The following is a 236,151-nucleotide window of genomic DNA, read 5'->3' as shown; positions in this document are numbered from 1 at the left end:
AATATTATTTGGGGCATGGGCAAGGTTGCCAACTCTGGGTACCTGGCTGGATTGAGATTTCGATATCATGGGTTTAATTACACACATGCGCACGAAATGACTGCTATCGTGTCAGTAGCGGGACCTTAGCATATATGTAGGATATGTATATAATATATATATAAATGCACAATATTGGACACAGACTATAAAAGGGCACCCAGTTTCATTCACTAATGAAAGTCAAACACATGTTTGTTTCCACTGTTTTATTGTGTGCCTGTCATGATAAGCAATTAATTGACTTATCAGCTCCTGAGTATTTTTTTTTTTTTGGGTAATCTATGGTAGGGCTAACTCATACAGTGGTGGGGCTCAAATCAGTATTTGAAATGTAATTACATATTGATTGATTGATTGAAAAGTTTATTAACAGCTTGTATATTGGGTACAGTACAGCTCAAAAAATACAATTGTCAAGGGGATGCAGACCAGAGAAAGACTTTCGTCTTGTTTACATCAGGGTCCCCCATTTCCAATTCATCATGTCATTTAAGACATATAAGACATATTTGACATACAGATGGCTATATCGCCCCCTTGACGGTGAAACGCCACGCATGAGGTTTGGATTATTTCCCTGTCTCAATCCAAATGGAACTGTATGAAATAAAAAGGCACATTTGTGTGACAAAAGTGACATGCTGAAAACCCAACCCCGCAGCGGCGCTGTCTGGGGGGATTTTTTTGAAATATTAACATAAAATACACATTCTCTCTTGAGATGAAAAATAAATCCATCTACAGTATTACTACACGACATATTTAAATGAAGCTGAACCTGCTGCTCCTCACAGAGGAAAAAGGCTGTGTGAACTACTTTACATTTGTGGATAAGGGTGGATATCCCCCACTGTCCTGTGTGTGAAAAATGGAAGACAGCCCACACCTATCAATCATCAAACCGTGGGGTCCTATTTCATTTTCAGCATGAAGCGAACTGAAAAACCTTTCCGGCTAACGTTAGCTTTAGTACTCTTGTTCTTGAGTAGAAGTACCAGAGTGTAGGAATACTACGTTACAGCAAGAGTACTGCATTAAAATGTTACTCAAGTAAAAGTAGAAAAGTATTCTCATCAAAATATAGTGGAAATAGCGACAGTAAAGGTAGTCGTTGTGCAGATTGGTCCATTTCAGAATAATATATGACGTGTTTTATAATGATTGATCTGGTAGACCTGCAGCTAGTCTGAAGTACTTTGGAGACTGCAGGGTAGCTTGTGGATTTACTCCAGGTGGAACTAAAGTCTGATTTAACACTTGATTATATTTCACATAATTCATCCAGATCCGCAAAGTAACTGAAGGTATGAAATACATGTAGCGGAGTAGAAATACACCATGTACCTCTGAACTGTAGAAGTAGAAGAATAAAGTGGCAAAACATTTAAATCAAATAAAGTACAAGTATCTCAAAATAGTGCTCAAGTATAGTCCCTGTTGAGTTTATGAACTTAGTTACACCAGTGGCTATACAGATAGAAAGACTAAGCCTTACACAGAGGCATGAAAACACATCTATGAAAAATGCTCAACAATGCTGCCAGAACCACAAACTGACTGCTACAATTAAAATGAATGCCTCTATCCATCTCCATCAGATGTATATAGCACCTTTCAACGCAAGGCAATTGAAAGTGCCTTACAAAAAATGAAAGACATTAAGCATTAAAAGAAAAGTTAATAAAATAAGCATTAAAAGGACAAATACATGGATAAAAGTTACAGTGCAATTTAAAATATGAATAGTTCAATTTAACATTAAAAAGGAGAAGTTACATGGATAAAAGTTACAGTGCGGTCTAAAATATGACTAGTTCAATTAAAAGCATAATAACTGAACGCTGCTTCTCCATGTTTGGTTCTGACTCTGGGGACAGAAAGCTGACCAGTCCCTGAAGACCTGAGAGATCTGGATGGATCATCATTTAGCAGGAGGTCAGAAATGTACTTTGGGCCTAAACCATTCAGTGCTTTATAAACCAGCAGCAGTATTTTGAAATCTATTCTTTGACACACAGGAAGCCAGTGTAAAGACTTCAGAACAGGAGTGATGTGATCCACTTTCTTAGTGTTAGTGAGGACTCGAGCAGCGGCGTTCTGAATCAGCTGCAGCTTTCTAATAGATGTTTTAGTGAGACCTGTGAAAACACCATTGCAGTAGTCCAGTCTACTGAAGATAAAAGCATGGACAAGTTTTTTCCAGATCCTGCTGTGACATTAGTCTTTTAATCCTAGATATGTTCTTTAGGTGATAGTAGGCTGATTTAGTAACTGTAAATCACTTACACGTGTGTGTGTGTGTGTGTGTGTGTGTGTGTGTGTGTGTGTGTGTGTGTGTGTGTGTGTGTGTGTGTGTGTGTGTGTGTGTGTGTGTGTGTGTGTGTGTGTGTGTGTGTGTGTGTGTGTGTTTGTTTGGTTGGGGGTAGCCAGATGTTCCTCTTTGTGCCTTTAGGCCATAAAACCCCCAATGGTCGCTCTGTGGTCTTGCTCAGATTCTCTGCCCCTCCAAAGGTCACGCCTGTGATTGACCTCGGGTGCAGGATTTTAAGAGCAGAGGAAAGGGGAGATTCCGTCCAAAATGCAAACCTCTCCATGACTTGTCTTTAAAACGTTCTTTAAGTCCTGTATTAAGTCTTCTGTTATGTAGCGGAAAATCCCATTTAAAAATGAAGAGCAAAATAGTTTAGTTTACTTCTCTGTCTGTTCGGATTTGGAAATGTTTATGATTTATTTTGTGTGCTCGTGAACGAGAGAAGGAGAAAAAAAAAACATCTACCTTTGAACTGCAATTACTTATCTTAAAAATTGCAACATTATACTCCTTTAAAAAATTGCTCAATTCATCTAAACACATTTATTATGTGCACAATAAAACCTCAACAAGTATATTGATCCTGGCTTAACCAGCGACCTTTACTCTATTGTTCATAAGCTCAGTATTTGACAACTATTAGGATTGTAGTAATGTCTGTATAGACCAATTGTACTAGAAATAATTTGAAACAGTTTAATAAAGAATGTTAAACTATATTTAAACTGTAATTGAACTTCAACGTATATCAATTATCTGATTCCAGTGGCCAGTTGGAAACAGACAATCAACAAGGTTTTCATTTTGCAGCAACAGCGCAAAAGTTTCAATTACTGTCTGACTACATTGCAGTTAGCTGACGCTTTTATCCAAAGCGACTTACATTAAGTACATTCGACTAGGAAGACACAACCTTGAAGAAAACAGAACCCTATAAGTACATCAGGCCTCACAGAGCCAAGCACCTCAAGTGCTTCTCAACTGGCTATAGATAAGCCAGTCCTCATGTCTGAGTCTGGTTCTGTCTTATCTTCTTTGTTTTGGAATGTGTTCAATACATTACGTTTTTTTATTATTCATTATTACCATATAATACATAGATTTAAGAATAAATGAAACAAATAATACAACATTGAGCTGTTTGAGCTTTTCATCTTTACATTATTGTTTCATTTCTCTCAAGTCATTTAATTTTGGTGAAATAACTGAAGTTTTAGTTCATTTTACCCTGGCTGTGGACTGATTCATTATGAGTTGTTACAACGCATGCACAAGACGGCGGGTAGACAAACAAACACGAAACAATTATACAAACAAACACTGCAGTTAGACAAACAAACATAAAAACTCTCAACAACTCAGCCTGACAAAAACTCTTCCAGCCTATTTTAATCCGAATTAGGGAGACTTTCAGAGGGGCCATTAATTATGAGAGCCCTCAATACTCATAATTCTCGTGTATCAGCAAACACAGCCAAATTCAGCAATTCATACAACATTCTCAAACCACACATTGAGCACTTTCTTTAGTTCAAAAGTGTCAATAATCGCGGATAATGCTGTATGCTCCTTTTTTCTACGTGCAGCTCTCCCCAGGGGGCGGAGAATCGGCACCTCAGCAGAAATGCTATTTATCCTCTGAAAACTCCTACATTCGGCGATTTGTTTAAATACAAATCTTGCGACATTGCTTCTAATTCAGAAAATCCACTTTGCTGGTGCATCTCTCAAAAGTTTCTCTGAATATTTGTTGTGTGTAATTGCCTGGTGAGTTAATTCCAAGAAGCACACACAGAGGAGATCGATGAAATTCGATATTCCTAGGTTATCATTAGCCCCAAATATTCTCATAGTTTTCACATAGGCCGTGTTTGCTCGTAGACACCTGTCCCAGCAACAAACACGGGGAAATCGGCCAGGACAATATCCCCTTGACACCGATTCCTGAGGTTATAGATTAGCCTCCAGATGTAAATGAGTAGAGAAACCCAAAAAAAATGCAGCAGCTCAGTTCTCTCAGGTAATTTTAATACACCGTTGATCTCAAACGCTGGCGAGTCAATCTCAAAATAGAAATGTACTCACCAATGTTTCAAAGATCTGAAGGTGCCTGTTCGTGACGCCAATCTGTGAGAGAAACTTCCTGCTCAGCAATGTTGATGGAAGAAATGGAGGCTGGAGTCCGCTTTATATCAAACACTGAGTTTAATGAGAGCCAACGGCCGTGAGTGAGCTCAAAGCGTTTACACAACATGCTATGCGAAAACCCTCCAACTCACTGAAGCATTACACAGAAAACACAGACGATCTACCGGAGAATCCGGGAGGGGCCTCTATTTCGCGCGTCTTCTGATCGATAATCACAAAAACACATGGATTCAGAGACAAAGACAGTCTGTTAAAGTCCTCTGGCAGTTAGTCACAGTCCCCCAACAGGAAAGCGGAACCTTTAACCCTTTAACCTTTAAACCTTTAAACCCCTGCTCTAAGTTATGGCAGACCTATGTGAAACACAAAATGCTTTTTGGTACAAACACTTAAACAAAATATTTCCCTCACACTGAGTAAATGTTAAATACATCTCTGTTGGATTTTGGTGGGCTACCTAGAGCACACCTGAGCAGATTTGTTCTAGAGTATTTGACTAATTAAGATGTTGATCTGATGACTAACTGAAGGATCACCAGAGATATAACGGTTCATCTTGGAACATGACCATGCATGTCTTATACAACTCCCTGGAAATACAGCTAACAGCTGTGGTGGAAATGCCACTCTTAATCACCTTCTGGTAAGAAAACAACAAATATACAAGCTTAAACCAAAGTTGTGTTTTTTAATAAAGAGTTATAGCATTTAACAGAATCAATCTTATGTCCAGCTGGAAAGGACAGAGTCCTGCTCTAGTACAGTAAATAGTACCAAGATCTGAACAAGTTACACAGAAAAGCAATGACTGTATACAGGAAAGAGACGCAGGAAGAGGATTGATTCAGCTAGGTAATTTACATTACAGTCTTAAGGTCCCCTATTATACTGTTTTTCATCAATATATAGGTCTCAGATATATACAGAACATGTCTCTGATTGGCTGAAACACCAAACAGATCATTGCAGCATCCCACAATCCCCTCTGTTTCAGCCCTGTTTCAAAAGGGCTGATTCTCTGTCTGTTTAGATTAATAATAATAATAATAATAATAATAATAATAATAATAATAGCTTGGATTTATATAGCGCCTTTCATGAGACCCAAGTTCGCTTAACAAAGAAGAACAGGGCAAAACAAACATAACAAAACAAATGGCAGTCAGACAACAAGTCTGACAGACAAAACACCAAATAGATTAGGGGCCAAAGGCCTTAGTAAACAGATGGGTCTTAAGGGCCCATTTGAAGGTGTCAAGCGTGGGGATGTTGCGGATCTACGCAGGGAGAGCCTTCCACAGGGTGGGGGCTGCCACACTGAAGGCTCTGTCCCCGAAGGTTCGCAGTGTGGTGCTAGGGGTGGTAAGCAGGCCAGAGTCTGAAGACCGCAGGTTTCGGGGTGGGGCATGTTGGCGAAGGATGTCCGATAGGTACTGGGGGGCATGGGCATGGAGGGACTTGTAGGTAAGGAGGAGGATTTTGTATGATATGCGGGACTTGACCGGCAACCAGTGGAGGTGGATGAGGGTGGGAGTGATGTGCTGCCACGGCTTTGTATGTGTGAGTACCCTAGCAGCACAGTTTTGGACATACTGGAGCCTGTCCAGGGTTTTGATGGGAACCCCAAACAGGACACCATTGCAGTAGTCCAAGCGGGAGGTGACAAAAGCATGGACTAGGGTTTCTGCAACCGACTCCGAGAGTGACGGTCGGAGTCTGGCAATGTTCCTTAGATGGAAAAAGGCTGATTTGGTCACAGACTTGACGAGGGAGTGGAAGGAAAGGGTGGAGTCGAGGATGACGCCCAGGTTGCGGGCTTCAGGAGATGGGGAGATGGAGCAGCCGTCAACCTCGAGGATGAAGTCACCAACCTTCTGGAGCAGCGCATTGGGTGCCACAACCATGAGCTCTGTTTTCCTGCTTTAGTTTAGTTTGAGATAGTTGGAAGACATCCATGCTTTGATGTCATGCAGGCAGTTGATGAGAGACTGAGGGGGGAGCTGGGAGGATGGAGTGGTGCTGAGATACAGTTGGGTGATGATATCCAACTGTATCAGCATAACAGTGGAAATTGAGTCCATGATGTAAATGTAATGGTGTAAATGGTGAACAGGAGGGGGCCAAGCACAGAGCCCTGGGGTACACCGTGGTGGACTGGGGCCGGGGGTGAATTTGAGCCATTGATGGAGACAAACTGTTTCCTGTTATGGAGGTAGGATGTGAACCAAGACAACGCTGTGCCAGTGACACCTAGGAGGTCTGAGAGGCGGGTGAGGAGGATGTTGTGAGAGATGGTGTCAAACGCTGCAGAGAGGTCCAGGAGGATGAGGATGCTGAGGCGGCCAGAGTCAGCAGCAATGAGGAGATCATTGGTGATCTTGATGAGAGCGGTCTCAGTGCTGTGTTGCTGTCTGAAGCCGGATTGGAAGGGCTCATAGAGCTCATGTACAGATGGAGTTGGCCGGCGACCACTCTTTCCAGAGTTTTGCTTAGGAAGGGAAGGTTGGAGATCGGCCGGTGGTTCTGGAGGTCGTCGGGGTCCAGGCCAGGTTTTTTGAGTATGGGGGTGACTGAGGCCATTTTGAAGCTGGTGGGGACTATACCAGGAGCCAGAGAAGCATTGATGATGACCACCATGTAGGGACAGAGGGTGGGTAGGCAGTCCTTGACCAGGGCTGTGGGCATGGGGTCCAGAGAGCAGGTGGAGGTCTTGGTCGAGCTGACCAGTTTGGCCACTTGGAGAGCATCCACAAGGGAGAAGGAGGAGAGGTTGGAGTGGGAGAGGCGCGGCGCTGGGGGTGCGTTACCAGGTGGCTGAGGTGCAGGTAGGGGGGAGGGCCAGGCACCAGGAGCTGCTGACGGATGGCCTCGACTTTCGCCTCGAAGAAGTCGAGGAATTTGGAGCACAGATCAGGAGCCCCTGAGGGCTGGGGGGCGTCGGGGGGGCGGAGTAGGCGGTTAATGGTGGAGAACAGTGTTCTGGAGTTGCTTTGCTGGGCACCGATGAGACGGGAGTAGTAGTGAGTCTTGGCGTGGGAGAGAGCTTCCTTATAAGTTTTGACATGGTCACGAAAGGCCAGGAGGTGGACCGTGAGGCCAGTTTTTTTGGAGAGCCTCTCCAGCTGGCGACCAGAGGCCTTCAAGCGGTGGAGTTCGGTGGTGAACCAGGGGGAAGGGCGAGTGAAGGAAACAGTCCGGGTTTTGATGGGGGCGAGATAATTGAGACTGAGGGATAGGGCAGTGTTGTAGTGGGCTACCAGGCCGTCCACGGTGGAGTCGGAGGGACCCGAGGCCATGTGGGTAGCTATCAGGTCGGATAGGGCCGGTGCACTCACAGTCTTGATGTTCCTAAACATGATGGTGTGTTTAGGATGCTGCCTGGGAACGGAACAGTGCAGAGGATGGCGTGATGGTCAGATACAGCCAGGACGAAAATACGGAGCCCCTCCCCACGCCCCTCTGAGAGATATTTGGTTAAAAAGAACACAATGGTGCTCTCGGAGGAGATTCAGGTGATAAGGGGGGGTACCTTGGTTGGTGATTGGCTAATGGTTACACAAGCCAAGACATCGTTAATCATAAAGCGGCCAAAATCTGATCAGCTCATTTTCAGACATGCTTACTAGTGAACCCTGCTTTTGCAGCGCACTAGGTCACTTGTAAGACTTTTAGGGTCACTAGTACGGTCAGAGGGTCACTAGTTCATCAAAAAGCTTACAAGTTGGGACTTTGGTGATACTAGTGCTGCTCCTGGCGTAACTAGTAAGGCTTATGTGCTAACTAGTCAGACAAAAGTGCCACTAGTTGCTGAAAAAGAGTGACTAGTATAATGTTTTATTTAACTAGTAAAGCAGAGTGCCAAACTAGTTTGACCATATATCTAACAAGTTAAAGAGCCAACTAGTGTAGGCAGCTGCCGTCTGATATCAAGGATATGGAATAAATACTCAAATGGCTTGCCATCATTGCATGGTAATTACAAGCCTAACATCCATGTGATAATTGCCTGACAATGGTCAAGGCGAAACCCTTTTGTCGGAGAACATTTAGGAAACCTATATGTATTGACTTATTATAAATTCCCATGATAACAGCTGTTGAACTATTTTCTGCATAAAAGTGGTGGACTGCCTGACTGACTGACTGACTGACTGACTGACTGCCTGACTGACTGACTGACTGCCTGACTGACTGACTGACTGACCGACCTTGCCATCCCTAGAGCATGGAAGGACTGAAAACGAATTTCTTAATAAAATGCAGAAGCACGGCAACACACAAACAAGCACCATCATTTACCTTCATTTGCAAATGAAGTTATCAATTGGAACAAAAAGGGTCCAATTCGTTACATAATAGTACTATAATGGGAAAGGTGTCGCATGTTTGCCAGGTATATTGAAACCTCCTTCCTTTAAGAAGTCACCTGGGTCACTACAAGTATGCAAGCGTTTATATGTAATAATGTGATTGGTAATAGTTGTTTGGTTCCGGGATCTTAGCACAGCACACTGCATGCTGTGGAGCGCATATCCAAAACATGGAGAGAAGCTGCGGTTTGTTTGCTTTTCTGTGTTGCTTCTTTATTGTGACTCCTGAGACACATCCTGTTGAGCCAGGCGTTGGCAATTGGGAGACAGTAAACCATGAGCGGCTCTTCCAGTGACTCGTTTTGCTTCCTGCGTTCAGCCGAGCTGCCACTGTGTGTTGGTGTTTGTGAGAAAGAGGGGTGGGCTGTCATGCTTACAGGTGCTTCCCATGCAGCGCTCCATATGAGAGCCGGCGTGCCGCGGAAATCAGGCTCATTAATGTTTCACAGTGGCAGCTGGCTGTCCACACTCTGCCGGTGAACACACAGGCTGTGGGAGCACCAGAGAGGCTCCCACAGCCTCACATTCTGAGGAGGAGATAATGTACAAAGGGTTAGTGTGGGGGTGTGATTTACTGTTAATTAGCTTGTTATATCAATCTTGGACCGAGTCATAGTAACTAGGTATGTTATTGAATTACAGTTTCCATAGAATCGTCTCTGTTAATTATTACGTTAAGTGAGCTGACACCAAGCTCAGAGGAAATGCAAAGAGGCTGCATTTAGATATAATACAGTTAAGTGTTAGTTCATGTAAAGAAATGTATGTGCGTTCATGTGCAGACGTATATAGTTTGTTATTTGGATAATTCATATCCTGCAAGACTCCTAAAGACGTCATAAGATGATGACCTTTCGACACCTGGAACATGTCCACGTTTAGGAGAACTGACTATGTGTGTGCGTTAAACATGTTCAGGAACATGTTCGTGTGTCATTTAGAAAACGTATATCTGCCCCTGTGTTTCTTGTATTCGTGGAAGCATTGCTGTATGATTGCTTGAGCGCAGGTAGTGTTGCCCCATTGCTGTTTGGAGGTGCGCAACTAAATAATAATGATTCATCTCAGCTATTTCTGTGTTTCATTGATTCCTCTCTGTTTCATTCTTTCCTGGTGTGAGTGCTGCGTTGCCACGACAAGCTGCTGTCATGTTGTACAGTATATCTCTATATACTATTCAGGGTTTCACTGAAATGCATATTCCTCCTGACAACGTGCTCAATTAAATGGTGTCTCTTGGACAATCCATGAGATGATATACGTACGTGCTTTAAGCTAAATCACATGAATACATGAAGCAAACTGTGTTTAAAACGTTAAAATATTAAAATAAAGACACAAAGGCATTAAGACAAGATATAAAAGTGCAACAAGTTGAAGTTATAAGCAAGATGAACATCTGGACAAAACATAAGTTGTCACGTTTCGGTGGGTTAACATACGGTAGCTTCTTTGTGTCATAACAAATATGAGACTAAATGAGACGACTAAACGTTGTCATGTCAACACGAGTCAGCAGTTAGCTTAGCCATAGGGACATGTAGTCATGTGACCATGCTGTAGTTCCTTTATAGACAAACATTAGCTTTACTAAAGAAAGAATAAAGTGGTTTTAATATGTGGAGATTATCCTGCTGAACTAAACATGTAAGTATCATAAAAGTGTGTTTGCCACAGAGATTATTTTCTGCAATATACCAAAGGTCATCACTGTATTGTCAGGTGAAAACTTCTGATGAAACTCTGAATCATGTACATGTGTGAGCATGTCTGACGCACCATCCTTAGAGCCCCCACAGCATAAACCAGCGCTGCCTCCAAATAGAGTTGTAGAAACACGAGAATCCAGGGCTTAAAGAACAAACGAAGAGGCCAAGTTCGAGAGAGTCAGCGAGATTAGAGCCGTCAATCCGGGCATCGAGGCCTCCTTATGGGATCAACCATAAAGTTGTAATCGAGGCGAAATAACTTTTTCTAGTCCACTGCCGCACTCCGCCGCCCTACACTCTCCCCCCCACCAGCAGCACCAGGCCTGGGTTGAGATGTAGGCGGGGTGAGCGGGTGGGTAAGTGCGGCGTTGGAGAACTTTCCCTGAACTCTTCCCAGCTTTGTTTCTTCTCCTTTCATCTGGGGTCACTGTCAGTGGAGGTTTATCTTGTTAAAAGCCCTGAGATGAAACGGGACTATTGCTGCTGAACACTAAAGCCTGGCACACACCTCACAGTTTCTCTTTGTGCTAAATATGACTCACTTAGTCTGGAGGGGAGTAAGCTGACCACATATACCTGATTGATTAACTTGTGGCTGGGAAAATCCACAACGCGTGAAATGGCAAGGAATAAAATGGATTGTGCAAAGAGTTAAATAAGAAACGCTGCCACAAGGCAATACAAAGGGAAACTATTATGATTGTGCAGCTTGCGATATACTGTAGAGCAGCAAGTCACACTGGGAGGAAAAGTGTCCGCCGTGCCTTCCTGAGCACAGAGGCCTCCAGACATGTTGTATCAGGCAGATAAAGACACTGTCAGGAAACAAAGACGCTGACAAAACAGACAAAAGACACATTTGTTGGCTTCTGATTGCCACCAAACGTCTGACAGTTATTAAAATGACTTGCTTTCATGAAAAGCTTGTGACTTCTCCCTGCAGTGTTATTTGGTTAATGCCAATCTCCTTGCACCATTGTTGTGCAGCTGGTTTTATGAGAGCCAATCCATCCCGGCTGCACAGATAGAGCAGCTGAGCAGTGGTAGACACAATGTGAGAGCAGAGAACTGGAACCAGGCTGTATCTGCTGCTCCAACCCAGTCTCACGGCATTTCGTGTTCACCAACACGATTTTTAATCTATTGATTCGTGTTCACCATCACGATTTGCCCATTTTTTTCGTGTTGCACAGCACGATTTTAAAAGCAATGTATTTCTACTGGTAACGTGTTTCGTGCCTGCAGGCTGCAGCACGTCTTTTTCTCCGGTCGGGTCGTGGGAGACCGGAAGCTGTGTGGTTCATAAAAACATGTTTTTACTCAATATCAAGCCACAATAATTGCTTTTATTTTAAATCGTATAATTTCGGACTTTTGTTTCCGTCTGTGAGGAAAATAAATGGGGCTCAGAGCCTCAGGATACTGAAATCTGTATTTTTAAATATTTGTTTCCTTCTAATTTGTTATTCTTTTCAAAATAACACTGTTATTTACTCACCAATAACACTCAATTATCCTTGCTTTTATTTATTGGTTTAATTCCATAATCTCTGGCTTTTTTGGCGTCCGTCAGGAACTGAATTTCAAAATAAAAATAACCGGAAACAGACGTAGGCCTATAAGGGACATTTCGAGCATCATTGCGATTGTCAACAATTCTGAGTTTAGGATGGCCGAAGACACTACACTACCCATAATCCCCAGCTATCGTTTAGGACTACAGTCCCGTAAGGTTACGCAGAGCGTCAAACAGCTGTTTGAAATGGAACGAAACCACGCCAGACTATCCAAACTGGAATCGAACGCCCCCCCAGAACTACACATGCTGGCTATTGTGTTTCGCAAAATGTTCTATGGGACGTCTCTACTGAACGTTTTCGTTTTTCCCACAATTAGAAGTTGCCAGTATTAAACACATTGGTGTTATAAAATGTAAAACATATAATTAATAAATGGGTGAAAATCGCTTGTGTCCATAATGCGCAGCATTAATATATACCCACATGACAGCTCATTGCTACTTTGTAATTCTACTCCACTACAATTCAGAGGTTAACCTGGTATTTTTACTCCACTGCATTTATTTGAGTTACTTTGCAGATTCTGATTAATGATGTGAAATATAAACAACCCTTAAATCAGACTTTAGTTACACCTGAGTAAAATTCAGGGAAGGTGATTGTCAAGTGCCAACAATCAGGAGAGATATTTGATAGTTGGTGCTTGAGAAGACTAAACATGTATCTGCAATTGACATGAATGGAAACGAGTAATAAAGTATATTCATTACTCGTTATTCTCTACTAATAGTTAATTAAAGACTGTATATTATGGCTATTTTGCACATCCCTTTCAAGATTTTCAAAGGTTTATTGACATATCATACACAACTACGGTGTAGTTATGCAATGAATGAAACACTTGGGTCACAGGTTCCTCAACAGTGCATTACAAGACATCTATCAATATGTGTGTACCTCCACCATTAAACTGTCATATTCTGCACATTTCTTATTCTATCTACATACATAATATCAGTTAAAATAAGTGCTTCAACATAGTTAACATTGCAGGAAAGCAATATATTAGACGTTAAGTACTTTGTCAGGCTTAATATTTATCTGTAGATAGATACCCCCAAAGTTTTTTTCTTATTTAAAAGAAGACCTTAATCTGTTATTTAATGTTTAAATAAAGGTTAATTGGTTTTTCTATTTTGCACCTCCTCCTATTAATATATTTGTACATCCTGCACTAAACTGTTTTATTGTAGAGATCACTTATAGTATCTTCTTGATATTCTATATTTCTATATTTATACTTTCCCCCTATGAAATTATGTACTCTTAATATTTTTTTGATCAAATATAACACATAAAAACAATAATTCAATAACTTGCTTTAACCACTAGGCGGTGCACACAAGGCCATAATAACTTTGTATTATTAGTGTGTATGTAGTATGTACAACATCTGAAGATGTATAGTTTTATGCATGCTTTCACATCATTTTACAGCATATTGCTATACTATTTCAGACTCAGTATTTACATTCTTACATTCAAAGAAAATCAGTAATATCTTTAAAAACTACAGTCCTTTTCTATCAGCTGTGCACCGTTATGGTGTAAATATAACCTATCTATGAATTAGATCAAATGTAAAAGTCAGCCGAATTAGTGTTGATACTGCAAGGTGAAATTGAAGCCTGCTGGCACGAAACACATTACCAGTAGAAATACATTGCTTTTAAAATCGTGCTGTGCAACACGAAAAAAAGGGGCAAATCGTGATGGTGAACACGAATCAATAGATTAAAAATCGTGTTGGTGAACACGAAATGCCGTGAGACTGGGTTGGCTGCTCAGGTAGGACTCTGATGGCTCTCTCAGCCTTCATTGCTCTGCTCTGTTGTAGTTGTCATTATCTTCTGCTTTTACACTTTTCAACCAATTATTAGCTTCCCAATAGAATGAGAAATGTGTGTCAGCGGGCAGACAATGAAGAGGCAGCTGTGAAGAAAACCGATTCCTACAGACATTATGCAGATACGTCCTCTTTAATCTGGCTGGAGCACAATGCTAAACTGCTCGATCCCCACAGCTTTCCTCACCGAAACGTGTGCTGATATAAATCAGTGGTAAAAAATGACCATTAATATTGTGACATCTTCAGCTCTTTGCTTAACAAAGGATTGGTTAGCAATTTCCTACAACATGTTCAGTAAATGTTTATTGGCCAAACTTTGAAACTCCATGCTTCACAGACTTTTTTTCTATTTCTTTCACACCAGTAATAGGGTCAAACAATTCTGTTTCTTCAAATAGAAGTATCACTGGCTGTTCCTTTGCTCTCTGTGTGAGTTGCTGTTGTCAGGAAATGGAGAAGTGGAAAGCTCTCTCACGAGCGGGCGGGCGGCCGACCTCGGCTGACCCTGTTTCTGTTATCTTTTTACACAAGACAAGATAAGACTTGTGCCAGAGTTACAAAAGATACAATAAACACTGCAGCATAATAATAATAATAATAGTAACAATTATAATAATACAACTTTACACTAACAGTGCAGTTAAAAAATAACTCCAAGAAACATAGAAGGTAAAATAATGAATGTAAACTGTACAGTGAGGAGTACACGAGTGCTTTAGACAACAATGTGTCCTGATGTCAGTAATGCACTGCGGAACATTAGTTTAGATCTTACACTATTCACCGTTGTCTTGCACACTTTAAAGACTGTTTACTCAAAATGAGTTTTTTTCATAACCATATTAAGACTGAGTGGATCTGTTCTTTTATCACGTATAGCCTAATTTATAAAATGTTATTTTTCTAAAAGCATGGAATAACTTTAGTCCTTTTTCTCTTTAGGTTTGTTCATTTATTTTTGTCAATTCAAGTTATTTATCCTGAATAATGAAATGATACAAAGAAATATCAAAAATTCCCTTCGTCATCCAAATAAAACCTGGCTTTATCCAATGGAATATTCATGTTGTATGCAATTTAGCACATATTATTAAAATTTTGCATTTCTTGTATTACACATTTAAGAAAATGTATAATACGTAAGAAAATGGTCGATAAACTGGGGTTCCATAAGGATCCACTGTGTACCATGACTGCACATCTCAGACAGTAATACAATGGTATTACAACCAAGAGGAATGATATACCTGTTACCCAGGCGCTCGTGTTTTCAGCGTGGACAGGATGACTCCTGCTTCCTTTACCTCCTCCATAAGTAATCTAACCTGCTGCCGGGGGGGGGGGGGGACAGGAGCGATCCATCTTAGTGCTAATTAGATAGGCGTGAGTTAATTGGCGTGAGATGAGCGGACGTGACGTCAGCTGGTCTGTGTACGTGCTCAGAGATCTATTCTCATCAAATATCCCACACCTGAATATAACGATAGCCCCCTGAGGCCCGTCTAAACAACACTAATGGCCACAACTGTGATGCATTACTGCAGCGACCTACTGTATGATGACACTAATGTATATCCTCAGGGGGTGGGGGGTGTTCATTACGTATCAAGCACGTATGGTCATAGGGTCTGAATACAATGTCTTCTTTGTGCTTGGCAATCATCAGTCCACCAAACATGCCAATTACATGCTAAGAGTAATAGAGTGAGGCCTCATATGTATTACCATATGTTTACTGGCCACCTCCACACCAGGGATTACAGATCCTTTAAAGCAGGGGTGCCCACACTTGTTCAGCTTGGGAGCTACTTTTAAAATGACCAAGCCCAAAAGATCTACCTACAGGGCCGCCCCTGCCCAATCTGTGTCGCGCGCGGGGGGGGGGGGGTAAACAGTAAACAGTCTATCTGCTAAACGGCAGATAGACTGTAAACGCATTTGCGCTTCAGATGAGGAGGTGAGGCTCTCTCATAATTGCATGAACCCGTATGGCACAATACAACTCAGACTGGCTTACCTGTACGTCAATCAAGTGGCAAATGCCATAGTAAGGATGGATGATAGGCCAACTTTGAAAAAAAAAATAAAATAAAAAAATGTCCCCTATTTTTTATTCAATGCCATGCAATCTACCCACACTACCTTTGCGATCGACGTATTGGGCACCCCTGATTTAAAGGATGGAGTTGTTTCTACTTCCTGTTCTGAATATTGTGGTCCTTATTGTGGACAAATGTAAAGACATTCTAACTTCCCCAGAATGTTATTAAAGTCTTCATCGTGGTCTCATATCCCCACATACACAGTTGGCTTCACTGATGTATTCTGGGAAATCCAATGGTAAAAAGTGCCCGACACCCACACATTGGAACAGACTCAAATCAGAAGGCTACACTTTAAATAATAAATGACAGCAAACACTCACACAGTTATGCCTCTGATTTAGAAAGCCCTATAGAAGAATAGTTCCATTTGTGTTGGACCCACATGAACCCACTGCACAATAAGAGGGCCTTTCTTTGTGCTAATTTGCCAGATGGATGATGTATTATATTAAAAATACATTACCAAACCTGTCATATAATATAATCATTATTTGTATTTTCAAATACATAATAAAGCAGACATTTATATCACATTTATTTATACTACTGAAATCCAAAGTGTTAGGACGAGGCCTTTTAAGATATCAGGGAATCGTCTGAGAGATGTCTTAAAGGCAGATTGTTGTAAAGTGTGTAAGGTATGAGCTTAAAACAACCATTGGGTAAAGCGGTGAAAATATTCAAAACATAATGTTCTTTAGACTGATAGATGTAAGATCTAAATGGCAGCTAGGACACTTGAATACACAATTCCATAGATGCACAAAACAATACAATTATGTTTAAATAACATCAAATGATCACAACAGTGCAGGTCCCCTCTGCTCTTCTTCTTTTCTCATTTCTTTTCTTTTTTAAGGACCACCACTTTAGTGCTTTGGTCATTTGGTTAGGGTCTCCCATCACATGGCCTTCAGACTGGTATTATGTAGCGAGAAGAGAGACTTGTGTTCCATTCTTAAGGCTCTACTCCACCATGTTCACATACAGTAACTACTTTAACGTATCACACACTTTGATCCGTTATGATGCAACAGATGTTTATAAAAATGCTGACATGTCATTCCCTCACTGTGAGACGGATGGAATAAAGACGAGTGTTCTCCATTCTGGTCACGCCTGGATGGGATGGAGTTCTTCAGCTGAGACGTAGCAACGTTTCAGACCGGCGTTCCCAGGCTGGGCTTAAAGGATTCCAACACAGCGAAGTGAGAAGGCTACTGTGAGTCAACACTTCTCACAGCGGCACCCGTTATCACACACAGAACGACAGCTATCTCTTTATCTGAGGGCTCGATGAGAGCAATCGCATCGAAACGTCATGCAGCGGGAAAACAAAGAACATGATGACATTAGATACGTCCTTAGTGTTTGAACATGTGCTACATAATCTGCTGTGGCCTGGGAAGCTGTGGAAGACTATATAACCTGATTTACATTCACATCTTTAGTCCTTCCCCCAACACGTCACTCTGACCTTTTGTGATGGAAAACCAATTCAACCAAATCAATTAAAGGAGAATTATGTTCCCAGAGAATCAATGAGCTCCATTCCCCTGGTGGACGGTGTAATTACAAAACCCTCATTAGGTTATGAAACTATGCAACATATGGTGAGAGGAGGAGAGGCCTTTGAAGTGCTCTTGTCATGACTGCAGTAAAAGAAGAAGAGTGAGGATTGCCTGCCTTTACTTCCTTTGATTCTGTTGAGAGAAATCAAAGCGAGGGTTTCTGTATTTCCAGCCCCCCAGACCCTCCCCTGACTCCTCTGAAGTGACTCAGATACCGGCTGGGAGTCTGGCACCGACCCTGCACACGTCAAAGTGTTTTGCCACGCAGAGGCCAGCGGTGCCAATGCCTTTTGAGAATGTGTGTCGTGTTTTCAAAGGACGCCTTCAGCAGAGAAGAAGGAGGCGGGATGTTTGAAGGAAGCGCTCGCTCCTCCTGAAACATGCACCGCTTCAGGCAGCGCTCGTCTTCTGTTCTCTCTGCATCGCATTTCACACGCTTTGGAAAAGCAAACGGAGCCCTTCAGCGGGGCCGTGTTTGACAGACAGGCAGCGGGGTTCAGAGCAGGGTACTGAAGAAGACAGACCCAGAGCAGAGAGTCTGGAGCGTCTGATTACACTGATGTCTTTGTTCTGGAGACATTCCTTCTCCTGTAATTTCCCTGAAGAAAAGCATTTAGAAAAGTGCAATGCAACAGAACGCATGGAGAATCCTCCCCAGTGATCCTGCGCTGTGGGCTGAGATGCAGACTGACTCTCAGGCTGTCTGCTGGTTGGTCCCTTTATGGCACCAATATGAATGTTTTTAATAAGCCTGTTTCCCAGAGCAAGGGAGGCTAATATCTCACCGGGGTCCTCGTCGGCTGAAACATTTAAGAAGCTCTCATCGACAGCACAATTATATGTAATGAACAATGTATTCATTTATGGGAGGTTTGTTTGTATATGCACAGGATGTGTTAGCCGGCTGTGAGGACATGTATAACGTGGTAAACCAAACGGTATTAGGCCGGTTCTGAATTCAAGAGGAGAATCTTTTTCTGTGACTTCTGAGCAGATCTCTGGGCAATGCTGTCTTTGGAAGTGAACTCATTAAAGCTACATCGTGTCTGTGTGTTCAGATATGAGTTATGATTCTGAGTAGGAAACATGTTGACGCTCAATTTGGCTCAACGGGATGGTGCTGTTGTCTCATATCCAGCCAGGGATTGTTGCCAAATGCAACAATGTGTTTCTGTGATGAAGCATCCTTGTAGTTGCGGAACACTTCCAGAAGAACCAAGAACTGCTCTCAAAGGACACAACACAGCGATTATTCACAGGGTTGATTCGTTTGTTAGCGGCAGAATGATTGGACAGGTCAACAGATGGTGCTCTTGTTGCGTAGAGCAGGCTGCGATATAATTTGAAATCATTTAACAAGAAATAACAAAGCAGGGATACATCTGTGAGTTTCAGAATAATGAGACTGTTTCACCGGCTGATTGACAACAACATGCTTCCCTCCTCTGCATGACTCCAGGAGTCATCCCAGGGTGTATACAGAACCACTGAAAAGCAACTGGCTGGTGATTTAATAACTTCATCACCACTTCTGACGGGACGAGTACCCTTGATGCTACTGGGGGATGGAAGTCACTTCAAATACAGCTGATAGATTTGAACTGAACTCACAATTATCCACCAGGCATCCAACATGTTTTCAGCAACATCTAGGGTCTGAAACTGTAGTTTGGTTAAACACACCGACATCGGCATTCACAAGCAGGCTTACACATCTTTATAAATGGGTGAATGCTGACGTTTCTTAAAAGTGTTTGAGGTGTTCAAAAATGAAGTCAATGTACATTTACATTTTACAGATGTTGGAAGATTGGATGGGATCAGTTGATCGAACGCAAGAGACACAATCAGCAAAACATCTCTATTTACATTCATTTTTTCTCTCAATAGTTTTTCCTCTACTTGTTGATTTAGCTTACTAACTAATCAACTAATCAAATATCATGGTTTGGGTAAGAACAAATACAGTAGGTTTCCGTATTACGCGTCATCCTCACCTAACTTTAAATGATTCCTTTATGAGTTTTAGTTTCACACTGGACGTACACACTAGCCTCCTTGGTGAAAGTCCCATTGTTGCATGTATCTATCCCTCCCACTTATTACATACACACACTTTTCCCCCTTACTTACATAGTACATGTCCCGATTTCCAGAGCACTTGTGTATGGTCGAATATTGGCGTGGATTGGTTTCCATTGTCGATAATTAAAACTTGATGTATGTCATACAGATCCTAAAGGGTGCCCTGTGCGCCCTTATCAGACGCCAAGGGGATATTTTACTCTGGACCACAAAGTGTACCTTAAGTGTACAGGACCATGTCTCCAGATGTAGATGTTATCCTATTTGGACCAACAGTGCTCCATTTTCTGACAATAAATCCAAAAGTTGTTGGTCCGAAGTGATGGACAGGCCGACAGACCGGCATTGCTTTACCACGAGATACAAACTATAGTCATTGTTTTTATACACAAGCGTTAGTTACACAACCATACTTTATTACTGATGTCATCACTTACACAGACAGAGGAAGTGTCAGCGGTACCTACTGGAAAATCATCCTTGAGTAACTAGTGGAAAACAGTTTGTTGTCATCACACACTCTGGACCAGATGCGTTGTGTTTCATTGGAGATGCTGTCAGCGAACCGTTCACCTGCAGAGCTGATACAGAACCGAACCTGGCAGAAGCGAGGGAAACAGCAACGGAACCATTTTCCAAACAGAAGTTAACCAGGACTGGATCCAACTTCCTGTCTGTTAAGAGCTGCTGGGTTTGATCAGGTTATACCTTCTTACAGCACTGGTTCCATTAGGCTGTGCTCATCATGTGTAGTAGCTTCAGATTCCATGCCAGGATGTCCCCCTCTGTGCCATGGAAACAGTATGAAACCATGATACATGTGTTGGTGTATTTCTTTGGAAATCCCCCTGAATATCTGCTGCCAAGCCACATATTTTCCTCTGTATGTGAAACTTTGAAACTACACGTTGTTATACAAGGAAGCCATTATTTGACTGATAAAACATAATGATATTTTATATTGAATATTTGCGATGCTTACTACAAACTGACCTGCTGTTCATCCTGGTCAACTTGTGATACAGCTCCAACATTGGACTCTAGAAATCCCATATTGGGAGAGTTCCCGTTGTATCCTCTAAAAGCAGTCAAATGTCAGAGGATGAATCCTGTTGTCCATTAGTCCTTCAAAAAGAAGTGTTGAAGGATCAGTCCTCGACGTCCATAGAGAAGAAGCATCCAGAGTTTTCCAAAGATGATTTGCAGTCCAGAAGAGAGGAAGTCTCTATTTACAGAACGGTGACTTCTCTGTTGATCTTCCGACTGGGAGCAGAGCTGTCGGCTCACCTGTCAAACAAAGAAACAGTGTCAAAAATAAGACATCAACAAAACTCCATCTAAAAAAGTTTGTGGGGGGTTTTGTAGTGTGTTTGAATGGTACTTGTACATAAATGCCAGCTTGTCTACACGTATTATAACACAATGGAAGACAGTGAGGCTGACGCCATGGCTGAGGGTGAAAGAAAAGCACCTACGGTAAAAATAACTTTATTAACAGAAAATCCAACAAAGAAGAGTTGTGACTCCAGCCCACATTGATTGACATGTCAAACATGTTGGTAAAGCTGTTGCAAAAATCAAATGCATTATTCATCGCTGAAGCCTTTCTTTCATTCTTGCAATTTATTTTTTATATTTTCCACTGTGAGAGAACTTCATAAAAGTCAGGGAGGAAATGATAAAACGTTTTAAACCCTGCTGGTGGGAGGATGAATCAGACTTCATGCTCACAGATTTCCTTTGAGGCTTAGTAATACGTTATCATGGGGCGGTTCTACAGGTATAGGCCATGGGCTCACTAAAACCAGAGTGGTGTATCCCATTGGGAGCATGAATATAACCTGATGCTCCAAATGGTTTGTTAACACAGAATAATCCCAGAAGCTTTCGTTGCAGGTGATTGGATGGACATCTGTCAATCAAATGTCCAGTGAGAAAAGCCTTCAGTGCTCTGTTTGCTCTTTACTCTCTCAGGGATATAACTGAGATATTTCAACATCTACTCTAACTTCCTCAGGAGCAGACATTGTTCTTTTGAACAAGCAATCATCTCTTTGAGTCGTAACACACATAAACCACAGCCATACGTTGTAATTGCCAACAGATCTGACGTGACGAGGATCGGTCCAGTTCGGACACAAACACAAAACGTGGCCTGATAAAAGGATTCGGCTGCAATGCAAGGTCAACTAATGAATGTGCCTCGACAATCTTCCTATAACATCTGGTGTGTGAGGTTATTCTGAAAGATATCGCCATTCCTTCATGGGCTCAAGGGAAAAGCATCATCTTAACTGGCGGTTTGGTTACAAATAAATCAAGACTGACAACACCAGCGCCTTCAGCTCTCCCACACCAACCACCTGGTCACAGAGCGTCCTCCTGACAGGATGAAGGACATGTTCAAGGTCAGGTTGTGGAAATGCCCCAGTATCTAATACAAGACTTCTATTGTCTTCACGATGAGCACATCGATCCATCTGTTCGAGTCAGGATCCACAATGAAGGAAGCTGGTGATTACATTACTTTATTGTCATTATAAAAATGCAAGCACAGCGTAACGAAATGTAAGGATGGTCTAACCAGATCGCAAAACAGTCAGTTACATACACAATTATCAGAAGTATGTACCAAAATAAATGATACAAAAATAAAGGTAAATAGATGGGAAATGTATAAATAGGAATAAATACACAGATAATAATAAATACAGTGAATACAGAATTGCGCTTCAGCACAGCACACGACAACAACCAGGCAGTATGGGACAGCGTGGGGTTCTGTCAGCAGTCTGACTGCTGAAGGGAAGAAGCTGTGCATAGTCCTGTTGGTTCTACCCGGGAGGCTGCGGTAGCGTGTCCCAGAGCGGGTGCCACGTAGGGGGACAAACAGTGTATGGTTGGGGTGGGAAGAGTCTCTCATGATGCTTCGTGCCCTTCGCAGGCACCGCTTTTCATAGACTGAGGCTATGGAGGGGAGTGGCATCTTGATGATGCGTTGTGCGATCTTCACCACCCTCTGCAGTGCTCCAAACTAGGGGTTTTCTCTCTTGGTTTGAAGCTGTCAGATACTCTGAAGACCTCCACTCTCCTTGAGATTAAATTGCCTGTCATGAAGACCAGCGGTGAGTGGCAGCTCCTCTGCTCCTCCAAAAGCACATTCAGGAGAAGACTCCGAGGAACATAACATCACAGCCTTTATAACAACGTCCGATCGATGCCCGGCGTCCGTCAGCTGCCACCTCTGTTTGACGGACGCTGGGAAGCCTTCCCCGAACGTGTACGGCTCCATTATGGAAGCTGAACTTTTGATAGGAAACAGACAGTTCTGACAGCCTGGTTGGATTGATTCACCAATGGATCGTTTGACACAGAACAGGCCGCATCAGCAGCGCCACTCTGCACTGTCACGCATCACCCCCCATTATGCAGGAAAGCAAAACAATCCAAAAGCCACCAGGCCATCACTCGACAGAATAGCCTGCATAACCATATTAAAGCCTGGGCAAAGAGTTTCCATGCATCTAAGATGTCGCAGCGCTCTCTGCCCAGCCTGCCATACATTCTTCCCTTAACAGTCATTTACATGCTCAGCTGTCGCCATGATTAATGTGCTACTAATTTGAGAATAACTCCTCGCTGAAAGACAAAGAGCGGAGACGCTTCCTGTCAGAAGAGAACATGTCTTCAGAGATGGATCTCCACTGTGTCTCACTTCGGGATGGGGGGGCTTCATTAACAGTATTTGAGTGACTGTGTGACACAATGCTAAAAATACCGAGGAAAACCAAATCTTCTGTGGGTGTTGCGTTTGTTTAATTGGTGGCTGACAAGTGCTAATTTAACTGGCAAAGGATGTATTTCCATTTAGTGCCTGGAGTACGGCTCTCTGACAGACTTCACACAGCAGGTGCACAGCTCGCGCTTGTGCATTTCAGCGTGTAATTGGCACACCGCAGACTCCTTCTCGGCAATATGTTTGTGTTGTAACAACGGAAGTGTTACGAATGGGTGAAGCAGGTAGGACTCAAATGCAGAATAACGAAAAGCGAGCTTTATTAAATAATAAAGCTGTGGCAAAAACAAGGCAGAATCCAAAATATCCAATAAAGCTGCACAAGGAACACAGACCGTGAAATAACATGGAGGGGAAACAGACATAAAGCAGACAGGCAGGAAACGGGGGTGAACACTTTACACAATAAAACCCAAGGACAAGAAAAACACCAACACAGACAAAACTACAAACGTGACAAAACATGAGAATCGTGACAGGAAGCTGGGGTTTTCATGGTATGGCAAGTCTAAAGCTGCGATATCCAATATGTGTTGTTGAGAAACTGCTTGGGTTACCCGTAAAACAGAAAGGAAGGCTTGAGCTGCAGATGTAACTTTCTCAGCATCACTGAAACTGACTGCTTGTGAAGGAAATGTGAAGTTGTCACTGCGTTCATTTGAATGGGAGCACGGGAATTTGCCTCAGGGTGAACACAGGATGGTAGGAGGAGACGTCGTTCAATAACAATATGACACACTCACCTGATACTACGGTGTGTATCTGTTAGAAACTCACAGGGCAGAGAGTGTTTCACTCATCGAGTAGTCACAGTGACGCTGCACTGATCCAGGTGGCAATAAGGGTTAACACTTTTTAAATGTTTGGCAAAAGTGACAAAGATCTTCGACTCCTGAAAACAAGCCAGATGAATATTGTAAATCGCCGCCGTATGTTCTGGTTCCGCCCTGTCGTGATCTTTTCTGGGGGACTCTTGTTTTTCATTTCCCTCTCCCAGTTTCCTCCTGGGGTCACAATTCTCCCAATCTATGAATATTTGTCACACCTTCTTCTGTAACACAACCTGTTTCTGGCGCTGTGCAGTGAGTGCTCCCATCAGCACTCGTGCTTCCTCCTCAGTGGGAGGCAGAGAGGGAAATGGAAAGTACTTCATGGATGGAAATACTCATATACTCAATACACACGTTCAGACACCATGGAAAGAAGAATTCCCATTTTAGGCATGCTATTGTCCATTGAGAGGCCAAGAGTGCACAGAGTCTAAGATATAGAATACATGGAAACTGATGAATATAAGTTTATGCCACTGAAATTCGTGCCAGAGGGAAGAATTATTCTGTCTTTTAGAAATATTCAGAGTGTTTTAGGTCCCATTGTCTACATTGATCTCTTATTGGAAAAGGTCCCACCACTTTAGAAGAGGCAATCAGAAACTCATTATCCTGTTTTAATTGACTTTCCATACCTAGTCAATATCTCACAAGTGATGAAGATGAAACGCTTATGGCAAATCTGCTGTCAGACATTACTCAAAATGTGTAAAACCTGAGGCTCCCTTTACCATTGATAGAGGTCATCAAATACATCTATATTGAAGAAATTGACATGCTGCCTCTCCAAGAAAAATGAACACATTCAGTCCACCTTCAAAATGTATGTACGTATGTACAAGACTGTATTTGAAACATGCCAGCCACACGTTTTTTGTCAAGGCAACATAGTTCTGTTGCATAAAAACAAAGGCTGCTGTTATATTACAGCCGATGGATAAGGATCATGATTGTGGTTCCTCTTGATGGTTCGTTTTTTTGTTTGTCTTCCTCGACACTTCCTTTACAATTTAATTATGTCTCACTTATTATTTTATTTCCATCCATTTAAGTGATCAAATTGGGTCTTTCATTTGTGCATGAAAGTAATTTATTAAAGATTCAGAGATTGTTGTCTTAATGATATCGTTTTTTTTAAAGTCCAAAAGATGGTAACCTCTCACTACCATGTACAAGTAGAGCTGCTTGTGCTAGCGGCTAGCCTAGAGCCTAGAGACAAATGGAGTTGTGAGTTGAGCTTAGGAACGTTACTAACGGAGTGAAATGACCCGGAAGAACATCAGTGGCAGCCATGATAAGAGCTGTTCAGGCTCTCTAGATCAGGGGTGTCAAACTCAATTTAGTTGTGGGCCAAATCAGTGTTATGGTTGCCCTCCAAGGGCCGGTTGAAACTTTAACACTAAATAAATATCCATATATCAAATGTAATATATTACATACATTCAGTGGTGAACCGTCAGGGCCTTCAAGGTATTCAGAGAATACCCTGGAACACTCAGATAAAACAAACAAAAAATCGATTTAATTATGTATATAAAATGAATAAATGAGAATCGTATCTGTGTTGATCTGTAATAATACAGTGTTACGTTGATTTGTTTGTCCTTCTCGGCAGGGGCAGTTCTAGGGGGGGTGGGCAGTGCCCCCCTAACACTGACCTCTGACCCCCTGTGGCCCCCCTAAAAATGAAAAGTGAAAAAAATGAAAAATGTATGATTTATTACACGATTTATTGAATGACGGAATAGGCGGAACTAACGTTATTCGTCATTCTAGTCGGATCCATTAGAGTGGTGCACTCAGGACCCATTAGAGTGGTGCACTCACTTTCACTGTCCGGCTGAAGCGCGCGAAAAACACTTTTCATCTCGGATCATCAGCGGCTGTTGCATCCAAGAAAGACTGATTGAAACCTACGTTTCGAGAGACTACCACGATAATTGAAGGTGAGTTAAACTATTGTATCCGTGTAATTGTAGATGTAAAGTAGAGATGTAACTGTTCATTGCCTTTATTTTTATATAAATATGATATGGTGTTAGTGCAAAAATTGTACTATAACTTAAGCTGAAGCTAACAGTAATAACTAAAAGATATATCTGAAATAAATAAGTGTACTGAAACAAATACCAATAACTGTATTGCATTGTTTTCTTATGCGCAATTACTTCATACTGTCTAGTTCTCTTTTTCGTCCTGCATTTATTGTGCCCCCCTCAGAAAATAACTGGCCCCCCAGTGGCCCCCCCAGTCAAATTGGTCTAGAACCGCCACTGCTTCTCGGTCCATGCACTACGCATTTCAGTGGTTTTGTGTTAGAAAAAAAATGCAACTAATCAGATATTTTTCTGGGTCTCTGGGAAGAATATCCTTTAACAAGGTATTCTATATCCTTGATCGAATGCCCTGGCCCTTACACTGAATGAGAGCGTACGTTTGGATTGACAGTTTGATCTACCAATCATATATTGATTTGTAGCCAATGGGCGTATTCTTTCAGAGTTTCCCTCGGTTCCAGGGTACTCTAGAAGGCCCGGTAGGCTCGAGACAGAGGATCTAGATAATGCGACGTAGCAATTAATTTGCCGGTTTATTGTTTTTAACGTTGCAATTACCGTAACGCCAGTACTTTAAACATAAATCCATGTATATCTCGAAATTTGCCATAGCGATACCTGGTTTTGACAGAGCGGGAGATATTCTGTTGAGGAAGCGACTGCCTTTTAGTTCTTTGTCTTTTGGTGGCTGAGGTCAGCGTACTTTGCTCCATGTTTGGTGTCGCTGTGCCGCTGTTTCTTGGGCTCTGTCACTGACCGAGTTTCTTTTCCAACCTAATCAAGAATATATCGCTGTTGTTCACGTTCATAAAGCATAGAACAACACCATCAGAGCACGGTGCAGAGTCTCTATATGTCTTCCAGTAGTCCTCTGTACAGAGAACTGTAGTTTCCTCCCAGCAGACGCACATTAAGAACATCCTCTGGTGTGTCATTAATATGTCTGATAGTGTCAGTGCAGTCATATTCTCTTGAAGCCCGGTCGTCTTTTTCTAAGTCCTTTTGAATTCTCCTATCCACTATTCTTTAACCCTGTGACGTTTCACTCAGAGGTCAAGCAATAGTGGATAGGGAAAGACGATAGGAGCCGATTATTGGACAATTCGACCTCAACCTCTCTCTCCCTGCTGCTGTGTCCTGTCCAGTGAGAGCTTTGTTTACTCTGTGAACCCTCACTGTTTTTCCTGTGTGTGTAAATGAATGTATGATACGCAGCAGAGGTCAGTGTAGCTAAAGGTTCCATCTTTATGTTGGGCTGTTATTCCTAAATCTCTGCAGAGGTGAAGAAGAAAGCCCGACCCCCTGCAGAAAGCTTTCTAGAAATGTGTTCCTCCAGCTGAGTTCAAAGGTGTGAGAGGAATCTGAGGGTGAAGCTGAGGCTTCGAACATGTTGTTGTTGTCTTAGTGGATCACCTGTCTATCTCCTCACTATCTGTGGTGTAGTCTCACTACCGGGACACGGGTTAATAATACCATGCGCCTGTTCTGTTTTAATGAAAATCTGACACTACACAGTAATTGATATGCATCCATTCTTTTTGTACGATGAAGAAATAATGAGACATTAATGAATCTCTCTGAGTTTTTCATTTGGAAGATACGACCACAGCAAATGAAGATATCAATATATATTTAAAAGGTTTATTACCTGGACTCCGCTGTGAAGCATCTGACGTTACCACAGCTGCTCGTTGTCTCCAGAAATCTTCCACGGCGTTAAAGAAGACAACAAAAGAAAATATTTTTAATTTTCATACTTTCACCGAAATTCCAATTGCAGATATTAGACGGACCTTTCTCAGAAACGTGGCCACTAAAAAAAACAAGAAAACATTTATATATATAAATATATGGTATCCAATGTTGAGGTCCCGACCAGTCCCTGGATCAATAGCTCCCGGCTCCAGGCTCCCGGCTCCAGGCAGGTGTGGTGCGGCAGTTTAAATAATTAAGTACATGGAGTGAGGCAGAAGTCTACGGGTCGTCATAACACACTGAAGGATACGGCATCACGTTACAACGTTAAAAGCAGGTAATTGGAGTGAGTAATTGGCCAGGTTGGGTGCCCAAAGTGGCCTGAAAGTGCTAAGGAGACATGGCAGCCCATTGATTACAGGCCCCCGGGGGTCCCAACACCGACTGCGAACATTAGCTGTTTTTAGGTGAAGGCAGTGCCAGACGACAACCGGTTGACTTTGAAGAGTCGATGTGTGAGCAGCCTCCAGATCTGAGAGGAGCCACGAGAAATACCTCCATCCTGTCCGGCAGGCCAGCAGCTAACAGGTGGTGTAGAAGCCTACGCCAACTTTCTATATTACCTCAGTACAGGTCGCTATCACGACCAGTAGTGGGGTTGTTACTTAAAAAAAGTAATGCATTACACATCCTAGTTACTTTTGAAATAAAGAAATGCCTTATTTTACTAATAAATAAGTCACTTCTGAAAGTAATAAGTTACAATCATTTTGGATAACTCTTAAACATCACCTGAGATGCACCATAAATCAATGAAAAATAACAATATAAAGTGAAACGATAGTTATATCTGTAACTACGGTTCTATGAGTCCCGGATGACCACCAGAGGTGGTGTTTTAGCACTGGATATGTCCATTGCGCGCATGTACCAATAACAACAAAGTCACCTGTGACCCACGTGACACCGGCTATATCAGCCAGTGTCATCAGAGGATCTGTTCCCAGAATCTTCTCGCGAGCACACGAGAATTCTGAGTGACAGGAAACTCTGGCGGTCATCCGGGACTCATAACCGTAGTTACAGACGTAACTATTGTTCTATTTCGTCCCTACTGACCGCCAGAGGCAGTGCTTTAGCACTGGATGACTTATACCAACCATGTCATGAAGAAACCAAATACTCACCTAGCTGGAAGCAGCGGAGCTTGGCAACAGGACCACGCCCCAAAGGATGGGGGGTGGCGACATTGACCCGGTAGAACCTGGAGAATGTGCCAGAAGACGCCCAAGACGCCCAAGACGCCGTGGCGCAGATGGTCTCCAGGGGCACTCCTCTCAGGGCGGCCCAAGACGTTGAGACGCTCCTTAGAGTGGCATCCCTGATGGCAGGGGGCGGCCACTGGCCCCATAGGCATGTGCGATTGTATCAACAACCCAGTGGGACAGCCGCTGCTTGGAGAGAGCACAACCCTTCCTAGTGCCGCCATGGCAACGAAGAGCTGCTCTGACTGCCATATACAGGCCATAGCATCGACATACGCTCTTAGGGCACTGTGAAGGACCTTTTAAACGGACATAAAGTTATTTCGGGCTCTCCTGTGGTTCAACCTCATTACTGCGAAACCTTTGTCTGTAGGTTTCTGGATTTATGTCATATTTTCTAAGAATAGCTCTTTTTACTTCCTCATAGTCTAGAGCAGAGGTGCCCAGTACGTCGAGGGGGCAATGCTGTTAGATCGGGAGTCATTCATTAAAAAAAAAAAAAATCCAGCTGCCCGTCTGTGTGCGAGGGGGCGGGGCAGTTTACACATGCGGCTGCTACATGCAGCAACACCAAGCCGCCAGGAAGTGCGCCGGACTCAGATGAAAATATTCGTGCTGGCCAAACGGCAGTACTACACTTCTGTTTGGTTGCCAGGCCCGGAAACACTTTTTCCCATTGACTTACATGGGGAAAGAGTGGTCTGTAAATCGTTGGATAATTTTTTTTAAACTAAATAAACTACCCAGTATGAACACTTGTATAGCCCTTATTAAAAACATTCGTTCCTCAAGTTGTAATAATGTGCTAATAACGTTATTCTGAGAGTTATTTCCCTCTGCATTATGAACGCGCATCTAACCCACGGGACTGCGCCGCCTGGCACGTTCATGTTACGTGTCCCGACCAATCAGAGCACACTGTGCTCACAGGAAGGGTGGGGGCTGGAGCTATTGGAGCTACAACGAGCCGTTAAAGGCAGAGAGTGAAATTCAGTGAATACAATACACGTAGTTTACAGAGATGCTGTTTGAGAAACCAATGTGAGTTGCGTTTATCTTTACCCATGGATGCACAATAAGAACGGACCCATATCGTCTTACTGCCACCCCACGGAGCTGTAATAATGGATATATTGCACATGTTTGCTATAATTCATTATCATACTACATGGGCTGTATGATTAAATCTTGTACCGTAAATGTTGTATTAAATAAAGTTAATATTACTTATTATTATAAATATATATACAGTGCAATCATTATTTCATGCTAGATGAAGCTCTGTTGCTTGGATATCACTAGATCCTGTTACAGCGTAATATAAGTACATAACGATTGATGTGTACATTAGCATAATTACTAGCTATGCACTTCTGGCTTTAACCGTTAATAATGGAATAAGTCTGAAAGCCCAATCGTCAGTTGGCCATATGCATGCTGCTGCAATTCTCTCAAAAGTAACATTTTCAATATAATCAGAATCGGTTAACTGTTGGAGCCTTGGCTCTTGAGTTTTTAAATGTACTGCTGAAAAGATGTCACGTTGAGGAACTCCAAATAATGTCTGGTGAGGACGGTTAAATCCCTCTAAGCCCATCACACTAGCCCCAAGTATATATGCCTTACCAGAAAGTTGCTTTAAGGTTGCAGACCTTAAGGTTCCAGTGTGGGCCTGCACCTCTGACTGAAGCAGATTAAATTGCTGGCACAACGCTCTAAACTGCTGCTCTTGCTGTGCAGTCTCCACAGCTATTCGGGCGTCTCGTGCCTGCTGCTGATCCATATGTGCTCGTAGAATATTGGCCAGGTCAGTGATGGTGGACTCCATAGGCTCACCCATTTTTGCGGACCCAGCCCCGGCTTCAGCTACTTCCTCTTCTGAATCAGACTGTTCCTCCGGCTCCGCCTGCTGCCCTCGTGTGGCCATGTGCAACAATCCTGGTCTGTTTTTATGTATACTGTAATATTTATCATATATATATATTTTATCATAATTCTATTTTATTCATCTATTTATTTATTTATTAATCCTGGTCATCTACTTGACGATCCGAAGCTGTGTGCACTACTTGCTGGTCGTAACTGTCAGACCTTTTATTTGTGTTTTAATATGTCTGTTTTTAAAGCACTCGCTGGAGCAGCAACCATGAATCTCGTTGTATATATGTACAATGACAATAAAAGCTTTTGAATTTGAATTTTGAATTTGAATTTTGAATGGTTCCTCCTTTTCCTCTCGTTCTCCCCGTCATGTTTGGGGAAAACAGAGAGAATCAAGTACAAAAAAAAAATTATTCCAAAAATATCTCTTCTGCTCCTACTGCTGATCCCACCACCCATATATGAAGGACCAGGGTACGCAAAAATCAGGAATGCAGGTTGAGGTGCAAAAATAAGGATTTTATTTACCCAATATATGTACAATCTTTAGATGGGTAATAAAATCAATTTGGTTTAAACAAAAAAGGTGTAGATATAAACATACACAATCTAGCATTTAATGCTTAAACAAAACATCACAAAAATGGGTGACATCCTGTGTGCTCTTCTGTCCAAGAGCAACTCACATACCCCCTCATCTCCACACTGCAGGAATTGATAGCACTACTGGCCAGTCCATTGTTGCGTGCAGGGGGAAGAGGCTCTAAAAAGGGGTGGCCTCTTTAAACACCCCTCAGGGTTTGAGAGGAATGGCGTAGTCCAATTAGCTGACACATCTATAAAGGCAGGTGTTTTCCATCAGCTCAGCCTTTTGCAAGGTGAGCTGTAAGACACTTTATGATGTGTGTTCGTTTGTGAGGCTTGTAGCCCTCACAGGCACGCACAGGGCACAGCAACTCGGGCGTGCGGCTCTCCTGTGGGACGTTAAAGCGTGCCAGCTGGATGGGCCGATTGGAGTGGGCAAGTGGCAGCGGCAGCGCGTACAGGAGACTGTCTGGCCAGTCGTGTGCCAGAGCGTCCTGCCCCATTGGGCTGGTCACCTCTGTCCAGGAGAACCAGAGGGGGCAGTGCCTCGACTCTTCCGAGGCAAATGGGCACGCCCATCAGAAGATAGGCCCTGTTTCTCCAGCGTGACAGAGAGTGAAGGCACTGGTGCGACACCCTGACCTTCCTGTGCCTGTGCCACTTGGCGTCCAAGTGAAGGCTGTTCAGCCACATCTGCATGAGGCGCAGTGACAGCAGGCCTAAGGGCACAACGGCTGAGGCAGCCGTCAGTCTGTCCAAGAGCCGGAGGAACTGAATGTAAGGCACACTCTTGCCCAGCCTGAAGATGGGGAGAAAAGGTGGGAAATGTCGTCCACACGACGAGGTGTCAGGTAGGCCCTCATGGCGACCGAAGCTAGGACCAACCCCAGGTAAATGACCCGTTGGGAGGGGACCAGGCAGCTCTTCCCGGTGTTTACTGACAGGCCCAACCGGGCTACGTGCCATAAGAGACGCGCCGTATCCTGGGCCACTTGGGACTGGGACGGCGCACAAACCAGCCAGGGCCTAGCGGAACTTCAGGGCCTAGCACCCCGGCCCCTTGGTGGGCGGCGGTAAGGCTCTGGGGCACGGGGCTGCTTCGAGGGCCGGCAACCGGGGGCACGAAAGTCATTGGGAGGCAGTTGAGTGGACCGCTGGGACCTCCGCAGACCACCACTGTAAGCCAGTGGCGGAGTGTGGCTGCTAGAGGGGCCCCTGGGCCTGCTGGGTGTAGGCACAGCAAAAAATTATTTTGCTTTTAATCTGTAAAGCACTTTGAATCGCCACGTGCTGAAAAGTGCTATATAAATAAAATTGCCTTGCCTTGCCTTACGTAGACCCGAGAGCTGCTGCCTGGTCTGCTTAGCTTGGGCAGCACGCTCTAGTGTCGCCAGGGCAGCTGCTCCAAACAGCTCCCCTGGTTCGACTGGCATGCCACGGAGGACACTCCTACATGTCTCCGTTAGTGGTGACTGAGCCAGCAAAACCTGGCGTCGAGTCTGCACCAGTAGGGACATAACTCGTCCCAATTCCCGAGTCATTAGAACAAAGGCCTGCAGTGATGCATTACTGAGGCCCAGCAAAGAAGGCTCAGCCGGAGCCTGCTGCAGAGAGGCGGAGGCGGCCAGCATTAGATGGGAGAAAGAGTTCCCGCTGCATCATAGGCCTTACAGAGCAGTTCGTCAGTGACCCTGCACTGAGGCCGAGGGCACCTGGCATCAGGCCTTACGGCCCGCCCACACAGCGGCGCGCGTTGACGCTTGCCGGCGGGCGTGTCTGACACTCGACCAACAACCAATCACATGAATCTCCCGCCCCTGACACACAAACAGCGGTTTGATTGGCCAGAGCTTGTACTGGCATATGATTCGATTGGCTGACGCTTCTGCCGAGGAGTCAAAAGTTGAACATTGCTCAACTTTTGCAGCGAGCCACGCCAGCAACGCGCTTCTCACGATGCAGTTCGGCTAAAAGTGACGTCACCCCATTCAAAGTGAATGGGCAGAAGCGTTGGAAGCTTCAACGCACGCCGCTGTGTGGACGGGCCGTTAGCCTCTTAAGCCCTGAGCCTGTTTTTCAGGTTTCAGGCTTGAAAATGCTATGCCCAAAACAAATGACTATAACTTAACTTCTAAAAAGGGTTATATGAATAATTTATTTTATCAAAGCAAGGTTACATCTGTGAGTTGGATGTAGAAGTGTCAGAATCAATATAGATATTTCTCAGTCAGAGTAAATTCAGATGGAACATAGTAAAAAAAGGTAAATTCTTACCTCCGCCTAAAAAAAAAAAACCATTACTTATAGTGAAAACCACCCTTGGATGATGGTATGGTAGACTCAAAGCTTTAGAAATCCAAAGTATAACATATAATAAGTACCCTGTATCAAGATTGAGGCAAAACAAGTTAAATGTGACCTTTTTAGACACATTTGGCACATTTGGATACCATCAGTGCCATTTGACCTTTTTCCGGTACCATACTGTAAAAATAATTTTATTATCACTATAGGTAATCATTCCATCCAAATACAAGTGTTTTTATAAAAAGAAAAAATATTTTTAAATTACATTTTTTTTTAATGTAAATGGTGTGTGTGTGTCTGTGTGTGGACTTTGCCACAATCCTTACATGTTTATCACCCGACTAACACTTCTAGGAAGGTTTACTTACACAATAACAATTAGGAAACATAGGATGCATTTGTCTCCAACAGGAGCAGATTTATTTAAAAAATAACTACACTAAAACCGAAATAACACCACAAGCATTTTTTTTGTAAACACTGGCAAAAAAGAAAAATGTACACAACCTGAATGTGTTTAGTGTTTTTGAATTGAGGCACCAGGCACTTAGTGCAGTATATATGTCTTCACCGTTGTGTTGCCAGCATCAGAGCACCTCCTGAGCGCGGTGGCATCTTCCCCATAATACTTGGGAATGCATACGAGTGATGATGGGGGGAGTGGTGGTGGTGCTGCAGAGACTTCACCCCTCATGTCTGCAGCAAGCTGCTCCCTGAAGGACTTCTGGGTGTGTGGCTTCGTCCTGCCGGGGTCACCCCTCATCTTGTGCAGCTCCTTGTGGAGAAGGAAGCTGTTCACCACTGCAATGTCCAGAAAATGGTAAAAACAAGTCTTGTACCATTTCATGGTTTTGTGGTGAACACTGTAGTACCCAATCAAAGTATCGGACACATCCACGCAGCCCATGCTTCTGTTGTAGTCCACCACAGCGTCAGGAACGGTAACAATCTTAGTCTGCCACACACCAGCCCGTTTCACTTCTGTCCACTGAATCAGAAGATGCAGAGGGAGGCTGAGTTATTACTGGTGCAGACGTCCGGCGGCGTAGCTTGGATGTTGATGGCTCTGGGGCAACTGTATGCTGATCTGATGCACGTTGTAGCTCGGATGAGGCAGATGTTGATGGCTGTGATCCAGAAGCCATTTGATACTCGTCTTGATCACTGTGAAAACAAATGTGGAAAAAACAATTACTTTGATTACTTCACTGGCTTATTCTTTCAAAAATGTAACTCAAATCAGAAATAATTCCTCCATTTAGCGTGTGTGAAATAACAGTATACATATATATATATATATATATATACACTATAGCATGTGTGAAATAACAGTATACACATATATATATATATATATGTGTACCGTTATTTCACACACGCTATAGTGTATATATGTATACTGTTATTTCACACACGCTATAGTATATATATATATATATAGATATATATATATAGATATATATATATATATATATATATAGACTGATATACAATACAGCTTTATTTATAAACTGCTAATAGTCAATGTCTGTAGAACTACAAAACAGCATCCATTTGGCGTGTGTGGAATAACAATATATATATATACTGGGTTGATATATAATACAGCTTTATTTATATACTGCCGTGTTATAGTCACGAAATACAATTAATCTATTTATACGTTCACCAACATGATGTTGTTAACACGCTACAACAACAAAGCGGCGTCCATTTTGTATTTTGCGAGTGTGGAATTACTATAGATTACACCAAATAGACAGCTAATAGATACAAACAGAGAGAGTACATACCTTTCCTGAAGTTCATAATCAGGGTTGCCTGCTGTTGTCTCTGTGTTCTCTGTTCGCTGTGTTCGTTGCTGCTGTGCTGTGCTGGTTGTGCGGCTGGCAGTGCTGCGTCATGTGCACAAAGCAGCCGCTGCTGGCATTATTCATACTACGCAGGATCCTATCTCTGGAACCCATTGGTCGATTTGGGTGATTGACACATTTTTGGAAACTTTAGAGCCAATAGAATCGAGGGGGCGTTAGTAAACGCCGGTAAACACTTACGTCAAGGAGAGAGGCTTGCGTAAACAGCACGTGAGACAGCCGGAGCCCCGGACTGCAAAACTTTATACCTACTCTGCGGCCATTAATGTAATGATGGAATATCAGCAACAATTCTAAAGTGACTAAGAGACATTGGATTAACCTTGAGCAGCGTTTGTATTCCCTTGAACACGACTTTTGATCACAACACAGCAACGGTAAGACATAATTATTGTTATGATTTAGAACACTGTTGTTGTTTTCTTGCTCTGTTCTGGCTGCTAGCTCAGTGAGTTTGTGTCCTACAGTGATGATACATATATCAACATAATCTGTGGAGTATCAGCTTTCAGATGATATGTAGTGCAGAACATATTTAGTTTTAAAGATCGTTTTTGCTAGTTAGCACCGGAAGTTGCCTCAGCCAGTTTTCACTAACGGCCCGTCTACACTACAGCGTCGACAGCGTCGAAAGCTCCAATCTGCCCATTCACTTTCAATGGGGTGACGTCACGTAGCCGCGCTTTTTCGCCGAACTGAATTGTGGGTAGCAGAGCGGTCCGTCTCAGGCGTCTCAGGCGACAGAAGTTGAATGTTCAACTTCTGTCGCCTGAGACGCCGGAGTAGCCAGCGCCAGCCAATCAAATCCCGTTTCCCAAAATCTGACAGCTGAAGCCGTAGCCAATCAAACCGCGTCCAAGCTGGGAGAGATATCCCGCCGTTCATTTCTATATTTCAAAAAAAGTCGGAGGAGAAACTAACTATCGCCGTAGCAAATCACCCCGGTTTTGTATGACCAGACCCTCTTCACCTACCGGGATACAAACCGGAGGAACCAGGCATGGAGGGAGGTGGCAGAGACAGTGGGTGAAACTGGTAGGTTTTCGCCTGTTTGGGGAGTTTATATATATATTGCTCCCATACAATCCCCAGGGTTTTTTGCTCTGTATGTCGGGGGCGGGAGATTCATGTGATTGGTTGTTGGCCGTGTTGCTTGAATAAAATCCCCAAGCTCCAGACACGCCCAGCTCCAAGCTATTTTTGAAGCTGTAGTGTGGACGCTCCGTAAGGGCTAATGCTAACGCTTCTTGTGAGACTTGTGTTTTGTTTCGGTAAAAATGGCTCATATCGTCAGGTTGCTGAGTTTTTTCCCGTTATGTGAGTATAAGACATTTATAGGTTTTTAAATATTAAGAAGCCCCAAGATGCTATCTCCTGCAGTGACGCGTTTTTCCCCCCTGGTATCGGGGGGGGGGGGCCGGGCTTAAGAGGTTAGAGCCTCATCAGGAGCCAGAATCAGGGAGGCGATGAAGGCGACTTCATCGTGTCGATGTCGGCAGCTAACCGATCCACCTTAGAGGACAGCCTGTTTCTAGTCCTCCTGTTGGGGGGCGAACCTGTAGCCATCGCTCCCTCGGGTCGCCGGGAACGGCCAAACTGAGCTGGGGGAAGATGCGACAAGGAGAGGTGTCTGTTGGTTGCTGCCAGACGCTCCACCTCTGCGACTCTGAGTGCCCAAGGCATGCAGCTAAAGTTCATGCAGGCGTCCTGTGTGAGACCCTCCCTCAAATGCTCGAGACCAAGGGAAGAGGGGCAGCAGTCGTGGCCATCCTCGGGCTCGAGAGAGCGCTACATGGATGAGCCATCATGTAGGTAGCCAGATGCAGCGTAACCGGGAGCGGGGTGCGAGAACACAGCCTTCACCAGTTACCTGCTGAACGGAAGGAGTAGAGCCCTGCTCCTACTCGCCAAACACGAGAGGGGTGTAATGTCCTACACCCGCGTTACTAGCAGAGGGAGCGGGGAGCGAGAGCACTGCCTTCACCTAGCTGAGTAAACGAAGCACAGAGCTACCAGCAGATGGAGCGGGGAGCGAGAGCACTGCCTTCACCTAACTGAGTAAACGAAGCACGGAGCTACCAGCAGATGGAGCGGGGAGCGAGAGCACTGCCTTCACCTAGCTGAGTAAACGAAGCACGGAGCTACCAGCAGAGGGAGCGGTGAGCGAGAGCACTGCCTTCACCTAGCTGAGTAAACGAAGCACAGAGCTACCAGCAGATGGAGCGGGGAGCGAGAGCACTGCCTTCACCTAGCTGAGTAAACGAAGCACGGAGCTACCAGCAGAGGGAGCGGTGAGCGAGAGCACTGCCTTCACCTAGCTGAGTAAACAAAGCACAGAGCTACCAAATAAGGAAGTTTGACAGGGCAGCTAGCCAGCCGGCTGCTAATTACAGTCAAGAAACACTCTTACCAGGAGCGGGGGTGAAAACACTGCCTTCACTGGTTGAGTAAAATAGCGAAACACAAGCTAAAGAAACTGGCTTCTAAAGAAAAAACAGCACGAGTAATCCGGTGCTTACCTCAAGCGTCAGCCAAAGTGGCTGACCGGGCAGGACACGGTTAGGCCAAGCCGCGCTACTGCTAACTAGCTAAACAAGAGGACACAACAAAAGCTGGAACTCAAGATGCTAATGATAGCTTGGCGCAACGCCGCGCTATCAGAAAAGTACAGAGAGCGCAACAAGGGCAACTCCTGGGAGAGGGGGCAGAAACGCTGCCGTCACCGACCAAGCCGACACCAACCTGTCCGTTGAAGTTTTCTGCGCAGCTGGCCACATAACAGCTCCTGGAGGACGGGTAACCCCGCGGCTCCGACTGGATCAGTCGCGAAGTTACACGCAGCCAGCTGGATGCAGGGAAATCCTTAAATCAAACGTTCCAACTGAACGCTGTAGGCTACAATATTGTAGCCACGGTACTCTCGCGAAGATGAAAAGGAACAGATCCTCTGATGACACTGGCTGATATAGCCGGTGTCACGTGGGTCACAGGTGACTTTGTTGTTATTGGTACTCGTACGGTGCATGCGCGCGATGGACGTATCCAGTGCTAAAGCACTGCCTCTGGTGGTCAGTAGGGACAAAATAGAACCAATCCTTAATCTAATCAGGACAGTACTGAACACAGACCAGCTCCGATTCCATCAGAACTGTGGTCCAGGTAGCTTCAAAGGTGTTCCTGTTGGATGGAGGCTGCCCCTGCGTTACCTGTATCTTGCTCAATATGTTTCTGAAAGATGGAGATTCCACCGTGGAAACGGCAGCATTACCCCGATACTGATCATGACATATCTAGTATGGCGTTTTTCAGCATTTGTATCAGTGGCGGCCGGCCCATAGGGGCGCTAGGGGCGCCGCCCCACCTCTTGCCAGATACAAAATAAAAATAAAAATATTAAATAAAAAAATATATATTTAAAAAAAAAATATTTAAAAAAAATATATATTTAAATTTTTAATGAACAAGGTAAATATCATACAATTAGTATCACAAAAATGTATAATCTACAATACAATCTCGTTTAAAATTGTGTTACGATGTCTAAAGTTACTGATAAGTCACCTGTTTCCTGCCTGGCCTTGCCCATGGCATTAGTTTATCATTACGGGGCAGAGCCCCCGAGCGAAACAGCAGCAACCAGCAGGTTGCAAAAGTCTCAATAGTAAACTGTGCCGCCGAAACATAATTTCAGCCAAGCTCAGGTTGGCGCCCGTGTTGCTTACGTGCGTTGACGTGAGGAGTTGTTTTTTAGACTCGTGAGTGACCAAGGTGACGCAGTATTTGGATGAGAATGGTGTGCAGGTGGAGTCGCCGGATCCGCCCAAGAGCTACTCTCCAATCCTTTTGAAAGGAGAAGTTTGGGAGATAAATTGATACTTAAAGACCTTGGACCGGACCAACCCGATTTGTATATACAGCAAGCTCGTGAAAAAGACAACACTTATCAACAAGGCTTCTCACATGGCTAGCTGGATGCAAACAGGTAAATGCTGTCTTTTGTTTCACATGCTTGCAAACAGCCGGGGGACAGATACGATCTGTTCAGAAACTAGACAAAAGTTAAACAAGTACAAACCACAGACTGTCTGTGTCATGGAGAATACAGTCGCTGGTTTATTTATGTCTGGAGGCCGTTGTTGTGAGTGTGTACGGTCGGAGCATATATAGCGTTAGCTTAGCCAAGCTCCATTCAGGGAACAAGCATTCTAAAAGGTTTTTCGCCTGCCGTCTGTCTGCAGACTTGTCAAAGCATTAATTCATGGTTTTTACTAACCGGTATCAGTATGTTGTTACGTCGGCATCATTTAGAAACGTGTATTAAAATGTAATCACGGTAAAATATGTTCATGTTGCTGTAGCTCCCGAGCCAGCGCGTCTTGTTTGAATGATGCGAGTAAACACAGCTGACAGCTGCGGTGAAACTCCAGCGACTAGAGCGATGCGATAGGAGCGTTTAGAGCGAAGCGAATATTCGCATCGCGTCCGGTCTGAACGCAGCATTAAAGCGAGCTCCGCGCTGCACTGGAAACGCGCCATTACATCACCAGAAGTCCTAATTTAAGGGGTCATTTCTCCCAAAAAAAAATGTTTTACTCACTCTATCAATAGCCCCACCAAAAATATGTTCCACCAGCCGCCACTGATTTGTATACTAAAGATACTCTTACACTTTTACGGTAAGTACATCTTGATTTGAGCTTGTTTTTAGATTAACATCCCAGTTTGCAAACCAAGCCTGCGTTAGCTAGTGACTTAGCATTTACTATGCTAATAGTCCCTGGCCCCATCTGGCCAAAATACACATACGATGGCAACTCCAAACTGAATGCTAAGTTTATAACAGTATTCTATAAAAGTCACAGTGGCTATATCTACTTTTTTTCTGCAACAGATTTTTTCTGCAACAGATTGTTAGATGAAAGTGTTTGTTAATTAAACTTACCTTGGTGGTTTTGATCTTGTTCCCTGTAGCACAGCTCCAGCCCTTCAGATCAGGAAGGACTTTGCATTCCTCCCCGTCAAGGCATGGATGCATCTGACACCACCACTTCTGCTCCACTATCGAGGCTGGGGGGTATACGCCAAAGGGAACATATTCAGAACCTCTTTATTCAGGTGGCTTGCCCGCTCCCTTTCAAAGACCCTGATCAACTTTATGGGAATCTATTCATAGGGCAAGTCAACCCCAACATTTACAAATGAGCAAAACCAAAATGATGTTTCATCTGGATCAACAAGTGTTATATAAAAGTGCTGACGGCTGTAACAAATAATATGTTAATTATGTAATAATAAATAATATAAAACATGTCCTATAGTTCTAAATTACACAAACATGCAGACCAGACACCTTTATGAAAGAGTAAGCTAGCGTGACATCACGGAGGTGGTTGCAGTTATTGCAGAATTACTGTGCAAACTATAGAGTTCTACCCCTAGATGTTTGCTACAGGAATACAGGTGTTATTGTTATTCTATTTATTTTTTTAATGAAGATGACTTTTTTCCCTAACTGATTTGCTGCAACTTTATTGAAACCCAGAGTCTGAATGAAGCATGCTCCATGCATCAACCGCCTGAGATAAAGCAACCCTCAAATAGCTGTTTCTCAACACGTCACATTCTGACAGCTGTCAGGTAAATGATGTAAGGTTTGCTTTGTGACTGGCAACACTTGGTAAATCTATTTTGAGTATTCGAACACTTCAGTGAGATCCTTGTCAAACATATCTACGTGTTCACCGGGTGAAAAAGAACCGAGGGGAAGCTGCCTCCATAACGAGTGCATTAGGCTTCTGCTACTCCATTGTACCAGGCACCATTTCAATTTGCCATAGTACAGAGGTCATTATCTCCACTGCACATGCCACTCTAGCAGCATTAGTGTTCTCTGCTAATGAAGAGGACTGCTATCATAATCCACACAGAGCACCTGAGCCTCGCACAGTGATCGCCTCAGAATGGATACTTTATGACATGAGGTTATAGCAGCAGTGAGCATCAGGTCAACTGCAAGCAGGTGGTGGTTTTATAACAACAGCTATTTAAAAGCCACAAAGGTTTCTCATAACATTGTACGGGAGTATTGATAAGCAAACATACATTAACTGCATGGGATACGTTTCATTTAACAGTTAATGATGCTGTAAAAACACGAGGGCCGTTGTCAAACTGACAACATCTGGGAGCAGAAAATAGATCTGTTTTCATTTTCTTTATTGTCGCTGTTAGAAACAACGGGTTGCTTTTAACCTTGAGCTATGCTTGTTTACGATCAGTAGTGTGTTTGCATCTTATATCAAAGCTAGCATTGCTTAATTGCAATCATTTGAAAGCATTAGTATCACATCGGAGCACTGAAAAACAGTACAGAAGATAGAGTTCTCTTGCCTGTTATGCTGTGTGTGGTGTTCCCCCTCCTGTCGTGTGTTCTATAGGTGTTAGTGCATGTACATGGTCTGCAAAGATCACATCCCTGTGTTCCCTCCAGAGGGAGTTTCTCTCCCACACACATCTTTCAATTTATGTGCATCTTTATTAGTTAATCGAATCACAATCTCTTCATAGTTTCCGCCACATGACCGTTGGGTAAGTCAGGCCGCCAGGGGCAGTTAGGCAGCCAGGGGGCAGTTATTAGTGACAGACCATAATTACTGTGGCATATCACATTTAAACTGAATAATAAATATCACATTAACCTTTTTACACTTACATTGTTGTTCAAACTAAACATTTTGTTAAATATGGATTTGGATGGATTTTCTTCTCTCTATACAATATACATTTACAGTCTTTAAAAAAGCCAACCAGGCCTACTAAGTAAGTGCATGGTAATACCACACACATCTAAGGAAATTGGTATTTACTATTTTATAATCTTCAGGATCTTTTCTTTTCTTCACACTGTTAAATCTACATTTATATTTAATTCAATATGCCATTCCTTGCACACTTGTAAATAAATAATATCCTTCTCTTCATAGTGTTTATTTGTCAGATACTACATCACAAATCCATCCACTACCTGTAAACTACTTCAACTACAAACACGTATGGACATTTGTAGTTTAGTCATACAATAATCTTTTAAAGATTTCTTTACTTTTATCGCTTTTTCCAAAGTCACCATAAACAACTAAATGTGTTTAAGTCAAAAGGTATTATCTTCTGCTGTACCTTTCTAAATTACACATTCAAATCCATTGAAGTGCAGCTGTCTGGAGGTCCATTTGTCTTCCTTTAAGAGGACTTTGTCTCACACAGCGTGCGGCTAAAGGTAATCCCTGGTTGTAGAAGAAAGAATAATTAAAAGGTTAAGTGCTGAACATTTTCTTCTGAGATCATCCATCGAGCTTTAAACCGAGGCCAGTGGCTCACAGCGCTAATTTGCAGAAAATGTCAATACTAAAATGTCAAGGAATAGGTCAAACACGATTGGGTCCGGAGTTTAGCCTGAAATCAGGCTTCTCAGACGAAAGAGAAGCAGGAACTTGAGCAGAGTCCGGGCTCCCTCATTAGCATGCTCAGAATCTCTGGGGGCCATTAACAGGCAGCGGGCGCTACATACCGTTCAAAGGTGATTATAGGATGGTGAGGCCCTGCAGCAGGCACTATTCACTGGGAGCGTTCATTCTGATATAACAGCATTACGCTGGTCTAATTTCATTGGATTAGACAGGATAATAATGACCAATGGAAGGCCAGCTCTGTCCTGGGAGTCCTCTGGACACTGTGGAGGTGGTGGGAGACAGGAGAATGGCAGCCAAGCTGTCCTCCCTGCTGGACAATGTGTCCCACCCCCTCCAGGACACCCTGTTCTCACTGCAGCTCCTTCAGCGATAGGCTGCTGCACCCCACCTGTCACACGGAGAGATACCGCAGGTCCTTCCTTCCTGCAGCGGTCAGACTATACAACCAGCACAGCCCCTAGTTGACCCCCCACACACCACAACACAGACTATAACACCCCTTGCTGCTAAATACCAACAAACTATGTGCAATATGTGCAATATACAAACGCCGTTAATAACTGTGTAATTTATACATGGCTGCTAAATCCTTAGAACTGTTACAAGGTGTGTATTTTATAAATTGTGTAACTTGTGTAACCAACCACCTATGTGCAATATGTGCTAGATGTGTAATATATATATAGATGCCATTAATAACTGTAATATATACCATGGCTGCTAAATCCTAAGAACTGTTACAGGATGTGTCCAACTGTGAAGTCCACTGAGACAAATGTAACATTTGTGATATTGGGCTATATAAATAAACATTGATTGATTTATGTGTATTTTTTTAAATGATGTAACTTTTAATTTTTTTATTATATTTTGTATTATATCATAACTTAGTACTTTTTTTTAATGCATGTCACATATTTAACATATGTAACATTAAGCTGTCTGTGGCTCTTGTTCCTGCTGTAACTACGCACATCTCCCCTCCGTGGGACTAATAAAGGTATTCTGATCGGATCTGAATCAAATGGAAGCACTGCTGCTACCAACAACTAAAGATACACTTAAGAAACCCCTTTATTTTCAAATTCCCCATTTACGTGTCCACCATTTCCACCACCTTCCTAAACATTCAAACAGATATTAAACAAATGTGGCAATTTATAATGAACTGCAGGGGGTATATTTGTTTTAGTTGTTTTTATTTTCTTATTTATTGTTATATGGAAAAACCCACGTAATCAGATTGACCCAATCATATTTGAGTTGCTCTTTGCGAGTTGATGTGAATGTAACTGACTGTTGAATGGGAAAATTATAATATGGTTGTTTTAAAGACCCTGCATTTAATTGAATAAAAATCATTGCAGACTTGTCATATCAGAAAATGTTGTTTTGTTGTCCAAAGAATCAATAAAATGTTGTCACATGATGAAACGTCAAATTAAGACCCCTAACCATTTCACAGAATAAAAAAGATAGACCACCCCACTACTGTTATTACTATGACATTATTGCAGCAGCTCATACTATCTACCAACAACTGTCCTGTACAGTCTTCAAAGTTATATATAAGGAACCTTAAAGAGAAGACTGATCAACTACAAGCTTGACTTTGAAAAAATGTACTAAAGAATTACTGCCATTATGTGGGAGACAGCCCCCCCCCCCGAAACACATACTTGAGACTGATGTCATTTCCCCAGCTATCCGCATTTCTTCTCTTCGCTCATATTTCACGGTGTGCACATAAACACGTGCATGTTTCGGCACTGTTGGTAGCCAATTGTATAAAACAGAAAATTGGAAAAACATTTATCAAATCTGAAAAAGTGTGTACATTTGTACCTTCAAAAGTAACAGCGGTAATTAAAGTTTAAAAGTCTCAAAAAAGCTACAACTACTGTCACAAACTGGATGAATGTGAAGTATTTTGTTAAAGGAGGATGAAAGCGTAATTAACGAGCACTATTGGAGCGACTTTGATGGTTATTGGACTCAGGATTAATTCATCTGGATTCCCGCTGTATGAAGAAATTAAAGGACGGCGCAAGTGGAAACAATTCACAAAGGGATTAAACTGTTTAAAACACACGCTCAAAGTAAGCTGGATTTTGCCGATGTGTTTATGTGGATTCAAAAGTCGTAAATAATCTACAAAATGGAGGAGACCGATCTGATCGGAGCAACTGTGATGACGAATAATCCAACTGAAACCGGCATGGACAATGACTATGTTTTAAAAATGTGCTTATCCAGAAAAGCCCGGTTTGGAAACTTTACGGGCAGAAGAAACATTTTTATTAAATAAATAATTATACATTTCTGTCTTTTTATGCCTCTAATAGATACTAACTTGAATTTTTATTCAAATTAATTAATCAATTATTTGTTATACGTTATTGTAATGTAGAGCACAGAGAATAATAAAAAAGTCTTAATATGATATTCGGCCTCAAATCATCTGAGGCCTGGCGCACCCCCTGCGATCTTTGGCGCGCCCCCAGGTTGGGAACCACTGCCCGGGGGCATGCACAGCTGTATCACCTATTTTACTCTAAATTGGATAGTCATTTACAAAATAGACCTTTCGCCTCTGTGGGACAAATAAAGGATTTCTGATTCTGATCCATATTAAAGAAGACCATTAACTCATCTTTACAAGGTTGAGAAGTATGGTTGTTTCTTCATAGATGTCTATATTGGACAGAGGAGCTACAAGAAATAATTTAAGCATAGGAACTTCTGCATTGCCACTTTTCAGTACTGGAGTTTGTCATGTGGGTAGGCTGGCAGTTTATTCAAATTGGACTGTTCCACTTGGATTAAAACCTCTGAAGCTATTTTGTTCATCTAGGAGCAATACATTGGTGGCCTTCCTCGCTCTTTGTCTGTCCTGTGGCCGCTCACTTTGTGGTTGAACCAACATCCCCTGTGATTGACTGTATCAGAATACTGAAGATGGCCCCGCCCTAGCTGAAGTTCTAACAGACCTTGCTCATCTCAAAATGTGTCGTGTTTGTTGTATTATTGTTTATAAGAGCGGAAATCCATTTAGTGTATCAGCTTAACATGGTTGACTGCTTTTATCCAATTCAAGCAAAGAACATTAGAAATCTGGACTGAAAGTTTAACACTTGTTTGGGATAATTGCTCACCTTAATGCTGGGCTTGAATTATGAAATGTGATTCATATGAATATTTGCTTGGTGACTATTGTTTTTGAAAAAACTATCCCATGAAATGTGACGACAGTGTCCTGGAGCATGACCTTTTGTCTGGGACACACACATGCTCTGCACTGGAGATAATAACTGAAATGTGTCTACAGAACATTCTGCTTCATGACTGAAGGCATGTAAATGTCCTTTAATACACTGTAATGATAATCTACTTATTGCTAAAACACCTATGGATGATCCCAGTAAAGGTGTCCAGTCTGTCTATTCCCCCCCCCGTGTTATGTCTGTTGTTACTTCCTGTCTCTGTGTTTCCCTCCTGTGGATTACTGATTCTGTTCACCATGTGTTGTCCCCCCTCCCCAGCTGTGTCTTGTCCTTGTGATTAGTCCTGCATGTGTTTGAGTTCTGGTTCTCTGTTAGCTGTTGTCAGACCCTGTTTGAGGAATTGTTCTGGATGATCCTGTGGAGGGTTTTGTTACTTTAGTTTGGCCTTGCCTTGTCCTGCTCTACTGATTAAAGGTATTTCCGGTTGAACTTTAGTCAGTCTGCATTAGGGTCCACCCTGCTCTGCTCTAAACCCTGACAGAAGTGTATCCTGATGACTGGTTAGAACCTGATCACGGCCCATGATGCATTGCTCTGCAGCGTACCGTCGACACAGGAGGGGGCTGCTCGGGTGGTCCCGGCCACCTGCCCGGGGAAGCAGGAGCACTTCACAGTTTGGGAGCGCTCCTCGATCTTGTTCTTGTTGCAGCAGCGATGCAGCGCCACCACCTCGCAGGTGCCGGTCCGGACCTGGTGCGCTGCTGGAGGAACACAGAGGAGAAGTCAGGGAGCATTCAGTGGTTATTATCTTCATTTACACAGACACACTGGTGGTTCTGGACTGAGTCCCAGAAGACCCTCACTGGGGTCTCCATTGTCTGCCCTGCATCTGCTCCTCTGTCTCAATAATGCACAGATGACCAGGGAGACACACTACACTTCCCTTTAAAAGGAACTCTTTATCACAGCACTCAGCTTTCTGTGTCTTCTGAAAGGTGTTTCAAATGAGGACAATTTGGCATTATCTTAATTTGAATATATTTCTGAACAGAACAGTTTGTTAAAATGTGACAGTAAAATATTTCTCTAGAAGGAATATTCTAGAAGGAATATTGGATATGTCTAGTATGAACATGCCATAAATGAGAACAAATATATAAGTTATCTTTTAGGAATAACATGTTCCATAAATCAGGCTATGAAGGATATATGGAGAAACTTCTCAGTAAACAAACGTTAGAATATAGATAGAAATACATTTGCATGTTTGACATTAGTGCTACTGAAGTTGAGATTTGACTACAGGTGAACAGTGTCAAACTAATATTGGATAACACAGTGAAACTCCTCAAGTTGAGTACTTTCAGTCTAGTTTTTTGAATAATTATGTTTCAATAGGCAAATCATGCATTATTTAATGCTTACTTTTAAGAGAATATACATACAAAAATATACAAATGTAGCTATTTTCTGTACACTATTTAAAAGCACATGTTATGGAAGCAAAATGGCTCAAACTCCATGAAAAAACAATGTTTATTTTATTTTTGAGGTTGAATGCTAGTTGCATTCATACGCCTGTGTATCCCATCTATACTATGACTGATGACATCAGTTCATCACGGCTGTTTTTTTTAATGGACACACTTTCTCACAGAAGACATAATAAAACAGTTTTCAAAGGGGGAGTAGTGTCTGTTGGGAGCCCCTCAGAAATCTCCTCTCTAAAAGTATAAGTCAAAATTCAAGAACTGATATGGCTTTACCCACATCATTAAGAACTGTATTTTCACCATGCTCAGTTTTGCTCACATTTGATGAATGCAAAGATACCTTTGAATAAATAATAAAGTATGACGTATGATATGGTAATGATTGGAACTGATACCGTTCTAGTTTCCCACAACAGCCTTTAAAATATCAAGGTATGTGAAGGGGAAAGTGCAGCGCTGCAGTATTTGGAGCCCATTTCCAGATCACGCTCCATTGTCTGAATTATTTACAGCCTGAGCTACTCCTTTCACTTTTAATTGCATGTGACATTTTTCTTGAAGTGTCCTTCTGCTGAGAGGCTCACTGCTGCAGCAAACAGTAAATGTGAAATTATTGTGTGAAACTGGTCCAGACTGTGTACTTTTGCGGACCGCCGCTCAGCTAAACCAGTTAATTATGTTCTTACTTCAGCGTGTTACATTGGTGGACAGCAGTGCTTTCCAGCTGCTGAAACATCAATACTGAGACAACAGTCAGCCGCTCTGCTGAGGCTGAGAAAACCTCACAAAGATGTTCTGCAACCGGTGAGCTTCACTATATCCCTGAGAATCACCTACTGCAACCTTTTCAATTAAGAAATCAGGCAACACGGCACTTTCAATAAATTAAAGGGGCCCTATTCTGCTGATGTTCAGGTGTATATCAGTATGTAGTGTCTCTACTTTAAAGAGTCCTCTCCTGCTGATGTTCTGGTGTATATCAGTATGTAGTGTCTGTACTTTAAAGAGTCCTCTCCTGCTGGTGTTCAGGTGTATATCAGTATGTCGTGTCTCTACTTTAAAGAGTCCTCTCTGCTGATGTTCAGGTGTATATCAGTATGTAGTGTCTCTACTTTAAAGAGTCCTCTCCTGCTGATGTTCTGGTGTATATCAGTATGTAGTGTCTGTACTTTAAAGAGTCCTCTCCTGCTGGTGTTCAGGTGTATATCAGTATGTAGTGTCTCTACTTTAAAGAGTCCTCTCTGCTGATGTTCAGGTGTATATCAGTATGTAGTGTCTCTACTTTAAAGAGTCCTCTCCTGCTGATGTTCTGGTGTATATCAGTATGTAGTGTCTGTACTTTAAAGAGTCCTCTCCTGCTGGTGTTCAGGTGTATATCAGTATGTAGTGTCTCTACTTTAAAGAGTCCTCTCTGCTGATGTTCAGGTGTATATCAGTATGTAGTGTCTCTACTTTAAAGAGTCCTCTCCTGCTGATGTTCTGGTGTATATCAGTATGTAGTGTCTCTACTTTAAAGAGTCCTCTCCTGCTGATGTTCAGGTGTATATCAGTATGTAGTGTCTCTACTTTAAAGAGTCCTCTCCTGCAGATGTTCAGGTGTATATCAGTATGTAGTGTCTCTACTTTAAAGAGTCCTCTCCTGCTGATGTTCTGGTGTATATCAGTATGTCGTGTCTCTACTTTAAAGAGTCCTCTCCTGCTGATGTTCAGGTGTATGTCAGTATGTCGTGTCTCTACTTTAAAGAGTCCTCCCCTGCTGATGTTCAGGTGTATATCAGTATGTAGCGTCTCTACTTTAAAGATGTATGGGAGAGAAACTCCCTCTGGAAGGATCACAGGGATTGTATTTTATATAACACACTAAGGGACAGGGAATACCCCAAAAAGCAGAATCGGGCCTCCTTAACAGCCCCTACACACGGCGGCGTGCGTTGCCGCTTCAACGCTTCTGCCCATTCACTTTGAATGGGGTGACGTCACGATTCGCCGAACTGCATTGTGGGAGCAAAGCGTAGCTTCTCTCGAGGTGCTCGCTGCAAAAGTAGAGCAATGTTCTACTTTTGCCGCCTCGACGGAGGCGTCAGCCAATCAAATCCCTCGTATGTAAATCTGACAGTACAAGCAGTAGCCAATCAAACCGGGTGTATGTCGGGAGAGCCAGACCGCAGTCATTTCCCATATGTCAACAAAAGGAGGAGAAAATGATCGTGGCGGTAGGGAACATACAGGGATACAAACCGGAGGAGCCAGGCATGGGAGGAGGTGGCAGAGACAGTGGGGGAAACTGGTAGGTTTTCGCTTGTTTGGGGAGTTTATATCCAGTGTATTTCGTTTGAATGGACAGCTAGCAAGCATAGACAGTATATTTAGCCAGCTTGGATGTAGCATGAATGCTTGTATGTCCGGGGCGGGACATTCATGTGGTTGGTTGTTGGTCGGGCTGCTCGCGTTGACTCCCCAAGCTCAAGACACGCCCACCGCCAAGCGGCAATGCACGCCGCCGTGTGTAGGGGCCGTAAGTGTGTTAGATACTTGCACCATATGCTCCTTCCCTCCAATTGCATTGCATTGACCCAATAGCTGCCCTTACACATTTAGATTACAGCAGGCGCAAAAGGACTAATGCGACAATTCACATCGCTCTAATCGCTCGAGTTTGACCGCAAACAAGACACACTGGTGAGGAGGCGGGGTTTATCTCCATGTAGATACTATGGTAGATACCGCAACAACAAAATGAACATATTTTACAATGATTTAATTGTAATACATGTTTTCAAATATTGCCGAAGTAACTACTGATACCAGTTTGTAAAAACCATGAATTCATGATCTGGAAAATGTACAGATGGCAGGGAAACACTTTTAAAATGCGTGTTTTCTGAATGGAGATCTGATCGATCAGGCTAACATGTAGCTGCTCCGTCCACAGGCACAACGCGAGACAAAAATAAAGCAGTGAGTCTGTGGTTTGTACATTTATAACTTTTCTCCAGTCTCTGAACAGATATGAGGAGATGTTAGCTCTGTGTGCTAACTGCTGCTGTTTTGGTTTTCTGATTCAACGTCAGGCTGAGATCCTCACCGCTGATTGGCTACGGGGAGCGAGCATAGCGCAAATTTGAAGCTCTCCCCAACACGCAAGTCGCGTCTTTGCATTTCCTTTACATGTAATCGCGACGCGTAAAATAGTTGCATCGCGTCCGGTGTAAACGCACCATACAGTAAGACTCATGAATTTAAAAGGCAAATAGAGCAATACAGAACAGAATAATTTTGTGTGCACTCAATGTTGATACCTGTGTGCTCTATCTATCCCTCTGACGGGCATCCTCATATATACAAAATATAGCAGGTAGTTTCCCAAAAGCAGCTGATTTCTTACTCATGGCCAAAACAAGAAACCATAGAGACAACAGGCTGAGCTGCTTCAGATGTAACCCATGTTACTGGTCTCTCTCTGAAGGAGAGCTTCACACTGAGAGGTTGGGGTTTTTCTGACTGGATTTGGAGTACTACATGCATTCCCACCCAGCGGCCCCTGCCCGCAGATACAGAGGAAAGCATTTCACTCAGGAATCAGTCTGTCCTGCACACCGGCTTTAAACCTGCTGCGCTGTGACAGAGAGGATGTCATTTAATAAAAAACATATAAGGACATTAGTAAATGATGCATCAGTTGAGAGCATCCCATGTGAACCATATTCCCTGGATCCCCTCCACACAGACTTGCTGTAGATCAACTCATTGTTTTGTAAAGGTGGACATGTCCCATCTTCCTGTTTTGATGACTCATCATCAGATTGTTTCCTTGAGGTGTGTGAGTTTCAGAAACCCACATCCAGTGTGTCACAGCACTAAGAAAAGTAACCAAAACACCCGGTTCTCCATCCACAGCCCAGCCACACACTGAACAATAATCACATGACCCTGTAACTAAGCATACATTGCTCTCATGTAAAGTGGACACATGGGCTTTATGCAGGACGTGATAAAAGAACAATCTTGGATGTTATTCAGCTCCTCTCTTAATTAAAAAAAATGTATACCAGCTGTTGTATGATATTGGCATGTTCAGCTTGTGAAAGGCCGTCCACCAGGCGCCTTACCGTCCACCAGGCGCCTTGGGGGACTTCTTGGAGGAATTAGATAATCTCCTCTCACACATCCCTGAAACTGGCCCTCCCGCTGTACTTCTCGGAGACTTCAACTTCCAGACAGGGAAGATAGACAAACTAACATCTCTGTTAACCTGTTAAACCCCGAGCCTGTTTTTCAGGTTTCAGGCTCGAAAATGATATTCCCAGAACAAATGACTATAACTTCACTTCTAAAAGGTGTATATGAATAATTGTTGTTATCAAAGCAAGGTTACTTCTGTGAGTTGGATGTAGAAGTGTCAGAATCAAAATAGATTTTTCTGTCTCAGAGTAAATTCAGATGGAACATAGCAAAAAAATGTAAATTCCTGTCTCCGCCTAAAGAAAACCCATTACTTATAGTGAAGACCAACCTTGAATGATGGGTTGGTAGCCTAAACGCTTTAGGAATCCAAAGTATAACATATAATAAGTACCCTGTATCAAGATTGAGGCAAAACAAGTGACATTTGATCTTTTTAGAGAGGTTTATGAAAATAAAGTCCAGACGGAATAAGCTTTGGGCACATTTGGGCACATTTGGTTCCATCAGTGCCATTTGACCTTTTTCAGGTACCAGACTATAAAAATCATTGTATTACATTGAATCATCACTATAGGTATTCATTCCACCCAAAACAAAAACAAAAAAAATATTAAAAATAATTTATTTTTATTTTATATTTGTGTGTGAGTGTGTGTATGTGTGTGTATGTGTAAGTGTAGCTGTGTGGGTATGTGTAGGTGTGTAAGTGTAGCTGTGTGGGTATGTGTGTATGTGTAAGTGTAGCTGTATGTGTATGTAACTGTACCAACGCACTATACAATAAAACTACACTGGAGGTCATTGTGTGTAGGTGTACTTGCACAATAAAAAAAACCGAAAACATAGGTAACATTTGACTCCAACTGGGGCAGATTTATTTCAAACATTTTACCAACACACTATAGGCATGTAACAACAAACATTTTACCAACGTACTATACAATACAACCACACTGTAGGTTTGTAAAAACAACAAATAGTTTACCAACACACTATACAATAAAATCACACTAGGTATATAAAAACAAGTTTTTTTTAAATAAACACTCACAAAATGTTATACCTACCTGAACTTTATACCTACCTGAATGTTCCAGTATTTAGGTTGTGCCACTCCCTGAAACAGTTATTTTTGACAGTGAAGCACAGAGGGACCTGGCACTTCCTTCAGTACACAGGTGTCTTCTCTTCACCCTTTTGAGTCCAGCATCTAGGCACCTCCTGCAGTTCTTCCTGACCTTGGTGGCATCTTCCCAATATTACTCGGGCATGCATGTGAGTGGTGGAGGAGGGGGTGGTGGAGGTGCAGGGCCTTCAGCAGGGCCTTCAGCAAACTCCAACAATTCTGCAGCAAGCTGCTCACTGAAACTCTTCTGGGTGTGTGGCTTTGTCCTGCTGGGGTCACTCCTCATCTAACAAATGTGGAAAAACAAAGAGATTAGATTAATTCACTGGCTTATACTTATAGGATAATATTGGACGATAAATGAATAATATTACACCAAATAAATAAGTAAACACATGTATATTCATTCACTGGCCATTCATTTAGAAAATGTAACTCCAAAAAGACAAGTAACACTATTTAGCATTTTGCCTAATCATTCCTGTAGCTTCTTGGCTAAGCTAATACTGTGATGCAGTTCCACCAAACACAAAAGTGATATATAAAAAGGATAATATTGGACTATAAATGAATAATATTACACCAAATAAATAAGTAAACACATATATATATTCATTCACTGGCCATTCATTTAGAACATGTAACTCCAAAAAGATAAGTAACACTATTTAGCATTTTGCCTAATCATTCCTGTAGCTTATTGGCTAAGCTAGCACTGTTACGCAGTTCCACCAAACACATAAGTAATATATAAAAACAGAGAGATTACATACCTTTCCCGTGGTGGAAGTTCAACATCCGAGTCACTACTGTCCGGAACCAGGTCTGGCTGGAGGAGATCTTCATCATCCGACGAAGAGTCATCTGGTATGATCATAGCTATCGTCAGCTAGCATCTCTAGCACCTGCTCGGTGGTGAAGCTCTCCCTTCTGGCTGCGTAATGCGTTATGGAGCCGGAGCGGGCGTAGTTTATACTACGCAGGATCATATATTTGGAACCCATTGGTCGATTTGGGTGATTGACACCTTTTCTGAACCGTTAGAGCCAATATAATAGAGTGACAGTTAGTAAGTCCCGCTAAACACTTACGTCAAGTAGAGAGAGGTTTGCGTAAACAGCACGTGAGACAGGATTAGCTCGGGACTGCGAAACTTTGTACCTACTCTGCTGCCATGAATGTAATGATAGATTATCAGGAACAATTCTAAAGTGACTAAGAGACATTGGATTAACCTTAAGCAACGTTTGTATTCCCTTGAACAAGAGCTTTGATCACAAAACAGCAACGGTAAGACATAATTATTGTTATGGTTTTGAAAACTGTTGTTTTTTTTCTTCTCTGTTCTGGGTGCTAGCTCAGTGAGTTTGTGTCCTACAGTGATGATACTTATAACAAAATAATCTGTGGAGTATCAGCTTTCAGATGATGTGTAGTTTGTGCGGGGAATAATAAGTTTTAAAGATTGTTTTTGCTAGTTAGTACCGGAAGTAGCATCTGCCCGTTTTAGCTAAGGGCTAATGCTAACGCTTCTTGTGAGACTTGTGTTTTGTTTCGGTAAAAATGGTTCGTATCGTCAGTTAGCTGAGATTCTTCTCGTTAATCTGGTATAACACATTGATAGGTTTTTAAATAATAAGATGCCCTGAGACACAGTGTCGTGAATAAAAACCAGGGCTTAACAGGTTAACCACCTTTGCTTTCTCACTGTCTCCGTCCCCACCAACTCATAAAGCTGGCAATGTCCTTGATCTCATATTATCAAGGAACTGCACTACTTCTAACCTCTCTGTAAACCCGCTCCACACCTCCGATCACTTCTTCATGTCATTCTCTCTACCCCTTTCCAAACATAACAAACTAATCTCTTCTCATCCTGCACCTGTCCGCCGTAATCTCCGTTCCCTCTCCCCCTCTACCTTTGCCTCATCGGTGCTCTCAGCCCTCCCTTCCTCTGACTCGTTCCAATTGCTGCCTCCAAACTCTGCTGCAGAAACTCTCCTCTCTACTCTCTCATCCTCTCTGGACTCTCTCTGTCCTCTCACATCTCGGCAGGCTCGTCAGTCCCCTCCTGCTCCCTGGCTAAATGACGCACTGCGTGTTAATAGAACCGTCCTTAGGGCAGCAGAGCGGAAACGGTGGAAATCCAAACACCGCGACAACCTCCTAACCTATCAGGCTCTCCTCTCCTCTTTCTCTGCTTCGATCTTTCAGGCAAAAAGCACTTTCTTTCAAGATAAGATCCAATCTTCCTATTCCAATCCTAAAAACTATTTTCCATCTTATCCACCCTCTTGGACCCTCCCAAAGCCCCTCCCCCCTCCTCACTTCTGTCAAGCGACTTTGTTAACCACTTTGAAAAAAAGGTTGATGATATTCGCTCTTCTTTTTCTGACTCACCTTTACTCACTGATGGGTCACCAGACCCTCCTTCCACCCGCACAATAACCTCCTTTTCCCCTCTCTCGCCAAGTGAGGTTCTTACCCTCATTACCTCTGCCCGCCCTACCACCTGTCCTCTGGACCCTATCCCTTCAAACCTCCTTCAGACTATCGCTCCTGATATTCTACTGTTTCTCACCCATTTCATCAACACTTCTCTAACTTCTGGTCACTTTCCAAACAGTCTCAAGGAGGCAAGACTAAACCCTCTCCTAAATAAACCCACTCTCAACCCATCTGATGTTATAAACTACAGGCCTGTCTCTCTCCTCCCGTTCCTGCCTAAAACACTTGAACGCGCTGTCTTTAAACAACTCTCCTGTTATCTCCATCAGAACAACCTTCTGGATCCGCACCAGTCTGGTTTCAAGGCAGGTCACTCCACAGAAACTGCCCTCCTTGCTGTCACTGAGGAACTGCACACTGCCAAAGCAGCCTCCCTCTCCTCTGTCATCATCCTTTTGGACCTGTCTGCTGCATTCAACACGGTGAACCATCAGATCCTCCTTCGCACTCTCCAAGAACTTGGAGTTTCAGGCTCTGCACTTTCCCTCCTCACCTCATACCTCAAAGACCGTACCTACAGGGTAACTTGGAGAGGGTCTGAGTCCGACCCTTGTCAATTAACTACAGGGGTCCCTCAGGGCTCTGTTCTTGGTCCCCTCCTCTTCTCCCTGTACGCAAACTCGCTCGGATCTGTCATTAGCCCGCATGGTTTTTCATACCACTGCTACGCTGACGACACCCAATTAATTCTGTCCTTTCCCCACTCAGAGACCCAGGTCGTTGCACGCATCTCTGCTTGTTTAGCTGACATCTCTCAGTGGATGTCCGCTCATCACCTCAAGCTCAACCTTGACAAGACTGAACTGCTTTTCCTTCCGGGAAAAGATTGTCCCACTCTTGACCTGACCTTGACTTGATCAACATCGGCACCTCTGTTGTTTCCCCGACCCAGACTGCAAGGAATCTGGGTGTGATCCTAGATAACAAACTAGGGCTGTGCGATTATGGCAAAAATCATAATCACGATTATTTGGGTCAATAATTGATATCACGATTATTTTGACGATTATTCATTGACCATTTATTGAACTTTAAAACAAATAATATTTTACCAATAAACAAGATCAACAAATATGTTGGACCGCACTTCCAAAACCATACTAAACATATATTATTAATATGATAAATAAAAATAAATTAGACCAAAATAAATTAAATCAAATATGTTGCAGTGCACTGTCACAACCTACTGAAAACTCCTTAACATATAGCCAACATTTTGGTAAAACATATTCAACATATTCCACTCAGTTGAAGGCTGGCCAACCTTCATGGTCCAGAAGTAACAGGAAATAAATGTTGAACTACAATTTAAGACCAAATAAAAATGTTTTGGCCACCATGGCAAATGCTGGTAGGGCTGCTCATGTCATCTCTTAAAGATTGTTTGCAAGAAACAACAGCCTGTTTACATGGTCTGGTTTCAGAGATGAGCGCAGGCAGGTGACAATATTGCCACCTGTACTGAAGACCCTCAGCCACGCCCCGACACATGGGGTGACGCCGGCCCATCACAAAGCTTTGATGCGTTCAAGTGCATTATTCTGGCACAGGAAGATTATGTTATGGACATTAACGATTAAACAGAATATTGTTGTTCTATTTTAGACACATCTCGCGATCGACTGGTTGGGCACCCCTGGGCTAGACCATAGGTCTGTTGTGGTGGCAAAGTAGTCAGCTGAAGCCACATCTCTCTCAACTTCCCCACGGCATTTGTCATATAGTGCAGGCAGCGCAGACCTGCTTAAATAATACCGAGACGGCATCGCGTAACGCTTGTCCAACGTGTTGACAAGTTGCTTAAAGCCCTGGTTGCTAACAGTGCTAACTGGGCACATATCTTTAGCGATGTGAAATGTAATGGCAAAGTACTTGCAAATAGTGGAAATAGTTTTACCCTTCTTTTTAACGAGTTGCTGCTCTTGTTTTGACATCTTCGCTCACGCTGAACACTCACAACACATGTCACTCCCACGTGGCCGAGTGGGCTTTTAGGGAGGGGCGAAAGCGCACCCAGCAAAAATAATCATATTTTGTCAATTATGCTGTTTTCATAATCGTCGCAAGCCATAATCGTAATCGCGATTAAAATACGATTAATTGCACAGCCCTATAACAAACTGTCCTTCACTGCAAACATCGCTGCTACAACCCGTTGCTGCAGATACACGCTTTACAACATCAGGAAGATACATCCCCAGCTGACCCAGAAAGCCACGCAGCTTCTGGTCCAGGCTTTCGCCACCTCACGCCTAGACTACTGCAACAACCTCCTGGCTGGTCTACCTGCATGTGCCATCCGACCTCTGCAGCTCATCCAGAATGCAGCGGCTCGTCTGGTCTTCAACCTTCCTAAATTTTCCCACACCACTCCGCTCCTCCGCTCCCTTCACTGGCTTCCGGTAACTGCTAGAATTCACTTCAAGACACTGGTACTTACGTACCATGCTGCGAATGGATCTGGCCCCTCCTACATCCAGGATATGGTTAAACTGTACACCCCAGTGTGTGCACTACGCTCTGCATCAGCCAAACGACTCGCTGCACCATCGCTGCGAGGGTGACCCAAGTTCCCATCAGCAAAAACACGTGGGTTTGCTATCCTGGCTCCAAAATGGTGGAATGAGCTCCCCATTGACATCAGGACGGCAGAAAGCTTACACACCTTCCGGCGCAGACTGAAAACTCATCTCTTTCGACTCCACCTCGAGCGATTTACTAACAAAGAACTGCTAACAGAGCACTTATATACTAATAAAGGACTGGCTTATCTATAGCCAGTTGAGTAGCACTTGAAATGCTTGGCTCTATGAAACCTGATGTACTTATATGATTCTGTTTTCTTCAAGGTTGTGTCTTCCTGGTCGAATGTACTTATTGTAAGTCGCTTTGGATAAAAGCGTCAGCTAAATGTAATGTAATGTAATGTAATTTTGATTCCTGAAATGTGTTCAAATATGTGCATATTTAATGAGATAATGGATAATTTGCATATTTAAACATGCTATTTCAGAAAACTTTTAATACAAAAGACAATTGCCTTATTGTAAGTAATTAACTGGAGAAATGTCTAGCTGATACCCTTAAGTTAAAAAAATTACCCTATTCACCTGGGGTGTCTCGCCTTAAAGAATGTGCTGCTGCACTCATTCTCAGTTTTATGACCGTTCAACTCTCGGTCACAGAGCCTAAGAGTCAGGTAAGTGATTCAGTGTCTCCAGATGTTGGGGATATCTCCAGTGTTCCCAGTTGTTGATTAACTCTCTGTAAACTAGTTAAAAGGTCTATCAAGAGAGAGGCTGGTCAGAATTGATGTGGCAGCGCACCCGTGCAGTCAGAACCTCTGGCTGCTGTGACTTGTGATATGAATTCTCCGGCCGATACTTGTAATAAACTACCAGTGTTTGACATCAAAGCTCCAACTCTCCTCGTGTCTCTCTGAGTCATGACTCTCCATTGCTACAGAAGTTTCCCTTACAAAGACTATATATTATTGAATTACAATTAAGATAATAAGATTAGATATACTTTATTTGATCTAAAATATTGATGTTTTTTCGTTATAGTAGCCTGTGAAAACCATAACAAATAAGTGATTAAATGCTACAGTATTCAGCAAACACAACTGCAGAGCTGCAAACATTGCAAACAAACTAAGGCCTATAACACCCAGTTGTCTTTGTGTATTTGTGAATGAAGCGCCATCTCATGGTTAAATCCTGAAATTGAACAAATGGGGAAATCTGGCAACGCCCTCTCAGGAAATAGTGGGAGGGCTTTAAAATCCCAGCCACTGGGATCCGCTGGGTTTTTGGTTGGAATCCGCTGGGTGGAGTCCATTCTAGAGTGCTACATCTGTAGATGTGACTGGAAAATACTATACTATCACTGATGATCACCTCTCAGCTGTCCTTCGCATATCCACCTCAGACACTAGAGGCTTCTCAATTCTTAAATGTCCCCTCCTCGACTCCCCTCCTCGACTCCTAACCTCGAGACTTAGTCCCGCCCACAGGAGATGCGAGCGGAGGACTGAGGAGGGGTACAGAGGAGAGAGGAGGGGAAGCAGCATGCGGTTAGAGAAATGAGAACTCCTCTCCTCTGAGCGGTCATTTTAAAGAGATGTCCATTAATGATGACAGGAGGGACAGCAGCCCTCTGTCTGATGGACAGATGTGTTCATGACCACTTATATATTTACTTTTAATTCATTCACAGTGCGGTATAATGAGACAATAACAGGCTACAGATGCGGACACACACACACGTATATATATTTATATAAATATATACAATTTCAGAATCAAACAAGTATGAGAGCACTCTCATAATAACGTAACACAATCAGAGACTGGATATATTCCCCCCCCCTCTCTCTGGTCGCTGAAATGGGGAATTGAAATTACGGCCAAAAGTTGTATTTACAAGTATTAAAAGTAAGCAGAGGACACCAAACCAACTGAGACCCGTCTGTCCGCCGCTTCTACACACTGTACAACACACACACCTACACACTGTACAACACACACCTACACACTGTACAACACACACACCTACACACTGTACCACACACACCTACAGCTCCTAAAGCATAATCAGGCTACAGCCGTTGTGTATTTTATTATGTGAAGCACTAAATGGTCTTAGAAAAATATCGACTCTTTGTTTGTAGTTATCTACTAAACTAAAGCAAATAAAGAGAGTAGGCCTGTTATACTGAGTGATATATATTTTACACACTGCTCTGCTTTCTGCACGGACCTCACAGCTGTTCTCTCTGGAAACATCGCGTAGCGATGAGAGCAGTTTCTAAAATAATATCCAGGGGATGCATGCAGAGTTGTCATTGGCTGAGATGAGTCCGGCCGCCTCCACTGTTCCTGGAAATGCATCCGCGGAGGACCCATCAGTGTATCCTTGGTTAGAGCTCCTCCAGAGAGCCTCCTCGACGCTCGATCCTCGATGTGCATTTAGAGAAGTTAGATGTCCTTCAACATGGCGCGCTGAAATTCATTTCCAGGTCACTACCGGAGGACCGAGGAGTCGAGGAGGGGAAATTTAATAATTGAGAAGCCTCTATTGAACCAGATTTCCGTGCACTTGTTCAAGCCCAAGACAGACTGGATTTTTCTCACTGAACAAGTAAAATGAACTGAAAAACATCAAAAGCACTCATTTCTTTTTGTATGAAGTTGATTAATTTCTTATCTTTAACATACTGTAAAACACCTTTTCAGTATTGGTTTGTGAAGATTAACGTGTTAAAAATGTAATTAAATACTGATTCAATTATTGTTTTTACTGTTTATTACTTCTATAGGAGTATTTTCCTATTTCACCCACTCCACAATTTCATATATTTATTGTAAGGGAACATTATTTTTCTTTTTATTGCCAGTAACAGCTCATACAAATATGTAATGTACTGCATTCTACAATGGGAGAAAATGTAAATTGAGCAGAATTAAGTTCAACTTATTTTGATTCGGTCCCCCAACACAGCTCGCGTTTCTGATGTGGCCCCTTGTAAAAATTAATTGCCCGCCCCTGCTATAGACTCAAATTATATTGTCTTTTAAATGGCCAATCACCATAATAATGTTGTGCTAATTTCTTCCCTGTTATACCTCTGTTAAAGCTGACATAATTAAGGTTGACTAAGATATATCTGCTGCTGTTTTCAGTGTGTACATCAATATAAAGGATTTCTTGAAGAGGTGCTAAATAAAAGGGAATCAGTATTTCTCTACCAGGACTCTATTTTCCTCTTTGTTTGTGTTGAAGTGACTAATGGGGACAACAACTTTTAAAATAGATCCAGTTGGTCTCTAAATGACTCCGTCCAAAACACTGTTATTTAACAAAACCCAATTTTCTAAAAACATACAATTTTTAACCTGCTCTAAAGCTAAATGCTCTTTTGATTGTAATAAAGTTGCCAAATATATACATATTAGGGCAGTCAAAGTTAATGCGTTCTGTCATGATTAATCAATTGACCAACTTTCAACCAAAGTTGCTCTCGAATACCAGCACAGATATTCACCATGCATGGCGGTGAAAAGGCAAGGTGGAGGAATACCAGCTCCATGACTGCACTGACTGGAGATCAGTAAGAACCATCCCTACTTTACCTCTCTGTAACAGAACACCTGATCCATAACCAGTGGCGTTTCTATATGTACAAAAGTGGTGGGGCACAACAAACTTAGATGTCTATGCAGTGAGGTTCATGGCTGGTGAGGCACTGACTCTTCAGGTTTACAAATATTATATTTTGACCTAAATCAAAATATAATATTATTTTCAAAAGCCTCTTTAGTCTGATGCTTCAATTAATTTTAAACAGACAGTTCAACAGAAGGATACCCAAAAAATGTAATTTTATCATTTAAATATTGAATTGTTCTCTCTTAGTAAGATCCCATTTTCAATACAATTGTGGTCTTACCTTGACTTGAAGATGAAGTCCATTTGCCTATCCTTCTGGACAAAAATCTCTATTACTTTTTTGTAAAAGTCCTCCTTATCTTCTTGTAGTTTCAAAATTCTATCATAAATCTAAATGATGGATTTATGATTCGAAAATTATAAAAGTATGGTAGACATGTGGATATTATCCGGCTGAACAAAACGTACATTTATCTAACAGCTACGTTTCCCACAGATCTTATTTTGAGCTATTTTCTAAAATCCTATGGAGAAAGCTCATTGCGCAGCTTACTTCCTGGTTTTAGGACGCGTCTCTCTCCTCCTCTTCACCTGCTCTTCACACACCACACTTTTAGCGGCACACGTACTTACAGCCAATCAGCCCTGAATGATGTGAGATGGCGTATGGTGGGGATGGCAGCACATGCCCCTATGGTTATTATTTTTTGCCACACACATTAAATAGGAAAATACTCTGAGCATGTGCAGTGTAGTTTTTACAGTCACCGTTCACTTAGACAGTGAGAGGGAGGGGCAGGATCGGGTTTTGTCCCACATGGCTAAACCAACAGCTCAATAGGCACACACTGTAGACACTAATTAGAAGAACACATACTAAAACAGCAATGTACAGACTAATCAGATGATTAAACATGATCTTATAATATATTTTATATATATTTTAATTTATTTTTTGCATTTTGTTGTAATCATTATTTTAATACTTTCTGCTGACACTAGGTGGGGCTGTGCCACCTGCCCCTAATGACCAGTCGCCACTGTCCATAACTAATGTTATAAACTCATTATTTGTGTGTGCTGAGAACAGAGAAAAGGCGAACCACAGCTCTCTCTGTATAATATATGAATAAATATATATGCATGTCAAGTTCAGACGAACCTCAAGCGTGGTTTTGAAGTTTTCTATTTTCAGTTCAGTAGGGAAAATTAACTAATGGCGCATTTCCACTGCAGCGCGTAGCACGGTTTAAGCGTGCCGTGCCAAACCCGGCCCGCTTTTTTTTGCTTTTCCACTAGAGCTAGTTCCGGCTCAGGGCTACTTTTTCACCTTTTTTCTGGCCCTCCAAAATCGAGGTTCTTACCGGGCCAACAACCGGGCTGAATATGCTAAACTAGTGACGGCAAGGGGGCTACAACTACAACAAAATGAACATATTTTACCGTGATTTAATTTTAATACACGTTTCAAAATGATGCCGAAGTAACAACATACTGATACCGGTTAGTAAAAACCATGAATTAATGCTTTGACAAGTCTGCAGAGAGACGGCAGGCGAAAAACCTTTTAAAATGTGTGTTTTCTGAATGGAGATCGGCAAAGCTAACGTTGTATATGCTCCGACCGTCCACACTCACAACAACGGCCTATACAGACATAAATAAACCAGCGACTGTAAGATAAGATAAGATAAGATTCCCAAGTTGGGAAATGTTTGTGTTACAGCAGCATAAGAAGACAAGGCAATGTACAATACAATACAAATTCAAAGACTAGAAATAATCAAGAAAGTACAATTCGCCATGACACAGACAGTCTGTGGTTTGCACTTGTTTAACTTAAGTTTAACATTAAGACTGGAAACAGCGCTACACAGCTAGCCTGTCTCTGTCCAAAGGTCCAAAAATCCCTGTTCTATAACAAGTATTTTTTCAATCTGTACCATAACCAAAATGTAAAAACACCACATCCCTGTGAGGTTGCCAGGCAACTAGCAGATATTTTACAAAGTTACTGGTCCAGGCCAAAGATTATTCCAGAGACAATTATTAATCCACCACATGCTGTGAAAGGGTGAACTCCAAATACAGCTTGGCCTCAAATGTCATTCTATCCTGAGACCCTCCCCTGATGCTCACCATCTCACAGCACTGTTCCACCAGGCTGCCTCTCAGAGGGTCCTCTGAACCAGAGCTGTTTCACTGAGAGTGCATGTAGAAAAAAACGTTGCTTCAGAAGCTTGTTGTCTCTGGAGACAGAGAAGAAACTGCAAATAATTCTTTGTATCATTCAGGAAGTTATGAATGTCTCTTTATAGAAGAGCTGACTGTACTGGAGAATGGTTATATTATAAGTGGCACATATTCTGTTAAACTTTGTACGCAGCAGAGTGACACATCTTTCAGCCAATAACAGATCAGAGTCAGGATCAATGTAAAACACTGAGGCTGTGGAGTCATTGTATTTTTTAACTTCCTGCAGAGTCTCTGACTATTCTCTCAAGGGAGAAAGCAGTGTTTTCCTTTCTTGGCAAGATGCAGCTTTTGCATCATATAAGTCTTTTTTATTACAAAGTGCGGAAAGTGTCAGGTGCAGAGCAAGCAACAATCTGTGATTCATGTACACAAGACGAGTCAGACATGGAGGTCATACGTAAACGCAGCATTTATACCTCCTGCGTGTTTAAAAGAACGGACCACAAGGTATATTTCATTCTACTCAGGTCCAGCTTCCCCTGAGCAGCCTGTGCTGTGATTCTTGCTAAGTGCTTTCCCATTGTGGACTCTGAAACCCAAGGCTGAGTGTGTGTGCAGGGATTATGCTAGCACAATGTGAAGGTCACAGTTTCAACTTTTAACACCCATTTGGGTAACCATAAAATCTGAAGGACATGCTGCGTTATTAAAGCCAGGAGGATAGCTGCTGCTATTTCTGTTCATGTGAGCTAATGTCACATACCTCACTTCACTCTTGTATATCAAACATACATTTGATCTGCACATGTCGACATTGTTGCATTTTAACTCGGCCATGAAGCTTATTGGTGTTTCGTCACCCAATGAAGCATCCTTAAAGTGCTGAATTTCCCGTGGGTTCGCTGGCTTGAGTCCTTCGAATTTAATGTAATTGATTGATCACTCAGTTATTTTACCTGAGCAGTCTGCCAACATCTGTTTTAGAACAAATGTGGCAAGACATATGCAACATAGTGGCTGAATCTTTACTCGTTTGAGTTCTACAAGACTTAATACTAGGCTCATCAACAGACTGAAGAGACTAAATTATTAAAAGCATTTTAAGCATTTTGTATGTTAATAAATAATGCTTGAAATCCCTGTTGATTGTATTACATTTCTTGCTATTAATATACCCTTGCTGTTTTGAATATATATTTTGAGATATGCAACATACATTTTCCTTCTAGAAACCATAATCTATCACATTCAAAATGTAATGAAGAAAACACGTCCATTTCTTCCACACAGCGGAACCCCTTCTAGTCTTCAATGTTCTCCATACAGTATGCTAGTTAGTCCTGCCTGGCCTGTGTACCCATTGTAGTAAACAAAGGAGTCAAATAGAGGTATTTCAGGCAGGGGGGGGGGGAAGAAACTCCCAGGGATGTTAGCCTTTGTAGACCATTTATATGCACAAAAACGTAACAAACGACATGAAAGGGAACACTACAAAAAGCATGAAAGGTCCTCTTTCATTTGAGCTAAATGCAGTCTCAAACATAATATTTTTGCAAGGTTTACTTCGATTCATCAGCACATCCTGTATGCAGGCCATTCAAGTTGCCTTAAAGGTACAACGTCAAGACTGGAACTTGGGACAGTGATTTAGGCATCGCCTTAAAACCACCTTTGAAAGAGTAAGCAGGCTTAAAAAACAAGCAAATAAAAAACAAGGAAAGGCAGAATGAGTTAAAGTTGTGAGGAGGCATGTGCAATCACAGGAAGGCAGGTAACAATCGATCAACCCATTATAATAGATGCTAATGAAAATAAATCAGACCTCTCCACAACTTAGCCAAGCTGGGACTGAGGCTGCGGCCCCACGAGGATGAAAACGGCTAAACGCATAGGATTAACGCAAACGCAATCGCAAACAAGCTTCCGTCCACACGCAATAGTTATCCGGATAGTGTCTGTCCACAGGAGACCGCTCCGTTTAGCTCCAACCGCTGGAGAAGCTGCAGTACATATGCCGAGCCTGTACGTGGCGCTGTAACTTCCTCCGCAAAAGCAGCGAAGAAACATGGTTGTCATGGTTGCCCTTCTGTTTATTCTCCGCGGTGGGGGCCGAGGGAACCGGGCAGAGTTTTTCGCCAGTCAACGTGTATTAAAGTTTAAATCTTCCGGACAAAATGATAAAAGTGCCGCTCAAAGGTCTTCTTTGTTATTTATTGAGCTTTAAAACAAATGAATAAAGACTCTATATAATATAATAATAAAATACACGGAGCCTCTCTTTTTCCTCCCTCTCTTCGGACAGCGTCAGTGTCTGTCTCATGCAGCAGCTGATCCAGTAATGAGTGACCCGGCCGACAGTAAAAATAAACATATTTATAACTAGTTTAGGTAGTTTGAGAGGTAATTAAAATAGCTAAGGGTGATGATCTGATTGAAGTGTGTGTTTTGCTGCAGCGGGAGGAGCTGCAGGTGAGCAGAGCTGCATGTCTCCGTCCTGTCAGATTAGACTTCACTCGCGTTTAGGTCCATATCCAGAGAAAGATAAATAATCTGAATTCAGTGTGAAGTTTACTTTGACGCGGGGGTGAGCAGCAGAGTGGGGAGAGGCGGGGCTATTGCCTCATCATTATCAGAAAATGATCGTATAGGGTGTACACACAGAGCCGTTGGACCCCCCAGAGCGTTGCGTATGCCGTTCTATCCACCTTGGGACCCGTTATCGTTTCCTCAGTCGTTTAGTGCCGTATTCGGTCGTCCTCGTGTGGCCGAACGGTCTATATGACACTAAACAATAACGCAAACGACCGTTTTCGTCCTCGTGTGGCCGCAACCTAAACCTGTGAGGCCCTCTGGGTGGTCCCGGCTCAACACAGGACCACACAGAGGCAAACAGAAGGACCACTGATAGCTTTGGTTGTTGTCAACATCCACAGCAGTGACTGACCTTCTGATTACAAAGCAAACCTTGTTTTTTCCACATACTAGAGGAAAATAAACTGGATTTACATAACTGTCAGGAAGTGGGAAAGCATGCTGTATATTTGCAATTATAATCACGTCTATTCTGACACAACCCGGCTATTTAAAGAAGTGAAAGCTCATGTGTGCATTTGAACATCAACTTGTCTCCTTACAGAAATAAATGAAATCTGTCAGAGAGAAGCCTAGCTCTTCTTGTCCTCTCTGGGCAGAAATACATTTTCTTCTCTTGCGACGTGTTCTGTTTCACATCATCCCTTGAATGATAACCGGTTTACAGCAGCAGAAATAACACCCATGGGAAATTAGGGGGCTGCGGTGGCTATTGAATGAATGAAATTGAATGTGTGTGAGATTATTCTGATCCACTTCCTGCTGAAAATAATGAGCGCCTCGAGTTGGAATCGCTGCCAATCAAAGCCCGGCACATCAAAGCGCCACACTCCCATCCCATCTAATTGGTGCAGAGAGGTGTGAGCTCACAAATACACATCCTGTCCACAACCAGCACCCCCAATTACCTGCGGCTGAGGCCTGGGACTCCCAGGGATGAAACATGTGGGCCGGCTCTCCTGTAATCGTGCTGAGTCGCCATTATTGATCTCCCCGGGTTTACCTCTGATGACTGGACAACACTTTTAATGAGGCAGGGGGAGACGGCTTTGACTCATACGGCCAAAATATCCATTTCAATATAATTCCTCCCCCATTTACTACTGTGACATTTTACCAGTGAGGCTGCATGTTGAGAAATGACTTTCCAAACACCTTATTGTGGCAGCGGGGTGTGGTTAGGGCGCCGGCTGCTGGAGTGAAGGGAGTGGCTCGGCCACTTCAACCGGATGGTCCTGGCCGATTTCCTCTCTCGCTCAGCGGAGGGGAGGGGGGGGGGGGGAAGAGTCAGCTTGCGGCCGGCGGGATCCCGGCCTGAGTCGGGCGGTGGGGGTATGTGTAGTGCTGCGTACCGGTACGCCGAACCGGTACTGGACTTGTAAAAAGTTTCGGTACAAGTCCGGTTAAAACCGGAACGTCGGGAACCGGTACTTGGACTCGCACAAAAACTAGCACTTACGTATATTCTGGTGTCTGTGGTTATTTAAACATTCCCTGATAAACGTTATTCAGCGTCAATAAATTAGTGCTAATCCCAGTGTGCTCAGTGTACAACATCACATGTCATTTCACCTTCGATTCACGGTTTGAAGATGTAGAATTTCGGCACATGCTAATGCTAACCGGAAGTGAAGAATTTTCAGAATAAAAGTATTAAGTTAATAGTGTGAACTTCCGGTTTTTTCAGAATAAAACTGATTTAAATTAGTGTATTTAATTCAAAATTACGCCATATCAACATTGATTTTAATTTCTAACAGTATGTATGTACATCACTATGTATGTAGTATGTACTGTATAATGTACACATGTAGATTGTAGAAAATACATGGTGCACAGACAGTACAGACACAGGACAGTACAGACACTCTGACTGTACAGTCACTACAGTGTAGGCTATACTGTATAGTAGGTGTGTAACAGTGTAATGCGTATAGTCTACTCTACACTCTACCTTTCAGCAACGTTTTAGGGATTTAGGCTTAGTCAGCTCAGGGACTGTTTGGTTACTTTAGTTTGGTAAATGAAATACATGTTTGAACTTTGTAGTAGTTCACTGTAGTTGCTGTCATAAGTCATTTGTAGACTAAGTGGCACATTTGTACTTTGTAGAGAAATGTAGACACAAGTTGGAAGGGAGCACAATAAACCTGACGAATTTGAATTTGAGTTGATTATGAGTTAATTTTCAATTGATAATTAGCTCACAATAAGTTCACTTTAGTTACTCACACAACTTGACACAAGCCATGGGTTCAGGTCCGGACTTATAAGTCCGGACCTGAACCTGAACCTCTGGACTTGAGTCCGGACCTGAACCTGAATGTGAGTCCAGGTACGCAGCACTAGGTATGTGGCAGCGGGGTGTGGTTAGGGCGCCGGCTGCTGGAGTGAAGGGAGTGGCTCGGCCGGAGGCCAGACAGCTGATCGGAATCAGGTAATCAGTGCCGGCATAAAAGCATGTCGTAACCTGGTTCTGGGCTGTTTTTGCAGTAGGCGGGATCCTGGAAGGTGGCAAAAGGACCTGTGAAGGTTGCCACACGGGCAACGTTGGAGATCCATGGATACTTTTGTTTGGAGCTAATAAACGCCTGTGTTACACGAACCTGCTCTTTCCGTCCATATTTGAACCCTGTGTGAGCGGAGAGGCTTCCTTCCTGCAGCAGTCCGACTCTACACCCCCCCCCACACACACACACACACACATAACAGACTGCAATAAACCTGCAATGTGTAATATAAATACTTATTTGAAATTGTATAGCGCTATAATCACTTTAATGTATAACATCCATATTTTTATAATTATCCCAAAACATATATATTTTTAATTCATAATACTTTGATATGCTATTTAAGTCACTTAGTTTTACTTAAATTGCTAATACTCCATTGTTTAGCCACGGGTGTGTACTTGTTGGTCTTTATTTATATTTGTATTAATAATGTGTGCTAGGGCTGCTCTATTATGGCAAAAATCATAATCTCGATTATTTGGGTCAATAATTGATATCACAATTATTAAAAACGATTATCCATTTACTTTGAAAACATCAATTTATTGGAGAAAAACATTTTAAGCAGTATGTTTTTAACAGTTGATTACCCTGAACTTTAAGTATAATTCAACTGAAAAACCAATAAAAAAAAATGTATTTGAAAAAAAAAAAAGTAATAATAATAATAAAAAATAATCGTTTTATTTCGATTACGTTGTTTTCGTAATCGTTGCAAGCCATAATCGTACTTGCGATTAAAATACGATTAATTCAGCAGCTCTAATGTGTGCTTCTCTTTTTCATTCATACCTTCTTTTATATGCCACTGTAACACTGAAAATGTCCTCGCTAATAAAGGAATCTGATTCTCATTCTGAAGTGGGCTGTGAGCGCCTGTGTCGGCAAAAGCGTCTGGGGCTGTAGCATCGTTACGTGCAGTAGAAAGGGAAAATGTCATTGTGGCTGTGCGGAAACACACTCAGTCCTCCTTATCTGAATCGGTAATTCAGGCTCTTGTCAGTGAACATGAGGAGATAGACCCTGGTTATAAAGCTTTTGTGTCTGATGGTTTTGTTTCACTGGTCGGGAGTAAAGAGAAAGTACCGGTAAAGATATTAAGGGACTCAGGGGCGTTGGACTCGTTTATTGTTGGTTCTGTGTTACCTTTCTCTCCTAAAACAGACACCGGTTCCAGTGTTGAGGTCCGGGGGATGGGATTAACCGTCTTCTCTGCTCCACAGCATAAACTAACATTAGTCTCCAGTCTGCTGCAAGGGGAAGTGGTCATGGGAGTGCGTCCTTCTCTGCCTATGGGGGGCATACAGATCATCTTGGGAAATGACCTGGCTGGTGATCGGGTATGGCCTGAGTCTCCAATCTCCCAGGTAGAAGGTGCCAAGTTCCCCAAAACCACTTCTGTGATGCCTGCCAGCGGCGCAGTAACACGTGCTGCCAGCCGTATTGTTTGTGACCTTACAAAAGATAAGAAAAAACAATCTGTATTTCCTGTGCCTACCTTTCCTTTGCCTTTGTCTTGTAGTGACCTTGGGAAAGAGCAAAATAACGATCCCACCCTGCAGGCTCTGTACAGCCAAGTTCTACCGGATGAGGAGTTCAGAAGTGCAGCCCGTGGTTATTTTCTCCAGGACGGTTTGTTGGTGAGAAAGTGGGTTCCCCAGGGAGATTGTTTTATGGGTGAGGAAGTTGTGCAAGTTGTGTTACCCAGTAAGTTAAGACTCACTGTGCTTCAGACTGCTCATGACGGCATTGCAGGTCATCTCGGTGTGAAGAAAACATATAATCGGGTTGGCCGTTATTTTTACTGGCCACTTCTGAAGAAAGACATTGCTGCTTTCATTAAAACTTGCAACACTTGTCAGTTGCTGGCAATTGACCGGTTCCCTGTTCCCACAACCAGAAAAGAACTCTCTCGTTTTCTGGTCATGGTGGGGTACTATCGTGGGTTCTGTCAGAATTTCTCTACGGTGGTTGCGCCACTCACCTCTCTTCTCAGTCCTAAGGTCAAGTTTGAATGGTCTCCTCGATGTCAACAGGCTTTTGAGGCTGCGAAAACCGTGTTGTGCTCGGCTCCTGTCCTAGCAGCACCCCAGATGGACCAGCCCTTCATTCTTCATGTGGATGCTAGTAAGGTTGGAGCTGGGGCTGTACTCGCGCAGGTTGATGAGAGCGGCTCCGAATGCCCGGTAAGTTTCTTCTCTAAGAAATGTAACTCTCATCAATTAAACTATTCTATCATTGAAAAGGAGGCACTGGCACTCATCTGGGCGTTAAAGCATTTTGAGGTGTATGTTGGGAGTGGAGTTGGGCCCTTGGTGGTCTATACAGATCATAACCCCCTAACCTTTCTGCACTCGCTCCAGAATCCAAATCAACGCCTTATGCGTTGGTGTCTCTTCCTCCAGCCTTTTCATCTGGACATTAGGCATGTCAAAGGTGTGGATAATACAGTGGCTGATGCCATGTCCAGGGCTATAACCTCCTAGGTTAACTAGTGTTTTTCTCCCTGCAGGGGTGTCTGTTTTTTCTGTTTTGCCCTCTCTTAAAATGCTTCTTAGGTACCAACGTTGCTGAGGGGTTGAGCAAGAGGCTACAGATGTGCTTGCAGGTTGTACGAACATTTGAAGGTTAACTTTTGTTGTGTCTATTGTGTTTGGTGGTTGTGTTTTTGTGCCTCAGGTTGGAGGATCCTAGTGGGTCCTCCATTTTAAGGGATGGGGTGTGACGACCCCTCCCCCCTTCTGCCTGGCTGTGCTCCCTGCCTTGCTGTCTTCTGGCAGGTACTGGGAGTGTCGTCCTGTTTGTGCCCGCCCATCTAGAGGCGGAGCCACCAGAAGGCATAAAGGTTTACCAGCTGCAAGGATCAATCTCTCTGATTCAGATCCTGGCATGCTGCACCAACCTCAGCCTACAGCCTGTGTTAGGTTTGATGCACCCTCCAACATGCTACAACACCCTTCCACACACTCACACACTGCACACACTACTGACAGTCTGATTCTTACCACATTATACATCAGAGGTGTTCTTCAACAATCTGTTAAATAAATATATATTTGGCATTAAACTCTGTGTGGCCTCCCTGTTTGTTCCAGCCTTTGGAAGGTTGTAACATGGAGTACTGTAGATATTGCTTGAGCATTATTCTCTTTATACGTTAAATCTAAACTGGGTTGGAGAAACGACTGACGCTGCCAGGTCAAATTAGGGTTCCCCGAGAACTAGCAGCATGTGTTATGTATGTGTCACATCAGGTGTGACTGTGCCTTTAAGATGGCACCGGGAGTTTTGGGATGTGTGAACCGGATACAGTTGTGTTGTTGTGGTGTTGTCATGGGAGCGTATGCAACAACATGTTCAATAAACGGTCAACCTAAATGTCGTAGTCCATAGTCTTATAGATGCAACATTGGCGACGAGGATTATGGATTCTCTACTCTCACCTCTCTCCCCATTCCTCGCACTGCCGGGCGAACCACCGATCCCGTGGGTTCGCTGGCTTGAGTCCTTCGAAACGTTCATAGTAGCCGCGGGGCTAGCTGAAGCTAACGACGACAGGAAGAAAGCCCTGCTGATACACTCACTAGGCAGCGAGGGACAGCGGATTTTTCGGACTCTCGGACTCGCTCCGAAATATGCGGACTGTGTTACACTGCTCACTGGACACTTTGCTGCCCCACAAAATGTTATGCTCCGGTGGACTGTTTTTCGGCAACGCCGGCAACAGGCGGGTGAGTCCGTCCACTATTACGTGGCTGATCTGAGGGGACTAGCCAGCCTCTGTAAATTCGGGGCGCTGGAGGATGAACTAATACGGGATCAGCTGGCGGAACACACTAACAGCTCGACGCTCAGAGAAAAGCTGCTAATGATGAAAGACAAGCTCACTTTAACAAGAGCAGTGGAGGTAGCTTTCCAGCTTGAGTCAGCAGCAGCCTTAGCATCCCAGCTAGCTCCCTCCTCCGGTTCTTTTTCCCACAGACCCATGCTACTAACTCAAACGGTGGCGCTAACCATGGAGCCTCCCGGGGATGTTTTCCCTGAGGACAACTTTGATGTGAAGTTTGCAGCACGCCAGGGTACGGCAGCACGCCGGCCCTGTGGTAATTGTGGCTCATCATCGCACCAGAGTCGAGCTCCGAACTGCCCTGCCAAGGGACAGAGGTGTCAACGCTGTGGCAGACAGAACCATTTTGCACGGGTCTGTCGCTCTGTTCCTGCAGCCGACAGCCCACCTCCACGTACGCCTGGGCCACACGCACCGACGACCATCCACTCAGTGGGCGCCATCTCCCGACTGCTAAAGTGCTGCACGGTGGAGCTGGATGGGGTCTGCCTCCCGCTGCTGCTGGATATGGGGGCCTCCAAGTCGCTCCTGAATGTTTCCACGGTTCGGCGTCTCTTTCCGCTCCGAACAATCACCGCCGACGCCGAGGATCTGTACGGGGATGGACACTCTAAAATCCATGGAATGGCGGGCACAATCACCTTGGCTGTGCGTTACGGGACTAAGGCTCTCCCCGCATTCACCTTTCAAGTGTCTCACCAGGGGGCCAACCTCATGGGTTTTGATTTGTTTTGTGAGTTGGGTTTCACCCTTGTGGACAATTCTGGGGCCGCTATCTTGTCTGTTGGCTCGCCGTGGCATCAGCGCTGGCCTGCCCTGTTCAGTGGTTTGGGCTGCCTCACCGCCTTTGACCACCAGCCCCTCCTCAAGCCTGAGGTACACCCCGTGATTCAGCCCATACGCCGCCTGTCTCTCACCCTGCGCGACGACGTCACCGCCGAGCTGCAAAAACTCTTGGATGCGGGCATCATCGAACGCATTGATGCTTCCCTGTGGATTTCAAACCTGGTGGTGGTGAAGAAGAAGTCAGGGGGCCTGCGCCCGTGCATCGACCTCAGGCCGGTGAACAAGGCTGTGATACCTGACAGGTATCCGCTGCCCACAGTGGAGGAGCTAGCTGCACAATTCTACGGCTCTTCCATGTTCACGAAACTAGACCTTCGTCAAGGCTACTTGCAGGTTCCGCTGCACCCTGACAGCCGCAGCCTTACAGCTTTCGTGACTCATGTCGGAGTGTTTCGCTACACCCGCATGCCTTTTGGCCTCAGCTCGGCCCCCAGCTGTTTTTAAAAAATCATGTCCACCATCTTCGCCGGCATCCCGGGCGTGGTCGTCTTCCTGGACGACATACTGGTTCATGGTGCTACACCAGCTGTTCATGACGAACGCCTGGCGAGGGTGCTGGACATGCTCGCCAGTCACAACCTCACAAAAAAAAAAACGTTATAGTAAAGCCGCGGCCGGAAAATCAGGAAGCAACGTTACTACGCTATAACCGATTATCTTCCGTCACTGCATCGATACCGAATCGTCCGCATCGCAATGCATCGTAGAAACGATTATTTTCAACACCCCTACTGGTCAGTGGCAAAACTGGCCCGCCACTCCCACCGCCCCTGCAGCCCTTGCAGTGGCCGCGCGCGCCTTGGGAGCACATGCAGCTGGACATCTGTGGGGAGCTGCATGGCGTCCCGCACCACCAACGCTTCCTCCTGGTGGCCTACGACCTCCATTCAAAATGGCCAGAGGTGGTCGCCACAGGGTCCGTAATGGCTCGGGTGGTCACAGACTTCCTCTCCTCTCTGTTTGCTCGGTGGGGCAGTCCTAACGCCATCACTACGGATAACGGCCCACAGTTTGTCTCCTCTGAGTTCGCCACCTTTGTGGAAGGGAGGGGGATTAAACACATCCGTACAGCTTTCTACCACCCGCAAGCAAATGGGGGGGTGGAAAGGTTCAACCAAACCCTAAAGAACGGGATCAGAGCACACCTGGCAGATGGTCTTCCATTCTCAGCCGCGCTGCTTCGCACCTTGCTTCACTACCGGGCGACGCCGCATTCAACTACCGGCAGCTCCCCAGCCCTCTTGATGATGGGCCGTGAGCTGCAGCTCCCTTTGGATCGGCTACGGGCCCCGGCGGCCGTCACTCCAACAGCCACACCCTGCCAGAGCGCCAGGGTTGCAGAGGCTCAGCGTCGCATGAAGCAGCGGTTCGACAAGAGACGGAGGGTGAGAGCGCCTCCCTTCACAGTGGGGGACTGGGTCAGGATTCACCGTCCTAACCGGGACCACAAGCTGCTATCCTTCTGGACGGCGCCGATGAAGGTCGCCGCTAGCCACCTTTCGTCTGGCCGACGGATCACGGTGGCATGCAAGCCGGCTTCGGAAGGTGGCACCGCCCCCCATCGTGGACCCAGGGCCCAGGGTGGACGGGGACTTTGTTTTTCCTGATGAGCAGTTGCAGGGTCCAGTCGGGTTCCCACCTGAGCCGGTTGAGCCAGTGGTTCGTTTTGAAGCTCATCCGGCCGGTGTCCGGGTCAGACCAAGATACTTGGAAGACTATATTGTGAGCTTGTGACTCTCACGGCCCGTCTACACTACAGCGTCGAAAGCTGTATCTGTATCTGTATCTGTATCTGCCCATTCACTTTCAATGGGGTGACGTCACGTAGCCGCGCTTTTTCGCCGAACTGAATTGTGGGTAGCAGAGCGGTCCATCTCAGGCGTCTCCGGCGACAGAAGTTGAACAATGTTCAACTTCTGACGCCGGAGACGCCGGAGTAGCCAGCGCCAGCCAATCAAATCCCGTTTCCCAAAATCTGACAGCTGAAGCCGTAGCCAATCAAACCGCGTCTAAGCTGGGAGAGATATCCCGCCGTTCATTTCTATATTTCAAAAAAAGTCGGAGGAGAAACTAACTATCGCCGTAGCAATCACCCGGTTTTGTATGACCAGACCCTCTTCACCTACCGGGATACAAACCGGAGGAACCAGGCATGGAGGGAGGTGGCAGAGACAGTGGGGGAAACTGGTAGGTTTTCGCCTGTTTGGGGAGTTTATATTTATATTGCTCGCATAAAATCCCCGGGGGTTTTTGCTTTGTATGTCGGGGGCGGGAGATTCATGTGATTGGTTGTTGGTCATGTTGCTTGAATAAAATCCCCAAGCTCCAGACACGCCCAGCTCCAAGCTATTTTTGAAGCTGTAGTGTGGACGCTCCGTCAGGGGTAATGTTCAGAGCATAGTCTGTTGCGTGGCAGAATAATCCACATGGCTATGCTGGTGACTGGCAGTCTACCCAGTTCATCTAGAGTAGATAGCTAAAAGTGAATTGGGTTCCTTGTGGGGGGGGGGGTAAATGTTATACATGTGTCACATTAGGTGTGACTGTGCCTTTAAGATGGCACCGGGAGTTTTGGGTTGTGTGAACCGGATACAGTTGTGTTGTTGTGGTGTTGTCATGGGAGCATATGCAACAACGTGTTCAATAAACGGTCAACCTAAATGTCGTAGTCCATAGTCTTATATATGCAACATTTAGACAGAGACCCAATAACTGTGCAAGCTCTGCTAATGAGTAATATCTTATTATCACAGCGGTCCAACGGCTGGGCAGGAACACTTGAAAAAAAAGCATCCAGGTTCAAAACATTCCCTCTTTACTCAGTGTCTGCACCAAAGCCTGATATAGGGAACATAAGGGCAACATGTTTCTGTAGTAGTCACACAAAAATGATTTATCAATGTCTCTAAATCGCCCCTTTGTGAAAGTAATTTCTGCAACATTGCTGTTATATTAACATCAGTTACACTGTACATCAGGGGTAAACAAAATACGGCCCGAGGGCCAACTTTTTACATTACACTTCTTTATTTGTCATACTTTTACCGTTACAATCGTTTGCTTTAATATGCAGTATATTTTTTGTATATTTTTGTGTTTGCTTCCTCCTGCTCCCTTTCGGACACATACTGTATGATTTATTATTATTATTAAGATAAGATAATATGTATTGATTGAACATTTACTAAACTAAACATTTAACATTTAGTTTATAATGTGCTGTCCCACGGTAATTCAGAAGGCTCACAGGTCACATTCCGACCATTATTTAAAACAATAGGTGCTTTCACACCGTCTACAGTTTGATTTGTATAGAGGGAGCTCTGTGGCTGAATGGCCGGCGATTAGGTGTGGCGCATTTATCATAGGTGATCAGAGCTAACTGCCTGCCGTCAGATTTCATTTAAAAAACAGGTCTGATTTTAAGACTATTTCTGCGCTCATAAAGAATGATAAGAATAAGAATAATGCGTATTGAACTGGTTTAATTCATTAGTGAGTTTATTTAACACTCTAACCACCAATCGGGTCAATTTGTGTGATGTGTGATTTGTGTGTGCAATGTAACTTGTTTTCAATAAAATATTAAAGTCTCTTACAGTTACTTTCGTAAACCTGAAGTGAATACAATTTGGATTACTTTATTGGAATTATTGGTGGAAAGATTTCCTCACAACATTTAATATTCATTACTAAAGGAACAGCCGAATCATCACAGCGCACAAAACTGAAGTTACCTACTGTAACCCCAGCTTCTATGAGTAAATGGCGTAGCCTTCTAAGGCTATCGCTATTGGGTAATCCCCCTGCGCCCCCGCGCAGCACTGAAACACTTGTAGTCCACGCCCACCCGCAAGGTGGGCCCCACCCTCGGGCTTCCTTCCGGTATAAATAGGAAGGAGGCCCGACAATCTGCTCCCATACAACATAACTTTTCTTCAGCTATTTGTGGAGCCAGTGGGGCCCAGCGCTTAGAGGGCTACGCCATTACTCATAGAAGCTGGGTTACAGTAGGTAACTTCAGTTCTATTTCTTATATGGCTTCGCCCTCTAAGGTTATCGCTATTGGGTTAAGGGCGAAGCATGATGTAGTCTGCGCCCCACTGGGTCCGCCCGGCACTAGAAGCACAGACACACCTGCTCAATAACACCCCCTGCCTGTTGTGCCATGCGTAATGGCGCATCACCGTCCCTGAACATAGCAAACATGCCCCTGAAGGGATGAAGGCTGGGAACAATACATACCGGCCGCTGTGAGAAAGTAGAGACGAAGGTCCCACCTTGCCCCGCAACCATAGAGGGGGAACAGCTGCTCTCTGCATGTCAGACAGGTAGGAGAGCGCCCAGCTGGATCCCTGACGTCACTCACTCTGACAAGACACAGTGTACACGTACAAAGTGTGTCAGAGGAAAAAGGAACCTCCCTCCTATAAGAGGGAACAAGGGGGCTCTCTCCTCGTGCCGGAGGCAGGCGAGAGGCGCACAGCTGGCTCCCTGACGTCACTCACTCCGACAGGACACCCGGTACAGGGTGTGTCAGAGAGGAATGGGAGACATCCCTCAAATAAAAATGAATAAATGAACAGGGGGAAGACCAAGATGCAGCAGTGCAAATGTCTTCCACTGACATTCCTCCGTGCAACGCCATGGAGGAGGAAATTGCTCTGGTGGAGTGCGCCTTGATGTTCTCCGGGGGCTCCACCCCAGAGGAGACATATGCCTGCGACACAGCCTCACACAGCCAGTGTGACAGCCGTTGCGCAGGCAGAGGCTGCCCGATCGAGCGCTCTCTATAGTGCACAAACAGGCACTGAGAACGGCGCCAGGCCACCGTGCGCACCACATAGCACGACAGCGCGCGCACAGGACAGAGGAGATGAGATGTGGCTTCTTCCTCCGACCTGTGAGGAGTGGGGAAAAACCCATCCAGGGTGATCACTCTTGACCTATCGGAGCTTGTGATGACCTTTGGCATAAAGGCTGGGTTAGGGCGTAGCACAGCCAAACTGGATCCGGAGGCATGACGAAGCCACAGAGAGAGCAGACAAATCACTCACCCTTTTTGCTGATGTTAGAGCCAAAAGCAATACTACTTTGGCTGATAACATTTTAAGGGGAACCTGCTCTAAAGGTTCAAATGGGGCTTTGCTTAGTGGTCGTAACACCAAAGCCAAATCCCACTGAGGCACCAGTGCGCGTGATACCGCTCTGAGTCTGAGCCAAATTCCTGTCCAACGACAGCATGTGAGGCAGGGGGCACGTGATGGGGTCCAGGCTTCTTTCTACACACCAACGCTGGAACGCTGCCCACTTGGCTGTGTAGGACGCTCTGGTAGACGCGGCCCTGGCTCCCTGAATGGTACGTACAACATCTTGAGAGAGACCCAACCCCTCTAAGTGTTCCCGTTCAGGGGCCATGCCCATAAGTGCTGGCCTATCACTGGGTGACTGACGGATCACTGGTCATCGCTCCCTCCACCTGCGAGAGAGCGTCCCCGCGCCACGGAATCTCCCACGGCCTGCCTGACAGCGTACGCTGTAGGCATGGAAACCAGGAAGCGCCCATGCGTTCCGGGGCAATTAGGATCACTGACAGCCGCTCCTCCTGCACTCGGTCCAGGAACCGGGGGATCAGCGGGACTGGTGGGAAAGCGTACAACAGTCCCCTGGGCCATGGGCGATGTGCGAACGCGTCCACCCCCCTGCGCTGTCAGGGAGAACCAGAGGGCGCATTGCGCGTTCCCGCGTGCGGCGAACAGATCCACCTTCGCTTTCCCGAACCGGCTCCAAACCTGGGCGATCAGCTCGGGATGGAGGCTCCAGTCCCCCTGGCGAGGACCTCCTCTGGACATGAGGTCTGCCCCTTTGTTCAATTCGCCGGGCACATACATTGCTCTGATGGATCGCAAGTGTGCGAGCGCCCAGATCAACAGCCGTCTGGCTGTGTTCAGAAGCTGCGCTAAACGTACACCGCCCTGGCGGTTGATGTAGGCTGCCGCGGCTCTGTTGTCTGTGCGAATCAATACATGCTGATTCTGCAGCAACGGGGCACAATGCTGAATTACTCTCCGTACGGAGAGAAATTCCAGCACGTTTATGTGGAAAGACATGTGAGCCGGCCACTGTCCTTCCACTGCCTGCGACATGCACGTTCCTCCCCACCCTGAGAGAGATGCGTCTGTGAACACCGAGATGTGTGACGTAACTCTGCCCAGGGCCACACCCTCTGACAGGACGTGGGGACTTTTCCAATAGGTTAAGTCTGAACCCACGGAAGGAGGGATGGCCACCATGCGCCTCTTCTGTCGCACGGGGTCGATGCGTAGGCGAATAAACCACCTCTGGAGTCTCCTCATGTGAAGGAGACCCAGGGGAATCACCACGTGACCGGCTGCCATCATGCCAAGCAGCTGCATCACGGAGAGGGCTGTCACCACGCTGCGGGGTGTGACGCGTCGAAGGAGAGCTGTCAGCGCCTCCACTCTCTGCCGTGAGAGTCGTGCTCTCATGCGGGCTGAGTTCAATTCCACCCCCAGGTAAACAATACTCTGGGCTGGAACAGGACAGCTCTTTTTCCAGTTGATCATGAAACCCAGCTTTGACAGATGCGATATGAGTTGTACCGTCTGTAAAGCCACTTCCTCCCTGGAGCGAGCCAGCAGCAGCAGGTCATCCAGGTAAAATAGTACTCTCATCCCTCCTCTGTGTAGCGGCTGCAGCGCCGTCTCTACACACTTTTATCCAAAGCGACTTACATACTCAATACTGTGGACAATCCCCACAGGAGCAATTTGGGGTGAAGTGTCTCACGGCCCGTCCACACAGCGGCGTGCATTGATGCTTGGCGGTGGGCGTGTCTGAAGCTTGGGGATTGTTTGCGAGCAACGCGACCAACAACCAATCACATGAATCTCCCGCCCCCGACATCCAAAGCAATAGCAATGTTAAAACGAAGTAAACTGGATATAAAATCCCCAAACAGGCGAAAACCTACCAGTTCCACCCACTGTCTCTGCCCCCTCCCTCCATGCCTGGTTCCTCCGGTTTGTATCCCGGTAGATGAACAGAGACTGATCATACAGCACCGGGTGATTCACGACCGCGATAATGAATTTTCCCTCCATTTTTTGGAATATGAGGAAATGACCTGCGTAGTCTCTCCCAGCATACACGCGGTTTGATTGGCTAGCGCTTGTACTTGCAGATTTGCATAAACGGGATTTCATTGGCTGACGCTTCTGCCGAGGCGCCAAAAGTTGAAGATTGCTCAACTTTTGAAGCGAGCAACGCCAGCAACGCTCCACGTCGCTTCCCAAAATGCAGTTCGGCTAAAAGTGACGTCACCCCATTCAAAGTGAATGGGAAGAAGCGTTGGAAGCTTCAACGCACGCCGCTGTGTGGACAGGCCGTTAGGGACACAACGCCATGTTGACTGCAGTGGGGTTTGAACCTGTGACCATCCGATCCCCATACCAAGGCTCTATCCACTGCGCCAAAGCTCACGCCTCCTTGTTATTGCCATAACAAGCTTTAAATCTACCCTTCATATTTCCCTTTATGATAATCAGTCAGAAGCTTGTGTTTTAAGGAATGAGCTGCTAACACGGTTTATAACTAAATAAAGTAAACCTTCTGGAGAGCTGGGATTTAGGCTGTTTCTTAAAGCATTTTCAAGTATCAAGCATAATTTACCTACATTTTATTGATTTTGCTAACTTATAACTTCACTTATGAGGCAAAATACCTCTAGTGAGCGGCCCAGCCCTTCGTATATCTTTCTGTATGTGGCCCTGAGTGAAAAAAGCTTGGACACCCCTGCTGTACATCATCTAACATTCCCATCATTTTAAAGCGCAGGTCCTTCCATCCTGCAGCGGTCAGACTCTACGACCACCAACACACACTACGACACTACGACACCACTGCTCAATAACACATGTGCAAAATGTCTTTATGATCATTATTACTGGCTGCTACTTTTTTTTTGCACTAGTTGAAACTGTAATAACTCTGTGCATAACTTTGTGCATGCCTATATCCCAGACTGGGAGATCATACTTTCAATGATATAGTAAACTAGAGTTAAACAATGCATATTGTGGAGTTTGACAGACATCAGTATTGACCAGAGAGGAGAACAAACGGTGTTACTAGGAAGCCTCCTCTGTGCAGCTCTGCTGAACAATACACTGAGTGTTGAGCGCGTTATGTTGTGATGGAGAGTAATGTGCAATGTATCTATATTCTAAGGGCACGCATTATACCAGGGGCGACCAAACTGTGGCCCTTGGCCCATTTGTAATTGCCCCTCTAATTTAATTAATTCTAAAAGTATAATGGAATATGGCCCACACCTGAAACTTGTGCTTGTCTTCTACATTGTATTTCTTAAATATATGTAATAAATAACCTATATACAAAATTGATAACATTTCCTAGTTGATACAAAAGAAGCACAATAACTATTTGCATAACAAGCGTGCCCGTTTCCCCTTATTGTCTCCCCTTTACAAAGGGCTGTAAAGGGAGCCAATCCGAGGCTTCTGTTTCAGGGATGAGCTGCCAAAGCTTTCTGTAACTAAATAATTCAACCCTATTCATGGAGGGCTGTGATGTGGGCTGTTTGTTTTCTTAAAGCATATTCAAGTAGCAAGTATCATCTACCTACATGTGATTGATTTTGCTAACTTATAACTTCACTTATGAGGCCATATACCTCCCCTCTATGAGGGCCCAGCCCTTCATATGTTTTCCTGTGTGTGGCCCTCAATGACAATTGAGGACAATCAGAATGTTATGCTTTGACTCACTTTAGGGACTAACAGTCAGTGCCTCTGCTCTGCTGCATCAATCCTCTACCATCATGTGTTGTCTGTCTGTTGGGATTCCCTACATTGCTGAAGTGCAATAATCAATCACTGGAATAGCTCTTCACTTTAATTTCATTTACTTAAATAGGGAATGTCATTTTGACACACACACACACACACACACACACACACACACACACACACACACACACACACACACACACACACACACACACACACACACACACACACACACACACACACACACACACACACACACACACACACACACACACACACACACACACACACACACACACACATACCATGTATACATCACTTCAGGGGACATTATATTGACTTACATGCATTTCCTGGAGACTTATCCTAACCTTAACCATAACCAACACATGCCTAACCCTTACCCTTACCCTTGCCCTAACCCTAACCAAGTATTCACCCTAAAATTAATGATTCCCTTTATGGGTGTAAGGGAAACTTCTGCAGCAATGGAGAGTCAGGACTCAGAGAGACACGAGGAGAGTTGGAGCTTTGATGTCAAACACTGGTTTTTAATTACAAGTATCGGCCGGAGAAATTCACATCACAAGTCACACAGCCAGAGATTCTGACTGCACTGGTGGGTTGCCATGTCAAATCTGCCCAGCCTCTCTCTCGATACACCCTTTAACTAGTTTACAGAGAGTTGATCCACATATTGGGGGATGGTGCGTAAACACCTAGGAACACTGGAGATATCTCCAACATCTGTAAATACTGAATCACTTGTCTGTGGTGCTTAGAAGCCAGCGTTCTCACAGTCCTAAAACCCTCTGTGACCGATAGGTCAGGCCATAAAACTGGTAATGTCAACAATAGCTGAGACTTCCCATTCCTTAAGACAGATAACAGACTCAGGGTTGGTCGTAAACGTCAACACACAGAAAAGGTTAGACTCCTAGGAATAAGACAAAATTAATCCCTAACAATGGGGACCTCCATGTTGTCCCCATAAGAGAGGCGAGTCCCCACACGTGACTGTGTAAACAGATTTAGGTCCCCACAAGCAGAGCCTCACCTGTCATACTCCAATGTAACGGAAAAACAACTAAAGAAAAACTAAATAGTAATAATAATAAAATGTCTCCACTGATCTGTGTTGTAAGTGTGATTTATGTATGATTCCAATCGCTTTTTATAGTCAAAATCAACAAATTTGCCGAGCTCCGCTACATCTCCGGGTAGCGATGAGAAGTGAGGCAGGGACGAGCTCTGCCTCTCGTAAGCCCACAGGAACTGGCTGGAGCGCGGGCACTAATTTAATGCGGGCACTTATTTTATGAGCGCGCTCAAGCCAGTTACTAACCCTTACCTCAGATGCGTCACCCCACAGAAACTAGCTGGAAAGCGGGCCCTAAGCGCATGCCTGTTACCATCTCACTGTATGTCACTAATGTAATGTTTGTCGATCCCTTTATTACATTTATCCTCGCCATCCATAGTCTCTAAATAACTTATTTCACGTATATATGATATTTAGGCTCGCTGGTCTCATCATACAACGGCAATGAACAAAGCACCAGGGGAGGCAGCCATAACCTCTGCCGCACTGAAGGGGGCGCAAGTGAGCCCACAGGTTCTTGTTGCTACTGTTATTCTACGCAGAGACGGTAGACGCAAACAACAAACTAGACTTTTGAAACTAGAGGAAGATAAGGAGGACTTTTACAAAAAAGTAATAGATTGTTGTCCAGAAGGAAAGCATGGACTTCATCTTCAAGTCAAGGTAAGACCACCATTGTAATGAACATGGGATCTTACTAAGAAAGAACAATCCAATATTTAGATTTTGGGTATCTTTTTGTTGAACGGTCTGTTTAAAATGAATCGAAGCATCAGACTAAAAAAGCTTTTGAAAATAACCGAATATTTCGATTAAGGTCAAAATATAATATTTGTAAATCTGACTCTGAGAGAGTCAGTGCCTCACCAGCCATGAACCTCACCGCACGTCACTGGTAGACTGACATGGCAGTAGGATAAAGGTATTCTGCAAGACAACCTGCCAATAATGCCTCTCAACAAACATGGAACTGCAGCAGCTCAGTGAGATGTTAACAGTAGAGTTCACCCAATATCAAGATGACCAGTTCCCTCTCACTTCTAATACTGTCTAATATCAGTTTATATTGTGTGAGTTGCTCCGTGTTGGAAATGTTTGCAGTAGAGTTTTCTGCCTCTTTTTGCTTAACATGGAACTAGATGGGAACCTGGTTTTTTGAAGCATCAATGTGTCAGTCCAGAAATCATGACGCGGTTACTCCAGATAATCCACCGAAGTTGTCGTGAGACTTTTTCCAGAGGAGGAATACAGCAGGTCAACAGAGGGGCAGGCAACAAGCACACACCAGGACCACATCTAAAAGTAATACAGAAACTAATACACCTGAGTGACCTCGGTGGGTGTGGGGAATTAAAGGGTGAGATCGGTAGGAGGGAGTCAATCCATGGAGAATGTTATAGGACAATTGTTACAGTTAACAACAATAGTAAATCCTTCAAATAAACTCTGAAACTGACAGGGGGGTGTGGGGAAATATGCTCACATATATATATATATATATATATATATATATCAGCAGAGATACCAAAGAGAAAGTGAGTGGTAATAAATCATTGATTACTTTTTCAAATGTTTTAAATAGTAAAAATAGTTTTGCTTTCACCTAATCAAGCCGTTGGATAAAGCCACCACATCATTCATCTGTTTGTAAAACATAAATGCCAATTCAGAAATCCTGCTGTATCACTGTGCAGAGAGAAGCGTGCATCTCTCACCCGCATGCTGGGGAGAGCGCGAGACGTATGGAGGTGTGAACACATCAATGTGTTATCTCTAAATGTAATCAGGGTATATGCAGGAATCCTGAAGTCAAATTTAATACCTTTTAAGACCTTTTTTAAGACCCTTTCCATACATTTTAAGACCTCATCGCAACTTCGAGTTCTAACCGGTTACATTGGCGACACACTTTATCTCACATTTACTATTGATTGTAAGATAGCACAACTAAACAGAGTGCAGACAGAATACTGAAGCCTCCTCTCCACATGAACTTCAACCTCTCTGTGAAGGTCAGGGTTAATGCAGCATGCTGCTTTGTTGCTTCTGTGTTCTTTCATTCCAGTAGAACTCCTCAGAAACCATTAGAAACCAGTATTTGACCAATAAACAAAACAATTGACAAAACTTTGAAATATTAAATATTAAACTTCATGAGCTTCAGCGGGGTAATGCCATATAGGAGCTCCCTCACAAATACCCAGGGGTTAAATTGGGCTGGGGCTGTCCGGGGCCAAGCCTGGCACATAGGACGATGCTCTGACGTCATCCCCCTCACACATTTGTCATATGTTTACAAAAAACAATATATATGTTAACACTTTTCTCGTTCTTAATATAGACTATATTTAGGATAGATATGTGTTGACCTTACTTTAAAATAGCAGATCTCTGTGACCGGATATAGTTTGGCTTAGACCCCGGCCCCACGAGGGGCCTCATACAGAAAAATGCAAATGCAAAAAGTAGTACGTATGTAGTACATATTCCAGGCCTGTAAGTGGCGCTGCTGCCGCCACAAAATACACCAAAAGCAGCGAAGAAGACCCCGGAGCATGGTTGTCATGGTCGCCCTTCTGTTTATTCTCCGCGGTGGACGGCGTGTTCTCCTGCTGTATATCTCTCAGGTAGTCCACCAGCAGATTAAACCCCCCCCCCCCCCCCCCCCACAGAGCGGAGCAAGGCAACGAAACTTCAAATAAGAAGCAGCATTTTATGGCACGCTATGCATGGGGCCGCCTTGAGGGGGTTTCCCGACATGTTGTTTCAGTAAATTAAAGGGTGTTTCATGTTGTCGTTGCTGTGGACCTTCTTAATACCTTGTAAAATGCCGTTTAATACTTTTTAATACTTTTTAATAGCCTTAATTTTCGCTAAATTGATTTATCAACTTTTAATACTTTTTAAGACCCCGCGGACACCCTGGTAATGTTATTTTGTTTGTTTATTTATGTCTTAATGTGTGCATATGTATAAAAGTATCTGTTGATTGTATGTAGGATATACATATTTGTATACATATTTTTTATATATATTTATATTTTTGTATTCGGGATTGTGGGAAACAGCATTTCGATCTCTCTGTCTGGACACACAAACTGAAAGATTGACAATAAAGTTGACTTTGACTTAAAACACCTTCCACATATGCACAAAAGAGTTGCCATGAAAAGGCGGCAAACACGTTATTCTTTCTGAAAATGGCCGACTGACACGAGTAGATTGTGTGTGTGAAAACCAATTCAAACAAAGAGAATTGATTTTGATTGTGTATATCTCCAACACTCGGCAACTCACACCAAACCATCGAAATGAATAAATAACACTAAAGATTACAGGGAAAATATGCATTTAGTTTTTTTAGGCAAACAGGAGTTATAATTAGAGATGTCGCGATCCGATCACGTGACCGGGGATCGGAGCCATTCACGTGTTTTTCAAAAGATCGGAATCGGGAGAAAAAAATCGGGGATCGGGATTTAAAAAAATAATAATTATAAAATATTTTTATTATTTTATTTAATGTTACAAAACAAAAATGACCATGTTCACGTCTTAAAGTCATCCTGAGGACCTAGTTTTGCTTTAAAATTACACAACATCATGTATGTGTTGCTTTCTTTGGGCTTGTTTTCATAGACCTGGTTGCTTATTTCTCTGAAACCTGGCAACAGAGTGGGCGTAGTGTCTAATAGTAGCAGTAAGCTAACGAGAGGCTACGTTCAGCTGGTGACTCGGGAGTCGGGACAGAGAAAATGTCAGCAGTTTGGAAGTATTATAAAATTGAAAGCGAAGGCAGTGTAACAGCCAGATGCAATGTTTGCAAGGCAGAGGTTCTGCGTGGTGGAAAGAACAGAGCTACGTTCAACACGACCAATCTAATACGCCACCTGAGAAACAAACACCAACAACAACACGACGAGTACACAGCGGCCACTCGGGTAACGGCACTGAAACAACCGACACTTTCAGAGACTTTTAAGAGGAAAGAGAAACTGCCCCAGAACAGTGAAAAGGCCAACACAATAACAGCCAAGATAGCTGAATTCATCGCGTTGGATGACCAGCCGTTATCTGTTACCTTTTTTTTCTCTTAATGCATTGCATAAAGATCGGATCGGGAAAAATCGGTATCGGCAGATTGTCAAAATCAAATGATCGGATCGGGAGCAAAAAAAAAAGGTGATCGGGACATCCCTAGTTATAATGAATATATTCAGGTTCTGATGTGGCACATATTGCTAACGGCAGAAACAGCTGATGAGAGGTTCATGTTTGTGAAGGTTATGTCAGGGGAATGAGCAGAGAAAAGTCAGTTTGTATATTTGAGAATGTAGAGAATGAACAATGAAAAGAAGCCTACAGTATAATGAGTATGGAAGCAGCCTGTGTGTGTTGGTGTGCTCACCTGATGCTCCTTCCGTTGGCTCAGTCATCTCCCAGGCGCTGATCACAAGCACCATTACAAGTAGAGCTCCTTTACACCCGGGCTGCGTGTAGCGCTCACTCATCCTGAGGACAGTGACAGAGAGGGTCATTCATACAGCAGGAGTTTCAGAACAACATCATCCAATGGACCAGGAACAGGAGGAGGGGGCTGCTCCACTTGTTTGCACTTTAGTAGATTCTCTTGTCTTTGCTTTTGTATTTCTTTGTGCTTTTCAAAACAAACTGTGAATGTGCCCGAGATCCCTGCACCTCCTCCCTCTCCCCCCGACACAGGGCTCTTAGAGAGGACCCTGAACAGAAGGTGGAGACCCCCAAGCTTCAGTCAGCTCTGCAGCGGAGAGGAAGAGCTAGCAGTGGCTCATCCAGCTCTCCTCTCCCTGATGAAGTGTCACACTGCACACACCATCTGGCTCAGTCTGTTATCATCGACTGACAGCGATCACATTGCAGATGCAGCGGCGCTACGGTAATTACTGGAAGAGGCATAGTATCGTATGGCGTGAGCGGACAATGTTACAAGCTGCGTGTACGCCTTATTTACCGCCTCTTATCTTCCGCCTCATTGACGTTTCGATTGGCCAAACCGCCGTGGGATTCTCATATTATTTGTGTAATTAACTTTATTTTGGCACGGCGGACATGACCTTTGGCTAAGACTGTCCCAGTGGCACCCTATTCACAGGGAAGAGGAATGAAGGGATGTGATAACATAGAACAGACAGGAGACTCATGACATAAGTAATAATGTTTCTAAAATGTAGACATACAGGTAATGACATCGAAATACCCTGAATGTGCTGTGTTGTCATTGGTGCTCGACTGAGCATCTCACTAAAGATTTGTCACAGTTTGAAGCTGTTTTTGATCTCAACCTTGAGTTGGAAGACTTTAGAAACTTAAAAGTAATGCAACAAATTGAAATTCTTATCATATTTGATAAGAATGTGTCTGCTGAGCTGCACACAACAATGTGATCCCCTCAGTTAACGAGGTCTGTTAGCGACTTCCTGCTGTTCAGGAGGTGACACATTGAACTAGTACATCTGTATGATTCATATACTAAAAAAGCTTCATGATATAGTTTTCTGATCTTCCACTTCCTCATGCTTAAAAGAAAAGGAACCAACTTTTGAGACAATATAATCCTGTTCCGATCATTTAAAGCTAAAACAATGCAGCTTATGTTATCTATGGAATACATACACGTGTGTAATGTTCAACAGGTGCATCCATTAACATATTAGAGCACGGGCACACTAGGAATAAGAGGGATAAGTGTGCAAAATGGTCTGCCCTTCATAATAATTGTTTTCACAGCCAAACATAACAGTATCTTAGGATACTAAGAGAAACACACAAAAAAAAGGTATTTCCCACTCGACGACTAAAATAATTTATGATACAATAACAAAAATATTTACTTAGTTGAAAGCCCAGTGACGATCTGCTCATCTCTCATCGAAAATAATATGCTACACAGGGGCGGACTGGCCATCTGTGTGTTCTGGAGAATCACAGAACGGACGGTCGTCATTATTATTATGCCGTTTAAACCAATTATTTAAATGTGTTTTAACCGTATCATGTAAGTTGCACTGACAGGTGAAAGAGGTCCACAGCGAGGATCCCCCCCCCCCCCGCCTGTCGACAGTTCACGATCATCGGTACACTGATCACAATTTTCTTTTTAAATGGCACTTCATATCAAAAAGGTTGCCGACCCCCGTATCAGAGCATTTAGCAGGCAGATATTTCCCTCAGTAATTAGTAAAACCCAAACTAAATGGAGCTCAAAGCGAGTGGCTAATGAAGTAACATTTGTTTGGTGGGCGGAAACATGACATCAATTGGATGCTAATTTTGCTTTGAGTCTACGGGATGTGTAACTAATTGGCAACATGCTCTGCACAACAACTTTATACAATGTGTCAACGTTTTAAAAATATCGAATGAAATTAAATGAATGAATACTTAAATTAATTCTGTAATTAACTTGATCCCAAAAATACAACAGCTAAATACTTGAATCCATCCAAGATAAAATGCAGATTTTGCCCAAATGTTGAATTATGATCATCTGTAGATTTTCTTTGAATAAGCCTTGAGATTTCATAAGGCCAGTCCAAAAAATACATTTATCTTGTTAATAATTACTTTGCTGTATATTATCTCAGGTATTATTTGTGCATGTTATACGTTGAATAGTGGTGTTTTATTTACACTGAGGACCTTTTATTGCAGCTTTAACAAAGATTGAAATGGGTTGTAATCAAGGGCGGACTGAACCTATTATGTCTCACAGAATAGGAGGTTTGGAGGATAGCAGAATAAAAACACTAATACAGGAGCCTAAATTAAATGTGCAGAAAGAACGCTTTCCTATCTTCAGTATATTGAGCTGCACGTGAGGACACTTTCAAATGCAAATGAAGCCCTTTAGTGAGGAATAATGCACATTCTTTCCACTGGTGCCACCTCAGTGTTATTCTGGATTTGTGTGCTCAACTTTATCCAGAGATTGGACTTTCATCCCTTTGTTACGAGTCGGCTCTGTATAAGCCACTGGTGTAGATCAGTGGATCTCCTTTCAATAGTACAAAGTACATTTGCAGGAAATCCCCGTCTATGACAAAATAATCTGAATATGTCGTTTCCTGCGAGGAAACAATCTGATTGACAGCGGACCAATCAACACGCTTTCAGAGATAGATCTGGAGGCTCGACCTTGGTGAGAGGACAGACTGAGTTTTCACTTCTTACGTGGGTGAAGCGGATCTCGGTTGAGTCCCGGGTGTCTAGCCCTGGTATTTTGGGCCATTCCTGTAGGAAGGGGATGGCATTATTCTACTCCTCACCCTCAGGAAGCCAACCAGCCTTAAACTGTGCCTGTTCTCTATATCCAGGGTTCGTACGGTCATTGAAAACCTGGAAAAGTCATGGAAATTGAAAATGCAAATTCCAGGCCCTGGAAAAGTTATGGAAAACAATATTTTTCCCAAGGTTTTGGAAAAGTCATGGAAATGTAACTAAAGTTGCGTCAAATATAATTTATATTTAATCTAATCGCTGAAATAATCTGCGGTCGCGAGCTATTATGTGCCATCATGACGCGCATCGTGTTATTTTTTAATATATGAAGTGCGAGCTGTGTGCTCGAGTCTTCCTGCCTGGAACCAACTGCTGGTGAACAGCTGTGAGAACGGGCCGTTCAGGTGTTCAGAGCAGAGTGGCAGAGCGTGATGTGAACTGGAAAGTTTTTCTGTCGCAATATCATTTAAGGAATCGTTGAGCTAGCTAGCTAGCTAGCTAGCTAGCTAGCTAGCTAGCATACATTGTCACTATCTGCTAACGTTAGCTTTAGCCTTCGTTTTCTAATAGTTTTTTTCATAGGCTATAAACAGAGGTGGTATAAGTATAGATCTTGTACTTGATTAAAAGTAGAAGTACTCAGATCGTGTACTTTAGTAGAAGTAGGCTACTCAGATCTTGTACTTAATAAAAGTAGAAGTACTCAGATCTTGTACTTAATAAAAGTAGAAGTACTCAGATCTTGTACTTTAGTAAAAATAGAAGTACTCAGATCTTGTACTTGATTAAAAGTAGAAGTACCAGAGTGTAGGAATATTCTGTTTCAGTAAAAGTCCTGCATTCAAAATGTTCCTCAAGTAAAAGTAGAAAAGTATTCTCATCAAAATATAGTAAAAGTAGCGACAGTAAAAGTAGTCGTTGTGCAGACTGGTCCATTTCAGAATAATATATATGATATGTTTTATAATGATTGATCATGAAAGTGTTCTCAAAGCTGGTGAAGGTGCAGCTAGTTTGAATGACTTTGTATACGGCAGGGTAGCTTGTGGATTTACTCCAGGTGGAACTAAAGTCTGATTTAACACTTGATTATATTTCACATCATTCATCCAGATCTGTGAAGTAACTAAAGGTATTAAATACATGTAGTGGAGTAGAAGTACACCATGTACCTCTGAACTGTAGTGGAGTCGAAGTACACCATGTACCTCTGAACTGGAGTGGAGTCGAAGTACACCATGTACCTCTGAACTGTAGTGGAGTCGAATTACACCATGTACCTCTGAACTGTAGTGAGTAGAAGTACACCATGTACCTCTGAACTGTAGTGGAGTCGAAGTACACCATGTACCTCTGAACTGTAGTGAGTAGAAGTACACCATGTACCGCTGAACTGTAGTGGAGTAGAAGTACACCATGTACCTCTGAACTGTAGTGAGTAGAAGTACACCATGTACCTCTGAACTGTAGTGGAGTCGAAGTACACCATGTACCTCTGAACTGTAGTGAGTAGAAGTACACCATGTACCTCTGAACTGTAGTGAGTATAAGTACACCATGTACCTCTGAACTGTAGTGAGTTGAAGTACACCATGTACCTCTGAACTGTAGTGGAGTCGAAGTACACCATGTACCTCTGAACTGTAGTGGAGTCGAAGTACACCATGTACCGCTGAACTGTAGTGAGTCGAAGTACACCATGTACCTCTGAACTGTAGTGGAGTCGAAGTACACCATGTACCGCTGAACTGTAGTGAGTAGAAGTACACCATGTACCTCTGAACTGTAGTGGAGTAGAAGTACAAAGTAACAAAACATTGAAATACTTAATAAAGTACAAGTATCTCAAAACTGTACCCCCGTATAGTACTTGTTGAGTTTATGAACTTAGTTACACCAGTGGCTATACAGATAGAAAGACTCAGCCTTGCACAGAGGCATGAAAATACATTTTCAAAATGCTCAACAGTGCTGCCAGAATTATAAACTGACTGCTACACAATTAAAATAAATGCTTTTATATATTTCTATTAGATGTGACTCTTTGGCGTTTCTGTTATTACCTGCTGCTTTAGTTGTTCTGACTGCTAACATCATCTGTTATTCATTATTTTAAAGCCGATATTCCGTGGGGTCGGTCAGGACTCGGATCCTTGTCACCTTTTTCATACCTGATGAGTTTGCCTCCCTGACTACAGTTGCTTCAGCGTGTAGAAGCTAGTAAGCCTACTATTGGATTTGTTTTAGATAGGCACAACATGTTTCATATGCAGACCTTATTTTCCTGTTACATGTTCAAATAAACCATTTTCAGTGGTAATTTTTGTTTGGTCATGGAAAATGAGGTAAAGGTCATTGAGAAGTTATGGAAAAGTCATTGAAAATATTGGTGAAAAAGTGTATGAACCCTGTATATCATCGAGTTCTTCTTTTAGTCCAATTATTTGTTCCTCTGTTTGTTAGCGAGGTCTTTGTGTAAAAAGTGGAGGCTATCTGTGTGGTTAGCCTGCTTGTCTTCAACTTTTTTCACACGGCACAGAGTTTCCATAGAGACGGTTATATTGTGGTCCAACAAGGCAAATAAGGTTGTCCCTTAACTCTAGAATCACCAGGGGTCGCTGTATACCTAAAACCGCCAACGGGTAAAATGTACCCGCTATTAGAATGCATTGATTTTCAAGGTACAATGTTCTTTTATTTATCATACTAGAATACAGGGTTCTCGTCTTTAATAAAATGTTATAGTTGTAGTCATTTCAAAGTGACACAGATACATTGGATTAACCTTCAGCGGCGTTTTTATGCGTTTGAATGCCTTGAACACAACTTCTGATCAGAAAACAGCAAAGGTAAGACGTATTTGCCGTTTCTGCCCCATAAAGTGAAGGTGTGTGTGTTGTCTTTCCTGGCCTCTCTCTCTCTCTCTTTCTCTCTCTCTAAGGAACCGCAGTAGACAACAGGCGTTGCTATAGCAACACGTCATGTTTATGTTTACGCGCAAAATCAATAACGCGAAAATCACTATATAGGTAAATATTACCCGCTGATGGGTATTCAATCTGACTTCATATTGACAATTGTTAACAACAGAGGGTGCTACATTACACACTTCCAGGAAAAGTCACTGACTGGGAGACTTGAATATTTTATTGAAAATAAGTTACAGACAATCAAGAAACAGCTGCGGGTAAAATGTACCCGTTGGCGGTTCTAGTGTTAAAAAGATCAAAATGAGAGTTAAAAGCTAACTGATTTCACTGCGTCCATTCTCTACGCCGACATGTTGGATCCGGTGAGCCGCCACTTCTAGAACATTCCTACTCTCACTGAGATACTGCACTGCAACCAGCTTTTCTGGTAATACTGCTGCTGTATAACCACGTTTTATAGATTATGAGGCAGTTCAGTTTATTACTAAAGATGTTTTAACTGCTGAAAGGAAACGTTTTGATGAGGCCAAAGTGCATCTCTGCCCAGGGTTTCACTTTATTACTGCTGTCAATGGAGAAATAATAACATGTGGTTTACTGTTGCCTAGAGACACAGTGAACAACCCCAATCTTGAGACTTGACTGGATATTTTTTATTTGCTTTACTCACTGCATGAATGAGCAATACATCAAAAAGGTTCCAGGTTATGTTCCCCTCTGTCTTGTTCCCTTTTCTCTGCTCCTGGCGGCCATATTGGGCTCCCTTCTCTTGACAGCTCATTAGCATGACGCGTCCACGGCCTACCAACTCGTCCAATTACCAACTTAAATGTTAGGAAGTGCAGAACGCAGCAGTGGTGGGAGCTGCATGAACGGTTTGGCATAAGGTAAAAAGAAAACTGATGTAGTAAAATATTCTGTGCTCACAATTAATAACTCAAAAGTGAAATATTTCAATTATTGATTAGTGACTCTATTAATGTTCTATAGTTTATCTCTCTGGACTAAAGCTCTGACATCTGACAACAAATAGAACATTTAGTACAATCTATTACACAATACACGGTGTACTTTAATGAATATTATTTTTGAATATACTTAGTCAAAACCAGGAAACAGCAAGTAATAGCTTAGCCCGCACATTAGGCTTTGTTTTACAGCTGAACTGTTCTGTTGGCCAGGTAGTCATGTTAGCTTTTTACGAGTTTGAATTAGGTTGAAGACGACTTATCATAGGATTTAGCAGGGAGTATGAGTCAGATATGCCATGTCAGCTTCTACCAAAACCTCTGAAATCAGGTATACACAATACAGTGTTTTCCACAGAAAACCTGGGACACTGTAAATTACAGACGAGGATAAGGGCCAAGTGTAAACATATCTGAGATTAAAGTCAGAAAGTCAGAATTCTGATTTTAATCAAGGCAAAAAAAAAGTCAAATAAAAAAGAAAAGAATGAACCCTTATCCTCTTCCGTAGTAAGTCAATCACTCAATATTGTTTCAACATGTACTCTTTACAGCCTGTTTCCTCCAGGTGAACTTTGGTCCATTCTGCATATGCAACTGTTCATATAGTGTAATATATTGTATGTTGTCAACCTTTATAACTAAAAAGAACAATAAAGTGGACTGTTTGAGTTCATACCTTTGTGTTATATGTGTCTCGAATGAAAGAGTTTAGAGTAACGATGCATGATGTCAGTTAAAAATCCAACTGAATTTAATCCACATTTGTGGAAAAAAAATACTCTTTTAAAATTGTTGCCGTCTGTAACGATATCTTTTAAAATTAAGTTTATTTGAGAAGTATTCATTCTGTAGCACTTTTCTCTCACCTTCACTGTAAAAGCAGCTAATTAAAAGCTATAACACACGCAAGCAAACTCTCTGTTTCAGTTGTCTGATATAATTCACTAACAGCCCTTTCTACATGATTTTCCACGACACAGACTTAATCTGGTGGCAGACTTCTGATGTCTTTACAAATGCTGTGATTGTATGGACAGGCAGGTGAGAGCTTAACACAGATTCAGACTACTGTATTCTGTTTGACAGGAGCTGAAGACTGTCAGCTAAGACTCCTCTGTGAGGGGGAAGATAAACATCTCCAGTTGTTTTTTGATTGTATGAAACTCTTTTTCTCCCAGTCCATGACTTTTCCTGAAAGTGTGTTATGTAGCACCCTCTGTTGATAAACATTGTCAATATGAAGTCAGATTGAAAAAATCGCCCAAAAAAATTGCCATTTATACCCATACACGTAATATTTACCTCATAGATGAGAGTAACAAATGCGTCACTTCCGGGCAAAAATGACAGCCCCGCCCACTTTTGGGGGAAAACAGCTGTCATTTGAATGACAGTCAATACAAATTCTGAAGTTTTTGCCAATCCGGTCAGAAATGTAAGAAAAATGAAGCTGAGCGCAAGTTCAGACAGGAAGACCTAACACTCCGTATTGCTCGTCATGGCAATACTCGCTCCCTCCACTGGATGACAGGGAGCGCCACTCCTTAGCCAACATATCACTTCCCTCCATTCACAAGCCTAATTATCGCACCTGTTAAACCCTCTATATATGCTCTCCCCTTTTCTATCAGCTGTCTTCCAGGCGTCAACGCGCAAGCAGCAGCAGAGCTTCGTCCCAGCTCCAGGCATTATTCATCAGCTCCGCAGTCTTGCGGATTAAGCTACAGACGGCGTTCCCCAGTTCGGCTAGCGGGTCCAGCCGGCCGCCCCGCAAACCCGGACGCGGGAGGAAAAAACAAGGAAATCGGGCTCCACGAAGTTCCTCCGGGCTTAATGGAAATGGGCTTCTTCACGCAAACAATTGACGCACGCCTTCAGTCTCTCGAGAGGGCATCACTGGCTCAAATGCGGCGCTTCCGGCTTCACGCGGAACGGTCCTCATCGCAGGCGAAGCTTTACCCATTCTGGCTTCAACTACAACCCCTCCTGCAGGCAGGCAGGCAGGGGTTAAGCTACATCCCATTGAAGTTACTTCCTCCTGCGCCTCACCTCTAAAACAGGCGTCAGGGTAGCGCTGGCAAAAGGCAGTTGCAACAAATTCACGAGATGTTTCGTTATATTGTTATGACATTAGGGTCATGCAGAGCGAGATCGCTACCCCTTTAAGAGAGGGGCGTGACGCGTGCATGTGTGCGTGGGTATGGTAGAGCGATCGAGCGGGATACATGTTTTCTAGAAGTAAACAAGGCAGCAGAAAAAGGATAGGTCTGTGATCTTGCGAATCTATCTCGCGAAACAGAAGAGCTAAATAAATGCAACGACCTCCCAAGAAGAGCTCGCCTCTCTCCAGTCTTTCCGATAAAATGGGTTATTGAACCCGAAGCGTGTTGCTTCTGCTGGGAGACGACAGAGAGTCAATCCCCCCCCGTTTCCACGACTACGGTCTGGGAGCCGACAGGAAATTCAACACTATACATTTCTACTTTAGTTAAGGTGAGTTCCAGGCAGTGTTGGGTGTAACGTGTTACAGTATGGAGTTGCAGTAACGTATTACTTGCGTACGAAGAACGTAATGCATTACTAATGCAGTTCGGGTAATTACTACCCATTACAATGCTCAGTAACTAACGCAGTTTCAAGCTTCAACACAATATTACCTGAAATGAATGGTGTTTCGTAGGGCTTCTTCTCCTTAATGACAAGTCGCTGCACATTATCCTGGTTATGACACGACCAGATACTAAATAAATTAGGAATTCACTCCCAATATTAATTTAATGATTATTGACTAAATGATCGTATATTTCTCTTTTTCTTCCCCAAAAATAAATAAATAATAATAATAATAATAATGTTCCGTTTCTCGGTGCACCAACGGCTGAATCTGCTACAACAAACATCTCCTCGGCAGTAGGGGTGCAACAACTAATCGTCTTAATCGATCAAAATTCAGTCGTCGATTCATTGGTGATGTCATCACGTGTGTTTTACGCGCCGTTAAGCTCCAACGTATTGGTCTTTTATCGGTACCGGAGACATCTATAATAGGCTATATGTCATGTATATTGCTAAAAAACGAAAATCGCAACGATTTCCCGTTCTGCCCTTATAAATCCATGATCAAATTCTGCATCTTAGACCTTTCATTAATCCTCTCTCACCACTATTTCTTATTTCAGGGGATATTCCCTTAACTCAACGCCAGTTCAATCATTACTTAAAGCAAGTTCTCATTAGATCCGGCTTATCACCCCAATTATTCTCGGGGCATTCGTTCAGGATAGGCGCAGCTACCTCCGCTGCTAATCAAGGCGTCTCATCCTCATCCCTGCAACAACTCGGACGATGGTCCTCCTCTGCCTTCACATCCTACATCCGCCCGGACATCAGTGCCATGCTGGCCATCCAAAGGTCCCTCAAACACTAAAAGATGGTAAATATACCTATAACTGGTGTGGTAACACGTCAGCATGTATACGTGTCTACGGTTCCGTATCTGTCAGGCTATGACTCTGGATCTGCGTATGCTAATCCTGCAAGTGCAGGTTGCGGATGTGGGTCCGCGTCACGTTCCGGCGCTCATCATGTCCCCATGTGAATCTCTCTTTTCATCCATAGATCTCCGCAGCCAGCCGCAAGGTAAGGATTGCTCACAGCTCCGTACTTCATACTTCACTTATTTTGGGGGTTCATCAGAGCGGTTATTTCCCTCCTGAATGATCATCCTGCAAACCCGGGGCCTAATCGCCAAAACATCATTACAGTTACTTGTCGTAATACGTCAATCACTATTCCCGCATATCATGTGTCCCGGTAATAAACATGTACTCATACATCACGTCTCTTCTGATTGAAATGTAGCTCAGCGTAAGTTCAATCAAGAAGACAACATCATCGGGTGTCACACGTTATCTCAATAAGTGATCAGGGGCATTACGCCCCGGCTAGCCAATCATCGCACCTGCTAACCCCTTTAAATCTGCTCTCCCACCATCCTCACTCAGATGATGGAAGACAATCTTAATCACTCAATCAGTTTATCAGCATCTATGACTCATCCTGGCGCACTTAACTGCTATTAAGCTATACTATATCGTGGGTCATGTCTCAGCATTTAACTAAGTGTACGTCTTTTCTGCGTGCATTCTGCACTTCATTCATATTCTCGGGTTTGCTCACTTGGCTCGCATCAATCCAGGCTATGATATTCATGCATTACTGTACTCCAGCTAACAGCTCGTGCTTACTTATTTACATCTCCCTCTTCGCCCGGACATCGGCTCGTGCTGCAATCTAAGAGCTCTTCAGTTTACCGATGGTAAATAATGCATAACTGGTTGTGGCGTCTTAATAGCATATCAGGGCTTTCGTTCAGATTTCGTTCGCCACCTCTGCTGCAATCAGGCATTTCTCCCTCATCCCTGCAACTCGGGCGGTGGTCCTCCTCCGCCTTCACATCCCACATTCGCCGGACATCAGCGCGTGCTGGCTATCCAAGGTCTCTCAAACACTAAAAGAATGGTAATTATGCCTATACTGGTGGTGGTGGTTTCATAGCACGTCAGCATACGTGTCACTGTGTTCATGTTTAACCCTGCACGTCAGGTTGTGACCTCCGGGTCCGTGTTCATGTTTAACCCTGCACGTCAGGTTGTAACCTCCGGGTCTGTGTTCATGTTTAACCCTGCACGTTAGGTCATGACCTCCGGGTTCGTGTTCATGTTTAACCCTGCACGTCAGGTCGTGACCTCCGGGTCTGTGTTCATGTTTAATATTATTGCCCGTACGGCCGGGATGCCCCGTACGGCCAGGAAGGACGCCTGGGAGGCATCAGTACGTCTACATTCCCACATGTATTAACCTCTCATTTTCATCCATAGATTTCCACTGCATCCCACAAGGTAAGATGTCTTCACGTTCAGTACTTCATACTTCACTTCTTTTGGGGGTTCATCGGAAACGGTTCTTTCCCTTCCCGAATGATGTCCTACAAAACCTGGGCCTAGTCGCCAAAACACATTTCATTCACTTGTTATAAACTGTCATCATTATGTTTCATTTATATAATGTGACCGATAATAAACATGTATTCCATACATCACGTCTCTCCTGATTGAAATGAAGCTGAGCGCAAGTTCAGACAGGAAGACCTAACACTCCGTATTGCTTGTCATGGCAATACTCGCTCCCTCCACTGGATGACAGGGAGCGCCTCTCCTTAGCCAACATATCACTTCCCTCCATTCACAAGCCTAATTATCGCACCTGTTAATCCCTCTATATATGCTCTCCCCTTTCCTATCAGCTGTCTTCCAGGCGTCAACGCGCAACCCTCCTCCACCCCTTCGCCTCCTGCTTCCAACTCAGGGCCAAGCTCAACCTTCTCCCTTCCAACCGGACCTAACCACTTATCACCACCACCAGGTCTAGACCCAGGGGGGTTCATCGGAAACGGTTCTTTCCCTTCCCGAATGATGTCCTACAAAACCTGGGCCTAGTCGCCAAAACACATTTCATTCACTTGTTATAAACTGTCATCATTATGTTTCATTTATATAATGTGACCGATAATAAACATGTATTCCATACATCACGTCTCTCCTGATTGAAACCGTGGATTTTCTGATCTTCAAAGAGCCCGATTACGATGGCCAGACAGGCAACCAATTACATCATTGGAAAACGATGATCGGGCTCGATATATGGTTAAATTAAAATCAGTAGGCGATCGATCTCCCTAGATGAGAGTAAAATCTACGTCAATTTACGGCCCCGCCCACTTTTGGGAAAACCAACGCTGTCATTTGAACGGCGATCAAGCCTGAAGCCACAGAGCTCTTCTGTTACTGTCCTTTCTTCTTACAGGAAGTATAGAAACATGTAACTCTGGATTTGTTTTAATGTTTGAGGTGCAATAAACAACACAGCAGCTTGTTGGCATGATAAAACTATTATGTTCCGCCTCGCTCATGAGAGTAACAGCTGGCGAAATTACAGCCTCGTCTACTGATTTTAATTTAGCCATATATCGAGCCCGACCGTTGATTTCCAATGATTTCATGTAATTATTTGTCTGTCTGGCCATCGCAATCGGGCTCTTTGAAGATCAGAAAATCCACGGTAACTTCAGAATTACGTCATATCGGACGCAAATCTGGATCAGCTCCGTTGTTCCCCCGTTTTTAGAGATTTGGGTACGGAGGAAAAGAGAGAGGGTTTTTGTCTGACACTGAGTCTCCTGGCACACCGGGGACACATATTTATGCATAAAAGACATCAAAAAGTGCATTTTGGCTACAGTTTGGGTTGAACTCGCGATGCATCGATTGTAGTGTCTTTGCATCGGTAAAAACGATTCATTCATATAATATACCCCTCATCCTGTCAGCACTCAGACGATCTTTGATCTTTGCGTCACACTACGGAGGCTGAGAGTCTCAGTTATCAACACACATGGAAGTCGAGGAGAAAGAGAAACACAGCGCACCGAAAAATACCCACAAATCAAACGTTTGGCAACATTTCGGATTTTGCAAGAAGACGGTCAACTTGAGAAATCGCAAGCATATTGTAAACGATGCCGTGCCGCTTTAAAGTACACAAGTAGTACGAGGAACTTAGCGACGCACATAAAGAGGCGACATGGGGTCTGCGGCTGAAAAGAGAAACACATGAGTTAAATCACTCAGTGAGGTGTTCTGTCAGAGAGAGAGGTGTTAGTTTACAGCAGCCTGTGACGGCTAATAATAGTTTAAATGTCTTCCTTACAAGCAGTTATGAAATACCTGTTTGTGAAAGGTTATTTGTATTCTTTATTGTTCCTATAGAAACCACTGCTTTCTGCTCACTGGTGAGTTAGCCTCTGGATGAGTGTTAAGCACATCAGTCAGCAGCTGTATGGGCATTGCTCTATGTTATTTGCACATTGTTAATCAAGGGCAATGCATCCTTAAATTGTTTAACAGTGAGGTGTTATACAATTGTACTGTACTCTGGAGAGTTTTTTAATGTAAAAAAGGTAAAAAAGAAACAGCATGATGAGATGCGCAGTACTAGTAGAGAGAACCAAATATGTAAAGCACTTTTTTGTTAATGTATGATTTGCTTAATATAAGGAATAAAACAAAAATCTTCTGTCGTACCATATTGAAGTATCATTATTTTGCATCATGTTGAATTGCATCGTATCGCCCCGGATCGCATAATGTTGAATCAAATCGTATCGAACTGTATCGCAACAGGGCTGAATCGTATTGCATCGCCTGCTTCAAATGTATCGTTAATGTATCGTATCGTTGGCAACGTAGTGATGGAGATGCACATCCCTACACTGCACACACGGTGGTCTGTATATGAATATGGAGATGAAGCAGGTTACTGGACCACCAGTCAAAGCACAAAGCAGCCTCCTGCTTAATTCAAGTCCCTTGAAACAATGAACTGTTCAACCCCAAATCATATCAGTTTAGCTTTCTGATATTTCATCTTTCTTTTGTTTAAATCCTAACCGGCCCTCACCTTAGACATGGATACATGTGTTGCTAATTGGATGCCATCATCATCCTGGAAACTGCGCCTGCACTTTAGACCCCCAAATATCTTTAAGAATTAGTTCAAGACACATGCTCTTGTATAGGATTAACTCTAAATACATGTGACATATGGCTGAAGTTGTCATCTCTTCAGATGGGGAGAAGGCATTTGACAAGTTGAATGGAGATATTTATTCACAGTGTTACAAACATGTGGTTTAAGTAGGAGGTTCTGCACATCTGCTGTTCTCTCCCTCTGTGTCCCAGTGGCACACTGTGTCTGCTCTCTGTGGTGCAGAGCTTTCTCTATACACTGATGAGGTTTTACTTTATGTTCCTGCTATTAGTGTCCCAGGGATCTTCTCTATTCGTTAAGTCCCATTTTAAACTACAGACTGTCAGAAAGTGAGTTTCCTGTCATCGCCTCTGCTCTACAGATCCAACAAACTAGTATACCTTTCACTTTGTCTAGATATGGATTCAAAGCCCTCTGAATTTACTCTGGATTTGATCTCTTTTTTGTGATTCATTCAGGACAGCATCACAGCCTTTATATAGGGCATTACGGTTCTTAGGATTGGAAGAGCATGCGGCATGGGAAGCAGTCTCTAGGATGGCTTTCCATTCCTATTTGTTTTGTTAGGAAGTATTGAGGCTGATCTTTGAATGCATACAACTGCTGCGTACCTGAGGACAACTCCTGTTGATCATCATTACTGCCAGCTATCACTTCAGAACTGTATCCTCTTGCTAGGATACTAGATGCTCATATCCTCAAACACAACTATCTTGGGAGGCTGAATTGGGGTCAAATGTTACAATGAGTTCTGGGATGCAGCTCTTCAGAGGATATATTCATCGACATCGTGTGCACGCCTCAGGCTTATTCAATTTAAGGTCCTGCAAATGGCCAAGACTTGCAAAGATCCACCTTAAAGTTACCAGTAGATGACTGCTGCAGCAACACCAGTGCAAACCTGTGTTCTGCTTTTGTTCCAAACTAAAGGACTACTAGGCTTTTGTTTTTGGAATTTGATCAATGGTTTGAGGACTGGATTTGAAGCCCTGCACCTCTACACTGTCTAGGTTCCAGAAGACATCGCTACGTCGACTATACCAGACAGGCTGATAGCAATATAGCAATATTCCCCCGTGTATGCCAGGGGAATATTGGAATACTTTTTAATCTTTTTGTCTCATTTTAATTATTATATATTTGTGTCTTTTTTTTTTTTCTTCTTTATGCAACCAAAGTCATTTGTATGGATTGTCCACGTAGTGACGAGGGGATGGGTGGGGAAGGTTACTTCAGATCACGGTTTGATTGTTTCTGTCCATCAATAACAACTGTGTTATACAAAAGAAGTGAGATGAAGGTTGAACACAAATGTGTACCTGATTTGTCAGAACAATTACTTATTTTATTTTTGTTGTTCAATTTGTGTCGCTTATTTTCCTACTCTGCTGGGCAAACACAAAGCCACTTTATTTTATATTGGCAAGTAAAAGACTCCAATGTCCTTGACCTATTAATAATAAATGTTGTTTTCAAAGAGAACAACAAGTGAGGGAACACATGCTTCACCTGGGGAAGGTTGCTGTTAGTAAAATGCAAATAATTTCTGCAGCATGCAAACCTCGTATTATACAATTTACAAACAAATCGATTATGTTTAATTAAAAAGCCAATAGTTTCAAGTGAATTGTTGGCAATATTTGCCTTCTTTGTCTAAATGTATTAATAAAAAAAAGGTAATTCTGGTGAAATGGTTACTTGTGTTAAATACTCAAGCACCTAATACATGTGTGTTTCTGGACACAAGATGTCTCCCACTTCACTGAAAACACCAAAGGATTCTTTAGAGTTCCACCTCTCACTAGTCTACGTTTAATACTGGACTGACACTCACTTCCCAATTCCAAAAGAAATATCTCGCCTGTAAAGCGGCTTTCGTTGTAAACCATGATGTCTTTAAATCTTGTGCCGGTAATCATATTAAAAAGGGTAGGAAGATGCTGCGTTGAAATGCACAACGCAAGTGTGTAATCCTCAGTATCACAGAGATGTGGTGGAGAGAGTGTCACAGGGCAGAGCTGGACTTCCTGTTCCTGCAGCTGGATTTGATACAGGGATTACCCGATTCTCTTCCATCTCTATCTCACTCTCCACTTGGACCGTGACAAAGACTGTCACATCGGACGGCTGCAGGGAACCGATTGCTCCTCCACAGAACAAACACGCTCATTCTCCAAAACGCTGTTCCCTTCTGACAGCTGGGGGGGGGGGGCTCTCAGCCATGTCACGTCAAACAAGGAGTCTGCCCACTCTTTGTCGCTCTGTGAGCCCCACATCCTGCTCAGTTCACTTCATGAACACCACGGACAGCTGTCAGGCCTGTGTTGATGTGAACTTAGTGCTATACAGAGGCGCGCTTTAGCTCACTGTCCTGACGACGTGCTAATAAGACCCAGCAGAGCTCCTGCGCCAAGGGACCCATCCCAATGCTGTCAGAAGAGACTCTCTGTGCTGCATGCTCACTTCTGATTCGCTGCTCAGATCTGATTAGTTGTGGAACAAACAACGACCTGAAAGCTTTTTGAAATGTGTAGTTGGACTTTTTTCTGAACAGATTTCAGTTTTTCGTCGGAGCAGACCCCTGCGAGATGGAGTTCATGACTTTATGAGCTGTTCATGAGCACTCATGAAACATTCATGAACAACTCATTATATGTTCACTTGTCATGTTCATGAACCAAAATTCTTAAAATGCTCATGAACCATTTTAAAGAGCAGTTCATGACATTTTTATGAACATTGTTCATTCATATAAAGTTCCTGTTTTGCTCATGACAGACTTTTATGAGCAATTTATGAACTTTTCATCATCCAGCCAATCACAACATTATAATTAAAACCCCAAAAGTTTGCATGAGCTTTTCATGACTATGAGCATTTCATGAATTTTGGATGATTGTGGCAAGTTCAGAATATTTTGGAATATTCATGAGCATTTTATGAACTTTTGATGATCAGTGCGATGTTTTTAAAAACCTCTTGAATATTCATCTACTATTTGAACATTTCTTTCTTTTTTAAAACTTTTAATCTTAAAACAAAACAATAGTGAATTTGAAACTGAACATTATCTGTATTTATTTTGGTGACATTCATATCATTTTATGGTTTATCTGTACTGTTTGAGAAGCAGTACGAGTAAGTAGCGCCAAGGTGGAACCTTTGGCAGGTGAGCGGTGACATCTGGGTTATCTTAGGGGGGACACTTCCGCCCCCTCCTCAGAAGCAATCCAGACGATCAACCGGATCCTGTGTATAATTATTGCTGCTCCACTTTTCTGTTTTCTACAGGTCAGTAGGCTACATAATGAAAATGATCGATGTTAACTTGTGTGAATTAGATATGATGTTGGAGATGTTTAGGAGAGTGTGTCAGAAAGTTTTGAGCATGTTTGACATAGTAACGGTATTTTAAAAATACTAAACTGTCGGCAACAATAGATGCCATTTTCGCGGGCTTCAGCCGCACCTGGGTAAAAGTGACCTGAGCGAAGGCTCGCAGGCAGGTTAGCTGCTGCGCACGGGTAATATGTTATGTTTACCTGAGTGAAGTCTTGCAGGCACATTGCCTTGTTTTTTGTTTATTAACATTGACAGTGTATTTTTGTGATCTCCATAATATGTTATATTTGGTAAAGATAGATATATTGATAGAAAGTATTATTTGATAGCGTTATGTGTTTATAGATAACAACCTGTCCTTCACTGCAAACATAGCTGCTACAACCCGTACTTTTCAGTGGTAATTTTGTTTGGTCATGGAAAATGAGGTAAAGGTCATTGAGAAGTTATGGAAAAGTCATTGAAAATATTGGTGAAAAAGTGTATGAACCCTGTATATCATCGAGTTCTTCTTTTAGTCCAATTATTTGTTCCTCTGTTTGTTAGCGAGGTCTTTGTGTAAAAAGTGGAGGCTATCTGTGTGGTTAGCCTGCTTGTCTTCAACTTTTTTCACACGGCACAGAGTTTCCATAGAGACGGTTATATTGTGGTCCAACAAGGCAAATAAGGTTGTCCCTTAACTCTAGAATCACCAGGGGTCGCTGTATACCTAAAACCGCCAACGGGTAAAATGTACCCGCTATTAGAATGCATTGATTTTCAAGGTACAATGTTCTTTTATTTATCATACTAGAATACAGGGTTCTCGTCTTTAATAAAATGTTATAGTTGTAGTCATTTCAAAGTGACACAGATACATTGGATTAACCTTCAGCGGCGTTTTTATGCGTTTGAATGCCTTGAACACAACTTCTGATCAGAAAACAGCAAAGGTAAGACGTATTTGCCGTTTCTGCCCCATAAAGTGAAGGTGTGTGTGTTGTCTTTCCTGGCCTCTCTCTCTCTCTCTTTCTCTCTCTCTAAGGAACCGCAGTAGACAACAGGCGTTGCTATAGCAACACGTCATGTTTATGTTTACGCGCAAAATCAATAACGCGAAAATCACTATATAGGTAAATATTACCCGCTGATGGGTATTCAATCTGACTTCATATTGACAATTGTTAACAACAGAGGGTGCTACATTACACACTTCCAGGAAAAGTCACTGACTGGGAGACTTGAATATTTTATTGAAAATAAGTTACAGACAATCAAGAAACAGCTGCGGGTAAAATGTACCCGTTGGCGGTTCTAGTGTTAAAAAGATCAAAATGAGAGTTAAAAGCTAACTGATTTCACTGCGTCCATTCTCTACGCCGACATGTTGGATCCGGTGAGCCGCCACTTCTAGAACATTCCTACTCTCACTGAGATACTGCACTGCAACCAGCTTTTCTGGTAATACTGCTGCTGTATAACCACGTTTTATAGATTATGAGGCAGTTCAGTTTATTACTAAAGATGTTTTAACTGCTGAAAGGAAACGTTTTGATGAGGCCAAAGTGCATCTCTGCCCAGGGTTTCACTTTATTACTGCTGTCAATGGAGAAATAATAACATGTGGTTTACTGTTGCCTAGAGACACAGTGAACAACCCCAATCTTGAGACTTGACTGGATATTTTTTATTTGCTTTTACTCACTGCATGAATGAGCAATACATCAAAAAGGTTCCAGGTTATGTTCCCCTCTGTCTTGTTCCCTTTTCTCTGCTCCTGGCGGCCATATTGGGCTCCCTTCTCTTGACAGCTCATTAGCATGACGCGTCCACGGCCTACCAACTCGTCCAATTACCAACTTAAATGTTAGGAAGTGCAGAACGCAGCAGTGGTGGGAGCTGCATGAACGGTTTGGCATAAGGTAAAAAGAAAACTGATGTAGTAAAATATTCTGTGCTCACAATTAATAACTCAAAAGTGAAATATTTCAATTATTGATTAGTGACTCTATTAATGTTCTATAGTTTATCTCTCTGGACTAAAGCTCTGACATCTGACAACAAATAGAACATTTAGTACAATCTATTACACAATACACGGTGTACTTTAATGAATATTATTTTTGAATATACTTAGTCAAAACCAGGAAACAGCAAGTAATAGCTTAGCCCGCACATTAGGCTTTGTTTTACAGCTGAACTGTTCTGTTGGCCAGGTAGTCATGTTAGCTTTTTACGAGTTTGAATTAGGTTGAAGACGACTTATCATAGGATTTAGCAGGGAGTATGAGTCAGATATGCCATGTCAGCTTCTACCAAAACCTCTGAAATCAGGTATACACAATACAGTGTTTTCCACAGAAACCTGGGACACGTAAATTACAGACGAGGATAAGGGCAAGTGTAACACATATCTGAGATTAAAGTCAGAAAGTCAGAATTCTGATTTTAATCAAGGCAAAAAAAAAGTCAAATAAAAAAGAAAAGAATGAACCCTTATCCTCTTCCGTAGTAAGTCAATCACTCAATATTGTTTCACCATGTACTCTTTACAGCCTGTTTCCTCCAGGTGAACTTTGGTCCATTCTGCATATGCAACTGTTCATATAGTGTAATATATTGTATGTTGTCAACCTTTATAACTAAAAAGAACAATAAAGTGGGACTGTTTGAGTTCATACCTTTGTGTTATATGTGTCTCCGAATGAAAGAGTTTAGAGTACGATGCATGATGTCAGTTAAAATCAACTGAATTTAATCCACATGTGTGGAAAAAAAATACTCTTTTAAAATTGTTGCCGTCTGTAACGATATCTTTTAAAAATAAGTTTATTTGAGAAGTATTCATTCTGTAGCACTTTTCTCTCACCTTCACTGTAAAGCAGCTAATTAAAAGCTATAACACACGCAAAGCAAACTCTTCTGTTTCAGTTGTCTGATATAATTCACTAACAGCCCTTTCTACATGATTTTCCACGACACAGACTTAATCTGGTGGCAGACTTCTGATGTCTTACAAATGCTGTGATTGTATGGACAGGCAGGTGAGAGCTTAACACAGATTCAGACTACTGTATTCTGTTTGACAGGAGCTGAAGACTGTCAGCTAAGACTCCTCTGTGAGGGGGAAGATAAACATCTCCAGTTGTTTTTTGATTGTATGAAACTCTTTTCTCCCAGTCCATGACTTTTCCTGAAAGTGTGTTATGTAGCACCCTCTGTTGATAAACATTGTCAATATGAAGTCAGATTGAAAAAATCGCCCAAAAAAATTGCCATTTATACCCATACACGTAATATTTACCTCATAGATGAGAGTAACAAATGCGTCACTTCCGGGCAAAAATGACAGCCCCGCCCACTTTTGGGGGAAAACAGCTGTCATTTGAATGACAGTCAATACAAATTCTGAAGTTTTTGCCAATCCGGTCAGAAATGTAAGAAAAATGAAGCTGAGCGCAAGTTCAGACAGGAAGACCTAACACTCCGTATTGCTCGTCATGGCAATACTCGCTCCCTCCACTGGATGACAGGGAGCGCCACTCCTTAGCCAACATATCACTTCCCTCCATTCACAAGCCTAATTATCGCACCTGTTAAACCCTCTATATATGCTCTCCCCTTTTCTATTCAGCTGTCTTCCAGGCGTCAACGCGCAAGCAGCAGCAGAGCTTCGTCCCAGCTCCAGGCATTATTCATCAGCTCCGCAGTCTTGCGGATTAAGCTACAGACGGCGTTCCCCAGTTCGGCTAGCGGGTCCAGCCGGCCGCCCCGCAAACCCGGACGCGGGAGGAAAAAACAAGGAAATCGGGCTCCACGAAGTTCCTCCGGGCTTAATGGAAATGGGCTTCTTCACGCAAACAATTGACGCACGCCTTCAGTCTCTCGAGAGGGCATCACTGGCTCAAATGCGGCGCTTCCGGCTTCACGCGGAACGGTCCTCATCGCAGGCGAAGCTTTACCCATTCTGGCTTCAACTACAACCCCTCCTGCAGGCAGGCAGGCAGGGTGTTAAGCTACATCCCATGAAGTTACTTCCTCCTGCGCCTCACCTCTAAAAACAGGCGTCAGGGTAGCGCTGGCAAAGGCAGTTGCAACAAATTCACGAGATGTTTTCGTTATATTGTTATGACATTAGGGTCATGCAGAGCGAGATCGCTACCCCCTTTAAGAGAGGGGCGTGACGCGTGCATGTGTGCGTGGGTATGGTTAGAGCGATCGAGCGGGATACATGTTTTCTAGAAGTAAACAAGGCAGCAGAAAAAGGATAGGTCTGTGATCTTGCGAATCTATCTCGCGAAACAGAAGAGCTAAATAAATGCAACGACCTCCCAAGAAGAGCTCGCCTCTCTCCAGTCTTTCCGATAAAATGGGTTATTGAACCCGAAGCGTGTTGCTTCTGCTGGGAGACGACAGAGAGTCAATCCCCCCCCGTTTCCACGACTACGGTCTGGGAGCCGACAGGAAATTCAACACTATACATTTCTACTTTAGTTAAGGTGAGTTCCAGGCAGTGTTGGGTGTAACGTGTTACAGTATGGAGTTGCAGTAACGTATTACTTGCGTACGAAGAACGTAATGCATTACTAATGCAGTTCGGGTAATTACTACCCATTACAATGCTCAGTAACTAACGCAGTTTTCAAGCTTCAACACAATATTACCTGAAATGAATGGTGTTTCGTAGGGCTTCTTCTCCTTAATGACAAGTCGCTGCACATTATCCTGGTTATGACACGACCAGATACTAAATAAATTAGGAATTCACTCCCAATATTAATTTAATGATTATTGACTAAATGATCATATTTTTCTCTTTTTTCTTCCCCAAAAATAAATAAATAAAAATAAATAATAATAATAATAATGTTCCGTTTCTCGGTGCACCAACGGCTGAATCTGCTACAACAACATCTCCTCGGCAGTAGGGGTGCAACAACTAATCGTCTTAATCGATCAAAATTCAGTCGTCGATTCATTGGTGATGTCATCACGTGTGTTTTACGCGCCGTTAAGCTCCAACGTATTGGTCTTTTATCGGTACCGGAGACATCTATAATAGGCTATATGTCATGTATATTGCTAAAAAACGAAAATCGCAACGATTTCCCGTTCTGCCCTTATAAATCCATGATCAAATTCTGCATCTTAGACCTTTCATTAATCCTCTCTCACCACTATTTCTTATTTCAGGGGATATTCCCTTAACTCAACGCCAGTTCAATCATTACTTAAAGCAAGTTCTCATTAGATCCGGCTTATCACCCCAATTATTCTCGGGGCATTCGTTCAGGATAGGCGCAGCTACCTCCGCTGCTAATCAAGGCGTCTCATCCTCATCCCTGCAACAACTCGGACGATGGTCCTCCTCTGCCTTCACATCCTACATCCGCCCGGACATCAGTGCCATGCTGGCCATCCAAAGGTCCCTCAAACACTAAAAGATGGTAAATATACCTATAACTGGTGTGGTAACACGTCAGCATGTATACGTGTCTACGGTTCCGTATCTGTCAGGCTATGACTCTGGATCTGCGTATGCTAATCCTGCAAGTGCAGGTTGCGGATGTGGGTCCGCGTCACGTTCCGGCGCTCATCATGTCCCCATGTGAATCTCTCTTTTCATCCATAGATCTCCGCAGCCAGCCGCAAGGTAAGGATTGCTCACAGCTCCGTACTTCATACTTCACTTATTTTGGGGGTTCATCAGAGCGGTTATTTCCCTCCTGAATGATCATCCTGCAAACCCGGGGCCTAATCGCCAAAACATCATTACAGTTACTTGTCGTAATACGTCAATCACTATTCCCGCATATCATGTGTCCCGGTAATAAACATGTACTCATACATCACGTCTCTTCTGATTGAAATGTAGCTCAGCGTAAGTTCAATCAAGAAGACAACATCATCGGGTGTCACACGTTATCTCAATAAGTGATCAGGGGCATTACGCCCCGGCTAGCCAATCATCGCACCTGCTAACCCCTTTAAATCTGCTCTCCCACCATCCTCACTCAGATGATGGAAGACAATCTTAATCACTCAATCAGTTTATCAGCATCTATGACTCATCCTGGCGCACTTAACTGCTATTAAGCTATACTATATCGTGGGTCATGTCTCAGCATTTAACTAAGTGTACGTCTTTTCTGCGTGCATTCTGCACTTCATTCATATTCTCGGGTTTGCTCACTGGCTCGCATCAATCCACGCTATGATATTCATGCATTACTGTACTCCAGCTAACAGCTCGTGCTTACTTATTTACATCTCCCTCTTCGCCCCGGACATCGGCTCGTGCTGCAATCTAAGAGCTCTTCAGTTTACCGATGGTAAATAATGCATAACTGGTTGTGGCGTCTTAATAGCATATCAGGGCTTTCGTTCAGATTTCGTTCGCCACCTCTGCTGCAATCAGGCATTTCTCCCTCATCCCTGCAACTCGGGCGGTGGTCCTCCTCCGCCTTCACATCCCACATTCGCCGGACATCAGCGCGTGCTGGCTATCCAAGGTCTCTCAAACACTAAAAGAATGGTAATTATGCCTATACTGGTGGTGGTGGTTTCATAGCACGTCAGCATACGTGTCACTGTGTTCATGTTTAACCCTGCACGTCAGGTTGTGACCTCCGGGTCCGTGTTCATGTTTAACCCTGCACGTCAGGTTGTAACCTCCGGGTCTGTGTTCATGTTTAACCCTGCACGTTAGGTCATGACCTCCGGGTTCGTGTTCATGTTAACCCTGCACGTCAGGTCGTGACCTCCGGGTCTGTGTTCATGTTTAATATTATTGCCCGTACGGCCGGGATGCCCCGTACGGCCAGGAAGGACGCCTGGGAGGCATCAGTACGTCTACATTCCCACATGTATTAACCTCTCATTTTCATCCATAGATTTCCACTGCATCCCACAAGGTAAGATGTCTTCACGTTCAGTACTTCATACTTCACTTCTTTTGGGGGTTCATCGGAAACGGTTCTTTCCCTTCCCGAATGATGTCCTACAAAACCTGGGCCTAGTCGCCAAAACACATTTCATTCACTTGTTATAAACTGTCATCATTATGTTTCATTTATATAATGTGACCGATAATAAACATGTATTCCATACATCACGTCTCTCCTGATTGAAATGAAGCTGAGCGCAAGTTCAGACAGGAAGACCTAACACTCCGTATTGCTTGTCATGGCAATACTCGCTCCCTCCACTGGATGACAGGGAGCGCCTCTCCTTAGCCAACATATCACTTCCCTCCATTCACAAGCCTAATTATCGCACCTGTTAATCCCTCTATATATGCTCTCCCCTTTCCTATCAGCTGTCTTCCAGGCGTCAACGCGCAACCCTCCTCCACCCCTTCGCCTCCTGCTTCCAACTCAGGGCCAAGCTCAACCTTCTCCCTTCCAACCGGACCTAACCACTTATCACCACCACCAGGTCTAGACCCAGGGGGGTTCATCGGAAACGGTTCTTTCCCTTCCCGAATGATGTCCTACAAAACCTGGGCCTAGTCGCCAAAACACATTTCATTCACTTGTTATAAACTGTCATCATTATGTTTCATTTATATAATGTGACCGATAATAAACATGTATTCCATACATCACGTCTCTCCTGATTGAACCGTGGATTTTCTGATCTTCAAAGAGCCCGATTACGATGGCCAGACAGGCAACCAATTACATCATTGGAAAACGATGATCGGGCTCGATATATGGTTAAATTAAAATCAGTAGGCGATCGATCTCCCTAGATGAGAGTAAAATCTACGTCAATTTACGGCCCCGCCCACTTTTGGGAAAACCAACGCTGTCATTTGAACGGCGATCAAGCCTGAAGCCACAGAGCTCTTCTGTTACTGTCCTTTCTTCTTACAGGAAGTATAGAAACATGTAACTCTGGATTTGTTTTAATGTTTGAGGTGCAATAAACAACACAGCAGCTTGTTGGCATGATAAAACTATTATGTTCCGCCTCGCTCATGAGAGTAACAGCTGGCGAAATTACAGCCTCGTCTACTGATTTTAATTTAGCCATATATCGAGCCCGACCGTTGATTTCCAATGATTTCATGTAATTATTTGTCTGTCTGGCCATCGCAATCGGGCTCTTTGAAGATCAGAAAATCCACGGTAACTTCAGAATTACGTCATATCGGACGCAAATCTGGATCAGCTCCGTTGTTCCCCCGTTTTTAGAGATTTGGGTACGGAGGAAAAGAGAGAGGGTTTTTGTCTGACACTGAGTCTCCTGGCACACCGGGGACACATATTTATGCATAAAAGACATCAAAAAGTGCATTTTGGCTACAGTTTGGGTTGAACTCGCGATGCATCGATTGTAGTGTCTTTGCATCGGTAAAAAACGATTCATTCATATAATATCCCCTCATCCTGTCAGCACTCAGACGATCTTTGATCTTTGCGTCACACTACGGAGGCTGAGAGTCTCAGTTATCAACACACATGGAAGTCGAGGAGAAAGAGAAACACAGCGCACCGAAAAATACCCACAAATCAAACGTTTGGCAACATTTCGGATTTTGCAAGAAAGACGGTCAACTTGAGAAATCGCAAGCATATTGTAAACGATGCCGTGCCGCTTTAAAGTACACAAGTAGTACGAGGAACTTAGCGACGCACATAAAGAGGCGACATGGGGTCTGCGGCTGAAAAGAGAAACACATGAGTTAAATCACTCAGTGAGGTGTTCTGTCAGAGAGAGAGGTGTTTAGTTTACAGCAGCCTGTGACGGCTAATAATAGTTTAAATGTCTTCCTTACAAGCAGTTATGAAATACCTGTTTGTGAAAGGTTATTTGTATTCTTTATTGTTCCTATAGAAACCACTGCTTTCTGCTCACTGGTGAGTTAGCCTCTGGATGAGTGTTAAGCACATCAGTCAGCAGCTGTATGGGCATTGCTCTATGTTATTTGCACATTGTTAATCAAGGGCAATGCATCCTTAAATTGTTTAACAGTGAGGTGTTATACAATTGTACTGTACTCTGGAGAGTTTTTTAATGTAAAAAAGGTAAAAAAGAAACAGCATGATGAGATGCGCAGTACTAGTAGAGAGAACCAAATATGTAAAGCACTTTTTTGTTAATGTATGATTTGCTTAATATAAGGAATAAAACAAAAATCTTCTGTCGTACCATATTGAAGTATCATTATTTTTGCATCATGTTGAATTGCATCGTATCGCCCCGGATCGCATAATGTTGAATCAAATCGTATCGAACTGTATCGCAACAGGGCTGAATCGTATTGCATCGCCTGCTTCAAATGTATCGTTAATGTATCGTATCGTTGGCAACGTAGTGATGGAGATGCACATCCCTACACTGCACACACGGTGGTCTGTATATGAATATGGAGATGAAGCAGGTTACTGGACCACCAGTCAAAGCACAAAGCAGCCTCCTGCTTAATTCAAGTCCCTTGAAACAATGAACTGTTCAACCCCAAATCATATCAGTTTAGCTTTCTGATATTTCATCTTTCTTTTGTTTAAATCCTAACCGGCCCTCACCTTAGACATGGATACATGTGTTGCTAATTGGATGCCATCATCATCCTGGAAACTGCGCCTGCACTTTAGACCCCAAATATCTTTAAGAATTAGTTCAAGACACATGCTCTTGTATAGGATTAACTCTAAATACATGTGACATATGGCTGAAGTTGTCATCTCTTCAGATGGGGAGAAGGCATTTGACAAAGTTGAATGGAGATATTTATTCACAGTGTTACAAACATGTGGTTTAAGTAGGAGGTTCTGCACATCTGCTGTTCTCTCCCTCTGTGTCCCAGTGGCACACTGTGTCTGCTCTCTGTGGTGCAGAGCTTCTCTATACACTGATGAGGTTTTACTTTATGTTCCTGCTATTAGTGTCCCAGGGATCTTCTCTATTCGTTAAGTCCCATTTTAAACTACAGACTGTCAGAAAGTGAGTTTCCTGTCATCGCCTCTGCTCTACAGATCCAACAAACTAGTATACCTTTCACTTTGTCTAGATATGGATTCAAAGCCCTCTGAATTTACTCTGGATTTGATCTCTTTTTTGTGATTCATTCAGGACAGCATCACAGCCTTTATATAGGGCATTACGGTTCTTAGGATTGGAAGAGCATGCGGCATGGGAAGCAGTCTCTAGGATGGCTTTCCATTCCTATTTGTTTTGTTAGGAAGTATTGAGGCTGATCTTTGAATGCATACAACTGCTGCGTACCTGAGGACAACTCCTGTTGATCATCATTACTGCCAGCTATCACTTCAGAACTGTATCCTCTTGCTAGGATACTAGATGCTCATATCCTCAAACACAACTATCTTGGGAGGCTGAATTGGGGTCAAATGTTACAATGAGTTCTGGGATGCAGCTCTTCAGAGGATATATTCATCGACATCGTGTGCACGCCTCAGGCTTATTCAATTTAAGGTCCTGCAAATGGCCAAGACTTGCAAAGATCCACCTTAAAGTTACCAGTAGATGTGACTGCTGCAGCAACACCAGTGCAAACCTGTGTTCTGCTTTTGTTCCAAACTAAAGGACTACTAGGCTTTTGTTTTTGGAATTTGATCAATGGTTTGAGGACTGGATTTGAAGCCCTGCACCTCTACACTGTCTAGGTTCCAGAAGACATCGCTACGTCGACTATACCAGACAGGCTGATAGCAATATAGCAATATTCCCCCGTGTATGCCAGGGGAATATTGGAATACTTTTTAATCTTTTTGTCTCATTTTAATTATTATATATTTGTGTCTTTTCTTTTTTTTCTTCTTTATGCAACCAAAGTCATTTGTATGGATTGTCCACGTAGTGACGAGGGGATGGGTGGGGAAGGTTACTTCAGATCACGGTTTGATTGTTTCTGTCCATCAATAACAACTGTGTTATACAAAAGAAGTGAGATGAAGGTTGAACACAAATGTGTACCTGATTTGTCAGAACAATTACTTATTTTATTTTTGTTGTTCAATTTGTGTCGCTTATTTTCCTACTCTGCTGGGCAAACACAAAGCCACTTTATTTTATATTGGCAAGTAAAAGACTCCAATGTCCTTGACCTATTAATAATAAATGTTGTTTTCAAAGAGAACAACAAGTGAGGGAACACATGCTTCACCTGGGGAAGGTTGCTGTTAGTAAAATGCAAATAATTTCTGCAGCATGCAAACCTCGTATTATACAATTTACAAAACAAATCGATTATGTTTAATTAAAAAGCCAATAGTTTCAAGTGAATTGTTGGCAATATTTGCCTTCTTTGTCTAAATGTATTAATAAAAAAAAGGTAATTCTGGTGAAATGGTTACTTGTGTTAAATACTCAAGCACCTAATACATGTGTGTTTCTGGACACAAGATGTCTCCCACTTCACTGAAAACACCAAAGGATTCTTTAGAGTTCCACCTCTCACTAGTGTACGTTTAATACTGGACTGACACTCACTTCCCAATTCCAAAAGAAATATCTCGCCTGTAAAGCGGCTTTCGTTGTAAACCATGATGTCTTTAAATCTTGTGCCGGTAATCATATTAAAAAGGGTAGGAAGATGCTGCGTTGAAATGCACAACGCAAGTGTGTAATCCTCAGTATCACAGAGATGTGGTGGAGAGAGTGTCACAGAGGCAGAGCTGGACTTCCTGTTCCTGCAGCTGGATTTGATACAGGGATTACCCGATTCTCTTCCATCTCTATCTCACTCTCCACTTGGACCGTGACAAAGACTGTCACATCGGACGGCTGCAGGGAACCGATTGCTCCTCCACAGAACAAACACGCTCATTCTCCAAAACGCTGTTCCCTTCTGACAGCTGGGGGGGGGGGGCTCTCAGCCATGTCACGTCAAACAAGGAGTCTGCCCACTCTTTGTCGCTCTGTGAGCCCCACATCCTGCTCAGTTCACTTCATGAACACCACGGACAGCTGTCAGGCCTGTGTTGATGTGAACTTAGTGCTATACAGAGGCGCGCTTTAGCTCACTGTCCTGACGACGTGCTAATAAGACCCAGCAGAGCTCCTGCGCCAAGGGACCCATCCCAATGCTGTCAGAAGAGACTCTCTGTGCTGCATGCTCACTTCTGATTCGCTGCTCAGATCTGATTAGTTGTGGATGACAAACAACGACCTGAAAGCTTTTTGAAATGTGTAGTTGGACTTTTTTCTGAACAGATTTCAGTTTTTCGTCGGAGCAGACCCCTGCGAGATGGAGTTCATGACTTTATGAGCTGTTCATGAGCACTCATGAAACATTCATGAACAACTCATTATATGTTCACTTGTCATGTTCATGAACCAAAATTCTTAAAATGCTCATGAACCATTTTAAAGAGCAGTTCATGACATTTTTATGAACATTGTTCATTCATATAAAGTTCCTGTTTTGCTCATGACAGACTTTTATGAGCAATTTATGAACTTTTCATGATCCAGCCAATCACAACATTATAATTAAAACCCCAAAAAGTTTGCATGAGCATTTCATGACTATGAGCATTTCATGAATTTTGGATGATTGTGGCAAGTTCAGAATACTTTGGAATATTCATGAGCATTTTATGAACTTTTGATGATCAGTGTGATGTTTTTAAAGACCTCTTGAATATTCATCTACTATTTGAACATTTCTTTCTTTTTTAAAACTTTTAATCTTAAAACAAAACAATAGTGAATTTGAAACTGAACATTATCTGTATTTATTTTGGTGACATTCATATCATTTTATGGTTTATCTGTACTGTTTGAGAAGCAGTACGAGTAAGTAGCGCCAAGGTGGAACCTTTGGCAGGTGAGCGGTGACATCTGGGTTATCTTAGGGGGGACACTTCCGCCCCCTCCTCAGAAGCAATCCAGACGATCAACCGGATCCTGTGTATAATTATTGCTGCTCCACTTTTCTGTTTTCTACAGGTCAGTAGGCTACATAATGAAAATGATCGATGTTAACTTGTGTGAATTAGATATGATGTTGGAGATGTTTAGGAGAGTGTGTCAGAAAGTTTTGAGCATGTTTGACATAGGTAACGGTATTTTAAAAATACTAAACTGTCGGCAACAATAGATGCCATTTTCGCGGGCTTCAGCCGCACCTGGGTAAAAGTGACCTGAGCGAAGGCTCGCAGGCAGGTTAGCTGCTGCGCACGGGTAATATGTTATGTTTACCTGAGTGAAGTCTTGCAGGCACATTGCCTTGTTTTTTGTTTATTAACATTGACAGTGTACTTTTGTGATCTCCATAATATGTTATATTTGGTAAAGATAGATATATTGATAGAAAGTATTATTTGATAGCGTTATGTGTTTATAGATAACAACCTGTCCTTCACTGCAAACATAGCTGCTACAACCCGATACTGCAGATACATGCTTTACAACATCAGGAGGATGCGTCCCCAGCTGACCCAGAAAGCCACGCAGGTTCTGGTCCAGGCTCTCATCATCTCACGCCTAAACTACTGCAACTCCCTCCTGGCTGGTCTACCTGCATGTGCCATCCGACCTCTGCAGCTCATCCAGAATGCAGCGGCTCGTCTGGTCTTCAACCTTCCTAAATGTTCCCACACCACGCCGCTTCCTCCACTGGCTTCCGGTAACTGCTAGAATCCACTTCAAGACAATGGTACTTGCGTACCATGCTGCGAATGGATCTGGCCCTTCCTACTAGGGGTCAACCGATTATCGGCCAGGCCGATTATCGGGGCCGATATTCATCATTTGACCGATTATCGGTATCGGCCTTTTTTTTATAAAATTGCCGATAACACTTTGGCTCTGATGCGGCCGTTTCTCTGTCTGCAGTCACCACTCTCTGTACACGAGCAATGTCCCGCCCACAGCGCTATCTGATAGGCTATTACTGAAGTGTCAATCAACACTGAAGATTTTCCGGGCGGGAGCCAGCCATAGAGGCGGGACCTTCTCAGATTACAGGCAGGTGCGAAGAACGCAGACACAGACAGAGGCAAGCAGCAGCGCTGAGCGGCAGAGCCATACATGTGTTTCGAAGGTAAATCAGTTGAAAGCCGAAGTTCAATAAACATCCCAATCCCCTATGCTGAAGTTGCAAAAACAGCACGATCTATTGATCCAATTCTATCAGCTTCCCAGTTACACAGGGACGCGGGAAGTCAGTCAGCGTGCAGCGTCTCGCAGCGGAACTGTGGTGCGGAGGGGGGGCTGCGAGTGAAGCCTCGCAGTTTTTCAGGTTGATATGTGAAGCTCATTAGCTAATATATTTAGCAAATGTTTAGCAAAATATTAGAAGTGAGGCTACTAGTCTAACGTTAGGTCTACTGTAATAGCCTCACTTTTAATAGTTTGCAAAACATTAGCTAGCACTAGTGTTTTGCAGTTGCTAGCAGCTTATTGGGATTTTATGCTAGACAGACAGGCATTGGTGTGGCTAGCGCTCGCGCTAACTAACGCTAGCTCGCGCTAGCGCTAGCTAACATTGACACCTAAGACAACTAACTTACCACAGTGGAAGACGGCTTCCACTGTGTTCAGGCATCTTCAGTCTCAGGTGTTATGGCAGAGACTTTTGCAAGGTGCCATAGGGAGGCCTGAACAGTTTCCCCACATGCAGATGATCGTAGAGATACTGCTTGTGTTCCCGATGTCAACATCATGCTGTGAGAGAGGCTTCTCCTGCATGAAAAGGATCAAGTCTGACTGGAGAGGATCCCTCTCTAACCAAATGCTAAATTCCCTCCTCCGTATATCTCTGCATGGCCCTGAGGTTGAGGACTATAATGCAGAGCAGGCAGTTGAGAAGTGGTGGCAAAGTGGCCAGAGAACACGACGACCCATGTTTAGCAACTACATACATGTAAATAGTAAATGTGAAGATCTGTTTAGATAGATACATTTATTAAACTGTATTATGGAACTTCTGTTTTTTTATTATCATTCATACCACTTTTATTGCCAGATAGAGGGTTCCGATCATAAAACACAGAGACCATACAGCCATACCATATTGAATTGAAAGATACAAATCAGAATTCTTCAATGTTGACATGACAATGATACATTAGTCTGGATATTGAGAAACAATAGAAAAACATGTCTTAAAACAACTCTCTTCCCTTCTACTCTAGGAGAGGCAACAGATCAGACTAATGGCTGATCTGTATATGTTATATGATATGTTTGATCTGTATATGTTATATGATATGTTTAAAAGAATAAGTATTTTAAACTTACATGGTGGACCAGAGTCTATGGTGTGATGATTAACTGACAAATGATATGTATTCTGCATAATTGGGGGGGCGACGATACAAATTTAAATTTGGGACACTGCTGGTTATATCCGGGACAATACAAAGTAGAATTCGGTACAGTTGTGGGACACTCGGGAAAAAAGTTAATTTCGACCCCTGGGTTTGATATAATAAATTAAGCATTATTGTTAGTTAAGCATGTCAGCCTGCAGCCCCACTTCTTGTCTCTCTCTAACTCATAGCAGATGGCTGCACTAAAGAAAAGGGCACAGAGAGGAAACCAGTTGTAAGATGTTTAAAAGTTCATTAAACATAATATAGGCTATGCTTAAATGCATTTCAAAGAAGTTGTGTTGAGTTGTGTTGGAGTTTGTGTTATTCTACATTTTGACACCAAGATTTTCTGATTTTACTGCAAATGTATATCGGTTCCAAATATCGGTTATCGGTCTCCTTGATTACTAATAATCGGTATCGGTATCGGCCTTGAAAAAGCCATATCGGTCGATCCCTACTTCCTACATCCAGGACATGGTTAAACCGTACACCCCAGCACGTGCACTCCGCTCTGCATCAACCAAACGACTCGCTGCACCCTCGCTGCGAGGGGGACCCAAGTTCCCATCAGCAGAAACACGTGGGTTTGCTATCCTGGCTCCAAAATGGTGGAATGAGCTCCCCATTGACATCAGGACAGCAGAAAGCTTACACACCTTCCGGCGCAGACTGAAAACTCATCTCTTTCGACTCCACTTGGAGCAATAGAACTATTAACAAAGCACTTATATACTAATAAAGGACTGGCTTATCTAAAGCCAGTTGAGTAGCACTTGAAATGTTTTTGCTCTATGAAACCTGATGATTCTGTTTTCTTCAAGTTTGTATTGTGTTGGTCGAACGCACTTATTGTAAGTCACTTTGGATAAAAGCGTCAGCTAAATGCAATGTAATGTAATAATTTATATTGACTATGTTGAATTTCTCCTTGAGATACAGTAATTGACTGACAGACAGATAACTTAAATGGAGAAATGTGATGTTTGTAAAGTGCAGCTATTTGAATGTAACTGTGTACTTTGAATTTTGAATAAGAAGCATTCCAGACGATCAACCGGATCCTGTGTATAATTATTGCTGCTGCACTTTTCTGTTTTCTACAGAAATCATTTATTGTTGCTGTGGTACCCAAGCTTTTGGGACCCGTAACAAAAAATGTTGTGCAGCTGAGTGTCAAGAACTGCTTCAAATAGTGATAGGATTAATTGTAGTGCTCCACCTGTATACATGTATGTTTGTTTGTTTGTTTGTTTGTTTGTTTGTTTATTTGAGTAAAGTTCCATTGTGATTGACACATTGTTGTTTTCTATGGTTGCCAATTGACCCACAGTCAATGGTTCATGAACAGTTCATAGCCAGCCATTGAATTATATTCAGTGACTGGGTATGAACTGTTCATGAAGTTGTTATGAACAGTTCTTGATATGTTCATGAACAATTCTTGAAATGTTCTTGGTTGAAAACTGAATATCCCTACACACTCACTGAAAACTCCATTTCATGAATTGTTCATGAACCTGCCTAAAACCATATTCCATGAATTGTTCATGCAGCACAGGAGTTTCATGAGTAGTTCATGAACTGCCCTAGTGCCATTTAATGTTCATGTCACTTTCATGAACAGTTCATCAACTTTGTTATGAGCTGTTTATGAGCTGTTTATGAGCTGTTCATGAATATGGTTGACTGATATTCCATGAACTTTTCATGACAAGTTCATGAACAGTTCACTATCATCTCACTTGGGGAGTGGGGATGTCTGACTCTGCAGACAAATATTATTGTAAACTTTTAAATATTATTGTAAACTTTCTTCCTGAGCATTTCTCGCCAGTCTTTCCCCGCCAATCACCAATCAGGCTTTGCATGTCTGCAGCTGATGTAATTGCAGTGTGTAGTTGTCCTCAGTGCGAATGTTCCTCAGAAATGATGACTTTGTAAGATCGTGAGCAAATAAAAGTGACGCCATGCAGTGTTTAACTGCTCACGCTGATTATAAAATGTTCTCTGTACATCTCATGTGAGGGGGAAGCTGATTGGGTCACTTCCAGCTGCAGCGAGAGAGCAGCCTGAGCGAGGGAAAGTTATTTATTTCAATCCCAGCAAAGAAGCAGGCAGAGCAATTATCAGCACTGTTACCCGACACTGAGGCTGAGTGCCCTTTCAGAGTTAACCACCAGGACGACCTTCCGTAACGACACGTCCAGATGCTATCGGAGAGGCCGCGCTCATCTAAACCGCAACAGCCAAATGGTCTCAACCTTAGTTTTCTTTTGATCAGAACATCCATGCATCACCGTCTCATGGTGCAGTGTGCTATTTCAGCCCCCCCCCCCCTAAGATACTGCCTGGCTCCACACTGATCACCGTGTTCCTCTGTGAAGCCGGAGTCTTCTCTACTTTCTTTTATATTGAATATCTCATCACACTCCAGCCTATTGTTTGCCTGCGTGTAATTGCTCTCTTCGCTGAGGCTGTATGAATTATTAATAAGTACAGTTTAAACATTTTAGTAAAAATTAGCACATTGAGAGAGAAAGATCTACAGCTATAGTTACTAATTACCTTTCTGATGAAACATTTTTATATACAAAGAATCATGTACAAAATGTGATGGTAATAATCTCCCTAATAATATATAAAAAAAGTTCAAATGATTATTGATCAATACAATATTAAAATGCTGCGTATCCAAGTACATATTGCCAACACACAGAGGGAGCATTTGGTGAAATACATATATTTACTTTCTTATTACATATTGACCTCGACAGAGCTAGCAGCCAGTTAGCTTAGCATGTCACACAGGCTGGACACAATGGGGACAGCTCGCCTGGCTACTGTACTCGAGTAATGCATCTAAATGAACCGTTCACCAGAACAAAACCAAAACATATACAACAACAAAGAATATCAGCTGTCTCTGAGACATGAGGAAAAGCACAACTCTTTGACACCTTCAACTTGAAAGAGAAAATACCTCTCGTCATTTTCCCAGTCAGAAAGATTCACTGTGGTATGCTCCGTGATGTACTGTGTAATGACTTAGTACTTTTATCTATGTATTGTGCTTGTACTTTACTGAAGTGTTTCCGTTAAAGACTGCTTCATACATTCTCCTCTCCATTCAAAGAGGAAATAATGTCTCCCCTACATTTCATTTAACCTTAAAGCTTTAGTTACTCTATTCTGAGAAACACAATGCGTCTCTGAAGTCACAACGGGCAAACTGTTTGAGGTCAATAAAGTTCCAATATATAAAAAAACATTTAACAAAGAAAAATATATAAACATAAATCATTTGAGTATTAAGACTGTTTATCAGCAATATTAAAATGCTACTAAATATTATGATGTAATTTACATAATATATCAAATGTTTCTACAGTATTACTTTTACTTTTAATATGTTAAGTGCTAATAATACTTCTCTACTTTACTAAAGGAATATTAAGAATTCAGGACTTTTATTTGTAATGGAGTCTTTTTTTAATTATTCTAATGGTACTTTTTCTATATATATATATATATATATATATATATATATATATATAACAGCCGTGCAGGGAATGGAGTCACACTGTCCAAACTGCATCAAGGTCCACAGAAGGTTAAATCCCCAAGTGGCATTTTTGTCAGCTCTTTAAAATGATATCAGTGTCACAATGATGTGTCAGTGTGTCCTCCGTCCGCCTGTCACTGAAGGACGCTCGGTCCTCTGTCCCAGAGTCAGTCCTCTGTCCCTGTGACAGTCCTCTGTCCTTGAGTCAGTCCTCTGTCCCTGTGACAGTCCTCTGTCCCTGAGTAAGTCCTCTGTCCCTGTGACAGTCCTCTGTCCCCGAGTCAGTCCTCTGTCCCTGTGACAGTCCTCTGTCCCTGAGTCAGTCCTCTGTCCTTGAGTGAGTCCTCTGTCCTTGAGTCAGTCCTCTGTCCTTGAGTGAGTCCTCTGTCCTTGAGTCAGTCCTCTGTCCTTGAGTGAGTACTCTGTCCTTGAGTCAGTCCTCTGTCCCTGTGACAGTCCTCTGTCCTTGAGTCAGTCCTCTGTCCCTGAGACAGTCAGTCCTCTGTCCCTGAGTCAGTCCTCTGTCCCTGAGTAAGTCCTCTGTCCCTGTGACGGTCCTCTGTCCCCGAGTCAGTCCTCTGTCCCTGTGACAGTCAGTCCTCTGTCCCTGAGTCAGTCCTCTGTCCCTGTGACAGTCCTCTGTCCCTGAGTCAGTCCTCTGTCCTTGAGTGAGTCCTCTGTCCTTGAGTCAGTCCTCTGTCCTTGAGTCAGTCCTCTGTCCTTGAGTCAGTCCTCTGTCCCTGTGACAGTCCTCTGTCCTTGAGTCAGTCCTCTATCCCTGAGACAGTCAGTCCTCTGTCCCTGAGTCAGTCCTGTGTCCCTGAGACAGTCAGTCCTCTGTCCCTGAGACAGTCAGTCCTCTGTCCCTGAGTCAGTCCTCTGTCCCTGAGACAGTCAGTCCTCTGTCCCTGAGACAGTCAGTCCTCTGTCCCTGAGTCAGTCCTCTGTCCCTGAGACAGTCCTCTGTCCCTGAGACAGTCAGTCCTCTGTCCCTGAGTCAGTCCTCTGTCCCTGAGACAGTCAGTCCTCTGTCCCTGAGTCAGTCCTCTGTCCCTGAGACAGTCAGTCCTCTGTCCCTGAGTCAGTCCTCTGTCCCTGAGACAGTCCTCTGTCCCTGAGACAGTCAGTCCTCTGTCCCTGAGTCAGTCCTCTGTCCCTGAGACAGTCAGTCCTCTGTCCCTGAGTCAGTCCTCTGTCCCTGAGACAGTCAGTCCTCTGTCCCTGAGACAGTCAGTCCTCTGTCCCTGAGTCAGTCCTCTGTCCCTGAGACAGCTCCATGACTGTAAATAAAGGATGATTTAAATTGTCTGTGGTTGGAGTGTGATGTGATTTGTTGTTGTTGTTTTTCTTTTCTTATTTCTGTCTTGCTGTGTGTAACATGATGCGAGGAACACCATGAAAGTGAGAGGGTTAAATCCTAAATGAATACATGTGAGTGAAATGTATATGTCTCCCTGAGCCAGTGAGGAGTGTGCAGGTCAGCTGGACGCTCTCAGTCTGAGGGACTCACAGTCGACTGTTTGCTTTCCTCCTCACTAACGCCTCAGATACATTATTACCAATCATTATTATCCGTGGCATTCGTTACCGTGGATACAAAAGGGGATGACAGGACACGGCAACCTGAGTTTCTTTCTTTCCCTGCAGTCCCCCGGCCCGGCTGTCAGCCATGTGCCGGAGCGCTCTGATCCCTCACATGTATCAGAATATCCCAGTTGGATAGCAGGAGAGAAACAGCCTTTGATGTCAGGGAGCAGACGGTGTTCACGTTACGTGCTTTTTATGAGGTTGTATCTATTATTTGAATATATGTCATTAACACGATGCAATACCCCCTCCCCCCATGTCATGTATCACGGTAATGTACTGTTTAAACATTTAATAGACCTTTATCATACTTTATTTGAGATGTAAGTGGAAATACATTTGAATGTGTTTATTAATGTATACACATGTTTACAGTACTCCTATCAATACATTGTGTAGTATTCCCACCAGGTTTGATTAGACTATCATTCGTCACCACGACACACAGCAGGAGATATTAGTCGTGGACAAACACTTTCATAAATGCTAATAACTATTTCAAAGTGTGTCACTGTTTATGTCACTACAGATGGACCCACAGACCAAGGTGATAGTCCTGCTCTGCAGTCGTTTATCAGAACCACAACATGAGCCAAACTGAAAACAACATTAGATACACACGGTGAAACAATGGAGTTAGCTGATTCTCACGAGGGAATATAGTTAGAGGTTAATAGAGTGTTCTGTTATCCAGTTCATCATTAAGAGGTGTTGTAACTGGTTGCAGTGACAGCATGCATGTTCACTTTGTATTCATTAAGAGTTTAACACTGAGTCATCAGCACGTAATGCATACAGAAGTACACGTGCACAGCACATGCAACTCTGTGTTGCTAGTGCTCCGTTGGCGGGGCGCGGCGCCCCTCCAAGACAATGGTAGGGGAACACAGGGCTATTGTTCCTGGGGTCCGCACACACAGTCACACACACAGAAAACAGCTCATCCCTTCATGCAATTCACAATTCAGTATGAAGTGAAAACCAACATGATCATTCTATTGTAACCATCATGCAGCCGAACAACAGAAAACACAAACAACTGTCCTCACCCACAGACACAGCTCCATTAGACTTTATGATACAGAGAGGATGTTTTTGCAAACCTTTGAAATGTACTTGGGACTTCTCCTGAATGATATGGACTGGCTGAGTCCCAGCTGACCATGGCTCTGACATGTCTTCTGTTTCAGATTTGATTTAGTTGTGGGCATCATGAACCTTCCTCTATTGCCTGATGTGTGTGATGGTTATGTTGAGCATATGAGCAGCACTGCACATGTGCTGGCTTAGTTGTGCTACTTTGATTACAAGTTCAGAAATAAGCTACAGAAAGAAACTGGGATATTTAGCTTCATATCCTTGCCTTAAAGAGAGGTTATCTTATATTGAGGGTTAACATGGAGCTGAAGCGACATGGAAAGCATACAAACACTTAGCAACAGAGAAGAGCCAATCAAAACACGGTGATGTTCACAGGCTCCGTGTGATGAAGCTGCTCTCTGTGAACCAGGACGGATCTGAACCAGGGCGGAGCGAGGGGTTCTGAACCAGGGCGGATCTGAACCAGGACGGAGCGAGGGGTTCTGAACCAGGATGGAGCGAGGGGTTCTGAACCAGGACGGATCTGAACCAGGACGGAGCGAGGGGTTCTGAACCAGGGCGGAGTGAGGGGTTCTGAACCAGGATGGAGCGAGGGGTTCTGAACCAGGGCGGAGCGAGGGGTTCTGAACCAGGACGGATCTGAACCAGGACGGAGCGAGGGGTTCTGAACCAGGACGGAGCGAGGGGTTCTGAACCAGGGCGGAGTGAGAGGTTCTGAACCAGGACAGATCTGAACCAGGACGGAGCGAGGGGTTCTGAACCAGGATGGAGCGAGGGGTTCTGAACCAGGATGGAGCGAGGGGTTCTGAACCAGGATAGATCTGAACCAGGACGGAGCGAGGGGTTCTGAACCAGGATGGAGCGAGGGGTTCTGAACCAGGACGGAGCGAGGGATTCTGAACCAGGACGGAGCGAGGGGTTCTGAACCAGGATGGAGCGAGGGGTTCTGAACCAGGACGGAGCGAGGGGTTCTGAACCAGGACGGATCTGAACCAGGACAGAGCGAGGGGTTCTGAACCAGGACGGAGCGAGGGGTTCTGAACCAGGACAGAGTGTGTGTCTAACTCCAGATGTGGTGTGCACTGCTGCAGAGACAGTGTGATCTGAACACATTGATTGGGACTTCTCCAGTTGTAGTTTCTTCTGCTCAGCGACCCCTCACTCTAAATGCTCTCCCCAGTGACAGGCCCGGGGACCCCCTCCTGTCCGTGTGATCGGACCCCCAACATTCAGCCCATGAGAGTGGAGGAACATGAAGAGCCGGCTCTGATGAGGAGAAGGTGAGGCAGTGAGGTGTCGGAGCATGGGGGGGATCTATTTTTAGACGTCTAATGAAACTCTCAGCCCCTCACGTCGACAGGAGGACGGCCGACAGGCGACTGTGATGCTCTTTCATTAGCTCAGGCTCTCGTGTGTCTGTTAGATCATTATAGTCACTGAGCATCACAGAGGACCTCAGGGTGCATTCTGCCAGACGCACCACGGTGAGCAGGACCCCCCGGTGGGCATACCAGGGTGTTTCTGTTACAGTGTGTCATGCAGTTCTTTAATACAAGACCACCCTGTATTATCCTCCTCACAGACACTAGCATGTATCTTGTCATTAACCGTGATCAACACATGTTGTCAGTCTGTTGACAGCACTGGTTGTCATATGGTTAGAATCATGGTTCTCTTCATTGGAGATGAAGCTACATTTCATCTGATCATTGTATTTCCAAAAACACGCAAATCAAATGTAATATATCAGGAAATAAAAATCAGAAATGATCACAAACTCTTATCACCAGTGTGGCTGAGTAACTATAGAGATCACAGCAGCGGGATGTCAGATCGGGCCAGAGGGGGGGCAATGGACCTTACTTCCCCTAACTCAGACCACAGATATGTTTACAAACGTGACCTTCAGTTTGATCTCAACCCCACATCTCTGATGACGTGCTCACAGACTCAGACAAAGAGCTGATGATCCAATAAAGAACACAGACCCCACAGTAACCCATTCACGTGCCAGAGACTGTTATCTTTTGATACAAATTGTACTGGCTAATGTTCGCACTGCAACAATGTGAAAAGGCCACGACCCAGTTGAAATGCATCCACATGTTTAACAGTTGAACTCATGACAAAGCTCCTTGTTGACACACTGAACGACCGGCACCCTCGTCAGCATGTGGCAGACGGCACTGTGACCTCTGTGACCTCTGTCCGGTGTCAGAGCTGAAACACATACCTGTGATCTCAAGCACCAACTGTACAGAGAGACGGAGAGGAATCCACTGAGGAAGAGCCACAGGGGCCAATGAATACACCCACAGAAGAAGAAAAAGACCAGCATGCATTGCAGCAAAGAGGCAGGGGTCCGTTGGGAAATCTCTTCTTCACCTGCAGCTGAACGCTTCATACCCCCTCCATGAAAAGCATTCTGGGAAATGTTGTTAAATCACAAAATAGGAGAAATGAGGCCAGAAAAACAATAAGTGTTGGACAGTGTTTGAATACAGTGGCAGTGCATGTGACGCTCGTGGTGTCTGAAAACACATCGCCCAAAGAAGTCCAATAGCTAGAGTAAAAGGTGAGATGATTGAAAAGGTCTTGAATGAATCCCAGGGGAGCACAACAAAGAAAAGATCTCTTTTATTAGCCATAATCCAGTTTGCTCATTCGAAGTAGAGTGAAATGAATACTTCAGTTCCTGTTTGATCTAGTTTGGTTCAGTTTAAATTACACACATGAGATCAGAACAAATCAAAACAAGTATCTGCTGAGGGGAGCTTTTGTCTTGAGAGATGCCACTTGAGGAGTGTTTTCACTTTGTGCACACGTCCCTTCTCCTGCAGCCCGTCTCCTTTGACTTTATAAACGACTCCTTTAGCACATTCTGTGTGTTATCCCGTTTGTCCGAGATCTTAAGCAAACATCGTACTCCTGCTGAAATGTTTGTAAATCCTGTACCACTAATGTTAACCTGTCATCCAGCTGTCAGCAACAATCCACGCATGCATCCTGCAATCCCTTCGTTGTTCACTTCCTGCAATTGGGTCTGATTGAGTTGGAACTGCAATGGATCTGCTCGGAAACGGTCCATGACGGACCTCCCACAGGAAGTCTTGAACCGACCCAGAGTTTGACTAAATCTTCTTTGGAAGAGAAAACAGACTTGTAGCTAGAGATGTCCCGATCCGATCACGTGATTGGGGATCGGAGACGATCACGTGATTTTCTAAAGATCGGAATCGGGAGAAAAAAATCGGGGATCGGGAATCTTTTTTTTTTTTTTTTTTTATAAAATATTTTTATTATTTTATTTAATGTTACAAAACAAAAATGACCATGTTCACGTCTTAAAGTCATCCTGAGGACTTAGTTTTGGTTTAAAATTACACAACATCATGTATGTGTTGCTTTCTTTGGGCTTGTTTTCAGACCTGGTTGCTTATTTCTCTGAAATCTGGCAACAGAGTGGGCGCAGTGTCTAATAGTAGCAGTAAGCTAACGAGAGGCTACGTTCAGCTGGTGACTCGGGAGTCGGGACAGAGAAAATGTCAGGAGTTTGGAAGTATTATAAAATTGAAAGCGAAGGCAGTGTAACAGCCAGATGCAATGTTTGCAAGGCAGAGGTTCCGCGTGGTGGAAAGAACAGAGCTAAGTTCAACACGACCAATCTAATATGCTACCTGAGAAACAAACAACAACAACAACACGACGAGTACACAGCGGCCACTCCGGTAACGGCACTGAAACAACCAACACTTTCAGAGACTTTTAAAAGGAAAGAGAAACTGCCACAGAACAGTGAAAAGGCCAATAAAATAACAGCCAAGATAGCTGAATTCATCGCGTTGGATGACCAGCCGTTATCTGTTACCTTTTTTTTCTCTTAATGCATTGCATAAAGATCGGATCGGGAAAAATCGGTATCGACAGATTGTCAAAATCAAATGATCGGAATCGGATCGGGAGCAAAAAAAGGTGATCGGGACTTCCCTACTTGTAGCCTTAATAACCAAACTGTTCATTGGAAATATCTACCACAGTGTGAAGACCAACTTCCTGTTTCAGCTCCCACATTTGAAGGATTGCTACTGACATTGGTTCCATTCAATTTCACTCCAAGTGAAGTGGTGAAGATAATCTGACTGTGCAGATATCCTGTTCACAACCCTTGAGTCACTTGTTGCTTTGTTTCCAAATCTCACAGTTACTTTAGTATCAATATAAATGATGTCAAAACTACAAGCCATGGAGGTGTGTTGCACTACAAAGAGTGTGTTTCCCTCACCAAGAGCTGCGGCCTTCATCTGAAGCGCCTCGCTGCAGGGATGTATACGTGAACTACGTAATGTCTAACACACTGTGACATCACTTTGGATGAAGGGTTTGGAACAAAAGGAGAGAACTGGAGAGCTCCAACTGATGTCAGACACTGAAGGTGTATTGAAGACATTTGCAACAACGAGGTAGGGCTGCACGATTTTGGGAAAAAATCTAATTGCGATTTTTCTGACAAATATTGCGATTGCGATTTGCGATATTAGTTTTTAAGCGACCCAACGGAAGTGTAAAATGCGGCCATAACTCCGGCTAGGAAGGTCGTATCAACGTACTCCCATCTCTAGCACCCCCGCAGCCCGAGCTACTTCCGTTGGGTTGCTTTAGGCTGCGGCCCCACGAGGACGAAAACGGCTAAACGCATAGGATTAACGCAAACGCAATCGCAAACGGCTTGCGTCCACATGCAATAATTATCCGGATAGTGTCTGCCCACACGAGACCGCTCCGTTTCGCTCCAACCGCTGGAGAAGCTGCAGTACATATGCAGGAGCCTCTACGTGGCGCTGTAACTTCCTCCACAAAAGCAGCGAAGAAGCATGGTTGTCATGGTTGCCCTTCTGTTTATTCTCCGCGGTGGGGGCCGAGGGAACCGGGCAGAGTTTTTCGCCAGTCAGCGTGTATTAAAGTTGAAATCTTCCGGACAAAATTATAAAAGTGCCGGTCAAAGGTCTTCTTTGTTATTTATTGAGCTTTAAAACAAATGAATAACGACTCTATATAATATAATGATAAAATACACGGAGCCTCTCTTTTTCCTCCCTCTCTTCGGACAGCGTCTGTCTCATGCAGCAGCTCATCCAGTAATCAGTGACCCGGCCGACTGTAAAAATAAACATATTTATAACTAGTTTAGGGAGTTTGAGAGGTAATTAAAATAGCTAAGGGTGATGATCTGACTTGAAGTGTGTGTTTTGCTGCAGCGGGAGGAGCTGCAGGTGAGCAGAGCTGCGTGTCTCCGTCCTGTCAGATTAGACTTCACTCGCGAGAGAAAGATAAATAATCTGAATTCAGGGTGCAGTTTACTTTGACGTGGGGGTGAGCAGCAGAGGTGGGGAGAGGCGGGGCTATTGCCTCATCATTATTGCTGTAGATGTTGCACAAACAACTGTAGCATGGTCAATAGCGTCCGGAGCACGATAGCAACTCTGCGATCCGCCATTGTTGTTGTTGTTGGTGGCGAAACACTTCAGCACTGGCGCGGGGTAAGCGGAGGTGAGCAGAAGAGGTGGGGAGAGGCGGGGCTATTGCGCAATCACTATCAGTGATCTGAAAATGTCCGTATAGGGCGCACACACGGAGCTGTTTGACCCCCAGAGAGTGGCGTATGCATTTCTATCCACCTTGGGACCCGTTGTCGTTTCCTCAGTCGTTTAGTGCCGTATTCGGTCGACCTCGTGTGGCCGAACGGTCTATATGACACTAAACAGTAACGCAAACGACCGAATTCGTCCTCGTGGGGCCGCAGCCTTAAAGTCAAGCTTCAGTTTAAGATTCACCCTGTAATAGAAACATGTGATGGAGCATTGCTAACCTGACTCAGATGCTTTGTTTCACCAAACCATCTAAAGCTCCATTGGAAGCCATTTGGAAAGGGCAGGCACTTTCAAAGACACTTGGCAGGTGATTGGATCAATCTGTCTATCACCTTCTATCATGGGCCACTTCTGATTGATTAACAACGGCTGGTACATGTTGAGCACAGCACTTCTGATTGGTGTGGATGACTGACACACAAAAAGAAAAAAAAAAATTCGAAAAAAAAGAAAAATGTTAAAAGAAATCGCAGGCTTTGCGATTTGATAATCGCATCATTTGAAATCGCGATTTCGATTTAAAATGGATTAATCGTTCAGCCCTACAACGAGGTGATACTGCTCCCTCCCATCAATTCTGAAGCTCTCTCACCCAGTCCCAAGTATTTAGCTAGTTCTAAGAGAATAGTCAACATTCAATAAGCGCTCAAAGAAAGCTCTGCTCCTAGCAGGGATGTATCTCCCGTGATCAGCTGGACTCCGGATGTCCTCACTGCTCTATGACACGGTGTATCAGCTTGTCCTGTTGGCATGAAAGGAAGAGATTGTTTTATGAATGTTTTGGTCACACCAGATCAACTATCTGGGTCATACCAATACACATCTGTGGGGGAAAACATTTGAAAGCTGTTTGCCTACAGGACACAGGAGAGTGAGAGGCTAAGATGCTAAGAGCTAATAGCTAAGATCATTAGAACTTAAAGGTGGGGTAGGTACGTTTGGAGAAACCAGCTCGAGTGCGCTAGAATAAAAAAATACGCAACCGGAAAAAATCTGCCACTTCCTTACAGAGCCCCTCCTCCAACACACACGAACGCGCACATGACCAATGAGGGCACGAGGTAAGTGTGTGCACAGATGGAAGGCTGGCAGGCAGGTAGGCCATCCAGTTACTTTAGCCGGCTCAGATGATTGGTCGTGCTTTTTACAGCACTACGGCTTCCACAGATGACAGGTTTTTATGGATTTTTTGTCAAAGCACTTAAGTGTATCTCGAGCCGGTTTCTCAAACGTACCTACCCCACCTTTAACTAAAGGGACATGTGATATCAGATGTGTCAGGATTCTGACAGCACCAAACATGGAGAGGTTAAATAGCCTGGAATATGTCAACGAGTGAGGGCAGTGAAACACTGATTCAGGGTCAGATCCAACTACGACTGAGGGAGGTGGTGTAAGTGTATGCTGCAGGACACATTGCAGAGGGCAGCCTGATCCTCACACACAGGCTCTTTGTGTCTCAACACTACGGTGGTCCTGAATGAATCGTGCCATAAATCAACAACGCCTCTCGTCCTGTTACCTCCTCCCTGTCGCCCTCTCCCACACTCGGAGCGGACAGGGGTCCAGGCAGCCCCTGAATATGGCCACAGGAAAGGGAGGGAGAAAAATATCTATTTAATTACACAAGGCACACTGGCTTTAAAATGAATTATTATTTTTTTAAACTGTTTTACATCACGGAACAACGAGGCTAAAGTTATTTTAGCCGTGGCCCTCGTGAGGCTTATAATCCGGGCTAAGTGACAGGCTAATTTGTGGTATTAGAGGCTTTCATTGGGCCGTTTGGGCTGCTTTGAACGTTAGCGCTATGAAACAAAATGCTCTGCCTCAGCGGTCACATTGACTTGGATGCTGTGTGACTGCAGGGGTGTGGAACAGAGGGGGGGGGGGGGGGGGGTTACAGTGTCTCTCAGAGGCCATATTTCCTTTTGGTTGTGTTCAATCTTTTCACTGCAGATAGAGAGCAAGTAAGAAGGATTGGGATGTTTGTACGAGAGTCAAGTGAGATCAGCTGACTGTTCATTCTAGTTTAGTCTGTTTATAATGAGCAGTACGAGTTCAATTATACTAATGGTCCACAGAATGAGAAGACAGGCTGAAAATCCATCAAGAGAGAGTGTAGTGTAAAGTGTGTGTGTGTGTGTGTGTGTGTGTGTGTGTGTGTGTGTGTGTGTGTGTGTGTGTGTGTGTGTGTGTGTGTGTGTGTGTGTGTGTGTGTGTGTGTGTGTGTGTGTGTGTGTGTGTGTGTGTGTGTGTGTGTGTGGTGTGTGTGTGTGTGTGTGTGTGTGTGTGTGTGTGTGTGTGTGTGTGTGCGTGCGTGTGTGTGTGTGTGTTAAAGGAGCGTTTTCTTTAACAATTGGATGGGACTCATCCCAAGTCAACGTATTGCTGACGACCATTCAGAGTGTCAGAGGCCAGAACAAGTCATTAAAGGGAATAAATGAGGATTAGTTTGAATTAATCTGCAACTTTTCACATGTTCTTGCAGAAACTGCTGAAATGGAAATGTGGCGGAACAAATGGGTTGGCAGCTCTCCCCTGAAATGAGAAGAGACTAATGGCTCCGCGGCCCTGGCTAAGATGGCTGAGCCAGATTGCATGTGGGTTTAAGTGATTAAGAACATGGTGGCCCCCGGTCCACCTTCTTTATCAGAGAAAATGTAATGTATGACAATGAATGGAAAAATATGAAATTCATTTAAAGAATCCATCGCGGTGGCACAGAATCCAGGGCACAATTCTGCCCGAGATTAGGACATTATACAGGATGCTATTTGTATGCATATGGTGCTGGGACTGAGACGGTGCAGAGGTCCGGTGGGGAGGACAGCAGTCTGAAAATGTCCCTGAATCTGTTCAGTTGTAGCTTTAAGAAACAGGTATCATGTAGTGTTACAGAGGCCCGAGTATGTTTTGTGGTGTTTACCCTTCCCTTTAGTGTGTTAGACAGGTTTCTGTGCATTTATGGTCTGCAAAGGCTACAATCCTGACTTTCTCTCCGACGTAGAGACACTACATACTGAACTACTACTACTACATACTGAACTACTACTACTACATACACCTGAACATCAGCAGGAGAGGACTCTTTAAAGTAGAGACACTACATACTGATATACACCTGAACATCAGCAGGAGAGGACTCTTTAAAGTAGAGACACTGCATACTGATGTACACCTGAACATCAGCAGGAGAGGACTCTTTAAAGTAGAGACACTACATACACCTGAACATCAGCAGGAGAGGACTCTTTAAAGTAGAGACACTACATACTGATATACACCTGAACATCAGCAGGAGAGGACTCTTTAAAGTAGAGACACTACATACTGATATACACCTGAACATCAGCAGGAGAGGACTCTTTAAAGTAGAGACACTACATACTGATATACACCTGAACATCAGCAGGAGAGGACTCTTTAAAGTAGAGACACTACATACTGATATACACCTGAACATCAGCAGGAGAGGACTCTTTAAAGTAGAGACACTACATACTGATATACACCTGAACATCAGCAGGAGAGGACTCTTTAAAGTAGAGACATTACATACTGATATACACCTGAACATCAGCAGGAGAGGACTCTTTAAAGTAGAGACACTACATACTGATATACACCTGAACATCAGCAGGAGAGGACTCTTTAAAGTAGAGACAATACATACTGATATACACCTGAACATAAGCAGGAGAGGACTCTTTAAAGTAGAGACATTACATACTGATATACACCTGAACATCAGCAGGAGAGGACTCTTTAAAGTAGAGACATTACATACTGATATACACCTGAACATAAGCAGGAGAGGACTCTTTAAAGTAGAGACATTACATACTGATATACACCTGAACATCAGCAGGAGAGGACTCTTTAAAGTAGAGACACTACATACTGATATACACCTGAACATCAGAAGGAGAGGACTCTTAAAGTAGAGACACTACATACTGATATACACCTGAACATCAGCAGGAGAGGACTCTTTAAAGTAGAGACACTACATACTGATATACACCTGAACATCAGAAGGAGAGGACTCTTTAAAGTAGAGACACTACATACTGATATACACCAGAACATCAGGAGCACACAAGAGCAACTAACTTTAATACATTTCACTTTTTTCAAGAACCTTATTCACACTCATTTTCAAACAAAATTGCTTAAAATATGAAAGTGACTAATTATTGGTGAAACTCATTGTTGACAGTTTTGCATCGTTAAGAAGACGTCATTCACTTTAAAGATGAAAAATAATACTTTTAATGTGTTTTAGGAACAACAAATGGTTTAATGATTAATGTTGCTAATTATGTTGCTAATTATGCCTTTTAGCACCAATAATATTACATAAAATGTGACATTTCTGTAAGCAAAGAAAGATTCCATGACACCGGTGGCCCTTTAATAATGTTAGTATAACTGGCTCATCATTTAACATTACATCGTGCCTGTGATGGCAGATCATGTGATACTCAATGTTATGTTAGTCGAGAACTGATTGCCTCTTCAAACTTTATTGCATTTGTAAACCATGTAAAGACACCATTTATTACAACAAAATAAGGGGAGGTGTGCGTGCGCACGTGCGTTTCAAATGTACAAATTACAGAGTTACACATTTGACATGAATCCATTTACGGACCGGGGACGCATTTATTTAGCCATATTATGAAAATGATTAATTCCAGAGTATATCAGCTATGCATATCCTAAAGACAAAGGAATATGTTCCATCAGTGCCATTAAAAATCAAATCATAGTCCTCAGAACCTAAACTACGTTGTTAGGGTTCCACCATTACAGCTCCAACCACATCGTGAAGTTTGCAGACGACACTACTGTGGTGGGTCTCATCAGCCACAACGATGAGACTAACTACAGGAAGGAAGTGAACCAGCTGGCCCTGTGGTGCCAACATAACGACCTGTTCCTCAACCTGGAGAAAACAAAGGAGATAGATGTTGACTTCAGGAGAAGCCACCGTCGACCCCCTCTCCCCCTGACCATCAACGGTGCTGCTGTGACGCAGGTGACCAGCACCACATTCCTTGGTGTGACCATCACTGATGACCTCATCTGGAGAATCAACACCACCGCACTAGCGAGGAAAGCCCAGCAGCGCCTGTACTTCATCAGGAAGCTCAAGCGAGCCGGAGCATCACCCCCCAACATCCTGTCTCTCTACCGAGGCGCCACTGAGAGCATCCTCAGCAGCTGCATCACACTGTGGTTTGGAAGCTGCACATCGTGAACTCTGCCCAGAGGATCATCGGTGCCTCACTCCCATCACTACAGGACATATATAACAGCCGCCTCACCCGCAAAGCACTCAGCATTGTGGGTGACTCCACCCACCCCTCCAACAGCCTCTTCAGCCTCCTGCCTTCAGGGAGAAGGTTCCACAGCCTCTGCTCGAGCTCCACCAGGCTGAGGAACAGCTTCCTCCACCAAGGCGGGTCAGGATGCTGAACTCTCTCCCTTCCCTCCCTTCCTCTCTCCCTCTCTCTGACATCTCTCACCTGACTCCCACCTTTCTCCCCCTGCCTCAAATGGTCCCTGGACTTATAACCCCCCCCGAACACCCACCCACCCACACCCACCCACACACACACCCACACACCCCACCACCCACACACACACACACCCACACACACACACACACACACACACACACACACAACCACACACACACACACACACACACACACACACCACACACACACACACACACACACACACACACAACACACACACACCACACACACACACACACACACTCACTCTGCCCCCCCCACCTTCCCTCATCCAGCACCAGCACTTTTCTGCCCATCTCCGCTGCTAACTGCACTGGAATTTGTACTTTGAAACACTTTAAAATATATTATTAACATTTAAAACGGTATACCCCGATTATCTAGGCCCTTTGTTTTGTTTAATGTATACCATGTTTATCTAGGCCCTTTTTGTTTTGCTGTATGTATACATGTCACACTGTGGGACTGCGGGAAACGATATTTCGAGATTTCTGGATGTATAACACATGTAGAATTGTTGACAATAAAGCTGACTTTGACTTTTGACTTAAATGTGTTATGTCAACAGATTCCAAATAACTGTATGAGGTTGGTTGAAAGCAATTATAATGAGTTGAACCTATCATTCGTCAACTAATTCGTCAACTAACCTCATACATGACATAATACATGTATTACAGTTGTTTTCGGTGCACACTGATTTCAGTCATTATAGTGAACAGAAGCATTAAGGAAGGAGTCCGAGTCTCAACAACTCAGAGGGAGTGAATGCCTTTCATTGAGCTCTTGGTAGCCTCTCACAGAGTGGAGGACGTACAGGAAGCAGAGGTGGGACTGCAGCGCTCCGTCTGAAGGCGCTGCGACCCACTTCGACAGATGCCGACTGATAATTGGACGTCTTGCCGGCAACAAAGCGCAGCGCCGCTGTCTCCTCGAGCTCATTACTATCACTCAGAAGTTCCCTTTAAACCCTCCACAGCCACGTGACTCAGCGTTTTTTGTGACCAACGGCTAACAGCCCATTATAGAGCCTGGACGTGTTGTTTGGACGGGTACATGACTGTGCTCAGCATGAGGGAGCGTGGAGAGCACAGATTACACACAGGTTCAACTGCACGCCAATACACTCTCATAATAAGGTCCAATCAATGGCGTGGTGCTGCATTATTGCATAGCAGATTGGGAAGAGTTAACAGGGTTGTTAATCCATTTCAGACAGCAAACAATACGCTCACTTTCCGTACATGTGTACCTCTGACAAGGAGGTTATGTATTGGTTTGTTTGTTTGTAACAACAACAAAAACTGGCCAGTATTCTCTGTAACTTGGGGGAAGGGTGTCGCATGGGACAAGGAAGAACCAACTTTTGGAAGGGATCAGATGTCATGGGTCCTCCTCCTTGACTCATGTATTCATGGTATGAGTGTGTTTTATTTGATCTTTCTGCTTTCAGTATGAATGACGGGTGCTTGGTGTGTTTTTGGTCTGGTCTGTTTTCCCCCTCCCCCTCCTGTCTTCTCTCCTGCTTGTACTCAACTGGACCAAATCAGCAATCAACACACCTGCCCTGCAATCGAGCCAGCTACAGTATTCAAGCCTGCTGTCCCTGCCGGATCGTTGCTACATGGTTTGCTGTGTGCCACGCTTCCAGCTTCCAGTGGTAAAATGGTCTTACAACGGTGCCGACAATATTATCGTTAATCGCAATAATTTCCGGGAAAATGTATCGTCCAACAAAATTAATTATCGTGACACGCCTATGAAATAGCCCCACCTCCCTCTCCCCACGTCTCCCTCTCCCCACGGGTCCTTCTCAGGTCGATTAATTTCATTTCCTCGCTCCTCAGTATCACCAGAAGTTGATTTGTCTGCGCCATCTTGAGTACCGTCCCATGGCGCTTATTTCTGCCGGAGGACCGAGGAGCGATAATGGAGGAGCGATAATGGAGGAATCACCAGTCCATCCTCCGATGAAATCCACAGATATTCGCTTACTGTGTATCGCTCACTGATTGGACGATGCAGTGCATGCACTGATCTGATGCTTCTTGACATGAGAGCAGTTTCCCTGCGGAGTGAAGAAAATACATGAAACTCACGAGAGTCACTCCTCAGTCTATACTGTGTTTTGTTTCAATGAATGTATCATTTAGTTACAAACATGTGATATATCTGAACCAGGGTTTCCGCTAGGATTTTCTCTCGCCGGTCAAATGTCCGGGCAGAATTTATTTTACCGGACAAATGTGAAACTTACCGGTCATATTTCAATAATAATAATAAGAGTTGTGTAGCAGAGTTTCCGTTAGCAGGTAATTACCGGACTATGAGCAGATATGCTGATGTTTAAAACTCAGTTCACGGGGCTCATTTTTATATTGCTTCAGTTTATAATCGTAACAGATCGAAAAATTCAGATTCATTTTTCAATAAATGATTCCACAAACAACAAACAACATAATTATTACATTCAAACAAACTACTTGTAGTAGATAACGTACATTATTCAAAAGTTTACATTACATTTGAATAATAACACGGGAGAAACGGATCCTCTCTTTTCCCCTCTCTCTCCCTCTCTCTCCTGACAGCACGTCAGTTTCTCATGCAGCTCCTGCAGCCCGCTAAACAGAGGGCGGGGCTTCAGGTGATTATGCAGAGCTGCGTGTCTCGGTCAGACTCAGCAGCTGATCTGATCTCTCTCTCGCGTCCGGTTACACTTCACTCACGTTTATGTCCATATCGATCAGATCCAGCTCTCCTGATCGGCCTTTATAGAGAGCACCGATCAAACTATTAAGAGTGAATATCGGCCGATAATGACCGGCGGCCGATCGATCGGAGCCTCCCTAATTATTACCAGACATTTTGACCGGCAGGTTTTGAATTTACCGGTTTTTAATAAATGTTACCAGCTAAAAACCGGTAATTACCGGCTAACGGAAACCCTGATCTGAACAACAAAGTGGTCAAAAAATGTTTTATTCATTTATTGGAAACATTTTCATGATCGCTTTTTTCGTTTATACATTTTAAGAATGGCGTTTATCTTTTTTGAGAATGAGTTCTTATTTAATGTATTTGGGTCTACAACAGATGATACAAATGTTTGTGTCAGTAAATGTGTATTAACAGAGGCGGGGGTGTTTGTGAAAATAACGGGGACAGAGCTGGCTGCTGTCAGACGAACAGCTGTGCTGCGTCATCACAAACGGACGTCGCTTCACGTGACACTCCGGAAGAAAGGACGTCCCATTGCTCTTAAAGCTCATTTCCCTGCTTCTCGTGGTTTCCTTGCGTCTCTCCATGCTTCCCTGGTGGGAGGGACTAGACGCAGGGAAACGACACAAGTGAGGGACGCAAGGATTCCATTTAATCGACCTGAGAAGGGCCCCACGTCTCCTGCTCAGAGATCAGCTGCTGGGCTGTCAGAAGAGGGGGAGGAAAAGAGAGGCTCCGTGTATTATTCTTATATTATTATACAGAGTCGTTATCAATTTGTTTTAAAGCTCAATAAATAACAAAGAAGACCTCTGACCGGTACTTTTCTAATTTTGTCCGGAAGATTTAAACTTTGATGGACATGTTGACCGGCGAAACAATTTTTTAACGGAAATTCTGCCGCACGGTCCCTTCGTCCCTTGGAAGAGGCGGAGAGGTGGGTGTTTTTCATCTGCTGGTGGACTACCGTAGAGAGATACAGCAGGAGAACACGCCGTCCACCGCGGAGAATAGACAGAAGGGCAACCATGGCAACCATGCTCCGGGGTCTTCTTCGCTGCTTTTGGTGTATTTTGTGGCGGCGGCGGCAGCGCCACTTACAGGCCTGGCATATGTACTACAGCGTTTACAGCGTTTCCAGCATTCCAGCGGTCTCGTTAATGAATCGAATGCGTGTGAACAGAAGACTTTTTTGAAAAGTTTTGAAAACGCAAACGTTCCCGTGTAAATGGGGTCTTAGAAACTAGCATTTGTGCCAGTCTGTTCCAAGTACATTTGTGCCCGTTGCTTTTTGCCTGCCTGCCTTATAACACCAACTCTCTGTTGTCTCCAGGAGAATCTGCCAGCCCTTTCAACTCCCCCAGCCTGCCAGCCCACTCCTCCCCGGATCCATTTTCCCCATCACCACTACTTACCTCAGCCGATTGTTTCAATAAATCCACTTACATTTTCAACCATCTAATTGTCCCAGTGTCTGCTCTTGGATTCTGTCTAGGAAGCCTGACATCAGAAGCACGGATATACTCATTATTTTTCACTTCTGTGAACACTGCAAGGTAGGGCAAGGAGGTCTGGGCTATCTGTCCATTCTACTTCCTTTTGTGGCATTTTGGGCTTTAATAAATATGAAGAAGTAGTTGGAGACAAAGGGAATAACAGGAGATCAGTCAGTAGGGGCTTGGACTGGGAGCCGTAGAGTTGCTAGCTCAAGTCCCCGAACAGACCTAAATATGGAGTGCGGACTGGTACTTGGTCCCAGTTCACCTCCTGCCCTGCCGTGGTGCCCTTGAGCAAGGCACTGAACCAGAGTCCAGTTAAAAGGATGCCAGACATCAATACACTGCATACATTTACATCATATTAACACAGGTTTCTACAACAATGAGCAATAATGTTTTCCTTGTAGATGCTTGTGAGGTTAATTGTATATTAGCTACACATTACTACGTGTTCTGCCTGGTATAGAGGTGTGCATACAATTTTTTTCCCCAGAGCCTTCTGTGCTAGTTCCTCAGTTTCAGCGCTGTTTAGAGACGTGCACCAAAAGATGAGCCACGTTCGGGTTTTTTGCCCCGCACTTTGGAGTACAAAGAGTGGCGAGCCGTCAGGGCCCACTAGGCCCTCTGTGAGGGCCTAAGATATTCTAAGAAATAATATTTGAAAACATTAAAAAAAAAACATTTATTTTAAAATATTTTTTTATATTTGTTTTTGTTGTTATATTTTTCATTAGTTTTACCAAAATAACTTGATTTAATTGTATGTAAAATAATATTTCCAACGAAATAAATCCTTCGAATCTGCCTGTTCTGTTTCTGTTGGAATGTGAAGGGTTAAATGCCGTCTCTGCGAGTTATGTGAAGACGGGAGAGCTTGTTGGTCCCTCTCTACATTCACAGAGGGCCAGCTATAGTAACTGAACGAGAGAGTAATGTCAAATGACAGTACAATTGACCAATCATATCTTCCCTCTAAATGGGCGGGCTTTATTTTTGCGGACTTTATGACAAGTTCCGCCCGCTGTGAGGTCTCTGCAAGAGGTGCAGTGACGCGTCCTAAAACCCAGAAGTAAGCTTCGCTCGGATTCCCTCGACAGAAAGCAGTGGGATTTTCTCCATAGGGTTTTGGAATAATAGCTGGAAATAAGGTCTGTGGAAAACGAACCTGTTTAGATAAATGCACGTTTTGTTCAGACGGATAATATCCACATGTCTACCCTACTTTTATTATTTTCGAATCATAAATCTAAACGATAGATTTATAATCGATAGATTTATGATCGATAGATTTATGATTAGCATAAGTTCGTTCATGATGGCTCACTTCAGTGATAGAGATGACATCGTTGCGAAATTATTAACCGAGTCTTTTTCAAGATTGAGTTCCAATGATAAACTGGAGTGGCAAAGGATCAGCTGAATGACCCGCAAGTGCTTCATCCAAAAGGACAGGAGGATGGACTTTGTGTTTCAATGATTTGATCATCAAAGGTAGGCCCAAGTCATTTTCAATGTGGGCCGCCGTGCCGACTTAATTCATTTGTAATTGTTACTTGGCTGTGGGTGCCCTGTCATGATAGGTGTTTATATAAATGGTGTTGTTCTGTGTGGTAGAGGGTCGCTGTCATTGATGCGTTTTGCACCCCGGACCACTGTTTTGATATTCCGCTGAAGTATACGTTGAGACGTAATATCTCTTCTTTTTTTTCGAGGGAAGGGGGGGTCAGAGGGCCTAGGTATAAAAGTCACGGCTCGCCACTGAAAGACACTTTTTAACGGGCATATTCTCTCTGAATAAGGTAGCTGCATTCCATCACTTAGGTCTCAAGCTGATCCGTCTTAAATAAGGAGCACACACTTTCAACATTAATGACCTAACAAACTTCCTTCATCAGGCTTTGAGCTATTCAAGCACCTAAGAATAATGTGTCCCATGTACCGTTACAAGTACAAGTTAGCAGTCTAACTGTTGGATCATAGATGTGGGCTAACCTTCCTAATAGTTCCCATTAAGAATGGCTAGCAATGCTAACTTGGTTACCATGGAGCTAGTTATTCATGGTGTAAATCATCTGATAGACTCTTAAAGTTTCAACAGAGAAATAGTATTTGACAGTATATGATATAACGTTCAATTACATGCTCAAAATAATAACTTATTACAAATGTGTAATGTAATGTTTATCAATCCAAACACTGAAAAAACTGAAACGTTGACTTTAATTAAATGTATTATGTCGTCAACAGATTTCACATAACTTTTTTAGGTTAGTAGAAAGCAATAATATTAAAGGAATGGTCCACTCATTAGATAATTAATCAAAACTTCAGTATTTAGTGAAACGTTATGTTTAAACCATACCCTGAAGAAATCAGCGATATTCCCCGGTAAATAATGATTTTATAGCTCTTTTTTATCAAGACCTGTATATTCCGTCTGGCCGCCGCCATGTTTGCCATTTTCAGTAGTCACGTGATGGTCGTGACGTCATCCATGCGTTCACTTTGTCAACACACGGAAATATGGTGGAGTATTTCAGTTCGGACTCGTCAGCAGAGGAACAAGTTTTGACCAATGTGAAGAGATTGGATGGGGGAATTCAGCCATACATATCAGTATGACAATACGACACCCACTGTCCTTAGACCCTCACATCGTACAAGGAAAAACTTCCGAAGAAAACCCACAGTTTAAAGGGAACATGGGAGAAACCTCAGGGAGAGCAACAGGACGGACAGACGTGCAATAGATGCCGTGTGTAAATTGAAAAGATAATACATTTGCAACATAGGTAGTCCAAATGTTTGGAAATGCATGTGTGTATAATGGGAAGATGATATAAGATACTATATGTATGCATGTAGTACCCACCCTTGCTAGCGATTCCCTCTCTAGTTTAGCATACTCAGCTTCGATGTCCCTGGCCATAGAATCACGATTTTATGGGCCGGAAAAAACTGGGGTAAATACACACTAGCCGGTACTACGCTATATGGAAAGGCCACCAAAAACTGTCCTGGCCTGGACGCTAAAGGACGTTAAAACGGGGCTAGCCGCTGCAATGGAAACATAACATACCTTATTCTTACTCCGAACACTACTTCTGCTCCTCCGTCGCTTCACACTTGCAGAGGGCGATTTCTCAACTGGCCGAACTGGTGTCCTGGTCGGTGATGACACCAGAAAGACCGATGGTACTGCATCTCCATTAAGTAATGGTTGTTCCATAAATCCCATGTTATGTTTTATCATACTCTCAGAGTAGTCGTCCGGAAATTTGAAATGTTCGCTGCATACATGAGCCTGTGAATCTCTTGGTTCGGGCCGGCCACATTTCGCTAGCCACTGCCTCCGAATGTACTTCTTACGCTTACCTTTTGGCAACAGATGGAACCGAGCATTCCGTGGATTGTTCCTATCAGAGTTGTGGCAATATTTCGCGATACAGTGAGGCATATTTGAAGAGAGAAACTACAGTAAATAACATGGAGATCAACGTGTCTTCGAAAACCAAACGCATGGTTTACGTCACGTCCGGAAAATGGCGGCGCCCACAGTGTTGATGTTATTTCGGTATATAATCAGTTTAAAATCACTGATAATGTCATCGGATTAAAAAAAAAAAAAGAGAGACTGGCAGAGACTGGTCTGTTTTATCGGATGATAATATTTAAAAAATGAGTGTCCATGAGCATACCATTCCTTTAAGTTGAACCTAATATTTTTTTATTTAAACGTAAGTATTATTTTCCTCAACTAACCTAGTACAGTTATGTGAAATATGTTGACACAATACGTTTAATTAAAGTCAACGTTTCAGTTTTTCAGTGTAGCTTTGAATAGCAGTGTGTTCTTATTACAGGGTTTTGAAACTAATACACACACGCAGCTGCTGCAATGTGTGTTTCAGAGTTAGGAGTATTAGTTTTTGCTGACGCAGTGAATCTTTAGGTCTCAAAGGTCTCCCTGTTTCCTCTGACGGTGGTATTTACCATCTATACTGTGCGAGTATGATGCTCCTCAGTCAGGTGTGCTGTCTGAGGAGAAGCCTCTGTGTAATGAGCTGTCAGCACCTTGAGCTTGATGATGTAATTGGTTCCCGTGCTGCTTTAAACTCATTAAACTTGACAATTTGAGAATTTGATTTGCGCTGTGTCCTTCAGACTGACTGAAAAGGAAAACATCCAGTTCATCAGGAGAACCAATCACGCAGCAATGCGCTCAGGCAGAGAAGAAGAAGAAGAAGAAGAGACGAAGAAGAAGAACAGAAGAAGAAGAAGAAAGAGAAGAAGAAGAAGAACCTAGAAGAAGAAGAAGGAAGAAGAAGAAAGAAGAAGAAGAAGAAGAAGAAGAAGAAGAAAAGAAGAAGAAGAAAGAAAGAAGAAGAAGAACGAAGAAGAAGTGCAGAATATCAATTATTCAGAACAGCACCACAGCCCCTGTCCAGAGATGGCTGCTGGTGTTTGACACTGAGAATAAGAAATGTCATTAGTACAAGCCAGCTTACATCTGTTAGACGTGTTCTTCTGTCTAGGAAAAAGGCTTTGCATGTTTCAACTTAAACATGAAGCGTATGGTTAAATGATGAACCATTGCATCATTGTTTTTGAAACCAATGGGAAAGTTGGATATGACTCACTTATTCTCTGTTTTGGTCTCCTGTGACTCTTGGGGGAAGAGATCGGGCTTATTAGCTGAGAAGTACTTCTTTGTTTCAATAGGGTTTGCTAAAAGTATTTGTAAAGGTGCTGGATAGGGACATGATAAATGACTCTGATAAACAGAGGCAGAGAAACAGCAGGCAGAGAAACATCTGCTTGCTGTTTCTGAAACAGATTGATGACAGTTCAGTCAGACAACTCACGTGTTTACAGGTCTCAGGCTCGAAAATGACATTTCCAGAACAAATGACCATAACTACACTTCTAAAAGGGTTAAATTAATAATCTTTTGTCTCAAAGTAATGATAAACATGTGAGTTGGATGTAGAAAAGTCAGAATCAATATAGATGTTTTTTATTTTAAAGAAAATTCATATTGAAACATAGTGAAAAACAGGGACATTTGACATTTTTAGAGAGGTTTAGCAAAATAAACTCCACCTCTGAGGTGATTTGGGTGGAAATGGCGTTTTTACCGTTTCTCTGGAACCCATTGGTCGATTTTGGTGATGACATATTTTCTGACCGTTAGAGCCATAGAATCGAGGGGAATTTCCACATGCACACACCACACTACCATTGAGAAATGAGAGCTATGCACACACATTTTGCATGAGAGCGAACCTATCTCTCGCTCTGACATCTGGAAACGGAAAAGCAGGTTTATTGCTTATGGAATGATCAGAAATCATTCAAAGGGACACAGACACATTGGATTAACCTATGGATTAACTTCAGCAGCGTTGTTATCGTTTTAATGCCATTGCCACTTTTGACCAGACTACGACACAGGTAAGCCATGTTAGCGTTTTTAGCTACCTAGCGCCACATGTTTTTTATGTCTGTTCTTGTTAATATCTTCGCGAGTTCTTATCATGGAGTGAATGCCTGTATGTGCTGATCGATTCTGTGTCATCTCACGATGCGAATCGATGGGTTGGACGTGCAGCTACGATAAGTAATATGGGTGAGTTTCTGTGCAGTAATGCGTTAGCATTTTTTCGCTCGTGGCTAATTCATAGGCTCAGCGCTGGCTTTGTGGGTTTAAAAAAAAAAAAAAAAAGATCAGTTAGCTGAGTTTCTTCAGCTATAAAACATTCATAGTTTATTTAATATTAAGATGCCCTCAGACGCTGTTTCCTGCAGATGACGCGTGTTTCCCCCCGGTATCGGGGGGGCGGTGTAGAACAGGTTAATATGTTTATTAGAAGCAGCATATCGTTGAGTTTGGCGTCTAGGTTCGGGCCTCATCACTCCACAGATATACATAGCACGATGAGTGATGATTAAATAAACTAACCCCCCGAGCCTACAGGTGGAAGCTGGGGTGGTGGTGGGGCAGCAAGCAGCAGCGACGTGGAGGTAGCTGCAGCAATAGAGAGAGATCTGGCAGGTTAAATAGAGCGGCACATTAAGGAGACTCTGTTTGGTTGGTTGTAGAGTGGCAAGGGGCGTTATCTATGAATGCAGCACAAGTGCCTCGAGTTGACTGACCTGAACTCGCTCGCAGGCTTTCGCCCCATTGATGAGACTGAATAAAACAGTTTAGTGAGAATACAACAGTCTATCTGTGAGCTGAATAGGAAAGTACTGCCAACCAGGGGCAGCGTTAGATTTGTCTTTAGTTTTTCATTTTAGTTTTATTAAATGATGATTGGACCTACTTAATTGCATTTCAATTCATGTGTTTTCCTTTTCTAATAATTCATATACAGAACAAGCTTAGTGATAAGGGTATGGAGAGAAACAGTGGCCGTCACTTTTCACATGAATGAAGCAGAAGAGTCATACCCTTCCCCAGGGACAGCACTGAAAAACTGACATTGTGCCTCAACAGGCAACTTAAGAAACATATATTTTCATAATTAGTTTGTGCATATTGGCCATGGAGAGATGATTTTGATGGCCGGTCCTGGATTCAGTGATGTCCAGACGGCCTCTTTACAGAATCACTCCTTAGAGTTGATACATCAAAATAACACTAAGAGTTATGACATAGAAACATCGATTCTACGTGACTGTACATGCAGCATTGAAAGTGCTGTCCGACCTAATTCTCTCTAACAGTTTTCAGGGTTCATACACTTTTTCACCAATGATTTTCAATGACCTCTCCATGACCTTTACGTAATTTTCCATGACCAAAGAAATTACTCTTTCTCAGCGTACCACTGAAAATGGTTTATTTTAACATGGAACAGGAAAATAAGGTCTGAAACATGTTGTGCCTATCTAAAACAAATCAAATAGTAGGCTTACTAGCTTCTACACGCTAAAGCCACTCAAATCTCTCACCAGTTAGATGCCATTTTATGTTTCATTACTATACGATACAGTATTTATTATCATTATAGTATTACTATTTCGGCGATTAGATAAAATATAAATTATATTTGATGCAACTTTAGTTACATTTCCATGACTTTTCCAAAACTTTGGGGAAAATATTGTTTTCCATAACTTTTCCAGGGCCTGGAATTAGCATTTTCAATTTCCATGACTTTTCCAGGTTTTTAATGACCGTAAGAACCCTGCCGTTTATATTGATTTAAAAGCTCTATATGATGTTAATGACCTCAGCTCTACAGGCCACATGCTGCACTCATGGAGTCATCAAATGATAAGAAGAAGTTGTTCATATAATGTCTCACATGTCCATTTCCTTTGCTAAAAGTTTCCACACAGACAGCGGAATCCTCTAGTTTCAGTATGTGTGCGTATATACGAATGTTGTTTCTCTGATACATAAATGTCAACACGTGTTTTGTTCCATGTTGTTTCCACAGTACAACTTCAATATCTTGAACAATCTGAAGAATGACTTCCTAACTCTGGAAATGGGATCATCAAAGAAGTGCTTTAAGTCACTATTAACATGCAGTAGGGGTGTAACGGTTCACAGACAGTCACGGTTCGGGTCCGTACCTCGGTTTGGGGGTCACGGTTCGGTACAACAAGAAAAAGCAAAAAAAAAGTCCCAAATGCATAATTCCAGGTCTGTTGTTATTTACTTTTGAACAGTAGTGCAAGTTTCAGTCTCAAAATAAGGAACTCTGACATTTTGAATAATTAACTGTATTAAACAGTTTAAAAAACAAACCATAAACAGTACCACACACACTCAGATGGCCATATTATCTATAATGGCTGATGTCAAACAAAAAGGTTTCATCAGCTGTAAAACTAAAAGAATGTCTTACATCATAAATAATAAAAAACGTGTTTCAAGAGCGCAAAGTCGTTGAAAAAACATATGCCAAAAGCTTCCGTTATTTATTTTGGTTTCACGGCTTTCATACCTATTGGCTTCTTAAAAACAGCGGGGATCAGCTGTTGAACTGCTGTTGTCTTCTGCCAGCTCCGGTGAGTGGCAAATCTGGGTGATGCCTTCTGATAAGATTTAGCATGTTTGGCGTGTTCTCATTAGCATACCGCACCGCTATCGAACAACGCCGACACACCATCCTCGTCGGATCCACCACTCGCACACTTCATCGTTATTGTAGTCCACAGGGAACCCGAAATGTTCCCACACAGCTGATTTAAAAGAATCGCGTGGGTTCTAGCTCCTGTGTGTTATCTGAAATCGCCATACTAACTTTTCATCTTCTTGTATTTAGTTCATTTTGTTGTTGTGTTTCTTCTTGTTCTTCATTTGTTGTTTAAGGGCGGCTGGCAAACAGCTTTTAGGCGCAATACCGCCCCCTGGATTATAAATAGTGTAGTGGATGCTGCCCTGAAGGATAGACTTTTTTCCCACTCGTAAAAAAAAGGCGTATTCGCCGTGTGACTGCATGTGCCGAACCGTGACGTCCGAACCGTGACGGTACGGGACGAATACGGATACCGTTACACCCCTAACATGCAGTCTTAGTACTGTGATTCAAGGTCTCCCACCTTCAGCTGTAACGTAGTTCGGTTGCCGTTGTAAATGTTGCGGATTCGGGAGTGTGTGGATGACAGCAGAGAAGATGTGCTTTTTAATTTGTCTTTTAATTGAGTTGAATCCTTGTTGTACTCAGTCCTGTGTTTATTGACTTCTGTTGGTGTTTTTATCAATCACATGATGTGTTACTTGTTATCCATTACCTAGGGGGGTTTGATTTTTTTAAAGTTTGATTGATCTAAAGTCTGAAGGCCTACAGTCTGAAGCTTTTCAACACGCTGTCAATGACGTAAAGTAATGGTACATCGCTCTCAGTACTCTCATCTCAAACAGGCGGACAGCCTACAGATTTATTTGGCATCTATCAAATGTCGGAAAATATTTGATGAATAAACCTCTTCCACGAGCAGGTAGCTTAGCACAAAGACTGGAAACAGATTACAGCTAAACACTCCAAAGACAACAACACACCATACTGCAACACCTCTAAAGCTTAGTAATGCTTATCCTACAACTTCACATATTCCCCCAAATCTCTATAAAACCCATGAGACTAACTCTCGCTGACGGCTGTTCTGTGAAAGGAATAACCGGAAGTTGAATCTTCCCGGCTACTGTAACAGATAGGCAGCCATCCATGAAGCACCAGGAGCATCTGGCATCAACCAATCAGCAGAGCCGAGTCCTGAGAGGGCAGCGCAGAGGGTCCTGGAGGCTCGCTTGTACTCATTCTGCCACGTTTACTGCCCTCTCATCCATACTGTGAGTGCATCACCTCTGTTTCTCTCCAGCTAGTGTGAAGTAGCTGATGGGGAGCTGCAGAGGCAAGGACGGGAGAAATATATATTCATCACGGCCTCCACTGCTACATCCCATCAGAAATGTATTTCTCTGTCAGACTGCGAGACTGGCAGCTGACTTATTTTATCATTATTTGTAGATAATAGGGGTGTAACGGTACACATACCCGTACCGAAATTACACGTGTGTACCGAAGAGTACCGAACGAATATAACGTTAAACGTAAAAAAATTGAGAACGTGAACAACTTCTTGGAAGTAATCTCAGGTGCTGCGTCGCAGCATTCAGAGTAATTTGCTCCCATTGTGTTCAACGCGTCAGAGTGACCAAGTCATTTCATTGGACGAGCTGGTCAGAGGGATGCGTTCAAATGTAGTCAGTAATTTGAGGAACATTTTGGTTTGGGGAACATTTGGTTTCGCAGTTTACGTACAAGGATGACGAACAAAGACAGGTGGACCGAACCAGGTTACGCGGCTGGCAATACATCAAACTTGCACACTCATTTGAAAAGGCATCACCCGAACGTGAATATCACCGGTACCAAAAGACTGAAGTGCAAACCCAACTCCCACTAGCATTTAAGCCTCCACCACTCGCAAAAACTTCAGACCGAGCCAAAGCTATTACAAACGGCAAATATCCTTATGTTGCCATGTTAGCAAAGCGCTACCTGCTGTATCTGCTACTACCTCTGTCCCTAGCGAGAGGGTGTGTTCTCCACAGCAGGAGACATTGCTAGTGCCAGCTGATCTGCCCTTTCAGCAAGCAATGTGGACAAGTACATTCTTCTTTAAAAAAAAACATGAAAATACAATGACAAGCAAGTCATTATGTCAAACTGGCTGCTTAGGTACTAGTACAGTACAGTTCAAATACAGATTATTTCAGTTCATCGAAAAAGCTGCACCTTAATGTTTATTTTATTTATATTATTTGAGTGAATATTCATAGTTTAATAATAATTAAAAACCCAAAACTAATAGTTTATGTTTTGGTGAGTACTAGTACAGTAAAGTTTCAAATACAGATTATTTCAGTTCATCGAAATGCTGCACCTTAATGTTTATTTTATTATATTTTGTATTTATTGAGTGAATACATATTCACAGGTTTAATAATATTAAAAAAAATATGTTATGTTTTGTGATGATTTTTTCTGCTGTAGCGAAAACGTACCGAACCGAACCGTGACCTAAAAACCGAGGTACGTACCGAACCCAAATGTTTGTGAACCGTTACACAAAAGGATACAACCCTAGTAGATAATTATGCTACTCATGTAGATTAAATGTCACCAACCAAGCAAACGTTACCCAGACAGCTGAGCTGAAAGGGCCGGCCCTGAACTTAAAGCTGAGTTGTTTTTAGCTGCCGTACTCCAGGTTTCAAATCCTCTCTCTGCTCATGTGAGTCAGACCTGCTATTGAAAAACGGTTTTTTCACCTGTTTCACAGATTAAACTTCTTTGGTGACACGTACCCTGAATTCAGTCTGAAGTTACATTTACAGTTTATTTCACAGCACAAGAGGCTGTAAACACAACATCAATATATTATCGCTTAACTGGTTAACTGAAAGCAATAATAATTACATTTAATAGGTTTCCAATTTAATATTATTCAATCCACTAACCTCATACAGTTATGTGAAATCTTGTTGACATAATACATTTAAATAAAGTCAACATTTCACTTTTTTCCGTGCACCAACACCCCTCTTTGGGAAATGTCTACTCTTAGTAGCGGCTTCAATGCTCCATCATGGCTAATAGCTTGTTGCTAACATTGTCTGGTGATGAGAACCGTGAGACTGAACCAAACCAATTGGGATATGGAAAAAACTTAACACCAGCTGAAATACCCTAAATTGCTGAGTGCTGAGGTAAACAATAAATTTTCCTTTGCAAAGATATTGTATTTTTATATAAAAATATTGAATTGTGCTGTGAAAAAATAGGCTCTCACCCTCTGAGGTTCAACTTAACCAATGACATCATTTCTGCTTCTGAGAATTGTTTGCAATGACTAACAAGTTTTCTCCGCCGCCCCCTTACCCCCCCCCCCCCCCCCACACCAATATGTTTCCTTCTCTCCCTCATATATCCAGCTGTCGCCTGGAAGAATGTAAATGAGCGCCTCAGCCTCTGCTGATGTCAGCCTCTCCTCTCTGCACTCTCATTAGAAGCTACTGTAGCTGACATTTACCAGCCGCTGTGTTGACTGGCTCTTCATGCGGGCCACATGGGTCAAAACAATACACAGTGAACCTCCAACAGCCCACATCTCTTTGGAAAGGAAGGTCGCCAGAGTCTGGAAAAAGCCTGAATGACTTAATCCATACACAATCCTTTCTAAATCACCTGTTTGTCTACTTTGTGATGTAGTGTGTCCTTGCTGTGTACATCTGTCATTGTTAGCACCGAAAGGACAGCATAAGGATTCTGAATGCTTCACAGTTTTATTTGTATCTGCATGGAAATTAAGCTTTGCACACCAACCTGTGTGATTGCACACACTCCCAGTCTGCTCATTGAGAACCACAGTACACTGCACAGTAGCATTTGAAGGAGATAACTCCAATGAGCTTGGATTTGGGGAACAACTGCCTGGCTGACCCCGGAGCTGCAGGGACGGCTTGAAACTAATAGGATGGCCACAGCTATTTCCTGACTCCTGGTCCTCCTGGGAGCCCGCAGCTCTGTTTTTCTGCGGTCCTCTCATCCTGTTACTAATGCCTGAGTGTGTGTAACCCTTATCTCCACGCTCACGACATGGCCTGATAGGGCTCTGTGTGTAAGCAATTAAAAGAGCTTATTTGCCACATAAGTGGGGGAGAGTGGTCAGATTGAAAGCCACAGGCTGCCAGTATCAGGTCTTTAGTTACAGCCCCTGGGTCAAATAGCCGGGGGGGCAGAGTGAGTGTGTGTGTGTGTGTGTGTGTGGTGTGTGTGTGTGTGTGTGTGTGTGTGTGTGTGTGTGTGTGTGTGTGTGTGTGTGTGTGTGTGTGTGTGTGTGTGTGTGTGTGTGTGTGTGTGTGTGTGTGTGTGTGTGTGAGTGTGTGTGTGGTGTGTGTGTGTGTGTGTGTGTGTGTGTGTGTGTGTGTGTGTGTGTGTGTGTGTGTGGCCTAGCATTACTATACTTGTGGGGACCTACATCTGTCTACACAGTCACGTGTGGGGACTCACCTCACGTGAGCATCATTAATTTTAGGGTGAAGACTTGGTTAGGGTTAGGGTTAGGGTAAGGGTTAGGGTAGGGGTGGGCGATATTGAAAAATATGTTATCACGATATTTTCAAGCAGTATCACGATAGACGATATATATCACGATATTTTTTCATGTCGGTTATTATGGTTATTTTTCAAGTTACTTAACAGTACAAGCACCTACAAGGTAACAGAAACTAAAACAAAAAGGAGTAACAGACCAAAATAGCATTTCAAGCTGGTTTTATTTCAGAAATGAAACCCTGAATGAACAAGTGAGCAGTGAACATCAATAAACATGAAAAGGAGGGTAAAACATAACTAAGTAAAACATAAAACATCAATGAGGAAAAGTCAGTGCCAAACAATTAAAAAATTAAAATGTAAACTTTAGAGCAGACTTGAAGTGTAATAAAAGACTTTAGCATAACTGAAGGGAAAAACATAAAACGCCACCGCGTCAGTTATGTCTTTCCACCGTTTGCTAGTCTTTTCATAAGGAGCCCCTTTAGGAAATGCCTGCCCTATGGTAGTTTGTTTTGGTGCAGTCGCTGCGGTAGATTGTGCATTCACACGCGGGGGACCTTGCACTCTTACAGTCTCTGCATGCTCTTTCTGGTGCTTGCGTTTGAGGTGGTCTCGTAAGCCCGACGTGTTGCCATCTGTCGCTTTGAAATTTCCTTTTTTGCACATTTTGCAAATTACATTTGTTTGCTCCGTGTCTGTTGTGCTATATCCAAAATATTTCCATACCACAGACGTAGAGTTCTTTTTGGGGACTAAATCTAATTCTTCTACATCAGAATCGGACTCTCCGTCCATTATTGCTGTGTGTGCAGAGTCTGCAGACTGCCAACAGTGTATTTTCCCTCGCTGCAAAGAAAGGGGGCGAGGACTTTGGGAGCGTGTCAAACAACTCTGACTGAACGAAAGCAGAGGTGCGCTGACATTGTGAAATCGATCGGGCTTGATATATGGTGAAATTAAAATCAGTAGGTGAGGCTGGGGGAGCGGGAGGGGAAGAGGCTCTCCGTCCGCTGTCATAGCCCCCTGCGCCGCGCACGGAGAGCCTCTTCCCCTCCCGCAATTTTTTTTTTTTTATTTTTTTTTTCTCCAATTTTTTTTATTTTTTTTTTGTTATCACGATAGGACGATATCTCTGAAAAAGCATATCGTGGAGACCTAATATCGTCACGACGATATATATCGTCATATCGCCCACCCCTAGGTTAGGGTAAGGTTAAGGGTTAGGGTTAGGGTTAGGCATGTGTTGGTTATGGTTAAGGTTAGGATAAGTCTCCAGGAAATGCATGTAAGTCAATGTAATGTCCCCTGAAGTGATGTATACATGGTGTGTGTGTGTGTGTGGGGTTGAAACTCTGCCAGAGGGAAACACACACACAACACACTCTTTCTGTTTCCCACAAAACCAACACACACCATGGATTCATATTTAACCCTCAACATGAATAAAGAAAGGACACTGCTCTGTGATCACAAGCTGTTATATGAAAGCAGCCGAGCACAGATAGAACGTAATATATTTATATTATACCTCCATGTCAAATGAACCAGAATGATTATCTGTGAAGCCATTCCTATGTGTGCATCAGAGCCTGTTCCCACGTCTGATTCCTGACAGGCTGACAGGTGCATATGATCTGATCTGTACTCACTCATGACATACTGTACAGTGTAGAGGAATAACTTGCTTCAATGTTACAATAAGACGAGTCCCCCCTGCAGCCTTCACTTCCTGTTTGCTGATTTGTTACATACATATATGTCATATGTAGTGTCGTGTGCACCTGAATATCTGCCCTTGAAAAATCACATGAGTGGAATAACAAATGTAGCGTCCCTAGAATATGGGCTTATGTTCCCGCAGTGCAGTGATGTTCTCTGCATGTGATGCATGCTAGATGTAACCTACATGGTATCTGTGTTGCCAAAGCCTAATATAGCTACTTCCTGACAGACCAACAACAGAGCTACATTGATGCGTTTAGTGACACATTCACTAAGATAAACATGACATGAATTCAACTTCTTATAATGTCTTAAAACACACAATCAAAAGAAATGAATCAACATTTCCTTTGTTCATACCTGGAAGCCATCTTGTGCCAGTGCTCCAACACACTCCTTATATGTGCTGTATGAGTAGGCGGAGTCTTGGATGTGATTGGTCAGAAAATGTGTGATGTTATGAGTGTCAGTTCACTTAAAACTTATCAGTTTTGTGCAGATCTTGTTGTTTTGGAATGTCCAATATTTTTGTTTGTAAAATTATGAATTTACTTAGGCCTTTGGGAATTGTTTTGATGTAGAAAACTATTTTCGGTTTAACTCTGCACTCCCCTTTTCAGAGTGATGACCTGATTGGCCAGGTTCAATTGGGAAGGCGGGCAATCTGCTATAAATGTGACTGGGAGGCCAGGGGAGGAGGGGCTTTGTTCCCCTTCGTCACTGTTGACTGACTGCTTCGGGCCTTGTATATTGCACAGGTCTTTTATTTTGAAAAGCGTTCCCCTTCCCGTTTTTTCTGTTACTCCTGATTATGTTCACCTGGTGCCCTGTGTTGTCTCCCCCCCCCCCCCCCTAGTGTATAATTGGTTGATTAGGGTGTGTGTGTATTTAGGCTCTGTTCCCCTGTCTGTTAGGAGGCTGGGTAGTGTGTGAGATCCTGGTGACTGTGCTCACGTGAACAGCAGATTGAGGCCGGGTCATACGTGTGTAGTGCTGCGTACCGGTACGCCGAACCGGTACTGGACTTGTAAAAAGTTTCGGTACAAGTCCGGTTAAAACCGGAACGTCGGGAACCGGTACTTGGACTCGCAAAAAAACTAGCACTTACGTATATTCTGGTGTCTGTGGTTATTTAAACATTCCCTGATAAACGTTATTCAGCGTCAATAAATGAGTGCTAATCCCAGTGTGCTCAGTGTACAACATCACACGTCATTTCACCTTCGATTCACGGTTTGAAGATGTAGAATTTCGCCACATGCTAATGCTAACCGGAAGTGAAGAATTTTCAGAATAAAAGTATTAAGTTAATAGTGTGAACTTCCGTTTTTTTCAGAATAAAACTGATTTAAATTAGTGTATTTAATTCAAAATTACGCCATATCAACATTGATTTTAATTTCTAACAGTATGTATGTACATCACTATGTATGTAGTATGTACTGTATAATGTACACATGTAGATTGTAGAAAAGACATGGTGCACAGACAGTACAGTACAGTGTAGCCTATACTGTACAGTAGGTGTGTAACAGTGTAATGCGTATAGTCTACTCTACACTCTACCTTTCAGCAACGTTTTAGGGATTTAGGCTCAGTCAGCTCAGGGACTGTTTGGTTACTTTAGTTTGGTAAATGAAATACATGTTTGAACTTTGTAGTAGTTCACTGTAGTTGCTGTCATAAGTCATTTGTAGACTAAGTGGCACATTTGTACTTTGTAGAGAAATGTAGACACAAGTTGGAAGGGAGCACAATAAACCTGACGAATTTGAATTTGAGTTGATTATGAGTTAATTTTCAATTGATAATTAGCTCACAATAAGTTCACTTTAGTCACACAACTTGACACAAGCCATGGGTTCAGGTCCGGACTTATAAGTCCGGACCTGAACCTGAACCTCTGGACTTGAGTCCGGACCTGAACCTGAATGTGAGTCCAGGTACGCAGCACTATACGTGTGTGAGTAATAAATGCCCACACCAGGTTATATCTGCCTCTGCCTCCTTGCTTGGTCTGGGCCGCTCAATTGTCAGCGTCACCCCCTTGCTGGTGAACGCAGCCCCAGGCATGTAGTTGAGAAAGCAGTTTATGTTTCTGTAAAATAATGTTTTTGTGGAAGGCTAAGAAATAAAATGCCTGTTTTTCTCTTGAAAGAAAACCCTCTCTCCTTGCGATGTTTTATCACCTGCACCTCACGTTACAACACTACCTCTTTCATTTGGTCACTTTAGAAATATATACATACTGCTACTTGTTTACCATGGTGTACTATAGCATCTGCTATTTGGCTTTGTATTGAGTTTTTTATTATCAATTACGTGTGCTACGAAGGTATGTTTTATATTTGATCTGCACTATATTTACTGCTGTTGTAATAATGTAAATGTCCCGTTGCCGGACACATAAGGGGATTCTGAACCACCACAGAATACAGCAGCATGGTGAGCGGCCCTCTGAACGCCCACGCTCCCTGTGTCAGCGTGTCAGGGACCCCGCGAGCAGCCTTAGTCAGCCTCTACTGACGGGGGTCAAGTAAGGATCAGAGGATGTGGAGTGAAGAACAGCAGGTCTGCACCGGGAGGAGGTCAGCCTTCAAACAGAACCAGGACTCTCTTAGGTCCACAGTATGTGTCCCGGGGAACCCAACTTAGTGTGTGCAATGTGACATGTATTCATTTACATACATTAGCTACTTAACAGACGTAAGGTTTGCAAGCTCCTTATTTTGCATCCCTCTCTGTGGAGTAATAATAATAATCATTCATCCATAACATACTGTTTTAAACTAGTCCAGATCGTAAACATATACTAGTGTAAGCAAGCCGCTATAGCTCAGGGGTTGATTCCTGATCTACCAATCAGAAGGTCAGTGGCTTGATCCCTCCCCCTGCAGCCAACATGTCTAAAGGTCATTGGGCAAGGTCAATACCTCCAAATACTACATCACGTACGTAGGTACTTCTTGCATCCTGTTACATTCCTAACCCTGCTGTCTTCCTCTAACTCACCGAGTTGTTACACTTGTGTCACAGATGTAATGTCACGTTGTGTTGACCGTGTTCCAACAGATACCGTGTGCATGGCGTCAGTCTGTGATGAGCCGGGCCTCTCCGCCCAGGTGGTGCCAGAGACACTCAGAGAACACTAAATATTCTGCCACACTGACTCTGAACTCCTGTGCTGTGGATAATGCTTGTTAGAGGGAATGTTAGTATACTGCCCTCAGTATGAAGCAGAAGCTCTGTGCTGAGTGCCACAGGCGGTGAAAGGAAAAGCGTGTTTAGAAGCCAGCCTCGCCCTCTTATCATCATGTTGCTGCATTAGCCTAAAGGCTACTTAGAATGACTTGTTGTAGGTTGACTTAGCAAAGTCTTTTCTTAAGATGCTCTGTGTCCCAGCAACACGTCTTCGCCCTCTTCCTTAGTGCACGTCTGTAGGAGCTGTGTAGCGTGTGTGTCGGCCTGTGTGGTTGTAGAATTACAGCACCGTGAATCTCCCATCTGGGATTAATAAAGATTGATCTTAATCATATAAAACAGCAGCTGACAATCGCCTCAGTCAGATGAACAATAAGTATCATCTAGAGACAGTTTCTCATTTCATCATCTATAACTGGACTCTTCGTCACAAAGTACGTTTCACATTAATATGCCATTCCTTGCACACTTAACGTATTTCAAATCTGATTAAATTGTGTTGGCTGTCATTTATTTGTCAGATCTGTTAGATGTATCTTTCACGGCAACTTCTTATTTCTGTTTTATTTTATATTCTGAGATGTTTATATGTTATGTTTCTTTATTTTTTAAATGATGTGCACTGTCTTGTTTTAACATCCTGCTGTAACCAACATGTGGGATCATAAAGCATATCGTATCTATGACTTCCTAAATGAACTAGGTCGTAACTATTGTGTTTGAATCCTGTTTCTCACTCCTGGGTTCTGAGGGTTGTGCTGACAAAGCATGACATGACATCATGATGCATGTGTGTGTGTGTGTGTGTGTGTGTGTGTGTGTGTGTGTGTGTGTGTGTGTGTGTGTGTGTGTGTGTGTGTGTGTGTGTGTGTGTGTGTGTGTGTGTGTGTGTGTGTGTGTGTGTGTGTGTGTGTGTGTGTGTGTGTGTGTGTGTGTGTGTGTGTGTGTGTGTGTGTGTGTGTGTGTGTGTGAGAGGCACCTGAACAAACTGTAATGACTTGTGAACTTTGCCGGGCTCAGTTCTGTTGTGGTTCTGAGTGCTGAGAGCGGGTAAACAGGATATTGAGTCCCAGATGTGTTCGGCTCACATCATGAAAGAACTGACGGCCCACAGCTCCCATCGAAATGAGATGGAGAGGAGGGAGGGAGGGAGGGTGGGTGGGGGGAGAGGGAAGAGAGATGTTTCTGCGAAGTGTGTGTTGGTGTGTTCGACGGCTTTTGGGGACTGGACGTATCCTCCGTGACGGCGCATGGCCACACAGGGAGAAGCTGCAGGAGAGATAACACGGGGGGGGGGGGGGGTGGGGGGGGGGGGGTGGGGGGGGGGGTAATCCCTCTCAGTGTGTTATCCACACTGGAAACACTGAACTGTGTAATTGTATGTGAACAGATTTCACATAACTGTATCATGTCAGTTGAAAGTTGAACCTCGTTTCTTTTTCAACTTGTATTAATGATTTTTTCAGTGCAGCTTCTCTCCTGTTCTCTCGTCTCCTTTCCTTCCCTCTGCATTCAAACAGTATCCCAGCTGACTGAAGTGTGGAAGACGGTGCAGTACAGCGTGATCACGCACTACGCAGACTGGGGTGTCCCTGCAGAGGAGGATTCTGAGACAGCAAGACATGTAGACCTCCAAAGCAGAACTCCATGGCACCGGACACCCCCCCACTCCCACTGCTCCCACTGCTCCTGGTACCAGGATGGGTTAAAAGCAGAGCACACATATCACTGTGTGTGCTGTGTGCTCTGCATGTGTGACCATTGACGAGGGTTTCATCCCTCCCATTCTATCTATGTATGTGTTTCTATTGGTGGAGTGTGTGTTATGGATGTGTGTGTGACTTTCATAGATTCAGATTCTGTTGAATTAGGGCCGTACAGAGTATTTTGTTGGTTTGAACTTCATTTCTAACATTCACATTTTAATTAACATTAGATTCTATTAAATAGATCTGTGTACCTGCTACTATGCGACACGAACACAATGCCTCAGCACATCGCTGCAGATCAATGCGAGGCAGCCGGAGAGCGAGGTCATGTGACCCTTGGGAGAAAAGGTGACATTGGCTGACCAGACAGCCGGCACCAGGTCTCCCAGCTGGAGCCGGGGGAGGTCTGGCCTGATCGTGAATGGTGGGGGAACTAAAGCTTCAGTTCTGAGCCGGGTGAGTCTGAGTCCTGATTCACCGGATCATTAACCCGGCTCCTAGCAATGAGCTGGTCGTGACGAGTCTCCCCTCTCCATCAACCCGAGTCCTTTGAGTCACCTGGTGTGACGTACAAATTAAAACTATAACTTGCGTCACTCGCTACTCTCCTGATAACATGTAAAATCACATCACAACGTACCCCAGTCCATCTGCCTAGCCGTTAGCGAGTAGGATAGCTGCCAGAAGTGATCGTTTGGCTCAGGGGACGCGGATCAGTGACACTTCCTGCAGACTCGTGCGGACGCAGAGCCGTAACCGTAGCAGATCCAGGCAGACTCATCCTGCACGAGGCAACAGCAGACTCAGATTCGAAAATCCTGACTCACTGAATCAAGGGACCTTCCTTCACTTCCTGCAGACTCGTGGCGCATACTTGCCAACCCTCCCGATTTTCGCGGGAGACTCCCAATTGCATTGCCCTCTCCCGGTTTCCTCCCTTCCCTGTGTCCGGAAAGGGATCCGGATTTGCCATCTCTAGTGATTGCCTACCATATCATGTGTTATGGCGAGGGATGTGTTTGCATGGTAACGCCACACGATGAAACCTCAGATTTGACTTGGAGCTGTTCAGGGCCGCAGTGTTAACCATCGTGTGACGGTTGGCAGCGCTCGGAGTATGTCAGTTGGAGTTGTGACATCATCATGTTGCTACAGTCCAGTGTGTGTGCGCGTGTTGTAATGTGTGTTTCAGTGCCTTCGCCCGTCGTTTTCCCAATGGTTGTGTGTGTGTTTGGCATGTTGTCACTCGCTCTTCACCCTAATTCAATAATATATCATTTCCAAGCATGCATTGCTTTCATACTATATTTAAGTTCTTAGCAGTTCTGATCTTAAATCATAATTAAAGGTTCTAATTATGCAGAAAACATGTCCCGAGTGACTGATATTACAACCAGCTTTTCTAACCAGGGTTTAAGCTTGTTATGTACAGTACTCCGGGCCTCTCAAGGTTCACAGGATATGTCGGAGGGCTCATGAGAGGACACACATATCATATACACATTAAAATGAGATCTGAACTATTTGATTTGTCTCACTGAGGGGCCACGGTTCTCTGTGGAAGTGATTCTTTTATTAAACAAGACCATGCAACACTATATCTTAAAACGAGGACACATGTTTTATGCCAGTATCAAGTTCAATTTCATCTGCAGCGGGCAGGAACACACAATCACTAGACACCTGTCACACCTAAACACACACACACACACACACACACATACACACACACACACACACACACACACACACAGCCAGTACAAATGTACAATTATTCATTATAAGTAAAAACCTGAGTCCCGGTCAATATGATGTCAACATGAATGGGAACTAAATATCTTCTTATTTTCTGTATAATGGGAAAATAATGAAAGTCTTTGTAACATTTTAGCTAATCTTAAAAACAAAACTATGGAAGACGATTGTGGCCAGACATAAGGGGGGAAATAAATCAGAGAGGGAAGTTTTTATCTTTTTACATCTCTTGTTTTTGTGGCCTTAAGAGAATACATTTGAAATATAGATATGTTGAACTTTCAGTATTGAAAATAAATAAAACTATTATATTCACCGCATATACACTTTGACCTCTGTTGGACACATTTTAACTTTATTCTCAAAATGCAAAAAAACTTCTCTCAAAATGTTTGAGTTGAACCACCGCGTGGCAGGGGAAAGAGGAGGAAGCTAATGTGACGAAGAAGAGTCCTCCTCAGAGTTCATCCTCAGAGGTCAAATCCACCCTGAATATGACCGGAGAACACTTCCTGACAGCAGTCTGCTACTCACTGTACTTCTGCTGAGTTGAATCAAAAGAGAGATATTTGAATCCAGAACACCAGTGGGTGTTTATCTAACGTCCAAGGACTTCATTAAAACAGTCGGAGGACTAATAAAGTCCATTTAACTGGTTGTCTTACTGAAAAACTGTCCTTAACTTAAGCGAACTAAAATACTGTTGGTGTCACACAGGATGATGGATGGTGATGTTTCTAAGAGGGGAAGCTTAGCACATTTATAAACCATGATATCAAGTAAAGTCTGAAATCACCTGAGACTGCAGCTGTCTGTCAGTGGGAGAGTGCATTTATATGTAATAAGTTCAACTGTTTTAATAACAATCCGTTACAACAAAAATGAACAATATATGTGTGCTTCACCCAGGTGAATTTGAGTGACAGAGCGAAATCTGCTCTAATTGTCAGGTGTTACCCTCCAGATGGAGACTGATGCGCTGAGAAATAAAGCACGTGCAAGGAATGAGTTTCTTTCAGGAACTCCTAACAGAGAATACCCTCGCGCCGGGGTCGCGTGCATGTCTCTTACCTGTAATTGTCCCACTCCCGTCCCGCACCTGAACTTCTCTCACAGCATCGGGGGGGCTGCTACAATCCACGGGGGTCCGGGAGACATTTGGTCCTGGATTTGTGGGGAAATTCGGGAGTGGTGCCTCTTTCTTTGAGGAGGAAATCAAAGGGCTCTGTCAGAATCAGACACGAGAAACAGCGTGGACATGTCCGCAGGTCTCGTGCATCCACACCTCGCGCCTGTCTACCGGTGTGTCCCCCAACAGCTGCTGACTCTCTGTACCTCAGCTTCAGTGTGTGGTCAGCCGGAGATGAAATATTAATGTCTCAGAGACGCTCCTCTCTGTGCAGCGCGCGCTCCGCCGCCTCGCTCCGTCTGCCCGCCCAAGTCTCGCGCGCTAACTTTATGAGACTCCGGAGCGCAGCGCCGCTACGCAGTCGCTCCCGCCTTAAAGTAATCTGATTACTGTCAAGGACTCCTGTGAGTTAGGGTATAACATGTTTTCACAAGGACTGACACTGACACAAATTGGCGTTGTTTCCGTTATCCCCTGCAAATGAATGAAGATCAATCATAATGACAGTTGATATGATAAAGAGAATACACAAAAACGAGTGATGTTATGGTGTTCACAAACTACATAATCATAAGACTTTAAGGCTCTGTTTTAAGAAAAAATAAATAAATCACAAAACACAATAATACCAGAGACAAAATCCATCATTCAGGAAGTGGTACCGCAACATGTTGTATTAAAGTCCAGCTGCTGGGATACAATCAGTGAATTATTTATCTGAAATTGCAATTAAGTGATCATTTGACATAGGATGAGCAATTCTACCTGAAGCAAGTCATTCCCAAAATGACTTGTTTACATCTTCCAGTGTTTACAGCAGCAGCATGATGATGACAGCAGACTCCTCTCACTGACAGTGCAGTACTGCCTCCCTGTGGACACTTCCGGTATTACACCAGCCTGTTCCTGACACCTTCCTGCAGAGGAACAGGACACACTGGAAAAGGGTGGTCATTACCCTTCAGTAACATTTAAACATACTCCACTCTAAGAGAACATAGTTTAATCAAAAATGTTTATTCCATTGTGAAAACATTCCTGTCACACACGCACACACCCAATTGTATTTTTACAAACAGCAACAATTCCTTTATAATGCAGGTGAGGAGACATTAAAATCATCAAAGTGACAGAAGCTCAGTGATTGGCTTTTGCAGTTCATTTGGAAATAAAGGGGAACACGTAGAAAGTCTCTCAGCTCTGTCCATCAGGAAATCACAACACATGATGCCCTTTTATTTATTAACTCTGGAAAATATTCTCCTAAGGCAATGAAGAGAAACAGTTGAGTCTTTCTGAGTGTGACTGATAGAGCGAGCGTCCATGCGCTGCAGGTTCAGCTGCGATTGTTCACGCTGCTTCTGAAAGGCATCAGCGGCTGTAGTAGTAATAAGTTCATAAACTCCATTTCCCAGAGTTCCTCAGCACTCCTCTTTGATGTAGATTTGTTCGTCTGTGTCTGACTCCAGGTGCTCCAGCCGCTCCGTCTGTCCGTTCATGATCTCATCGGGGGTCTTCATGAACCTGAGGGACGCCACACAGAAACGACGGCTCATTTATCCACATTGATGCTGTAAACTACAGTGATGCAAACACAGGTATGGTGACAAAAAAGAGAACTATTCGAAGCAGGAAAAAACCAGCGTAATATACCATCTGACAAAGGCCTGTGCTATAATGCTTCAATGAACTGGCTATTCTTTATAATATACTCAGATCAATAGGAGACAGAGATGTTAAGTTATAAATCAAGGGTTTTTATTATTATTTACAGCAGGGGTGGGGAACCTTTTTCCTTTCAATGTTTACAACATCCTCCGAGGGCCGTACAAATGATTGAACTCAACCTCTGCTTAAAAAAATTAAAATCACAGCCCATTCATTTGGCCTTTATTTCATGCTGTGCAAATAAAAAGCAACCTCTTAATCCAGATATCTCACCATGACTCACGCATGCATGCATGTGCACGGTGTGGCATGACCACCAAAACAGAAAGATATGGACACAAGATGTGTGCAAATGTATTTAGTATCCTATCCATGTGAACATGATTTAAGTGGGGAGGGGACCTAACCTCCTCTAGGGGGGTCCGGGGGCATGCTCCCCCGGGAAGATATTGACATATTGAAGTTAAAAGTATCAATCTGGTGCACTTTGAGAGCAACATGAGATCTATGGATACATCTCTCAACACCCATATGAAACAGAACTGGAAGCAGATTTTTCTTTTTGGATATTTTACAAATCACTCCCCTTTTAAACTCTATTCTTGTTATTTTTAACAACTTTTTTGTTACTGTCATATAGTATTTTATACCTGTTTTTCATTTAGTCTCATTAATAACTATAATGATCATATCAAGGTGTGCCTTAACCTCACTGAGCTGAGGTTATTTGAGCCTCTCAGGAGAGAGCTCTCTTCCACCTGGTTGTAGAAAAGCTCTTTAAATTCGTTAGCATAGCTAGCTAACCAGATGCTAATAACAACAGATCGCCACTGTGCTTACAACTAAAGACACAGCCACGCAAACACTGCGGCATGTGTACGGCTCCTTATGGGTACTGCAATATTTGAAGAGCTGGAGCGGCGTTCCGGTGCTCTCCGTCAGCACTCCTTTCAGACGAGACATATACCATTATGCTCGTGTTGTGTCCTTGGCCAGGAAAAACAGGCACTCGCTTGTTTAATTATTATTATATTATCTAGATTTCTTCTTCTTTTTTGAAGTGAGAAGTTGCCGGACAGACTGACCCCCCCCCCCCCCCCCCAAAACTCTCTTCGGTTCTCCACGAATTACACAAGTCACTCAAATCAGCATTAAAAAAGCGGGAGGCGCCGAAAAGCGACTAATTTGCATCACTGAAACTAGACAAACTGATGATGGTTCCGTCTTTTAGAGGCGTTACCTGAACAGAAGTCTTTGTCCGGGCTCTTTCCTGATGATGTTCAGTTTGTAGTAGTGTCTCAGTGCTCGCGACATCTTCTCGTACGTCATGTTGGTCCTGTTCTGTTAGGGGGAAGACAACAACAGTGTTTAATAATATTAATAATGAGATGCAAAATTCGATTTTTCTTAATGAGCTTTCTGTCATTTAAAGCTGTCACATGGTAGATCAATTCTGCTCACCCAGAAATACCTCCTAACCTGCAGTGATACTCATCAGTCAGTCTTTTCTCTACAACTATGAGAAAGGGTAGCACTGGGTGCTAGATCAAAATACATGTAACCTCTTTCCAGAGACCAGTTACCTAAGATATTTGCTTTCTGCGCATTGATGTGGTAGAAAGACAATAATTTGTACATAAACTGCTCCCAACAATGTCTGTGCAATATGTTGAATAACAGGGTCATGGCTTCTGAAGCCATCTGACTCCATTATATTAGAGAGGAGTCAATATCTCCACCACGAGTCGCTTCACACCAAAACAACCTAGATACATGAAAACTATTTGTTGTTTATTTTGGGGTGAACTGTCCGTTAAATATAGGACAGTTTGATCAGTGCAGCCTTCTATTACGGTTAAAGTCATTTTGAAGTGTGTTCTACCGATACTAGTTTCAACAAATTCCCAAAAAAGCAACGTCACAGTCTTCTTCCAAGGTGTTTCTCAGGAAGACTTACATCATGACGGCGATAATAAAAGCCATATCTTGTTCAGCTCAAGCATACAGTCTGTGCTCCTGTCAATGCATGGCCTCATCCAGTGGCAACATTCATATTATATTATTATATATATTATACGGCTCTGTGTGTGTGTGTGTGTGTGTGTGTGTGTGTGTGTGTGCGCGTGCGTGCGTGCGTGCGTGCGTGCGTGTGTGTGTGTGTGTGTGTGTGTGTGTACCTTGTGGTTCCCCCACAGCCTGGCAAGGCCATTGGGGTCCATGATGCGGAACACCTTGCTCTCTGTGTCCTCCCAGCGGATGTAGTTCTCGTACCGGCTGTTTGACAGGAGCTGGTAGACGTAGTCCCACAGCAGCCTGCAGTCTGAGGACACACAACGTCTTTACCCACCATGCTTTGCGGTAAGTGATAAGTGAATGGGGTCTGAAGTGTCTCCTCACATGTGTCTGGAGAAACAGTAGCTTTGACCTTTGACGGTAAATCTCACCTGCGATGCGTCCGATGGGGATCTGCTGCTCCTCGGGGGGGGACACGGGCATGATGACGTGGTTCCTGTAGAGCGCCTCCTCCTGCAGGAGCTGCTGCTGGGACAGAGACATCTGAGGGTGGAGGCTGTGCCCCTTGAGCTCCCGCCCGTTCTCCAGCGCCGCATGAGACGGGGGTCCGCGGCTGTGCCTGAAGTCCATGGCGCCCCCCCCGCCGCTCCTGCTGGGGCTTAGCAGCAGGGGGTTCATGATGGCGCTGGGAATGAGCTGGATGACGCGAGGAGGGCCCGCCTCCTGGCCCCCGGGGCTGCCTGGGCAGGAGTCTCGGGGCGTGACGCAGCGGCCGTTGGGGGCAGCGGGGGACACTGACAGGGGGTACATCTCCTCCTGGGGGTGGTGGTTGCTGTCGGGCAGCTGAGAGAAGGTCTGCAGGTGGTCATCTGTGGCTGTGCGGGGGGGGTGGGGCTCCGGAGGGGACCGCCTGGGAGTCTGAAGGTGGGGGGAGCGTGCGCGGTGGCGCAGCTCGATGGTTGGGGGGTGCTGGGGGAGGGGCTCTGAGCCACGAGGCGGCCGTCGTACCGTGTCTGAGGAGAACATCACAACACGAGGTTACCACAGCAGCAGCTCACACACTGACAGTCAGTGGTGAAGAGTTTCTGTTGAGCAATATTCTTATCCTTGGTTTATTTTATACACAGTCCAAGATTGGTAAAGTGATTCATTACTGTTGTGTATTTCATAATGAGCAGCCTATTGGTACATGAGAAATGCACCAACAAATATAATTTAAAAATAGTTAAAAAGTTAAACGCTAACTCTTTGATGCTTTTACTTTATTTTTTAATTATACATTTTATTTGTGAATGTCGTGTTTGCTTCCTGATTTGTCCGTTGAGTTGATGGTGAATATATAAAGCCATGATGTTTTGTGCCTGGCATTATATTAGACAGTGTGTGATGAAAGAGGAAGGGCAGCAGGAGGCAGCAGAGAGCTGGGCCTTCAGAGTGCTCCAGGTCTGCCTCTGCTTGAACCCAGGTTCAGGTGGCACTCCCCCCCCCTCTGAAAAGACATCCCCCCACCTTCACCGGCTCTCGTCTTCTTTTCAGTGAAATTAACTCAATGTTTTTTTTATTTTGGACGTCACCTCTGCTCTAGGAAATGATGTGTGTGTGTGTGTGTAGTTTCTCTGTGTTTGCTCTGCAGGTGTGCCCACAGCGATCACATGCTGGCTGTCAGCAGTGGTGGAATGTTACTAAGTACATTTACTCAAGTACTGTGCATAAGTACAAATGTAGGTACTTTCACATTATGCTACTTTATATTTTTATTCCACCACATTTTGTAGGCAAATATTCCCTACTTTAACCAAGAGCAACATTGAAGTAATGAAGACATTGATTTATCAATACTTATAGTAACATAATGTCAAATGTATGATTAAATGGATCACGGTGCTTATTAAGCATTTTACAACATATACCATAACATGCAAAGTGCTTTTCTTTTACGTTCAACACTATAATAATCAAAAGGAGAAATATGAACGTTACTTTATCACTGATAACATAAAGTCAACATTTCACAGAGTTTACTGAGCTGTGTGGGGTTTCTCAAACCTTTGGGGATGTTGAACAATACGTTTCACTTTACATGACATGTCACCTGTTAGACGCTTTTATCCAAAGCGACTCACACACTCAATACTGTGGACAATCCCCACAGGAGCAACTTGGGGTGAAGTGTCTCAGGGACACAACGACATGCTGACTGCAGCGGGGTTTGAACCTGTGCTCCCCTGATCCCAACACCAAGGCGCTATCCACTGCGCCACACGCCTCCCACTTTACTTTTTTATTTCAGTTCCCTCCTAATGAAGATAATATGTTTCTCTTGTCCACGTTCATAAAGCATATCAACACCATCAGAGCACGGTGCAGAGTCTCTCGATGTCTTCCAGTAGTCCTCTGTACAGAGAACTGTAGTTTCCTCCCAGCAGACGCACACTAAGAACATCCTCTGGTGCCTCATTCATACGTCTGATAGTGTCAGTGCAGTCAGGTTCTCTTGAAGCCCGGTTGTCTTTTCCTAAGTCCTTGTGAATTCTCCTATCCACTATTCCTTAACCCTGTGACGTTTCACACAGAGGTCAAGGAATAGTGGATAGGGAAAGACGATAGGAGCTGAGCCTGGGTGTCACTAATACTCTGCAGGTTAGTGTGAGAACCGGATCACATCATCTGTGGAGAGTTTCAGGAAGGGTTCTGGGTTGAGTTGGCACTGTTGTACCCGTCTGCAGAGAGGCACTCAAAGCATGAAGACGGCAGTGAGAACTAGTTGTGGAGCTGCTTTAAGCAGCGCTGCACTTCCTCGTGGAGCAGGTTTTACTGCCAACAGGCGGAGATACTGCTCAACCCATCAGATGGTTGATGTGTCATGTTTCCTCACACCCCAACAACCCACTGGGCATTGTCTTTACTTCCTTGAACGTAATGTTTCATTTACCATGTACCTTCATTAAAAGTCTTGTTGTTCCTTATCTCCACCTTTCCACAAGTGGTTCAAAAAGAAGCCGTGTGCAGTTCCTATGGACGTCTGCAGAACATTCAACCTTATCTCTGGTATTACAATTGCTATTATTATAAATGCTCACATACAATTTGATTCATTATAAACATGTAATTACAATGTTGAACAAGTGACTGATGTCTATGGAATGATGTAAGACGATATCTGCTATCAGATGATCAATTGGCCTCGCTATAGCTGGCTCATGTTACTCTGAGCAGCATCACTGCTCCACATTTACCAAACTAAAAACTATAGTTAACTCAACTATAACGAAGCTGATATGAATCTAACAGTGTCTGCTATTACGAAGAAGGAAGCGTACTTTATATACACTCAGAGGTACACCTGTACGATTAATCAGCTCTGCCATCAATTCTACCTTGAGGAATATATTATATCAAATAATAATCAGATTTCGGAGATATTGTTATGTGTAAATGTAATGATGTGTTTATTATTGAGGGGATGTTTCGCAGTGGTGGGGTACTGGTGGGGTACTGGTGGGGTACTGGAATGCAATCGTTGAGGTGTTTCTTTTAATACTTTTTCAGGCAACGAGTGCTTTTATTCAAGACACAGTGTTGACGGGGAGACGGAGGGAACTGGTCCCAGAGCAGCCTGGAGCCTGTCCTCCGGTCGGGGTCCTAACACCAGACCATGGGCCCCAGCTCGACCAACTGAGCTTTTTCATATTGAGACTACCTTGTGTATATAGACAGGGAGGACACGTTAAAATAACATCAATATCATGGAGCAAACTATAACTCTGAGCTTAAGGTTAGACCTATCAGGGAATTAAAAGCGCTATGAGAGGCATCATAACTGTATGTACTTTAAGAGCATACTCAAGACACACCTTTTTAATGTGGCTTTAACTGAAGTGTTTTTTATTCTTCATTTCTTGTTTGATGATTTGATTACAACAGTTGTAATGGAATATATTTTTTATAATGATAGATTGTAGAGGCTAATGTAAAAATATGAAATGTATGCATTAGAGCAGCATCTATGGGACTGACCTTCCAGCTTGAGGTGCTGCGAGGCGCCCTCCGGCAGCGAGTGGAAGGAGTTCCCGGGGAAGTATGCGGAGGGGTAGAAGACGTGCGGCTTCCTCTGCTTCAGGATGTGCTGCAGCAGCTCGTACAGGACGTCCCCTGCAGAGGAAAGCTCACAGGTTAGCATCACTAGCATGTAGCTAGAAAATGGAAAGCAGCGTCATCCACAACTTCCCCTTCTTCTGCTCCTGCTTTCCAGGCAGCAGGGGTCTTGAGCAATAATGGAAGAGCCTCTGAGGGACAGACCCACATTGCAGGGTTCTTTACTGGACAGGGCAACATGGCAACACTTTACATTAGAAAAGCATGTCTTAGATAATCCAACACCTGTAGAGCTGAGGCATTGCACAACACTTAGTGGCCAACATGCAGTGGATGTTAACACAGGTAGATGGGCCGTGGCTGTGTATGAGCTGTCCTTGAAGTGTTGGACAGTAGCAGAGCGCAGACAGGAAGTGGAGCCGATGATTAACAGAAGTGTGGCCTCGCTCTCACACACAAACATTTACAAAGTCAACACATAGCCCAGGCACAGAGGCCGTGATCTCACAATAACAAGGAAATGAATCTCATGAAGAAAGTGATGGAACACACACACACACACACCTTTCAGTTCTCACTTCCTTGTCCTGTGGAGTTCCATTATTGGGAAAGATTCCACCTCCTGATGCTTTTTATTATTATATTGTTTTAATTATATATTTATTTTATAGTTTTTTATATTTTATTGTATTTATTCTTTTCGTCTTATGTGTTCATTTTACTGAGAGGGTTAACTGTCATGAACTTTTGGATGATTATTTATTGTACTGTACTTATGTTATTACCATCACTTTTTTGCATTCTTGTTACATTATATTTGTATATGTTGCATGTGTGGAACACGGTTTTAACTTTATTATTTAAAGTTAGCTTTGATTCTGGATTGAAAATGCGAGTGTGAGTCTTCACATGTGTCCAATGGGCTTATGAAATGTTTATCAGTATGAATCACAATTGCTAGGAAATGAGGAAACAGACAAGCTTCCAGTGAGTCAGACTGATCTATGGAACACCTTTCGGCTCTACTTTTCTCATGTGTGAACGTTCTGCTGTGATTTGGCCTGCGACACAGTGAAGTTAAAACATTCCATCAAGTAAACGTTTCATTCTCAGAGCTTCTATAAAGTAAATATGTCTCACAGCAGGGGCTGACGGGAAGTGCGCCCTTACACTCCCCACAAGGAGGAAACAAACGCCAACAGTTTTGCTCTGTTCTGCAAAATGACGCTTTCACTGATGTCACCGACAGAAGAGCCAATAGCATGAACACATCCAAACAGCTGTTAGCTTCAGCTAGCCTCACAGCTTCCTCTCTCCTCACTGTTCAGCTTCCTCTCTCCTCACTGTTCAGCTTCCTCTCTCCTCACTGTTCAGCTTCCTCTCTCCTCACAGCTTCCTCTCTCCTCACTGTTCAGCTTCCTCTCTCCTCACTGTTCAGCTTCCTCTCTCCTCACTGTTCAGCTTCCTCTCTCCTCACTGTTCAGCTTCCTCTCTCCTCACAGCTTCCTCTCTCCTCACTGTTCAGCTTCCTCTCTCCTCAATGTGTTCAGCTTCCTCTCTCCTCACTGTTCAGCTTCCTCTCTCCTCACTGTTCAGCTTCCTCTCTCCTCACAGCTTCCTCTCTCCTCACTGTTCAGCTTCCTCTCTCCTCACTGCTTCCTCTCTCCTCAATGTGTTCAGCTTCCTCTCTCCTCACTGTTCAGCTTCCTCTCTCCTCACAGCTTCCTCTCTCCTCAATGTGTTCAGCTTCCTCTCTCCTCACTGTTCAGCTTCCTCTCTCCTCACAGCTTCCTCTCTCCTCACTGTTCAGCTTCCTCTCTCCTCACTGTTCAGCTTCCTCTCTCCTCACTGTTCAGCTTCCTCTCTCCTCACAGCTTCCTCTCTCCTCAATGTGTTCAGCTTCCTCTCTCCTCACTGTGTTCAGCTTCCTCTCTCCTCACTGTTCAGCTTCCTCTCTCCTCACTGTTCAGCTTCCTCTCTCCTCACTGTTCAGCTTCCTCTCTCATCACAGCTTCCTCTCTCCTCAATGTGTTCAGCTTCCTCTCTTCTCACTGTGTTCAGCTTCCTCTCTCCTCACTGTTCAGCTTCCTCTCTCCTCACAGCTTCCTCTCTCCTCAATGTGTTCAGCTTCCTCTCTCCTCACTGTGTTCAGCTTCCTCTCTCCTCACAGCTTCCTCTCTCCTCAATGTGTTCAGCTTCCTCTCTCCTCACAGCTTCCTCTCTCCTCAATGTGTTCAGCTTCCTCTCTCCTCACTGTGTTCAGCTTCCTCTCTCCTCACTGTTCAGCTTCCTCTCTCCTCACTGTTCAGCTTCCTCTCTCCTCAATGTGTTCAGCTTCCTCTCTCCTCACTGTTCAGCTTCCTCTCTCCTCACAGCTTCCTCTCTCCTCAATGTGTTCAGCTTCCTCTCTCCTCACTGTGTTCAGCTTCCTCTCTCCTCACAGCTTCCTCTCTCCTCACTGTGTTCAGCTTCCTCTCTCCTCACAGCTTCCTCTCTCCTCAATGTGTTCAGCTTCCTCTCTCCTCACTGTGTTCAGCTTCCTCTCTCCTCACTGTTCAGCTTCCTCTCTCCTCACTGTTCAGCTTCCTCTCTCCTCAATGTGTTCAGCTTCCTCTCTCCTCACTGTTCAGCTTCCTCTCTCCTCACTGTTCAGCTTCCTCTCTCCTCACTGTGTTCAGCTTCCTCTCTCCTCACTGTTCAGCTTCCTCTCTCCTCACAGCTTCCTCTCTCCTCAATGTGTTCAGCTTCCTCTCTCCTCACTGTGTTCAGCTTCCTCTCTCCTCACTGTTCAGCTTCCTCTCTCCTCACAGCTTCCTCTCTCCTCAATGTGTTCAGCTTCCTCTCTCCTCACTGTGTTCAGCTTCCTCTCTCCTCACTGTTCAGCTTCCTCTCTCCTCACAGCTTCCTCTCTCCTCAATGTGTTCAGCTTCCTCTCTCCTCACTGTGTTCAGCTTCCTCTCTCCTCACTGTTCAGCTTCCTCTCTCCTGCTTTCTCTCTCCTCACTGTGTTCAGCTTCCTCTCTCCTCACAGCTTCCACTCTCCTCTCTGTGTTCAGCTTCCTCTCTCCTCACAGTGTTCATCTTCCTCTCTCCTCAGCTTCCTCTCTCCTCACTGTGTTCAGCTTCCTCTCTCCTCGGTGTTCAGATTCCTCTCTCCTCTCTGTGTTCAGCTTCCTCTCTCCTTAGCTTCCTCTCTCCTCACAGTGTTCATCTTCCTATCTCCTCACTGTGTTCAGATTCCTCTCTCCTCAGTGTGTTCAGCTTCCCCTCTCCTCACTGTGTTCAGCTTCCTCTCTCCTCACTGTGTTCAGCTTCCTCTCTCCTCACTGTGTTCAGCTTCCTCTCTCCTCACTGTGTTCAGCTTTCTCTCTCCTCACTGTGTTCAGCTTCCTCTCTCCTCAGCTTCCTCTCTCCTCACTGTGTTCAGCTTCCTCTCTCCTCACTGTTCAGCTTCCTCTCTCCTCACTGTTCAGCTTCCTCTCTCCTCACTGTGTTCAGCTTCCTCTCTCCTCACTGTTCAGCTTCCTCTCTCCTCACAGCTTCCTCTCTCCTCAATGTGTTCAGCTTCCTCTCTCCTCACTGTGTTCAGCTTCCTCTCTCCTCACTGTTCAGCTTCCTCTCTCCTCACAGCTTCCTCTCTCCTCAATGTGTTCAGCTTCCTCTCTCCTCACTGTGTTCAGCTTCCTCTCTCCTCACTGTTCAGCTTCCTCTCTCCTCACAGCTTCCTCTCTCCTCAATGTGTTCAGCTTCCTCTCTCCTCACTGTGTTCAGCTTCCTCGATCCTCACTGTTCAGCTTCCTCTCTCCTGCTTTCTCTCTCCTCACTGTGTTCAGCTTCCTCTCTCCTCACAGCTTCCACTCTCCTCTCTGTGTTCAGCTTCCTCTCTCCTCACAGTGTTCATCTTCCTCTCTCCTCATCTTCCTCTCTCCTCACTGTGTTCAGCTTCCTCTCTCCTCACTGTGTTCAGCTTCCTCTCTCCTCGGTGTTCAGATTCCTCTCTCCTCTCTGTGTTCAGCTTCCTCTCTCCTTAGCTTCCTCTCTCCTCACAGTGTTCATCTTCCTATCTCCTCACTGTGTTCAGATTCCTCTCTCCTCAGTGTGTTCAGCTTCCCCTCTCCTCACTGTGTTCAGCTTCCTCTCTCCTCACTGTGTTCAGCTTCCTCTCTCCTCACTGTGTTCAGCTTCCTCTCTCCTCACTGTGTTCAGCTTTCTCTCTCCTCACTGTGTTCAGCTTCCTCTCTCCTCAGCTTCCTCTCTCCTCACTGTGTTCAGCTTCCTCTCTCCTCACTGTGTTCAGCTTCCTCTCTCCTTAGCTTCCTCTCTCCTCACAGTGTTCATCTTCCTATCTCCTCACTGTGTTCAGATTCCTCTCTCCTCACTGTGTTCAGCTTCCTCTCTCCTCTCTGTGTTCAGCTTCCTCTCTCCATAGCTTCCTCTCTCCTCACTGTGTTCAGCTTCCTCTCTCCTCACTGTGTTCAGCTTTCTCTCTCCTCACTGTGTTCAGCTTCCTCTCTCCTCGGTGTTCAGCTTCCTCTCTCCTCTCAGCTTCCACTCTCCTCTCTGTGTTCAGCTTCCTCTCTCCTCACAGTGTTCATCTTCCTCTCTCCTCAGCTTCCTCTCTCCTCACTGTGTTCAGCTTCCTCTCTCCTCACTGTGTTCAGCTTCCTCTCTCCTTAGCTTCCTCTCTCCTCACAGTGTTCATCTTCCTATCTCCTCACTGTGTTCAGATTCCTCTCTCCTCACTGTGTTCAGCTTCCTCTCTCCTCTCTGTGTTCAGCTTCCTCTCTCCATAGCTTCCTCTCTCCTCACTGTGTTCAGCTTCCTCTCTCCTCACTGTGTTCAGCTTTCTCTCTCCTCACTGTGTTCAGCTTCCTCTCTCCTCGGTGTTCAGCTTCCTCTCTCCTCTCTGTGTTCAGCTTCCTCTCTCCTTAGCTTCCTCTCTCCTCACTGTGTTCATCTTCCTCTCTCCTCACTGTGTTCAGCTTCCTCTCTCCTCACTGTGTTCAGCTTCCTCTCTCCTCGGTGTTCAGCTTCCTCTCTCCTCTCTGTGTTCAGCTTCCTCTCTCCTCACTGTGTTCAGCTTCCTCTCTCCTCAGCTTCCTCTCTCCTCACTGTGTTCAGCTTCCTCTCTCCTCACTGTGTTCAGCTTCCTCTCTCCTCGGTGTTCAGCTTCCTCTCTCCTCACTGTGTTCAGCTTTCTCTCTCCTCACTGTGTTCAGCTTCCTCTCTCCTCACTGTGTTCAGCTTCCTCTCTCCTCACTGTGTTCAGCTTCCTCTCTCCTCACTGTGTTCAGCTTCCTCTCTCCTCACAGTGTTCAGCTTCCTCTCTCCTTAGCTTCCTCTCTCCTTAGCTTCCTCTCTCCTCAGCTTCAGGACATCACTGTGCCTGAGCTTCTACAGGTGCTGATGCATTGTACCACCAAATGCTCTGTTTGACATCATGACGAGTGAAGACAGATACTAAGAGATGTGATGGTGTGTCCCCACAGAGAGCTGCAGCAGGATGTGAACTACAGAGCTGGGATGGAAACAGCAGCAGCTGACAGCTGGACACATCATCCTCACAACATCATGTTAACTCACTTCCTGTTTACTTCCCATTTCAGGGAGGATTTAAAATGACTTAAACGTTTCATTGTATTATATAAATACAAATGCATTATCAAATAAATAAGTAAATAGATGTTGGTAAGAAACTGCAATATATATTTCTTTAGATAAAAGGTCTTCCAGTTTGCTAAAATGAAGAGCAGCAGAAAGCTCCGCTATCACAGTGAAATCGGTTGCATTAATAAAGTCATAGAAAAAGATTAATGATTAATATATTGATAATTGAGCAACATTGATGTTTGCATCATGTATGCATTACTTTTGTTATGTGTTCCGTTGAGCTTTTATGTCGTGTTTTATTTCTCTGGTTTCATTATTTATTCTATACTAATTAGTAGGGATGCTCCGATCGATCGGCCGCCGATCGTCATCGGCCGATATTCACTCTCGGCCGATCGATCGGTGCTCTATAAAGGCTGATCAGGAGAGCCTGACACTTTTCTCTGTGTGCGGCAAAACAAGCTCGCCAAAATAGCTTCACCAGTCTGGCAGTATTTTAAGGTGTCCGAAAAAGACAGTAAAATAGCGGTATATGCAACGTGTGTGAAGCAGAAATCCTGCAGCTCCGCCTGACGGACCGGTGAGCGGAGCGAAACACACACTAAGAATTAGACCTAACACACTTAGCTGTTTTATCTACCTCTGGGACAAACTAAACTAATTATAAATATATTTATTCTTCACTGTCGGTTCACTCATTACTGGATCAGTGAGCTGCATGAGATACTGACAGGCTGTCAGGAGAGGGAGAGAGGGGGGGAGAGAGGCTCCGCTCATTTCTCCCGTGTTATTCTCCAAAGTGAATGTTCACTTGAATAATGTACTTCATCTGAATGTAATAATGATGTTGGTTGTTGTTTGTGGAAGCTCCAGTGAATGAGCCCCATGAACTGAGTTTTAAGCATCACTTTAAGTGGAAGATCTCCATAGGCCCCGCCCACTCGATCGGATCGGCCAATACTGATTCCGGCGATCGGCCCCAAAATTGGCGATCGGAGCGTCCCTACTAATTATATCAGCGTTTTTATCATTTATTTCACTTTTTTTGTTTACACTTAACTGATGATCATTATGACCTTTAACAATCATTCGTGAAAAACTCTTAATTGTACTTGATTATCTCAAAAGGTGCAATATAAATAAAGTGTGATTGATTGATTGATTGATTGATTGATTGATTGATTGATTGATTGATTGATTGATTGATTGATTGATTATGCTTTTGTTTGTGGATTCTTTATTTCATCAATTCATCTTTTTGAAAGCATTAATTATATGTTGATTTTTTAATCCTCATTCCCTCGCTGTTTTGGACTGTCAATGACCTCAAGTGCGTAAATCCCATCCTGTGTAGTGTTTATTCAATGTCTATATTGGTATATCACAATGCTGATCACTTTCTCCTATGATGACTATATCAACATCACATCACCCTGAGCCTCACAGCACTGACTTCAGCCCTCACACACTCACACACTGAATCCCGTTTCATTTTAAAAAGGGAATCTAAAACTCTGCAAAGGAAAACACTTAGCCCGTTAGCGTTGCTATGGCTACAGTTGAGGTTGGTTTGTACTTCCTGATCAACCGTCCCCTACTTCCTCCCCTAGCACCCGGCTGTGACAGCTGCCTCCCCCCCTGCACTCTATTGATTTAAAAGGGTGTAGTATTGCTGTAAACACATTGATTTTAAAGCTACATTGGCACAGCTCTTTATGTAGAAATAAACTATAATATTGGCCTCAACTACAAATGGCAAAGCTGATCCGGGGTCAGATGTTTATTCATCCTCGAGGAACCCAAGCTATCATTTCCCAACATCATTTAGTCCTAACAGTCCCAATGTGTCCTTTTTCCCCTCAGAAGAATAAGCTTCTATGTATAAATGCACCACGTGTTTTCAAGTGTTCTTGAATAAGTGTTTCTTTTTTTAACAAAATACTGTAAATTAGATGAAGACTTTTCTTTTTGAACTATATATATCTCACACTGCACTGCAACATTGATTCATGTATTTTATACCTGTGTTGTTCTATCTAGTTGGACAATCTAATGCAACCAATGAGAGTGACTCATTTGTGACGCGTTTTAGGCAGGAGTCATATCTTCATACTGTTCTTGAAGAGGTGGAAAGAGGAAGTACCGGAGTGGGGGGATCGGTAGCGGAAGTCCTCCTTGGTGAGCAGCAGCAGGGCCTTGCCGTTCATCTGGAAGGATCCGCTGGTGATGGGCCGCAGGGCGAACTCCTTCTCCGCCCAGCGCAGCCACTGGGCCACGTCCTCCCTGCTCCAGAACACCGGCTGCAGGCCTGGAGACACAGAGCAGGGGGGTGAGACCACACTACAAAGACTCCAAATCTTGACAAGTATATTTGTCTAACTTCTAGTCAGAATATGTCCCTATACTTGATATAAGACATAATAACTTGGGGCGTAACAATGTAGTGTGAAATAGGTTCTTGTTTTTAGACAATGCATCTTAAGTATCTCTTTAAGTCAAAGACTCTTGAAAGCACCTTGTTTTAAGAATATAATCATATTTGATTTTTGAAAAACATCAGATAACAAAAAGCTTTTGAGCATGTGTGGCTTATTTTTGTAACATCTCCTGATCCTGGTCAAATATAGTTCAAAATAAGTTCTCCCAGCTGATTACTAGATCTGATTTCTCTAAATATCCCATCTTATTTCAAGAAGTCTTACCAAGCTAATTCTCCATCGTTCAATTGGCAGATTATTTTACTTATAACAAGCAAAACCGCTTTTTTAAAATTCTTTTTTAAAATTCTTTCTTTAACTTGTTTTTGGAGCAGCATGTCTTCGAGTGAGGGTTTTAATAAGGAGGTGACGGGGGAAGGAAGGAAGGAAGGAAGAGAAAAAAGGATGAGCTCAGAGGAGAGACGCAGAAGGATGGGGGAGGGTTGAGGTGAGGAAGGAAGGAAAAAAATAAGCAAAGGCAGGAAGGAGGGGAGGGTGAAAGGGAGGGAGGGAAGCGCGGGGGAGGAAGGAAGGAGGCAGAGGCAGTAAAAAGGATATTGAGGAAGTGGAGATAAAAGCCAAAAGGAGTGAGTGATTACGGGAACGTATAAGCAGAGATAAAGGGAGGGGAAAGATGAAGGAGGGGACAGAGTCAGAGAGGGAGAGGAGGGGAGAATAAAAGATGAGGAGATGATAGGTTAAGGGAAGAATACTGAATAAATCAGCAGGATACAAAAAGAAGAAAGTGTGATTTGATTTGATCCATCCTGAACGGTGCTGCTCCCTCTGAACTCCAGAGGACACACTCTGTATTAGTCTGAGCATAAAGGGGTGAAGACACGTGGAGGGAGAGAGCTCTTATTTCCCTTTGTCACCGTGGGAACTGGGTATCCTGCTGACCAACAAGCATGTCAGCTACATTTAAGTGAAAGGATTGTATTTGTTGATCCAATGAGTCCAAGCTGTCCTGCAGTGGTCCGTGTGACATCATCTTTCCACTTTAATGATGTTTGAAATCCTTTAAGTCTGTGTGTTAGCGCATTCATCAACACAAACTCAACTCTATGTCAAATGAAACGGTGTGCTATTAATCCAAGAGGTTTCAGGACTAAGGAATAATCTTATCAGAAAAGCAAGTGTAGTGATACGGCTTACTTCACCCTCTCAGCAAACAGTGAAGGAAGGAGTATCAAACACCAGAGGGTGAGTCAGCAGTTTGCACTTCTAGTTCCTCTCAATATCAATGTGTCTTGGCTTTTGTTCAGGTCTGTGATGAACACAAGCTCAACCCATGAGCTCAATACTCTATGATATCAAGCATGTCAGTAAATAACCCACGTGGGAATGTTGAAGCTTTTGGTTTTTTTAAAAGGCGGAAGAATGAGACTACAAATGCTGTCGGGGACACTTTACTTCTGCTGATTGGACCTACTCATCGAGAAAAGGAAAAGTCGGATTATTTGTTAAAGGTGACATGTCATGCTTTTCAGGTTATTGCCCGTCCCCTTGTGTGTTATGAAGGTTTTTATGCATGTAAACGGTCTGCAGAGTCAAAACCCTCAAAGTGCACCATGTAGGGAGTAAACTCTAAAACAGAAAATATCTCCCCAAAACGCCTCGTTGGAGATACGTCACTGTCCATTTGATTCTTACTCAATATCAAGCCACACTTATTGTTTTTACTTCGGCTGTGACTTTGTGTGTGCTCAGGGTGAGTTTGGCTGTGTTTCGCTGTGTATCGCTAAACAAGGAAATCACACCTCCACGGAGCTCAGCGCATTCACAACGTCCCGACTGGTCCCGACCAATCGGAGCACACTGGGCTCACAGGGAGGGGGGGGGAGCTGCAACAAGCCGTTTAGTGGAGAGAGTGAATACTGCTGAATACACATACTTTACAGAGATGCTGTATGCGAAACCAATGTGAGTTTGGAAAATTGCACAGTATAAATCTATTCTAGTAGACCTCAACGATGGAATTATGATCAGTGGAAATGGCCATGACATGTGACCTTTAAGATCATCTTGCTGAACAAGGCGTATTAATATCATGAACTGTTGTTTGCCACAGAGCACATGTTCTGCATTAGCCGCAGTCACACCCCAGTACTTTTCCCACTTTAGTTCCGATATAGTTCCGAAATGTCGCGTTCACACCAAAAAGAGCCGGAACTAAAATGAGTTAATAATTCAGAACCTTTTTTACCCCCTTTTCCGTCCCTGCAAGAGAGCAGGTACTTTCGTGGGAGAAAAAAGTTCCTATGTCTGATTGGCTGGGCGGATTGCAAACCACGCCCCGTAAAACTCCCATTTTATTATCCTCGCATTAGCATTATTAGCATTATTATTGGCAACACAAAAGAAAACATGGGAGCGGTGGAAATGAGGAGGTGTCGGTGTTCTGGCGATTTACTCGGAAGGCTTCAGTAGAAGCTGCTGGGAGTCCCAGTCTCCAACTCCGGGGACTTCTGGCCTGGGACTTCGGGTGGCAGTATACGCCGTGAAGTGGTTTGCGGCCTGCCAGTAAACCCAAAGCAGAAGAAGAAGAAGTGACGTCAGCGGCTTCATTTGCCTAATCCTCCCCCAGGGACTTATTCCGGTGTGAACGCGATCTGTACTTAGTTCATGAGAACTAAAGAGTTCTCTTGAACTAATTTCTCATGAACCTTTGTGGAAAAAGTACTGCGGTGTGAAAGCGCCAATTGATCCAAAATCCTGTGGAGACATCTCATTGCTTTTGGGATAGGTCCAGGATGATCAAAAGCTCACCTTGTTTGATACCTTTGATCCTATGCGGCTTTCACACTAGCTCCGAGCTAGAGCTTTTCTGGTTCAGCTCCGGTTTCCCTTTTCTGCTCCCGCTCTGCTCCCGCTCTGTTCACACCACCCAGAGCCCGACTGGTGCTGCCGCTGCTGCGTCATGACGTCACCGTTTACATCGCTGATTTGCTCCCCAACAGCATTACGGCGCTCACAACAACAACGGGGAACTGCGTCGGGTCGATGATCGTGTTGCTTTTAATCACACGAAGCCAGATTAAATTGAATAACGACTTCTCCAACCTTATACTTTTCTCCAGAGTGCCGTGGTTCATTGTTTATTAATGTGTTTCTGCAGCATTTACCGACCGCTGCAGTGCTGGCTGCTCTTCCACGGGAGTTTATTCTCCCGTTAGCTCCCGGTTAGCTCACACTGCAGCGGCCGCTCTAAAGTATCCCTGTCCGACTCACACAAGCAGCTGATGCATATCCCCAGTCCCCTTAAAGAGCCTGTGACACGGTTTTCCCCCATCATCCAAACCCATCAATTTGAGTACATATTGTCGCATTGAAAACCGTTACTGAACTGATTTTGGATATTTGTACTTTGATAACCATTAATCTGCCTTCAATGTTGACCATTTTCTGGAGCTTCTCTGGGATTCTTCAAGTCCCGCCAAATGATGGGTGACGTCATTGCGGGCACAGCGCTCCAGCTGCACCGTCCAGGATCCCAGCTTCTGCATGTAAACCTTTATATATATACAGTCAGATGTAAACGCACGACGGCGCACACAGCAGCAAGCTCAGACATGTTGAACGTGTCTGAGAGCTCATATGAGGCTGAAGGATCGGTTTATGTTGTATCTGTTAGAAGTTTAGGAATGAGGTGCGTCAATATGGGCGATCATATGGTCATGTAGCCAGTGGTGGAATGGGACTACAAATCATCCCGGGACTCTCGACCGGCCCACGTCGGTACCGCTAGTAAATTGTCAATGGGGGGAGTGGGGGATGTCAGGGGCGGCGGGTGCTGTAGATAGTAAATGTAAATATGTAAATATTTGTCACTGCATCCTGGTAAAATACAAATATAATGTATAATGTCTGTGTCTTTGACCTTAGCGCTGCTAGCCCTGTACTACGAAGCCAGTTCAACATACCCTGGATATGTTTGAGTAACAAACTAACTAACAACAACAAACTAACAAACGAGATCTCGCTCAGCGGTCCTACGACGCTGGTTATCAACTCGGTAAATCAAGCCAGGGTTTCTCTCTCCAGCTGAGAGCACGTTCACGTCGAAGACACAAGTGGATCTGACTTTAATTACATTTGTCTCGAGTGTTTCGTCAACATAATGTGTTAAATAATACTTCTGCATACAGTCTGTGACACTGTGAGTGTTGCACGGCCAGATGAGGCTGGAGAAGCTGACTCAGATAAGGAAATATATGATATATTATGATATTATATGATCGATGATCTGATTGATGATGTAATATGAATGATAAGTGCGACACGTCGGCGTCTTCTCTGCATACGGCAGTTTAAACTGTATTTCCTTTATCCTGTTATATGACTTGAGAGATTTAAACTCCGCACACTGAGTTGATCTATTTTCTATATACGCCGGAGGCGGGCAGCGTCAGGTAAAAGAAGTTATTTAGCCTTCTCAAACCTGAGCCTCACGCGCCGCCTATGGGGGATGTGCTAGTTACTTATCCGACCAGCCCACTTCGGTACCGGCCCATCGGGATTCGTCCCGATGGCCAGTCTGCCACTGCACCCAGCCCACGTAAACTGTCAACGGGGGGAGCCTCGCTGCGGGGAAACGGTGGACCTAGTGTCCCGATCGGAGTGGGAATAATAATAATAATCCGTGCATTTTATCCATTAATTTCCCCAACATTGTGGTAAAAAAAACACACGTTTAATCCATGTTGTTGGTGTACTACAACTACAAAAAGCATCGGTTTGTTTTCTCATCAGGAAATGCAGACCGGCTCAAACAAACGATTTTTAATCATCATCCTCACGATCATTTAATGTATCATATGTTCGCCGAATTGACATGAAAGCACTAATAAATGTAGTTTCATCCACTTGAGTTTACAACCACAAAAATAATCGATTTGTTTTTATATCACATCCGACGGGAGGAAATTCAGCAGCTCTCACTCCCGATTTTTAATCCTAATGTAATCATCATCTTCACCACGATCATTTATGTTTATGTCGCCGAATTGACATGAAAGCACTGACACATATGAATATACTGTAGTCAACTTCATTAAAACGTTATTAACGTGCCTAAACTCAGTAATTCACCATTTCTCCGCATGACAACACACTTTGTCCGTGTTTGGCTCTCGAAGCGTTCCCGCATTGACGTCACTTCCGGCTTCCCCCAAAACTTCAAAATGAGTGAAGGAATTTCCCCGCGATGTTTGAAATTATTGATATTTAACGGAACGGTATCGCTTTTTCTTTTTTAAACTGACGGTTCGAGATTACTAGTAGCCCAATATTTCATTGCACAACAGTTGTTGGGATGCTGTCACAGGCTCTTTAAGTGAATGTGTGACAGTCTGAATTGACGCTGTTTGGCATCACAACGCTGTTTGTTTTGAAAGTTTCTCTGGTATAAAATGGGTGATGTTGGCATAGCATCCGAAGCTAAACTGACTACTTGCTATTGCTATCCTATTGTGGCATAAACCGTTTTCTACAGGCACATTTTACCAGCGTATTTTTATTATGATTCTACTTGTGATAGTCGGACACGACAACCTGTGCAGCCCATGTATTGATTCCATCCGATAGCTGCTATAAAACAACACGTCTGCCTCTCTCCACAATGATCAATGACAGTGAACGGATGGTCAAAGTAAGGTACAAATAAACAGAATCACACGAAGCCTGGTTAGTGTTGCCTGACTTTATAAAGTGTGTTTATAAGCACTACTGCTGTCATGCCTGCCTACAGCCATGTTCAGGGGAGGTGGGTTTAGTTTCCTGCACGCCTAGACGTAAGAGAGACGTAAGCGACGCCACCTCTTAGCTCCGAAGCTCTTGCCTCTAGACCGACAATCTTTTGGAGCTGGAAGTGAACCGGATTCCGGAGCTAAGAGGTGGCGCCACTGCGGTGTGAACAGGAAAAACCGGCACTTTTCAGGCTCCAGCTCCGAGCCGGAGCTGAAAACGCGTTGGTGTGAAAGGGGCACTAGAGGTTCATTCACAACTACTGAGACTGGGACTGTGATGTTATGACCTAACAGGAAGTATATTTTTAAGCATCACATTAAACATCTTTCAACCCTTATTTATCTCATTAGGCATATCAAAGAAACTGCTGACTCATGGAATAATTTAGCACTCTTAGTGTAAAGATTTACAGCCTGACTCAGACCCGCCCCCCTCTCTCTTTCACACACATACACACACACTCACAGCAGTGTGTGTCTGCGCTCAGAATCCATGACACCCACACGCAGCAGAAGCACTCATTCCTTACTTCTCACTTATCACAGCCTCAAACACTTCCTCTGGGAGTCTGACAGCTGTTATCTCTGGCCGCCAATGTCACTGTTACAGAAGTAATAGGAACACCCTCCCCCCACCCGTCAAACAGAGGAAGTTTCACAGAGTGCAATCGATATCAAATCAAACCCTGTCTAGATTCCCATTCCTCCTCTTCCCTTCTCCTGCTCTGAGCTCAGATAGTGGCCGGGGTGCTGCCGATAAGGCGGGAAAGCTCGGGTTATCTGAAGCACGGCGTACGGCCCGTCAGGCTCCGACCCTCAGCCTGTCAGCAGACGACACCAGAAAGTGTAGGGAACGGGATTAAGGCGTTCCACAACCACAGGAGCTGGTGGAGGGCACATAGGGAACTATATGTCTTTAAAACGTTTGAATATATCTGTGTGGGCATGAATAGATGCTAAAAGTAACCATCAACACGATGTGGTTCCAGTCTTTGAGAGGCGGGGGTGTGGTTTATTGACGTTGTCATGTAGCTTTTCCAATGCTAATCAACCTGAGCTTGTGGGGGAAAGTAAACCGCCCTAATTGTTATTGTCATGAATTCCTTCGGTCAAAATAAAGGTCTGCACGTTACCAATTTCAAATGCTCAACTTATCAGTAGTTAGAGAACACATTGAAATACCTCTCGTAATAACTGGACTTCCTCCTGACCGACTACATGACTGGCTTTCTTTCAGTTTAGAATCAGCAGCTGTACGTTGCTCTCTCGTGGCTGACTGAGAGTGTTGAGAGGGGGGGGGGGGGGCAGCAGTGCAGCCGGGGTCGGGGGGTCATGGCTGCGGTATGCTCTCTCCAGAGCCAGAGAGGTGCTGCTCTGCCAAAACCCCTCCGAGATCCGGTCTGCCGGCCCCAGCCATCTGCACAGAGCCCAGAGGAGGAAGCACCAAGGGAGGAGGAGGAGGAGGAGGAGGAGGAGGAGGAGGAGGAGGAGGAGGAGGAGGAGGAGGAGGAGGAGGAGGAGGAGGAGGAGGAGGAAGGGGACCCAAAAAAACGTGTCCCACAACGCACTTTGGCAGGAAGCAATCCAGCGTGGGCTCTGTTTCAGCACAGGAAACTTCCTGTCGGGAAGGTTAGAGAGCGACGCCGGGAGGTTTATTATCAGACAGCAGGACGGAGAAGAGGAGAGGAAGAGGAGACAGAAAGGAGAGAGTGAGGAGAGCAGAGTGTGGAGGAGCAGAGGAACACAACTATTGCTAAAGGACTAAAGAATGAGGCAAAAAGAGGAAGGAAAGTCAAACAGATACTCAGGCAGAGGCTTCAGCCCCTCTCTCCTGACTCTTACACATATTCTGGCCCCACACCATTTATACAAGATGTTGTGTGAATATTTCTTATTTTATTTAAGATGATGAAATCATAAAATATTCCAACAGACATTGGAAACTCCTAGTAGAAGCTTTGTAAATCTAAAACGTATGTTTCAATCTGAATGTGTTTTCCATGTGCTCGCCTCAGACAAAGCTAAATGTGACAGTGAGCAACTACACGTATTTCTCTCTGTGTTGACGGGGTTCTGTCCTCCTCCATGCCAACGTTGCTCTTCAGGCTGCCAGGACTATGACAGTTGTGTTTGTGAATCACAAAGCTCTTTTGTCGGAGCCGATCTGATTTCAGCTGTTAAACCTGAGTCACATTCACATTAACAGTTATATGAGTTTATGGATCTTATTACATCAATGCGATCTATAACAGATCTGATCGTAAGAAGGACAACTCTCTGAAGCACTGCAGCCAGGGGGAACAGGCATGATGTGCCTCCTTAGAGGTGGAGAAGATATGGATGGCCTGGTCAGGCTGGTTTCTGTCAAAGAATCTTGTTACAGATGTGTTACAGGTTACAGGAAGAAAGTCAATTTCAGTCTTCCTTGTCAGTCTCTGCCTGTATTGAAGGCATCGATTCGATCATGAAAGCACATTTATATATGTGTGTGTGTGTGTGTGTGTGTGTGTGTGTGTGTGTGTGTGTGTGTGTGTGTGTGTGTGTGTGTGTGTGTGTGTGTGTGTGTGTGTGTGTGTGTGTGTGGTGTGTGTGTGTGTGTGTGTGTGTGTTGTGTGTGTGTGTGTGTGTGTGTGTGGTGTGTGTGTGTGTGTGTGTGTGTGTGTGTGTGTGTGTGTGTGCTTTATATTGAATACAACCCTCCAGCACGACAGCAGCAGGATCCTGAGCCCTTGACTAAACCGTGGGCTCCTAATCCTCTCTGATGACACATAATGTTCACTTTGTGGGCTTCTCAGGCCCCTGTTCATGCACATACAAGAGCGCACAAGTTGCCAAGGCAACTCATGAGCGCTTGGGATGAAGGGAGGAGGAGGAGGGAGGAGGAGGAGGAGGAGGAGGAGGAGGAGGAGGAGGAGGAGGAGGAGATCACTGGTATCTTGTTTCGGTACAGAAGCCAGACGAGTTAATGAGGTCCGTCCTGCTGTGTAACAACTGCCCCTCCTCTGTAACAACTGCCCCTCCACTGTAACAACTGCACCTCCACTGTAACAACTGCACCTCCTCTGTAACAACTGCACCTCCTCTGTAACAACTGCCCCTCCACTGTAACAACTGCACCTCCACTGTAACAACTGCCCCTCCACTGTAACAACTGCACCTCCACTGTAACAACTGCACATCCACTGTAACAACTGCCCCTCCTCTGTAACAACTGCACCTCCACTGTAACAACTGCACCCCCACTGTAACAACTGCACCTCCACTGTAACAACTGCACCTCCTCTGTAACAACTGCACCTCCTCTGTAACAACTGCCCCTCCACTGTAACAACTGCACCTCCACTGTAACAACTGCACCTCCTCTGTAACAACTGCACATCCACTGTAACAACTGCCCCTCCTCTGTAACAACTGCACCTCCACTGTAACAACTGCACCCCCACTGTAACAACTGCACCTCCTCTGTAACAACTGCACATCCTCTGTAACAACTGCCCCTCCTCTGTAACAACTGCACCTCCTCTGTAACAACTGCCCCTCCACTGTAACAACTGCACCTCCTCTGTAACAACTGCACATCCACTGTAACAACTGCCCCTCCTCTGTAACAACTGCACCTCCACTGTAACAACTGCACCCCCACTGTAACAACTGCACCTCCACTGTAACAACTGCACCTCCTCTGTAACAACTGCACCTCCTCTGTAACAACTGCCCCTCCTCTGTAACAACTGCACCTCCTCTGTAACAACTGCACCTCCTCTGTAACAACTGCCCCTCCTCTGTAACAACTGCACCTCCTCTGTAACAACTGCCCCTCCACTGTAACAACTGCACCTCCTCTGTAACAACTGCACATCCACTGTAACAACTGCCCCTCCTCTGTAACAACTGCACCTCCACTGTAACAACTGCACCCCCACTGTAACAACTGCACCTCCACTGTAACAACTGCACCTCGTCTGTAACAACTGCACCTCCTCTGTAACAACTGCCCCTCCACTGTAACAACTGCACCTCCGCTGTAACAACTGCACCTCCGCTGTAACAACTGCCCCTCCTCTGTAACAACTGCACCTTCGCTGTAACAACTGCCCCTCTTCTGTAACAACTGCACCTTCACTGTAACAACTGCCCCTCCACTGTAACAACTGCACCTCCACTGTAACAACTGCCCCTCCACTGTAACAACTGCCCCTCCACTGTAACAACTGCCCCTCCACTGTAACAACTGCACCTCCTCTGTAACAACTGCACATCCACTGTAACAACTGCCCCTCCTCTGTAACAACTGCACCTCCACTGTAACAACTGCACCCCCACTGTAACAACTGCACCTCCACTGTAACAACTGCCCCTCTTCTGTAACAACTGCACCTCCACTGTAACAACTGCCCCTCCACTGTAACAACTGCACCTCCACTGTAACATCTGCACCTCCACTGTAACAACTGCACCTCCACTGTAACAACTGCACCCCCACTGTAACAACTGCACCTCCACTGTAACAACTGCACCTCCACTGTAACAACTGCACCTCCTCTGTAACAACTGCACATCCACTGTAACAACTGCCCCTCCTCTGTAACAACTGCACCTCCACTGTAACAACTGCACCCCCACTGTAACAACTGCACCTCCTCTGTAACAACTGCACATCCTCTGTAACAACTGCCCCTCCTCTGTAACAACTGCACCTCCTCTGTAACAACTGCCCCTCCACTGTAACAACTGCACCTCCTCTGTAACAACTGCACATCCACTGTAACAACTGCCCCTCCTCTGTAACAACTGCACCTCCACTGTAACAACTGCACCCCCACTGTAACAACTGCACCCCCACTGTAACAACTGCACCTCCACTGTAACAACTGCCCCTCTTCTGTAACAACTGCACCTCCACTGTAACAACTGCCCCTCCACTGTAACAACTGCACCCCCACTGTAACATCTGCACCTCCACTGTAACAACTGCCCCTCCACTGTAACATCTGCACCTCCACTGTAACATCTGCACCTCCACTGTAACAACTGCACCTCCACTGTAACAACTGCACCCCCACTGTCACAACTGCACCTCCACTGTAACAACTGCCCCTCCACTGTAACAACTGCCCCTCCACTGTAACATCTGCACCTCCATTGTAACAACTGCACCTCCACTGTAACAACTGCACCTCCACTGTAACAACTGCCCCTCCTCTGTAACAACTGCACCTCCACTGTAACAACTGCCCCTCCACTGTAACAACTGCCCCTCCACTGTAACAACTGCCCCTCCTCTGTAACAACTGCACCTCCACTGTAACAACTGCACCTCCGCTGTAACAACTGCACCTCCGCTGTAACAACTGCCCCTCCTCTGTAACAACTGCACCTTCACTGTAACAACTGCCCCTCTTCTGTAACAACTGCACCTTCACTGTAACAACTGCCCCTCCACTGTAACAACTGCACCTCCACTGTAACAACTGCCCCTCCACTGTAACAACTGCCCCTCCACTGTAACAACTGCACCTCCACTGTAACAACTGCACCTCCACTGTAACAACTGCACCCCCACTGTAACAACTGCACCTCCACTGTAACAACTGCACCTCCACTGTAACAACTGCCCCTCCTCTGTAACAACTGCACCTCCACTGTAACAACTGCCCCTCCACTGTAACAACTGCCCCTCCTCTGTAACAACTGCACCTCCGCTGTAACAACTGCACCTCCGCTGTAACAACTGCACCTCCGCTGTAACAACTGCCCCTCCACTGTAACAACTGCCCCTCCACTGTAACAACTGCACCTCCGCTGTAACAACTGCCCCTCCTCTGTAACAACTGCACCTCCACTGTAACAACTGCACCTCCTCTGTAACAACTGCACCTCCTCTGTAACAACTGCCCCTCCAATGTAACCACACCAGGTCCCATTGTAAAATGCTCGTGTTTTTGGGGTAAACATCATGCTGTGTTTATGTCCAGAAAGATTTAATTAATATCATGTTGGTGACTCAGCTAAAATCTCTGTGTTCCCTCAAGAGGGAGTTTCTCTATTGACTACAGCTCCAACATGTGATAGGCTAAGGGGCGGGACATCTCTAAGCTGGTTGACCAATGAGAAAAGAGCCTGCCAGCTAACCAATCAGAGCAGACTGGGCTCTGGTTTCAGACAGAGGGGGAAAAGAGCGTTTTTAACATAAAAACATGGAGACATGTCCCAGCAGAGTAAATACTAATATGAACCTGAAAAGGAGCAGAATAGGGCCCCTTTAAATGTGTATAAAGCTGGCAAGTACATTTGACTAGGTACACTTAGCTTAATAGCATGAGGAAGTCGTTTTAGTAGAAGCTATCATAACAATGTTATGAACTTCAAAAAACTATTTTGTAACAACTAAGGTTTGTTGAGTTCAGCTTTTCTTGTGAGTCACACATTTCTAAGTATTTCTTTTAAAACTGGAACAAAGCTGTATTTTGATTCATACTGGAATCTGAAAGTCTTTTTTCCTTCAACAATCAACAAATACCACAACTTATGCACACACAAATCTGAGACCAAGGATTTCAGCCTAGCCTGACCTTAACGACCTATAACTGAATAGACTGAACAAAAACACAGAGCTGAAAGTAAGGCTGGGGCTTTTCTCTCAAAGCAGAAGTTGTCGGAAATTGGGTTTTTATTTCTAGTGACGGAGGAGGAGGTAGAAGGAGGAAGGAGGAAGGCTGACCATGACCTTCTGATCCCCTGACTCACGGACATGTGTGTAGAGAGCTTCACATTTCCAATGCTCACACACTATTCATCTGCTCTCGCTTTGTGTCTTCATTCGCTGTCATGTGGGTGCGGCAGGGGAAAATCCACCTCCGCACACACTTTTACTTTTCAGTCAAGAGAACCCCCCCCCCCCCTCTCATAGTTATCCTCCACTTCCTCCACCAGCATGCACGTGCCTATCCCCGTCCAGCAAATCTGGACTTCAGCCAGTCAAAACAAACATAAAACAGATCATCAATCACAGGAGCGTTTATGGGCAGGAAGTAGCGCGACCTGTTTTTGATAGCTTGTTGTTGAGAGCAGGAGCAAGCCGGCTCTTGTAGGTTAGTTCCTGAATCCACCGTCAACTGCCACTCTTCCTTTTGTTCAGGAGCCAATTTTTTGTCTCCCTTTTTTTTTTATTTGAAATGCAGAAGCTTCAAAGACATTTGTTCAGTAAATCAAAAGGCCCCTGCTTGTCTGAAAGACACACACCCTTATACTATATTCTTTTTTGTTATTTCCATGTGGAGAAAGTGAAGTCAGCATTTTGTGCAGTGTAACACTTCGGTGATCGTTTTACTGCAAAGCATCCATGGCAGAGTTTCACAACTAACAGTCTGCTTGTGGACGTGTGCATGGAACCTGAGAGGATTTTAACAAAACCACTTTCAGATCAAATCGTTTTCATAACAAAACATATACATGGAGAAAATCTGTTTTCTTTGAGCTTTCCTCTCCAGACAAAGGGAAGCTGATTGTTGAAAATCTTAAGGAGTTTAAAGTGGACCTATCATGCTATATTTGAATCATATATTGTAGGGCCATACCTATATAAAACATGTCTGCAAAGTTTTTTTTTCAAAATACCAAACAGATCATGCATTTTAGCCATGCCTCATTTCACTCTATTTGCTCTTTTTTAGCCCTGTTTTTGCAGGGGCTGAATCTGTGAGAAGTCTTCTTCGCTGCTTTTGTGGCAGACTACAGCGCCACCTACAGGCCTGGCATATGTACTACAGCGTCTCCAGCGCTTTCGAGCGGCAATGGCCGTGGCTGTCTCCTCCTGATAGGTGGAGAGTTGGCCATAAAGGCGGAGCTCCTCGTTCCTGACGTCAGAGAATTTTCAAATCTGTATCAGATCCGTTGCAGCCCCATTTTTGAGTGTTTAGATAGTTAACTTAGTCCAAGTTATCTCAGTGGTACGGTGGCCCTGAAGTGCAAGACACCACAGCATTTCAGAAAACACCACAGCATTTCACAAAACACTACAGCATTTCACAAAACACCACAGCGTTTCACAAAACGCCACAGCATTTCACAAAACACTACAGCATTTCAGAAAACGCCGCAGCATTTCAGAAAACACCACAGCATTTCAGAAAACACCACAGCATTTCAGAAAACACCACAGCATTTCACATTGGACGGAAAGGGTATTCCTTTAGGGAGAACACTTCTTGTTTGTGATTGGACAGAGCCAGCCAGAGAAGCACTGCTGTGATTGGTTGTTTTTGCTGCCAGTCAAGAAATGACGCTTCGTGATTGGTCAACACCCGACAGCGAAATATGTCCCAACCATGGTCCCACAACGTATGGTCCCAACACATCAGCCGTTAGCACACACTCAGATCTCACAGCTCCTCATATCTGTTCAGAAACTGGACAAAAGTTAAACATGTACAAACCACAGACTGTCTATGTCATGGCGAATACAGTCGCTGCTTTATTTATGTCTGTATGATGTTGTTGTGTGGACGGAGCAGCTACAGGTTAGTTTAGCCTGATGAATCCGATTCAGAAAACACGCATTTTAAAAGCTTTTCGCCTGCCGTCTTGTTTGCAGACTTGTCAAAGCGTTAATTCATGGTTTTTACTAACTGCTGTATGTAGTTACTTCGGCATCACTTTCAAACGTGTATTACAATTAAATCACGGTCAAATATGTTCATTTTGTTGTAGGATTTACATGGAGATACGCCCCGTCCCCTCTCCAGCGCCTCTTGTTTGAATGACAGCATTGACAGGAGCAAACACAGCTGACAGCCGCGGTGAAACTCGAGCGATTAGAGCGATGCGAATATGTGAAATGTTTTCTGAAATGCTGTGGTGTTTTCTGAAATGCTGTGGTGTTTTCTGAAATGCTGTGGTGTTTTCTGAAATGCTGTGGTGTTTTCTGAAATGCTGCGGTGTTTTGTGAAATGCTGTGGTGTTTTCTGAAATGCTGCGGTGTTTTGTGAAATGCTGCGGTGTTTTGTGAAATGCTGTGGTGTTTTCTGAAATGCTGCGGTGTTTTGTGAAATGCTGTGGTGTTTTGTGAAATGCTGTGGTGTTTTGTGAAATGCTGTAGTGTTTTGTGAAATGCTGTGGCGTTTTCTGTAATGCTGTAGTGTTTTGTGAAATGCTGTGGTGTCTTGCACTTCAGGGCCACCGTACAGTGGGTTCCAAACGGTTTGGTCACCATTTATGTAAACACATATTTCCATGTGAGGGGGGAGTGATTAGTAAAATATGCATGAATAATATAAAAAAAAACGTTAACTAGGTGAAAAAAGGTAAGATAAACTATTAACACTTGTTGAGAGCTAAAACTAGTCTTTGCTGCTGCCTCAAAGAGGAGCAGGAGGGAGAGGGGGGAGACAGGTGAGGCTGGTTCAGGAGCACAGACACACTCACAACTATAAATGAACCAAAAACAAATAAATAAACAAGTTTCAATGTTTTTTCATATTGGATATGGTATTGGTTATGGCCATGTTTTTATGATTTTTTAAATGTATACAGTTATGTTTCATATGGGTGTAGTCTCTTTATTTCCCCCTCAAAATGCACCAGATTGATGCATTTAAGTCCAGCATTTAAAAATAAATCTTACCAGGGAGCATGCCCCCGGACCCCCCTATAGGATTTGAGGTCCACCCCCACTTAAAATATGTTCACATAGGTTCCTAAATAGATTTGCACATTTTTTTAAATAGTAACCCATGTCCATATGTTTATTTTTGGGTAGTAGATTTAGAGGGCTATCACTATGGGCAGCAACGCTGTAAAAGTTGACATATAAATCCAACAAAATGGCACAAAAAACGGGTAGTGGCCTGGCTGGGTGTATAATTCCTGGCCTGACTTATTGTCCCAGTCCGGCCCTGGGGGCGGGGCTCACACACAGCCAGGTCAGGACACTCGGCGTGCAGCAGTGTAGCAGGCAGCCAAATGAATAATATAGAGACAAGCAGTAGACAATGTGTGACTTACTCGAGGGGAATTTGAAGTTAAATCTGTCATAGTCTGCTCCATCATTCACCAGTAGTTTTCCATTCACCTGTCTCACCTGTTTTCCACACCCACTCGTTAACTCACTCTCTTTCTCTTCTGCACCCATTAGCTTCTGCCAGTATTTAAACTTCCTATGCCGTGGATCTATAGTGGATTATGCCATTGAGTTTCGCACCCGGAGCCGCCTCAGCAACTGGAATTCTGCAGCCCAGTGTGACGCCTATCTGCGTGGGTTGGCGGATTACATTAAAGACGAGCTGGTGTCGTTTGATTTGCCCAATTCACTGGATGGGTTGATTGAACTGACTTCCCGCATGGATCGGCGCATCCAGACACGGAGACGGGAGCGACGATCGGCGGAAGTTCAACATGCCTGGGCGCCCCTACGTCCGAGTTTGGCTGCGACTCCTCACCTCAGTCCAGAGCCGCAACCAGGGGGGGATGAGCCCATGCAAGTGGGTCGCACCAACCTCACTTTGGAGGAACGTGAGCATCGCAGACGTCGTAACCTGTGTCTCTACTGCGGCCGGGCCGGCCATTTTGTTTCTCACTGCCCGGTAAAAGGCAAGGCTCAGCAGTAATGAGGAACATACTGGTGAGCCAAACCCCTGGATTTGTTCCCACTCAGAGACCATTGAGCCACGCCAGGTTGCTATTACCGGATAGCTCTCAGGCTCTTGCCGTTTTTATTGACTCTGGTTCGGACGCGAGTATTATGGATGAAGAGCTTATGCTGCAGTTGGGAATAGACCGGGTTCCCTTATCTCGCCCAGTTCCAGCCAACGCCTTAGACGGTCACCTGCTGGGGACAGTGACTCATCAGACTGTACCCGTTCACATGCTCCTGTCTGGGAACCATCAGTTCAGTTTCATGTTCTCCGGTCTCCACATATCCCGCTTATCCTGGGTTACCCATGGCTCCGCCGCCACAACCCTAACATTGACTGGGAGACAGGAGCCATTTTGGGATGGAGCCCCTCTTGTCATCAGATCTGTCTGAAACAGGCTGCCGCGCCTCAACGCTCGGGGAACCCCAGCCAAGTTCTGGATGTTACAGGAGTTCCACCGGAATATCTGGACTTCAAGGAAGTATTCAGCAAGTCGAGGGCTACTTCCCTACCACCACACCAGCCCTACGACTGTGCCATCGACCTGCATCCCGGCACCAGCCCTCCCAGGGGTCGATTGTGTCTGCTCCAGAAAGAGTTTCCATGGAGACTTATATCAATGACGCTCTGGCGGCTGGGATTATTCGCCTGTCCTCATCACCTGCTGGCGCAGGGTTCTTCTTTGTTGAGAAGAAAGACAAGATCCTAAGGCCCTGTATCGACTTTCGGGGTCTTAATGACATTACAATCAAGAATCGATACCCACTGCCTCTTATCTCTTCTGCATTTGAGTTGTTGCAGGGAGCAACCATATTCACTAAGCTGGACTTGCGTAACGCGTACCACTTGGTACGTATTCGCGAGGGGGATGAGTGGAAGACAGCCTTCAACACCACCTCGGGGCACTACGAGTAGCTAGTCATGCCTTTTGGGCTTACCAACGCCCCTGCAGTATTCCAGGCGTTGGTAAATTACGTGCTCCGAGACATGTTGGACCGACACGTGTTTGTTTACTTGGATGACATCCTGATCTTTTCCAAGACGCTGGAAGAACACGTGCACCACGTCCAGGCGGTTCTCAGGAGATTACTCGAGAACTCGCTGTTTGTTAAAACGGAGAAGTGCGAGTTTCACACATCCTCTGTCTCTTTTCTGGGATACATCGTGGGACAAGGGAGCATCGAGATGGATCCTTCCAAGGTTGATGCAGTCACTTCCTGGCCGGTTCCAGATTCCCGGAAGCGGCTACAACAGTTCCTCGGGTTCGCCAACTTCTACCGGAGGTTCATTCGTGGATACAGTACCTTGGCCGCTCCTCTCACAGCCCTGACCTCCTCTAAGGCCATGTTCCAGTGGTCCTCATCGGCTGAGGAGGCATTCCAGAACCTTAAGGCCAGGTTCACCTCCGCCCCCATCCTCCGAGTACCCGATCCTGTAAGACAGTTTGTTTTGGAGGTGGATGCTTCTGATATGGGGGTGGGAGCCATCCTGTCTCAGCGAGCAATGGACAGCCAAAAACTCCATCCCTGTGCTTTCTTTTCAAAGCGTTTGACTCCAGCGGAAAGGAATTATGATGTGGGAAACCGGGAGCTGCTAGCAGTGAAGTTGGCTCTGGAGGAGTGGCGTCACTGGCTCGAGGGGACCAGTCAACCTTTCCTGGTGTGGACCGACCACAAGAATTCGGAGTACATCCGGTCGGCCCGCAGACTGAATTCCCGACAGGCTAGATGGGCCCTTTTCTTCACTCGGTTCAATTTCTCCCTCTCCTACCGCCCTGGTTCTCGGAACATTAAGGCTGACGCTCTTTCTCGTCAGTTTGGAGAGGGAGGTAACATTCCCAGGGGCTTGGACACCATCCTTCCGACTTCTCAGCTCATCGCCGCCCTCATCTGGGAGGTGGAGGAGAGGGTCAAGGCCGCCCATCAGGACCAGCCGGGACCCAGTGCCTGTCCTCCGAACCGCCTGTTCGTTCCGCAGACGTTGAGGTCTGATGTTCTCCAGTTGGCTCATAACTCCAGACTCACCTGCCATCCTGGGATCCAACGCACATGGGAGGTAGTCCAGCAAAGGGGCAACACTTAAGGAGGACACCAGGGAATTTGTTAATGCCTGCCCCGTTTGCAATCAGAACAAGTCTTCTCACCAAGCTCCTGCTGGTCTCCTACGACCTCTGCCTATCCCTCATCGCCCCTGGTCTCACATTTCTTTGGACTTTGTTATTGGTCTGCCACCGTGCAACGGACACACTGCCATCTTGACGGTGGTAGACTGATTCAGTAAGATGGCTCATTTTGTGCCGATACCCAAGCTCCCCTCAGCTAAAGAGACGGCGGAGCTGGTCCTGCTCCATGTGTTCCGGCTCCATGGGCTGCCTACTGATGTGGTTTCCGATCGTGGTCCTCAATTTACCTCGGTGTTCTGGAGGGAATTCTGCACGCTCCTTGGGGCCACGGTCAGTCTGTCATCCGGTTTCCATCCGCAATCCAACGGTCAGACGGAAAGAAAGAACCAGGAGATGGAGACGACCTTACGCTGTATAGTCTCCAAGAACCCAGCGGCCTGGGCTAAACAGCTGCTCTGGGTCGAGTACGCCCACAACACTCTGGTCAGTTCGGCCACCAAGCTGTCCCCATTTCAGTGTGCTTATGGGCTTCAACCCCCTCTGTTTCCGGCCCTGGAGAGGGAGGTTACTTGTCCGTCCGTCCAGGCTTTCATCCGTCGTTGTCGACGGACCTGGAATCAAGCCCGGAGAACTCTCGTCTGTTCGGCCAACCGGTACGCCTCCTCTGCTAACCGCCGACGTTCCGAAGCACCTGTCTACCAGGTGGGCCAAAAGGTATGGCTTTCCTCCCGGGATATTCCTTTACGGGTGGATTCAAAGAAACTTGCACCTAAATTCATTGGACCGTTTGAGATTGTCAGGATAATCAATCCTGCAGCAGTAAGGCTAAGACTGCCTCGGACTCTGCGGATCCATCCCACCTTCCACGTTTCCAGGATCAAACCTGTCCGAGAGAGTGCCTTGGTTCCTGCGATCCCTCCCCCACCACCCCCCCGGATGATTGACGGCGGGCCTACGTAAACTCTCCGACGACTTCTTCAAAGTAATGCTGCGCTATACTTTGTGGCCTCACCCAGTTGCATAGCGACACTTATTGTTTAGGTGTCTTTTAATAAGCAGGTAGTCATATCATTAGCTAGAACTAGCTGGATCTGATCGATATGGACATAAACGCGAGTGAAGTCTAATCTGACGGGAGAGAGAGATCAGCTGCTGCTGACGAGTGGACACGCAGCTCTGCATGATCACATGCAGCGGTGAGCGGACAAAACACACACTTAAGGTTAGAATAGCACACGTAGCTATTTTAATTACCTCTCAAACTACCTAAAATAGTTATAGATATGTTTAGTTTTACTGTCGGGTCACTCATTACTGGATCCGCGAGCTGCATGATACTGGTATAATAGATTGCCCGATCGGGCAACCAGCAGGTCATTGCCCGAGCTAAATACTAGATGGCCCTGTTCTAGCTCCTGAGTGTTATCTGAAATCGTCATACTAACTTTTCTTCTTCTTGTATTTTGTTCGTTTTGTTGTGTTTTCTTCTTGTTCTTCATTTGTTGTTTAAGGGCAGCTGGCAAACAGCTTTTAGGCGCAATACCGCCCCCTGGATTATATATAGTGTAGTGGATACTGCCCTGAGTGACAGACTTTTTTTTCCACTCGTAAAAAAAAAGACGTATTCGTCATGTGGCTGCATGTGCCGAACCGTGACGTCTGAACCGTGACGGTACGGGACGAATACCGTTACACCCCTAGTCACTGCACACTACCACAGCAAGTGTCTCCATCGTAAGTAGAAAAAAAAAACATTTATTTATTAAGAGGACATCCTGACAAAGGCTGAAATCCACACTCTGTTATATGAGTGTGTGTTCTTTATGACGTTAAAGAGTAAAGCACCCCCCCCCCCTTCCAAACGGCATGTGGAGTGTGTCGCGAACAGGAAGAGGGGGGGGGGCTGCTGAGCTCAGTTGCTGGCATGTGAGAACAGTTTCCCTTTCAGAAGAGAAAAGAGTGTGAGTTCAAACACACACAGACACATGCACACACACAACAACAACAACAACATTTATTCAGGAAGCACCGTCTGCCCACTCAGGAAATTCCTGAGGACAAGAGCTGCTTCCAGGGGAAGGAAATTTCCCCTCGAACCACCAACACTCACACACACATTCTTTATTACACCAAGCCCCCAAACAGTAACATGGGTAATATACCACAGAGGGGGAGAGGGAAAAAAGGAAGCTGGTGGTGGTAATGTATTCATATACAGTCAGACACATGCATTACACACCTACACTACCTCTGGCAAGCTTTGCATAAAAGACACAAGATTCCCTCACATTCATCCACCCACTCTCACAAACACGCACAGAGAAAACCCAGCTGTTAGCGCGTACACACACACACACACATATTTGTTTCTAGCCTTGCAGCCCCTCTTCTTAGTATTTTGTGTTTATTGTATGAAAATAGTGGAATATGTTGTGTTTTAGACTTGTGAATAATCGGCAGTTGGCTCAGTGACAGGCGCTCAGGTGAGTCAGGGTAACCATGGCGAGCGATGTTGCCTGAATTGAAATGAAACCCGAGGACTCCAGTTGGTCGGCATCACCATCACGCTTTGTGCGAGCGCAGATGAAACCCCTCCCTTTTATGGTATTGATCTCACTTTGACACAGACTAACAAACAAAACATTTGGGGGGCTCCACTTACTGTTTAAAGCGGTACTTTTTGTTAACTAATACTTCTGTTTGACTCGCTTTATTCATTAATATAACCCTGCAGCCAGCAGCGGTTAGCGCATTTACTCACGCTGGACGTTCAAATGTGCCTAGCAGCAACCCTAAAGACCACATTAACTCTTTATCACCATTGGTTTCATTTGGAAGGGGGGGTAAAGTTCTTCACCATTTCTTGGTTGTGTGTAGTGAGTCAGACTCCAGGAAGTTCCTAAAACAAACAAGTCACAGAGTTGCTGCTAGGTGGATCTTTGGACAGCCTGGCTAACAGTTTCCCTCTGTTTACAGTCACTGTGCTAAGCTAACTGGAAGTGGCTGTAAGATATATGTATTGAAGTGGAAGATATGGTAGTATGGATTTTCTAATCGAACCAATAGCACATTTCAAAATGTCTAACTATTCTTTTAGCTTTAGAGTTCAAGCATATAGATAACACTCATTTCAAAATGGTCTTTATTGTAACTGGTATGTGATTAAATGGCAATATATATAGTGGGAATTGCAATGCCGTTTTTTTCCAATATGCTGCCGTGCAGCTCTAATTTGACTACGATCAATGTGTAAATATTGAAAAGGTATTTTTTTATTTAAGAATAAGTAATAAAAGATGAAGTGTTTTAAATAATGGGATCATAGCAGTGCTTCTCAAAGTGTGGTCCGCGGACCACTGGTGGTCCGTGAGCGCCCCCTAGTGGTCCGTGAGTATATTGGTAAATGTTCACATTTGAAAGAAATACATTTATTTAAGTTTTTCGCACTCTCGCGGGAATATCTCCGCAATGGAACGAGCTTAAGTTTAACTTTCAATTGCATGATATAGCCCAGATAAACACCCTCATCACACATGTTGACACTTGTTTGTACCATTTTCAGGCGATTTGTAAAAAACGATGTGTTTTTGGATATTTGTGGAGTTAGGTGGTCTGCGAGTGTTTTTTTATTGGTTAGGTGGTCCTTGGTATGAAAAAGTTTGAGAAACACTGATATAGAGAGATTAACAAGAAACACCTGCTCAAATGCCAAAGAGGTAACAAAAACAAACATGAAGGTGAAAAGAAGAATATTATACGAATATCTTTAATCCAAAAAAGATATATTCTAAATGTGTGTTCAAGCTGACCCCTAATGGGAGCAGTGGGAATAGAAGAAAGAGGGTTTGTGTGATAGCTGAAAGTTTTAAATGTAGCCTGGTAGCATTCTTCAGTGAGGAGCAGGCTGCAGCTCGCCGATCTAATCCACTTCCTCCCCAGGAAATGGAGAAGGCGGATTCTGCCCACACTGCAATTTCCTCCCTCATTCTTTTTCTTTCTGTCTTTCCCCCCCCTCTCCTCCTCTCTCCTGTTCCCCTGCTCCCTCTACCCCCTCAGGACAGAGCTCCCTCTGAGTGTGGGGGTTAATGGACGGCTTGTGTGTTTAGATAGGCAGGAGGAGAGAGGATGATGAGAGGAGTTTGAGTGAGCTCAGAGACAAAGACATGTGTGTGAGCGTGGAGCAGCAGCAGCCGTAAACCAAACAGAAGAGCTGGAGGTGACATGTCCCTGTTCTGTGTGTGTGTGTGAGGCGTTCAAACCCCTGTAACACGCGTAGGACTTCCACATGTCTGTCTGTGTGAGGCGTTCAAACCCCTGTAACACACGTAGGACTTCCACATGTCTGTCTGTGTGAGGCGTTCAAACCCCTGTAACACACGTAGGACTTCCACATGTCTGTGTGTGTGAGGCGTTCAAACCCCTGTAACACACGTAGGACTTCCACATGTCTGTCTGTGTGAGGCGTTCAAACCCCTGTAACACACGTAGGACTTCCACATGTCTGTCTGTGTGAGGCGTTCAAACCCCTGTCACACACGTAGGACTTCCACATGTCTGTGTGTGTGAGGCGTTCAAACCCCTGTCACACACGTAGGACTTCCACATGTCTGTCTGTCTGTCTGTCTGTCTGTCTGTGTGAGGCGTTCAAACCCCTGTAACACACGTAGGACTTCCACATGTCCGTCTGTGTGAGGCGTTCAAACCCCTGTAACACACGTAGGACTTCCACATGTCTGTGTGTGTGAGGCGTTCAAACCCCTGTAACACACGTAGGACTTCCACATGTCTGTCTGTCTGTCTGTCTGTCTGTGTGAGGCGTTCAAACCCCTGTAACACACGTAGGACTTCCACATGTCTGTGTGTGTGAGGCGTTCAAACCCCTGTAACACACGTAGGACTTCCACATGTCTGTGTGTGTGAGGCGTTCAAACCCCTGTAACACACGTAGGACTTCCACATGTCTGTGTGTGTGAGGCGTTCAAACCCCTGTCACACACGTAGGACTTCCACATGTCTGTCTGTGTGAGGCGTTCAAACCCCTGTCACACACGTAGGACTTCCACATGTCTGTGTGTGTGAGGCGTTCAAACCCCTGTAACACACGTAGGACTTCCACATGTCTGTGTGTGTGAGGCGTTCAAACCCCTGTAACACACGTAGGACTTCCACATGTCTGTCTGTGTGAGGCGTTCAAACCCCTGTAACACACGTAGGACTTCCACATGTCTGTCTGTGTGAGGCGTTCAAACCCCTGTCACACACGTAGGACTTCCACATGTCTGTGTGTGTGAGGCGTTCAAACCCCTGTCACACACGTAGGACTTCCACATGTCTGTCTGTCTGTCTGTCTGTCTGTCTGTGTGAGGCGTTCAAACCCCTGTAACACACGTAGGACTTCCACATGTCCGTCTGTGTGAGGCGTTCAAACCCCTGTAACACACGTAGGACTTCCACATGTCTGTGTGTGTGAGGCGTTCAAACCCCTGTAACACACGTAGGACTTCCACATGTCTGCGGATGTGAAGTGACCCATCGGTTAGCTCGACAGGAAACTCAACGCGGACCTGTTGAGCTTTCTTCCTTTTTCTGCAACAATGCAAAAGAGGAAGTGGGCTGAGGGAGTTTCCTGTGCATCTCATCCAGCCAACCCCCCCCCCCCCCCCAGCCATCAGCACTGAACTTCACACTAGCTTAAAAAGAAAATGAATACACTGGTTAAATATTGACGGGTGCATGGACAAAGCTGGGTTACTCTTTGAACATGGAGCCTATCTGTTGACACAGCTCCAGCCCCGCCTGCTCTGGGATTGGTCGACCAAACCCATGTGTCACTGTGTTGCTTCATTGAGATATTAAAACCTATTTCAATAGATCTTTACTTGCAGACTGGAAAGTGTGAAACTGACTAGTTCAGGCAGATGTTCTGTAACACCTACAACTGGTTTATCATGGTCTGAAGCAATCTCTGAACATCAGTCACATGGGCTCACAATCAGCTTATTATGAAATGATCTCAAAAACAAATCGGATTCTACCACTGCAGCGTATCATGCTTTCCATACAGCTTTAACTCAAGCACACCTGATGACAGACAGGGATCTGTGCAGTGTTTTTGTTTTGTTTGCAATCAGTGTACAGGCTGTGTACACCGGGAAGGGTCTTAGTGAGAGTCATTCACTGCAGCATATATCATTAATACAAATATGAATATTAAATGATCATTCAGCCAAATATTCTGTTGTTGATTATGAGAAAAACTAAATGCTGAAACACAACAGTAGCACAAGTGGAACAAAGATAGAGAAAAAAAGAGAGAGAAAATAAAGTAAAAAGCTGATATTCTATTTTCTTATGCTATATGCCAGGGGTCTTCAACTAAAATTCAACGAGGTCCACTTAGAGAAAATGTCCCCATGCAAAGGTCCGGAACATAAAAATGTCTAAGTTGATTCATGAATTAGTGTGATATATATTGAAGTGACCTGTAGCTTATCAACGTCTGCATGTAATCAGCAACTGACTGCCAATCAAATAAAGAAAGTACAATTCATAAACAACAATATGTATTGTCAATTAACAATACTTAAATACTGTGGATATGTGTAATGTTCCTCTCGGGCTGTTGGGAGACAATAAATGAAATAGCTTTTGAAAATATGTGCATCTTAAAAGTGCTTAATTTTAGATAAATAAAATAAAGTGTAGCAGCAGCTTGAGTTTCCATTTTTCTTTGTTAACCGTTTCACATCATGACCTAACAGTTTCAGCCGATTATAGAACAATATCAGTCTTTACACATCATAACAATTGAACAGTTTCAAAGTTTCTCTTTCTTTCCCTCTTATATTGCAGTCCCTCACTCACTTTTTTTAAATTCAGTGTGAGAATTGAGCTCGAGCTTGTCCTGCCAGGAGTTTGTAAATCTGGGCTGACATGGAGTCAGGGCCATTCTCACACACATGCAGGTGCTCATTGGTTACAGTGATGCAAACACAGGTATGGTGAAAAAAGAGAGAACTATTCGAAGCAGAAAAAAACCAGCGTAATATACCATCTGACAAAGGCCTGTGCTATAATGCTTCAATTAACTGGCTATTCTTTATAATATACTCAGATCAATAGGAGACAGAGATGTTAAGTTAAAAATCAAGGGTTTTTATTATTATTTACAGCTGGGGTGAGGAACCTTTTTCCTTTCAATTTTTACAACATCCACTGAGGGTCGTACAAATTATTGAACTCAACCTCTGCTTAAAAAAAGTAAAATCACAGCCCATTAATTTGGCCTTTCTTTCATGCTGTGCAAAGAAAAAGCAACCAATCCAGATATCTCACCATGACTCACACATGCATGCATGTGCACGGTGTGGCATGACCACCAAAACAGAAAGATATGGACACAAGATGTGTGTAAATGTATTTAGTATCCTATCCATGTGAACATGATTTAAGTGGGAGGGGGGACCTAACCTCCTCTAGGGGGGTCCGGGGGCATGCTCCCCCGGGAAGATTTTTTTTTTTTTTTTTTTTTTTTTACATATTGAAGTTAAATGCATCAATCTGGTGCACTTTGAGAGCAACATTAAGAGATCTATGGATACATCTCTCAACACCCATATGAAACAGAACTGTAAGCAGATTTTTCTTTTTGGATATTTTACAAATCACACCCCTTTTAAACTCTATTCTTGTTATTTTTAACAACTTTTTTGTTACTGTCATATAGTATTTTATACCTGTTTTTCATTTAGTCTCATTAATAACTATAATGATCATATCAAGGTGTGCCTTAACCTCACTGAGCTGAGGTTATTTGAGCCTCTCAGGAGAGAGCTCTCTTCCACCTGGTTGTAGAAAAGCTCTTTAAATTTGTTAGCATAGCTAGCTAACCAGATGCTAATAACAACAGATCGCCACTGTGCTTACAACTAAAGACACAGCCACGCAAACACTGCGGCATGTGTACGGCTCCTTATGGGTATTGCAATATTTGAAGAGCTGGAGCGGCGTTCCGGTGCTCAGCACTCCTTTCAGACGAGACATATACCACGTGAAGACACGTTACGCTCGTGTTGTGTTCAAGGAACCTGTACTTAGCCAGGAAAAACAGGTACTCGCTTGTTTAATTATTTTTGCGGTCTAGATTTCTTCTTCTTTTTTGAAGTGAGAAGTTGTCCGTCAGTCGGACTGACGGACGGACTCCCCCCACCCCAAAACGAAAACTCTTCGATTCTCCACGAATTACACAAGTCACCCATATCAGCGTTAAAAAAGCGGGAGGCTTCGAAAAATCCCCTATTAATGTATTGATTATAGCGCCGGGTCCGTATAGGTCGGCGTCGGCGTCGGCGTCTGGGTCCGGATCCGGACCGCGGTCCGCCTGTTGCCGACCCCTGCTATATGCAATACCCTAACCACAACAAGTGGATTTGTTAGGGATTTCACTTTGCAAGAGGACATATCATTTCTTCTTAAAGGAGAATTCTTGATTTAGCCGCTGTTATTTCTGTATGACAACTTCATCAGCAGACCTTTATGTATAAAGAATACTTTCTGAGATGTTGGAAGCAATAAAAACATGTTTTCATTAATGGTGATACAAGTGAATGCCTTGTTGTCCTTCCTTATTCAATTATTAGTATTGCAGTTTCCTTAAATACACTGTATTGATAGGGTTTAAAGAAACCCTAAAGTAGAGATCCTGCAGAAACAGATGAATGTAATGATGGTTTGACGTTACGTTTTTCTGATTGGCTTTTCTAACTATGACGAGCTGTCATGCACACCAGTTCTGGGGGGGGGGGGGTTGTCTAAAGTTGTTCTAAATGTTTGGGTTTATGTCCTTAATCTTTTCAGGGGTCTTGTTTCATTGACCCCAGCCCTCCACTTATTCAACCCTTCTCTTCCCTATCAGTCTGTCCTCCATTCTTCTTCTATGGTGTCGAGCTCCACATAATGTGTCCCTGCCTACTGGACCTGCCGTTGTTCCAGTGCTGCAGCTCTGTCAGTGCTGCTCCACTGAAGGGTTCAGGTGTCTGATCCTGGATCTGCTTCAACGCCTCCCAGCTGTGCACTCATAATGTGTGTGTGTGTGTGTGTGTGTGTGTGTGTGTGTGTGTGTGTGTGTGTGTGTGTGTGTGTGTGTGTGTGTGTGTGTGTGTGTGTGTGTGTGTGTGTGTGTGTGTGTGTGTGTGTGTGTGTGTGTGTGTGTGTGTGTGTGTGACTCACGCAGGTGCGCAGGCAGCCTGGCAGGCTCGTCCTCCATTCGGCTGGCTGGCCTGGCGGCGGGAGCATGGACGGGGGAGGAAGTGGAGTTTGGCAGCGTGTTCGCGGAAGGACTGAAAGAGCTCCTCTCCTGCTATGAATAGACACAGAGACACAAAGCATGGCTCACAAAGCTCACAAAGCTCAGCGACGCACCGGCCCTGAACCCAAACAGCTCCACGCCAACCTCGCCTCACCTCGCCGTGCACCCACAGCACCGTGCACATACACATGCATACACACTGTCATGCATACACACTTTCTGCTGATGCACAGATCCAGAGACCACGCATGCTTTAGCACATGAAGGGGAGCCATAAACCAGTGAAGAGGCCAATCTCAGTGTCAACAAACAACACACATGGATCTTCATCAAGAGTCGTTTGAGAAGTAAAATACTTGTTTGATCAAATTAAACATTTTAATTAAAATCCGAATTTTGCTGAATTGTTATACATGTACTCATTTCAGCCACTCAAAACACAAGGCTATCTACAATAAGAGTTGCAATGATTTACTTTATCTTAATTATTGTTTGAATAAAAATCTATTAAAATGTCAGCAACGTTTGAAATAACGCCCCAGAACTTCCAGGAGCTATTGTTAATGACTGCGGGTGGTTTGTTTGGTATGACCAACAGTCCAAACTCTGTCGATATTAGGTTACAATTACAACAACGTCTTGTTTCATTTTTTATATTTGCTTCGTAATCCACAATGCCGTCATTATTTATATTCTATTTTGTGTTGATAAATGTACTCATATATAACGCTAAGGCTTTTTATTGTTTCGTTGATTGACATTAAATTATTCAGGAACTACTTTAATAATGGGTTGGTCCTTTAGGTTGTTTTTCAGCACAAATGTCAAGCAATAGCTTCTTTTAGCTTCTTAAGCCGGAGACTGTAATATTATATTAAACTGAAGATCTTTTGGTATTCAACTGCTTGACAGACCAAAACAATTAAGTTTCATATTCAGAAAGAACCCACATATTCTATAGTATTAGCCTACAGGTGAGTGTCAATGAGTGACCCACATGGATTTCTGATTTCATTTCAAATTCTTCATCCAGACGATTCATTTTAGGAGTGCAAATGAATCAACTCTTAATGAGTCAGTGGCAGTTTTCCCAATTTCCTTTGCCACAGAAACACCTGTTGCATCTCCAGACACAGACATGCACAGCCATCCACGTTTGAACAGAGGAGAACTGAAAAGTGTTTCTGTACATGAAAGATTGGATTATTAAATAATTAATGCATTTATCCCAATCAAAAAAACATCGTCAATTCAATCTGGTTTCAGCTTCCCAAAAGTGAACATTTGCTCCATCTCTATTTCATATGTTCCTAAATAAATGGGTTAGCCTCTGAGATGTTGTGACAAGCATTACTCCCTCATTAAGACCACTGTACAAGGCTAAACAAATAATCAATTCTTCAGAAAACAATCAGCACATGTTTCCATCATGACCACAGTTGTTAGTTGCATCTATCTCCAGGGTTCTCTAGCTCTGTTAGTGTACACTTCATGTATGGAGGTATTTGAGCTTTCCCAGTTAGTGACATTATCTGTGGACTGGTTTCCCTTCCTTTAAATGAGGGCAGAGCATGTTAGTTTCTTGAGGAAATGAAGCTGACTGTTTCTGCCTCCAGTTTCAGCCTGCTGTCACCACCCAGCCACGCTAACCTGCACACCGACTGTATGCAGCAGGAATTTCCCGTGGAAGCCCGGCAATAATCTCTCAGTCTTCTATTCCCTCCTCTGAGAGGCAAACGCTTCTCTCCAGCACACTTTGTGAAAATGCAGTTGTCTTGAAAAAGGTCAGGTTAGCGGGAATGGGCAGTTAGGACAAAGCCAGTGATAGGGCCTGCAGGAGGGTGGTGTGACAGATGGAGGCTGCAGTAAGGGCAGAGGGAGTCCTGTCCACCGGCTGGGAACCTCCTCGGAGCGGAGTGCTGATCCTCCAGCAGGAGACTGTGCAGTTACATCAGACTCCGCAATGAGAAGACATCCCATATTCATAATGGGTTGTTGAACAGCTTGCATTTAACACTTTAATGATCAATCATTATAAAACATATCACATATATTATTCTGAAATGGGCCAATCTGCACAATGACTACTTTTACTGTCGCTACTTTAACTATATTGTAATGCTAATACTTTTGTATTGTTACTTGAATAACATTTGCAATGCAGGACAGAGTATTCTTGGACTGTGGTATTTGAACTCTCACTTAAGCACAATATCTGAGAACTTCTCCCACCTCTGATGGAGTAACACAGGTCATGCACACTGTAAAGCTCCTGTAGTGTGGGCCTATCAAACAGTGACACTACTGTTGTGACTGCGCGAGGACCCTCTGAAACGAGTTATTACTCATGCTTTAGCTCGCGTTCATAGACGTGTTATATGTATCATGTAACAACATGGTCGTCCACTGGCTTTTGTGACTTTTCCGAATCCGAGGTGGTAAATGAACCGCACGAACGTGTCACACTCAAACAGTCACGACTACTCTCCTCAGCAGAGCGGAGGCGAACTGAAAGCGTGGATCCGCGAGCAACAGATGAGCAGCAAAACAAACGCACCTCCGCTGAATGGCGCCACGGCTCGTGCCCGTGAGATATGCGTTTAAATGAGATATAAATCCCTACAGCGAGTCATATGAAGGATTAAAACCTAACAGGGAGAAGAGAAACAAAGAGGACGCTGTTACCTTGTTCACAGAGGAGGAGGATTCAGACATTATCTCGCGTCAACTTCTCTCCTTCTCCTGCCACTTTTCCGCTGTGTCCTCTTCTTTATCTCCCCTCTCCTACAGAAACCCACGCAGCAGCAGCGGCAGAAAAAGCGACAGAAGAAGCGGCAGCTCGCTCTTGGCTCGGTGCTGTCGGAGAAGTTCTTCTTCTCATTCACCCCGCTGCTTCACTATCTGCACGCCGGCTCCATAGCGCGGCTGTCGGTGTGAAAACTTCTTTTGTCTGCGTGTGTTTTCCCTTCATGGGTCGGCAGCGTGCTGGTTAATAATCCCTTCCTGGAAGAGCACGTCTCTCTCTCCCCCCCCTCGCGCGCTCTCTCTCTCTCATTGATCTGGATGTGTGTAAAACGGCGAAATGACGTGAATTCCCAGCATAGAGCCTTGCCCCCATTTAAAGGGAAACCCGAAGCAGGAAATCGAGGCAGGTCGCAGTTGCGCGCACTCACTCACACACGCGCGCACACCCACACTCACACACAAACACACACAAGAGAGACACTGCTTTTATATTCTATTTATTTTAAATGCGGTTACACACAGTAACCGCCATGCTTTAATCACATACTGTAGCATCAGTGGTGTAATACAAAAGGCCTACATTTCTTTACTTGAGATTTTCATATTATTAACTACATTTATTTTACATATTGTACTAGTTCTTTTGCAGGTGTAGGTTAATACGAAATATAAATCAGCACACATTATCATGCATTATTATAGGCTAAACTACCTAGCAGTGTATAAAGTCATTCAAATAAACGTTCAAGTGATGATCCGATTGATGCACTAATCATTTTAATACAATCATTAAAAAACTGGCGTTTAAATGTGTCTTTGTGCATAATGACTACTTTGGTATCAATAAAGTACATTTTATCTTATTATGATGTTTATACTTTTTACTTAAGTACACATTTGAATGCAGTACTTTTACTTTTTACAGAGTAGTATTATTACACGGTAGTATAGATACTTTAACTTAAGTAAATCATCTGAGTACTTCTCCCAGCTCTGCATAGCATGCAGCATCTGTACAGAGTATTATGTAGCTAACGATCCCCATGTAAAACAAGTTACATTTACGAAATATTGCCAATGTTATAATGGTCATATTAAATACACAATATAGCCTTTATAGAATTAATATAGTAAATCGTTGACTCAAGAAGAGATAGGAAAATAGAAAAACTAGCCTTTATTTATATTAAACAAAAGGTAAAGGAATACTACGCTTATATGAAAATAGAAATGAATGTTAGGTAACGTGTTGTGTAGGCCTATTCTATGATTACAAAGTGTGTTGTCATAGTGATTCCAGAAATTAATTGTATGTGTTGACATTTTAAATAACTTATTTTATATTGTAGTTCTACAATAATAGTAAATGAATTTGGCAACAAATAAGACCTGTTTATGAAATGAAGGTATAGGTATGAAAGTAAGGTCCAGGGACCGGCTCAGGTCCTGCAGCTTGGTCCAGTTTTCCAGAAGGGTTAAGCCCCGTACACACGGTTCCGCTGGAAGCTTCAACGGAGACGCTTCCCATTCACTTTGAATGGGGTGACGTCACGCTTTGCCGAACTGAATAGTGGTTCCGTTGCTTCGTTTTGCCTGCGTTGCTCGCGGTGAAAGTTGAGAAAAACTTTTCAAGTGTCGACGGAAGCGCCAGCCAATCAAATCCCGTTTATGCAAATATGCCAGTAAGCGCTAGCGCTAGCCAATCAAACCACGTCTATTTGGCTGGGAGAGCCAAAGCATGGGTAATTTCGTCATTTTCCAAAAAATGGAGAAGAACGTTATAATTGCAGTATAGGCAATCACCCGGTCTTATACGACCAGTCCCTCTACACATACCGGGATACAAACCGGAGGAACCAGGCATGGAAAGCGGGCTTTTTTGCTTTGTGTGTCCGGGAAGGGAGATTCATGTGATTGGTTGTCGGTCGCGATAACCTGGTTGGGCACAGCCCCACCTAGTGTCAGCAGAAAGTAATTCAAATAATAATTCCAAAAATGCAAATAAATGCAAAAACAATACATCCTAAAATATATTTTAAGATCAAGTGTAATCATCTGATTCATCTGTACATTGCTGTTTTCATTCATAACACTCCGTTCGATGTCTCACTATGGGCCTCATCGCGGAGCAAACAGAAGCATCAATCTCATTACGCCAATCCTGATTGGCTGGTGATCTTGACGTCAGCGTCAGGAGAAATCTCCCCCTATAAGTCGCTTGCGCCACAACGCATGCGTCATTCAAACACCTCTTCTCGCTTCAGAGCACATCTCACAGTAGCCGGGCAAGCTTCACTGTCCACAGACTGAACCCAAAATACCATTTCGGTCGACGGGCGCTAGCCGGCTACTCCTTCTGCTTCGCAGGAAGACGGTAGTACTAACGCCGATAGTACTTGGAAAAAAAATCGACCTCGCCCTTCTCTACGAGAAAGTAAGGTAGGTCCGATTTGTTCAAGCTAGCAACACACCTGTTGCAAGCTCGCTCCCTCTCTACCGACACCACAGTAGCGAGGACGTTTTTTTTCTTCTCTTCCCCACGGAGGGGAAAAGGATTAAAAGAGGAGCATACTGCCACACCAGTCAGTATTCTCCGGGATTAAAAGACCCACACCGTCCTCTTTCCCCAGATTAAGGGCAAGGTGGTAATACCTTTTTTCCCGTCCCACCTGTCGAGAGCGGGCCCTCTCCACGCCACGAGGCGACAAAGATGGACGCCCCTCTCCCTCACATCAGAGGAGTCAGGGACTCGGTGGCTCGACTCTGCGGCTGCAGGTTGAAGATCTCGGGCACAGACACACACCAGGTCTGTTCGTCCTGCCTCAGGCTGGAACACGCCCGAGGCGCTATCGACAACCCCGGCTCATGCGGACATTGTGTCTGCTTCACTGTCAAGAGCCTCCGCCGACGGCTAGCGGGACAAGCTAGCCTGTCGGAACAGGACCCCCCCATGTCCATGGACCCGCCGGGGCGTCTGCCACAGAGAGCAAACCCCTCTCCGTGTTGGTCTGGGGCTCATGGTCAGCGATGGCCTCAGAACCGGAATCCCGCGCCCTGACAGGCCGGGACCCGGTGACGACAAGACAAGCTGGGGCTCCCAGTTAGACTTCACCATGGTCTCACCAGCGGAGGATGTCCTCGAGTTGGACTACGAGGAGGACGAGGAGGGGGACGCCCTGCGGTCAGACTCAACGTTCCGTGGCCTGAAATGGCCAAGGAGACCTCCAGGTCCCGCTACGAGGGGAAGCATCTTCCCCAAACAGCGGGCAAAGGGAGGCAACTCCTCCCGGTGTTTCCGGAAATGTTGGATGAAGTGTCGGTCTCGTGGAGTGACCGGCCCTTCAGCAACAAGGTCCCAATCCAGGGTGCCTCCTCCCTGGATTGCGATGGAATGGAGAGGCTCGGCCTGCTCCGCATACCTCCCATGGAACCGTTGGTAGCAGCCCACCTTCTACCGAAGGTGGGCCCCTCACCGAGCAGGATCCCCACGCTGCCAGCAAAGTCGGACCGCTTTCAGTCCACAATGACTGAAAAGTCCTATAAAGCTGCAGCGCTGTCCGCCAGGGCCCTGAACGTGTCCTCGCTGCTAACCGCCTACCAAGCGGAGCTCTGCGAGGACCTGTTGGGTAGCCCAGGAGCAGCCACTCTGGATGAGATGGCAGCGGTCACGGACATTTGCCTCCGTGTCCAGCGCTGCGCCGTCCAGGCCACGGGCAAAGTCATGGGGATCATGGTGGTGCAGGAAAGAGCGAGATGGCTCAACCTCACCAACCTCCCTGACCGAGAAAGGAAAGATGTGCTGGATATGCCCATCGTTCCCGAGGGAATTTTCGGCTCCGCTCTCACCTCCATGCAAAGGAGGTGCGAGACGAAGAAGAAGGAGGACGAGGCACTCCACCTCTGCCTCCCTCGAAGGGTCCAGCCGCTGCCCTCGCAGCAGCAGTCCTTCACCCAAGCGAACTCAGCCCGGTTCAAAGCACCGGTCAAGCAGAGGTCGCAGCCCACCCCGAGTCCCCAGCCCAGGCTGGAGACAAGGGCAAGTTGGCCGAGAAAATCTCCGGTTCCGGCTGCAGCTCAGGCTCAGCCAACCCAGAATTTCATGCGCAGTGCCGGCTGGGGCCGTAAGGGCTCCACCGTCACACGCATGCGCTGTGCCGGCTGGAGCTGTGAAGGCACCACCGTCACGCGCATGCGCAGTGCCGGCTGGAGCTGTGAAGGCACCACCGTCACGCGCATGCGCAGTGCCGGCTGGAGCTGTGAAGGCACCACCGTCACGCGCATGCGCAGTGCCGGCTGGAGCCGTAAGCGTGACATCTCAGCTGGCTCTACGGAGCATACAGCAGGAGATACTCACGACATCTGCCTGGGTTTCTCAAAACAGTTATACTTTATCTGTTTTCACAAGCCCAGAGAGAGTCAACTCATATTCTGGAGAGAGAGGTTCTCTCTCTCCTAGAAAGAAGGGTTTTATCTGTAATGCCCGCCGAGCAGAGTCAGATTACGCAGACAAATGTCCTCGTAAAGCACCCGCTCAACATGGGTCTCATAATAAAACTAAACCCCGCACGCCGTGAGTATTGGTTACTATGTAATGCGTAGTGGCACGACACCCGACTTTTCTAGTGCGGGACGCGCCTACAGGTGCTGTCCTTTCACGGAAGGTGGTCACCACGGACGCATGTCAGACAGGCTGATAGGGTATTTAAGAAGGTCGCCAGGTGAGAGGTCTCTAGAGCAGAGACCTCCAGCGGGCGCACGTAAATTACCCGGAGCTTTTAGCGGTGTTCCCCACCCTAAAACGCTTCCTGCCTTCTCTCAGAGGACACCATGTCCTCGTGAGGACAGACAACACGATATCGTGTATGAACCGCCAAGGGAGGTTGCGTTGTCTCCAGTCACACACACTGGCACACAAACTGATCCCTTGGAGCGGCAGACGTCTCCTCTCTCTGAGAGCGACACAGGTACCGGGAGTTATGCACCTCGGGACAGAACTACTGTTCAGAGGCGCACCACTCTATGCAGACTGGACTCCACATCCAAGGATCGTGAGTCCGCTGTGGGTGCGTTACAGCGGAGCCTCGTTAAATCGGTTCTCATAAAGAAAAAATGCTCAATGACAGCTGTTCTCTTTAATGCACGATTTAAACGCACTGCTAGGCGGGCACGCACTCGTACACGATTGACCTCCGGGTCCTCTGTACGCGTTCCCACCCCTGGCTCTGTTACCCCCAACTCTAGCCAGAGTGAAGGAGCAACGCCACACACTTACCCTGATGTTTCCGCCCTAGCCCGCAACGTACGGGCTGGCGGAGATATATCAGCTGTTGTGCGGGCAGCCACGGCAGCCCCCACCACGCAGGGACAGATCGTCTCAGGCGGGGGGGGGCGATCCTTCACCCACGCCCAGAGCGCGGGGCACTACGGGCCTGACCCGTGAGTGGTACAATCTGAATACAGTGGGACTCCCTCAGAAGGTGATAAACACTATTCAGAGTGCGAGAGCTTCCTCCACCAGGTCTCTTTACGACTGTAAGTGGAGGGTGTTTGAGGAGTGGTGCCTTCAAGAAGGTCACATCTCCTTTCAATGTCCTGTCGGGGTGATTTTATCATTCCTACAGGACTTGGTCGATAAACACAGAGCTTTTTCCACGATCAAGGTGTACCTGGCTGCTATTGCTGCATACCATGTGGGCTTTGAGGGTAAGACGGCTAGCCAACATCCTTTGGTTTGCCGTTGTATGAAGGGAGCTCGCAGGCTCCTCCCTGTCTCCAGGTCGCTGGTGCCCTTATGGGATCTGGCAGTGGTTTTGAATGGGCTCAAAATGACCCCATTTGAACCCCTGGAAGGAGCTGACATGAAACATCTGTCACTCAAGACAGTGCTGTTACTGGCCCTGGCATCCGCTAAGCGGGTCAGCGATATTCATGCACTGTATGTACATCCCTCATGCACTCAGTTCGCCCCAGGGCAAACGAGAGTGTTGTTGAAACCCAACTTTGCCTTTACACCAAAGGTGGTTGGTTTGTGTACCCCAATTGACATTGAGGCATTTCCTCCGCCGCTGGTTTTCTCCGGGGAGCAGCAGCAGGATCTGTTGTGTCCAGTCCGGGCTTTACACACATATATGGACAGATCAAAGGAGCTTCGTCTTAATGACCAACTCTTCGTGTCCTGGGCTAACCCTCACAAGGGTAAGCCTGTTACTAAGCAACGGCTCTCACACTGGATTGTGGAGGCAATTGCTTTGGCCTATACGAGTCAGAATTTGCAAGCACCTTCGGGTCTGCGGGCTCACTCGACTCGGGGCCTGGCTACATCCTGGGCTTTGTTCAAGGGTGTTTCCATCCAAGATATCTGTGCAGCGGCAAGCTGGTCCTCGCCGCTCACTTTTGTCCGCTTTTACAGACTAGACGTCTCCGCTCCAAGCGTGGCCCGAGCAGTGCTGGGCACCTTGTTGAGTCGGGACTCCACCTGTTAAAGTCTGGTTGATCGGTGATTTTCGAGATAAGCTCGTCTGGCAATACGGGAGGTACAATATCCCATAGTGAGACATCGAACGGAGTGTTATGAATGAGAACTATAGGTTACTTACATAACCCCAGTACTCAGAGTAACATGAAGTGAGATGTCTCACCAGACGGTCCTCCTTGCTATGGTGAAGCGAGAAGAGGTGCTTATTTTGAATGACGCATGCGTTGTGGCGCAAGCTACTTATAGGGGGTGATTTCCCCTGACGCTGACGTCAAGATCACCAGCCAATCAGGATTGGCGTAATGAGATTGATGCTTCTGTTTGCTCCGCGATGAGGTGCATCCCATAGTGAGACATCTCACTTCATGTTACTCTGAGGAATGGGGTTACGTAAGTAACCTATAGTTTTAGTCTGTGCTCTTCTAATTAGTGTCGACTCTACAGTGTGCCTATTGAGCCGTTTTGAGCGACGTGGGTCAAGCCCCGATCTAGCCCCTCTCTCTCACTGTCAAAGTGAATGGGTGCTGTAAAAACTACACTGCGCATGCTCAGAGTAGTTTTCTATTCAATGCGTGCGGCAAAAAAATAATGGATCGCCGGAGCTGTTAGATTAACATTAACATGCTTATTGTAGTTCTAGGTGCAATGCCTTGAGGGCTGTAGCACCATCCTTGATGGAGCATATGTGTGGGCTGGACCTGTATTTTACAGGAAAGGAGTGAGCAGAGGGTAGAGTTGTCGATTCTTGTTCTGTTTTCTGTCACTAAAGAGACGCGCTACCATGGAAACCAAACAATGGTGTAGTTATTGACGCCGGGAGGAAACTGGGAGAGGGCTATGAAATCGGGAGTCTCCCACGAAAATCTGGAGGGTTGGCAAGTATGAGTGAGGGTAGTCAATCCCTTGTTTAGCAAGACAGTAGTGACGGCCATCTTGGTGAGGTGTGTTGTTGTGGGAGACCAGAGTTGTAGTTCATTCAGCGTTTCACACAAAAAAATGTGTTACTTCACAGTTTTACGACAAATCATTTTTTTTTTACTGGCAAAATTATCTTTTAAATTGACAGACATCATATGTGTAATTCGTGGAACAATTCAAATGGATCGAAAGATAATCTTTCTCTCTCCATTGTCTTCAATACATAATCTTTCCGAAATAAGGTCCCATGGAGGTCCACCGGAAGGGGAGGGACTTCGAAGTCACGCCCATCAAAATTATGTATTGAAGTCAATGGAGAGAGAAAACGTATCTTTTGATCCCGTTTGAATTGTGCCATGAATTATGACACATATGATGTTTGTCAATCTTAAAAAATAATTGCCATGTCAAAAAAGTCACAGTTTGTCTTAAAACTGTTGAAATATAAGACTACGAAAAATACGCAACTAGAAAGACTACAAATCCCAGAGTCGCGTACATTAAAGGAATGGTCCACTCATTAGATAATTAATCAAAACTTCAGTATTTAGTGAAACGTTATGTTTAAACCATACCCTGAAGAAATCAGCGATATTCCCCGGTAAATAATGATTTTATAGCTCTTTTTTATCAAGACCTGTATATTCCGTCTGGCCGCCGCCATGTTTGCCATTTTCAGTAGTCACGTGATGGTCGTGACGTCATCCATGCGTTCACTTTGTCAACACACGGAAATATGGTGGAGTATTTCAGTTCGGACTCGTCAGCAGAGGAACAAGTTTTGACCAATGTGAAGAGATTGGATGGGGGAATTCAGCCATACATATCAGTATGACAATACGACACCCTCTGTCCTAAGACCCTCACATCGTACAAGGAAAAACTTCCGAAGAAAACCCACAGTTTAAAGGGAACATGGGAGAAACCTCAGGGAGAGCAACAGAGGAGGGATCCCTCTCCCAGGACGGACAGACATGCAATAGATGCCGTGTGTAAATTGAAAAGATAATACATTTGCAACATAGGTAGTCCAGATGTTTGGAAATGCATGTGTGTATAATGGGAAGATGATATAAGATACTATATGTATGCATGTAGTACCACCCTTGCTAGCGATTCCCTCTCTAGTTTAGCATACTCAGCTTCGTTGTCCCTGGCCATAGAATCACGATTTTATGGGGCCGGAAAAACTGGGGGGAAATACACACTAGCCGGTACTACGCTATATGGAAAGGCCACCAAAAACTGTCCTGGCCTGGACGTTAAAACGGGGCTAGCCGCTGCAATGGAAATGCGCTATAACATACCTTATTCTTACTCCGAGCACTACTTCTGCTCCTCCGTCGCTTCACACTTGCAGAGGGCGATTTCTCTACTGGCCGAACTGGTGTCCTGGTCGGTGATGACACCAGAAAGATCGATGGTACTGCATCTCCATTGAGTAATGGTTGTTCTTTAAATCCCATGTTATGTTTGATCATACTCTCAGAGTAGTCGTCCGGAAATGTGAAATGTTCGCTGCATACATGAGCCTGTAAATCTCTCGGTTCGGGCCGGCCACATTTCGCTAGCCACTGCCTCCGAATGTACTTCTTACGCTAACCTTTTGGCAACAGATGGAACCGAGCATTCCGTGGATTGTTCCTATCCGAATTATGGCAATATTTCGCGATACAGTGAGGCATATTTGAATAGAGAAACTACAGTAAATAACATGGAGATCAACGTGTCTTCGAAAACCAAACGCATGGATTACGTCACGTCCGGGAAATGGCGGCGCCCACAGTGTTGATGTTATTTCGGTATATAATCAGTTTAAAATCACTGATAATGTCATCGGATTAAAAAAAAAAAAAGGGAGACTGGCAGAGACTGGTCTGTTTTATCGGATGATAATTTTTAAAAAATGAGTGTCATGAGCATACCATTCCTTTAACGTTACACATTACACTCATGTTACTCACCGAAACTTTGTAAAGCCGGTCCCGCATGCTGGCTCTTACGGAACCGACTAACTCCCCTTTTGTGTATGTACAGTTCTCAACATGCCCAGACTTGTAGTGATGTTCACCTCTTTTAATACTTTTCACTTCATTCTGAAAGAAAGAGGTGAAATGTGCTAAAGTGACAGCCATCTTGGTGTTGGTGACGTTATGCAAGACCAGAGTTGTAGTTCATTGAGCGACTTCAACACATGATTTTTCCGAAATAAGGTCCCATGGAGGTCCCCCGGAAGGGGAGGGACTTCGCCACTCTATACACTTAATTAATTTGAACAAGAAAATAGTCTGCAGTAATCTCACACGTATTTATTGGCTGTGATGGAAACATGGATACTGTGGTGACACATTATTAGTACATAATTCACCGTGTGATTAGTGTGTGTTGCAACCCGGACCCGTTAGTGAGGGTACCGGGGTTTGTTGTCATTCATGCTAGTTTATCATAGAGAGCAGTACATGTACTTACCTCTTGTAGATTAATAGATAATAAAGTGTGGAAGTCCATTCTGAATACACCGCCTCTGACTCCCGTTCATCGGCTCTACACTGGTGACCCTGACGTTTTCGAGAAAGCCCGACGGGCTGTCGGGCTCGCTGTCGGGAGCGGACATTTTTCCCAGGTTGTTGGCTGCATTTCCAGACCTGACGCTACCCACCTTATCCGCGCTCACCACCAAGCATGGGGTGGAGCACCACGCCACCACCGAAGGTCCCCCAGTCTACGCCAGGGCCCGGCGGTTGAACCCTTCTAAGCTTGCAGTAGAGAGGGCGGAGTTTTCAACCATGGAACGCCTGGGTATCGTCCGCCGTTCTGACAGGCCTCTCCTCCACACGTCGTTCCCAAGCCGAATGGCGGTTGGCGCCCGTGCGGGGATTACGGCCGTCTCAACGACGCCACGACACCTGACCGCTACCCGGTACCGCACATTCAAGACTTGTCATCACATCTGGCCAGTACGTTGGTGTTTTCTAAAGTGGACCTGGTGCGCGGATACCACCAGGTGCCCATGCATCCCCTGGACGTTCCTAAGACGGCAGTGATAATGCCATTTGGACTTTTCGAGTTCCTGCGGATGCCTTTTGGGCTCAAGAACGGCGCTCAAACGTTCCAGCGCCTGATGGATGCTGCGGGACCTGCCGTTTGTGTTCGTCTACCTGGACGACATACTCGTCGCCAGCGCTTCGGTGGAAGAACACCTGTCACACCTCCGAGCCCTTTTCACGAGGCTCAGCCAACACGGGTTGATAATCAATCCTGCAAAGTGCCAGTTCGGGGTGTTTGACATTGACTTCCTCGGACACCGCGTCACCAAAGACGGTGCAGCACCCCTGCCGGCGAAGGTTGAGGCTGTTGCGGCTGTTGCGGCGTTTGCTCGTGCGCTCACAGCCCGGTCGCTCCGTGAGTTCCTGGGGATGGTGACTTTCTACCACCGTTTCATCGCCCGGGCCGCCCACATTATGCGGCCGCTGTATGAGGCTTTGAAGGGTACGACCCCCATCCAGGCGATCGACTGGACGGCGGAAGCTGAGGTTGCTTTTACGGAGGTCACGGCCCTGTTGGCGCACCCATCATCCACGGCTCCCATCTCCATTACCACAGACGCATCAGACTACGCCGTTGGTGGAGTGCACGAGCAGTGGGTGGAGGGTGATTGGCAGCCCCAGGTGTCCCGGGTTCCTGCGGATCATACGGCACAATGCGCACAGGGGTCCTCTACGGCCTCCTTACGATGGACCTTTCCGAGTTGTGGAGCACGGGGACAAACACCTTGTGGTCGACCTAGGTGGTAAGGCCGAGCACGTCTCTGTGGACCGGATGAAAGCGGCCCATTTGGATTTGGGTAAGCCGGTGGTGCTTGCACGACCCGCCACGCTGACTTTGTTTATGGGTGAATTCTGGGGGGGCTTGTGTGGTGACACATTATTAGTACATAATTCACCATGCGAATAGTGTGTGTTGCAACCCGGACCCGTTAGTGAGGTTACCGGGGTTTGTTGTCATTCATGCTAGTTTATCATACAGAGCAGCACATGTACTTACCTCTTGTCGATTAATAGATAATAAAGTGTGGAAGTCCATTCTGAATACACCGCCTCTGACTCCCGTTTATCGGCTCTACAACACCATCATTGTTGGACCTTTTCCGCTGTAACACACAAGCATTTAAGTAAATATATAATAAATAAAATCGACAGGGATTAGAACAATTGATAGCTTATACTTGATTAAAGTACAAAACAAAAACACATATTTACTTGCCTTACAGCCACAACACTCCATTGTCAGACACAGTAATTTTACCTCGCTGATCATTGTGTCTTATCTTATTTTACTGTAAAGGATACCACATTTAATCTTCACAAAAAGAAAATGATAAAAATGTATCAACATTTTTTGTTTCAATTCACTGCTCCCCAATTAGTGCCTCTGAGTTAAGAGTTTTCTAAATAGATTGAAAAAGAAGAAACCACCATCCTTATAGGCCGTCATGTAGTGCATGAACATAACACAACAAAAGAAGAAAAAACAGAGAGGTTAATCAGAATGACATTGGCTAGCCAGGAACACAACTTCAAATATATTTTTAAGTTGTTCTTTATCTTCTGTAAATAAGTTCATGTGATTGTTTAAGAGTTATAACATGTTAGTAGGTCTGGTTGATGAAGTTCAACCGTTGTATTTAAAGCATGTTGCACTGCCCTCCAGTGGCCAAACATCTATTAACACTGCTTTAAATGGATTTAACTGCTGCACAATAAGTCATTTTCACTCAAACAACTGGAACAATTCCCCCCCCCCCCATATCCCATAGACGGTGCACCGTGCTAAACCAACTACCTCTGATGATTGACAAATTAACAGATAATAAATCTACTGATATGAATCTATTTTAAATGCAGGATACATTGAAAACACAAAATAAATGATAGTGCATATTTATTTTTAGCCTTCCCTGATATGTAATATATATTAAGGTAAAGCAAGATAACATTTATTTCGGTTGGTCAAGGAAATGCAATGGAAAGAGTAGGGTATTCAGATAATTAAATTGTGTTTAATACTACTCTTCTGATACCCTATGAATTCAAAGATTCAAAGGCTTTAATGTAATATGCACAGCAGCTAAAGTGTAGAAATGGCAATGAGAATCTTAAGTCTCGAGCTCCTCCAACAATGCAACATCAAATCAAATCAAGTTTTATTTATATAGCACATTTATAAACGATTTTTGGTCGAGCCAAAGTGCTGTACATATAATAAAAATAGCCTACAGTAGAGACACTTTACAGCAAATACAACAGCACAGATTGTTCAGAATATCAGTATGAGAAAAACGACACCCTCTATCCTTAGACCCTCACATCGTACAAGGAAAAACTTCCAGAGAAAACCCACAGTTTAAGGGGGAAAAATGGGAGAAACCTCAGGGAGAGCCACAGAGGAGAGATCCCTCTCCCAGGACGGACAGACGTGCAATAGATGTCATGTGTAGATTGAAGAGATAATACATTTTACAGCATATAGACCGAATGTTAGGAAATGCATGTGTCTGTAATAAGAAGATGAATCCACGAGGATGTCAGCTACAATCCTGTGGAAGCCATCAGGGAAGCAGCATGACGAGACCCAAGGCAGGACCGCAGAGACAGGTTCAGCCACGACCCGAAGTCCACGACTTAATCCAGAACTCAGGATAGAGGATCCAAGACACAGGACTACAGCAAGAGGATCAGCCTCGACTCCGGATCCCGGCGTAGATATAGATACAAAACAAGAAAAAAGATTTGGCTGGGTTAATCGGAGCAAGAGAATACACTGACAAGTATTCCAGAGCCTAGGGCCAGCCGCTGCGAAAGCTCGATGCCCTCGGGTTTTAAGCCTGGTCTTAGGCACTATCAACAGCAGCTGATCAGCCGACCTTAAGGCTCTGCCTGGGGTGTAGCGATGGAGGAGTTCGGCTATATAGGCAGGAGCCAGCCCATTTAGGGCTTTAAAAACAAATAAAAGGAGTTTAAAATCTATTCTGAACCGAACTGGAAGCCAGTGCAATGAAGCCAGAATTGGGGTGATATGGTCACGCTTTTTATGGCCAGTGAGAAGATGTGCAGCTGCATTCTCAACTAGCAGAGGGGAGGATATTTTTATTGAGGGAGCCCAGAATATCAACCGGGGAGACTGTTGGTTGGGGTCCAAAAAAGATGACCTCGGTCTTACTCTCATTGAGGGTGAGGAAGTTTTGGCTAAGCCAGGATTTAATCTCTCTTAAGCAGTCCTTCAACTGCTGTAGTGAGTTGGAATTTTGATTGAGAGGCAGATAAATCTTTACATCATCAGCGTAACAATGGAAGGGGATATTATTTTTTTGTGAGAATTGAACCTAGGGGCAGTATGTACAATAGAAAAAGGATGGGGCCCAGAATCGAGCCTTGGGGAACCCCACAGGTAAGAGGGGCTTTGGCAGAGGAGAAGGCACCTAACTGCACTGAGAAGCTACGGTCCTTCAAATAAGACCTGAACCATGCAAGGGCAGAGCCTGTAATGCCTGCGGACTGTTCAAGCCGTGACAACAGGATACTATGATCCACAGTGTCAAAGGCAGCAGTTAAATCTAACAGCACCAAGACAGCTGGGCTGCATGAGTCGGCGGCTAAGAGCAGATCATTAAAAACTCTTAAAAGGGCTGTTTCAGTACTATGCATAGGTTTAAAGCCAGACTGAAATTTTTCATGGATGCCATGCGTGGTTAAAAACGACTGCAGCTGGGCGTAGACTACTCGCTCCAGGGCTTTATAAAAAGGGTAGCTGGGAGATGGGCCTGAAATTTGCGAGAATGGAGGGATCGAGATTTTTCTTTTTAAGTAGTGGCTTAACCACGGCATGTTTGAAGGCAGCTGGGACACATCCTGAGCTAAGAGAGGTGTTTACAAGCAATAAAACACTTGCTCCAACTGATTCAAAAACATCTCTAAGGAAGCGAGAGGGAATGCTGTCTAAGGTGCAGTTTGTCGGCCGCAAGTGCTTAACTACATCCAAGAGAGAAGAGAGGGATACAGGCTCAAAATGGTCGAGGACAGCAGGGCACAGAAAGGGAGCAGGATCTGGGGTAGCACTAGTAGGCCTATAGGCTAGCCTAAGAGCAGATAAGAAATGTATCGCAGAGAGTAGTTGATGGCACAATTGGAGAAGCATCACAAGGATTAATGATCGAATTAAGGACATTAAAAAGAACTTGAGGTTTATGGCTGTTTTTGGAGATTAACAGAGAAATATATTCTGTTTTGGCTGCTTTGACTGCAGTCTGATAATCGGAAAGGCAAGCATGAAGAATTTCTAAGGAGAAATGAAGTTGATCCTTTTTCCATTTTCTCTGGAAGCGCGTCTAAAAGCGCGAGTACAATCATTGAGCCACGGCTCTGAGAGAACTTTGTTGCATCTAAGCGTAAAAGGAGCAACGGAATCCAGTATTATGGCGCATTTCCACTGCAGCGGGTAGCCTCGTTTAAGCGTCCTGGACCGTCCTCAAGCGGCCAGGCCAGTTTTTGGTGGCATTTCCATATAGCCTAGTACCGGCTAGCGGGTACTTTTTCTCTCTTTTTCCGGCCCCATAAAATCGTGGTTCTATCAGACCAGGCCAGGGCTGTGACGTCAACACTCGACTGCTGATTGGTCAGAGAGAATCGTCACAAGATTGCGCGCGAGATCATCCCTCGCGTCACATATATATCAAGAAGCAAGCTTGCAGCATTTTGTAAACGGAGGAGCTACAAAAATGGCAACGTCAAAGAAAAGCACACCGTGGTCGACCGAGGAGGTGACGACGTTCCTACATCTCATTGGGGATGATAAAATCCAGCGGGAGCTCGACGGAACAACGCGAAATGTGAAAGTGTTCCAGGATGTCTCTGCACAGATGTCCGAGCGCGGATTTTCCTGCGATGTAGGGAAAACGGAACGGCTTTACTGGAGTCCCTGCAAGGTACGCTCACTTCTAACAAAGAAGTCTATTTTATCCTTACATTAATGTTCGACAACCCGTGCTTTTATGGAGCCCCAAAGAGCTACATAGCTAGCTAAGGCAGATAGCCTTAGCTAGAGCTATTGTTTGCTAACACCATATGTGCCATTGTTTACGTTCAGTTTTTCTTTTCTATAGTTGTTGTTGCTATTTAGTATTGTGCTGCAGTAGTTTGTGGAATTAACAAGTCATTTTGCTGTTCTAGATGATTACATTGGGACTCGTGAGGAGGAACATTCCCGAACAACGGGTGATGGCAGTGTTCCGTCCACATCGTCATTGAATCCAGAACGGACCCCAGCCGAAGAATCGACACCGACTCAATCACCAACACCGAGTGCCATCACGACACCGCAGCGTGTGGTTCTAGGTAAGAAATAGAAATGGCAAAACGACTGGAATTGTGTTTTTGTTTTTTTAAACCGTGGATCATCCATCGTCAGTAATTAAAATAAGCTATATCACTGTGTGGAAATGCTCTGTTACAAGTAAAGTCTTAGCTAGTAAGCAGCTAGTACAGTTGTGTGTGACATCCTATCATATACATATATTTATATTCATTATCAACAGGCTGGACATAATGTAATTCACTTTCACAATCATTGTAAACATCTAGGGCCAGAACTTTCTTTAGTTCACCTTACTGTTGTTCTGTTTATACATGTTATTCTTATATCCTTGTGTGACCTGTACCTGTCCTGTGTCTTTTCCTTATTGCTAATTATTATCTTATTGTCACCCAGGCAAGAGGAAACGAGGAGGAGAGGATCGGGCCCAGCAGGAACGGCACCATGACTGGGCAGCCGACGTGGCCCGTCTCCTCCCTGATACTTCAAAAAACCTTAATAGTTATTGTACATATTATATATTTTTTATCTAGTTAATTTTTAAATGCAACATTTGTACTTCCTTGTTTATTTATTTTCTTTAAAATGTTCATTTTATATTTACAATTCCATGTATATTTATGCTGGCTGCAATACAGTTTTACATTTTTTATTTGGATTGTTTAATGGCATGCCTTTTTGATACAACATTTGTATTTTTATACTGCCATCAATAAAGTACTTCTTTGACTTATCTTATTTCTTGTTGATAATGAATGGCACCCAACATAAAAAAATCATAAACATACATGAATTTATAAAGCAATAACAAACACCATCAGTTAGGAAAAAGCCCCTTACTTTTAAGAGATTTAAAGCAAGAAATTGAGTTTTCTAGCTTGAGGTCCTACTCTAAAACATTATTACATGTTTATTTTGTAATGGTATTAAGAATACATAATAAATACATAATACATGTAGAAATTGCTCAATTGTAATACCCTCCTTCTACTAGACTCAAACAACACATTCCTTATATATTTGAAAGACGAGAGAACAAAATAAACCTATAACCCATTCAAGCAAGCTTTTAACATGTCTAGAAGAAAGATTGAGGTTATATATTATATGTTGTGGATACTTTAGTCTCCATCCATGTTTACAATTGTCCACACTATTTTACACTTGCATTTATGAATATAGTTTTGCTGTGTTTTACACTTTAGTATTTATGTTTATAGTTAGCTTTGATATTTGCTTAATTGATTAGAAAGATTTTCTTTTCATGATCTGATATTTCCTCAAATGTTATTATGGGGCAGTACTTACTGGTGCTTGAATTTCAAATATTCAATTCAGATAATATTTGTTTAAAACATTTTACAAACACATGTATATTGAATTTTTTTTTATTTATGTTCAATACAATGAATACAATACAATGCTTGCTGTGATCACTTTCCTTCTTGCTGTGATAACAAGCCACACACCAAGAAACAAGTAAACGATCGCTTCCACATCCTCCATTGTTGTGTGTGTTTTGTGAGTTGTGTCGCATTGAAGATGACGCCACTGCAGTTTTACCCAGCGTCGCTCCGACCAAAAAGCTGATCGCCCCGCCTACACTGCGTTGCTACCCCAGGTCCTAAACTGTAATGGAAATGCGCCACGGCCTCGGCCGGCCAGCGAGGCAGCCCGAGGCCTGAGCGAGGACGCTAAAGAAAGTGGATCACATCACTCCTGTTCTGAAGTCTTTACACTGGCTTCCTGTGTGTCAAAGAATAGATTTCAAAAATACTGCTGCTGGTTTATAAAGCACTGAATGGTTTAGGCCCAAAATACATTTCTGACCTACTGCTAAATGATGAACCATCCAGATCTCTCAGGTCTTCAGGGACTGGTCAGCTTTCTGTCCCCAGAGTCAGAACTAAACATGGAGAAGCAGCGTTCAGTTATTATGCTCCAAATATCTGGAACCAACTCCCAGAAACCTGCAGGTCCGCTGCAACTCTTACTACTTTTAAATCCAGGCTGAAGACTTTTCTTTTTGTCGCTGCTTTTAATTGAACTATTCATATCTTAAACTGCACTGTAACTTTTATCCATGTATTTTTTCTTTTAATGTTTATTTTATTAGCTTTTCTTTTTTAATGCTTAATGTCTTTCATTTTTTGTAAAGCACTTTGAATTGCCTTGTGTTGAAAAGTGCTATATAAATAAACTTGCCTTGCCTTGCCTTGAAGCTATACCCCCACCACGGCCGGTGGTACAGGGGAGCTGAAGAAAGTACAGTCGGGAGGAAGGCGTGTTGAACGCCGCGCGGACCGAGAGCAGTCAGTCGGGCGGATCGTGATCCGCAGCCACGGCTGGGCGGAGCGGCTGAGTGGTGCTGTGATGGCCTCAGCTGGTTAAAAGAGTCCTGCTGATTATACTCTGTGTCCTAGTTCGGTTGTGAAGCCACACGGTGTTTTGACCGCTGCATTGCACTGCAGAGAAGAGACTATTTGTTTATTTAAAGGACGAACACTGTTTCAACCTCGTCTGGTAAGATACGATAACTTGGAAATAAATGTACCAAAAACAAACGTATCTCTGAGTGATGTGTGAGCGCGTCGGCCAGGCGCTAAAACCAAAAGAACAGAAAAGAGCTTAAGAAAGGTGGAAAGAAGGCTCTTTTATTCCTATTCCTCACTGTCAGTGTCAGGGCAGTCATCGTTCTCTTCCTCTGTTTCTTTTTTATTTGCACAATTTGAGCAACGACATAAGTCTGTGCAACAGAGTCCTGCAGAGAAGCATGAACATCTGCCTTTCTCACAGGCGGACTCTTTGCAGCTGCAGTGTATCACATGCAACACACTGTCAGGGGCAGGACTTCTTGTCATCCAGGTGACGTGTAAGTTCCCATCCTCTATTTCCCAACCATATCCAGCAGGTGATGGAGCATTAATTTCTCTTTTGAGACAGGACCTCATTATTGCTGCCTGGTAATTTGCCCTTTTGCAGTGCTGATGGAGGGCATCAGGAGTAGGGGGAATGCTTAATTCTGGCAAGGCCGATGATGCCATACAGAAAGCCTTGTACCTAGCATCATTTACATCTTCGGCTGCTGGCTGATCATATAGGTGACATACATACCGGCAAAGAAGTGCTAATGTTGATTGCTCCAAGTCAAAGTTAGTACCTAAACTTCTAAAAGCCTTAAGGTAGTCATCTTTCTCACATGCAACAGCAAATGACTTTCTTTTACCTTTGCCATAGAAAGCGCTTGTGGAGTCACACCCAGAGAACGTGTGAATTCCAATCAAGGCTGTGCAGCATGTTGGGCATGTAAAAACACCCGTGTGTCACATTCCTCATGATCACACTGCAGGTCTTCAACAACATCAACAGTGGTTGTTAAACTTGTGGTTTTCAGCCACCACGTTCCGAGAGTCTCCCTTCAAGCCGAGCCACCGTTGTAAGCTTGTCCTGTACGTATTCCATCTTGTATTGGCAAAATAATCAACCTTTTTGTGCTTCACAGACGTAATATGCCTGTAACAATGTTTGTGTGTTGATAATTTTGACTTTTTGAGACTTTCTGGTGCGTCTGGAGCCTTCTTTCCACCTTTCTTAAGCTCTTTTCTGTTCTTTTGGTTTTAGCGCCTGGCCGACGCGCTCACACATCACTCAGAGATACGTTTGTTTTTGGCACATTTATTTCCAAGTTATCGTATCTTACCAGACGAGGTTGAAACAGTGTTCGTCCTTTAAATAAACAAATAGTCTCTTCTCTGCAGTGCAATGCAGCGGTCAAAACACTGTGTGGCTTCAAAACCAAACTAGAACACAGAGTATAATCAGCAGGACTCTTTTAACCAGCTGAGGCCATCACAGCACCACTCAGCCGCTCCGCCCAGCCGTGGCTGCGGATCACGATCACCTGACACCAATCAATTATACTCCATTACATGTCCTTATTCTGTTTTGTACTGTTTTCTACGTCATACCTTTTTATATTTGTAATAAATCTCGTTTTTATGGTTCATCAGTGTTGTTTTCATTTGTGGAGGGATGAATGAGTAAATAAATGAATCAATGGACATTGGTAAAAGCAAGGCAAGGCAAGTTTATTTATATAGCACTTTTCAACACAAGGCAATTCAAAGTGCTTTACAAAAAATGAAAGACATTAAGAAAATGGCATTTAAAATCAGTCATTAAAAAGAAAAGCTAATAAAATAAACATTAAAAGAAAAAATACATGGATAAAAGTTACAGTGCAGTCTAAGATATGAATAGTTCAATTAAAAGCAGCGACAAAAAGAAAAGTCTTCAGCCTGGAAGTACTGCATTTTATTGATCTAAATTACTTAACGTAACAAGTTAACCTTCTTCTTGGACGCAGCTATGTATGAAATCAAGTCATTTTAAGAGTGCATTTAACGTGTACAGGGTAACAACAGACAGACAAAAAGTCCTCAGTCTAATGGAATAATCCACGAGCTCAGCCAATGAACCTAGCGATGCGAACATAGTAGTCCAGGAATGATAGTTTGATCAATTTGAGTTTGATATACTTTATTAATTCCCATGGGGAAATTGTTTGTAGCTGGAGTTGGCTGATAAACGCTGCGAGTCAATGTTGATTCGATGGTCAACTCTGTTCCCAGATAGTAAAACCTCTCACAAATACCGCGTATATAACGCAAATACCTCGGACTTAGTGATGTATTAAGACATATGACAAAACATGACATAAAACAAGCATACAGCACTGTTTAGAATCCATTTGGTCTGGTTTAGCGCAACCATGTAGGCGGCCATCTTTCACTTCTGTTGACAATATGCAGCTACCCAATTGGTGTAGCACGATCACGTGACGAACCGTGGCACTACTTTGGACCAAGATATTATTACGCTTTGAAGGGACTAGTTTAGCCAATAATTACGTGCCTAGAAGAATTGGCAGGAATTTTAGCAACGAACTTTTTTTTGGTGGATAAGCATGACTCGTTATTTTTTATGAACTGAAGATTATGTAGTTCCACTTCTGTGGAGCGGGTTGAAACGATAACAGGGTTCACCTTATGGCCGATATACCTCAACTATGAGAGACAAAATGAGAAATAAAATCCAGAAAATCACATATCACATCAAACGTTTTCTGTAAGTCTTCACAAGGTTTTCACACACTGTTGCTGGTATTTTTGGCCCATTCCTCCATGCAGATCTCCTCTAGAGCAGTGATGTTTTGGGGCTGTCGCTGGGCAACACGGACTTTCAATTCCCTCCAAAGATGTTCTATGGGGTTGAGATCTGGAGACTGCCTAGGCCACTCCAGGACCTTGAAATGCTTCTTACGAAGCCACTCCTTCATTGCCCGGGCGGTGTGTTTGGGATCATTGTCATGCTGAAAGACCCAGCCACGTTTCATCTTCAATGCCCTTGCTGATGGAAGGAGGTTGTCACTCGAAATCTCACGATACATGGCCCCATTCATTCTTTCCTTTACACGGATCAGTCGTCCTGGTCCCTTTGAAGAAAAACAGCCCCAAAGCATGATGTTTCCATCCCCATGTTTCACAGTAGGTATGGTGTTCTTTGGATGCAACTCAGCATTCTTTCTCCTCCAAACACGTCTAGTTGAGTTTTTACCAAAAAGTTATATTTTGGTTTCATCTGACCATATGATATTCTCCCAATCCTCTTCTGGATCATCTAAATGCTCTCTAGCAAACTTCAGACGGGCCTGGACATGTACTGGCTTAAGCAGGGGGACACGTCTGGCACTGCAGGATTTTAGTCCCTGGCGGCGTAGTGTGTTACTGATGGTAGCCTTTGTTACTTTGGTCCCAGCTCTCTGCAGGTCATTGACTCGGTCCCCCGTGTGGTTCTGGGATCTTTGCTCACCGTTCTTGTGATCATTTTGCCCCCACGGGGTGAGATCTTGCGTGGAGTCCCAGATCGAGGGAGATTATCAGTGGTCTTGTATGTCTTCCATCTTCTAATAATTGCTCCCACCGTTGATTTCTTCACACCAAGCTGCTTACCTATTGCAGATGCAGTCTTCCCAGCCTGGTGCAGGTCTACAATTTTGTTTCTGGTGTCCTTTGACAGCTCTTTGGTCTTGGCCATAGTGGAGTTTGGAGTGTGACTGTTTGAGGTTGTGGACAGGTGTCTTTTATACTGATAACGAGTTCAAACAGGTGGCATTAATACAGTTAACAAGTGGAGGACAGAGGAGGCTCTTAAAGAAGAAGTTACAGGTCTGTGAGAGCCAGAAATCTTGTTTGTTTGTAGGTGACCAAATACTTATTTTACCGAGGAATTTACCAATTCATTCATTAAAAATCCTACAATGTGATTTCCTGGATTCTTTCCCCCCATTCTGTCTCTCACAGTTGAAGTGTACCTAGGATGAAAATTACAGGCCTCTCTTGGTGCACAATTGGTGGCTGACTAAATACTGTTTTGCCCCACTGTACATGTAAATTGAATAAGACATACAGAACAGAATGTAAAATTAAGTATTGTAAAGTGAAATAAAATTAAATACTGTTTATTGTAGTGATAACTCATTTTGATACATAAATTGTGAGATGCAAACAGATGAATACGTTATGGCCTTGATACAGATGTCAGATGTTTCTTTTCTTTTTTTAAATACAACCATTTGGTTAAGCACTATGATTTTGCAGTGTCATTTCAGTTTCATTCTTATTTCATTTCTTATTTTTATTAAATTTGATAGGATTGAGTCCTTGACAAAACATTAACGATATGTTTTAATGCATTCTTATCAACATATTTACTGTTAAGGCTAGGAGATCAAGATGAATATACATATGTCCAACAAGTTTAATATAGGACAGATCCACCATGAAGCAGAGGGAAATACCCTAGAGGCTTCTCAATACTCAAATTTCCCCTCCTCGACTCCTCGGTCCTCCGGTAGTGACCCGGAAATTAATTTCAGAGCGCCATTTTGAAGGACATCTCATTTCTCTAAATGCACAGCGAGGACCAAGGATCGAGCGTCGAGGAGGCTCTCTGGAGGAGCTATAACCGAGGATACACTGATGGTTCCTCCACGGCTCCTCCGCGGATACATTTCCGGGAACGGTGGAGGCGTGACGCACGGCCGGACTTATCTCAGCCAATGACAGCTCTGCATGCATCCCCTGGATATTATTCTAGAAACTGCTCTCATCGCAACGCGATGTTTACAATGAGAACAGCTGTGAGGTCCGTGCAGAAAGCAAAGTGTATAATATATATATCAGTGGTTCTCAAACTTTTTTCAATCATGTACCCCCTTTGAAAAAAAAATGCAGCCAAGTACTCCCTGATCAGCGCAAAAACATTTTGTTAAGGAAAAAATGCAGTACAGCGCTGCACCATCAGTGTCTGATTTATTAAAACAACAACTTTGTAACTGAGCTGACCGCCCAGGGGCACAGCAGAGGACCAGGAAGGGATCTCGGGCGGATGGCCCGGGGGCAAAGCAGAGGACCAGGAAGGGATCTTGGGCGGACGGCCCGGGGGCAAAGCAGAGTTCAAAAAGGGGAATTCGGGCGGACGGCCCGGGGGCAAGGCAGAGTTCAAAAAGGGGTTCTCGGACGGATGGCCTGGGGGCAAGGCAGAGTTCGAGGAGGGGCGAAGACCACAGCTCTCAGGGGACCAGGCAGGAGCCGGTGTTGACCGGACAGTAACCAGAGCCGGTGGGACAGGTGTCGGCAAGATTCCCCACGGAAGAGGACAAGGAGTTGGCAGGACCCCCGGCGAGACATGTGATGTCGAGGCCTCCAACGAAACAGGACATGGGGTTGGCAGGACCCCCGGTAGAAGAGTAGTCGGCAGGACCTCCAACGGCACAGGACACAGGATTGGCAGGACCCCCGGCAGGAGAGCAGTCGGCGGGGCCTCCAACGGCACAGGACACAAGACCGGCAGGACCCCCGGCAGGAGAGTTGACGGCGGGACCTCCAACGAGACAGGACAAAGGGTTGGCAGGACCCCCGGCAGGAGAGTAGTCGGCGGGGCCTCCAACGGCACAGGACATAGGATTGGCAGGACCCCCGGCAGGAGAGTAGACGGCGGGACCTCCAACGAGACAGGACAAAGGGTTGGCAGGACCCCCGGCAGGAGACTGGAGAGGAGACTGGAGAGGGGACTCGAGAGGGGACTCGAGAGGGAACTGGAGAGGGAACTGGAGAGGGAACTGGAGAGGGGACCTGAGAGGGGACCTGAGAGGGGACCTGAGAGGGGACTTGTGTCGGTCGGTACGCCGACAGCACACGGGGAGCTGGCGTCGGCTGGAGAGCCAACAGGAGACGAGGAGCTAGAGTCGGCCGGTACGCCGACAGGCCTCGGGGAGCTGGCGTTGGCCGGTACGCCAACAGGCCTCGGGGAGCTGGCGTCGGCTGGAGAGCCAACAGGAGACGAGGTGCTGGAGTCGGCCGGTACGCCGACAGGACACGGGGAGCTGGCGTCGGCCGGAGAGCCAGTCCTGGAGCCGAAAATGGAGTTGGGCCCATGGCTACTGGGGCCGGTACTGAAGCCGGAACCATGGCTGCTGGGGCCGGAGCCATGGCTGCTGGGGCCATGACTGGGGCTGGGACCATGGCTGTGTGGGCCGGTTCTGTAGCAGGGACTATGGCTGCATGGGCCGGTTCTGGAGCCGGAACCATGGCTGTGGG

At 44.2% G+C, this 236,151-nt stretch overlaps 2 protein-coding genes and 1 long non-coding RNA gene across 6 annotated transcripts; 1 reads left to right on the top strand and 2 right to left on the bottom strand.

The window, feature by feature from the left end:
• Positions 1 to 20,102: 20,102 nt before the first annotated feature.
• On the bottom strand, positions 20,103 to 165,618 carry LOC117439265 (chemokine-like protein TAFA-2). Of its 2 annotated transcripts, none has more exons than XM_034075123.2 (6): positions 165,259 to 165,618; positions 88,578 to 88,681; positions 47,359 to 47,514; positions 41,003 to 41,127; positions 28,102 to 28,158; positions 20,103 to 21,057 (listed from the first exon to the last, which is right to left on the bottom strand). In XM_034075123.2, the coding sequence occupies exons 2-5, from the start codon at positions 88,678 to 88,680 to the stop codon at positions 28,129 to 28,131; spliced, it is 414 nt and encodes a 137-aa protein (XP_033931014.1). In that variant the 5' UTR covers position 88,681; positions 165,259 to 165,618; the 3' UTR covers positions 20,103 to 21,057; positions 28,102 to 28,128. The 2 variants fall into 2 exon arrangements, with proteins under 2 accessions (XP_033931014.1, XP_033931012.1); XM_034075121.1 differs by lacking the exons at positions 20,103 to 21,057; positions 28,102 to 28,158 and adding exons at positions 34,580 to 35,350; positions 35,980 to 36,081.
• Positions 39,582 to 41,370, top strand: LOC117439267 (uncharacterized). The gene is made up of 2 exons (XR_004551139.2): positions 39,582 to 40,042; positions 41,032 to 41,370. It is a non-coding gene; the product is annotated as an uncharacterized lncRNA (long non-coding RNA).
• Positions 165,619 to 166,317: 699 nt separating the features above from the next.
• On the bottom strand, positions 166,318 to 212,043 carry etv6 (ETS variant transcription factor 6). 3 transcript variants are annotated; one of them, XM_034074800.2, is made up of 8 exons: positions 211,672 to 212,043; positions 208,908 to 209,037; positions 180,846 to 181,010; positions 173,015 to 173,149; positions 169,429 to 170,010; positions 169,162 to 169,304; positions 168,225 to 168,325; positions 166,318 to 166,840 (listed from the first exon to the last, which is right to left on the bottom strand). In XM_034074800.2, exons 1-8 carry the CDS (start codon positions 211,699 to 211,701, stop codon positions 166,738 to 166,740), a joined length of 1,389 nt encoding a protein of 462 aa, XP_033930691.1. In that variant the 5' UTR covers positions 211,702 to 212,043; the 3' UTR covers positions 166,318 to 166,737. The 3 variants fall into 3 exon arrangements, with proteins under 3 accessions (XP_033930691.1, XP_033930692.1, XP_071057875.1); XM_034074801.2 differs by having other exon boundaries at positions 208,908 to 209,034; XM_071201774.1 differs by lacking the exon at positions 208,908 to 209,037.
• Positions 212,044 to 236,151: the final 24,108 nt, after the last annotated feature.

Source organism: Pseudochaenichthys georgianus, chromosome 23 (genome assembly GCF_902827115.2).
Source record: "Pseudochaenichthys georgianus chromosome 23, fPseGeo1.2, whole genome shotgun sequence".
Lineage (NCBI taxonomy): Eukaryota > Metazoa > Chordata > Actinopteri > Perciformes > Channichthyidae > Pseudochaenichthys > Pseudochaenichthys georgianus.
This window is presented reverse-complemented; position numbering and strand designations above follow the sequence as displayed.

Bases quoted from the DNA above. Each gene is read 5' to 3' on its own strand.
- etv6 (XM_034074800.2), bottom strand. From the start codon at position 211,701: ATGTCTGAATCCTCCTCCTCTGTGAACAAG. The intron at 209,038-211,671 runs GTAACAGCGTCC...GTCTATTCATAG, and splicing joins CCTCCTCCTCTGTGAACAAG to CAGGAGAGGAGCTCTTTCAG. The intron at 181,011-208,907 runs GTGAGTCACACA...CTGTGTCTCCAG, and splicing joins CAGGCTGCCTGCGCACCTGC to GCCTGCAGCCGGTGTTCTGG.
- LOC117439265 (XM_034075121.1), bottom strand. From the start codon at position 88,680: ATGAGTGAGCGCTACACGCAGCCCGGGTGTAAAGGAGCTCTACTTGTA. The intron at 41,128-47,358 runs GTACGCTGCAGA...TATACCCCCCAG, and splicing joins AGCCCCCTCCTGTGTCGACG to CCTCGATAGTGGAGCAGAAG. The intron at 36,082-41,002 runs GTAAGTTTAATT...CACATGACGCAG, and splicing joins ACAAGATCAAAACCACCAAG to CACTGCCAGCCGCACAACCA.